Source organism: Centruroides vittatus, unplaced genomic scaffold (genome assembly GCF_030686945.1).
Source record: "Centruroides vittatus isolate TY-2023 unplaced genomic scaffold, ASM3068694v2 contig_10, whole genome shotgun sequence".
Classification (NCBI taxonomy): domain Eukaryota; kingdom Metazoa; phylum Arthropoda; class Arachnida; order Scorpiones; family Buthidae; genus Centruroides; species Centruroides vittatus.
The window spans coordinates 5653456-5941813 of NW_027120658.1; the positions used below are offsets into that span (position 1 = coordinate 5653456).

General features: G+C 31.9%; 6 protein-coding genes, 1 long non-coding RNA gene and 2 other non-coding genes across 9 annotated transcripts; 5 read left to right on the forward strand and 4 right to left on the reverse strand.

The window, feature by feature from the left end:
- Positions 1 to 26307: 26307 nt before the first annotated feature.
- On the reverse strand, positions 26308 to 61781 carry Ctu1 (Cytosolic thiouridylase subunit 1). The gene is made up of 15 exons (XM_067262073.1): positions 61582 to 61781; positions 61325 to 61448; positions 60938 to 61056; positions 58630 to 58686; positions 52750 to 52807; positions 51617 to 51694; positions 51211 to 51252; positions 48649 to 48698; positions 46018 to 46082; positions 40295 to 40360; positions 37393 to 37451; positions 36800 to 36859; positions 35522 to 35609; positions 33243 to 33279; positions 26308 to 26441 (listed from the first exon to the last, which is right to left on the reverse strand). Exons 1-15 carry the CDS (start codon positions 61639 to 61641, stop codon positions 26388 to 26390), a joined length of 1017 nt encoding a protein of 338 aa, XP_067118174.1. The 5' UTR covers positions 61642 to 61781; the 3' UTR covers positions 26308 to 26387.
- A 2797-nt stretch (positions 61782 to 64578) lies between these two features.
- Positions 64579 to 65115, forward strand: LOC136981418 (general transcription factor II-I repeat domain-containing protein 2B-like). The gene has a single exon (XM_067277773.1). The coding sequence runs from the start codon at positions 64579 to 64581 to the stop codon at positions 65113 to 65115; it is 537 nt and encodes a 178-aa protein (XP_067133874.1).
- Positions 65116 to 73581: 8466 nt separating this feature from the next.
- On the forward strand, positions 73582 to 125125 carry LOC136978164 (sorting nexin-32-like). Its single transcript, XM_067273848.1, has 14 exons — positions 73582 to 73654; positions 92189 to 92410; positions 96582 to 96683; positions 101275 to 101405; positions 101745 to 101820; positions 102870 to 102950; positions 108561 to 108635; positions 108790 to 108820; positions 114049 to 114133; positions 117023 to 117062; positions 119963 to 120049; positions 121199 to 121288; positions 121377 to 121442; positions 124936 to 125125. Exons 2-14 carry the CDS (start codon positions 92189 to 92191, stop codon positions 125098 to 125100), a joined length of 1251 nt encoding a protein of 416 aa, XP_067129949.1. The 5' UTR covers positions 73582 to 73654; the 3' UTR covers positions 125101 to 125125.
- A 27473-nt stretch (positions 125126 to 152598) lies between these two features.
- Positions 152599 to 176805, reverse strand: Pdhb (Pyruvate dehydrogenase E1 beta subunit). Its single transcript, XM_067262174.1, has 11 exons — positions 176732 to 176805; positions 171472 to 171534; positions 164629 to 164736; positions 164480 to 164542; positions 161454 to 161489; positions 159034 to 159141; positions 158773 to 158950; positions 153980 to 154090; positions 153805 to 153896; positions 152984 to 153125; positions 152599 to 152914 (listed from the first exon to the last, which is right to left on the reverse strand). Exons 1-11 carry the CDS (start codon positions 176777 to 176779, stop codon positions 152766 to 152768), a joined length of 1098 nt encoding a protein of 365 aa, XP_067118275.1. The 5' UTR covers positions 176780 to 176805; the 3' UTR covers positions 152599 to 152765.
- A 128-nt stretch (positions 176806 to 176933) lies between these two features.
- On the forward strand, positions 176934 to 205772 carry LOC136978247 (solute carrier family 25 member 3-like). Its single transcript, XM_067273961.1, has 8 exons — positions 176934 to 177000; positions 177109 to 177209; positions 186619 to 186743; positions 190960 to 191139; positions 191224 to 191405; positions 191489 to 191661; positions 199551 to 199661; positions 205302 to 205772. The coding sequence occupies exons 2-8, from the start codon at positions 177113 to 177115 to the stop codon at positions 205463 to 205465; spliced, it is 1032 nt and encodes a 343-aa protein (XP_067130062.1). The 5' UTR covers positions 176934 to 177000; positions 177109 to 177112; the 3' UTR covers positions 205466 to 205772.
- A 4725-nt stretch (positions 205773 to 210497) lies between these two features.
- Positions 210498 to 223528, forward strand: LOC136968256 (uncharacterized). The gene is made up of 4 exons (XR_010879635.1): positions 210498 to 210547; positions 222537 to 222617; positions 222899 to 222966; positions 223404 to 223528. It is a non-coding gene; the product is annotated as an uncharacterized lncRNA (long non-coding RNA).
- A 24275-nt stretch (positions 223529 to 247803) lies between these two features.
- Positions 247804 to 256797, reverse strand: LOC136981514 (mitochondrial sodium/calcium exchanger protein-like). The gene is made up of 8 exons (XM_067277854.1): positions 256753 to 256797; positions 254421 to 254573; positions 250604 to 250656; positions 250188 to 250245; positions 248426 to 248528; positions 248175 to 248342; positions 248001 to 248092; positions 247804 to 247827 (listed from the first exon to the last, which is right to left on the reverse strand). Exons 1-8 carry the CDS (start codon positions 256795 to 256797, stop codon positions 247804 to 247806), a joined length of 696 nt encoding a protein of 231 aa, XP_067133955.1.
- A 28879-nt stretch (positions 256798 to 285676) lies between these two features.
- TRNAI-AAU (transfer RNA isoleucine (anticodon AAU)) lies at positions 285677 to 285750 on the forward strand. The gene has a single exon. It is a non-coding gene; the product is annotated as a tRNA-Ile (tRNA).
- A 1193-nt stretch (positions 285751 to 286943) lies between these two features.
- On the reverse strand, positions 286944 to 287015 carry TRNAE-CUC (transfer RNA glutamic acid (anticodon CUC)). The gene has a single exon. It is a non-coding gene; the product is annotated as a tRNA-Glu (tRNA).
- Between the last annotated feature and the right edge of the window lie 1343 nt (positions 287016 to 288358).

Genomic DNA, 288358 nt, shown 5'->3' on the forward strand with positions numbered 1-288358 from the left:
GTAAACCAAAAGTTACGTTATTTCAATTCAAACATTTTCTCCTGAAGGGTGTTAGATAGATGACCGGCACGACTCTATTGTTAAAGGAAAAGTATGACGTACAGTACAAGGGCAAGCCATTACTAATTTGAGATGGAGAGCATATATTTTAAATAAAACAAATAAAAAATATGATTAAAAATTGCAACTTGGCATTGTGACGACGTCACAATAAATATTTGCTCGTATACATTAGATCCTTCAAGAAAGCTTAAATTAAGTACAGAACTACAATTTAATGAATTTACTCTTCAGTTTTTGTAAATAGTTTTGCGTCAAATAAAAAAAATCAAGAATAATCAAAGTATTATAAACAGTATATAGTTTACTTATAGTATAGATATAGTAATACAACTATAAGCAAAGTTTTTTATATTTTCTTAAACAGAAATATATATATATATATATATATATATATAAAAACTTTGCCTGTAGTACTATTGCATTTTCTGTATAACTTTCTTCCAAATATCTAAACACCTGTCACTATAAGAAACTGCATTTGAACTGATCAATACACGATATGGTCTGATGCGTAACCAAATCGACTAAGCCATTCTTTCTGTGTAAAACTGAAACTGAAATGACATTCGTAAAATTCTTAGAGTTATTGGTGAGCAAGATCTTCGGAATTTCATTTTCTTGCATGAAAATTTTAGCGTTACAGGAGTTTTAAAGTTGAAGATTTTAATATATTTCCAATGAACCAGACCCGGAAAAAAACCTCTTGTTACTACGAAACTAGACATTTTATCTGTAAAATTTTTAATTAAAATTAGAGGTAAACCGTTAAATCGTATTAGAATTTTTTAAAATCTAACAAAATCTTCTTGAATATTTCTTTTTTCTGCAATAAAATCTTATTGATTTCTCGGTATAGAAATGAAAACGTAGCTTTTGAAAATTCTATATACTAATACTTTCTTTATATTTTTATGTTAAACCAACAAATGAATTCAGAATCTAAGCAAGAATATCAAATTAAGAGTGAATTTTCCCCTGTCTTTAATTATCAGAACTTTGTTAAATGAGTTACAGAAAGAAAAATTATCTCAAAAAGAAACTTGTTCATTAAAATAATTTGCTGTTTCTATTCAGGTTGTATTTTGTATCGTTTTAATTATCTTTCCGAATAAGATATTTTATTTTTCTAGAATTGAAAATAGCAATTAAGGTCTTTTCTTTAATAAATATATTACTTATTTTTCAAAAATTAAATATATTTTTTCGGATTTTAAGGAAAAAGAACACTAATGAATCTATCAGAAAATTATAAATATTTATTAAGATTTAAACATTAATTTTTGCAATATTTTTCGTAACTTATCGCAAAAATTACTCATTTATAATGTTTTATAGTTGGAAAAATTTTACAATTGCAAATTATAAATTTTCTTAAAAGAAGAAATTCATAAATAGACTGCAATTTGAAAAAACTAGACCTATAAATTCCCACTGTTGGCCATCTGCTGTCTGTCTGTCTGTCTGTCTGTCTGTCCTTCCTTAATCTCGAGAACAGTGTTAGATAAATGAAAGTCTCGACCAGATATGGAAAGATTTGAGGCGGGAGACCCTGATTGACTGATACATGATTTCAATTCAAAACCTTTCCTTAGAACGGAGATGTATCGATGACCAGCATGACTGTTGTTATCAGGAAAAGTATAATGTACAGGCGCAAGCCATTACTAATTTGAGGTGGAAAACATGTTTTAAATTAAATAAATTAAAAATATAATTAAAAAGTGTATCATGAATTGTGTCGATGTCACAATAAATAATTACTCGTTTTATGAGAGAAAAGAACTAAGCAAAATCTATTTTCTTTTATTTAAATTTTTTGCAGGTTCAGAATTTTATTTTAAGATTTTTCATAAAACTTTTGCCATTTAATAAATTAAAATTAAAATTAATCTGTGTGTTCTTCTCTAAAATTCATTATTTTACGAAGTTTATGGATAATAAAAAAAAACAATAAAAATATGCAAATATCAGTCAAATTTAGCAATTTTTCTACTAGGAACTTTTATTTATAAATTAAAAGTAAATAAATAAAGTACAGAAAAAAAATCGGTAATATTACATTTAGTTGAAGAGCGAGTTCGATGAGAGGTACCCAAATACAGAATTCCGTTTTGTCAATCCTTTCTTATTTACAAATCCGAAATTCTTACTAAAAATCTAGAAATTTGAAGGAAAAAAATAAAAGAAAAAAATTTAGAAACTTCTAAACATCAACATCATTTAACAAGAAGTTTTACTAGAACTAAATTAAATCGTTTTTACGGATAAAAGTTAAAATTATAAAAATATTCGAAATTTTTTATGAGGATCTAATTTGAGTAAAACTATATTTGGTTATCTTTAAATTGATCAAATGCTTAATTTATTTTAAATGTTTGTTTATTACAGTCAAATCTATTTTTACAATTCTGTATTGTAGGCTAATTTATAGCAAACAATACAGAAAAACAAATATATAATAAACAATAGATGCAACACAGCCTAATAAATACAGCAAATACATGCTTATAATGAAAGTTACCAAACAGTATCCAAGGGCATCCTCCAAAATGAAAACAGGTTCTTCTTTTAAAAATATCATACAGAGAGTATGTCTTCCATTTTGACTTTAAAAATGTCCTCCCTAGAGGGAGGACATTTTTAAAGTCAGAATAAGTAGTTAAACACACCTTTAGGTCATACTTTTCACAATGATTTATCAATTGGTAACCTGGTTTATGCAATAATAAGCAATTAATGAAAAACAAGCTGGTAAATGGTAGATAGAACACAATTCTATAATATACAATAGATGCATCTATTGTATATTATAGAATTGTGCAGTTATACAATTCTATAATAATTCTATAATAATTGTGAATTATACTGCATCTATTGTACAGTTGTACAATAGATGCAGTACAGTCCTATAGTAACAATAACTACAACAGATATTGTATAAGCTTGTAGCAAACAATAGAAGCAGCAGAAACAAATCTGCAAATAGCAATAGTAATTGCTTGTTATGAATGTATACTTGTTACATTATTGATATTATACACATGCATTTACTGAATCTATTGTTTATTACAGATGTTTGTCATCTAATAAATTGTTTATTAAAGCTCTATATTTGCTTATATTAAACAATTTAATCGATTGCATACTATAAGCAGATATATAAGCCTATAATGAATGACTAATGCAACAGATATTATTCACTGACAACGGAATTTAAAATATCTTAAAAAATCAACAAAAGGATAAAGATTATTTTATATTTATTTCCTAATTTAAAATAAAAATATTGATATGTTCTTGTACATTTTTCTATATAAGAATTTCTTAATATATATAATTATTATATAAAAAATAATAATAATTTCTAACTAATCCCTTTAAAAAATGTTCAGATCTAACCCTTCTTTTTTTTGAAATCTTTCCAAAATCGATTTAATAAGTTTCCCCTTCTTTTTATCATGATTTTTAACATTAAATAAACTTTTTGACCTTATAGCTAATATTCGAAACTTCGATTTATATTTTCTTAAAAGTAATTTCTTTGAAGGAAAGCAATTTAATAGTAAAATTTCAATAAAATTCACTCCAACGATTTTGCGAATAAAGTCCATTTTCACTTTTTACAGTATAAAAGGACTTTTGTTGAAACATAATGTAACTGAAAGTTACATACCAAACCTATCCAAGAAGAAGAAGAAGAAGGAAAAAATAAAATAAAAAACTAAATACATTTCACACATAAGAATGAAATTATAATATTTTCTTTGTAAAAGACTTGTTTAATTACGTATAAAAATTATATTTTAACTTTTATATAATAATATAAAAGTTTAATAATTAAAAAATTAAGATTTTTATTTATTTATTTATTTCTAATTCAAAATACTTAAAGTTGTTATAAATTAATTTATTTATATTTATTTTAAATATTTATTATTAAATTAATTTATTTATATTTATAAATTAATTAATTTATAAATACTTAAAGTTATTATAAATTAATTTAAGATAGAAATTTCTAAACATAAATATTAAATAAACAAATATTTCTGTGGAAATTTTTATTTTAATATAAATTAAATAAATGAATATATTTTATTAATTATATTATTTTTTATATAAAATTTGTAATTTATTTTGAATGTTTTAATTAATTTTATTCTTAACGTAATATTAATTTTTAACAAATAGTATATAATATTTCTCAATTTAAAAATTTGTAATTAATTAAATTTAATTAAAAAAGTTTTTAAATATAAAAAAAACATTAAAAAATTCTATGTATAAAATTAAATGCTTTTATACGGTAATATTTCCTCCACATCTCTATATTTAACTAAAAATTATATATAATAAAATTTATAGTTACTTAAAAAGTTCATAACTAAATACAATTTAAAAATACATTTTTTCCTTTGGATTTAAATTTCAAAAATTTGAATATTTAATATATTATTATTTTTCTATTCTTTTTTTCTAGAAAACTTTTAGGAATAATCAAAGTATAGAGAGTTAAATTACATTAATGTGTCACGTTCCTGTTATAAATGTTCATACATCTTTGACTGGAGTGCTGATTCAACATTGTCTGCATACTTGATAGCTTTGACTTTATTTACAGATATATGTATGTATATATTATTAAGAAAAAAAAATTTTTTTGAATTGTATAAGGGAAGAAAAGAAGAGACTAATCTACTTAGCTGAGTTCCTTCAAGAATGAATAAAATAATAATAATAATAATGGTAATACTTTGAAACAAACTATTGTATGATTTTATGAATAAATTATATTAATAAAGTTTTATTATATAAAAATTTTATTTAAAAAATGTTTTTTGAAAGAATTTTTATCTATGTTTTAAAAAAGTTTTTTATATAGTTCAGTACATATTTGTCCAGTTTGGTATTCTCTTAAACAAAAGTTGTATATTTGTAACTTGTACATTTTTGTACAAAAAAAAGTGTATAAAAATTTTATAATTAAAAAGTATATTGTATAAAATGCAGGGAAACCAAAACTCAATAAGTACCTGTATTAAAAATAGTACAATGTACACAGTGACTGTTTGATCACCCTATATTATTTGATTGTACAATTAATGCACAATGATATTATATTATACACGAGTGCAATTTTAATCATATTTTTAATTTATTTAATTTAAAATATATGCTCTCGATCTCAAATTAATAGTGTCTTGTCCCTGTACATCATACTTTTCCTGATAACAAGTCATGCCGATGTATCTCTATGGAAAGTTTTCTATGTATCTATGTATTCTAGGGAAAGTTTTCAAATTGAAATCACATATATAGTTAATCTGGGCCTCCTGCCTCTAATCTTTCCACATCTGGTCGAGATTTTCATTTATCTAACACCGTTCTCAAGATTAGGGAAGGCAGACAGACAAACAGTAGGCAAATAAGTCTGCATTTTTTTTAAATTGCAACTAAAAAAAATATACTTTGTATATTATTATATGACATTAAAAATATATAATTTGTAAATTTACTATACCTACATCAAGTGGCAAATATAATAATAAATTACTGATTTTAATTATAACCATTCAATATTTAAAAAAAAAATTATAACCTTTCTAATATTCCATAAAAAATTAATGAAAATAGGATAAAATTATGGTTAATAAAATTTCAATGATAAAAATTGTTTAACTTTAAGAAAAATATGAAAAAAAGGATTATAAATGAAAAAATAATCTTTCAATAAAGTATTAATTAAAATCTTATGTGTCTTAGGTCAATATTTGAATGATTTAAATATGCTTTACACCTGCCAAAAAAAAATTTAATTAATCTTTATGATAAATCTCATTAATTCAAATAAGTTTTGCTAAATTTTTCTGATTCGCAAACTTTTTCTTTGTATTTTTTTCGAAATATTAATTTGAATTTTTTGTACATGTTATATTTTAATTACCCATTAATTAATTTAATTGATACAGTTAATAAATAAAATATAATTAGTAAAAAAACTTTTAATGTTAAATATATTTTTTACTCTACAATAACAGTTAATTTATAAAGTACAAACGATTTAAAACAATTAGTTCTAATTTTAATTCTAAATCTTAAAAGTTAACAAAGTTTCTTATTTAAAGAGTAAGATTGTTGTTAAATTTAGTTTCTTTTCATTATTCAAAAGCATTCCCTCGGCTCTTAATTTCGTCATTAATGAATTTCTAATGAATATCTTATTCTGAGCACGAATCTCCCAATCTTTCCCCTTTAAAAAGCTCGTACCATTGAAAGAGAATATGCACTGGGGATCGCGAACTACTTTTTGAGAAACTCGAAACGATTAAAATTTTAGACAAATTTTTTACGATTTTAAAAGCAAATGCAGCAATTATTTTTACAAAAGTTAAAAATTGACATTCTCGTTAACGATATTGGCAGCTTTACAGGTTTTTTTTTAAAGTTTTAATGTTATTTTTTTGTGTAACGCGAAAAATAAACAAATTCCAAATTAAGTGTTAGATCGATTTATCTTAAATGAAGATGAGATTAGTTAGTTTGAAGGATTTGTTAATTCTGATTGCTTTGGTAATTGGTTTCTCAGTCAATGAGATAAGAATCGTTAGTTCAGCAAAATAGTCAGAATCATTACAAAGACTAATTAATTTAAATCTCTTAATTAAAAAAATATTTACAAATCCGGTTGGAAGAATAAACATAGAATATTTTAATCTTTAATTTTAATTATATATCTTTTATTAATTAAATAATTCCGAATGAAATAATGTTCTTAGTTATGAAGATAATCTTTGTAGTGTCAATAAGATAATACGATTAAATTGAACATTAATTATTAATTACCAGCTTATAACCCCAATTTAATTACACATATTGCACTAGATCAATAAACTCTAATAAATACTTTACTTACTTGGCTGCAAATTTGTATCTTCTTTCTCTATCTTTGCAGTATTACTGCGATAATTTACTTACTAGAAGCTAAGTTATTGGGCTATTGTCTTCAGCAGCGTGTTACTTTAATTATAAGGGGAAAATTAACCTATTCTTCTGTAAAATACTTAAATAAAAATAGAATATTTTTTATCGGAGTGAAGAATAGTATAGCTTTATATATATTTTTATGGTAGAGCTATCATATTTTACTTACTTGCACCAAATTTTTATCTTCTTTTATAGCCTTTATAACAGTAGCTACTTCATACATACCTGGAAACTAGCTAAAACTACTTTTTTCTAGTATTTTTACAGTAACACTGTGCTAGGTTACTTACTATATAACAAACAATCCTGTATATCCTTCGTGTTTTATATTAATATCATAAAGTATAAATGAAGTATCTTCTCCACTTTTTGTATCGGTACTGTGCTATGTTATTATTGCAAATTGTCTTCAAATATCTTTGCACTAAGCTGGTATATTTACCATTATATTAATATAAAGTTTGTGCTTTATAATATTAATATAATCATGTCTTCAAATATCTTTACAATAGTTAGCAATACTTAATTGTGTGATTACTTGTGACAGTAGCAACACTTAATCAGTTGTCTGTGAAGTATCTGCCTGTACTATTTCACAAATAATTGGAACTAGCTACAATTTTTTTGCAATATCTTTGCAATGGCACTGCTTTATTTTACTTGCCAGCAACATATTGTTATTTTCTTCCAGAATTGTTATAATATAATAGAGTATTACTTCACACCTAGCTGAAAACAATCTGTAAATTTATATCTTCTTCCAAAATTTTTATAATAGCACCTTTACTTCCTAACAATAAATTCGTATCTTCTATTATCTTTACACTGTTTAATTCTTTTTAACGCTCCGTTAACCATTATTCAAGAGATTTGTATAGAGAAAAACAAAAAAATCTTTACAATTAACTGTATTATAAAAGCAATGAATATCTGAATAATTTAAATAATAATAATATTCGACCAAGGAAATTTATACATGTCACATTTATAATTCAAAAGAAAAAAGGGTAGGAAAAAACGAACGAGTTCTAATAAGTTCAATGTGTTTATGATAGACTCGGCACATTGATCAATACAGCAGAAGAAAAAATATATAAGATTTTTGCAATAAATATTCATATGCAGTCGGTTGCACAGGCAATTTTCTATTCAGTAGGGAATTTTGTCTAGGAAATTGCATAGATAGAGTTACTTACTCGAATACATTGAAGTAAGTAAAATGTTATTTTTAACTCTTACCTGTAATTCTTCTTTTTTCATATAAAAATATTTATGAAAATATTAATATTTTCTAAAAATAAAATTCTCTCGAATTTAAGCGATCAAGGTTTGAAATATTACTCGCATTTGAACTTTCGCAGCCAAAAACATCGAAAAAAACTAAAACTTTATTCACCTTGATTCAAATTCGAGTTTTAACTTTAAAATCTATTATATATAAATATATAAATATATTTTATTTTATTTTATATTTTCTCGATATGAAAGGTTTTACTTTCTTTGAAAACATTAATCTCTATAAATATCTATTCCAACTGTTCAAATTCGTTTCTTTTGGATATAAAATCGAAATAAATATGGATGAAGAAATAAAAAAATAAATAGTTCCATCTACATAAATTTCTCTTATTTATAACAGTTATAATCTATAGAAATATATAAATATTTGTGAAATTATATTTTATGTTTATAAATATTCTTTTCGATTGTATAAATAAATTTTCAAATTTATTCAAAAATAAATAAAAAATTTGCAAGTTAAATTGCAATTATATTATTGAAAATATTTGCAAAAATAATTCAAAAATTTATTAAATAAAATTTTTCAAAATTATTTGCAATTTCTTCTTACTTTTGAATTATTTATTTTGAATACATTTTTAAAAATATATTTTTACTAAACTTTTCTAAGTGCTTACTTAAGACCTTATCAATTTTTGAAGCCCTTTATTAAACCTTATTTATTTATTAAATTAAGTAAGCCTTTATCAAGACTTTTTATACTAAACCTGAGACTTTATTAAACCTTACTTAATTTACAGCCTTAATAAGATTAGTAAATCTTTACTAAGCTAATTCAAGACTTATAAATTTGGGAGCCTTAATAAATTGTTAATAAATTTAATAAATATTTTAAGCCTTTACTAAGTTTATTAACGCTTCATCAAACCTTAAGCATTTATTAAGATATATTAAATTTGAGACTTATTAATTTCGAGCCTGTTAAGAGCAGTGAATCTTTACTAAGTCATTTAACGCCTAGTTTAATCCTTATAAATTTATAGAAGCCTTATTAAATTTAACAAAGCTTTTAAATCTTTATTAATCTCAAGTCATTTTAAGTTTATTAGCATCCTAAATTTTAATTATAAGCCTTATAACATTATAAATAATTATATTAAACTTTACAAGAGTAATTCTACACCTTAATCCTGATATTTATATATAAGATATGTTTTAAAAAATTTATAAGTTAAAAAATAAATATTTAAACTTCTAAATCTTAACGTTTATATGTAAAATATTATTTTTAATTTAAAAAATTGATTAAAATCTCTTTTACAGTTTTAAATTTATGTTTGGAAAATGTAAGTTATCACTTCAACAAATTAAAAAATGTATAATTTTTTATTTTTTATTTTCAACTTCGTAATTTAACTAATAAAAACGGGAGCTTTAAAGTTCTTTCCTAAGATTACATTAAAAAAATAATAAAATAAAATAAAAATAATCTCCCTATACGTTTTATAGATAACGACTTGGTGGCTTCTTTACGACTCTTACTTTAAAAAATAAATAAATAGAATAAAATAAAATTTTTAAAAAAAATGATAAAATAAGCCACAATCTAATAATTAAATATACTAAAAATTAATCGAATATTTTATTTACTTTACATAAAATTAATTTCTTAGGAAGAGGATTAAATTGCTTATTATACTTACATTTTTCATTAAATTCAATGAGATAACTGATTTACTTTAATTAATTTACCTATAATTATTGGCTTGTTTTATTTATTTTATAGATTAAAAATATAATATTTTATCTTAAAATTTATCTAAAATATTTTTTATATATTAATAATAATAAATATCTTTTAAGATACAAAAATTTATTCTTATTTTATATATTGGAAAGGATAGAAGTAAATCAACTTTAAAAAGTAAATTTAATTGAGTTAATTTCTTAAAAATTAATTTCAAAATGCTACAAGTTTAATTAAACGTTGTTGTATGGAGTTTATTTATTTATTTTTATTATTATTTTTTTAATCTAATTTTTTGAATAAATAAATTGGATAATAAAATTTTATTACTATTTTTATAGTTTTTATTTACACTAAAATATTGATGTTTTAATACTTAAACATAAATTTAAATGTTATTTTAAAAGTAATTAATTATTCTGTGATATGTTTATTCTATACAATGTATATACTAAATTTATCAAAGTTTATTCATTGTATATATATATACACAAGAGCCCTGAGGGACGTAACATGAGGCCTACGAAAGACAAAAATGTGAGGCTCCAGGGCCTCACTTCTCATTGGAAACCATAAATATTTCTAAATAAAATCAATAAAACAAACAAACAAATAAATAAAACGTTTTTTCCTCACTTATCGAAAATAAACTTTTATTTATGTCACTTTATATCATTTCTTTTTAAATATAAAAAACTAAATTTGGGAGCTCCTTGGGTCTAGGTCTGGACCAAAAGGCTCTGTAATCCTCTTCTCTACTTACGCTAGTATGTACAGGATGACTGACTCAAAAGTAATCACAAATTATACAGAATAAAACGTGAATCTGTTCCAAATCGGTTTTAACTAATACATCTCGGTTAATTGATTTTGAGCCACTCTGTATGTATATAAATATATAAATCAATAAATACTGCAAATTTCAAACTACTTCTGTTAATCTCGTAGTATTTAGTATCATTATATAAAGATTAAGTCAAGTCTTGTTAAACAAAGTTTGAAGATTTACATTTCTTAGTTTTATCATTTGTTAATTATCGACAGCACCTTACTGTTCGTTAATTTTCTTGGTGGGTTTAATCATATTTTTTAAATTATTTACCATGTAAAGTATTTAATTATATTTTAATAATTTAATTAAAAATTTCAATATAAAATGAGTCAAATTCTGTATATTTTATAATATATATATATACAGTAGAGCATCGATTATCCGACTTAATTGGGAACTGGGGTTGGTCGGATAACTGAAAAGTCGGATAACCGAAAAGTATGAAAAAATACAAATTAGTATAGTGTATTAGGCCTGGTTTAAAACTAGCCTCCCTTTCATGGTCGAGCCAGTGCTGCCAGCTAAAACATGCAAAAATTTAACAAAAATAATATTAAAGTAGCCAAGACATAACCAAATTAGCGCCACATTACTAGCGGACATTTGAATTTGCCGACTAGAACGCGGTCGGTTAACCGATAAGTCGGTTAATCGAGGATCGGATAATCGATGCTCTACTGTATATATATAACAATAAAATAATATATAGGCCTAAATTCAGATTATTTTTATTAAATAAATTTTCGATTTTAATAAATTACAATTATTCAAATTATTAAAAAAATTCCTTCCTGTATATAATTTTTTTCACTTAAACAAAATATGTGAATAAAATCTACAAATTTTTCACTTTATAAAATTTATTCAGATACATTTTGTTTAAGTGAAATAAAATCAAACACAGGAAAGAATTTTTTTAAATAATTTGAATAATTTTAATTTATTAACTTCGAAAATTTATTAAAATACACTATAGGATTAATTTTACATAAACCACAGTACTAACTGTATATACTGTACTGTGTATAGTATAGTGTAATAGTGTTATAGTATAGTTATTGTTTCTCTTCAAGAAGACGAACGACTACATAATCTAATACTATTAATAAGGAAAGAAGATCGAGTAGCGACTACTCAGTCTTCTTCTCTTGTGTCTTCTTTTCTTGTGTCTTCTCTCTTCTGTCTTCTCTTTACTTCTGTTTCGCTCTCACTGTTTCTCTTTGTTCCCCTTTTTCTTTTTCTTTCTCTTTCTCTATGTCCCCTTCATTCTCTCTCACTGTTACTCATTTTCCTCTCTTTCTCTCACTACTTCTCTTTTCCCCCTCTTTTTTTCTCGGTTTCTTTGTTCCCCTTTTTCTTTCACTTTCTTTTTTTCCCTTCTATCTCTCTCACTAACTCTATTTCTTCCCTCTTCCCTCGTTAACTCACTAATTCTACTTTCCCCCTCTTTCTCTTCCACTCACTACTCCTTTTTTCCCCTCTTTATCTCTCACTGTTTCTCTTTGTTCCCCTTTTTCTTTCTCTTTCTCTGTGCCCCTTCATTCTCTCTCACTGTTTCTCTTTTTTCCCCACTCTTTCTCTCTCGTGAAGATAGTAATAGTCATGTATTAGTAATGAATCGTGAACACGCATAACGACAAACGATTTGCAATCTTTGTTGGACCGCTTTATTAGTCGGCATCGTCTTTTCTCAGGAATTTTTTCCGTTTTTTGTTTTTTTTTTTTTTTGAAACTTTTATAATTTTAATACTTAATTAAAGAATTAATTTATCAGAAAATATTTTAAAAAATAATAAAAAAATGTGTTTGTAATAATTTATTAGCAATAAAAATTGTTTTGATTGTAAAATTTATCGTAAATTTCTGTAATAAATTATATTTTTTATATAGAAAATGTATATATAAAAATATATAAATACAGTTTAATTATAAATGTAAATAAATATATATATAGCCACAGTTTATTAGTTATATAACATATAAATCTAGAATATATAATTTATTAAATAATAATTAAATATATATGTATATGGAATAAAGTGGTATCAAATCGTACAAATTGAAGAAGAAAATGAAGTGAATACTTCTACAAATAATTATTAATCGAAGATGTTTAGAATGAAGGGTAAAATCTCCATAATAAATGAGGAAGAAAAAGTAGTGGAAGAAGAGATTATTGAATTATAAGTCCAATAAAAATTTAGAGTTTATCCATAAACCACTGTACGAATTTAGGAAATTGAGGGCACCAAAGACAACTTACTGTAGGAGAAGGAATGAGTAAGGTAAAAATAACGTGGTTATAATTATTTTAATAAATTAATTTAGAAAAATTAATCATATTCTCAAATTAAGCAATTCAAATTTCATTCACTAATTAAGATATATAAAGTCTCAAAGTTTCAATCTTCTAAGTTCACGGCAGTGCATTTTAATTATGTTTTAGGAGATTGCCCTCATCTCCGCGATCATCACTCCGAAACCTGATAAACATAACCAAATGCAGAATTTATTGAGTGTGTATAAATGCAATTTAGTAATGTATATGGTGGAAGCGGCTCAATCTCCACTATTTCCAACCTCAATTTCGAAAAACATGGTCAATGAGTGCTTTTTAAAAAATATATTAAGATTATTTTAAATTACTTTCTTTTGTTAATGTTCTAATGTTGTTTGTTTATTTTGTATTTTTGTGGCACTTGCAAAAATCCAAATGGCCACAGTGTCTTTTGAGATTAAAGATTAAAGATTAAAGATTTATTTGAAAGATTGAAAAACTGTACGTTAAAGGAGTGCGACTCTACAGAACAAGGATGGCCCTAGGTAAAGGCGAAAAAAGTAACTTCTTGGGCCTTGCTATTGAAGGATAATAGCAAATTTGGTGGCATATTTGAGTAGTCAAATCGGTATTTGTTGCATGTGCAGAACAATCATTTTCAAAGTTAAAATTGATTGAGAACTATCTCCAAATAACAATTGGAGTATTCACTATGGAAAGCTTTTAAAACAGCTGAGTTTAGTGAAGGTTATGAATCGTGAACACGCATAACGACAAACGATTTGCAATCTTTGTTGGACCGCTTTATTAGTCGGCATCGTCTTTTCTCAGGAATTTTTTCCGTTTTTTGTTTTTTTTTTTTTTTCTTAATTACAAAACGACTCTGGTCGCTCTGTCGGCGAATTTCGACAATCGGTGAACGTTGCTTTGAGGAAACTTTCCGTTAAGCCATTGGCTTTTGCCATAGAATCTGTATTAACGAAAAGGAATTCAGGAAAATCGAATCTTTCGTCACTTTTAAGAAAGCCGCGAAAGCCAGTATAGCGAGGAAAGGTAGAGATTGTGAATTCCCTTAATGTGTCAACAGAGACTTTCTTCATTTTCGACTTGTCCATTGAAAGAGATGTTGCTGCAGAACTGGACTTCTGTAATTGAGGAATTCAGAACTGCTAAAAGCAAAAGAGCAGTCATATAGGAGTAATTCTGAACACCTATTGAATTTTCCAAATCGTTTTTAAACTATTGTACACATTTTTATTACTTTATTGTGTGTTTTACTCTGTTTCTATATTAAAAATGTTCACATTATTCTAGATTTAGTAAACCTATCCTCTTTCTTCCATCGTTTTTTAATGGGCCTCAGAAATAAACTTTGCCTTGGGCCCTCACAAATCTTAGAGCAGTGACTGCTAGAGAATAATATTACAAATTTTTAAAATAATTTTAATATAAAATTAATTATACACAAGGTTATAAAAATATTTATAAATTAAGAAGTGGGAAGAAGGATTATCAGAGTACTAGATTGGATTTTCTGGAAGATTTAAAGAAAATTAGCACCTAAATAGAGGCGAATTTCCCATAGAAAGTCCTCCGAGAAGGCATTGTCCTTCTCGTTGAGTTGCCTTATATCAAACAAACCTATTTCTTTTGGAATTCGTAAGAAACAAAGAATATATAAACCAAAAGTATATCTTTATTAAATAAATTTTAAAATCAAATGTAGCATTACAAGATTAATGAGATAAGCACAACTCGACACATGGGAGATGTGCCAAGGAAGGAGAGAGGACTTTCTATGGGAAAGTGGTCCCTATTCAGGTATTAAACAGGTGAAGAAAGCCACAAAACTTCACGCGGCCAGCCTGTTGGTGAGGTGGTTTTTAAGATCGAGTGCCTTTTTATATTTTAAGTGTCTAACATTATTTTTGTATAAATTAAATCATTTTTTTTTATCCCCGAAAAACTTAAATTTTTTGAATGTTTATTGTAAGAATGTTCTATTTTTAGTATAAAATATACAAATGTGGTAGTTTATTATAAAGTCTTTAAATATTCATATAGAAGAAGAATAATTTCGTTACATATTTTAATTGTAAATAAACTGATATTAGTCCGTATAAGTATCGGGCAATACTGAATAAATTTATCAGCAATAATAATATACAATTTATTACGATTCCTTTGAAGATATTACGATAATTTATATGTAAAAGCGAATAACTTGTATAAATCCATCCTATACTTATAATATGCATTTTGATGTCGAAATCATTGATAATTTCATTTATCAAATAAATGTTAACGTTCAATTAACAAAGATATAAATGCTTAGTTAAAATTATATAATTTTGACTTAAGTATTAAATTACAATATCAAATTGAAAATATAATTAACAATTGATTTTATATATTTATAATATTTTTATACCAAAATCTGCATTAATCTCTTTTGTAATAATATGCAGTACGTGTATATAAGAATCTTTGTATTCATTTTTATATTATTATTCATTAAATTTTTAATATGATTGGAAAAATGAATCTCTAGAAAGGCAATCACTTATCCGAATTAAGAATATGAAAACTAATTGCTTAATTTAAAAACGAATGAGTTGCGTAACTTTCCCAGCAAAAGTTAAAATTGTGTGTGGCGCCATCTGTTACGATATTTTATTTTAAAAACTTTTTATAATATTAATTATTGTAAAGTGTCATAAAGCTTATTTTTGAGGACAGTGAGTTTTATTTTTATTTTTTTAATTATAAATGCTAATAAAATCTCCATTAATTCCGACCCTACTCGAGATAAGACACACTATTCCCTCTATCTCCCCACCCCCTCGACCTTTAACCACCAAAATTTAATAGCATCAATCCCCTAATACACAAATTTTCCCTACAAAATTTCAGAAAATTTCGACAAAGGCACAGGAGTTATTAAGCTTCAAAATGGGTGAACAAAATCGTGCTCCCACACACACTAACAATCATAAATACAAAAAAAGTGATTTTTTTTTTGTATCTCTTGACTTTTCAAACTGCCCTGAGTTCAAAAATGTAAAAGTTTGGAGTGGGTTTGAATTCGCTTTCGTAGATACGATGTTTTGTATATGTTATATTCATTCATTTCTATTGTGTATTTTCCTTGTTAAATTTGTACTGAGTATAAAGCATTATTTTTTATAATGCATAAAAATATATTCATCTTTATTCTATCATACATTCTCATTATAATGTGCTGTAACACTAAGAACAACTTCGATGATATACTCATACAATGATGATGACATGAACCCGATACAATGGTACGTTAGTACTCATTGGAAGTGTATCACAGTATTGTGTTCAGGAAGTTTGTTCGTTAGAGTATATTCGGAACTACTCTTTGAAAAAGTTTAACTGAATTCCTCTACGTTCTCTGTATTAAATGTAGACATACTACTTCAAACACATGGTGCTCTTAAGCGACAAGCAGCTAAGTAAGCAAACCAATAGCATAATCATTTTCTTGTAAAACGGATCCTGCCATTGGTTCGTTTACTTAGCAGCTTGCTACTTAGAAGTATCCACATTCTTCAATTTTACTGTCAATCACTCCAGATTTTTATCGTGTGAAATCGAAACTCCATTGGAACTTTGCGCTTTCAAACGCGATCGTATATTTTGTTATTCCTAAAGCACGACTTTTCTTGAAAACTTCATTTTTAAATTCCGTGTTTATCAATGTAAATTTACGTAAATGAACTTTCTTCATCTCTATGAACTGTATATTTGTGCAATGAAAGAGCAAATTGCAAAAAAAAAAGACATTTCTTCTTCGCACGTTTGTAAATCCAAAGTTACAAAGCATTTTCCTCCCACTAAGAGGGTCTTTTCCCTTAACTAAAAGGACATTTTCTTCATGCCCATCCCCACGATGGGCATGAAGAAAATGTCCTTTTAGTGGTTCAGCCAGTCCTACAAATACTGGTGATGATTAATTAATAGTATTTACGTGGTAATGTAGAACCTGATTCTAATTTTTAAGCCCTTCCAGTGACCCTTTACAATACACTTATGCCCATATATAGTGTCAACACAATAAATTGAAATTTTTATTTTATATAATAATTAATTAGAATATTTCTTGCTTAATAAATATAATGAAAAGATAATTAAATAATATCAGTTTAATTCTTCTCAATATTTATTTATCATGATTCTAACGTGCATTCATTTTATCACAACAGGATAAATTTTACGTCAAGTTGACGTCATTACTATATTTTTGCAATGGAAAAGTGTAATAATGACGTCGAACTGACGTCAAAGTGTAAGCTATATTAATGTGATAAAACGAATGGGCCTCTAATCTTGAATTTATATAACTTCGTATATATATTTTAATGAAAAATATTTATAATTTCATTCTCCTGACAATAATTTAACATTAAAAAATACATGTAAATAGGCCTATTGCACAAATACTTCAATTAATAGTAATTAATTATAGTAATTAAATGATTGATTAAAGTAATTAAATACTAGTAATTAACACCAATACTTTAATTAATTAATTACGATTTTAAAATCGAACTCTAATTATTAATCCATATTTATATTTTAAAACACTACTTTAACACATCTAAAATTTAAGTACAGGTTACAGCAGTTTTAGAGTTTTTAACGGGCCCTTCCCTTCTACCAAATAACGATACACGTAAATGTGAGGCCCTGAGATTTAGATTTATAACGCAAAGTTTAGGGCCTCACGTTATGAATCTATATCTCAGGTCATCACATACTGTAGCTTATTCGCAAATTGGCTCTACTCATTACGTCAACTTGCCCTACTTAAATACAATGTTTATGTAGTAAATATCCGGACGGGTCGAAAAACCCCAAGAATTTTTCAAGGAATGGGCAGTATGTTGGGCCCTTCACCACTAAGCTGTCCACAAAGCTCACAACATCCCAAATTAGCAAATATTTTTAATTTTAAATTATTTTTACTTTTAATCTTCACATTTACAATATTAAAGCAATTCTTAAAAGTTGTAAATAATGTTGCGGATGAGAGAAACTACAGAAACTCATTTATTTAAGGAAATAATCAAAATTTAATTGTCGCTCAAATTGTAATCTTATGTTTATAAAATTAGTTAGCCATATATTTTATTTAATATAGTTGTTACGCTAATTACTTCGTTAAATTTATTTATTAGATGTACAACATGCGAGAGTAGTGTAAGCTTCTCTAGTATACAGAACTCGATTTAAATTCTAAAATATTAGAATTAAATATTTTATATTATAAACAAAGTTTAGCAAAAATAAAACTGGATATAAGGCCTGAGCAACGAATGTTTCATAATGGTTTTGATAGGTAGTTGTTCCAACTTCCACTCCATTGTCTAGTTAAGTAATCTATACCCAATGATTACCATTAACGAGAAAGATCTTTGTTAAGATTTATGACATTATCTTTTAATTAAGCATTTACGAAAATCCTTTCCTCTGGACCCAGTAGCCAGAATTTTTCTTTCGGAAATTTCATCCTGAAATTTTATTCGGCGAGGGCCATGGCTGAACCGCCCCCAATCCTCCATCTGTCGTTTTACTACTGGCATCGAGTACTGCCGAAATTTGGAGAGTGTTTTAGTTTCACGCGCTTCCTTGTCTACGTGCATTTTTCTATCCATCGAAAAACATTATATCTTATTTATCATTCGGAATTACGCATCTAGATAAGATTCTTGGTGAATGCATTTTTACGAAATAATTGATATTACTGTTTAAAGTCTCAATTATTATATTGTATCATTGGAAGGTGTTCTTATTGTTGATTCCGTCTGCACTGTTACGTATTTTTTAGTTTAGTTATTCTGTGCTGGGATTCTGAGGAGAGATAACATAGAACTTCCCCGGGTTACACCTCTAGGGCACAAGTCTAGAGGGTCTTAGTACCGTTTAAGATGTATTGTCGTGCATGAGAAATCCTACCTTTCTAACCTTTACTCTCTCTCTCTTTCCATCTCTTCATTCCTTTCTTCTTCCCTCAGGATAATTTGTTTATTCTCTTTATATATATATATAGAATATATCCGAGACCAGATATAGAAAGCTTAAGGGCAGAAGGCCCCGATTAACTATATACAAACTTCTGACAAAAACTGGAAGTTACGTTATTTATTTCAATTCAAAACTTTTCCTCTCTAAGCAGTTAGATAGATAATGGCATGACTCTGTTGCTAGCAGGAAAAGTATTATATACAGAGGCAGGACACTACTAATTTGAGGGGGTATATTTTAAATTAAATAAATTTAAAAATTGCATCCCGCATTGTGATGATGTCACAATAAACAGTCTTAATTGCTCATAGTAATTACCTCTCAATACTTTCAATGATTGTTTCGTCCAGTCGTTATTTATTCGAAACACTAAGTGCAAGATTACAAAAATTATGAAATATTTCGAGTAAATGTGATAGAAATATTGTAGTTTATAAAATGTTAATGTATTCATGTTATTCTGTTATCAGATTAATCGATTATTTTCATCGAGTAGATCTCATTGTTGGACTGGAGACTGATTACGTATCTTTGATTATTTAGTTGAGGATATTTCTTTTTCTTAATTTTAAATAAAGATGAAAGTTTCCTTAAATTAATTTACGTACGGATTCGAGTTCGAGTGCAGTCTGAATTCTCATAATTTACTATGGGCATTAGAGGTCGGTGCTTCATTCTACATCCCTGGCTTTTGCTGGAGCCGTTTACACTTACGTCCATAGGCATAATTGTAAGCGGCTACACCAGCGATCCGCTGAATGCATGATAACGAGAATATCGTGGTAACAAACAATGTATAACATTAAATAATTATATGGGTAATTTTTACGGAATTCTAATTCAAATCGAGAATGTGTGTTTAGGCCAACTAGGGAATTGACTGATTTGTTAGAAAATCAGTTCAATTCGCTAAGTAAACGTTCTTCTGGTAATCGGATTATATGTCAAATGCATTGCACTGATACTAAACAGATTATATTATTAATAAGATTTTACAGAAATATGAATGTAAAGTCGAGTCTTTCTGAATGGCAACCAATATTCTGTCCCTAAAAATTATATATGTATAAAATATCGAATTCAAATAGGATGTCAGAAGGCGAGATGATCGAGGAGATAAAATTGATGCTCTAGGAAACCCGAATTCGAGTCCAAGTCGGAAATTCCAGGAATTTTTTCATGGGACTTAACTCGAACCTCTCGGAACTTATTCCTCACCACCCGACCGAACTCATAATGGTATGGAGAAAAATCTTCTTAGTGTGTATAGAGAGTGTATAGAATTAAAAATTTAAAAAGTAGGGCGCCGCCATATTTGTTTTATATATATATTTATAATTCCCATTTGAAATGCTTATTTGTTATTATAAGAAGTATAATAATCGAATAATTATGTATTTTATTCGATTTAATACCATAATACGGCATTACAGTCAAATCTCGGTTTTCGAACGACTCACTTTTCGAATAATTCAGTTCACGAACAGAATATTTTCCCCAGTTACCGAACAAGCTACTGGCAAGGCTGACCACAAATTAGAGACATACAGATGGTCAACTCCCTATGTTAAAGAAAGTCGACGGCCCGACCAATCAGCGACAGGACTACCGATTCAGAAGTTAGTGGCGTCGAGATCGTCACGAAACGAATCATCATGATGTTGCTATTTAAATTAGATTTCAATGAGCATGCGGGAAAGATACTGCTTCCGTTTTTGCGCCGCAGTTGAATTTAAATTAAATTAATAAAAACCGCGTTAATTGACATTCACGTAATATAAATGGCATCCAATAATACGTCTTTACAGGTTCTTAATAAGTCAATCTAACTCGTAACAAAAACTTATATATAATGTGTATTATATATATGTTATTACATTGCATTTGTATGCATTTTTAGCATGAAATAGAGCTAAAAAAAGTAAATAAATCAGTAACGAGTTGCTCAACTTTACCGGCAACATTTAAAAGTTTGGTGGTGCCATCTGTTGTCATATTTTATTTTAAAAAACTTGTTATACTTTGAACTATTATAAAATGACAAAAACATTAATTTTGAGAGTAGGGATGAGTTTTATATATATATATATATGTAAATGCTAATAACGAGTAGAATCGTCATGAAGTCCGATCCTACTGGAGATAAACGACCTCCTTTATCTTCCCACCCCCTCGACCTTTAACTGCCAAAATTTAATAGCATCAATTTCACTAATAAACAAATCTCCCTGCAAAATTTCAGAAATTTTCGACAAAAGGCACTCCTGTCGAAGGTTCAAACAGGGTGAATAAACTCGCGCCCCCCATACATACAGAAATTACCCCCGAATTTTTTTTGCATTTATCGACGTTTCAAGGCGCCCTAAGTCCAAACATGTAAAAGTCATGAGGGAGGTCATTTTTTGACCGATCGCCATACTTTCCCTGTTATATATAACAGCGAAATAAAAAAAAAATAAAATAAAAAAAAACTTTATTTTGGGGATCAGGAACGGATTAATCCACAAATGAAGCAATGCAAGGATCTGCCAAAAGTGCGTTCCGAGAGGATTTTCTATGAGAAACTGCTCACAATTGTTAGCTACATGACGAAAACCTTCACACGACCTGTCCGTTGATCAGGCGCTAATCCTGGACCAACTAAGTGTTTAGCGGTTTATCCACTCGGAGAAGTGGTAAAGTTACTAGCCTGTCGCTTGGTGAGTCCAGATTCGATTCCAAATCTGTTCAAAAATTTTCATGGATGGATCGATCCAGATACTTTATGGCTCTGTCCCTCAGCACTTGGCCCATCGGTAAGCTAGTCGAATCCACGTAGTACACATAGCCTAAATACTCTCTCTTAGTGATACCCCATAAGAGAGTATGTCGTTGTCTTGTGTTATTATGTCAAATTCTGCTTCACTATGTTATTGTTGATATTGACCTAAGGACCAATTAAATTTCTATATTAGTTATATTTTTGGAATTATAGATTTAATAGACATAAATAACAATGGGAAATATAAGGAACAACCGATTCCAACGAGTTCGCTTTCTATTTATTTTCAATTAGCATGCTACTACTAAAATTTAATAACAACGTATTGACTTCAAAAGAATTCTAAACACGACAATAAGTGATCAAATGGTTCCATCTATACCGATAAAGACGTTTTTATATTTATTACAATAGGATCTCTCTTTGAGACTGACTGATGGCTACGCTATTGCAGTTTCCTCAGACTTTTTATGCTAGTCTGATCCCTTAACAAGTTTCGTGTGTTTGTCTCCAGCAACCTTAACAAATGAGTAGCCATTTCCCGTTACAATTTATAATTTCAAGGTTGTTCTAAGTTAGCCACTTAAATTTTTTTATTAGATTCGTCAACGGCTGAACTTTTTCTATTTCATCACTTATAATTGTACGAAGGGATGTAATGGTATTATTACAGATCAATCTGAACTTTAGATTGGTATAATTTACCCAATTCAGATCTGGTACAAACGGCTTTGTCACTAGCTTGTCCTAAAAAAGGACTAATCAGTACCATCTGCTACTAAATGTATAGATCACTCCTAAATACACAAAAAATTTAATTTTTTAATACACACAGGCCTAGGAGTGCTATTTCCCCTTTGAAAAAGTGAGAAAAGTGAGTTGAAATACAGAAAAAAGTGAAAAAAAGTGAGTGCAATAGTGACAAAACAAAGTGAAAACACAGAAGGAAAACTCAGCAAAATAGCGGTAAAAATTATTTTCTTTTTATTCTGTTATGGTTAAACACATTTAAAAATTTCTGTATATACTGTAATATAGTAGCCACTCGTTATATCGCGTTTTTTTTGGTCCCCCAAATTTTAAAAGCATTTGAGTCAATTAATTTTAAATTACCAATTGCCACTGAATTTCTATTTGCAACGAAATACGAGAAAGAGCTAAATATGCAGAACAGGTGGATAGATGGATTGTCATTTGTTTCCTTTTGATATAAAAATTGTTTATTTGTTAGTTTTAAGTACAGTCTCCTCATTTACAAGTTTCTGTGAATTCGAAATTTCATACCTTTATGTGAATTAACGGTATTGCGTCAATTCACATAAAGGTGTGAAATTTCGAATTCACCGCATAATGTGTAAGGAAAAGATCTCTAATTCTGAACGAAAACTTTAAAATTTTTATACAGTAGTAACTTTATTTTGCTTTTTAGAGAATTTTTACTCTAATTTTATAAGTTTTGATGTTCTATTATATGTTCAATATTTATTTTTTCAAATTTTCAATTACAGTATTTATAATTTTTATTGAAAAATATAAACTACACGAATTTCTAATAAGCGATTTATATAGTACTGTATAATAAAATCGCAATTGATGTTTTGTTTTTATATCGACAATATTTGTCTTTCAATGTCATTCTTAAAGAAACAATAATGCTAAATGGGCGTTCATGGTTTCGTATGGGCGTTCGATGTTTACGTAAACGTCAATTAATTCGATATAACCTACGAATAAAATTCAGGATTGAAAAACTTAGCTTATTTTATATCAGAAACACTTGCTGATGAAAGAATAGAGATTCCATAGCATGTATAATCTGTTCAGTAAAAGCCCAGAATTCTTATTACTCGGTTATATCGCGTTTTTTTTTTTTTTTTTCTGTCTCCCGATAACCAGTGGCTTCTGTATTTCAAGTAAACCATGAATACTTGAAAAGTCTTTGGCTTCTGTAAATAATCAGTCATGAAAGATGATGTTCTTTTATTAAGATTATTCTGTATGTTATCAGCTTCCTTCTTTTTCGCTTCCTCTTGCTTTTGAACACTTAACACTAATAAGCATCACACGTGCTGCTTATACTTCATTCATGTTCTTGCTGTTAATAGCCTTCTCCAGTTTTTTTGTTTGCGGCTTCTAACAAAACTTGGACTGTCGCATGTATTTCATTTTCTTCTACATTTTTCTGGTTTAAACTCAGTTGCAGTTCCATAATCTTCATGTTACGAACAGCTTTCTTTTGTTGTTCTTCAAAACATTTCTGTGCTCTTTTTTCCGTTTCTCTTATTCTTTTAACTTCTTTTCATTTTCCAATCGTTCTTGATAATTTCTATGCACCGAGGAAGCTAATTTCAGTCGTCCTTTGTAATAGGTACAAGGTGTGGGCTTTGGTCATACACGTTTAGTCTCTCCTTAACAATCAAGTGAATTAAGCATTCTTTCTAACACTGATGCTCTATCAGGAGAAAGTGCCCGGCATAAAATTGAACCTCTCTTTCATGGAAACGGGATTTTCGATGCTGATTTCACTAATTTGGCTATTCTCGGATATTTATCATTATCAGAAACTGTTTATTTTTTAATGCTTCGAGATGTGTAAATATTGATTTCCAAATAAAATAATAAATCTGAAATAAATATACTCCAAATAATATAAGTAAAATAATATTTTATTAACGATTTCATAAATAAAAAGGAACTTTTTCCTGCAGATGAATAAAAACCAACATCGTTGCAAAGTTGTTAACCTTTGGGAAGCGTGTGAACATCTTTCTCACAAGCAATTACGTGTTGTACTTTTTACAACACTTCGAATATTTTAATTTATTTGGTAAATTTTATATGTAAATATGAATTTACATTTTCGTTTACTTTTTTAGTCTCTCAATTAATGCACAATTATAATCGGCATAAGAGAAGATTAAAAAATGGATATTTCACAAGCAAAGTAATCACACATTTTATGAAAATAACACTTGCTATATGGAATAATTATACTTGTAGTCAATTTAAACATACATTTATGGGAAGATGTAGATGTGATTTAACGTTAACAATATGCTATGAAATCATTCAAGTAATTTTATTAAACTCAAGTTTATGAAATTATTTAAAGATAAATCAAGTAAAAAAATATTTTTGTAAACGACAACTCCATAACCCGATTGTTAATTAAAACCAAATAATCTGCCAAATTTTTATTGGGCTATAACCAGGATAACTAAATGGTCAGGAACGAAATCTTTTTTAGTGGTAGGAGGTTACGCTATCATCTCGTGTTAATTTTAATAATTATATATTTTGAATTTAAAAGCGGCAGCAGTATTGTCAGCTTGAGAGATTAATCCCTCTGCGTAATGTGTTTTCCCCTGCAAAAGGACTTTAGTGATTTTCTTAGAAAACAGCCAAAACCGCAGGGATGCTTAGAATACTTATTTTTAAACTCTGTAGAAGGAAATGCAATTCGGATAAGGTAGATTTTGGCGAATAATGAAAATATGGCATGAGTACATAACTTTACTCAACACTGGCTTCTGAATTTGTAATGAGAGGGATTTTTTAAGTGCATAAAAGATTTTTTTAAATACGTTAAATAAATTTTTGTTTCCTGTAACCTAACGACACTGAGCCGGCAGTTGCAATTTTGAGTCTGCTCAGGGCCGCGTATTTTCTTCTAAAAAATTCTATTCCGATAGTCCGATAATTCGGCAATTCGTTTGGCTTTAAAATTATTTTTGGTTTGTCCCACATCTTAATTAAGCACGTGAAAATGACCAAAAAAGTGAGAAAAGTGAGAAAATGACCTGAAAAGTGAGAAAAGTGAGTACAAGTGAGAAAAGTGAGCGACTCCGAGGCCTGGTTACACATTACAGTGAATTCTAATAGGAATTTTCCTCTGTATTGTTATTAATCACAATTTGTCTAGAACTGTCAGCATTATCAAAGCAATGTTTTGTACATTTTCTCTTCTAAATTTTTTTCCCTTACTGTAATATATTTTACATAGAAACATTTTCTAAACTTTTATTCTTAAGCACAAAGTGATAGTGAATTCTAGCAAGATTAGATAATATATAAAAGTTAATTTTTTCAGGCAATAAAAAATTTAGTTTCTAAAGACTTCATTGTACCAATAGCAAAGATAAGTTTTATTTTAAAAAATAAAAAAAAAAAAAAAAAAAATTGCCCCAAGTCTTTATACATTCAACAAAAACAAAAAATTGAATTTGTTGAGTATGCAATTATTGTATTGTTGTTTATGGTTTTTGTAAATTGCATTTGATTAAAGTTTTCAAAAGAATAAAATTTAATTAAGCTTGGACTTTAACAAGAATATATCTAGAAAAAAGTATGTATAAAATGCCTTTATTTAAACAGGTAATAATATTTACAATTTATATTATATAAAATTGTTATGGTAATTTTCTTCTTAGAAATATTCGGATGGATTCGAATTCTCCTTTGTCATTTGAATATCTTCCATCTGCAATTATAATCATAAATATGTAATAAAATTTTACATATATGTAAACAAGAATACATTTTTCAAGAATACATTTATTAATATGTTAATAAAGACTAGAATCTTGATTCTAGTCGAAATATCTTTTGATAATATTTCTTATCATTTACATAATTTTGCACTTTTGACTGATCAAATTGTTGTTACCAAACATAAAGACAAACGAATGCATGAATGCAATGAATGAATCCTACAAACTGATAAGTTCCTTTGTTTCAACTATGTGAATTTGATTTGGAGTACATAACTTATAAATTTATTCATTGTTACAAATTTAATTTTCTTTAGATTAGATGAAACAAGAATACTGATGATGCTATTTTAAAATGCAAACCAATTACATAATATTAAAGGAATAATTTTTGTAAATATTGTCACAAATAATGCTGATGAATCGTTCAATCAATACTTGATTGAATGCTTCCTCAGCATTATTTTTTAATAATGTTTTACAAGTCAAAAGTAATCTCGTTATTAATAAAAGCCAGAAAGAGAAATGCATAAATACTTGTTCTTACTTGATTATTTCAAAGTATAATAAATAAATACAACTTTTCAATTTGACGGATTCAACGGGAGAAATAATTTATAAAACAACATATAATTAAAGCCCTGTTTTCATCAAAGTATCAAAGATTCATACAAATTCCCTAAACCTCAGTGATTTTTGTCTAAAGCTGAAGATGAGAATTAAACTCAAAAGCACTAGGATTTTGTACAGTTTATCACATTTTGGAAGTTTCAGTTTGAATTGTTAAGAAGTGTTTAAATATTAGCCAATATTACAAAGCTAATGAGTTGTACAGTCCATGCATCCATATAATAAATGGAGACATGATCACATTGCAAAATCATTTGTCAATACATTATATCTGACTATACAGGAATATAACAATTCTTAATCAAAAGCTAATTTATTATCAATCAGTTCAGAGATATGCCAAATTATGCAACAACTACAGTATAAATTTCAATGTATCAATTTGTTGCTATCTGATGATTTATAAACATTACAATCATAACACCTGTTGTTACTATTCAGAACTACTCAATGATTCTGCAAAAGATTTAATAGTATAAATTTATGTTTTAACCATTATAAAAATGCTATAGTATGATAAGAAAATTCTTAAATTCAGACATTGCTCAAATATAAGAAAATCTTTTGGGCAAACTTTGTCTTCAATTTTATTAAGAAAATCTTTATTTCTACAAAAACTAGCTGATAACTAATCTTATAAAAATAAATAATCATACATTATTGTTAACCTATATTCTAATAATAATAATAATAATAGTCTGTATGTATTGACAATAATTATTTGATTGCTATAAATTTGGAAAAATTTATTTTTATATCACAACTCCTACAATATGGTGAAGACAGACAATAGTATTGTATAACAGTAGATAATTGGATATGTTCTGTAATATGTAAGAAATGTAAATTAAGACAAAGGTATTAAGTTGGAGTTTTCTTTATCTGTAATAAATAAAAACAATTAATCTCCTTGTTTATCATCAATTCACTTAACAACCTAGTTGTAGGAACAAGTTCTGGACATTAAATGAGGAGTGTCTGTAATACATCTGTAATACAATACTCTCTTAATATTTTTTTAAGAAATGCTCAAAGTCAAACAATATAATTATTTACTTTAAATGCTGATATGTAGTGTAAAATTCAAAACACCATATAACTCTCTGATATAAAAAATGTATATAAAAGTATACGTAATAAGTAAAAGCTTATCATAATTCTTAAATACTAGCTGCATTGAACCGAAGGACACACCAATTATGATATATAGCATTTTTGGTTAGATTTCATACAATTGTGAAACACTTCCCAACAATTTGCAATTAGATATCATCATTGCAATTCACATTTCAACACATTACAAAGTAGATATCAACACAAGCATTAAATAAGCCTGTCAATTTTTCATTCCTACTATATGATAAAGTCCAATTAAAATACCTTATTTTTAAGCATAATACCAAGTATTATACACTGATTCCTTGCAAGTGGAGATTATTCAACCTGTGAGCTTATTTGTAAATGTAAATATAATTTTTATCCCCAAAATAATATGTAATTAGTAACTTAAATTTATTAAAGCAACATTAAAATGCACCTACAGTACACATTGCATGAGACCTTAACATTAATGTTCACTAAATGTAAATTTAAATAAATATATTATTATATTCTTTATTTTATGTAAACATTTAAATAAGAAAAGCTATAAGTAAATGAAAACAAATTTGTTATATCACATGTGTTTTATTTCTCAGATAGAACAATATTAATACATAGAAAAACAATTATTTTCTATTTGAAATAAAGATACTAAAAAAAGTCTACATAAATGTCTGTCATGTAAAGCTTTTGCTATGTTTTGGGACATATGGGTAAAATATCTATTGCAATCAGCAGCTGTTAGGGTGCGACTATGCAGACGCGAATTTAGAGCAAATGAGAGGTTGCAAATGATTTAGTTTTCACAAAGGAAAACCATGCACAAGCGAGAAGCGAGAAATAACGCTGGCGAGAGCAAATTTCTGATTCTCGCACATATCTGACAGGTTTTGATATTTATCGCATCTCGCCTCTTCTCGCTACATATTCTCGCTCGCTCAGAAAATTCGCTCACTCACGTCTGTATAGTCGCACCCTTACTGTGTTAACAGATTGACCAATGACTTGTATAAGATCTTGTTGTTCCAGATAAGTAGCACCTCGGATTGCTCTTCCTGCATTTTTAATTTTTGAGAAAGCTTCTTCCATAGGATTAAACATTTAGGAATATAGAGGCAGAAATTTCAGTGCATGCATTCTTTCACCAACAAATTCCCTTAATTCTCTACTTTTATATATTTGCAAATTAGCCATTATTAACCATACATTGGATAAGTTTTCATGAGCATTTAGATATTCCAGTAGTTTAAACAATAAACTCATTAAAAGACTAAAATCTTGCTGGTACATGGGTTAATTTGTAGTGAAAAATTGAAACTGAATTTATACCGGCAATTAGTGTGATGTTCTTCCTCTTATGGTTGAAAGTGTTTCTAAACTTCTTTTCCCTTTCCTACTGTAGAACTGTTTCATTTAAGATGAAGATTGAAACCAAATTCATTGATAAATATTACTTTCAGCTGATCATTAGGTGCATTTACAGTGAAGTTATTTGTATATTTGTATCACAAAACAATTGTATTTTGAATCTTAACTCTATCCAAAATATTGGATATTATGAGCACTAAGGTTTGGCTTTATGGAGGACTTATCACACACTATTGACATTTGTCAGAGTAATCAAACAGTAATGGGCCAACACAGTTTTAATTTTATGTATCATATTGCCCTGATTTGCATGACATTTCTCAATATTATAAACCATCTCAAAGTGAAGGCACTTTGTGCAAAAAAGCTATTTAATTTTAATCAATATTAACTTTTTTAGAACTACAGTATGCATTTTGGACAGCATCTGTCCCTCATCAGCTATGCTTGTTACAATTTGGTGGGTTTACAGGAGTCTAAAATACAAACAGTATTACATTACAAAACAATGATTAATGATTAAAATAGTTTAAAGTACAGTTTATACATACTTAAATGGTACATTCTATTTGTTGCCAAAACATGGATGTCTTATTATTGGTTTTTACAGATGTTTTTTATTTACAGTACAATATTCATTAAACAATATGTATAATCTCTGTTACAGTAACAGAGATTATACATATTGTTTAATGAATTAATTGCAAAGTAGGTAAACTATAACAAACAAAACAAATAAATACAAAGTTATAAGTAATGTTTACAGCTACAAAAGTAAAAGTTGTTTTTTAAAAAAAGGGTGGTACATATATTTTGAAGTCTGTCAGCGTGTACCAATTATGTTTACTACTATTAACTTGATGCTACTATAGGATAGTATACAGTAGGTTTTTTAGGAATTATCTGTAGGCTAATTGGTTACAGATGTTTAAGTAAGGGTACCAGATGGGTCTAATTGATTACTCTGACAAACATTAATAGTGTGATAAGTCCTCCACAGAGCCAAATCTTAGTGATTATCTATACAAATTCATAATATAAGGACAAAAAGCAGATCACAAAATCTATCCAATATTTTATAGCTTCTTTTCTATACATAGCTGTATAGTTAAGATGTTATGTATAGTTGCTAGAGACATCTCACCTGATGTTTCTCATAGAGTAGCAATAATTTTCAACTTTACATGCCCTCAATCTTCCTTTCAACATTCTTGACCATTGTAAATGTTATCGTGCTGTAGGCCTCTTGTGAAGTACCCCAACGTTCCTATATTTTGCAATAATGTATCAAGTTGTATTGTAATTTAAGGACAGCTGTTAACAAGCTTCTTTAATATTTAGTCCATCTTCATCAAAAAATGTCATTTCTCATTACTTATTTTATTGTACATTTCCTACAGAGAATCAGTCAGTCCATTGCCTTCCAATGCTGATGAGAAATGCAAATAAAATCTATTGACATGTTTTAATAAACATGGAAACTCATGAAATATTCCATTAGATAGATGAAATATGTTGATATTTTAAATTAATGGAATTATATCAAAATTGTTACTAAGATATTGTAAATTGTTTATATCTAGATTTTGAAAATGTGGTATGTAAATGAACTTGATTTTGCAATGAAAATAAGTCAAAAGTGTTTGAATTCTGTTGATAAGTCATGAAAAATGTTTTATATCAAATATTCTTTATATGGATCCTAATTAATAATTAATGTATTTGTAAACAAATTATTATTCAAACTGAAAATATTGATATTTTATAATAATTCTTAGATAAATAAAGAATTATGAGAGTTATTTTGGCCTGATTTGGCCTGTGAACAGCTCATATGTATCTATTATTATGATCAATTAAAAAGTGAACAACAAGAACCAAATATCTAAAAGCCAGATTCTTTGGGCTATATAATTATGTAGTTCCAAATGTTAAAGTCTAACCTGAATTAAAATATGGTTGAACCTGTCTATCTCAAACATATTTATCTTGAAAACCTATTTATCTCAAAATTTATTTTTTCTCCTGCATTTTCAGCCAAAATTCAATACATTTTCTATGTTTATCTCAAATAATTTTCTCCCAAAATTTCTATACTGTATCTCAAATTATGAATTGAAGTGTTGATTATAAATTCAAAGTTCAGCGACTACATTTTGACAGCATAAATTGTAGTTAAGAAACATCTCTTGCAATAAAGTACATAGTTGCAATTAATACTGTTTTTCTCTGATTGGTTACAAGTTTCATTTTATTTATTTGTTTACAGCAATGCAACATGTGTAATATGCCAAGGGGGAATGCCTCCCAGAAGGACTTTCTATGGGAAACTGTCCTCCATTTAAATGTTACAAAAATGAAGAAAACCTGGAAAACTCCACTTGATCAGTCTGTTCACAAGGTGCAAACCTGCAACCAGTTACCAGTGTTCAGTGGTTTTATTGACTTGGCAAACTGGTGGGCTAAACAAATAAAACACAAGTTTGGCTTGTGATTTATTTGTTGAAGAAAGTCAGGCATTAGAAACTATTGACAACCTAGTCCTGTTAAGGCATGTCAAAAATGTTTTATTTATATCTATCACAGGTATGTACAGTCCCGACCAAAATGCTTGACTATCAGTCGATCTATTACGCAGCTCTGGAAATTGATCACATGTTACGCCAGGACGTTCTATCTCTTAGCAAAGGCATTTCAGGTGGACTGATCCGATTTGAGCCGTAATAGGGGTGAGGAAATCGAGCCGGTGGGACTTAAGCGTGCAGTCAAGCGCACTGCAGGTTGACAAGACTAACTGCTCATCGCTTGCCTAACACTGCGTGTGTAGCGTCGGCCGTTTTTCTTTTAAAATTGTTAATTTTCCGCCATTGATCATCAGAAATATGATTTTATCTGTTATTTTTATACTTTTCTTTCTGTATAATGTTTTATTTATGTTTATTTTCCTGTAATTTGAGACTATACAGCTTTAAAATAAACAAATCAGGTCTCACTTGCCAATAGATTATCTCAACTTTCACCGATTGTCATGGTTCCTTTGTAATGGAAGAGGAATAGATCCTGTGTCAATTTCCACTGTTAAGTGTTTATTGTTTTTGCAGTAATCTGAGTAGAGGGGAGAAGTTACTTAATAAATGCCAAGTGTTTTATTACTGTTTAAACAACTGCTCTCCAGTTGTTATTTTTAGTAATTGGAGAGGGGTAGATGGTGTGTCAAGGTCAGTTAAAGTTTATTACTTTTGCAACAGGGTGTCATCTGAGCTGCCACCTACTCCCCACCCTAAATGACAACAATGCGCTAAGTGTTCTATTACTATGTAAACAAAAACTCCTTTCCCTGTGAGAAGTTGTTCAAATGTCAAGGTTACTATTTAACTGTATTGAACGAATGTTGTCCTTGATATTTAACTATCATTTTGTCAGAACTCTTTATTTTTAATACTTTTCTTATAATTTATTTCCGCTTCGGTTATAAAATTGTTTTTATCGTGTTTTAAATCCGCACATTTTATAATACACTTGTGCATTGCAATTTTAATTCGTAACTTTATACAAGGATGTTCTATATCTTGAAACCTGTCTATCTCAAATATTTTTTTTGTTTCCACGAGATTTGAGATAAACAGGTTCATCCTGAAGAAACCCAGCTTTTAGATATTTGGTCATAATAGTAATGTACTTGAAGTATTTACCTTTTTCTTTACTTTGCTACTTTTCCCAATTCCAAGTCTAGAAATAGAAATATCAATAATCAGTCAATACAAATTTTTAAAAATTACATATTAAATAGTTTTTAAAGTTAATATACTTTTAATAGTTAATAGCAAGAGCTATCAAAAGAATTATTCAATGAAAAATAAAGATGATTCAATTACAAACATTTTTTAATAGATTTTTTTAAAACTCTTTTTCTGTAGACACTAAGAAGGTCTTTTATCCATCAATTTTTCATCATCTGCCTCTCCCAGGTATGTTGGGTCCAATCCCTTCCACCTGACCATCTCGTGGACATAGCTGAACCCATGATGATGATGCGTTTTGACCATCTGGCTGAAAGACAATTAGATAGAGCACCATGGTCTCTCAAGGTTTACATTTGCATATTATTTCGTGTTTCAGCTTTGTTTTCTAAACACTAATTCCTGAAAGAATTCCATTTAAATGGAACATTCTTTTAGTGCTTCCTCCATTACAGCTTACTAGCAATTCCAATAAATGTCAAGCTATACAAATAGCAGAAAAAATATGTTTAGGATGTCACAGAATAAATAGAACTTAGTCTATAAATGATCTCACTTATCTGTTATATTATCATGTGGTATAAACTTTTTATGTTTTGCATTTATTATTCTTAAAGCTTATTAAGCAACATGATTTCAAGTTTATATTTAGTCGTTCTAGTAATTAAACTATTGCTGCTTTTTTAAGGTTGATTGCATGTGTTTGTTACTTTGTACAGCAGTTTTGAATTATTTTTAACACATGGAATGAACTTCCTTCCAAATTCCTAATAATCCAACTTCTATAAACTTAATTTGAAATTTTAAAAGTTACATTGTGAAAACCTAGAAGCTTTCTAAATAATCTATTACTAGATATAAACCAATTTAACTAAATATCAATTGATAGTAATTTGAATATTTTTCTTTTTCTTACTTTTAAGTAATCAATATAATATATTGCCAACAATCCAAATTAAACCTAGAAGTTAGATTTGGTAATTTATTTAAATAATTTTTTTATAGCATAGAATCGTATTGCACTGTAATCTATTTATTTACATTATTTAAATGAAATTTTTCTCTGCTTAATTGGGTTGGATAAACTCAGCTGACAGAGTTTATCCAACTGAATTCCTGATTTTTAGGAAACCAAATTTATTAATTTAAGCAATAACTGGACAGAATAAAACTGTAAAACTATATCTTTAATCAACAGCAGTATTTTTCACACAAATGAATATTTTCAGCTTAATTATCCATCCTCAAGTTCCAAATTCAAAAAAGGAGTTCAAATTCTAGTAAAATTAATCATTTTGAATGAGTGACTAATGAAGTTAACCAAAAATATTTATTTGGAAAATACCTGTTGTACATTACACTAAAAAACTTTAATTTCACAATTTATCATTTAAATAAAAAGCATTTTTCAATATATCACTTTGTTGAAATTGATATGCAAGTTTTAACAACAATACAGATATAATTTTGCTTTGCATTCTATTTCTTTTCTTCCCTACTATAATCTGGAACAGCAATATATTTAGACTTTTTTTTATATTAATTTCTGTAAGGTTTTGCAGCTAAACCAATAAAGAATTTAAAACATTTTTGAAAATATCATGACTATGTTATCAGCAATACAGTGAATTTTTAAACAGAACAATATTTATATATATGTTTTTAACTCTTTCCATCATGTGGGCACTGAGACTTTTTCATATTCATCATGGGTTTAGCCATGTTCACAGTGAAGGTAACTGTGTGATGAAGACCCAACAACCCATGAAAAATTCCTGAATTTTTTTGACCACTCAAATTCAATCCTGAGTTTTCCAAATCAGCAGTCTGGCACCTTAATTTAACTGCTTTGGCCATCCAACCATCATAGAACAGTTGCTAAAATATTTAATTTGTAATGTCAAAATTAAATATCCTAATTTATTAATTAATTTCTAGTAAAAGTTCAGTAACAGATGTTTTCATCTTAAGTATCAAGTATATCTAATTTTATATCAACAAATAGGTAAGAATAAGAATAAAACTTGTTAAACTATAACACTAATTATCTTTTTTTAGTTCCTTAATATCTGCCATAAGAAAAATGCTAAGGTGATAATTATTATTATACTGCATTATATTATGTAGTCATCTTTATTATTTTAATAAATTTATAAAATAATAGTTTTAGCATTAAAAATTTTATAACAAGAAAAAATATTCAAGTAGATAATGATTTCTATAATACATACTTTGGTAATCCTTTGTTTAATCCTTCTAGCATAACACAAGCTTTGCATATCTCTTGACTAGATATATAGCCACAGCATTTACAAATACCTAAATTAAAATATTATATAATACAGAATTCAGTATATTACTAAAATACAATACAGAAAAAAACTTTAAAACCTTTCCAGACAAATTAATTAATTTGGATTTGAAATAAATAGGAACACATCTTAATTTTTATGTAAATATTTACAATTTTTTTAACAATAAGAATCCATAACTCTTCCAAACGAAGTAGGTATGTTACCAAATTATGCTGTCCAGGATCAAGCCAGTCTTTGCTTCTAGACATACATATATAATTTACAAATATCATAAAATTATGCATTTTATATTCTTGTATTATTGACCAAGATATCTTTGTTTGTGGATTCTCTGGATCATCTAATTGTATAATTTCACTCTTTAATGCTAGTTACTTGTTTGGCTTATATATTTAAAATATTTACTTAAATATATACAAATGAAAATAGTTTTAACATAACCACAGTGAACTATTTAAATAATTCAGTTTTTTAAATATTTAAAAAAATTGACTTGATGCTTGTATATTCTGATAACAATATAATTGTTAAAATACATATTAAAGAAAAAAAAACATAAATGGTTCATAAAAAATTAGTTCAACTGCCTTTTATACCAATTATGGTGTCACTTCATGTAATATCAACTGTTTTAATTAAACTATCTCTTGCTCTGCTAATGTTAGAAAAATGCTAATATAATCAGTAGTTAAAATAATTAGTAAAAATTTAGTTCAAGCATTAATGTATTGTAAATTCTGAATTAAACTAAATATATAATGAGAAGTTAAAAAGTTACGTTTTCTCATTTCTCATAAACTGTTTTAGCTTACTTGTAAATACAGTAGAGTCCTGTAGAACGCGCAAATGAAGCAAGCAACAACCCTCAAATTTTGTCGATCAGAGGTATACGTTTTTTTCAACTTATAGGCCAAGGTTTAAACTTTTATAAATTGTGTGATAATGCAGGTTTCGGTAACGCAATTTCCTATAATGCGTAATGAATCCCCCCTGCATTGTACAGGACTCTACTGTAGAGTGAGAAACACCTCAGACATATATTATATTAAAGATTTAATTATAAACATAACAATAAATGTATTTAAGTATAGTATTTTTAAAAAAATACAGAAAATCTTTACTGGGATAGCTTACTATTTAAAAAATTTTAAACAAAAAAATAAAATAAACTAATTAAAAAACAAAACTTTATACCTTGACTAGGTAATTTCACAGTATCCTTAACTGACAAGCATTCACCAGCATGTATAATATCTATTTTAACATAAAGATAACCAAATTATTTATCTATTATTATAAATAAACATCAATATACTTCTACTGTTTCATTATCTACATGAAAAATAATTTAGAAACAAGCAAACTTTTTCCTTACTGAGAGTTCAATACTACGCGTATTCTTATGTTCATTAAAGATACTTAATAAATAATATTTTTTATATCTTTAAATATAAATTTATATAGCATTTAGCTTTAAAATTTTTCAATTTTTTTTATGGTCTTATGTAGAGAGCTTTTGAAAAATTAAAAGTAAGTATGAATTTTTATTTTGATTGTATCCTAAAATTATTCCATTTTATGCTCCTTTATTTGTTCTCAAATGCATAAGATCAAAATAAAGAAAGATAAATTAATATGAAACCAGTTAGTTTTTCTAGACCTATTCTCTAGGAATAATTTCTGATAATCCTAATTTAAAGTCTATGTCACAATGTATAATTACATAAAATGATGACTGAGATTAATTTTTTTTTATTTATATAAGAATTTAACAGAATATATCTTACCTAAGATGCTACTTGGCCTTATTGATTCTAAATCTTTTATATATGCTCTTGCAAAACCTCTAATTAAAAAAATTATAATTAGCAATTTGTTGAAATGTAGACTGCTTAAATATAGATAACAAATCTAATTTAATAGCAATAATGCTTCTACATTCTTCATTATTAATCTTAGGAAAAATTTCTTCTAAAACAGTTTTATAGGCAATTAGAAAAGCTTTACTGTCCTTAACATTTATTATTATTTATAGTCGTCTACGTGGACGTTATTTATTAATAGGACATTATACTGGTGTTTAAGGATTGGCACAGTAATGAGAGTTAATTCAGGAAAAATTTCTTTATTATATCACCTGTAGTAGCAATATCCGTGCGGATATTGCTACTACAGGTGATATAATAAAGAAATTTTTCCTGAATTAACTCTCATTACTGTGCCAATCCTTAAACACCAGTATAATGTCCTATTAATAAATAACGTCCACGTAGACAACTATAAATAATAGTTTTATAGGCAACTTTTGAAGGTTGAAAGAAAGTCGTTTTTGAGACAGTCAATGTTTTTTCTAGTTGATTCCTTCTAACAAAATTTAAATCATCATCATACTTTAAACATACTTACATATAACTAATCATACTTTAATCATACTTAAACATATCATCATACTTTAATCATACTTAAAACATATAACTAAGTATTGGAAATTGAAATCAACTCGATAGAAAACATTCACAATAGTGAATAATAAAAAGTTTATCCTATCATTTAAGTGAAAATTAAATATGTAATACTTTATTGTTTGATTTTTGTATATTTTTTTAAGCAAAACACATTCAAATTCAAGTGCTTATTATAATAATAAATAATAATAAATTTACATTATTGTTTGTTTATTTGCTATCAATAAATATATGAGCTTTCTATTGTAAAACTTTATATGTTCTGTTCAAAAAATTAGCAAACTATGCTGAGCCACACTGAAATTACATTAAAACCAGGAAAATCTATGCATTTAGCAAAAATATAAATTAAAATGATTACAATGTTCACTGCAATCATTTACAATAGTAACCAAATTTAAACCTAATTTTTCCAATCACAGAATTTTAAGTATAGCACTAATGTACTAAATTTTTAATAGTTCTAGTAGAATCTAAAACAATGATATTTTGCATATAAATCACAATCATTTATTAATTTCTATAAAACAATAAATGTTATTCTATGATATGATAGCTTTATATCAACAATTTATACAAAACAGTAATATTGTTTTTTAATAATTACATACAAAAGTCATGGCACTAATGCTTCAAAAGCAACTTCCTTAATCAATAGTTAATTAATTAATATAATGATGATGATATAATCCAAAATATGTCAAGGATAAACATAAAAATATTTTTATATACTTCTATAAATTTTGTCATTATTTAAAGTTATTCATTGCTTATAGAATCTACTTGATTGCAAGAAAAGAATTCATGATCCTAACTTGGATATGTATGTATATATAATACACTAGGTAAATAGTATATAAAAAATTAATCTTATCAGTCAATTTGCTTTTTGCTTCATGCTCTTTGAAAATTAACACACACATTTCCATCACTTCCATTTAAATTTTCAAATTTGTCAATTAATTATAAAAATTTTCTATAAATACATTATAATTTAATAATATTATATACATTATTTTATAAATACTATATAATTTATGCAGAAACTGAATGCATTCCTGAAAAGTGTATGTTTCAGAAATGTGATTATGCTTACATATTATCTTAGTTTGCATAAAGAGTGAATTGCTGACAAAAAAAGCAAAACCTAGAGTGAATATTGCATCAGAAAATATGACACTTCTACTATATTTTTTCTTTTATGCAAATCACACTGGCATTCCAACAAGTTTAACTTTAGTGGCAAATATTTTTGTAACCAGAATCAAAGCGATTGATTGAGATATTGCCAAAGGATGTGAAATGCTGAAAAATACTAAAAACTGGTATACAACTAGTTGAATTTTCAGAAATATAATTTGAATTTTTGATAACTGGTTACTCATTTTGCTGTTCTTGTCTTGCAAAATGACAATAATAAAAATTCATACAAATATATTACATTAAAATTCTTGCAATAATTTTATTGAATAGTTGTATTACAAGATACTTGCAGATATTGAATATCCAGGTACTTAGTCTGAATGTAATAAGCTGGTCCCTCTAGTTTGTCTTTAACATATATGCTGATGCTATAGTATTTAGAAAACTACTTTTTGTAGGAAAGTTATTACATTTAATGTTATGTTTCTGACTTCTAGCAGTTTTCCTATCTTTCATTTTTAAATAAATTTATTACTAAGTGATCAATTTCCAATTTCCTGAAATCAAAATCAAAATTTGAATAATAAGGGTAAGGAAAGCAAAATTTCCAAACAAACAATAAAAAGTGAAGTGTTCAAATACTCCAGCACCTTCATACAGCATAAAAAAGGAGTCAGATTGGCTTAAAATACATGGACTGAAATTTTTTGAAAGATAAATAGTTTGGTACCTCTACACTGTTTTGTAATCTGATATTGGAATATAAGAAAAAATTTTTGTGGTTTCTGAAATTATCATCATCATCATTACAGTTCATCAAATGTATACTGAGTCATGATTCATATATGATTCTTTTTTTTACAGTACTCCAAGTTGACAACAAAAAATTTGAATTTGAAAGAAAAAATTTCAAAAGTTATTATCAATTATGTTATTTATCCATCTAAAGGGCATGTTATAAAGTAGTCTTAATAATATTATGAAAGATGAATCTCACATCAATTATATTCCACTGCACGTTTATATAAATTTATATTTACTTTTCTAACTTAAAAGAAAACTATTATGTATAATTAATTACCTGTAAGCATTTGGAGAATATATGCATTCTGTTGAAAAATAATCAAGTTTCTTAAAATAAGCATACCTAAAAATTAAGCAAAAAGATATCTTTTATGTTATATAATTCAATAAATAATTATCAATAACTACATGAATGCACAATATTATTTAATTTAAAAATTTTAAAGTTTAACGATATATTAAAATAAATAGAATGTATAAGTCAAAACTTTTTCATTGAATATGCAGGTTTCAAATTACATTCTATTTTGACATATCTATACAAAGTTCATCAACTTATAAAAAAATATTATAAAGTTAGCATTAAAAATTAAAATTTTCTCACTTTTTATTATAATAATTTTTGTTCAATTTTGTTGGAGTGGTTGTTTTTGCATGCGTGAAAATGTCTTTTATTCGGGTCAGTCGAACAAGTAGGACGTGACCAGATCATTATAACAACCAAACTTGTAGTTCTTGCAGAAGCCTTCCCCATCCCACTTCAACTCCAAAATTTAAGCATCAGGTTGAAAGACTGGCCAGCAGAACAACGAATCCCTGCTGTTCGAGAGACCATTCACCATCAAAGAAACACCGCCCAAGAATTTAGCATCAGCCTCCATGTCAATCAGCTACACTCGGATCCCAATCTAACAGCTTCAAATCAACCCTTCTCGAAAGAACTATTATACTGCACAAACTGCCAATTTGGTCAGTCTTTTTTCCTTCTTAAAAGAAGAGGTGTTGGGTCGATTGTTTTTGCAAGTGTGAAAATGTTGGTGAGAGTATCATGACACTCTCCTAGGGACATTCCAGTGGATGTATAGACTTTTGTTAGACTTTTACTTGTTAGATTAAACTCTGTGTTCTAACCGAGCAGTTGCTTTTTCACTTTACTCCACTGTCACACCCTGCATTTATCACAATAGGTTATGGGCCCAGGAGTAGCTTTCTGAAAAGAATAAAAAGAAAATTCCCAAGGAAGAAGTGTAATTGACAAAACTGCAACAAGTAGTGAATTTTGTTTGGACTATTTCTCATGCTCCACGAATCCAATTGTTACGAAACTCAGAGAACCAACAGAGAACAAAGGTATGAATCCTTTTTTTATAAAGTTCCACGCCAAGTATCGAGAAGTCAACTTCAGGTCAAGCTAGTGAACAAAAACGCGGCAACGGATTTATACGGAACTGATTTTGGTGGGAAATTACTGATATATATATAGACACCGTACCCACAGACTTTGAAACGATATGTCGATTTTCGAATTATAATAGTCGTGGTTTTTTATCATTTGATCATTAACAACTAAATTTAATAATGATGACCACGATCAAAATCGAGCCTTTAAAGAAAGATAACTACGATATGTGGAAAATTCAAGCGAAGGCTATTTTACTTAAAAAGGGAATGTGGAAATACGTGAATGGGACCTACCCAAGACCCATCGATGATGAGGAAAAGGCAGGCACATGGGACGAAGACGATTCCAAAGCCCAAGCCGATTTAATTCTCACAATCAGTTCCAGCGAACTAAAACAAGTCAAGGAATGTAAAACTGCATTGGAAATTTGGCACAAATTGGAATCTATTTACCAATCTAAAGGTCCCGCGTGCAAGGCCACACTCCTCAAACAGCTCATACTACATAAGATGGATGAGCCTGATGACGCCAGAGACCACCTAAACAAATTTTTTGATGCTGTGGATAAGCTTCGAGATTTAAATGTTGACATCAACGATGACCTCCTCGCTATAATGTTGTTATATAGCCTTCCGCCATCCTATGAAAACTTTCGTGCAATCGAATCACGCGACAATCTGCCAAATCCAAATGCCCTTAAGGTGAAAATCCTCGAGGAGCACGAATCTCGAAAAGGCAAGAATACCAGCGCAGTACCGAATGCCATGTATGCTGAAAAGAAGAACTTCAAAAACAAAGATGGTCGTAGGAATCCAAAAGGCAAAACTCCATTCAGATTTGAGAAAACAAATCCAAGTGGTTCGAAATACAAATACTGCGGTCGTCGAAATCACAGGTCTTCTGACTGCCGTTACAAACCCAAAAGTAGTGAGCGTGCAGGTAAAGCCACCGAAGAATGCTTTCATGGTGAGACAACTGATTCAAGATCAACCAAAAGGGATAAATGGTGTCTCGACAGTGGTGCATCTTCCCACATGTGTGCCAATAGAGATGATTTTACAGAAATCAAACCCGACGGACGAATGTTGAACCTAGACAGCAAAGAAAACACTGCACCGATTGAAGGAATAGGCTCAGTGCAACTAGCACTTGACGACAAATCAGCAGGACGAGTATTTAACTTATCCGACACTCTTCTGGTTCCAGACCTTCGAACAAATCTCATGTCTGTAAGTAAGATTTGTGATAAAGGCTATGAAGTTTCATTCCGCAAACAAGTTGCATTTATCATGGACCAAAACGACAACGTTGTTGCTACTGCTGACCGAGTGAACAAACTCTACCATATTCGTAAATGGAATCCAGTTGCTGCCATCGCTCAACCTAAGTCCATCCTAATGGATTGGCATGAACGCCTAGGTCATCTTAATCAAAAGAGCCTAAGGATGATATTGTGTCGTCTTGGAATTCGAATCCCATCCGGTTATCGTTTATCCCCGTGTGAGACATGCCTCAGAGCAAAAATGGTGCAAAATCCATTTTCCTCAGCAGACAACCAACGAACTACCAATATACTTGAAATAGTACACACTGATATCTGCGGTCCGACTCGAATTCAATCTATGTCAGGCGCCAGATATTTTGCTGTCTTCATAGATGACCGATCTAGATGATGTGAAGTACATTTCCTTCGCAACAGAAGTGATATGCTGAACGTCTTTAAACAAGTAAAGAACCTTCTAGAGACACAGTTCAGCAAGAAAATCAAATGTCTTCAATCCGACAACGGAACTGAATATTGTAACAAAGAATTTGACGAATATTTGATAGAATGTGGAATAAAGCGACGCTTAACCGTCCCCCATACTCCACAACAAAACGGAGTGGCTGAAAGAAAGAATCGAACATTAGTCGAGATGGCACGATGCATGCTAATTCAGTCAGGACTCAAGGCCTCTTTTTGGGCCGAAGCTGTCCACACTGCAAACTTTATCCTGAACCACTGTCCTTCTAGAGCCTTAGACAATGATACACCCTATAGAATTGTGAATGGGAGGGATTGCAAAATTTCTCACTTTCGAACCTTTGGTAGTCCCACTTTTGTACTCAATAAGGACCCAACTATCGGTAAATTTGATCCTCGCTCTGAAGAAGGCATATTCATTGGATATTCTGAACAATCCAAAGCCTATCGAATTTGGATGCCAACTCGGAAGAAGGTAGTTGCGACTCGAGATGTTAGGTTCCTTGAGCTGAAAACCTCGAATAATGACTTTGAGGAATTCATCTCAAGAGAATATTCATCACAAGAAAACAAAACTCATCGCCACAAAGTAATCACTGAGTTAACTAAACCTCCATCCCTAGCCATTGAACAAGGAGAAGAGAACATCCGTCACACTATCCAACAAGACGATGATGGAAATATAATCTCCAGGGATAGCGAATTAAGGAGGGGTCCAGGTTGCCCGCGCCTACTCAAAACTGGCTTAAAAGGTAGACCTCGCAAAAGTTTTAACATGACGATGACAAATTCGATTTCGCAACACCAAACTGAAGGACCACATTTACAGAATGAGGAACTGAACCGAGAAAATGTCCAACAAAGGAGTAATACAAGTGAATTTGCTTCTGTCATCCAGGAAATGGCATTCAACACCGAAATCTCCGTCAAGGATGCCCGCCGATCTTTTAACAAAAGGCTTACACTACCCGAAACATGCTAATGGACTAAGACTTTTAAATATGAAGTCAATCTTATAAGTCATGTATCAAGACCACATTTATTATTACACCTTGGTCTGTAATTTAGTAAGAACCCACTGGAATGAGGGGAAGTGTTGGTGAGAGTATCATGACACTCTCCTAGGGACATTCCAGTGGATGTATAGACTTTTGTTTATACAACTGCGTTCTTGTACTTTATACCTTATCTCCCCTCGTTTTGGTATGTGTAGTATATACAGCTTACTTGTTAGATTAAACTCTGTGTTCTAACCGAGCAGTTGCTTTTTCACTTTACTCCACTGTCTACCCTGCATTTATCACAACAGAAAACCTAACAACCAGTGGTCTGATCAGGTTACACCTATGTGTGGGCATGAGATTCAGGGAGGACTTTTGTTCAGGGCAGTCAAACAAGTAGGATGTGACCAGAGTCCAGTTCAGACCATTATAACCACCCAACTTGTAGTTCTTTGTGTGAGATTAAACAAGGATTACATGATTAGAGATCTTTACATCCCTACGATCTTAACAAATTTAAAGTTACATTCAGGCATTATAGTAAATAATTCCTAAGGTCTCACTAATTATTTGATAAAATTTAGCTACCTGAATATAAATTTTCAGAAAAAATTTTACGAGACCAAACTTGTGACTATTATCTTTTTACAATGAAATAACTAAAAGACTACTCCAAAGGTGTTCAATAAGTTAGTTTTAAAGAAAATCAATTATTCAATAATTTTAAATTGCTAAATTATCTAAAAGAAAAAAAAAACTTAACATTCTTAACAATAGTTTTTCAATAACAAACATAGAATATTAATTATTTTTATATTAATAATAAAATGTCATAACTTATTTGTATTAAATTATCAAATTCAATTGTTTTGTAAATCATTGATATAAAATTTTGAAAATCATTTTAATAAATCTGTTGATTTGTGAATTTCAATTTTAATTAACATAACTGAAACTTTAATTTTTATTTAACCAATAATGAAATTAAATATGCAAATTAACAATTAAAACACTACAGTAATATTTGTTTAGAAATTGATACATTTTATATACAAAAAAACTTATATTTACATATAAATATTTGAGAACTAAGCTTCAAACAATGTTAATTTTTTAATTTGAAATAGAGAAAGAATAATTTTCAAGGTAAGAAAACAAGTTAACTTGCTTTCTTTATTGAGACTAGCTTTAGATTAGGCTAAAGTTAGGTATAAAACTTATACAAAAAATTAGAGAAACAAGTTTAATTACTTTAAATATAGTCATATATAAACATTGATTAATTGTTAATTAATTATTCAAAAGCTTGCATAATATTCAAAATCTAAAACTGAAGTAAGAGTTCTGGTAAATTCATTCAATAACTATCATATAATACATTTGTATAATTTATAATGTTTGCAAAATTAGAAGATAATCCTTTAAAAGGATTGAAAGTTCTTGTTTTAAACATAGAATGAATAATGGGAAATTAACGATAGATTAGTTATTTATAAAACTTAATTTTATTGATTCAATTAAGTACTGTTCAAGGTTCTTTCTGATCTTTTTATACTTTCACAGTTAAAATTTGTTTCTATTTTAATTCTGAATAAAAATCTTAATTTTATATCAAATCATCAATGTAATAAAATATTTGTATTTGACAATTAGAAACATTTTTATTAATTTTATTGTAAATTAATTGATTTATTGATTGATTGATTTTCTTCATAATAATAAAATTATTATTATTGATAATGATGAAAATTTCTATTATAGAAATATTTCCTCATTTTTCCAGTAATTTCTAAAAACTGAAAAATTTTAAAATTCAAAAGATATAATTAAAAACAAAACATTAAATTACTTACATTACAATTTCTTTTTCATAAGTGTACTTGAAGGGTTTTGCCCTTGGAATAGATCCTTCACTCCCCTATAAAAAGCACACAATATATCACTATATTATATGTTATGTTATTAATATTCATTACAATAATCACCATATTACTTTACATTAAATGTAAAGCATTAATGCAAACTATAAAATTAAATGTGACCAATATACAATTTTTACTACAAATCTTTAGTTTTATAACTGATATAAATGTTCTATTATTATTATTATTATTATATAAAATTCTATACTTCAGTGCTGTATATATATATATATTTTTTTTTTAATCATCTGTATATAATATATAATTAACATATTTGTAATGTTGCACACCACAGATGAAGCATATGTGTCTTTCATATCAATTGTTGTTCACCAGTGGTACTGTACATCAGCACAGTAAAATTCATTGTTACTTAGCTTGGCTAAATTTTTGAGTTCATCTTTGGTACACATCCACAAATAAAGCAGTTCTACCAATGTATACCATATTTGGAACATATGCACTTCTTTTGATGATACAAATTATATATGAATAAAATTTAAGTACATTGAGTATCATAGGTGATTTTTAAAGAATCTTTCTTTTTGTTTATTTTTTCAAAATGAATATAATACACTCAATATGAAATTTTTATTTATTTTAAAAGTATTTATGATATAAAAATAGTCTACAGATTTAATTAATTCATTAATGTACCATACTTATAATTCAAACAAAAATCTTAATAAACTAAAAGTAATAAATAACTGATTCATTAAATAAACTACAAAGAGAGAACCTTAGAGTAGTTAAAACTTTATATTCGAACAAATGTTTTCGTGTGTGTAAATGGCCAACTTCAGATTCTTAGGATCAAACTAATAGAAATTTCAAATTCTAGAATACATAACATGACATTTACAAAATATACACATGAAATAACATGAAAATATCTTTTTAAATATTAAAAGTAATTTAAAAATTACAACCAACAATAATAAAAGTATATAATAAATGGTAAGTCAAATTAAAGGAGAAACTTCCAGGCTGGATGGAGTGTATCAGCATCCTTTCTATAAATGCATCCAATGTAACAACTTGCTTATAAATTTGCAGCACTTTGGCAACTCTAGTCCTGAGTGAATCAGGAACCTTCTTAAGAATCTTGGCTTCATCCCATCTTACAATATTTATTGGTACAGACCCAAAAGCTGTTAGAGCTGTAGCACACTTATTAGTGTCAATGTCTAAGCTGTGCTCCTTCAATCTTGTAGCTAAGTGTTTTGAGATTTAACCAATATATGACAAAACTCCAAAATTGGGATGAAACATGGGTATATTATAGATACCTGATTTTTGGACCTCAGGAATATGGTCTTTTATCATTGTGACAGGCAATAAACTAAGTTACTGGGTTCCTACGTTATGCTATAGTTGAATCTTTTAATAGCTTAAACCCACCTACAAAACAGTGAAGATCCTCATTGTATTCTTTACCATTTATTATATACTTTTATTTGATTATTGTTGGTTGTAATTTTTAAACTAATTTTAATATTTTTAAAAATTTTTTGATATTATTTAACTATATATATATTTTTTGTAAATGCCATGTTATGTATTTTACAATTTGAAATTCATATTAGTATTAGTTTGATCCTTGAAACCTGAAGATATGCATTTACACACTCAAAAACATTTGTTCAAATATAAAATTTTAACAACTCTAAGGTTGTCAATTAACTGTTGAGCTATATAAAAAATTATCTCCATCTTACTGCTGTCTAATAATTAATTTTTGCATATGAATTTTTTTAAAGATTTAAATAACAATTTGAAACATTGAAATTTTTGTATAATACTGAGTCACGAGTTTTCTTTTTACTTAAAACATAACATACAAAAATACAATTCTTTAATATGTTGTAAATCATATTTTCTATATAGTACTGACTTTTTTTGTGTGTTTATTATACAAGTTAGTAAATGTACTTTGTTTATAGGTATTTAAAAATCTATTCATCCTTATTTCTAAGAAAATTTTCTTATTAGCCTTTAACTTTTTAAGTTAGTAGAGTTTATAAATATTTATTAAATGTTTTTAGAATACACAGATTCTATCATAAGTAACTTATCACTTTGTTTTACAAATGAGATGACTTTGATGGATTCTAAATATATTCTGTTAGTGAGAGTATCGTGACACTCTCCTAGGAACATTCCAGGTGACATCTAGACCTTTGTTTATATAAGAAGATTCTTGTACTTTGTACCTTATCTACTTTTGTTTTTGGTATGTGTACTCTATACAGCTTAGATTAAACTCTGTGTTCCAATCAAGCTGTTCCCTTTTTACTTTACTCTGCTACCACACCCTGCATTTATTACAACATATTCTAAAAAACATAAATATTTATAAACTGTCCTAAGCCTTTTAAAAAATTAATGATTGAGAGAAATTTGTTGTAAGCACTTTATGAAGAGTTGAATAATAATTTTTGATAACTAAAAACAGATTAAAGTTTAATCTAATTTATCCATAGCATTTTAAAAATTATTTGGACTATTATTTACTTGAAATCTGAAATAAAAATTTAAATTTTAACTATCAATTCCACTTACAGTAATTATATTAGTACATCTTTGAAATCTTGCAATATCACCTCTTAAAACTGAAAAAGATAATATACATATACAGTAAAGTAATGCATCATAATTTAATCGTTTTTGTATTAATAACATCTTGAATAAAGTATCTGTATATTTTTAAAGTTAAATACAGTAAAACTCTAATCTCAAATTCCTCATTAAGTCAAACTGAATTGTCAGTCCCAGCAAATATCCTACATAATATATTTTTCTACTCCTGAAGTCAAACAAAATTTTATATATCTCAATATTGACCCTCCTTAAATCAAATTGGTCAAACTCAGAAGATGCTGACCAACATAAATTGAATCTTATTAGCCAGACGGCTGAGCAGTCGAGGTGGCAGCCTACTGCTCTGGGAACCCGGAATCAAATCAGACAGGTCAAATAATCCCCAAGAATTTTTCAGGGGGTGGTCTGTTCAGATATGTCAGAACCCATCCCTCACCACCCGGCCACCTCATTGTGGGCCTGGCCGAACCCATAATGGGCTTGCAAAAACAGGCCATCTTAGTGCCCACAGTGTGAAAAGTTAAAAAAAAAAATCTAAGTTGAATAAATTCAACAAATCCTTTTGGCACATTGTTTGGTAAAGCAGCTTTAATACAGCTTATTTAGCTGTATTATATCAGAATTAGCCAATAATATCAAAGTTGCCAATTTTATGGAAAATATGCTAAATCTAGTTTTCCTGTAGCATTGTTGAGAGGCTTCAAAGTTATGTTCTCTGCCTTGCAAAAATGTTAGCAATTTTTTTTTTTGTCAAAATGGGACAGAGAAAAGACACATCAGCAATTGACTAATACTTTAGTTTAATTAAAACTAATTTTAATTATTGTTTATAAATAAAAGTCTGCTTAAGAAAAAATTTCACAAAATAAAAATTATTTAAAAACATTAAGGAAAAAATCAAAACAAATAGGCAGTTATACTCACTGGTAATGCTCATTATAATACATCATATATTATAATATTGAGCATATTGAATGATAAAACATGATGCTAATAGAAATGAAAAATCTGGAAACACATTATTAACTTTAGACACTATCAATATTAATGTTTTTAAACCTGTGCCTAAAGATGGAAATGACTTTTTTTTTTATATCATTAGCACCAAGAGGATTTTTTCAACATATTCATTATGAGTTCAGGTAGTCTCATAGTAGTATGACCAAGTAATGAGAATGGTGTCCAACAAATCTAGAACAAACCATCCATAAAAATTTTAGAATCTAATTTGGAATTTAACCCTTGTCTCACAATGGTTGAATGGCTAAAATCATACAGATGTAGGCATGTCATTCTGAAGGATCTGAGTTTATCTGATCTGTATATATATACATTGGTGGTACCTCATTCTTTGAATGACTCTAACTTTGAACACTTCAGAGTTCGAATTGTGCATGCACTGAAAAAATGTGCTTGAACCATAAATGCAAATCATCTCTAACTCTTGCATTAGACTCATGTTTTCAGTGCTTTTTTCACTTCATTTTTGGTATGTTTGGTTATATATGTTGTTTATTGTCAATTTTTTAACAATTTCTTCCTGCAATTTTTCTTTGTTGACATCTTTTGAATACTCCGTACATTAGTTCAAAATTTTCTGAATGGAATCTATAAACCATATTTGTATATTTAGGAGCATCTTCCCCATACACATTACAAACTTTTTTTATTGTTTGTATGGCATTATATCCTTTCCAAAATTCATAAAGAGTAGCATGCCAGATATGCATTTTATCTGAAGACATTTTGATTCAATTTTATTCAAACAAAATGTGAAGTGAAAAGTTTAAAATAACCTTCTAAACAAAGAATACAATCAAACACATTAGCAGTAATGTGTTAAATTTCACAAATGTTATAATTAAAGCTATGTTAAGTAAGGACAGTTGTTAAAAATATGCAAAAACTTTGTTTGATCTGATATAATCTTTACTTATTTACTATGACATCTGAGAAGGGTGAAGAAGCAACTGTCTAAGAGGAAGGAAATATCAATGATTGTGATTTTCATCACAATTATTTAAATGGTACATGTGTGGCAGATATGGTGACCATCTTTAAGATGTTGAAGTTAATGGTGTGAAACCAGTATATGCAATTTTCAGTTTGTTATGCAATACTTAAGTATTTTATTTATTATTTTCATGTTTTAATTTATATTAGGACATTTAAATGTGTTATTTTTACACTAAGTAATAAGTATTTGCAAATTTAAGTTTATCAAAATGTATTGTTCAAGATCAGAGAATAAATTAATTCACTTTCCATTATTTCTTATGGGAAAAATTGCTTCAAACTTTGAACAATTCAGAGTTTGAAGAACCTCCTGAAACAAATGAAGTCTGAAGTAAGAGACACCATTGTATACATGTGTGTATATGATGCTGAACTTTAATGAAAAATGCTATATATAAAATAATTCTTAGTTATTCTTTGCAAAAAATATACTCCATTCATTAATGTAAAAATCAGATTATTATTATTCCATACCTAAAAACTTTTATTATTTCTACTAATTCTTACCATTCATTAATATTGTTTCAGCAGTATCATCAGCATTATGTCCTAAAATAAAAATTTTTTATTTATTAATTCCATTTATAATATCTTTAATATATGCTTATATTACTGGTAAACATTTTTTTATATTTGCTATCTGATATTATATATCAGACTCAAATACAATTATTTTACAAAATAAAATAAAAAATTACATGAGAAAAGCCATTTAACTTAGATTAAATCTGAAATACAAAAATAAATTTGTGTAATATTAAAAGAAATTAGAACAATCAAATTCTATTTGAAACTTTTCTCATAATATACTCTGATGTCTTAATATAAGTGCTTTTGTCTTACAAATGCATCTAAAATGTTTAATAAAGCCAATTTAAAGATCAGCTTTATCAAAGACTATAGAAGATCTTACCTGTAACTATTTTATCAACTCCTATTGAAGCTGCTCCTCTATCAAGAGCCTGTCTCCGAAACACTCCACAAAAGGTACCTGCAACATTAGCAATAATTTATAAAGTTTCACTAGTATTTATTAACAAGTGTAGTTTCAAATTATAAATATTAACAAACTTCTAAAATCTCAAAATTTTCCTCTTTGCCTGTATTATTAAAAATTTGTAAATAATCTAACATTCAAAAACTAATGTTATTGTTATACCTATCTTACTTATCTTTCTATTGCTTATATCTTCTCTTATGTAAGATTCAATAGGTGGACTAACAACTAGCACTGCCAGACTTTCTGGCTTTGACAGTTATTGTGGCAACAACAGTCACCCATGGCCCAACAGACCAATTTGTCTGATCTGACTTTCAACAGATATTGAGCCAGCAAACCAAAACTGGCTAATCGGGATAAAGCTCCATGACATCACATTTTTAAAATATCATAGATATAAATAGAATGTCTACAAACATAATCTTATCTCTACAATATACATTTTGTTTGTATGGGTATAGTATTGTATTTCTCATGAGAATTAAATACAATACCATACAAATTGCAACTGCAAATTTAATGAAAATATTAAAAATAATAATGGTCATAAAGAAGGAAAGTAAGTTATTGTAGACAATTATTATCTAAATACCATATAATCCTTTCAGTTATATGAAGATCACATATAAACATAATTAATGCTTATTAACTGTTTTATATTCAAGAAGTATACAAATGTTTTATATTTGGCAATTTTCTTACTCAAGAAGGTTGTTGTTGAATTTACAGCTCAAAATCAACAAAATGCTATTTTTTCAATATCATTAACTCAATTACGATTGGAATGAACTCATGGATATTACAAATATTTTCTTTGGCTGGTGCAGGGACATTTTAAGCACTTTTGAAGCCTTCAGCCTTTTTAAAAGCATTACAGAAGATACAGATATAGAATAAAAATATTAGTAATAAGCAAAGAAATGAGACTTTAAGAAGAGGTATGCCCATACATTAATGTAGTCCTTATAGTAATTATTACCACAGACAATGATATAAATAATCATCAATTAATAATTACAACCAAGCTATATTTTAATAAAACTTACAATTGTTCTTTAATCCTACTTTTTTTACTATCTCATCCATTGTCCATCCATAAAGTTCCTATTAAAAATCAATTAATATTTAAAATAACCAAAATAACTGTTTTCAAATCTTAAATCTTGATTTTATCAAATATATAAAATCATTTAATCTAAATATAGAGATTCATTATAAAATAGCTTTTCATTTTTACTGTTTAAATATAATATTTTGAGAAATCTTTCAAATATTTACAAATACCAAAATACTTTATTTCTAAAAAATAATTTAGAAATAAAATATTTGAAATCTGTCAAATTTAAAAATTTCATTTTTCTTCTTTTTACTGTTAAAAAAAGATAATTTTTTTCAAAATGTCAACAATATTTTTTTACAAAAAAAAAGTTGAAGACAGTGTTTTAACATCTCATATTTTGAAAATTCTCTAGAACAGGGATGGGCAATCTGTGGCCCTTGGGCCACACGTGGCCTGCAGTATTATTTTTTGCGGCCCGCATCACATAAAATATTAATATATATATAAATTTCCCAGCTTAAGGAAGTATGCAGCAAAAATTCAAATGTTATTTTCTACAACTTATGTATGTGAATAATTTTTCTGCAATGAATTTAGTAAAAATTAAAACAAGAAACTGGCTAACAAACACATTGAATCTAATTTAAAACTAGCAGTGACTAATATTTAACCAAATATTTCCAATATATTATATTTACATCAGTGCCAGAAGCTATATTAATTATATCTATGCTAATTTATAATTATATATGAATAAAGAATTCTGATTTACAGACATTTCTCCCCTCTTTTCTCTTGTGTGTGGCCCACGTCAGTTCAAAAGTTTTGAAATGTGGCACTTAGATAGAAAAAGGTTGCCCATCCCTGCTCTAGAACAAGAAGTAAATTGCAATTTCTATCATCTTTAATTCAAGTGTTGATAATTTAAATACTAATAACAATTTCATAAATTAATTTAAATATAATTTTTAAAATAGACTCTTAAAGTTATAGATTATAAGAAGCTTATGACAGCTTACTCAAACAGATAGACACTGTTTACACTCATCCAAAAGTTAAGAATAAATACAGTAAATAAAATCTGTCAATTTAGACACCCTATTTCCTGGACATTTCCACATCTTTATGGAACTAGACAAATCCCTGTATTTTTGCATGTATATGATACTTTGTATCTTGAAAAATCAAGGTAGAGAGGTGTCCCAACACCTTTTTGTGATGTAAGTTAGGCATTTTCAGAAATTTCTCTAATTTCTTTTAACTGTTGAATCATCCTACATAGATGACTGGTTTTAAAGACTTATCAGTTAAAAGCATATAAAGAAACTTATGACAAACACCCCATTTTGGCATTTGGGGAGATTTTTCACATTTCTGATCACCAATAGCCCCAGGCATCATTTCTTCCTAAAGACCAGGGCAGTGTTTTGTAATGCAGAATTCTGACTTAGGCTTTGCCACAATGTTGGATGATATTCTTTGTAATTCTGACTCCTCCCACTGTAGGAATTCTTACTTGTTTACTCAGACTACTTTTAGAAGACTTACTGTGTGCTTAGTAATGTCACTCCACCTCTCTTTGGTTTTGGTTTGAAAAATTTTACACTTAACAACTGTAATGGTTGCTTGTGCCAGATTAAATAAGTTCAGTTTTGAAGATAAAAAAGTTAATATTTTAATGACTAGAGAGACAATCATAATTTTAACTTTGTCCACCATTTTTCCTAGCTATCTGAAAAAGAATAATCATTCAATAATGCTTAGAACAAAATTCTTAGTGTTCTGTGTTACTGAATGTGGCCTTGCACTGCCATATTTAGCTACTTTGTGCCAATTTGGATAGTTCAGTGTCCATTTTGGTGCCAAAAAGTTATGCTGGCAACTGGCTATAAATTCAGCTAATGCTTTTTTAGCTTTGAGTAAAAAAATTGGCAAATTTCTCTGCCACTTGTCGACGTTCATCGTTGTAAATCTGACCCATGTGTTAATTAATGTATTTAAATATATATACTTGAATAAACACTTGATATGTCAGCACATCTGAAACCTACAAAACTACAAAAAATTTAAGGGCATTTCATGTATAGATATGATAATGATTTTATTTTTAAATGTAAATGAGCAATTATTTATTGTGACATTGTCACAATGCCGAGCTGCAATTTTTAATCATATTTTTAATAACTTTTTAATTTAAAATATATGCTCTCTGCCTCAAATTAGTAGTCTCTCATCCCTGTACATCATCATACCCTGTACATCTGTTAGCAACAGTCATGCAGGTACAGTACATACTAAGTCATCCAACTCCTTACAGGCAAAAATTTTTGAATTGAAATAATATGACTTCTGGTTTGCATTGAAAGTTGATATATAGTTAATAGGCACCTAATCTTTCCATATCTAGTCTTGGCTTTCATCCATCTAACTCCACTTTTGAAATTAAGGAAAGATGGATGGATGACTGGGAATTTATAAGTCTACAATTTTTTCAAATTGCAGCCTAATTAACTATTTAAATTTTATAGATAACATTCTTGTTTTAAATTTTCAATGGGATTTTCTAAAACTACATCACACGTGAAACATGCTACTTTCAATACAATTCGAGAAAATCTAAACACTCATTCACGAAGCAATAGATCATTGACATTAAACTCATATAACAGACTTCTTTCACTAAAGTATAAAATAAATATTCTCAAATAGATATAATAGGTTTAAAGCAATTTTGAAGATATCAATATTTTACAGAACTCATACAACTTAGAATAAATATTCAGTTATTTTGTATATGTAGAAATCTCTGATATAATAAAATATAATGTATTTTTCAGCCAGAATGTGCTGATATTTTTTATGCTATCTGCTGGTATGCCATAAGAAAAATTCTATGTTCAGGTAAGAAGTCTGGTGATTGGCACCATAAAAATGAAAGAAATCAGGCTATTCTATCAGCCACAAAAAATGCTGTGGACAAACTGGAGGTGACATAAAAAGCAAATGGGATGGGAACACCTCTTTTCATTGGAGGTTAAAAAAATACACCTTTAAAACATCTCCAGTAACAAATTTAATGAAATAAAAATTTTTTTTTGTAAAATAAAGACAGACACAGTCGATTCAAAAATTTTTTTTGGAAACCACCATTTTATTACATGTTCAGAATAAAACTTTTATACGACCTGACCTTCCTTTATAGGCTACTCAGCTGTCTAGTCTTAAAAACACAAAAAATTATCCAATTAAAAATATAAATTTAAAAAATTGGAATTGGTGGATCTTACAACGTCTTCTGGATTTCCATCCTGTTCCATTCAGGAATTTCGGCTGCTTATATCCACTGGGAGAATGCGCTGTTAAATGTAGATTTTTCAATATTCCTTCTGGTGATGAATTATTGCAAAAAGTTTTTGATTATAAGATTTCGTCGAATGGTTAAAGCCATCCGACGAAATCTTATAATCAAAGATATACAGAAATCTTATAATAAAGCTATACAGAAACCATGTTTTCAACCTTTTTTAATTCCATATAACTCTGTTGATCCCCAGCACACAAAGTTCACAGCATTTAGATCATTGATTAGAAGGGCATATACCCATTATACCAGTATACAAGACACAGTATCCCATCAAAGCTAATGATGTATTGATAGCATACTGACCAACCCAACAATCTTCAGAATTTTAAGGAATGATAAGAAGCCAAATAAATGTAATTTGTCCACAAGGATTTACTCTATCCCGATAATAAACCAGCATTTTGAATCAAAACCATTCTACATGGGTGCCACTACACATGATTTACAACAATGACTTAAGGAGCATAAGTACACAATTGATAAAAATCTAAATAATACGGCACTAGTGGCTTACTTGCAACATCAGGATATGAAAGTACAATGAGAACAAGCAAACATCATCAGACCAACTTCTAATATACACATGATAGGACATCTAGAAAAACTGGAAATCTATAAAGCACAAAAAATCATCTTGCATCAACCATAGAGATGCAGACAATTTGTCTACAGTATGACGGTCCACTTAGGAAAATTAATTTTATTGGACGATATTTATTCATTTGTTGTTATTTTATTTTTAATTAATATATTTCTGTGAATATTTATTTGATTAATCTCAACTATTTATTTATATATTTATCTTAGAATTCTGATTATTGTTTTTAAAATTTTAAATTTTTGTATTAGTGTTCTGTTGTATCATAACTGATGAAGATTGGTAAAACCGACCAAAACGTTTTTATTTCATTAAATTCGTTACTGGATGTTTTAAAGGTATATTTTTTTTATTTATTTTTATCCAGTTTGTGCAAAATATAATCAGAGATTATCTTTTGATTAACAGACAATTCTGGTAATTGTCAATCCCTATTATGTTCTTCTCAAGAATAAGGTGCAGAGAAGTACTAATGATAATATTTTGAAAAGTAAAGGTAGAAACATGGTTATTAAAAAGAGACCATTTAGCAGTTGACACTAAACACAAACAAGAAATAGCAAAGAAAGTACAGACAAATATATACAAAAACTTTTGAAAATACTGTAAATCCTACAATATGAATGTGCACATTTATAAAGAAAAATAAATATTAAAATAGTAGTATTAAACACCATTTTGTAACTATTGTTACATTTTTTCTAAAACAGAACTTTTAATCAACACACGTACCAGAACCAATTACTGAAGTTGGAAAAAACATTAACGACAGAACTTTTAATCAACATATATGCATACCAGCAGTAACTGTTTTTAGACAAAGGGCACGGAATCTAACTATATAAGAGAGGTTGAGGTGCAGGTATTCAGCCCAAAACGTGAACGGCGGATGGATGAGCGCCGCCATCTGGCAATTCTATATGGTTAATAATGGCATTTGCTACGTCTGGAATGGCGAGTAGATGATCGGCTTAAACTTCTTCATTTTTTTGTGTTTGGGGTTAAATTATGACATATTTTATTAAAATAATGATTATTTAAGCATTTATGAATAATATTGTAAAGAAACAGATGATTTTAAACCAGAAATTATTTAATTATTCAATTTTTTAACACGTGATGTGAAGTGTCTATATAATTTACATATATTTGTCTTCATAATAGCTTATCTTAAGGCAGATTTGTTCTCCTATGCCATTTTCTATCATCAACAGCGTAATATGTTTGTAAATTTTCTAAAAATTAATTTTCCGAGCTGCTTTCGAATTTACATAAGCCACTACTTCCCTCGACAAAAGTATGAGGTAGTCCTATTGTCCGATCGTACGATAGGAGACACAATGCTAATTAAAAATAATTATTTAGTGTTATTAAACATCCTATAAATACTTTTAAATAGTTTAATTTGTTTATTTACCTTTGCTGGTAACCCTTCATGTTAAATGTATCTGCCATTTTTTCAACAAATTTCCTGTGAATCAATGCGTGACATTCACTGAGTCACATGATGTTGTGAACAAGCACCACAAGGTTTTTTTACTTGGACTTGAAACGTCAAACATGTACTTCTCTTTGCTGTACAAGTTTAATGTTTGTACTTGTGCCTCAACCTCTCTATTGTTTGTGGTAGTTTCCATAACCCTCCGTAAGTTACACTTTGATTTATTGAGAGTCAACTTCAACTATACAGAAGTAATAATGTAGTTATAAAACTGCATTATTATTTCTACATTAGGCAATGCAAGAAATCAAATTAATCATAACTATATAAATTTTCATTACATTTTTTGTGCATTTGTATTTTTATAATAATTACTATACATATTAAACATACAAATTTTATACATAATGAATACAACCAACACAGAAATGAATGCATGCAAATATAATTAAATGTGACTTACCTCATAAGAAAAAATCCTTAATGGAATGCCATATTGCACTTCGTTCCTTTTAACTGTCTATGAAAATTACAACAAAGTTATTAAAATATTAAATTATTTCAAAATGTTCTTTCTATTAAGCCATTAAAATATTAAAATAAACTAATAATAAATTTTCATTTTCATTTAAATAATTCAATTATAAAATATAATAAATTTTGTATTTCAATGAGCAATTATTTACTGTGACATTGTCAAAATGCCAAGCTACAATTTTTAATCATATTTTAAATTTTTTAAATTTAATTTAATTTAATAATGAAATACCTTAAACTTGCATATTTTTAATCTTCCAATATTTTCAGTCATTTTTTACTGACCTACTTCAGGTAAAAATACAACTCAAATGTCAGTTTCATTCAAAAATGAACAGAAACTTAAATGTATTCTGGAATAAATATTTAAACATTAATATTCTAAAACAAATATTTAAATGAGAAAATGCTGGATTTTTAAGCAAATGGAAAATTATACAAAAAAGAAAAACACAAAAATTCATAAATGAACTAAACAATTAACAAAAAATGTGTAGAATAAATACAAAGTAATACTAATAAAATACTAAAATACAGATACATATAAGAATAGGTAAAAATACATATGGTATCTCCACTTTGGTAGTATTCATGTGGCAACTAAAAACATTAGAAGATTAAAAATATTACTGCAATTTTAAGGTTCTTTGTGATGTTATTTTATATATATGTTACAGTCAAAACCCATTTTTAGTTAGAACACATTTTAACTAGTTGAAACTAGTTTATACTGGACGTCTTTGTTAAAACCCGTTTTGTCTAGTTAAAACTAGTTTTAACTCAAATTCATTTTTGACTAGCAGTAAATTCTAGTTTTAACTAGACAAAACGAATTTTGTCCAGTTAATTTACTGCTGTACATGTTTTGATTTTAGATAAAACTAGTTTTAACTTTTAACATTAGTTAAAACTAATTTTAGCTACATAAATATGTCTGGGGGAAATAAATAAAGTTATGTGTAGTGATTCGGGGGAATATGCCTAACATTATGCTTATAAAGGAAATTATAGCAATAATTTGGGTTCTGGAGGCCTCTAACGGAAATATCATATTCTTGAGCATGTTTTCCAAATAAAACTTTTGCAGTATATGAAAAATAATTATATATTGTGTTTGCAATGACGACTTTTTTACTGTCTAGCATTTTAGGCATCTCACCCTAAGTATCCGGGTGAGATTCCAAATGCCATTAGGGTAAGATAACAAATATAATTGCATAAAATTCATTTTCGAATATCTTAACCAAATTTAATTTATTGCATATGTAGTACAAAGTACTTCATAGTAAGTATAACAGCACAGTACAAGTATTGTTAAGTTTCTGCCCATTCTAATGTGCTCTATAGCTAGCTGAAAGCTTTTTTCAGTCCAAAAACCTTTTTGAGAAGTCCCTATATAATTTCTATGCACATCCTGCAATAAAACGAGAAAACAAAAATTTATTAAAAATAGGCATATTGGAATTCAATTAACAAAAAATAGGCATGTTAAACACCCCATGAAAAATGTGGCATCTTTTCCATTTGTCAGTGTAAGATGCCTACGTTGTAAGTGTTCTAGCATGTCTGATCAGGATCGGCGGTAGCTCACAATGGAAACTTTAGAACCTTAACTACATCACACATTAATTCCGCAATTTTTAATAAATTCTATTTTAACTTTTAGTTTTAAAATGATTCTAGAAACATTTCATAACAAAAACTTCGTTCTTATCTTGCTTTTATTCTTCTCAGATGTAGAAAATGAAGTAATGGTAGCCAACTACAGCTTTCCGTACTCAATATTGGCCCAACAATTCATCATACAAACACATGACAATATCTGACGTCACCGTTTGAAAATATCAAAAAGTAGGCATCTTCCCCCGCTTACCACCTTACCCCGAATCACTCTATATGTTGCAGTCAAAACCAGTTTTTAGTTAGGATGCGTTTTAACTAGTTTATACTGGATGTCTTTGTTAAAACCCGTTTTGTCTAGTTAAAACTAGAATTTACTGCTAGTCAAAAATGAATTTGAGTTAAAACTAGTTTTAACTAGACAAAACGAGTTTTAACAAAGACATCCAGTATAAACTAGTTTCAACTAGTTAAAACGCGTTCTAACTAAAAATGGGTTTTGACTGTAACATATATATATATATATATTTTACTTATTAATGTTTTCACATTTCTTATTGTACTTTTTAAAAAGTGTACATTTAGAATTAGAAGTATAAAATTAAATCACAAACCTCAAGAGAATCATCTCTATAACCAGTGATTCCTTCATCCACAGACAATAAAACAAGTTTTAGATCATAATTGTATCTATCATTTAAAAGTTTCAGAACATATGCTAAAACAGTTGAATCTGAAAAGAAATAGATACAATTATTTTATAATAATAATTGAAACTGATGCAACATTACTCCTAAACATATTAAGCAACTTTTAGTTTCTCACTGTTTTAGCAGAGCATAGTGTTTTCAAAGTGTTAAAAATGTTTTATTTAGAAGAATCAAAAGGGCTGCATTATTTACGTATTATATTGTACATCTGTCTAGGGAGCATAATGGCATGCATGTTCTGGCATATAAATCCACAAACTATTAAAGAGATTTATCATTAAAAATAATTACCTTTCCCTCCAGATGCAGCAATAGCTACATAATCATTTTTCTTAAATAAATTTCCACTTCTTATTGTTTCATGAACTTCTAATTCAAATGCCCAAAAGAAACATTCCTTACATAATGCACTTCCCTAAAATTATAAAAATTATATTACTTTTAACAAAATTATGTAAAATATACCTATTCAATAAAATGCTTATTTGGTATAATGTATTAATTGTAAACTGTATATTTTTCGGAAAGAAAGATCTTTATGATCTTACCGTTTTGGGTCTTTTTAAAACCGCTTTAAATTTATTACATCTAATACAATTAGTAGGCATATTTCATATAACTTATTATTAAAATATATACACGATTAATGGGTAAATCTATAAGTTAAAAATTGTCTTAAGTAATATTCATTATAAAACCAAAAACTGGACAAATATATTTTCTGTATACGTTTGAGGCTGAGCGCCATGTGTTCGTTAAGATAAGTGTTGCCAAATGATAGTTTTTCTATATTTTTTAAAAAATTTTAAAAGTTGATGAATTTCTTCTCGGATGTTTTCATTATATTTATATATTCGTTGAAAAAATTATAATAACTAAATTAATTTTATCAGTTTTCATTGTTTAAAACTGTATTTTAACTGCGTTTATAAAAATGCTTTTCATCTTATGGGTGCTAAAGTAGCCTTTAAGCTGTGTACACGTTAGACGTTTTCAAGCGCGCTTTGGTAACGCGCGTTTTAAAAAACCAAGAGTTCCACATAGGTACACACTCAAACGCGCGCTTCTGGCCAAGCGCGCGTCAAACGCACGTTGATAGATTTTGGTTTTTCGTTTTTAACTCTTTCCGCCCTGTGGGCACTAAGAGGGCCTCTTTTAGTAGGCCCATTATGGGTTCGGCCAGGCCCACAATGGGGCGACCGGGTGGTGAGGGACGGGGCCCGACATATCCGAACGGACCACCCCCGAAAAATTCCTGGGGATTATTCGACCCGTTCGGATTCGATCCCGGGTCCCCCAGAGCGGTAGGCTGCCACCTTTACCACTCGGCCTTCCGGCCGTCTGATAGATTTTGGTTAGAACGCGCGTTTCGCGGGCGTCAGCCGCGCGCTTTGAGATACATGCGCAGCCATTTTGTTGTACATTCGATCGCGCGCTTTCGGGACGTTGGCCGAAATGGAGAACGATCATTTCGATACTGATTTATTTATTGATAACGAGTTTTTCTTCTGGAGAAATTGAGTCTCTTAAAATTGTTGATTCACCAGTAAAATCCACTTTTATGATATGGAGTAAGTCGTCAAATAATTTTATAGACATCCTAAAATAATTAAAAAAACTTGGGTTCATGTTGTCTTAGTTTTGAATACAACGTCACAAACATTCCATGCGTCAGTCTATCTCATAATATTCGGTGCACCCAAAATTTTCTATGCCTCTGCCGTCGTCTTTTATAGCGACGATACAGGAGCCACGCACAATCACTTCCACGTCCATTTCCAAACTGAACGCCCCACTAAACGGTCGTCGAACGCCGAGCTAAACGCGCGATGTATACGCTGCTAACGTGCGTTTAACGCAACGCCCAACGCCTAATGTGTACTTAGCCTTATTCATGACCATCAAGTAGGCCTATTTGATCGGACAGCAACGAGGATAACCTTGAGTTGCCAAAATTCGTCTTAAATTACCAGATATTATTAACCGTCTAAAATATATTAATCATTGACTTTGTTATAAATATTTTAATGAAACAATCTACACTTACTGGCTCTATCTACGTGTCCTTAAAGTTAGAACACGTGATAATTCTTGTCTATTTACTCCTTTCTATTGTCTAACAATATCCCATAAATTTACCGGATGGCTGAGCGGTCAAGGTGGCAACCTACCACTTTGGGGGACCCAGGATCGAATCCGGACGGGTCGAAAAATCCGCAGGACTAAGTGTAGATGTTTGCATGCTGTTGACTTTAGAGCGATCACGTATAACAGTGCTTTGGCCCCCATCTACAAAAAAATTGCCAACTCTTCCGGCTTTCGTTTGGCATTTAAACGGTACCACAAGAAAATTTGGCACCACCTCCCAGGAGTGTACAGTCAAACCTGTTTTCATGCGGTGGATAGGGACCGCATAAAAAACCATAAAAATTGCACGAAACTTCACGAGTGGCTATAAAAAATAGTTTTCGCAACACAATTAAAAATATATTTTTTTTATGCGGCCAATAGGGACCGCATAAAAAAAGTCTCACATAGAAAATAACTCAAAACCGTACGAAATAGAATTTATTGACAACAGATGTCAGCACTTGACTGCATCATCTTGTCTATCGTCTGTTTTACATATTTTTGTCCAGGTGGTGTTTTTTTTTTTACTTAAAAAATAAATTATTTCATTTTTCGCATATTCATGCAATAATATTACTATAATAAGTTCATTTATGCTATAATAAGTTTATTTAGCTATAATAAGTCAACGTGAGACATGAGACGGCCGGATGGCCGAGCGGTAAAGGTGGCAGCCTACCGCTCTGGGGAACCCGGGATCGAATCCGAACGGGTCGAATAATCCCCAGGAATTTTTCGGGGGTGGTCCGTTCGGATATGTCGGACCTCGTCCCTCACCACCCGGTCGCCCCATTGTGGGCCTGGCCGAACCCATAACGGGCCTACTAAAAGAGGCCTTCTTAGTGCCCACAGGGCGAAAAGAGTTAAAAAAAAAAAAACGTGAGACATGACGAATCGCACGAGACTAGTCGCCAACTATACCGCACAAATAAAAAAATCGCACAAAAAAAGACCGCATAAAAACAGGTTTGACTGTACTTGGTTCCTCTACACCAGGGCTGTCCAACTGGCCAAATTATTTTTACGGCCCGCGAGTACATTTTACTATGAATAAATTTATGTTACTAAATTATTATTATTAATATTAAAATTATTTTACTATGTGAAAATTTAAATCTAATTTGAATTTAAAGTACGTACTGTTTAGTTTGCGTAACTTCACTTAACCTGGCTGAATACAGCAGCAATCCGTTTAACTTCTGATGATGGTTGGCTCAACGTTGGCGCCACATATTATATTTGTGGTTGGTTGTTGTTTATCTATGGTTGGCGCACGTGATGCGCACAATACCCTACGCTATTTGGTTGATTCGTGCAATCGTGCGAGTGCAGTCTTGTCTAGAATTTGTTGAGGGTGACTGTGTTATAATATTATTAATTTCATATTTATTTATTAATTAAAATAATTATTGAATATGAGTGCCACTAATAAAAGAAAAATAGACCTCGAAAATCGAGAATTTCAAGATCGCTGGGAGATAGATTATTTATTTATCCTGAACAAGAATGGTAAACCACAGTGTTTGGAATGTTTACAAACCATAGCTGTGTGTAAAGAATATAAGTTGAAGCACCATTATCTTTCCATGAGTGAAAAAAGTATCAATATTGATATCAACTCCGTTGATCTTAAATATCAAATAGAATTATGCGACCTGCAGGCTGACCCATTTTTTACATCTCGTGGAGTAACTGGAATAGAAATATTCAAATTTTTAGATAAAGAGAAATATCCAAAATTGAGAGATTTTGGACTTCAAATTGTATCAATGTTCGGAAGTACATATATCTGCGAGCGTGCATACTCCGATATGAAATATATAAAGTCAAAATATAGAAACAGTTTGAAAGATTCCACTCTTGAAGATATAATTAGACTTGCCACAACAAATATTGATGTGGACATAAAAGATATTGTTGCTAAACAATTACGGCCACAATGTTCTCATTAATATATTACGAATATTTTAAAGTTTTCTTTTTAGTATAAATAAAATATTTTTTTAATTAACATAAACTGACTTTTCATTTATCAACCTTCTTGGCCCCCGAAATGTTTGGTGAAGAAAATATGGCCCGCGGGCTATGATAAGTTGGACAGCGCTGCTCTCTCTACACGACCGCAGCTGAGATACTCCGCTCGCATACATTGGGGCTACGCATAGATAGGTGTAAACACGCCTCAAAGAACACCGGGAGGACATCAAAAAAGAGTTTTTCAATTACCCTCGCCTCTTACGCGTCGGAACCGGATGTTGAGATCTTCTCTCATCTATCCAGGATTCTTCATTCTACAAATGATAGGATCCTCTTACGAAATATAAGATATACAAGGCTTCCATCAAGATAAGCGCCATCAACTATAAGAACTCGAAATCGTTCCCAATGGCCTGGAAATTCTATGTTCATCTAACTGATGACGTCATAAAATTTGCTTCAGAAATAACTTCTTATCCAAATCTATGACGTCTTATACATCCACTAATAGACAGCCGCCACACCGATTAAGCGGCGCGTGAGATTCGAAATGAAGAATTTTATCGTAGAATCGCCATTTTACACCTGACGATGTCTACTGGAAAGTAGATGAAAACGTTCGTGTAACGGTTTAATTGCAAAAGTTTGGGTAACACTGAGCAGTTTTTTGTTTGATCTTCCTTGATATCATATACTGTAGTAACTGATATCAAATGATATGTATATTTGAAAGAAATTTAATAATTCTTATAAATGTTAATTTCATCAATTGATAAATACAGTAGAGCGTCGATAAGTGGAACGTCGGTAAGTGGAATGGCCGGAAAGTGGAACGATTTTCAGTCGGACTGTGTCGTGCTGAATCGAATGTTTTTGATACTAAATTTACTTCTAAAGTATAATTTTCATGTTTTTTATATTCTTTAATATATTTATTTTGTTTGTACAAAATGCAGAAATAATTTTTAACGATACGATAGCCTCGATTATTATTATAAAAATTTTCGTTAGGCTTAAAATCGACGAAAATTCAACACGAAGCGACACGCAACGGAGAAAAATTCAACAGGAAGCGATACGCAACGGAGAAAAATTTGAACATCGGACAGGTTAATGTATTTTTTCGTACAAAGTCGGAAACTGGAACAAATCATTAACTGGAAGGACCCCAGTCCCCAATTGGTTCCACTTATCGACGCTCTACTGTAATACTAAACCTAAATTTAAAATTCCGATATTATATTTGTTTTAATTCACATATATTAAAGAAAATTTTCATGTCTTTTAAATTAATGCACAACCATAAATCTATGTGGCTTTGAAAAAAAAATGAAGCCATTATTTATTGATCCACGTACAAAAGTATATATTTATTGAATTTATCTCTTAAGAAATTTCCTGGACTTTATAAAAAATTCATAAGATCAGAAATCGTTTTTATAACAAAATCACATAACAGATAACGCCACACGCGATTCTATTTCTTATATCGTAGTTAATTTTTTTTTTTTTTTTTTTTTTTTTTTAACTCTTTCCGCCCTGTGGGCACTAAGAGGGCCTCTTTTAGTAGGCCCATTATGGGTTCGGCCAGGCCCACAATGGGGCGACCGGGTGGTGAGGGACGGGGCCCGACATATCCGAACGGACCACCCCCCGAAAAATTCCTGGGGATTATTCGACCCGTTCGGATTCGATCCCGGATCCCCAGAGCGTTGGTCTGCACACCTTTACCGCTCGCCATCCGCGTCTATCTATATCGTAGTTAAAAACACAAAAGTTATTTTCTAAATAAAATCTCACAACAGCCGAGAAAGTTGCGCAACTCGTTGCCGGGTTTTTTGACTATAAAACGAAAATCAATCGTTCGTTTTGAGCAGTAGGCCCATCACTTTTCTCCATTTCCTTACAAGAACAACTATAATATTTTGATTCCTTGGTGTAGAATACATACACGATATTTTCTTTGGGGCAGGTAAATTCATAAAATTCGCTTATTTAATATATAAATCACTTTGATTAACGTTTACGTAACTAAACTATAACACGCATATTTCATATAACCAACGTCCGATGACGTCAGGTAACCGCTTTTAAAATGGCGTCGGATAAACGAAATATTACGAAATTTAGCAAAAATTGCGCTGTCGGTCAATCGGAGAATACTGGACGAACGAGAGGAATGATTTGTTCTAGTTTTGGGGGTGGCGAGGTAAAGATGACGTTCGATTATAGAAAATCTTGCTTCTAACCCCTTGTGGGAGCGGCCGGATGGCCGAGCGGTCAAGGTTAGCAGCCTGCCGCCCTGGGGGACCCGGGATCGAATCCGGACGGGACGAAAAATCCCCAGGAATTTTTCGGGGGGTGGTCCGTCAGGATATGTCGGTCCCCGTCCCTCACCACCCGGCCACCCCATTGTGGGCCTGGCCGAACCCATAATAGGCTTGCTATAAGAGGCCCTCTTAGTGCCCACTGGGCGGAAAGAGTTACAAAAAAAAAAAAACCCCTTGTGGGAATGGAAACGGAAGGCGGAGGGCGGTAGGGAGTCTCTCGATCCCAATCCGTCGTCATTCGGGGATAGAAACGTAAAAAATGCAGATATTTAGCCTTAAAATTCAAAAAGAATCCATTACATCAATCGCATTCGAATTCGTTAAGCGCTTTCTAATCTCCATAGAAACGGCAACAATTACCGTTTCTATGTTTCTATAGAAACGCGTATTGTTGCAACACGATTTTGCGTCACTTTGCACGTTTTCCGCTTGCCGGACGGACGTGTGCGCTCTTTGCTCCTGTTTTCGGTGTGTTTTTTGCTACCCGAAGTGGTTTTAGGAAGACTTTTGGACGCCGACAGTACACAAAGTAAGATTTTAATTAGAATTTAGCTAGCTGTAAGATTTTATTTTCGTTTCGTTTAATCCAACTTACGGAGACGACATCGGCCGGCGTATTTGCGTTTAAATCTGCCGTCGCTTGTGAATTAGGACTTTTAAACAAGCCGCCACATTGGAAAGCGACCGAAGCGCCGAAAACGGATTAAGTATTTGCTCATTGGTTTATTTTCGTAATTAATTCATTTATATTTTATAAACACTGTCAAAAAATAAGGATTATTTATAGAAATTCAATTAAAAATTATTTAATAGTAACTTTAAATACGAATTCCATCGTAATTTTAACTGAAATATACTCTGGTAACATTGATGGACGGAGGCCGGATGGCCGAGCGGTTAAGGTGGCAGCCTACCGCTCTGGGGGACCCGGGATCGAGTCCGAACGGGTTGAATAATCCCCAGGAATATTTCGGTGGGTGGTCCGTTCGGATATGTCGGGCCCCGTCCCTCACCACCCGGTCGCCCCATTGTGGGCCTGGCCGAACCCATAATGGGCCTTCTAAAAGAGGCCCTCTTAGTGCCCACAGGGCGGAAAGAGTTAAAAAAAAAAAAAAAAAACATTGATGGACGGAGACGGCATTCTGAAGCATGGGATGTTCCTTGGACAGGTCAAAAATTTCGCTCTTTGACCTCCGACTTCTCCATGCAATTTATGTATTAGTTACAACGCTTTTCAATGGCTTATTTTGCCAGAATTAAATTGTCTGCAAACACGTCTAATACTAATACACGTAACAGTTATCTATACAGGTTGGACACAAAGAATTATTTTCCTTAGGCTCTTTGTCTCTTTCCACGAGGTGGTCTTTTCTGAGTGCAGTAGATTTTCCACACTTACGTAACCCTCTGCCAATGCTTTGTGCCACTTAAACGTTCGTGTCCCGAATGGCGAGTTCGGCTGTGGGCACGTTTCGCTTCTTCGTACGTTTGTCTTGTGTTTTGGACGACTCGTTCTCAATTTCTTTGCACGAAACTCTTTTAAATGCCGTCGTTGCGTTTATGTGACATACACGTTAGGCAGTGGCGTAGCGTAGTGGGGCGCAGGGCGTCCGCCCGGCGGCACTTTTAGGGGGCGGCAAAATTTCACAATAAATAATAATACCTTGTAAAAATTTTTGTAATAAATGTGATTATTATATTGTAAAACATATATACATCACTTTTTTATTTGTAACCTGTAGCCTGTACAGTACGATACACAATAGTGATGATTGTTCTTGCCGAAAAGTTTTTTAGAATTACTGTATATTTTAGTCTTTTAAATTGAGATACCTAAATAAGTGGGCGGCGAAATTTCCTCCGCCCCGGGCGGTTGACCCCCACGCTACGCCACTGACGTTAGGTAAATTGCTCTATAACGAAACACTTGTTACGACTTGGGCTCGAGTGCCTTTTCCGCATGGCCACGTGCGGCGTGTCTTTAATTTTCCGTCGTACAAATACAAATTACATGTAAGAGAGTTTCTTCGTTCCGGGTCGGTCGTCTCTACTCCAAATACAGTTGGAACGTTCTAGCAATTTCCGCTCGGATCTAACGCGAGCTATCCGAATTCCGATTCGTCATGAACTTTTTCTGCGTTAAGTATATCCGAATCCCATTAATATATATATATATATATTTTTCTTTCTTTGCAGAATGAAGGACTGGCAGTTTTGGCGGTGGCTGCGGCCTAAGAAGATGAAGAAGATGAAGAAGTGTGAAGGGCGTTCTCCTTCCGCAATGGATGAAGAGAGGGCCTTTTCCCCCTTTGAGCGGGGAGAGGAACTCTCTTCCATCAATTGCGGAAGGGGTTCTTTCTTCACGGGAACGACTTCAGGAATAGAAGGTGTCGACAGCATTCTCCGTTCCGCGTTGAACGGAGAGGAGGCATTTCGCTGTTCGGACTTGTTTCGAAAAGTGAAAATTCTCCATGTTGACGACATCATCTTTGCCGCACTGGGAGGGGAGGAATGTTTCGATCATTCCTCCCTTTTCCAACGAGTGGGATCCTCTCGTTCGGTGTGGGCAAGGATGCAAAGGAAAAAGCGTCGCTTCGCAAGAGATGTGAACGACTTTTTCCTTTGCTATTTCTGAAGTATCATTTAAATTTAAGATTTTAGTTTCAATTTACTAACGTAGTATAAGAAGGCAAGAGGTTTTTTTAATTTTTTTTTCCTCTTGTCGTACTAACATTTAAACTAAAACCTTATATTTAATTAATTTTTTTTCTATTTAATCTTTACCGGATTTAGACACTTTTCACCCGGACTCGACACCTTTTCCCGGACGTGGCCCACGGACTTGTCTCCCGAACGTGACACTCGGTCGACGACAACGGATTTGACTCCCGATTGTGACCACCCGGACGTGACACGTTTCTTCACCGGACGCGACATTCGGCCGACCTTTCTTCCCAAACAGCTGCTATGAAGATTGAGCTTCCGGTTAGGGTAGGTTAGGTTAGGCTAGGCTAGGTCAGGTCTTTCGCTCTTCTTATAACCCTGTTCGGGAAGAAAGACTGTCTGATAAAGGTAATAATCTTCACCTTAGGTAATGAATGAATCAACTTCTCCTTTTCTCACTGTCTTTGTGTTTTGTAGGAACATTTGGGAGGGAGATTCTTCTCCCTTCCCAACTTTACCACGAAGAGGACCAAGTGGACATGTGAATATTTTCCGAAATCTCCGATGGTAAGAACTCTTTCGTTTCATTTTTTAACACATCTTATTCTCGTATCATAATTTACTGTTTTTCTGTTTATAGACATGCCGAAGACGTTCTTCGATCACACACACACACGGACACAACATCACTGTACACGAAGATATACACCGTTTAACCATTACTCGAATTCTCGCACTCACGCACTTACACGTCAAGCGCCAAGTTCTGCGTAATTCGACACAATGAAACAACCCGAACACTCGCTTCCCACAAATCCAACCCCTGGGTCCTCGTCCCGGGAAGTGGAAACGCCAATATTAAAGATAAAAATACTTTAAATTGGCGGCCGAAGGGGCTCTGGTATCACACATCTTGCATGGATTAAATAGAATTTCAGACATTAGCATCAATAATCGTTTTGTGATAAATTTTTCTGTTAAATTTAGTGCGGTAAGAAATTATCTGCGCACAAATCTCGCTCGTATTTTAGTATTGCTAACTTCTACCTAAGATCATTAATTAAAGATCTTCGTGCTCATCGTATATTTCATCACACTTCATCACACTTGCATATATGGCAGCTGGTGATTCTTTGTTTTGTTTTGTTTATGGAAGGCCGTTTTAATCTCACCCATCGTCGGTTTCTGAAGATCCACAATTTGGGCTGCCGGACTTTTTTTTTTTTTTTTTTTTTTTGTAACTCTTTCCGCCCTGTGGGCACTAAGAGGGCCTCTTTTAGTAGGCCCATTATGGGTTCGGCCAGGCCCACAATGGGGCGACCGGGTGGTGAGGGACGGGGCCCGACATATCCGAACGGACCACCCCCAAAAAATTCCTGGGGATCATTCAACCCGTTCGGATTCGATCCCGGGTCCCCCAGAGCGGTAGGCTGCCACCTTGACCGCTCGGCCATCCGGCCTGCCTTAATTGCATGTCAGACAACGTATGATTGGACAGAGTAAAATCACTAAATGGGTGTAATTCCGCCATCGTCCATTTAGCTAATGCATTTGTGTCAGATAAACTAATAATTTCTACTTCATATATTTTATCTGAAACATCCGATGAATAGTCTTGCTTCACTGGTTCATATTTCGTATAAATTCGACTCAATCGTCTAAACAGGAGAATTAAATTGTCCATTCTAATTGTCATTTCTTATTTACAGTAACTGTAAATAAGTAATGACAATTAGAAATAAAAGATAGTTTACATATTATATGAATTGTGTTTATATTAGTTTTTATAATAAGAGAAATCACGATAGATGTTCCACTGGACTCTTATGCCTCATAACTTTTAAGCCTTTTATCAAAGTTTTGTGAAATTTTGCAAGGAGGTTTATGTATTATGAGGAAACGTTTCTAGAAATCTTTAGGAAAATTGATTCGAGAAATATGATCCTATACTCTTAATGTCTCTCGAACCAATTCGAAGTTTTATAAATGTAATGGTAGCAGTTATTAGGGATAATAACCAGTGCCGTAACTAGGGCGGTGCCAGCGGTGCCCAGGCACACGGCGTAAACCCTGGAGGCACAGAAATGACCTGGACCAAATTTTGGGTCATAGTTTTGGGGCCTAGTTACAGATGCTCGCACCGGGCGCATAAAAGGCTAGTTACGGCGCTGATGATCTATATCTATATATATAAAAACGAATGTATGTCTGCTGTTTGTTTGTCTGTGTGTTTGTCCTTCATGCATTACCACACCATTTATCCGATTGCCATGAACTTCGGGAAGTTGTTTAATACACTCCCGCGAAGGTTTCTGGCATATGTGAAGACCACCATTTCCCCCTTTCAAAAATATATTTATATATGGATTAAGGCTTTTATGTCCAAGAGATGGCGCTAACTTCCGACGACCTAAGTTTGCTTCTGTGAGGCATTATGCTTTTCTGTGAGAATGGACTAAAGCAGATCATTTTCTATCTATATAAATAAAATATAACGTTCGTTTGTTCCTACCGATTCCTTTGAAATTTTGACACAACGTTGCATTCGAATAAGTACGTGTTTATATATAATATACATGTCGAAATTTCCCCCACTGGGGGAGATGAACAGGATTAAGGCTTACTACCGTGAAGAACTCGGCTTCTATTTATACTATTTTACATGCGGTTTTTTGCGTTTTTAATTGCGTTTTAATAGGTTACGTCAACAGAATATACACTAAAAAGGGATTTTTCGATATTTCCTTGCGGTGGAGAGGGACAGGGTTAAGGCTTACTGTGAAGAACTCGGCTTTTATTATACTATTTTAGATGCGTTTTTGATTGCGTTTTAATAGGTACGTCAAGATAATGTACACTAAGAAGGGATTTTTTGAAATTCCCCCCACGGGGGAAGTGTTATACATTTATAATAGATACACTTTGAGCCACAACAACGCGTGGCCGGGTCAGCTAGTAACAGATAAAGAATGCCAAGATAGTTCAGCAACAACATTACTACTAGCTTTTCATTTATATAAAATTATTTCTAGAAATAATGATTTAAATTCCATTAAATAATCATATCTTCTGATATTACGGCATAAATACGAAGTGTTTATTCCGCTTTAACCATGCATTTGCTTTAATTTTGTTTTATATCAACGCGAACAGTCTTTGTTAAACCAAAATTCTTGTAATTCCGTATCGGCCAGTGCGGAACCACTTCCGACACGAATTCTTTCATCATGATTATGTGACTGCCGCCCCGTTATTCCGACATATCCGGGACTCATCATCCATGAAAAATTTCTGGAATCGTGTAGCCCCGATTCGTGCGAACTACACTCAATAATTTTTTACATTTAAGAACTAAAATTTATTTTACAGTAAAATTATTAAAAGACGATTTTAAATTTTAATTTATTAATGCGTTTTCGAACGATAATAAACTTGGTAGATGGCGCATTTAGACAAACACAGACACGGGCAGAAGGCAGAAGCATCTCCACCCCCTTGTTTAGGTGACAGGTGGTAGCAGGTAGGTGTTTGCTCTCAGACTTTTATATTAAATTTGTTTCAAATTTTAAATCATTATTAATTATCATATACACGAACAATGAAGAATAATTCATAGTAGTTAAATTATCAAACTTGCATAATGTGATAATTACTTTAATATCAATATATTAAATCAATTTCTACTTTATATAAAAAGTTGAAAAATGTTAATTTAAAAGGAAAAAAACATATTTCAGTTTATGTATAAAATTTCTAGAGTATTGTGAAAGAATAATTAAGTAACTTATATTACTGTATCCACCCCCTTTGGATATAATTCTTATCTCTCTGCTTGAGCTTAGTGCAAGAAGAATGTAAAAATAAAAAAAAGAAATTAAGGAAAAATTTATAAGCTTATCCTTATCATGATATAAAATGTTTATGCAATTAATTAGCAATAAGTAAATTTTAACTAAATATAATTTATCATCATGTCTCGATAATATATATTGGATACATTCATAAATTAACAGTTTAAAAAAATATATTTTATTGCATTATTTCCTTTGTTTGTTCACATATTTTTTTAACATTATTGATAATTTACTGTGACTAATGACTTCTGAAATTCTTATCGAATAATTTAGATCAGTGATTCTCAACCTTCTTAGCTCTGTGATCCCCCAAATAGAAAATATAAATAAAATTAATATTTTGCGACCCCCCGCCCAAAGAAATAACAACAGTAAGCCTTACTAATTGAATTTTGACTGTAATTATAAATGTAAATTTTTTTAAATATTATATAATCACATTGCACTAATTTTATACATTAAGAAGATACCGACAGTATAAAAAATGTAATAAGACTATTTCTATTATTTTATGTTGCTGCGTTTATAGCAATGGGTATGAACTTGCATGTATGACTTGTACTGTACATACATGAGCAATTTACAAGTTCAAACTTGATGTGTACATGCTCTTTGTAATTTGATCCACGTATGGAGAAAATTTTAAATGAAAAACAAATGCAACCATCACATTAATTTCTTTTCTTTACATGTGTACTTATTGTAAGTACATTTACTATTTCATTAAGTACTATATAAGTTTATAATAATTGATTTTTTCTCAATGATTTCATTATTGTCTCGCGACCCCCAGGTTGAGAAATGCTGATTTAGATAGTGCTAAATAAACAGTTTAATATACAAACAGGAAATGCAAAAGTAAATATTATTGCATTTCCTCTTTGTATATTTGTTTATTTAGCAGTATACAGATTTTTTGGTAAAAATTTCATAAAATTAAATATTTAAAGCATTTCCTATTTGTTTGTTTACTGAATTATGATTTTATTTTTCTTGGTTATTAAGGAAGTACCAATGATTGGGATAAATTTATTTGTTAATTAAGCAAATTTATGGCCTATAATCTATTAATCTTGTAATGACGACGAAAATTTTAAAAACTAATTTAAAACAAATTCTTAAATTTATGATGATTTGTTCTGTTTCTGTATATGATCGAATCTGTCTCGAATCTCATGAGAAAAAAACTGAGATAGACAAGTTTTGAGATATAGAGACACTTACATAGTAAACAGTAATTGGTTTACAATTAAAATTGAAGTCAAAGTCTGTCTTCTATCTTAATTTTAAACTTCCGGTGATAAAAATTGAAGAGATTAATAGGTTTGATTGGAGGTGTGGCATTGTATTAATACAATAGCAAGTACAGTACATACCTGTATTAGGTATTAATGAGATTTTTGACATAACAGAAATAGTTTGTCAATAATTTGATGCCTAACTTTTTCAACCAATAAGACACAAGCCAAACTCATAGCCAGGAGGAAAAAAGCAGCATTAACTGCAACTACAATAGCAAAATATGTTTCTCAACCACAATTTATGCTATCAAAATGTAGTTGCTGAGCTTTGAATTTGTAATTGATACTTCAGTCCAAATTTGAGATGTAGAGGTTTTGGGAGATAAGTATTCAGATAAACATGAAAAATATATGAATTTACTGCTGAAAATAAGGGGAAAAAATAAATAACCAAGATAGAGGTTTTCGGGATACAGATGGGTTAATGTTACCTATGGTTCTAAAATGGCGGTACGTATCTGATTCAAGGGAACAGAAGAAAGGAAACAGTGGGGATGGATGTTCTAACCTAACCTATTCTAATAAATTACCATAATTATAACCAACCAAATTATTAGAATAGGTTAGGTTAGGTTAGAACGGTTAGAACGTACGTCCCACTGTTTTCTTTCTTCTGTTCCCTTGAATCAGAGACGAGTTGCCATTTTGGAACCATAAGTAACATTAACCTAAACATGTTTTAGATACAGGTTCAGCTGTATTTATAAAAAATGGCAGATGTGCCACAGTGGCATGCTGTCCTTGGAAGCAGTGGGAGTGCTGCTTTCCTTGTATTTTCTAAAATATGAATACATAATGTGTGATTATTTTCATATTTTAACATACTTTAAACGAATTAAAATTAATATTTTATTATAACTGCATTATGTACATTATGTATCTTATTACAAATTTCTATACTACATGTGAAAAAAAACGATAAGATTGCTATTGTATATTTGAATATCAGTGGTGGAATGGAAGCACTATATTGTCAAAAATACGAGACAGCTTCCACAGCAAAAATATCTGAATGGTGTAAAGCAGCCAGATTATAGGCATTTGCACATCCGCTTTACAGAGCACCTGTCTCGTGGTTTAAATGGTGGAAGCTACACACCAAAATATTGTATAATACTTCCAATGATTCTATCCAGGACCGGTTCTGGGCTGTTAGCCGGTTGCGTGCTAGATATTTGGCTGCCCTAGCTCCATTATTGAATCACGAGTAGGTTTATAACTTAACCCAACTGGTAGGAGTTTACTGGTATGTTTTTATGATAGTTCTGTATAGTTGACAGGAGTTTAAAAAAAAATCCATTAAAATATTTGATATATTTATTCTGCTCTCCCATCTTGTATTACTTACAGATTTTAATGTTAAACTAGTGATGATATGATTTAGTATGCCCCATCTAGAAGGAGATGCAGAAGAAAACGTGTACAATTCTAGTACAATGTTGAAAAATTAATTGTTACTTTGGCAGCATCATTTGCAACTAAATTTAATGAAAGATGCACAAGATACAAAAAAGCTCTAGAATTTATTTTCCTTAAATTTACGATTTATGTATTTGTTGTTATAAAAATTTGTCTTTTCACTTCTTTCCCAAGGCTACAAATATTCAAGTACAAAGTAACCGGTTTCAACTTATTTCTGCTAAATAATTAAGAGATTAGGGAATTAGGGACATAAATAAAACCCTGCTGAAAGAACCAGAATTTTACTTAAACAAAAGCTTAGCCAAACCAATCTCTAACCGAGTATAGTGGGGACTGATTAATTTGTAATATTAGATGTCATAAAGACAAGTTTTTCCAGTTCAATGAGAGTGACTGAAAAGTTGTAATTTTTGGAAATTTTCATGGACACCTAGTCCTAAAATGAATTAGTTAGAAATAAAATGATGGATGATGTATTTAGTATTAAGTTTAACGTATGTAGATTTTTACAGCTATGGTGAGAAACATTTAAAATTTACAACAACCCTGTCACGTCCTTTGAGATATACTAGTGATGCGACAAAAGAGGCATTTGACATTGACCAGTATCAGCACCCTCAGGATTTGGCAGCCCACATGTATGCATGCACTGCACACCTACCAGGAACATCTGATTCTATCCATTAGCCACTTGTAGGGAACTGTTTCACTAAGTGGATTGTTTTAAGATTTAAAAAGTAAAGATTTTGTTATTTTTATGTACATTTCTTTACAAAGCTATATTTAATTATAATTTTCTTTAAAAGTATATTCGTACAATTGAAGAATATTTTGTATGTATGTATACCACATATTTTATTTCACCAAGTAAGTTTTTATAATTTTATTTTTAATTTTAGCCCTTATGTTGTGGCTAGCAATTCAGAATGTAATTGCGATATTGAAAATTTATTTTTAAAAAGTTTTTGCTCAAGACCATAAAATGAAAAAGAAAACATTATTAAAAGAGAAAGACCAATGTCTAAATTAAATATAAATACTTCAACAAAAAAATTGTTGAACATTTTTACGATAAAATTTATGAAGACATAAAATGGCTTTGTGGATGCATAAAAATTCAAAAATTGTTTTGTTGGCCTGGCCTACTATTTTCAAAAGGAAATTAGTGTGTGGAATAAGAATGGCTTTGACGATTTAAATAATTAGAGTAAAGCTGGCAAAAGACACAAAAATCATAAACGTCACATTGATTCTTTCGTAAAATTGAAGCGATTTGGAAATCAAAGCAGAATAGAATTTAACATTAGTAAATAATAAAATTATAAAAATTATAAAATAAATATTGAAAATTATAACAAGATAATTACAGCTAATAGATATATTATATCTAAATTAATAGATGTTATATGTTTTTTATTGAAGCAAGACTTGGCATTTAGAGAGCATAGGGAATCTATTAAATCTAATGACAGAGGTAATTATATTGAACTTGTTTATTTATTAAGCACGTCAGAAAATCTATTAAAAATACATTTGGAGAAGTCTACGGTTTTTATTGGCTTGTTGAACAAACGAATACGAATGGACCATCATTGACACGCAATTAATTGCCCCTGGAAGTTGGCTTCTTACAGAAACGAAGCTTCCCTATCATCAGATATCATGGCATGCCACTGATGTGCCATGAAGAACTTGTATGAGGCCCAGAGATAGAATGGGTTCTTTTTGCCTCTTAGTGATATTTTTTTTTAATAAAAAGTGATAAATGTTTCTTTTTTTTAATAAAAAGCAATGTTTGGATTTTATATTCTATTAGTAAATAATAATAATTTATAAGGATAGGAACTACTGCATGCTCTAATTTTTCTATGGTCCCAGGAAGTCTCCAGCTCCTCTCAACTGCCTTGATAGCAAAGGTCATCAAATAGCCGACATTTTGATTAAAATAGTTCCATTAAAAAAATAATAATGATGATTATTATAAATTTTGGTGTATACAAGGTCTGTTCAAAAAATAAACTTTTTGAATTGGGCAAAAATAGAGTGCTCCAGTGACATGAAGTTGACAACACTACATTCCTGATATTGTGTACTCTAGGTTGTATGCAGTGTTACAAATGGTTTACCTAATTCAAAAGTGGTCATCAATTAGTTGAAGATGATCCTCGACCAGGAAAGCTTTCTACCTCAACTGATGACACTCATGTTCAGAAAATTAGAGTTGTGCACTTTGAATTTTTGCCTCAAGGTCAAACAGTCAACCATCAGTACTACACAGGTGTTTTGAAACAATTGCATGAAAAAATTTGCAAAAGAGACCAGAGTTGTGATGAGACAACTCATGGTTCCTGACAACACACACACCTGCTCACTCAGCTTTGTCAATTCACCAGTTTTGTGCCAAAAACCAAATGACTGTCCTCCGCAGCCTCCTTAATCACCAGATCTGGCTTTTTGTGATGTTTTCTTGTTTCCAAAATTAAAATCAGTGCTGAAAGAATGATGTTTTGACACAATTGATGACATTAAAATAAATTCTTCACAAGCAATGAAGGGCAGTCTGAAACAAGCTTATCAGGAGTGCTATGCAAAGTGGAAACACTGCTGGGATAAGTGTGTGAATAGGGGAGGGGAGTACTTTGAAGGGAACAAGGACCAATAATCTGTAACTTGAAAAATAAAAATTAAAAAAATAAAGTTCAGTTATTTTTTGAACAGACCTCATACAAAAAATACTCATATTTAAATACGAAATTAAAATATTTTTTCCCTCAACCAGTTGTTAAATACAATATAATATAATGTTTAATAACATTTAAATAAGAAAATTCATAATTGTTTTTATAATTAAGATATATAGACAAAATTCTAATTTAGATTGACATATGATAAATTTGCTTGAAGTATATAATGGCTTTTCTATAGCTGTATATTGCACTATGCAGTATGCTTAAATTTGCATGGAAAGTGAGTAGAAATTAGAAAATTCTGAAGAGTAAAAATCTATATAGATATATATATATATATATAACATTTTACATTTTGCTTTTAATATATATACAGTGGTGCCTCGTATAACGGACGCTGCGAACAACGGACTTTTTATTTGGCCGTTACGTGACTCGAGCAACGAACTGGCTGCAAACAACGGACTTTCCGGCATAATTGGTGACTGCTCCATGGGTGCATTCTTTAATAGCGGTCGCTCTGTGTCTCCGCTACTACGGGAGTGCACTGCTGTTTGTAGGCATTTAGGAACGACAGTGAAAGAAAAAAAGATGGCAGCGCCCGCACTATCGATAGTATCGTGATGGAGGAATCTATAATTCTAAAATATGAGCTTTTAAAGGCAAAAGAAGGGTCCCAATTGTAAAATTTAACCATAAAATGGATTATTTGTTGAAAGAACATTCAAAATAGCCACGAAAAAAATTTGAATGCCGGCTACCATTCAAAAAAAATTCGTAAAGACACATCACCGCGTGCGCTACTCTCGCTTTCACAATTTCTAAATTTTTGTTCATAAACCACATAATGGACCCAGAAACGAAACTATCTGAGCCATGGAGGACGCCATGTTGCTTTCCACCGTAAACTACTGCTACAAGCGGCTGTTTTTGCCGTTTGACGGTGCGCACTCCCACCGGAATTTAGGAACACGTTCTGCAGGAATTTTTAAACGGATGTCGCTCGCGCAGAGTTACGCGGAGGAATAAAAGAATGCACCCTATGTTCATTTTTTTTATGATACAGTACGGTTATTTTATGCTGCAGAATGAATTAGAATACATGTATTTCTATGGGAAAATGCGTTTCGTATAATGGACGTTTCACTTAACAGACGTGCACCTGGAACGGATTAAGTACATTATATGAGACACCACTGTATATATTAAAAGCAAAATGTTCTATCACCGCCAATCAAAACTAATACTTTACAAAGAAGTGCCATAAATAAAGATTCAACTCTGATTGCCAAGATAAAATATAATGAAATATATCGAGACTGATAACAAGTACTTTATTCACACTTTTTGAAATATTGTTTCAATTAATTTTATTTTAAATTAAATTACCTGTAATTTGTTTTAGTTTTAATTTTGGTATAAAGGCCAGTTTTAATTTTATTATTAGTTTTAAAAATTTTTATGACTATTAGTTTTAGTTTAATAGGCCAGTTAGTTTAGTTTAATAGGTGTAAAAGCCAGTTTTAATTATTATTATTTTTAAATTTATTAGTTTTAGTTTAATTAACTGGCTACTTAATATATATAAAAATAATAATTGAAAAAATAAATGCAGATGGATGACTGCTTTGTTTTTTATCTAATTTTGTGTTTCTAAACATATTGTTGCAAACTCGGTAATTTAGATAAATTATTCTTAGTAATAAGGTCAATATTTATTTTGCATTTTCAGTAAGTGGTGTTTTCAAATAACTAGTTTTTATGCATATAACCCTCAATGGTGTACACCCTGCAAAAAATTTCTGGAACAAATTAAAACCTTTGTATATCTGTCCACTTTAAACCCATACCTATGATAGCAGCCATTGCTCCAAAGGCATAATAAACTCATGATTGCATTTTTTAAAATTAGCATGTAATCTGCCACATTGCATAGCTTACAATTCCTTTCAAATTGTCTTTTAACACTTGATTTACTGAAATAGATGCATGCTGTACCTTTGTTTGCAGTTGGAGTAATTTTGACCCCCATACATAATTGCATGTATATTTAAGTAATTATAAAAAAAAACAACTGACTAGTGTGATAAATCTGTACTGCAAATTAAATTTTTTTCATAGGTTGAAATGATAACTTCATTAAAATGTATTTTATAAATAACATTCAAGAATATATCTCACTGTATTTTAAAATTAGCTGTGGATAGCATATTGTAAAAGTTCTCTTTCAGTTGTCAGCAGCAGAGTTTTTGCAAATGTATTGCTTCTTATGCCAACATGTTCCATAAACTGGCATTTTGCATGTGAAATGTATTGTCTCATTTGCATTATTTACTTTTGGAGTTGTTCTTGAGAAGTTCTTTGCAAAGCTACACCATGCAGTTTTGGTGGCTGATGTTTGACAAAGTAATTTCCTTATACAAAATCTAGGAGTACATTTTTGTCATGTCTAGTACATTGAAGAAACTTGAATTGGATTTTTTCTTGATGACAAGTTCGTGGAGGTGGTGATGCTAGTCCAGATAGTTGCATTTTCCACTTCACTCTCAATTCTCTAAGTAACTGAGAAATCAGAAATAGTAGTTCTGTTGTCCTTGAAATGCTTTTCAAGGACAACAGATTATTTTCTGTCCCTGATTGCCCATTCCAATTGGCAACTTTGGTCCTACACTTGGAATTTTTGGGATAGGAAGCCATCGCATCCTTTAAATTCCAGTTATTTATTAATTTCTGTTCTCGATTGCCAATTCCGATTGGTCACCTTCTCTCATCCTCACTTTCTAAGTGGTTGTTTACTCATTACCAAGTGTAACAAGATCTCAACTTAACCATGGGATGAGTCAAAATTGACATTTAATTCCTTCCCAACTGGAGATAGTTGATCTTAGGACTTACATTGTCTAGTTTTCCTTTGTCTTGTTTCTGAGAAAAGGTTTTCTTCTCATTATTATGTTGGGTTAAGTGAGATATACTCGGGTAACACCGGTGGCTGTGTACTATGCCGGACCAAAGTCAAGGCATAGTAACCAAAACAGAAATTAAAGAAGTGTATCAGTGTGTGTGTGTGTATTCAAGAATTTTCTCACAATATGACATGTATTCAATATAGTGGCTTTCTGTAGTGTGATGTATGTGTTTCTATTTAATTGTAATGTGCCCAGGCTTTTGTGCAGTGTGTGTGGTATGACACCTGTAGAAGAGAGAACAACAGGTACAATAAGCACCCTATCCATCCTCCACAGATGCCTTATTTCCTGGGCGAGTTCTGTGTACTTGCTAATTTTTTCAGTGCATGCATTTTGTATATTGTGAGTGTTTGGAATGGATATGTCTGTAATGTATGTGATTTTATTGTGTTTGTCAATGAGTGTGATGTCTGGTCTGTTGTGGTAAATTGTTTTATCTGTGATTATGGCTCTGTCGTAGTACGTTTTGTGCGTGTTGTTTTCCAATACTGTCTGTGGAATGTATTTGTAGTATGGTTCGTGGATGTCTAATAATTTGTGTTTCTTTGCAAGCTCTTGGTGTATTATATTTGCTACTTGATTATGTCTGTGTAAATAATCTGTCTGTGCCAAGAGCTTGCAACCAGAGGTGATGTGTTGTATAGTTTCTGGCATGATGTGACATTTTCTGTATGTGTCATTTGTGAATGTTGCATCTTTGAGTATGTGTTTTCTGTAGTTTTTAGTATTTATGACCTGATCCTGTATGGCGATCATGAATCCTTCCGTCTCCCCAAAGAGGAATCCCTGAGCTAACCAGTTGTTTGATGCAGTTTTGTCAACTTAATAATAATATTATTATTAATGTTTCCTTTTTATGAGGAAAAAAAATTATATTTTAAAATATTAACAAATTTATTGTTCCAGGACATTTCCAGAGCCTCATATACATAATGTATAGGGTCAAATTGAACCTTGACATAATTATATATTGTTTTCTTGGATTCCTTTAAAGTTTAGTTATTTGGTTACATTTTTGCTAATTGATAAAGGCACAAAATTGTGACCACAGGGCGGCACCTCTTCGATGCCTTGTCAGGACTGACACTACTATGTCTTCTAGACACGGAAATCTTGATGGTCATTACGTTATTTATCACGCAAGTGGTTGCGTTTGCAGGCTTCCGGACTCAGAATGGAAACGACCGGAAGAAGTACACTCTACAAGTTATCATTTAACAAAAATACCCGTTTATTGATAGATATTATTTACACGTTCTACGATAATTTATAAGATATTGTTTACAAGTTTTATAATCATTTCAGAAGCTTAGCACAATGGCTAAAAAGTATTTTAGATGCTTGGCACAATTGCTAAAGAGAGAGGGATATTAAGGGATAAACCTAACATGACCTTGACAGAGAGAGAGAGCTCACAAGTAAGTTCGTGAAATGATAAATACCTTAAAACACTCGTGAGTCCTAGTCGTATCGATGTACAAATTGATGAAAGGTCGGCAACTCAGTTTGGAGGATAATCCTTTTTTTTTTCCTGTCTTCTTGGATGGCAGTGAGTGGTGACGGCTGAAACTGCGGTTTGGAACACACTTTAGGGAAAAAGTTGATGATGACTGCTCCGGATTGTCATCACTCCCTCCTTTTTATTAGGGGCTCCATGACTGCTTTAGGAGGTTAGGAGTACCTCAGGGCCAATAGTCAAATTTTCACTCGTTGATTCTGGGTGACACATTTGATGTATCATCTTCAACAAGGAAATAAGCCCGTGGGAAATAGTTTAATTATCTTTGACAATTTTAGCTATACAATTTTAGCTATAAATAACTTTAACGAAAAACTAAATCGAACAAAAATTTCTTCACCAAATTTGGCTCTTACAAAATCATAAATATTCATAAAATTTCAAACTAAGCAGATATATAGTAGGTAGGGTGACCAGATATCCTTTTGATTTTGTTTGTTTTTAATATTTAATTGTAGAATCAATCTTTGAAGAGAGCAATATTATTGTTAATCTTCTACTTGGACTTATTAATAGGACTTTATACTGGTGTTTAAAGATTGGCACAGTAATGAGAGTTAGTTCAGGAAAGAACAAAATTTCTTTATTATATCACCTGTAGTAATAATTTCTGTACACATGTGAGAATCGGGGGTTAAGAATCAAGGCTTAACCCGTTATCTGACAACAGGGAGGCGAGTCCCGCTCACGTGGTCAGTGGATGGCAGCTTAGGAGGGCAAAAATCAAGTGGGAGGTCGCGGATAAGTCGATAGGCGTCGGCGATACACGAGTAATCACTCTCACATAATTAATCAAATAAATTTAATAATAACATTAACTAAGTGGTTACATAAACGAGTTATACAAGGCAAAACGTTGGAAGAGGGGCGTCGGCGTCCACGACATTCCAGAGATCTAATCCCCTTTTAATTTCCGACTATATGAAGTTAACTCACGGTCAATTGAGGGGGAGAGAGAGAGGTCTTAAGTAACTAAAGCTAAATTTACCTCGTCGCTTGTCTTCGCTTGGGGCGTTGGTTGGACGGAGTAGATGGGGTTGACCAGTTCTTGTCAGTTGCTTGGGACGCCGCCCGGGCAATCGAGTGTGCGCCGTTTTTATACTAATTTCGAGGGGCAAGAATTGTCAAATAGTTGAAAATTAATATGGACACCTGTCAGCTGTGCCGGGTCCATATCCAGCCGTCACGGATTGTTACAGACATATTTTTTGGTCGAATTGTTGACGTTGGTGTCTTGAAGGTGAAATATTATGACATAAATTCCTGTGAATTTGACAGTTCTTTCCTATTAATTATTGTAAGGTTTGACAATAATTTCTTAATTTCGCCGACTGACTCTCGGTTGTTTACATTAACATCGTGTTAATTGACAGACAGTCTATAATCGACGGCCAAAATTCTCTCTTCGGGTCAAATGTCATAGACAAACACAATAAATTCGATCTCCGATAGCTTTAACTACGCAATAACAGACGCAAAAAGGACATCAATGCCTGACCCTTTGTCACCTCCTTTTGCTGCACGTGGCACGTGTCTGCAGACACCTGCATGCTTACTCAAAACCACGTAATATTCATCGACTCGTTTGTCGCTGTAAACTATCTCTCTTTTTCCTTACGATTTACTGGTGTGGAGGAGAGAACGATAGTGAAACAACAATAAAAAAGGGGGCCAGAATATCACAATATTATACGTGTTTCGGGCTAGCATGCCCCTCATCAGCAGTATTACTACCAAACACTAAAAAGTAACAACAAAACAAATAAATTACTGTATAACTTAAAAATTTCTTAGCAATAAAATACAATTTTAAAACTTACTGTAAATACATATTCAAATCCCGAGTATAAATTGATATTTCTCATTTTACAATTAAACATTTCACTGTATAATTAAACTTAAATAAATATAGTAAATAAAGGCTGTAAATTATTAAAATCTAACATCATCATGTAAGAAAAAAAACCTTAGTAAGCAAAACTTGATGTGAGTTTTTTTTTTACATGATGATGATAGATTTTAATAATTTACAGCCTTTATTTACTATATTTATTTAATTTTAATTATACAGTGAAATGTTTAATTGTAAAATAAGAAATATCAATTTATACTCTGGATTAGAATATGTATTTACAGCAGTGGCGTGCCGTGACATTTGATGATACGGAAGCTGTGTTTCTGTAAGAAGCCGACTTACAGGGGCAATCAATTAATTGCGCGTCAGGGCCCGTTCGTATTCGTTTGTTCGATAAGCCAGTAAAAACCGTATACTTCTTTAAATGTATTTTTAACAGATTATCTGACGTACTTAATAAATAAGAAAGTTCAATATAATTACCTCCGTTATTAGATTCAATAAATTCCCTACGCCCTCTAAATGCCAATTCTTGCTTTGAGAAAAAACATATAACGTCTATTAATTTAGATATATCTATTAATCGTAATTATCTTGTTATAATTTTCAATATTTATTTTATATTGTCTACCAATGTTAAATTCTATTCTATTTTGATTTCCAAATTGCTTCAATTTTACGAAAGAATCGTCATTCGTCATAAATTTTATCGTCAAAATGTCGAAATTTTTTTGTTGACGTATTTATATTTAATTTAGGCATTGGTCTTTCTCTTTTAATAATGTTTTCTTTTTCATTACATGGTCTTGAGCCAAAACTTTTTTAAAATAAACTTTTTAATCACTAGCCACGATATAAGGGCTAAAATTAAAATTATCAGAAAAACTTACTTGGTAAAACAAAATGTGTGACGAATATACATACCTAGTACAAAAAATTCTTCAATTGTATGAATATACTTTTAAAGAAACTTATAATTAAATATAACTTTGTGAAGAAACGTACATAAAAATAACAAAATATTCTTTACTTTTTAAATCTTAAAACAATCCACTTAGTGAAATAGCTCCCTACGAATGGCTAATGAATAGAATCAGAGACTGTCCAGGTAGGTGTGTGCGTGCCAAATCCCGAGAGTGCCAATACCGGTCAATGTCAAATACCTCTTTTGTCGCATCACTAGTATATCTCAAAGGACGCGACAGGGTTGTTGTAGATTTTAAACGTTTCTCACCATAGTTTAGATTTCTACAGCTATGTTAAACTTAACAGATTGTCCGTCGTTCGTTTTCTAACTAATTCGTTTTAGGACCAAGTGTTCACGGAAATTTCCAAAATTTACAACTTTTCGGTCACTCTCATTGAACTGGAAAAATTTCTGTCTTTATTACATCTAATATTATGAAGAGATCAGACCCCACTGTACTCGGCAAGAGATTGGTTCGGTTAAGCTTCTGTTTAAGTAAAACTTCGGCTCTTTCTTCAGGGTTTTATTTATGTTTCTAATTCCCTAATCGCTTAATTATTTAACTACTTAAGTAGAAATAAGTCGAAACCGGTTACTTTGTACTCGAATATCTGTAGTCTTGGGAAAGAAGTGGAAAGAAATTTTTATGACAACTGATACATAAATCGTAAATTTAAAGAAAATAAATTCTAGAGCTTTTTTTGTACCATTGTACGTCTCATTCATTAAATTTGGTTGTAAATGATGCTGCCAAAGTAACAGTTAATTTTTTAACACTGTACTAGAATTGTACACGTTTTTTTCTGCACCCGCTTCAGATGGGACATACGAAATCGTAATATCACCGGTTTAACTTAACATTGAAATCCATAAGTAATATAAGATGGGAGAGCAGAATAAATGCAGAATAAATATATTAAATATTTTAATGGATTTTTTTTTAAACTCCTGTCAACTATACAGAACTATCATAAAAACATGCCAGTAAATTCCTATCGGTTGGGTTAAGTTATAAATCTAGTCTAGGGTGGGCAACCTTTTTTATAACATGGGCCAGAATAAATTTTACGTTTTTTCCACGGGCCGTAGTAGTCAATTGACGCCTTCTCGTGACTTGTAATTTTTTAGTCTGCAAATATGAAATAAATAAATAAAAAGTTAATTACTACATTTATTTCTCTTATTGTTTTCGAAAATTACAAAGAATTGGAAAAATAACTATTAATTAGTTATTTTTCCAATTTAATAATCTATTAAAGATTTCCCGGGCTGGATAGAAACTTTTCGCGAGCCGTAGCTGGCCTGCGGGCTGGGGGTTGTCCACCGTTGATCTAGTCTACTTGTGATTCACAAAATCGGGCAAGGGCGGCCGAATATCTAGCAGCCAGGCGGCTAACAGCTCAGAACCGGTTTGGGATATAAAATTAGATGCTTTATGCTTGTGTTGCTTCTACCAGCTAAACAGGGTGAAGTTGGTGCTCTGTAAACCTATATAATCTGTCTGATTGGAAACTGACCCGGTTTCAACACTCCTTCCGCCACTGAATTATTCGAATATACAATAGCAATCTTGTCGTTTTTTTCACATGTAGTATAGAAATTTGTAAAAGATACATAATGCAGTTATAATAAAATATTAATTTTAATTAATGCAAAGTACGTTAAAATATGAAAATTTGTATTTTATAAAATACAAGGGAAGGTCATTGAAAGATGGAATCGGCGCTTCCATCGCTTCCAATAACGGCACGCCACTGATTAACAGTAAGTTTTAAAATTGTATTTTATTGCTAAGAAATCTTTTAAGTTATACAGTAACTTATTTGTTTTGTTGTTACTTTTTAGTGTTTGGTAGTAATACTGCTGATGAGGGGCATGCTAACCCGAAACATGTATAATATGTGTACAGAAATTATTACTACAGGTGATATAATAAAGAAATTTTGTTCTTTCCTGAACTAACTCTCATTCAATCTTTAAATACCATCATAAAGTTCTATTAATAAGTAAAGTCCAAGTAGACGATTAACAATAATATTAGAATTTAAGGACAGTAAGGCTTTTACAATTATTTGAAGAGAGCAATTTTATTAACATGCCAATATAATATCACCAATTTATAGAACAATAAATAAATTTTCAAAAATCACCAAAATTTAATCTGTTTTAGACTCAATTTTCTCTGATTCTGAAATGTGTATTTCAAAATCAGTATACCCCTGATTGAATTGTAAATTTTATGGTCAGCCTATAGTAGGCAAACTTCTAAAAATTATGTGAATGGGATCAAATTGATCCTACTTGTAATTCAAGTGTTCAACACAAATAACACAATGGTTGTATACACAAAAATATAGTAATTATTGGTAAAAAATTTTGGAATGTTTTTATTTTGTTTTCTAAAATTTCCTCACAGATCCATTTATATTTAAGTAAAAGTCTTGCTTAATTTTCCTTTAAATTCAGAAATATGAATTTTTTATTTTTAAATAGCTATATAATAATTATTGGAAAATAGGAAAAAAATTTCAAATGATGTATGATAATAACTGAATGTTTATATATATATATATATATATACATATAGTCGAGTCCGCATAAGTCGACACCCGGATAACTCGACAAGTAGTCGATCGATTAAGTAGTCAGTTTTCTGTGGTCCCAGCCGACTTACGTAGGCATTAATGTTAAAAAACTCCGGTTCACTTGACACCGTTTAACTCGTCACCACTTATCCAGTGGTGACGAGTTACCACCCCCTCCTGAAAAATTTCCCCCCTGAAAAAATCCCCTCCCCTCTGAAAAAATGAATTCACTCTGCAGGTGTGATGTGAACTCATTTTTTTGCCTTAACATTTTATGTATTTTTATGTATAAAATAACAACAGATAAACAAAAAGAAAATATACAATCTACATCAACATCACACCAGAATCCAATTTTACATTTTCTCATGCCAGAGGCATTAAGAATCCTTAGATGTTACTTGCCAACAATTGACAATTGCGAAGATGGTGTTTTCAAGGCGTTTGTGATCATTGAAAAAGAAAGTCGAGAGTTAAATGCTCAAAACAAACAACACTAAACAAATTTTTCAGTTTTTCATCTACAGAGTAATTGTAAATGGAGGACACAATGTATTGTAAGCCAGTGCGTTATACTACTGTATAACGCACTACTGTATTTTATTAATTGATTGTTTTTTTCCAACTTCGCTTTAGTTGACACATCGGATAACGCGACACATTTCCACTTTCCCTTGGGGTGTCGACTTATGCGGAGTCGACTGTATATATAAAATCATTTTGTATTCAAAAAGTATTTGAACAGTAAAACTTCTTTAAACATTTTTTCAATTAATATCATTAAACTTATCTGTTCAGACAAGTGAAAGACTTGTATTATAAAATCAATTTTTTTTAATATGACTATTTACATTCATAAATTATTTCTAAAATTACTAGCCACTCTATTAGCTACTTTAATGTTTGTAAAATGAAAGATGTTTTTAGATATCAATAATTTTTTTTAACTAATATAAATAGAATTCTATTATTTGAAATGTTTCCAAAGATAGTAGATATCTAAAGTACCTATTTGAACATTTAATTGAAAATTATTAGAAATGAATTTGCTTTTTCTATAATTTTTTTAATTGTTCATACTTTTGTTGTAGTGACAACTATAATGATTTTATATACACTGTTAGAATTCCATTAATAATAATTACATTTTAAATTTAAAAAGAATAAATCAAATTTATTCTATTATCATCATTTATTTATTCAGAATGACTATTATTAAATATTAAATAATGACTAATGTGTCTAATACATAAAATAAATCTCAGATTAACTTAAATTGCACATATCATATTTAATTCTTATAATAAAATTCAGATACGTATTTAAAAGCAATAATTCATTAAAATTTACTAACATGAACATAATAAAAACTTTGCAGTGTTGATCTTTTAGGACTACTCAGCTGCTTCGAAAATTGTTCAATGTTTGAAAAATTTTTGTTTGTGGAATTTTAAAAATTCCGGTGTCATATTCAATAATAGATTAAAGTTCATAATGAGCAGTTGTGTATGTTATTTAAATATCTTCAAGACGTGTAATTTTTGAATTTTTGGAAGGTGCGTTCTTTTACAAACATCCGAATACATTGAAACATGATGATGACCATTAAAGATGGAAGAAAATGTTTGTTTGAAAGAGAATTAATGCTGGTTATAGATAATTGCTTATTTATTTATTGAATTCTACACCAGTAATATCATGCTAATTGTATTAATATCTAATGAAAGGATAACCTGATAAAATACAGCTTTAGATTTTTGATAATCAGCATAGTCTCTTTTGAATGGCTAAACTTGCACATTCTTAGTCATTTCCATTCCTCAGGTGACACTATGATGACATCAATAGCAATAACAGTGGACTTAGAAGATATATACTATGGCAACATGCATCTATATCACAATTACATAAACATTGCTTTAACAATATTGTGTGTAAAATTGTGAGTGTAAGCAGTAAAATAATTTTGTTTTTGTCATAAAAATGGAAAAAAGAAATTTTTTTCATTTTCAGTATTTTTAAAATCTTTAAAGTTGATTTGAACTATATAGAAATAGTTTAGTAATAATGTAGTAAAGAGAAATGTAAATAATTATAATGCTAAGAGCAATAATGTTGATATTAGTATTAGAAAAAGATACAAGCTATTGAGAATAGCACACATTAAGTTATGTATTTCAAATATATAATTTACAACAAATAGTGTTTACTACATTATGAAACGGCAGTATTAGTTGTTATTGTAAAATACTGATGATTGGAATGGTATGATATAGAAAATGAGGATATTCCTTAGAGCAGTGATTCTCAAAGTGGGGGTCGTGAAAAATATAAGGGGGTGGGTCGCTGAAAAATTGATTCTAGATCAATTTTTTTCAAATATTTTATAAATTTACTATGGATTCATGTTTAGAAATAATAGAAATAAAAACTGTATAAAATAATTTCTACTTAAATAAATTGCACATATAAATAATAAAAAGAATATAAATATTTAAATACGAGCCTAACCCCCTCCCTCCGGGATGTTTTTCGACACATACTCATTCTTCGGGGGTCCTTTGAAATTTTTAAGTGCAGAAGGGGGGTCGCGGTCCAAAAAGTTTGAGAAACACTGCCTTAGAGAACTGTTGCCAGTTACTCTTATATAAATAGAATTTTGGAGTACAGTTTTAGACTTGGTATTGAGTTAAGAGCAATAATTAAAAAACTTATTGAGTTCAAAAATTCAGATATTCTTATCTGAAACATTTATCAGAGTTTCAAGTTGCTCATATTAAAAAGTTCTTGAAGTGCAAACAGTTAATATTGTCTTGAATTTTATTTTTCTAAGTCCTTTTTTACTGTTTACTACTTATTTTTATAATAATTGAATATTTTTTTCTTTTTAATATTTAGATGGAGACTATAAATCCTGGACATTCAGATTCTGGTCACAATGGAGATGTGCATGATTTAGATACAGATCAAGAATCTCCTACACTGGATACAGTTTCAGGATTTTCTACTTGTTCCTCTCCACTACCTCCAGAACCTTTTGAACCAAGATATACAGTAAAATTCACTGGAAATGTCACAAAGGATGGAGATATTGTAAAATACACAATAAAAACCCAAAGAGTGAGTATTCAAATATAAAAATATTAAATGTTTAACAGATTTTGACTATATGCATACTGTATTTTACAGACTATAAGAGATACTTTTTTCTTCGAAAAATTGCCTCCAAAATTCAGGTGGTCTTATGGTCCATAGCGTCTTATAAGTATTTTTTTAAAAAATTGCTTAAAAATTAAGGTGCATCTTATAGTCCGTAAAATACAGTATATGCACTGGACTCTAGCCTCTCTCTCTCAGTGCCAACTATTGAGTAGAATTATCAGTTTTGATACACCAGCATAAACTTTATACTTTAGTGTACATTTAATTCCACTTAAGAGAAACCCAGTTAAAGTTAATATCAGTCTTTTATATGGTTTGAAATATATAACTCACAAGGTGTATTAAACACTATTGGTTAATGGCAGTCTCTCTTTTGCTTATCTCCCAGAAGTAATAATATTGCTTTAATAAAATTTTAATAAAATTTAAGTGTAATTGTGAAAAATTGGGAAATACATCACAAACCTTACTCAGAGTCAAATTTTTATTTATCAAAACAATAGTCAATACTAAGAAAAGACCACATGATGCAAGTGGTCAGTGTGTGTCAAGGAGAAAAACGGATATTTGTTATCAGCTTGTGAAGGGTCTTGTACGTATGGTCCTAGTATACAACTTTCTTTGTTAAATAAATCTTTCATTCAGTTACGTTGGCATTGTCTTATCTATGCTACAGCTGTCTTATCACTGGCAAACACAAGATTCCAAGACAACCACAACAGGCTTTAACCATAACATATATACAATATTACTAATTTGGCACTAAAAGTAGGCATGTCACCATCTATCAATAATTTTAGTGATTTGTTCTATGCTCATATACTGTGGTATACTAGGTATGTGGGTAGGGTAAAGGCAGGGGAAAACAACAAGGACTTTACACGAATTTTAATGGATGAGGAAATAAAATTTATTCTGTGTAATTACAACATAGTAGATCTTGATACAAGAGACTTAGTGGGTTTCCTTAAGGTAATTTACAATGGAAAACACATATATACATAAAATAAAAATATATACACAACAAACTTAGTGGTCGTTCAACCCTCGCTCTCATATCCTCTGTACAATTACAAGAATCGTTCCATGTGTGATGAGAACACCATGATTGGCTATGATGATAAAAGAAATAAAAGTCTTACACTTGTCCTTATTAGTTCCCTTGTCACTGAGCGCTCATTCCTTGTTGATGATTGCTGAATCCATGTGGATGGAATTGGATTGTCTTTTACTTAGTTCAACTTCCTAACATCCAAATCCTATTTCTTTCTCACTCGTGGCATGTATGTAGCAAGCAGGAGATCCCAAATGAAAAGAATGGCTTCCTATGATGAAACATCTGGATTTATACTCCCGCCATTAGGGAGTACGTCATTTACACGTGGTCCAACCCTCACCCAATCATCAGATACACAATATGTCCCACATTAAAATGTGATGTCCCGATACTAAATGGAAGAGAATGAATTTAGTACAATATATGACCCGATACAGAACAAAACGAAACATACACAAAAAAGAAATTTTATAATACTAGTGCTGTAGCACAACAGATTAAATAATTCAGATCAGTTAAATTTTAAAGAATGTGGAAAAATAATGACACAGATCTGGATTTGAATCTGCAGCTTTTGTTTATCACACAAATTTGTTGTCAGTTACCATCTGTAATTGCAGATTTTGTTTTGACTATGTCTGATCAAAAAGTGTTCTAAATAATTCTTTTTAAAAGCATGTAATTGTTGTAATTGTACTAGTAATATCCAGCAAAATAATGTAATTACTCAATAATAAAAAAAACTTTTTCGATGATTTTTAAATCGTCAAAAATCTTTTTCTATAATTAAAATAGCTAATTTAAGTATTTAATAAATACATAAAAATATAAATATGACTTTTACAAAGGTAAAAACTTGCTTTTGTCATTCTTTTTGCCATTCACACCATCAACAAAGTCATATTTATATTTTTATTAAATGTAAATAATGCTGGCCGCATACTTCTATTACTAATTTAAGTAATTATTATTATAATATATACTAGATAACATTTTTATTTTTAGGTTAAATGTTAATAACACATTAATGTATATTTTGCAGGGGTTGTAGCTTTGAGTCCCATTCTGGGTTGATCTTTTGTTTCAGATACTTCTAAATAATTTAACAAGTTGTAAAATTAAATTTTAAGTATTAAAATTTGAATAATTTTTGCACCAGACTTGAACTTTGAATACAAAATGTTTTAAATTTGGTTGTCTTGAAAAATTCCATAAACATTTATCAATACTATGCTCCTAATCTACTGATAAATTTTTATCAGTTACAAATACTTTGATAATTGAGGAATGCTACTACAAAAATATCAATTTAACAAACTATTTTAAATTCATGAAAGTATATAGGTTATGATTTTTATTGAATTTAAATTCTTGAAGTTTAATGAATACCTCTAAAACTTATTATATCAAATTTTATTTTAATCAATTTATCAAATATTTTGCTCAAAGTTTTCATTTCAGAAGGTGTTTTCACACATCAATGTTGTTTGATCTTATTTTTTCATGTGTGTAAAAGTTTTCGTTGATGCTACTCAGATTCCGAAGATATGCCCATCAGATACTTATATGAATACAGAATGAAGCACATTATTTATTGCTTCATTAGTTGTAAGAGTCATCCTCATAATGTTTAACTGGCCTTATTATCTTGGAATAATATGCATATCTCTATCTTTATAAATTATGTGACAATAAATAACTACTATGATTATATAGTGCAATCAAAAAGTCTCTCTGCAGATGCTTGTAGTTTTATGCAAGCCCATTATGTCATATCTTCATTGATGTTTTTGAAAACAAGTCAAGAGGTTGTTTGGAGAATGATGGAAGACATTTTTACACTTGCTGTAAAGACAATGTACTATATTTTTCACCTTATAAGATGCTCTTTTTTTAATCTAAAATTTATTTGAAAATTAAGATGCATGTTAATTTTTGCATCTTAATCACAGTTTAATATTTTTTCACAGTTTAATCACATCTTAATCACATCTTAATCACAGAATATTTTTCCTTCCAAAAAGATATCACTTTTTGGAAGGAAAAATATGATGCAGCCAATACAACAGTGCATCTTTATCCAAACAAAAACATTTGAGATGTAAAAAAACTTGTGCCAAGTAAAAACTTATGACAATTTAGATGATAGTCAAAAGTTTTCTTTGGTAAAGATAAGTGTGAAGCAAAATGTAGGAAAGAATAACATGTGTAAAAATTTTGTGGAAGCTTTGAAGCACCAAGCTTATCTTGACCTATTGACCCAGAAGTTTCTCTAGCACCTCACTGAGAATGAGAAACTTTTCAGTTTAAAATTTTGAGCTTTCTAGACCCAGTAGTTTTTTCTCTAAGAGAGTCTGCAGTGCCAAATGAAGAAAGAGGAGAAGAAAATACTGTATATAGTCAGTCAGTGACTTTTTTACTTGACATGGAGTCAGTGAAAAATGTTCATGAAAAATTTTCGAGTCTTTTTTCTTGTGATTTTGGGGCCCCCATGGGTCTGTTGCTTTCTAGGGGCCCAGTGCAGACCGCACCTACCACACCCCCTAGCTACGCCACTGCACGGAGTCACTAAGGTTTCAGTTATTACAAATCAGTAAAACTAATATTGTATTACATTCATATCATTAAAGCACTAAAATGATCGCTAAGAGAATTTTCAATAACCTTGTATAAATGTGTAAAATATATTTCTCTGAAAGAACTCAGCCTGGAGTTTTGATAATGTAACTGACATGCTCACCTAATATGCAACTCTTAAATGTTATTAAGCATTGCAGATTCAAATACCACTCTTACAGATGGTTTTAGATGTATTAGAATTCAAATTTGCTAGTAATGCTATCAAACAGATGATGTGTACTTGTAACTTTATAAATTATGGTTCACGGATTTCCACTGTGTGTATAATTGCTTGATGACTTCAGGTATCACTATTTGGTGGGTAACTGTTAAGGTTACTAATTTTATTCAATGATGGCATTTATAATTATTACAATAGATTATTAAAATATTATTTTCTAGATTTAAATTCTAATAATAAATTCAAAAATTTTTTAAATTGATTATTTTCAGGTGATTGGGGATGGAACAGAATACATAATTCAGCGTCGTTATGAAGATTTTGAGTGGTTGGAGCATTGCTTAGTTACATCAAATAATATACATGGAATTATTGTAATTAAAATCAAATTTTTCTATACTTTTTCAATTATTTAATTTCAGTAATCAGTGATAAAATAACCTGACATGAAAAAACAAGTTATTTATAAATTAAATAGTAATATAAGTTTCCCTGTCTTAAGAATGCAATATTTTCCTGAAAAATCTGACATAAGATGAAATTTCATAAATTAGAAATGTACTGTACATTGTCATTGATTTCAGTAGAGAAAACTCATTTAAATGTTTCTTGGCTCTTTAGAAACCCACCCATTTTTGTTGGTGTATAACAAAGGGGCATGAAAATTATAATATTATATCATTAACTAATTAATTAATGTTCAAACGTAATGCATTGATAAGTTTAGAATTATTAGATGATGATGATGATTTAACATTATTTTTAGAAAAATTTTGAATATTAAATATTACAAATTATGTCCAAAACTATCAATATAATGTTTTATATTTATATAACTTTTATATTTACAGTACATATTCTATGATAAGCATGATCTCATTGTTGTTAAATATTTTCATATATTCGTTTTTATCATATCAATATTTTTCATAAATTATATATTTGGTGATTTCATTCATATCTGATATCTCATATTTGGTAATTTTAGAAAAGGCATCTTGTATACTTGTCCAGTTTTTCATAAAAGCATTGACAATACCAACATGAATTAGTTACAAATATATGAAATAAAAATATTATTATCTGTTTTAATTTTATACATCTTAAAAGACAACTGAATCTTTATACAATTTTATATTTTACATCTTTGTATTTTTGTTCTAATTATTTAAAAATTTGAAATTAGTACATTATATGTTAGTGTTGTTGATCTGAGACAGATCTTGTGTAAGATTGAAAATGTTTGTTGATTTTACATTAAACTTATTTACTGGATTGTAAAGGTTTTGTTTGCTGTACTTACATTTTCAAGTAAATGAATAATCATCCAAAGTTTAACATCTGGCAATTGCTCTTCTGCTCTCAAAACAGAAAAAGGCATAAATTTAAATTCTGTATTTAATAATTTTACTTTATACATTGTACTTTAAACTTTTTATATGCATCTTATGAAATATTTCCTTATAAAAGATTTACAAATGGTAATAAGGATGAAGAATTTTAAAATTCCGCATTTTTTGAAAAGTGTATATTTTTTTTAATCATTAGTAACTTCTTAAGAATAGTTAAATTATTATGGATCATTTAAGATAGTGGTGCCTAAACCAGGGCCTAGCCTGAATCCAGTCTAGTACACAGTAATCTGATGTGCAAATATATTTGAAACATCACTTATAAATAATAAAAATTGTCCTACTTTTTGTATATATGGAATATTGGAAATATTTGGTGTCCCTCCCTACAATTTGTGCAATTTGGCCTCTCAGTTGAAAAGTTTGGGCTTCAATAATTTAACGGTTGGTGGAAAAATTTATTTTTATGTTCGAAAATAATAATAATTTTTTAGTATATTTTCATGTATATATCTGTTGAATTTATGGTTTCAGCATTTTAAATAATGTTTATGTATTGTCAAACATTCACTGCAAAACATATTTATATTTGAACAGGAAATTTCATTAGTTTTAGTTTTCTTTCTCAGAACAACTGTTATAACATGTAATTCTATTGTTTGACCTTTAGACATTTGCATTCATTATAGAAATGCAGTATCTGGTAATTGGAAACTGCTTATGATAATGCAGTATTTCCAAGTATCAACACTATTATTAATTAAAACTATCAATAATATTTTAATTTAAATGTTGAAATTTGAGTTATGTTAAATAACTGAATGAGAAGCTTGAATATCTATTGATGTTATCATCAAATAGGTTGAATGGAATGCTTCATCAAAGTAACAGTTATGCTATTGTGGAGAATGGAAGAGTTCTATATTTTTAGTCAGGCATCAAAGTTCATAGAATGTCACAATAGGAATGAATGAACAGTAGAGTCAATATATTTATTAAACAGTTCATAAAGCAGTTGTTGCTCAAATTAAAGCTGTAATGCAGTGGTTCTCAAACTGTGGATTTAAAACACTTTCTAGGAGATGACAAAAAAATGATCAAATATTGTTTATTTTAGAGTACATCTCATTAAATGTATTTGATATTTTATCTATCAGGTCAGTCCATAAGTTCGTGCGTATTTTTATCTACAAAAAAAGCAGCAAAAGATTTTAATTAAATTTTATTTCAATCTATAATGTATTCACCATTATTTTGTACAATTTTTTGCCATCTCGATGGTAGCTTTTTAATCCCGTCTTCGTAAAATGATTTCGGTTTTGAATCAAAATATTCAGAAATAGCCTTTTTTACAGTGCAGACTAGTGCAGAGAGAGCATCGTCGTCGAAGTCGACGGATCTTCCCGTACGAGCCTTATCCTCCACACTAAAATCGTTGTTTCTAAATCTTTCAAACCACTTCTGCGCAGTCCTTGAACTAATTACGATTTGATTATGTACAGTATTTATTTTTTTGGCTGCATTTGTAGCATTCTCACCAAATAAAAAGTATAAAACGTGTCTTTTATATTCGTCGGTTACTTCCATTTTAACGAAAATAAACAACTGAAATGTTCACAATTCTGAACAGTATTATACGAATGAGATCCAATTTAACACTTCGGTGTAAAAATTATCACGTTAGACTGACATTTTTAACAGCAAAACAAGATTTTTCTCAAGGTCATAAAAATGCGCACAGACTTATGGACTGACCTGATACTAATTTCAATAGAATATTGTAGCAAACAGTTGCTACAATATAATCCTATTAAACTTTTTCTAGACTTTTTAGTTTAAAGTGTTACTTTTATCCTAGATACTCTGCACTTTACTTTGACTACATACTACATCACACACAATATTATGCAGGGTCATTATTTACTAACTAATCATATGTTTACTAATGTTTTTGAAGTCCTGTGAATCTTGTTTGTTGCATTTTCTATTTATTTCAGTGTATATGTTAAAATGTAAAGCATTAAATTTATATTAATGATGCAGTTGTAAAAATTTGGAATGACTTCTACATTAGTTCTTATATAATAATTTTCAAAACAAATTTTCTGTTTTTGCAGTTATTGGAATATGCATTGCTTTATGTACTTCATATAATTTGGGAATTCGATTGTTAGCTACTGGTTCGTTCTTAAATTATACTTCTTACGTTAACGTAAGAAGTATAATTTACAGATTACTCTAAAATAAATAGTTATTGACATTTTGAGAAGGGTAAGAAATAGTCATATGGTTCTGTGTAAGAAACTAGTAGCCTCCTTATTTACTTCAAGTTGGTCTTCTGTCCTTTGGGGGGCCTTTCTGTTTTTAAGATTAAGTTGACGTTCTTCCCTCATCTTTTTGGCCTTGAGAGATTGATCCTGTCATATGCAATTAGATCTGAATTGGGTCTTGAGTTTCCCTGGAAATGTTTTGTTAAATTAACCTTAAAGTTTTTGAGAAACACAATTTCTGGTCCTTCCTCTTTGGAATGTGTCGGCATATTCTACCTTAAAGAAGCTGTCATCAATTAGATCATTAAAATACTGTTGATATACTAAACTGGAGGGACTGTTTAATAGAATAGGTATTTCACTTTCCCTAATTGATTCATCTCCAGATGTCTTAAAATATTATACAAGCACAATCATATACAAGTTCGATAATCTTTTTCTTAGAGAAGAAAGCAACAGGGTACTCAAGGCTAAATATCACAGATAGTACCCGAAAATACTAGATAATTGTAGGTATTTTTATATTTATTATCAGCAACTGCTGTTTATAATTAAAAAAATGATTGTTCAGACTCAACTAAATAAGTTTTATTTAGTATGGAAAAATTTGTGTATAGATTTAAGTTCATCAGTTGCATGTGCTTATTGTATGCAGGGAAAGGTGAACCTGAATCATTATTTGTTTGATTGTAAAAAATTAGATCACTTGCATTTATTAACATGGACTAATAGTGTTATTTGTAAAGAATCGGCTGATAAAATACATGGATTATTCTGTAACGCAGGCAAAATAAATATCGACTCGGTTGAGACTATTTGGTGTAAGTAGAATTGATTAATTAAAGTAATCAAGTATGTTACCCTTCCTCCTAAAAATTAATTTATGTATGGAGTATTCAAATAACTTTATAAATCTTTGTGAAAAAATTGCATTGTAATTTCAAAAGATTGATTGAAAAAATTATCACAATTATTTTAAATTTAGTAATTTAAAATAATCATGACATAATATAGCCTGATATAATCTTGTAGTAGTTGGCGTATTACATACATACATCAGGTTTGTAGACGTTGGTTTATATTTGAAAGAATTTTTGTTTATTCTACTAATTATATTTTAACAACAAAATGCATAAGAAACACATTGGATTTTTCTTAATATTCATATTGTATTTTAATATTTTTATGGCAATATCATATTCAAGTTGGTTGATTAAATTCTGTTTTCTCTTTGAATGCATTGTTTATGTGAATTTGGATATGCTTGTGTTTAATAAAACAAATTTATGATAAAAGTAAAGTAATTCTTTTATAGTTTAAACCTGCAGTATTCTGTTATGCAGATACCACCTCTACCTCCTCGACCACCCATAACTTCAGAAATGGCTGAAGCTAAATCCAAAAAACAACTAGGAAGCAATACAAAAACATTAATTGGTGATGAATTTCATAAAGACTGCAGGCAGTTAGAACAGTAAGAATCTGTTTTAAGTACTTGGTACATAATAAATTAAATTACATATATTTGTGTGTGGGGCAACTTCCTAATTTCATATTGTGGATTTGATTCCTATGTAATATATTTAAAACCTAAGATCATAGATTAAATCTTAAAATAAAGCAATAGCATAATTTTATAACAACAAGGATAATAATAATTGAAAATATTAATTTATGAGAATAATAATAATAATACAAAATATCTTATATTATGGATATGTTTTTAATATTTAAATTAATTTTTAGCAATTATTTAAATGAATAAAATATGCTTAGATACATCAGTATAATTTTACAATATTTTTAATTTTAGGTACTTAAGATTATTATTAAATCACCCTTTATTTGGTTGTGAAGATGTGTTGGAAAAATTTTTAACTGAGAAAGAAGTAAGTTTTAAATATTTCTGTCTTCAGTCTTAATTTATTAAATTAGAATAAAGATATTTAAAAAATAAATAAATAAAGGATGGCTTATTAAGGTTTGTTATGGTCTTTTGTGAAATTTGTATAACTGTTAAAATTAGGAAATGAAGAAACTTTGATTGGCATTTAATCTGATATTAAAGTTCTATAAATTAATACTAAACCTGATCCATGGAAGATATCTTCATTCAAGTATAAGTAAAGAAAAATATTTTTAAGAACTTTGTTGCAATATCAAATGATAAAATCAAACAAAATAAATAATTTGTTTGCTTTGTTTTTTTTTATTTTAATTTCTTTAAATTGACTTACAAAAAACTTTATACATAAATTTTAAGAAGTAGAACTCACTGTGTGAGGGGTTACCAAATATTTTTCTTTCGAGCACTTTCGATTATTGTATTTCCATCGTCTTCAGGCGAATATGAGCCTGAAGATGTAATCTGATATGACAATTGTCTATTATCAAATTTTGTTTGCTAATTAATTATTTGGATGGCCAAATGGCCAAAGCAGTAAAGGTGTCAGTCTGCCACTGTGGAGAGATGGGTTCAAGTCTGGTCAGGAATCTCAAATTTTTCTTTGTTGGTCTGTCCTAAATATGTCAGGCCCTGTCTATTGCTACCTGGCTGCACTCATTATGGCCTGGCCAAATTCATAATGGATATGAAAAGAAAGGTTCTAAATGTCCACAGGGCATAAAGAAATGAAAAAATTAATTAAGTTAAGATAAAATTAAACAAGAATACTCAGAAGTCGTTGTAGAGTGACTTCTGATTACCATAACAATTAAAATGTTTAATTCAGTGCTATTGAATATAGCATTGTTTTGAATATTGGCTTAGACTCAGTCTCAAGTTCTCAAATTTCACAGTTTTATTTGTTGCTGCTGCTGTTTCTTTTTATATCTTGCAACTATTCAGAATTTACATTGATGTATTACAATAAAATTTTAATATTACAGAGATTATATAAGGTTTTATTACTGATAGCTTGTATTTTTTATGAACTAGCCTCCTGCAAGAGCAAAAATAAAGAAAGGACTATTTAGCAAGTTATCAGATAGTATAGAGAATCGAAAGAGTAACCATAAGGTAAAAATATTTTGCTATCTCATTCATTATCTGATATTCAGAAACTAAGTGAATTAAGTATTTGAGTTCATTTGTTGTAAAACTAATCACTAGTTATAATGTGGGAACGCCGGGGGGGGAGACGAAGTCGTACCTCCTTTTTTTCTCGGCGTTCAGGTCGGTAAGACCCAACCCACTGTCTAGGATGGCTAAATTTATCGTACTATCCCGACTTGTCGGGATCGTTTAGTTAATTGTCAGGTCGAGTGGAGGAAGTGTGTGGGGTCGTCGATAAGAAAAAGGCAATATCCGTAGTAGCAGGACAACACAGATAGATTTATTCGAACAGAGAATCGATTACATCGAAGCGACGCATTCCGTCCCTAATCGCGGGAGAGAGAGAGCTCACAATTGTTAGGGGATTCATACCTCTCGGTTATCGCTTATGATCGAGAAGATTCTTCGGGTCGGCTGAAGGTTCTTCTAGCGTCTTCCCTGGCGGTGAGCGGCCAGATCGGCTTCGAGGCGGAGGCTCCGGCGTCTGGAATGGCCTTCGTACAGGACTCGGGTCAGCGGGTCGTTCCCCTTCTTCCGACCGACTTTCTTAGATCTCTTCCCCCTTTATATACCCCCGGTCCCTTCCGTAACGATCACCAATCGCGATGGAGGGTGGTGACTTGAGTTCCATGACTCAGGTGGGATCCGGAGAAGGAGGGAAGCGGTTTTGACGGCGGAAGACTGTACATCCTTCGAAGCTTGATTGTTATCGCGAATCTCGATCGTTATCTCCCGAGGGGATTTGAAATAATGAAAATTTAAACTCGGACCGGCTCAATTCGGTCCTCACACTGCCTCGGACTTTCGAAATCGAACTTGGTCCTAAACGGACCAGTTTGATTTTATTTACTGTGCGGGCGTTCGCTTTTATGGAGGGTTACTCTCTCTTGGATAGCTGAGAAATAATTCGTACTCATTTTATAGATACCTATATAAAGATACATATATAGATACATATTATAAAGCGGTACAGAGTTGATCGCGATACATAATTTAGGCCGAGTTAAAACGGGTCGTTCTGTTGTCTGGTCGTATCGGATTGATACAATGGTAAGTTCGTCGACGTCTGTGGACGGATGCCTGTTGTTGATTAGTAGTGATCACCGTTGATTGGCTGGAGGTCTGGAGGTCGAAGACAAAGGTTGTAGTTCGAGGAAACACGTGGGTGCGTTATTTCCTTTGTTCGTTGTTCGTGGGTTCGTACGTTGATGGGATACTACTGGATATTAGATGGTTATGGTTGACGAAAATCGCAGGTAAGTTCTTGATAGAATTTTGGTAAAGTTTCTAAGAGGAAGAAATAATCGGTCCTCGATTGAGGAGTAGATGGCTGGATTTTGGTGGGCTGAATGGCGAATGGTGGTAACGTTGGATAAGTCGACATCCGGTTGGCGTGGCTGATAGCTGATACTGTCTTGGTATCCAAAAATAAAGATTAAAATATACGTAATGGCAATAGTTCATTGTTATAGGTAGAGGTATGATAACATATAGGTAAAGTAGGGTTTACTACTCTCTCTCTCGGAGAATTATAGCTAATTATGTAGATAACAAAATATAAACATTTCTCTCTAAACGCTAATATTCAAAACTTCTAAAGGTAAAAATTTATAATCGAATACAATTTCCGATACTCCTTTGAATATACGAAACTTTAATATTGTTAATTAGAAAGATATAAACTATGAATACGAGAAGTGCTAAAAATATACATATATGGATAATTGGTTGGGTTAGTGGGGTTATGGAGGAACCCTCAATAAGATTAACAATTATTGCAAACTTTTGCTTTGGCTTTGACCTTGGTTCCCTTGCTACTAAATAGTAAATATTCACAGTTTTTCTGCGGCTCTCTTGTATGGGTCAGTCTAAGGAGTACATAGGGAAGTAAGTGGTCTTACACGTAGTTAAGTCGTGACGTTGCCATAACATAGGATTGGCTGTCCCTAGATAGCGGGATACTTGGATGTTTAGTCTCAACTTGCAAAGATGCTTAAAGTGACAGTTAGGGCTACCGCGATTGACTACCCTGGATAATATTTAAATAGCAAAACGTATAGGTTCGAACTTCGAAATGTATAGGTTCGAACATCGCGTAACCTTCCGGAGTTGGTGGATATATATTATGGTTAAGGCCCCATTTTGAAGATATCGTAATAACTGTATCGTAATAAATGAATTAGTCCCTCTTTGTTTTATGGCTTCTATCTCTGAATTTAAGGCTGATTGAGTTGACAAGATGTCGGGGGGGTTTTCGATAATTTCAATAGTCTATTTAAAGTTTAAGGAGAGGACGATCGACTTGTGGAGGGAGAAATTAATCGAGGGATGCGGTTACGTTTAAGCATAACCCACGGTGGGTCTTCCACCGGGCCGCGACTTCGAACGGCATAGGCGTCGAGTCGCGGCCGGTCATGATTTCTTGGTCCCCGGTCGTTTCCGCTTCACCCATTTCGCTTTCTAGCTCGGATTCCTCTAACTCGCTTTCGCTTTCTGGTTCTGACGGTTCTTTCGGTAATGGAGGGAGTACAGAGGCCAGAATAGTTTCATCCCAAGGGTCGGGTAGTTCGCTAGGTGGTGGCGTGATCCTTAATGTGTCTTCTCCTTGTGATACCTCCGATTGATCGACGGTCATGCCAGTGTTATTCCACTGTATTTTCGGTCGCTTAATCTTCCGATGGGCCGTACTTCTTCGTCGTTTCTTTTTCCGATTTGTTATAGCGTCTCTGGTGAAAGGCACTCGGAGCGTTCGTATTTGCCCTGGTTCGGGAGGACGTTTCTCTTGACTCTTGGATCCTTTTATCTTCCGTTTTACGGGTTTGGAAGGTGAACAAAAGTGAACGACCTTTCCATCCGGTAGAATCACCTGGTTATTATGGAAATCGGGATTCAATCACACAGTTTTGAGAATGTCTCGGCCTATTATTCCATCACACGGAGAGGTGATCTTTGCTCGAACGATTCTGCAAAACTGAGGGAACTTGAGTCCCCTTAATTAAAAGATGGGAACCGCTGTGCCTACGGTCGGAACGGGATTTTCCTGTGAACCTGCCATCTTCCTTTTGATACCAAATTTAACGGGTGCTTTACCCTTCAAGTTGTTTGCTAGATTAGTTGATATAAGCGTGCCTTCAGCTCCGAAATCAACTTGCATCTTCACAGGAATATTATTAATGTAAACTAAAATGATAGGTTTAGGTCTGGAAGAGGTTCTCGTTAGTCCGATCCTGCCTTTCCATTTCGTGTCGCTCTCCTCTCCTGTCGAATCGGTATAAGGGGGAGAAAAAGTTCTGCAGGAATCAGTATATCGTTGGTTCCGCTCAACTATAGGATTTCTTTTAGGTCTAATTTGAGGTCGTTGACCTTTGACACTTTGCACTTGGCCTCTCCAGTGATCTCGATCCTCTGCTGGAGACTGGAATCTGAATCGACCTCTATTTCTATCATTTCCTATGTCGTTATTGTTATTATATCAGTTCTGGTGTTGATTCTGGTCACTCGGTCGGTCGGGTCTGCGGTTGGGATTGACATAGGTGGGATTTGCAAAACTTCCCCGATTGTCTCGTCTCCCATATGGGGTCCTATAATTGCGTGGAGTTATACCTTGAGTGAGCCCGTCCACTCTACCTTTAAGTTCTTCCAGCGTCTTTGTTAATTGCATTAAATCGTTTAACGGGGGATGATCGGTTGATCGCAGGTTAATTGTCCGCATGTTTCCGCGTGAACGCGCAGTGAGTTCTTCAATCGTTTCTTCTTTAATTGCGGCGTCTAAGGCCTCATCAAAGGTTTTTGGGGCATGACTCATTACCCTTTGTTGTATCCTTGGTGTAATACCGTTTAAAAATTGCACCTTTAGGCGTTCATCTAATTCCTTTCTCTGTACTCGCTGGATAATAGCGGTTTCCGCCGCATCCGCACCGGGTTCCGGCGTAATTTCTATCTCCATCGCTAGCGCTTGCAACCGGGCGGCATATGCTTGAACATCTTCCTCCCTTCGTTGCACGCAGGAATAAAATCTATTTAACCGAAAAGTGAGAGGCACTCGATCAAAGCGCTGGAGCATAAGTCGCTTGAATTCGTCGAAATCGTCGACTTCCTTGATTCGCCGATCCTTTCGTACGAATTCCCGGGCTATCCCCGCTAGTTTTAGCTTCGCTACTGCCAGCATTTGTGCTTTCGACCATGCGGCAACCTTCATAATATCTGCCAAAGAATCGAAAAAGTCCGTTACACGTGGGCCTTGCGGGTCTCCTGAGAATACCGGCAGCAATGGAATAATCCCGCCTAGACCGCCTAACGTAAGGGGGTTCGGTCCTGGATTCGCTGGATTAGCAGGCCCTGCCGCGGGTTGAGGATTGGGTTCCATGATTGGTACTTATAAGAAAGGCCCTAACTCGCCTGAAATCGCCCTTGTTGTACGGATATGGCCTTTTTGTTTTTCTTACCGATAGTTCGAAAAAGTCGAACCACTCCTGAAAAACCAATTTGTGGGAACGCCGGGGGGGAGACGAAGTCGTACCTCCTTTTTTTCTTGGCGTTCAGGTCGGTAAGACCCAACCCACTGTCTAGGATGGCTAAATTTATCGTACTATCCCGACTTGTCGGGATCGTTTAGTTAATTGTCAGGTCGAGTGGAGGAAGTGTGTGGGGTCGTCGATAAGAAAAAGGCAATATCCGTAGTAGCAGGACAACACAGATAGATTTATTCGAACAGAGAATCGATTACATCGAAGCGACGCATTCCGTCCCTAATCGCGGGAGAGAGAGAGCTCACAATTGTTAGGGGATTCATACCTCTCGGTTATCGCTTATGATCGAGAAGATTCTTCGGGTCGGCTGAAGGTTCTTCTAGCGTCTTCCCTGGCGGTGAGCGGCCGGATCGGCTTCGAGGCGGAGGCTCCGGCGTCTGGAATGGCCTTCGTACAGGACTCGGGTCAGCGGGTCGTTCCCCTTCTTCCGACCACTTTCTTAGATCTCTTCCCCCTTTATATACCCCCGGTCCCTTCCGTAACGATCACCAATCGCGATGGAGGGTGGTGACTTGAGTTCCATGACTCAGGTGGGATCCGGGGAAGGAGGGAAGCGGTTTTGACGGCGGAAGACTGTACATCCTTCGAAGCTTGATCGTTATCGCGAATCTCGATCGTTATCTCCCGAGGGGATTTGAAATAATGAAAATTTAAACTCGGACCGGCTCAATTCGGTCCTCACAATAATACTGATAAATAAATAGGATAATTATTTGAAATTAATTCTCTAAATTTTACTTAATCTATCAATATGAATATTATGAATTATCTAGTTGAAATGACAGAGCATGCTAATTTTCTAAGACTTGAGTTTATTAATAAAATATTTGTGTTAGTATTGGACATTAACTATTTGAAAGTACTTATTGAGAAATTTTGTTTGTTTGAAAATTTCTCTAAATTTAATATTTCTTAGTTTAATTTCTTATAAAAGCAATTCATTTAATTAAAAGCATTTATTATAATAGATTTATTAGAATAAATATATATATGATTTATTTGAAATATTTTAAATTTATCTGAAAAAAATATTATAATTTTTTAGGATTGTGAAGAATTTTTTCAAAAAGAAAGGGATTGGGTAAACAAATACGGTATTCAAATAAGTGAATGTAGTGAGGTGAGTCAGTCTGTTTTCTTTTTATCAAATAGCAAATAAATTTATTAATCTACTAATACGTCTAAAATTTACTACTAAAAATGTAATATTATTTTAAATAAAAATGTATAATAATATTCATTTTCACTACAAGAAATTTTTTTTTTCTTACCAGGCGTATAACAATGTAGTTTATGCACAGCAAAGTAAGACAAATTTATTATTCAAGCCTATCATAATAACACAAGTAATAATTTTAATCAGTTTACTTAAAATAAGTTATTAAATTATTGTTTATAAAATTGTAAAAATCTTCATGACTGATAAAATTTACAAATTAAATCCAAATAATTTTATTAATTTGCTTTATTTTGATTTGAGTGTATTTAGAATAAATTATCCTGAAAATCCTGTGTGTCTAATCAGGTATTTTTTTTTTTGATTTTACGCTTACAGAATGTTTAGATGAGATTTAGTATATAGTGACAAAAATTCGTATAAACACAAGATTATAATAATAGTTTCTAATTTTATGAATTTACTTAATCAAATTAGTTTTTTTATTTTTTAAATTAGAGTAATAGAGCAGGAAAAATTTTTTTCTTTCTCAATTGTAAAAAAATTACATTGTAATACAAAGTATGGAAAATTGTTTAAGACTGTAAATTGTCTTAAAGTAGTATATGAACTTTCATTATACTGTTACTTTCATAATACTATTAAGTAGCTTGATGTAATCATTTCCAAATGAAAAATACACAGCTAGATTAGTATATAAGAATTAATAACATGTCAATAATATATTAAGTGAATAGTGATTAAAGACAAGGAAAATATTTAAGATAATATTCTGGTAAATATATAATGAGTTATGTGGTAAATAGGAAATAGTCAATATATTACATTTTTAGATCTGAAATTTCATTTAAAATGTAGTTCCAATGAAACTTTTTGTGCATTAAAGAGATGATAGAGATTTTGTTTGGGGAAAAAGCATTTTGACTAGATAAATTTAAATTATAAATTATATTTAATTGCTACATTTAGCTAATCATATCTTAATTTAGAGCTCCTAAGTACTGTATTTCCCCCAAAATAAGACCCAACCAGAAAATCAGCCCTAGCAAGATTTTTCAGGATGCTTATACAGTAGAGCGTTGATAAGTGGAACCAATTGGGGACTGGGGTCCTTCCAGTTAATGATTTGTTCCAGTTTCTGACTTTGTATGAAAAAATACATTAACCTGTCCGATGTTCAAATTTTTCTCCGTTGCGTGTCGCTTCGTGTTGAATTTTCGTCGATTTTAAGCCTAACAAAAATTTTCATAATAATTATCGAGGCTATCGTATCGTTAAAAATTATTTCTGCATTTTGTACAAACAAAATAAATATATTAAAGAATATAAAAAACATGAAAATTATACTTTAGAAGTAAATTTAGTATCAAAAACATTCGATTCAGCACGACACAGTCCGACTGAAAATCGTTCCACTTTCCGGCCATTCCACTTACCGACGTTCCACTTATCGACGCTCTACTGTAATTTGCAACTCATGATGGACATATTGAATTATAAAATAATAATAATATATGATTAAATGTAAATAAATAATAATATTGGCATTAATACTTAAAATAAATTATAATTATGTATTTGTAAATACCCAAGCGAATACCTTTGAATGAGATATTCCCTGAAAATAAGACCTAATGTATCTTTTGGAGCAAAAATTAATATAAGACCCAGTCTTATTTTTGGGAAAACACAGTAGTAGTATCCAAGAATTTAATTAACCAAAATTATGCATGATGATTAGTTAAATTATTTTACAATGCTCTGTATCTAAATAAATAAAATTATTATATATGTTTAAATTATAAATGCTTAATTTGTCAAACTAGAATTAAAAAACTTATATAAATGTAAGCTGGAAGAGTCTTTTACTGAATTAGTAAAATTTTTGCAGTTCTTTGATTTATTTAATACTCACTATAAAACTAATAATAATATAATATTAAAACTAATACATAATAATAATAATAAATTAATAATATTAAGTACTATTAATTTTTAAAAATTTTGAATGATGGTGGTGATTAAAACATCATTAATACACTAAAAATTAGTTTTCCAAAACTGAATTTTCATTTCATTAGGGAAATCTTTTAGACAGTTTTATCTTTGTTGATTAAATATAGTTATTTTTGACTTTTTTAAAAAAAAATTTTATTTAAAAGAAGAATGTGTGGTTTAAAATATATAAATATATTAATAGATTATTATTTACAGATTTTTTTCAGTTGAATGCTTTTAAATTATTGTTGTTCTATTTCAAATTTCGTATTAGTATTTTATTGTATTCCATAATTTGTTTATGAAGTTTTCATATTTACTTTTTACAAGACAAAAAGAATTAAGTTAATTCTGAAAGTAATTTTTTTTAATTACAAACTATTTGTAAATAATAATCCATTTATAAACGATTATTCATCATTAATATTAAAAAATATATAATAATTTGGTATATAGCATCACATTATTTTAGTCACTGAAATTTCATATTCAATCAATACTAACTTAATATAATTTAGTATGACTTTGAGTGAGTACATTTATATGAATGTATATTGTTTTTTGTTTTATTTTTAACCTTTTCTATCCTTCGGGGCATTAAGAGGACACACTATTCCTATACCTGTTGTGAGTTTAGCTAACCACAATAATATAGCTGGATGTTGAGAGTCAATGTCAAACATATTTGATTCACATTTCTTAAAAATTTGATCTTAACATAGATTCAAACACAGGTTCCCAGAATGATAGGTTGATTCTTCAGTATTTAGTTCCCAATTCTCTTGCTATCACTTGCATGTAAAGCAGGTACTTTACTGTCTGAGTTTGTCTGAAATACTTGTATGCTTTAATTCAGAGGATTTGAATATTTTACTATTGTAATAAAAGAATAAATTTTTCAGGTTTTGCTTTTTACTATATTTAACTGCCAATATAAATTTGTTTTTGTAAGCTTTCTTATTAAAAAATTAATATTTTTCTTATTATAGTGTAGTATTGTTAATGTTTTTCTTTTTAAGTACTTAGATTAGAAAAAATTTAAGATTAAAAAATAAACTTAAGAAAAAAGTATATATTGTTCTGTAGTTCTATTTTAATTTACAAATAAAACAACAATTAATTGAAGATTTAATAATTTAATTGTTGTTATATATCTTTGCAATTTTATGGGTTCAAAGAGAGAATGAAAATATTCAAATGATTCATGATATAATTTAGCCTTGATTACTGATCCAATTGTTGAGAAATGAAAAGTTTAATATGTTAAAATAATTTATTTTTAAAATTTATGCAAATATTAGCATTTGGATGTTGTCTGTTAAGCATTGTATTTTTATATTCTTTTATCTAATTTTAATGTAAATGATAAACCAAAAAATTTAATTATTTTGATTCAAATATTTTTTTTAGTTTAAGCAAGAATAAAAAACAAAAATGGTGCATTTTTTTAAAGCAGAAGTCCTATTTTCATTTTGTAAACATTTTGAGAGATTTATCCATATTTAGAAACAGTGGAACCTCGCTTAACGAGCACCTCGCACAACGAGTATTTCACATAACAAGCAAAACAAATTGAAAAAATTTGCCTCACTTAACGAGCGATATATCGCATAATGAGTGGTGATGAGAGGGGAAGTCCTGAATTGTGTGCATGTGGCATGCTCCATCAGCCTGTGTTTAGTACTCGTTCCATTAGCATCTTAGTGTCGCTTGTGATCACACATTTTTCCAAACTTGTATTCACACATATTACTTATAACATGCAACAACCATAGCCCGTTATATAATAAACATGCCAAACGATATGCCAAATTCTTGGGTCATTAAATTTAATGACCGATTCCAAATTACATTTTAGAAATGTCTGAATTAAAAATTAACTATTTATAATTATTAAATTTAATACGACATGGAAACATAACTGCCTACCTCTAGTCAAATTAATTAATTTCTAATATTTAATTATAGCCTTTACATAACCCAAGAATTTGGCATATCGTTTGGAGTGTTTATTCAAACATATTAGCTGGATTTTTTTGTTTCTGCAAATCAAATTCTCATTCCAGGATGGTTCATTCTGCACTAGAAGAAAAGATGATGATGATTCATGCTCTTAACAGTGTATATTGTACAATTTTTTTTGAATAAACGTTATACAGAACATTTGAGCATTTTTTTTGGCGTGGAACGTGTTATCATATTTTACATTAATTTCTATGGGAAAAATTGTTTCACTTAATGAGTGTTTCGCATTACTAGTAAGACTGGAACAAATTATGCTTGTTAAGCGAGGTTCCACTGTACTTACTTTTCAAAAACTTCTGCATGTTACCATGATAACGATTTAACCAATGTGTCTGTAAATGTCATAAGTGATAAGTGTAATAAGTTTGTTCAGACTTTGGCCAGTGACTAAATAAAATAGTTAAATATAGTTATAGCTGACACACATGAATTTTCAGTATAATTAACCAGTCATCATTATTTAATTAATTTATTAAAACAAGCTTTAGCAGCATAAAAAAGCATACAGGATGATGTGTGTAAATGTTACTTTGATCTAAGCAATAAAATGTTGTTTTTAGATTTTTCCTTACTTAAAAACAAAATATTTTAAATAATAAAATATAAATAATATAAATACATGTATTGAATATGAATCTTTTTATATTGGTTTGAGCAAAATTTTTCTAAAGTTATCCTTTTTTAATGAACTTTTTGCTTAGTTCTAAAATTCTAAAAATGCATGCTTGTCATAAATAAATAGTAAATAAGTAGATATACTTTTTCTCTAACTTAGAAATGTTACTTTCAAATGTACAGTAGAGCGTTGTTAATCGGAACACTGGTAATCGGAATTGCCGGTAATCGGCACGATTTTCAGTCAGACTGTCTCTTGCTGAATCGAACGTTTTTGATACTAAATTAACTTCTAAAGTATAATTTTTTTTGTTTTTATATTTTTTAATATATTTATTTTGTTTGTACAAAATGCAGAAATAATTTTTAACGATACGATAGCCTTGATTATTATTATAAAAATTTTCGTTAGGCTTAAAATCGACGAAAATTCAACACGAGGAGACGACATGCAATGGAGAAAAATTTGAACATTGGACAGGTTAATGTATTTTTTTGTACATAATGGGTAATTGGAACAAATGACTAATCGGAACAACCCCAGTCCCCAATTGATTCAGATTTTCGACTCTCTACTGTATTGCATTTAAGTAAATTAGAATATTTAGAATAGAAGTAAATTGTCTTTTTTTAAACTCAATTAATATTATAATGAGATATTTATAAGTAATACTTATCTAAATATATTTGCATATACATTTATTTATTTATTTTTTAGGGTTATGCAGTGTTCTTGGACATCTTGCAACGGCCCTTACATTTTCAATAGGGGGAAATGATGAAATCACCAAAGTAGGAACAAAGTATGTTTATACTCAATTGATATTTGTCTTAATGTAGTCTTTCATATTATAAAATGTACAAGTCCTAAAATCTAAAATAATTTTAAACAGTATTTTATGTAAACAAATTCTGTATAATTTATAATATATATATTAATATGTTATAAATTACTTAGAATTTGGTCAACTTAATCTTTGGCTATAATAAAAAACTCACCCTGTATATAGTATATTTTGAGACAATGAAATAACTTGATCTCATTATTTTGGGAAAAAGGTATAGAGAAAAGTTGAGGTTTCAAAGGACCAGTCAGTTGGTGACCTTGGATGTGACTTTGACCTTCAAGGTCATTTGAGAGTCAAGTCTGTTTTTTTTCAATGTGAACACACATTTTTGACCCTGGCAATGGAAAGAGTGGGAAATTTCACAACCAGATATACCTTTTGACCTTATGGTCTAGATCAGGGGTGGCCAACAAGATCGATCGATCGCCAAGCCAATTTTGGTCGATCGCTAGCGATGTCTTGACTTAATGCATTATATTTGTAACCGAACGCAACTGTGTGCATGCAGTTATGACTCGACTCACAAGCAGTGAGTGCACTTTGTACTGAAACAGTATTCAGTAACAGGAAAATTTTTATAACTTGTTCAAAATGATGCCCTTCCACTTTGATGCATTTGTTGAGCTGCGCTTAAAATTATCACCCTTGAGATGACCTTCAGAGGTCAAATTCAGGTACGCAAGGTCATGGCTGATTGTGAAATTTCCTGCTCTTTTCATGTAAATGTAACTTTTACCTCCCTGCCTATTCCAGTAATAAAAAGTATGGTTTCCCATTAGAAAAGCTTATAATTTAAACCTTAAAATAATCTTGACTTTTGACTTAGAGCATAAGGTCAAAGGTATATCCAGTTGTGAAATTTTCTGCTCTTTCCATTGCCAGAGTCAAAAATGTGTGTTCCCATTGAAAAAAAACAGACTTGACCCTCAAATTGATTGGCCCTTTGAAACCTTACAACTTTGTCTATACCTTTTTCCCAAAATAATGAGATCCAAGAGATCCAATTAAGTTATTTCATTGTCTCAAGATAAAAAACTCACCCTGTATATATATTGCCATATTATTTATGCAATTTTAACAGTATCTCGATAAAGTCATTAGCTTAACTTACTTTAAAATAGAAATTTCGTATATGTAAGTATTGTATATTATTTTTATGATAGAAATTAAAGAATTATTTTTAATTATTTATGATTTATGAAATTATATAAAAGAATATAAGAAATGAAAACTGTACATTCTTTATTTCCTTTATTACTTGGGTTGTTCGGAAAGTTCGTAGCGATTTTTAAGAGAAATAAAAGAAATTGTTTTAATACTAAAAATATACTTTTATTCCATGATGTATGCGCCATTGTTTTTAATGACATGTTGCCATCTATGGGGCAGCTTCATGATACCCTCTTCGTAGAACTTTCCAGTTTTTTCCGCGAAAAACTGATCCACGTGGTTTTTGCAAGCTTCCAAAGTATCAAAGTTTTTATCATGAAGGGAATTTTGTAGAGAACGGAACAAATGGTAGTCCGACGGGGCAAGGTCGGGTGAGTAAGGGGGGTGGGGTAAAACATCCCAGCCTAGTTCCAATAATTTTTGGCGTGTTCGTAAAGACGTGTGAGGTCTGGCATTATCTTGGTGAAACACAATGCCTTTTCTATTGGCCAGTTCCGGACGTTTTTCTTTAATTGCCATGTTCAGCTTATCCAATTGGGAACAATACTTATCAGAATCAATTGTTTGATTCTGTGGAAGCAGCTCATAGTACAGGATTCCTTTCCAATCCCACCAGACAGTGAGCATGACCTTCTTTGGATGAAGACCGGCCTTTGGAGTTTTTAATGGTGATTCATTTTTCTTACCCCACGATCGTTTTCGGCTGATGTTGTTATAAATGATCCACTTTTCATCACCTGTCACTAAACGCTTCAGAAAAGGGTCATTTTCATTTCGTCTTTCAAGAGAATCACAAATGGAGATGCGATCCAGTAAGTTTTTTTCCGTTAAGTCGTGAGGTATCCAAATGTCATAACGATTCACGTATCCGAGCTTCTTTAGATGTTGAAATACAGTACTGTTTGATGACTTCACTATGTCTGCAATCTCTCGAGTTGTGTAATGAGGGTTTTCATCCAATAATGCTTTGATTTGGTCCTCTTCAATAACAGGAGGTCTTCCTGAGCGAGGAGCATCTTCAAGGCTGAAATTACCCGTTTTAAATTTTGCAAACCACTTTCGAACAGTTGATTCTGATACAGCACTCCCACCATAAACATCACATATCTTTTTTGCTGTTTGTACAGCATTTTTGCGTTTACGAAAAAAGAAAAGAAACAAGTGTCGATAATGCACGTTGTTCGCATCCATTTTTGCAATGAGCCAAATTAAACGCTATTTGAATAATCTCAACGGTTTTTTTGTAACGGACGCGTCTCAAGGTCATTTATCGTAATATTCATTGGTTTGTACAATTCTAATCATTTTTGCGTCAATCGGTGTCTCAACTGTCGGCTATCAAAAATCGCTACGAACTTTTCGAACAACCCAATTACATTAAGATTTCTTTTTAATAATGTATTCTATAACAATCTTTGTCTCTAAAAGTTTAAAAACAGTTGTTCTAGTAACTTCTACTCAAATATTTTAAATAATAGGAAAGTTTTATAATTTAGCAGGTTCAGTTTTATAATTCACTAATAAAATGCTGATTGAACTTCATCTACTGAATTATATTTATATTTTTGTATTAATCATGTAAATAATAAATTATAGTTTGACACAAAATTCTTAAATTTTAGTATATTAATCTATTAATTAAATAGTAAATGAGTGAACTTTGAAATTTTCTAGATTGTGCATTAGATTTTCTGAAACCTTAGATGACATTAGGGTAAGTTTTACAAATTTATGTTATATTTAAGTTTAATGTACTAATAATGTAATACTGTTATATATTCAATAATGTAGTAAAGTCCTAATATTAAATAAAAATTTACATGTCATGTATGTCAAGGATTTATTCAAATATATAAATGTTGGATTGTAAAATAAGAAATTACACAATAAAATACAATATGTAGAAATATATTAATAGAAAGTAAAAATAATTTTTTTTTTTTGAGAAAAAGAATATTGAATTATTTGAAATATTTTTATTTAAATACATTAAGTTCAAATGAATATAAATAAGTTTTATTGCTGTTTGTATATGATATGCCAATGTAGTAAAATCCAAAACATATTTTCTTTTTCAGAAAATTAAGACACATTAAACACAAAAGCAGTGTATCACTTCAAAATTTATTTTTAAAAAATTATTTAATATTTTCAAGTAAAAAAAATTATAAAATAATAGAAATTTTTATTGAAATTTCAAAATGCTTATACATTAAAATTTTTAATTTGATTATTTATCTAGAATATAATTATAAATATAAAAATTAAAGATATAATTTGATTTTTTAAAATTTAGATTAAAATAAATTTTATATATATACTTTATACTTATATATATTTTTCATTATTTACTATGATGGTGATTTATTTAAATTGTCAATTGTAAACTTGTTATTTTAGTTGGATGATTAGCAATTCTATATTTAAATGTAGAATTTTATAATCATTTATAATTTTTATAAAATTTGTAGCATTTTCTTAGAGATTACTATAGAGATTTATATCAATTATAATTGATTTTTGGAGTTTTATGTGACTAGTCAAAGAAAATTTTACAAGTTGCTTTTAAGTTTATATAAATAAGGATGAGCTAATTTGTTGAAAGATTTTTGCCTGTAATTGTTTTTAAACATTTGTGAAATTATTGTATCAGTTCTGATGATTGTAAGAACTGTCACTTATTATACAATACAAACTGAACTATGAAAACTTTTATTATTATTATTATTATTATTACTTTTTTGTTCTCTCTTTCTCTCATTTTTTAATGGTTAATAATTATGGACACTATTTATATATAACAATAAAGACATTTTTAAGCTTCTGCTGTTATAGTTCAGAGATGTACAAATATCTTTGGTCAGAGATGTGTAAACATGTATGTATGCTTGTTTACATGCATACTTAAATACTTAAAAGTTGTTTGGCAAGTTAATTCCTATTTAAGCAATGGAAAAGGCAAGTTTTAATTGGCAGATTTAAACTTTCAGAAAAACTAGCCTTTCAAAACTTCTTCATCTAAGGAAATTTTTTGATTCTATGAACTTTTAAATAGAAAATGTTGAAAATCATTAGCTTTACTATACAGTGGAACCTCGGTTAACAAACTTAATCTGTTCTGTGACTCAGTGCATTAACTGAAGCAATTTTTTTCCATAGAAATTAATGTAAATACAATTAATTCATTCTAACCTCCAAAATTTTTGTAATTTTATTTGTAAAATGGGTTTTCTATGATGAAAATGTAGGAAAATGTATCCATCATTACAGCAACAAACATGTAAACTTTATTTAATAAAATAGATACCTTTGTTTGTTGTAGTTGGTGGCAGAGGAGTGGAGATATATGGAGCTTAATGCTTAGAAGGGAAATCCCCCTCCAAAGCATAATTGGTAGCACTTCGTTGGGAGAATCTTCGAATTGAAGTCTCTTAGTAAGGAACAAGAAATTGATCTAAAGTTGATTGTCTTACTCTTTTAATCAAAATTTTTCTTAAATGCGATAGTGCATTGTTGTTTTCTATTGCCACTATCACTTTTCTCTTTCTTGGATGCCATATTGATTAAATATATAAATCAAAAAAACTGAAAAAAAAAGTTTAGCACAAACACTTGGAAAAGCAATGCTTAACTCGCTCATGCCTAACAGCAACTAAAATTTGACACAAAAAACTGTTACGTTCGTTATCCGAATTTTGTCCATTATCTGAGAATTTTTGCAAAATAAAAGTTCATTAATTGATTTGGTTGTTAACTGAGGTTCCACTGTATTTCTGGAATTGTCCACTAATATAATTTAATAAGCTAAATCAGATTATAAATAAGTTTCTAATCATTAGAATCTAAATGACTGAAATCTTAAGAACATAACTTTAGTAACTGTTTCCATTTTAATTTTAAAGCAGCTTATAAAATCATATTAAAACCATATTAGAAAAATGCTTTTATAATTAAGTCCTCATCTATGTTTAGTGTTTGGACTTATCTTTCAAAATAGTTTCATTTGTATTTAAAAACATTTTGATATATGTAATAATTTTTATTACAATACAACAAAGTGTATAGATAAGTTATAATTGTGAATTTTTAGAAATTTTGATCTACTGAATGTAATCAGAGATCATGTGAAAGATATATTTAACTTACTCTTGAATGTTAAAGAATTAACTTCAGTGGATATTTTTCTTGCTTATGAGGTTTGGGTGTCAGGATGCAAATACTATTTTCTCTTTGATTCAGATCAAATATTTAAGAATTGTTCAAAATTCAGATTTTAAATGTAAATGATAAAAATCCAGTTATTCAATGCTACCATGCAACTTTGTCATAAGGGTTATTTAACAGTACTAATTAAGAATCCTTGATTAATATTCTACAGTTTTGCTTGTTACATGATATATAAATATTTATATTGTACTAAAATGACCATATATAATCACAACTGTGTGAATAATGGATAATTTCTTCTGACACATTAAAGTGTTTCCTCTTAAGTGCCTCTACTATTAATATAGGCATTAATATAAACATGTGTATACTACTACTAATTTTATTTAAAACTTCCAAGTTTATTCTTTCAGTTAATTAACATTTATAAAAAAAAAATAATTACAGCATGGACTTCAAGTTGTTACTTACAATGATGAAAGTACTTTGGGAGCCTATCTCGATCTGTATTCAAGATACATTGAAGCAGAACGGGTAAGACCATACAAATTGAATTTTAGTTTTTGAAATTAATTTAGTTGTGCTGTTTATTCTATCAACTTTTATTTTAAAAATGATTAGTGTATAAATATTACAGCATTATTTTAAGAAGAAAGAAAAACTTAATTTTACAAACATGACATGGCCCATTTGTGATGATTTTATTTAGTTTTTATACTTGCAAAATTTAAAGATGGCTATTTTTGTTTCTCTCAATTTTGGTATTTCTCTTACTCTCTTCACCTAAGGTGGAAATGGTAAGATGGAACCAAGGGATATCTGTGGAATATACTGGGTTCCATCTGGTCAGTTCCCTCTGATATAAAAATAATAGTGCAATTTAGATTGTGTGTGTGTATGTGAATTTGAGTCTTAGAACTTAAATTACTTTATTTACATGAAATAAACAAAGAAAAGTGGTATTGTAAGTAATCTGCACAAAATTAGTTCTACAGAAGGATAGTTTGCATAAAAGTGAATTCATAATTCTTGATAATTATAAAGTGGAACCTGTGATATTGCACAAGTAACTGAAGCTAAGGAATTGTCTTGAATGTAATTCATTTGCTTCAGTTACTTGTTCAAGACCTAAGAGATTCTAGAGAGATGATTTGATTTTCAGACATTATAAGGATTCAAAGAATTTGGCTGATCAAAAGAAAGGGTGCACTGACCAAAAAGACCTCTGAAATTGGCTTGGATTTAGTTTTTAAAGAAACCAATGACTAATAGGAATTAAGTTGGAATATCTGAACAAATGGGCCCTCCAAAATCCTATAGATCTGAATTTAGATATTTTTGAATTTTATTAGCTGACTTGATTGGCTGATGAGAAATTCTGGATGGCTGGTAACTTTCCAGTTTTTTTTTCCTCTCTCCTCCTTACAAGTTTCATTGCAGTACATTTACATTGTAAATTAGCACAGAATTTTGTTTTTTATATTCCAGGAATAAAATTTAAGCTTTCAGCTGAAGTTAATATTTCTAATGAAAAATGAATCCATGGAGTTGTTATAAATGAAAAAGATAACAAGTTGTTACTTAAACTTGTTATCTTAAACTTCACTGCAACGTCAGAGATTGATGGTATGACCCCATAATATGACTTTAATTTTTCTAACATACATTTTTTTATATCAACAGGATATGCTGTTTAGAAGAACTTGTCTTTTGGTTGACTATGAGAATTCCAATAAACTTTTAGATAAATCTAAGCCTAATAAAAGGGAGATGGTAAGTTCTATTGTTTTAAAGTCGCTAAATTTATGCAATAATTATTTTAAGAATTTAAAAAATAATAATGATAAATAATGTTCTTTAGGCAGAACAAACAAAATTAGCTGCTGAAAAAGCATTTGAAGAATGCTCTGATGTAGCAAGACAAGAAGTAAGTGTTTTAACATTATATTTGGAATATTTTAAAAATATTTTGAAATCTGCATTTTTATTTGTTGATTCATTTCCCCACTTCTTCTGGAAATCAATTAACAAGATTTCCTATGCTATCACTGCATATATTTATATACATGGCACATTATTACCATTATTTAGCTGCAAAGTTTCACTTATTACATTTACATAAACATCTCTAAGCCTGATGTTACAGCAAACATCTGATTTTGATTAATAATTAATCAGGCTATTTTTCTGCTACTATTAACAATTAAATTCTAAGTAATTTGGTACTAGAGATAGGTGTTAGTGCCATTTCGTATTAAATTTAATAATTATAATTAAATTAATAAGAGATGGCATCTAACATCAAATTACTACACTCTAGTACCAAATTACTTAGAACTGAATTATTAATAGTAGCAGAAAAATAACCCAATTAATTATGGCAATCATTTGGCTTTGATTTACTCATTATAGCATTTTTGTTACATATCCCAGGTTATACTGGGCACTTTTTAACTCTCTGCCTTATGAGTACTAAGACACCTTTCTTCCATGCCTGCCATGGGTTCAGCCAGGTCCATAGTGGGAGTAACTGGGTGGTGAGGGATGAGATTTGATATATCTGGGACAAACTATGAAAAGTTCCCAAAATCCCAACTGGACTTGAATCCAAGTCCTCAGAGTAGCAGACTTGCATCTTTATTGTTTTGTTCATCCAGTCATTGTGTACTTAAGCTGTGCATGTAGTTTTTGTTAATTTATGTAGTTTAAGATTATACACTTGCAGCCTGGAAATTGCATCGCCCATAAAATCCTATAACCTTGTGTTTATTGTTTAAATCCTGGCAAAGCATACTCACATATATCTACCTCTTGATCCAGCTCTTCTTTCATTGTTGCCATATTCACATCTTTGTACAAACAGTTATTGATTGATGACAATGTACAAAATTCAGCATTCAAAGTAACAGTTACCTATTTTTTAAACCAGTGTTAACTGTTAAAAAAAACTTTGCATTTTGTTTATAAAGGCTCACCACCACCTTGCAGATTTTAAAACCTACGTGAAGGTGGTGTGCTTTTACACTAATGGACAATGATTGCAATCACCAAAAGCATAATAGACTTTGTCGAAAATGTTTTCATGTTTTGAGATGTTGCAATCTTTACAGTTTCTTACAGATCTACAGTAAAATACTTAAAATAAGTTGCTGAAGCTGCTCAACCTGCAAAGAACATACTGCTAGTTCTTCCAAACTGAAAACAGTAGGAAGATCAGACATACCTAAAAGCAAGTGCACAAACTGTGTAACATGGGTTTAAAAGCTTGCTCTCCATATAAGAAAGAATTATGACAATTAAAATTTGCAGACAGTAGCTTATGTGGGCCAAACAGCATGTGGACAGAAGTATTGACATGTGGGATATGTTTTTCAGATAAATCCAAATTTTTAACCTCCATGAATCTGATAGCAAATCCTGTTTTAAGTATAAAAAAGATTGCTTAATGCAGACAGTAAATTTTCTGATGAGTCAAATGGTGTGGGGATGCATATCTAGTTAAGGCATTGTAAAACTACATTTTATAAAAGGGCCTGAAAATGCAGTGTTCTACAAGAACATCATATCTGCCACGCTAATTCTAACAATCAAGGAACAGTTTTGTGACACAAAATCCTGCATCTTCCAGGATGACACTGTACCATGTCACCATATCAAGATGGCGAATAAAGTATAAAAATCTGTCCTTTTCTACAGTTAGCATTATTCTCACCTTAAACTGACACAAATTGTTGTTTAGTACAAAAAAAAATTTCCTACAAGTGGCTCCAGATCAGATGTTAAGTTGGCCAGATAACAGTCCTAATTTCAACCCTATTAAGAATTGAACATATTAAGGGCATAAAAATTTCAGAGAAAAGACCTGAAAATAAAAAACAACTGTACAAGTTTATTAGAAGAGTTTGATATAGAGTACACTCAACCACTGTATTGCCAGAGCTCTGAAAAGCCCAAAATTAAGGCTTGAGTATTTGTGTTCTCTGAAGTATTGCTTTATAGCTACTGTTCAATAACTATTCATGCCTAAGTATGTTGTAAATCCTTTCTTGCTTTTATAACTTAATGGGAAGTTCTTACAACAGTGCTCATTAACAGTATTAGTGAAGTATGGTGTGAAATAATACTCAATGTAGCATTGTATGCAATAAATTGCATTTTTCGTCTATTGATATTTTCTCTGTACTACATAAGTCATCATTACAAATCACAATCACTGTTTAGATATGCTACTTTGCACCTCTATTGAATGCCTTTCACTTTCCAATTGACATACTTTCCCTCTGTTATATATAACAGAGGGAAAGTATGGCAATTGGTCAAGAAATGGCCCCCTAAGATTTTTACATTTTTGGACTCTGACCTTGAAATGCTGAGAAATGCAAAAAAATTTGGGGATTTTTCCTGTATGTATGGATATTTGAGCTTGATAGGGCACAATTTTGTTAACACCCTTGAAAACTTAACTCCTGTGCTTTTTGTCAAAAATTTCTGAAATTTTGCAGGGAGGTTAGGGAATTGTGTGTATTAGGGGAATTGATGCTATTAAATTTTGATGATTAATTAAAGGTTGATTGGATGGAGAGATAAAGGAGGATTGTGTGTCATATCTCAAGTACCCTACTTGAGATATGGTCAGACTTAATGATGATTTTACTCATTATTGGGCTGCAATTTGAAAAAATTGTAGATCTATAAATTTCCACTGTCTTTCCTTAATCTTGAGAACAGAGAGTTAGATAGTCAAGACCAGATATGGAAAGCTAAGGGTATGAGGCCCCAGTTAACTACATATGAACTTACAATGCAAACTGGAAGTCACATTATTTCAATTCAAAACTTTTTCCTTGAAAGGAGTTAGATAGATTTCTGTTTTCAATGTAGTCAACCAGTCAAGTATGATGTACAGGAGTAAGTAGTACAAATTTGAGGTGGAGAGCATATATTTTAATTGAAATAAATTAAAATATGATTAAAAATTGCAGCCCAGCATTGTGATGATGTCACAATAAATAATTGCTGATTAGCATTTACAATTTTAATTAAGCTTTTTGTCATTTTATAATAATTAAAAGTTTAAGTTTTTTAATAAAATATTATAACACCACCAAGATTTTGAATGTTGCCAGGAAAGTTAACAAAAATCTAGCAAGAAGTTGCTTAAGTATTGTAGATGATGCAATTTTTATGAAGTTATATATAATTTAGGAACATATAATATTTCTCCAATAAATGCCAAGTTCTTGATTGTTGTTGACTTCCAATAAATGCGAGTTCTAAGCAGGAAATTGCCTTGTAATGTTGGTCTCTCTATTTGCTAAATGAAATGTACAGTATTATAGAAATATATATACAGTTTATATAATCCTGTATATAAATATTAAGATAAGAGCTTTTTAACAATGGTCATTTATTATTTTTAGATTAAAAAGTTTCACCGTCAGAGGGTGCTGTCATTCCAAGAGAGTCTAGAGAAATTTGCTGATTCGCAGTTGAAATCTGCGAGAGACATGTGTGCCATCGTGGCCAAATCCATAACTAAACTCAAGCAATTTGAAATTGCAGTTTCACCAAAAAATGAAGAGTGACAAATTCACAACTGTACAAATAAAAGTATGTATTTTATTTAATGTACTAAAAAAATTCTAGATATTTTACAATAATTAATGTGTACACTTTTAATATAGAAAGAGAATATTGAAGCAAAGAACAACATGCATTGATTGCATTTTGGATAAAAGTCGATAAATTTTGATCAAGTTCCACATAATTCGAAAGCAATCTCCAAAGATTTATACTCATATTTCTAAACGATTTTATAATTAAAGACAAAAATATTTGTAAATTTAAAAAAAAAAAAAGAAAAAATTGACTCAGTGGTCGGGAGGGACGTCCTAGTCAAATTGGAAGCCCAGGGAAAAAAATATCACAAGGAAATTTTTAGCTTCTTTGATTGTTTTCATGATCACAAAATTTTGATTATTTTCAAATTATTTAGAATTTATTGAAATATTTTATAAATTTGTTATGTATACAAAATATATATATATACATATTGTTTTTTGATTATGAAATTACATGAAAAACAAAATATTAAGTTGTAAAGAATTATTGTAAAGTCAAGCTTCTATCGAGCACTAATATAGTGGACCAATATTGTAATTAGCAATAAAAAAAATTTTGAAAAATCTTTGGTGATAAGTTCTTTACTGCTGTTTGATAAGAATTTTTCATGAAAATGTAGTCTCTCCAAAATGTTTTCATTTGGAATGATATTCAATGATGGTGAGTCATTGAATTACTCAGATTTTCAAAGATGAAATTCTGCTATTTATATCTAAATTCTAGAATAAATGAAGCCAAATATTTGTTTATTTTAGAAAAGTATCAATTAAATGTTAAATTTTAAGTATTACACAATGGAACGTACAATAAATGAAATGTGTGATGCAAATATTTCCACTAGATGAAACTCAGCACTCAACAAAACTTTGTTCATGTCTTTGCTTGCGTGCATTTGGTTTCATATTGTATATTCAAAATCATGCAATGCAAAACCAAAATATGTAATCAATTAGGTACAATTTCCATTTATGTAAGTAATTTATTATTGTAAATATATTTTTCAACAAATGATTATAGGTTAAATATACATCATTGTATATAATTATACATAAGGAAAATTTACATTAATTGATTAGTACAGAATTTAAAACTTAAACTACTGTTGTATTTATAGAATTAAGACAAAAAAAATTTTAAATTTTCCACTTCTTTTGTATGAGACAATTTGGGTTTTTCTCCTTTTCTGTCTATTAGACATGGGAACATACCAGAATAGGTTTTATCCAGTTTTACCCTTTGCATGCCTGGTAATTCATGGGTTTGGCAGAAATGTTAAACCTCTTCCTCGACCTCTAGCTCCTCTATTATGATTAGGAGATTCCAATTGGTGTGTGTCAAAGTTCTGGATTATTCTGTTCATTTGGAGCTCTCTTAAATCATTCTCTAGCTTACTTATGGTAGTGGCATTTATCAGATCAATTTCTTCTTGTATCTCATTAGGAACTGGAATTCCCACTGGTAAAACAATTATTTTCAGTTTTTCATGGAGTCTTTCAGATTGAAACTTTCCTATTGCATTTCTAATCAGTTCTTGGTCAATCGTTGCAGTTCTTGTTCCTGCCAATGTTGATGAGATATGTTCTTCAAACATTCGGTTGTAGCTCCTGTTTGTGTGGGATTCTTTGGCCATTTTGTCCTGCAGAGAGAGAACAGAATAATGATGAACAAAAAAATTGTGGGAGCTACTTTAGTCATTTTGCAAATGTAAAATTTTGAGCTTGTTTTGGAGAACTTATAGAAAGGAAACTAACTATTATTGTTTTTTTTTCTGTGTACACTTATTTATCTGGTCTTCTGATTGGGGAGATGAGTTGGTCTACCCTTGTCTCACACAGTTAATCATTGCTGTTAAGGAGAGGATTTGGTTCTCTAGAAAATGGTTTATCATTTCTGATGGGAGCATCAGACAATCCCCATTTTGAATTATGGCTGAGATGTCATCCATGATACTGTGAGGAACTGACTCCCAAGTCACTGTTTTACCTCTCCCTGAGATTTCAATAAGTCCTTTAAAGCGTGCTGCTTCTTTTTGGTTTCCAATGAACCGGATAATGACATATAAAAAATAAAGATGATCATCTGATGCTGTCTTAACTATTTGTACAATGAAGTCATGGTGATAACAAGTAAGGTGTGTGGTCCATCTTAAAGTCTGTGACAATTCTAATCCAATGATAATCATGTTGATGGTATGATAGTTTAATTTTATCATAGTTGTGTGTTTCTCTGCAACATGGGGAAGAATTTGGGGATAGGTTCCCTCCCAATAACATGAGGTATCAAGCGAGGGACATGAGTAAGTTTTGAATTTGCAATTTTTCTCATGTATCCTCCTGTCCTTGAGAATATGTTTCTCCTGGCATCCATTTTCTGCAAACCGGCAAGGGAGTGAGATGGCCTCTGCCAACTTTTCTGCGGTAGCATTCTGATGATCTCCTAATATTCTTCGACAAGTGGGGCATCGACGGACCCATTTCCAACAGTTGGAACATACCAAATGCCCCTCTGTACATTGATGTATAGGTGGACTCATGTAATCGTGACAAATTGGGCATTCGAACAAAGCTACCAGTGCCAAATCTGATTGTATATTACTAGGATCCATTCTGGTTGTCTTGCATGTTCCATGTGAAGTGGTTGGTTGCTGTTTTTCCATCTTTTTCCTTTTCTAAACAAGAAGAAAACAACAGGAGTTAGAGGGAAATGGCTATAATCTACAAATCTGGGTTTGTAATGTTTCCAATCCACTGGAGAGGTGATAATTCTCATATAGTCAGTACTATTACTTTTCCAGGATACAACCCTTATTTCCACCCTTATTGATTGTTGATTTGATCTGGTATTAGGTGGAACTAGTTAGAAGTGACCCCAAACTAATCAGTGTTCTCTGTGGATTTAGAGGAAGTGTTCTTATTCCTTATTCTGCAGCCCATTATTCAATAAATTTGCCTTCTTCATCTCATGGTAATCAGGAGTGATACAATTACCAATGTATTGGAAATGATGAAAGTCATTCCATCCTTGACAAAGGGTGGTTATAAGAATCTCGAGAACTTAAGAATGCAGTTAGTTTAACAATTTCTGTCTCTGGATTTATTGTAAAGTGCTCATACTAATTCCAGAGACCAGAGAATAATTCTCAACAGTATATTCACAGAAGATTTTTGTTTTTCTTATATTTCGGTATATTGGACTCAGTAACCATGTTGCATGGATACATAGGATCTTTCCTATATAATAAGAAAAATTGGATTTTGTTAGTACTGTAATGGACCATTGTGTTGTAAATGAAAAGAGCAAAGAAGACCATTTTATCCTAATTTTGCTGGTCCCTAACATAATGTGTTAAAACATCAATGTTCTGTTGAGATGTTTCATCATCCCATTGCCCACTGGGTGATAGAAGTCTCCTATGTGTAGTAGTATTTTGCATATCTCTTGCATAATTTTTGATGTGAAGTTAGTACCTCTAAGTAGTTGCTTAGGTGATAAATTCTTTTACAACTATTTTGGTGGCTATATCAAGTAAAGCAACTGCCTCTGCCCACCCAGAAAGTGATCTGCAAATGAAGGATGATATTTCATTTCGTCTTAAGACAGTTCTTGTATATCTAACACCAGCTAATTGCATGGACTTTATAGTGATGTAAAACAACCATTAGAATGTTCCATAAATCTCTCAAGCTATTGAGAGAAGTTGAGGCAGAAGTTTTAAACGTGAAAACGTGTACTTCGGACATTCAGTGCCACTTTCCTGTAAGCCTAGAAGTTTGACAATGGTGTTTGGAATGTCGAGCATGATTCCACTTGTAAGGAACCAAGTCCGAGAGTTAATTTTATTTTACTTTTATTTTGCTTATTATTCTATTTTTGTTTGGGGGCTTATGTTTTGTTAGGACGAAGGTTTCTACAAAAGAGAAGAAATAAAACCCAACTCACCGACGAAAGAAAAGCGCCATAGGACTCGCGCACATTTGCGCTTCCCGAGCGGCAAAAAGTATAAAGTCCGCACCGAGAAAGAGGGGGGGAGACCCCACAAGCACGAGATAAACTCGCTAGACCTTAAGTAATAAAAACGTCCCGGAAAAATTGTAAAAACAAATAATGTAAAAGGTTAGTGAGTAATTGTCGGAAAATAGGCTGCCAGACGATGAAACAAGTTATTGTTAGCATTTAAGTATGTAAATGAGGGGAGTGATCGCATTCAGATTGTGACGTCCTTCATTCTTCCACCACATTGCTGGGCTACCGCGAAGACAACTAGCGGCAATATCAACCCATCTAGTGTTCAGTACTTGGTTTACCAGGAAATGCTGTTCGAGGTCCTGCAAGAAATCATTAGCAGTTAATGCTGACCTACCGTTAAATTGGATGGCTGGCGGCGGCGGTGCAGTCTGAAGCCAGACCATCGATGCATTAGATGTAGGCACTTCCTGTCTCGGAGTAGAAGTTTCGGGCTGTACAGCACTTGTAACGTTCGGTGTTGTAGGCTCTACAATTCCAGACGTGACACATGAAGTCAGATGAGTCACGGCGTTTGACAAGGATGACACTTGTTGCAACAGTACTGACAACTGTTGTTGCAACTGGTTATATTCGGCTCGGGTGACTGGTGCACTATCTTCCATTTTTTTTTCTACGAGGTTACGAGGTGTTATTCCTCTAAAGCTAAATTCAAGATCAACAAAGAAAGCAACAAAGTCTAATATTAACCTTTAGAGTCCCTGTTCGGGCGCCAGTTTGTAAAGTACTATTTTAGTTTACAACGATTATCGACTCTACCGTGGCCGGAAATAACCGTTAACCTACCAGGTACTTTACTCGGATTCGCGTTAGCGTGCCAGGCCTGGACTTTAAGCGTGCACCGAATTAAATAATGACAAGATTTGTCAATAGAAAAAAATCAATAATTTAATTAGTCGTTTAGCAATAACTATGTACAATATTTAGTAACAAATCAAACAATAAATTTATTCAATGAAATTCAACAAAATCAACCCGACAATACTCAATTCAATCTATTTCTAACTTAATTCTATTCCCCTTGGGAATCCGACAAAACCAAGCCTTAACTTATAACAATAATTCTTATAAACTATAGATCCTAATCGTCACCTCAATATACTCGGAACCTATTTCATCAATTCTCAAGACTTCCTATCGTTGATCAAATATTCTAATCACTTCAAAATCACCTTGGAACTATTCGATCCTATCGGACACCTCTCTTACTGCTACGAAGCTCACCAAGCTCGTTGCTATCCGGAATTCACCTCTCCGTCTTCACTTGAGACTCGGGATTTATAGTGTGAGGTGACGTCACAATTCTGAATGCGATCACTCCCCTCATTTACATACTTAAATGCTAACAATAACTTGTTTCATCGTCTGGCAGCCTATTTTCCGACAATTACTCACTAACCTTTTACATTATTTGTTTTTACAATTTTTCCGGGACGTTTTTATTACTTAAGGTCTAGCGAGTTTATCTCGTGCTTGTGGGGTCTCCCCCCTCTTTCTCGGTGCGGACTTTATACTTTTTGCCGCTCGGGAAGCGCAAATGTGCGCGAGTCCTATGGCGCTTTTCTTTCGTCGGTGAGTTGGGTTTTATTTCTTCTCTTTTTAAATACTTAAGGTGATTGGTGAGGAAACCTTCGTCCTAACAAAACATAAGCCCCCAAACAAAAATAGAATAATAAGCAAAATAAAAGTAAAATAAAATTAACTCTCGGACTTGGTTCCTTACAAGTGGAATCATGCTCGACATTCCAAACACCATTGTCAAACTTCTAGGCTTACAGGAAAGTGGCACTGAATGTCCAATGTATATGTTTTCACGTTTAAAACTTCCACCTCAACATTGCTTCAAGTTCTTCTTTCAAATTAACACGTAAATTTTTTCTATAATGATCTTGCAAACTATTTCTCAATTGTTTAGCTCCTTACTAGGATTGGGTAAGGCTAGATATTTTGGCACAACTGCAGGAAAAGGCACTTGATCTAAATTTTTGTTATTTCTAGGCTCTAATTGAATAAAATTCAGTTGTAAAAATGTGTTGATTTTTATAATAATTTGATGTGGCTAGGACACAATTGGAACTTGCATTCAGAAGTGTTATATCACAATTACCACACTATCTTAGTGAGGAGGGAAATTTACCCCTTGCCATTCAGGCAGTGGTTGCACATACCTTTGTTCAGGTCAACTGTATATATGGTTGGAAAAAACTTGCTCCCTGACCTAAAGGAAAAAGGGTTCTGTCTTCAATACTATCTGTAATACATTTGCACATGCTGATTTGTAAATGGAGGTCTGATATTTAAAAGATGATATTTGGAAATAATGTGCAGAAGAATTAAAAGATTAGCACTGCAATTTTGGCAAAGACTGGACATTATTTGAACCATTATTCATAATGAAAATATCACAAACTGGGGGAAATTGACAAAAATAAAAGTCACACCTTACGTAAAGTTTTAATAAAGCAAAAACATTTTCAATCTAAGTTAATAGGTCTTCATCAATTGTCAAACTTTCAAACAAAACTTCAAATAAAAAAACACAAATGAAATTTAAAACACAAAATTTAAATTCAATAGAAATTAAATGTAAACATAACACTACTATGCATTTATTTCATGTTTATTAACATAATACTCTGATCAAGTTAGAGTTCATAAACAGAGGCTCTTTATAGTGGACAAAGTGTCTCATTGAGGTTTATCTAAACCTGATCTGCAAGTATTTCTTGAAAAGGTAAATGACAATCCTTATGATCTTCTAAATCAAGAAAAGAGCAAAACATCAGTCCATTTCTTGGACATTCCATCACTTGCAATAGTGGTAAGCTCCATACCAATGCATATTGTAAACCCATGCCATGTATCAGCTGATTTTCATCACAACTCACTGGACTACCATCATCTAAAGCTCTCAGCATTCGGGTTGTTAACAAGCTGGACACTCAATAAACTCAAAGGTGGTGAACAGGCATGGGTATCAATGGCATTGATGCAACAATTAATCACCACCTTTCAGACACCTAAGAAAAATAGTCAAAGAGCTGCCTTAAGAAAAATACACATGAAAGTGGCTAAATCTAACATAAACCTGGTATATAAATGTAACCTTACCATTTTCAAGATTTTACAAAACAACATTCTATGTTATGATTTTGTTAATTCTTTTGGGATTTATTCCACACCAATGAAAAACCTCCATTTTAACAGGAAAGTGATATACTGGGACTACCAGATGCAACCTACAGCAAAGAATTAAAGAGCAGAAGTACACACCATTGACAAGAAACGGCAAGGGTAATAACAGCAGCCTTCCAGGAGGACTTTGGAGGGAGCTGGCCCCCAATTGGGAAAAAGTGGAGGAAACCCAGAAAAACTCCACCTAGCCAGCCAGGAAGACACCTAAACAAAATACTTTAAATAGACGGGGCAACAAAACAAAAACAAGGGGGCATGCTGGAAACTATTACCACATGAGGAAGTAAGATGCTAATAGAGAAGTTGAAGACAAGTCCTCACCACACAATCTGCAGCAGATGTGTAATTCTGTGTGGTGGATGGTGCAGATGACCTGAAAATTAACCTAAAATTTATCATTTATTATTTTGCCTAGCAGAGGGCTAAGGGAAGGAGACCCACAAGGCTAGGCAGAGAGGAAGGTGCATATATAAACAGGAGAGACGATAGCAACAGTGAATAGGTGCAGCGGTCCGCTAATGTCGCGCCAAGAAGGTGCCCACAGGTAGAAGGGTAGAGTAGGTAGGAGGACGGTAGAGAGGAAGTGTAGAGAATTTGTGGAGTCTGAAGGTGGGATTAAAGATTAAACTTTTTTGTGTTACGATATTTGTTTGTTCCTGTTCTGTATGACGAACCGGCGGGACGGAATCCGTAATCCAGATCGGGATCCCTAAAATCGGAAAAATAGGCGAAATTCCTTTACAACGTTGGTTGATAAACATAAACCATCCCGGTGTCGCATTCACATACACATAGAGATGTGGACCCTGTCTGGTAGTTAACAATTGTTCGTTGCACAACCAGTATATAGCTTAAAATACAATAAATTTATTAAGAATAAAATTACAGTGGTGCTTCGAATAACGGACTTTGTTGGGCCGTTACGTGACTCGAACAACGGACTTTCTGGCATAATTGGTGACTGCTCCATGGGTGCGTTCTTTAACGCTCTGCGTCTCCGCTACTACGGGAGTGCGCTGCTGTTTGTAGGCATTTAGGAACGACGACGAAAGAAAGATGGCAGCGCTCGCACTATCGATAGTATTGTGATGGAGGAATCTATAATTCTAAAATATGAGCTTTTAAAGGCAAAAGAAGGATCCCAATTGTAAAATTTAACCATAAAATGGATTATTTGTTGAAAGAGCATTCAAAATAGCCACGAAAAAAATTAGAATTCCGGCTACCATTCGAAAAAAATTTGTAAAGACACATCACCGCGTGCACTAACTTGCGCTTTCACAATTTCTAAATCTTCATTCATAAAACCACATAATGGACCCGGAAACGAAACTATCTGAGCCATGGAGGACGCCATGTTGCTTTCCACGTAAACTACTCAAGGTATATAGAGATAAGGTAGCGCAACTCGCTCTAGCGAGAAAAATGCCACTGTGCATGACGTCATCATCGAGAAACTTGATTCACTACCGCTCTGTAACATGTTGCTGTTTATGTCAGAAACGCAATCTTAGAGAAACGAATGCACCGCAAAACTCAAACAACGGTTAATAAACTTGTACGATTGTTAATATGGTGCTATTCAAAATCAAATTAATTAATTAAATTACGCCTGTAAACTTATTCTACATAACACGCTGCAATTCACTCGTATGAGAAAACTAATTAGAGAAAAAGTATTCTATAAGCAATTAAATCGTTACTTTATCTCATGGCTACTCTTCAGGCAAATAAACATGAAAAAAATATGAAAAATAAAAAAATAGGCAAATAAACATGAAACAATAAAAAATAAATGTTTTTCCGTGATATTTCCCGAGTAAAGAATAAAATTTTTTTTGTTATAAATATGTTTCTTATATAAAACTAAAGTTTAAAAAAAATAATACTAATGCTTCACAAGTAACAAAATACATTTTTGCTTTTTTATTCAATACAAAATGAATGTAGGTATTACAATAGATCTAGATATATATACATACTGGTTTAAGCAAAACATTGCATCAAGAGAGCTTTATTATTATATATATATATAATATTATATATATATAATAAATTTTTTAGTGTCTGGCTGTGCAAGCATATGAAGCTTGCCACTTTCTTGCCTTTTTTTTGGTGTTGTTTGGCAGACCTTAGGATTTTGCTCTCTGCATTTATATAACGTATCCTTATAAAAAGTCTTGTTCTGACATACAATTTTATTACTTGAGGATGCAAATGTGGAAACTTCTTTGATAAAATTTCGCAGAGGCCCTTAACGACATTGCTCACTTTGGAAATATTGTTTCCAATAAACAGCGAAAATGTTACTTCCATTTGCTTTACAGTGTTCAGCCAGCTATCTGTTGGCATTATCAAGCCACCTCGAGACAATTTTTCTATCCAGTCATTGTTCAATTGAGGTGAAGAGAGTTTCATTTCTTCACTATTATGACCAAGAGAAATATCAATTTGCTTGCAACGATAAGCAATATAACCTGCTAAGTAGCGCAGTCCCTGTTCAGAACATTCAGCTGTAGGTACTGACAGACAAGATGGAGAAATTTCTAAAGTCATTTCTTGCACCTCTGAGTCCTCCTTCAATCATCTTAAGTGCTTCTTCCATACTAGGAATTAATCCAGTGAAAAGATGTGATGTAAGGTATTCATCAGCATCTTTGTCAATTGCTACTGGACATGAAGAGCTTAATGTAATGTCAGTAACATTTCTACTCATGATCATAAGACGTAAACGATTCTTAAATTCAACAGGAAGGGGGTGGTCATATGTTCTTCCTAATGCACGAATCTGAGAAAAAAAATTTTCTAAACAGTCTTGATTAAATCTTGCAGTTAAAATGTACTTAATATTGTAATTTTTACCAAGGTCTGTGTAGCAGCAGAGGAGTGAACGAATGGACATAAGGAAGCCTTTCTGAAATGGTAACAAATGTGTTCTTTTTCCCAACTTCATATTCTTACAAATAGAATAAAATTTGCGAAGTACTTGTTCTTGGCCTTCTGTATGCATTCCAAAGGCACTAGCAATTGGACGATCATCAATTTTAGGGATTCTTGAATTGAGGATGTCAAAAGTATCGTTTACAAGTTTTACAAAATCAGAAATTTCCTGGTCATCAGGTAGAAGGAAAGATATTGCTTGAGCGACACGATTAGAAAATAACTGGCAAGCTAGATTAACTTTTTGACGTTCTCTTCCATGCACATCCACATGAGCTTGTGTCAGTTTTGGACATAGCTTCATTTCCCCATTATCCAAGGATAATATTTTCAGAAAAACATCTTTATTCACATGTTTTCCTCCTGGTAAAATAATGCCTTCATCTAGTACATGATTCCTCAAAAGTTTAATCAAATGTGGCACATCTGAATAGACCCATATGTGCTTTCCTGGATGTGTAGGATTTTCAAAGCATGTATTTTCATGGTCAACTTTGAGATAGTTCCATACCTTTGAATTTTTTCCTCCCCGATCACACACAACAGCAACAACTATAAATCCTGCACTCTGAACTTTAGTTATTATTTCTTTCAATAATTCACCTGTCATAGTGGTATCAAAGTCATAATAAACAGGCTGTTTCCAATTCCCACACAGAGCACGAGCCATTACTACCTGTACCTGACTGTGAGGTCCAAAAACTTTGTCCATCTCTTGGTCATAACAGAGTCTGGAGTCAACATTCATTTCATCAAAGCTTAGAATGCAGAGAGATTCTATAACTGTGAGACTTTCAGATTTCATCTTCATTATTTGCAAAACATCATGCAGTACTCCTGGATAGCAATGAAAAGATGAAGAAACCCATCTCCTTAAAGTAGAAAGTGCAGGTAAATGGATTCCAAGGCTTTTTCTCATATACATATAACACTTCTTAGACAAAGAACGCAGGGTCAGTGCTTTTGCTATATCTTCTTTTGTCCAATGTGGCTTCATTTTTTTGTGTTATAAGACAATCTATTTGTGTTTTGGTAAATATTTTTTTCAAAATATTATTTATTTTCTCATTCACTTCATGTTTTTTACTTTCTAATAATTTTAATTTTTGATTTTTCTCAGTAAGAGCCAAATGTAATAATTTATTTTTTCTTTTCACAGTAAATATTTCCCTCTTCAAGTGTCAATTTAGCATTTGCTAAATCCAGTTTTTTTTGCTAATTTCACTTCCGGAGAAGGCTCACTTATAGGTTCAGTTTCAGTACCTACTGTCAATTTTATTCTTTTTTGGTGAAAGATGGGACAGTCTGTTCAGTGCACGTTTCCGATTTTCTCGCTGTGTATATCTTATTGTTCTGTCATGCATTTGCTCTACTATCGACATCCGAAGATCTAACAGGAGCTAGATTTAAAGATGGCACAGCATCAGGTTTTAAGCGTCTCCTGGAAGGTATATTTAAGAGTTCTGCCTTTAGATTTCTCTCATAGCCGTCTTTAAGGAAGTGTGCACTGCAAACTGTTGCATTTTCAACATTGACTTTGTCCTCTCGTTTGCAGGCATGAATCCACTTACTTCTAAGAGTAGGATGCTTTGGAAAAGAATGATAAATTACATTACTTCCTTTAGTCTTTTGATTGTAATTTTCACACACTGCCACGCAACAGTTTGGCATTATTCAACTTGATCAATGAACAATAACTAAAAAATTCACACGTCAACACACTACTACTTAACAGATACTTTAAAAATATTAAATTTCACCTTATACTTGTATTCCGAACACCCATCAAAACTTAATTTCAAATGTAAACGAACAAAGATCACCACGGTATGTCGAAAGCTCGCGTGTTTCTCGATGGTGACGTCATGTGCACAACGATTAAAAGAGAAACCTACTACGCACGCAAAATGAGCACCCCCTGTAAACTACTGCTACGAGCGGCCGTTGGCCGTTTTTGCCGTTCGACGGCGCGCACTTCCACCGGAATTTAGGAACGCGTTCCGCAGGAATTTTTAAACGGATGTCGCTCGCGCAGAGTTACACGGAGGAATAAAAGAGCGCACCCCATGTTCATTTTTAATGATACAGTACGGTTATTTTATGCTGCGGAACGAATTAGATGTTTTAACATGTATTTCTATGGGAAAATGCGTTTCGTATAACGGACGTTTCACTTAACGGACGTGCACCTGGAACGGATTAAGTACTGTACGTTATATGAGGCACCACTGTATAATGTTAACAATAATTCGAGAATATATATATTCATAATGATTATTATGAATAAGTAAGTAATATATATATTACCTATTCTGATTATGAATACATATAAAATTTTGGTTATGAATAACCAAAATTTTGGGAAAATGGTGGGCCTCTCACCAAATACTTAAAACGCAGCTGAGTGACCAGGGAATATATAGGTAATATTGTATACCTATAAATTCCCACCATCGTCCGATGTCGGTCCTTCCTGAATCTCGAGAACGGTATTAAATAAACGAAAGCCGAATCAGATATGGAAGGCAACTGCAGGAGCCCGATTAACTATATACGAACTTCCGGTTTGGACCAGAAGTCACGTTATTTCAAGTCAAAAATTTTCCCCTAAACACAGATACATGACTGGCACGACTCTATTGTTAGAAGAGGTAAGAAAAGAATGATGTACAGAGGTAAGACACTACTAAAACCTATATCTGTGGTATTCGGACAGGCTCAGTTGCGTATAAAAACCGTTTATTTGAGTGGAATTTTACTTACAAGATTTCCCAAATTCTAAGGTAAGCAGTGGTTGATCTCTTCGATTGAAGCCTGGTTATCCGCACTTCTCTGGACCTCTGGTAACTCGCGTAAGATGGACCAAGCGATGCGACGTTAATTCGGGTCTGGCGGATCTACAATCACAGTTATCGGGAAACACTGCTGTCGGACGGAAGTGATAGAAGCAGGAACTGATTCAGAGAGAGCGCACGAGCGGAAAAGGAACTTCGTATCCTCGCACCAGCCTTTTAAAAGGTTGGTCTCTCGATCAGACATCCCGATTGGTTTCGGTTCCTCATCCACACTTCCCCATTGGTCAAATTTTTTTCCAGTGGTAATTGGAGTCCAGCTGACGTTTAATATGACACCGAATTCCAATTCCGACCTGCTGTTTATTGATATTGGGACTTTCATCAATTTAATCATTTAAATCATTATTGTATAAATTCTTCCTCGACTGCAAGAATTCCGAATCATCCATCGCTTACAACTCCCATTGCAAACTTTTGTAAACAAGATATTGGTAATTTGTTATATTATTATTCTATGTAAGATTGTTCAGATCAAACACAAAATTGCTTTTAAAGATCTTGTCCATGCAGGAACATCAAGGCAAATGATTAAAATAGACTCCATTAATTAAAGGAGTGGATACGTGTTTCGGGTATTATTACCCCTCATCGGTCCTTTCTTTAACTAATATTCGGTAATATAAATTATATTAAAAAATGCTCTTCAATTAATAATACTATTTTCTTCTTTTTTGAGAATTTAAATCTAAGTGAGATCTCGCAACCAGCATGATTACAATGTGTGGCGGCTGCTGATGTTATATGTATTTGACTGCGCCTAAATATTTTTTAACTCCTAATGTCCTGCTTGTTTTTCCTACGTAGTAGTATTCAGGTAGACGATTACGTACAAATCTGTTTTAAATTACTGTTCGACATAATGTCTGTCTTCGTCCGGAATGAATCTCCGATTTTTAATAATTTATGTATTGGAGGGTGACTATCACCTGGTTTTAACTATTTGTTTACGCATATCCCCCAGATGTTACATCTAAACAGTTGTAACCGGACACTTGGTCAGTTATTTGCCCGCTTACTTCCTGTAAAGAGGAGGTGTCTAAACCATTGCAATGACTATTCATTTGAAGATTTGTTAACTCTTTATCATAATGGCAAGCTAACTACTGTTCTTGTTACTTTTTATAAGTAGAGGAATGATCCCTGCCCGAACGCTTGTTAATGCAAATAAGTGATCAAGTGTCTAGTTACAACTGTTTAGATGTAACACGCGTAAACAAATAGTTAAGACCACGTGATAGCCACCCTCCAACACAACTCTACTGTTTTTCTAATTTAATGGCACTGCAATCTATGATTTAAGTATAGTAAGTGTCTATTGTCTATTGAGCTGGCGTTAAGAATTTAATATATGAAAGCGCTGTGTTAGCGCCGTTGCTAAAGGTACTAGGAAAAAGTGTATTTGTACAGTACATGCAGATCTAAGGCAAATCCACTTGAACTTGTGTTACAATATTTCGATAGTCATAAGGATGAAAATTGCTTTATATTGTCTTTATACACACACCTGTTTATAATTTACCGTGTTTGTAAAGCAGCTAGGCCTAATCTACATGTGATGAACATTTACTAAATTTTACATTTTAGGGTGAAATGATCCCCTGTTAGGTTGGGTAAAACGACCCACGCAGATGCTATTGTTGTGTAGAAACTGTTAGAATAAGTAAATTTCGTAGAAGAATATTCTAATAAATTCTAATTCGCTTGTTATCTTTGTGTTTTTACTTTTCCGACTGTTATATATAACAGAGGGAAAGTATGGCAATCAGTCAAAAAATGACCTCTACGTGTGTGTTTGTTTGTATGTTCACTCTCCGAAGCTTAATTAATAACTCCTCTTTTTTTTGTCGAAAATTTCTGAAATTTCGCAGGGAGGTTTGTTTATTAGGGGATTGATGCTATTCAGTTTTGGTTGTTAAAGGTCGAGAGGGTGGGGAGATAATGGGGTCGTGTCTATCTCCAGTATGGTCGGACTCGTTATTAGCATTTACATTTTTTTTTTTTAAATAAAACTCATTCCTATTTTCAAAATTAAGCTCTCTGCCATTTATAATAGTTAAAAATATAACAAGTTTTTAAATAAAATATCGTAACAGATGGCACCGCCAAAATTTTAAACGTTACCGGGCTGAGCAACTCGTTGCTGGTTTATTTAGAATTTATATTGTATAGTGTCATAAAGTTCTATTGTGAGGACCGGGTTTAACCCGGCCCAAAATCTTTTTTTTTTTTTTTTTTTTTTTTTTTTTTTTTTTTGTTCAAACCCCCTCGTGGGAAATTGTAGAAAAGGTCGAAATTCAAAGGATGTTTAGCCTTCCGCCGCCGGAAAGCACTTCCTTTCTCTCCGGATCCAAACTCTTAGTCACGAAGATCGAATCATCAGCGATTCACCAACTATCGCAATTGGTGATCGAGGATAACGTGACCTGTAGTATATAAGGGGGGAAAAGGCTGATAACGGGGTCGCTGAAGGTCCGAATAAGACTCACGTCCCGTCTGATCCGAATCGAGAATCGAGGGCCGAACCCCGAGGACTCCGAAGCCCGCCGAAGACGAGCCGCCACGACCGATCCTCCTGCCAACCTCAACGACCGGAGAACGACCGATCCTCCTGCTTATCCATGCGATTACTCCTACGATTACAGCCGATACATCTTAGGAAGATGTATAACCCCGAAATTTGTAAACTCTCTCTCTCCCCCGCGGTTAGGAACCGGACGCGCTAGAGTAGAGCGATTCTCTGTATTTTGTTTGTCTGTCTAAATAAATCGTTGTTTGTTTTCACCATGGTTCCGTTTATTCGAATATCGCCTTAACCTTATCGACGAACCCATACGCTTCCTCCACTCGACCTGACCAATACGTACCCAATCCCGACAAGTCGGGATATCATTAAATTTTAGCCATCCGCGACAGTGGGGTGGGTCTTGCCGACCTGTTCGCCGAAAAAAAGGAAGTACTGTGGCCGTTGGCCATATTAATGCATATTTTGTATTTTATAAATTTATAAATTTAAGTTAGGTTTAAGATTTCTTTTGTTTCTCTCTCTTTCCTGTTGACAAAAAAAAAAAAAAAAAAAAAAAAAGACTTCCTTCTTAATCACTTTACTATCTAATTGTTTTACCACCTGATGGGGAGTGATGCCTCCGATGAAAAACAGCGTTGTTAAAAACAAAGTAATAAAAAACAGAGAGGAGAGGAAAAGAAGAAAGAAAGACAGAAGGGATCTCGGCTCTCGACGAGAAAGATCGTGGAGCACGGTTTGTAAGTCGGAACGACATAGGAGAGAGGTTGAAGCTCGACGAGTGAGGTCGAGACGGAGAAGATCTAGTGTTAAAGTAGACAAAGAACTTCCTGATGAACTGCCAATCTTATTGGACGGATTTGAGTGTATTATCGACACAGTGAACGAGAGGTACAGTACCTACCGAAACAGATGATAAGAGACATCAGTAACCCCGCCCAACGTCACGGAGCACTCAGAGCAAAAATCCCGGGTATTTCCACCTTCCCCTTTTTTCTGTACCTATATTCTCTCTTTCTTCCATTCTTATAGTCTGTAAGTAGGTTTAAGATAGATAAGGACCCCTTGTAATATTAGTAGTTTTAGTTTATGTATTCTGGACTTTGTAATTTCACCGCCTACACGTTGGGATCCAGTGTAAAAGAACCCTGTAGCGTAGCGAATAAATGTATAGTTTTTGTAAATTAACAAAGTGTGTTTGTTAATCATTGCTTACTATTCGCTGTCGGTGATCACAGTACGACTTCGTCCTACTTCCCGGCGTTCCCACACTATACTATTTGTAAATTAGCGGTCACATTAGGTGGAAATTTTATTGAATTCGCATTAAAAAGCTTTTTATTTGTTCAACTGAACTCCCCAAGATTAAATCTTGAGTGAGCGAGCCACTGCATCCATCTATATATTGTACGTATATGTATACCGGTATATATTAAAAGCAAGCACAATGTTCTGTCACCGCCGCACACAATGTAAATTTAAAGAGCAATTATTTATTGTAACGTCGTCACGTTGTTGGGCTGCAATTGTGAGGCCCGAAAATAGCCTCTCTCCAAAAGGGATATGTACAAATTTGTTAAATTAAACCCCAAGATAATAAATTATATAAATGTATAGTCGGCGACACCGGACTTTGACGTCGACGCTCATAAAGAGTAACGGGAAAAACAAAATTTTATGTTAAGAAAATTTAGAAAGGAAAATATTAAAAATTTAAGACGCAGTTTAGAAAGCAAACCAAAACTAGAAAAAAAATATATATTTATATATCAAAATGAGCGCAGGTGTCATAGTCAAAGATTAAACGCGATCGAAGTCTAAAAGACGGTGTCGAGTAAACCATCTCTAGCCAACCTTTCCCGCGACTTATACGAAGCTCCATTTACACCTGGAGACAAGTGGGAGACCAATTAGAAAGCACTGAAGAAAAATCTGCCCAATTAGCAACAGTTCGATCTCGAAAGACAAATAAAACCTCGACTTCAAGGACAGAGAAGGCTTCCTCGCTAAAATACTTCCGCCGTGATCGTCGTTCTCTTCAATTTTTTTATTGTGCTTCAACCCTCTTATTTTTTGTGTTTCCTCTCTTCACGAACTCCATCTCGTCATCGCCCTGGGGCTCCCTCACCGAAAAAACGAAAACTCCTACAGACCTCCAACCGGAAGGACAACGACATCCGGGACATTGTCAATCACTCATTTAAGCACCTTCGACTAAAATAAACGGTTTCTTTGTGAAACGCTTGTTTTTTCTGCCTCCTGAAAACCGCCACCCACATACGTATAGCCCTTAGCATCCCGACGGTTGAGAATAAAACTCCCCCCCCTCCATTTCGGCGAGCTTACACAATTCTTAATCATATTTTTAATTTATTTAACTTAAAATATAGTCTTTCCACCTCAAATTAGTAGAGGCTTGTCCCTGTACATCACACGAGATGACGTTATTACAACGAGCATTCTTAATAGAAACCACTAAATTAAAGTCAAATTCAAAACTCCACCACTCAACGAGATTAAAAAATAAAAATAAGAATATTACGTAAGACGAGATCTATTACCCCTACCCCTGAGTAAGAAATTGTAAGAAATCCTTGACCCCCACCCACTCCAAAATACCTTACGTAATTTATGGACGGTCCCCAGGGGAGAAGTTCTCCTTTCGTGAGGATCGGCTAACGTTAAGTGATCCTTACTATTTTTCGATGCTTCCTGATTTTCTTATAAATCGTGTTGAAAATGTATGATTAGCGGCGACTGTCGGGTTGTTAAATCTTTCTAGCCTTTAGAATGGGACCTGATGAGCCCGACTATTTATCAATGTATGGCCGGACACCTGATTTGTACACGCTGCCGAAGCAGGGTGGTCTTTCCTTCTCGATTCGAGGAAAACGAGTGTAAAAAAGTAAGACGACCCCCGGAAGACACGAAATCAGTTAGAAGTAGTGTCATTTTCGAACATGTAGGGACGATTTTCGCAGCGGGTCCTTCGTCGATATTGGCGCTCGGGCTGGAAGATATTGGTCTCCTGAGTGGGAGAAGACTGGAGCTTTTGGAAAAAAAAGTCCGGGTTCGTTCACAACCGGGTAAGGAGAAACCCCTGTTCTTAAGGACACGTGTTTGATAGAATTATTTCCCAAAATTCGGGTCCGAATTGGTGTCGCCTCTTCTCCCTTTCCGATTGGCCCCGCCCTGTTGTTAGCGGCCAAATTTTGATCCCAGAGGAGATGGACACCCCTCCATTCCGATGAGGATCGACTCTCCCCGAAGTGTTTGGTTACACTTCCTCGAACGATAGCCCGTAAATTATAAAGAAAATGGGTTTCTCTTCCATTTTGGAAGGGATGCAGCTAAATCCACAAGATTCCAAGCTACATCTCCCTCCGAGAAAGTATTTTCTCTTTCGAGTCAGACCGATATTATGTTACAAGCGAAGTTTTATATCAATGTTACTTTCTTTTCCTCAAGAACGTCGATAGAAATGTCACAAACAAGTTCTATAACTTCTTCACCTTCGCATACCTCGAGCGAAGAATGTGTCACCCGAATTTAAACATTAGTTCGGTTGCATGGTAGTGTTTGGTCTGACCCCGCAGGACACTCCTCTTTTTAAAAATGGCGCTTATTAATAAAGCGTCATTTTAGCTGAAGGTTTGATAACCGTTTCTGCAACTATAGGGAGTTTTTGAATCATATTTAAGTGCCACCTAGCCCAGGTTTATGAAAGTACACGTACTGTACGTTTACACTGCGTAACTATCTTGTTAGTTTGTAGAGAAGTGCTTTCAATTTCACTAAGTTTTTAGATTTCACTTTTAGCATGTAATTTTATTCAAGCGGAGCGTTAGCGAAGCCTCCAAATTTTGATAAACTCTTGCCATTTTTCATCAGTTGCGATGAAGAATCCAAAAATGTAATAAAAAATGGGAATCCATTATTTTGTTTTCTAGATACAATGGGGTCAGGTCAATTTCCATGCTTCCTTACGCGATTGAGCTCACTTAATAAAATATTTTTGGGAGGGGAAGGCAAAAATTAAATAAACGGCATCGCCTAACAGGTGCAAGGATCATTTCCAATTTCATTGCAATACGACAAAGTCGCGCGATGTCTCTATTTATTGTTATTAACTTAAATTTTGGTTTAAATTTCTTTGTTGATTTATGTTTCCTTTTTTAAATTCAAATGATTATTTTTATTTATTTTAACTTTAATTGTCCACTGGTCACACTCGTTTTCCAAGTAGTTAGTTTTTAAATGTATAATATATTTCATATTTATGTAAGGCATTAAAAAGGCATTTTTGAAGTATAATTTATACCATAATTTTATATTACCAGATATTTGTCAAGGAAAGGACCGATAAGGGGTAATAATACCCGAAACGCATATCCACTCTTTTAATTAATAGTGTCTATTTTAATCATTTGCCTGGATGCTCCAGCATAAGTTCTTGAAAGTAATTTTGTGCATTATCTGAATGCAAATGATTCAAGTGGTTTCAAGCTCACATTCCAGAATTATTAGAAATTGTCGAACTTGGATTCGAACTTTTACTCCGAAGATCGTAGAAAGCGACGAAATAAAATATCTTATCTCATAAAAACGTCACGAGACTGTAATTACAAAATCTTTATGCCAAGAAAGAAAACACTCTTCTCTGAGTTACGGGCGAAACTCCCAAAGTTCAGTAAACATTCCCTGTCAGTGTCTGTATGGTATCGAATTCAATATCGATTTCGATCTTTCCCGTGTTCTAAGGACACGGGTTCTACCAAGATCCGCTCTTATTTCTAAAAGTTTCTGTGGCAGCGAAGATCCATTCTGTTGGAAGAATTCCCTGCTAGCCATCGATTCAGTGGCGTGCCGTGACATTTGATGATAGGGAAGCTGTGTTCGGGGCCTTTTTATACTCTCTTTGAGTGGTAAAGGGCTTTAAACCAAAAATAAAAAAAAAAAAAGGGAAGCTGTGTTTCTGTAAGAAGCCGACTTTCAGGGGCAATCAATTAATTGCGCGTCAGGGCCCGTTCGTATTCGTTTGTTCGATAAGCCAGTAAAAACCGTATACTTCTTTAAATGTATTTTTTAATAGATTATCTGACGTACTTAATAAATAAAAAAGTTCAATATAATTACCTCCGTTATTAGATTCAATAAATTTCCTATGCCCTCTAAATGCCAATTCTCGCTTTGAGAAAAAACATAAAACATCTATTAATTTAGATATATCTATTAATCGTAATTATCTCGTTATAATTTTCAATATTTATTTTATATTGTCTACCTAATGTTAAATTCTATTCATCTTTAATTTCCAAATTGCTTCAATTTTACGGAAGAATCGTCATTCGTCATAAATTTTATCGTCAAAATGTCGAAATTTTTTTTGTTGACGTATTTATATTTAATTTAGGCATCGGTCTTTCTCTTTTAATAATGTTTTCTTTTTCATTATATGGTCTTGAGCCAAAACTTTTTTTAAATAAATTTTTGAATCACTAGCCACGATATAAGGGCTAAAATTAAAATTATCAGAAAAACTTACTTGGTAAAACAAAATGTGTGATTAATATACATACCTAGTACAAAAAATTCTTCAATTTTAATGAAACTTATAATTAAATATAACTTTGTGAAGAAACGTACATAAAAATAACAAAATATTCTTTACTTTTTAAATCTTAAAACAATCTACTTGGTGAAATACTGTAGCTCCCTACGAGTGGCTAATGAAGGACGGTCCAGGTAGGTGTGTCCGTGCCAAATCCCGAGGGTGCCGATACCGGTCAATGTCAAATGCCTCTTTTGTCGCGTCACTAGTATATATCAAAGGACGCGACGGGGTTGTTGTAGATTTTAAACGTTTCTCACCATATTTAGATTTTTACAGCTATGTTAAACTTAACAGATTGTCCGTCGTTCGTTTTCTAACTAATTCGTTTTAGGATCGAGTGTTCACGGAAATTTCCAAAATTTACAACTTTTCGGTCACTCTCATTGAACTGGAGAAATTTCTGTCTTTATTACATCTAATATTACGAAGAGATCAGACCCCACTGTACTCGGCAAGAGATTGGTTCGGTTAAGCTTCTGTTTAAGTAAAATTTCGGCTCTTTCATCAGGGTTTTATTTATGTTTCTAATTCCCTAATCGCTTAATTATTTAACTACTTCTTAAATAGAAATAAGTCGAAACCGGTTACTTTGTACTCGAATATCTGTAGTCTTGGGAAAGAAGTGGAAAGAAATTTTTATGACAACCGATACATAAATCGTAAATTTAAGGAAAATAAATTCTAGAGCTTTTTTTGTACCATTGTACGTCTCATTCATTAAATTTGGTTGTAAATGATGCAGCCAAAGTAACAGTTAATTTTTTATCACTGTACTAGAATTGTATACGTTTTTTTCTGCATCCCCTTACAGATGGGACATACTAAATCGTAATATCACCGGTTTAACAATGAAATCCATAAGTAATATAAGATGGGAGAGCGGAATAAATGCGGAATAAATGTATCAAATATTTTAATGGATTTTTTTAAAACTCCTGTCAACTATACAGAACTATCATAAAAACGTGCCAGTAAATTCCTATCGGTTGGGTTAAATTATAAATCTAGTCTACAGTGGGCAACCTTTTTTATAACGTGGGCCAGAATAAATTTTACGTTTTTTTTCCGCGGGCCGTAGTAGTTAATTGACGCTTTCTTGTGACTCGTAATTTTTTTAGTCTGCAAATATGAAATAAATAAATAAAAAGTTAATTACTACATTTATTTCTCTTATCGTTTTCGAAAATTACAAAGAATTGGAAAAATAACTATTATACAATAACTATTAATTAGTTATTTTTCCAATTTAATAATCCCAGGCCCGCCGTAAGCGGGCGTGCAAGGTGTGCACCGCACGCGGGCGGCACGTCCAGGGGGCGGCAAATTGGTATTGCTGGCAAGCTCAGCGTAGGTAGTTGTATTTAAATAGGGGCGGCATAATCGGTATTGCACACGGGCGCTCAAACAGCTAGCGGCGCTACTGAATAATCCATTAAAGATCTCGCGGGCCGGAGAGAAACTTTTCGCGAGCCGTAGCTGGCCCGCGGGCCGGGGGTTGTCCGCCGTTGATCTAGTCTGCTCATGATTCACATAATCGGGCGAGGGTGGCCGAATATCTAGCAGGCGGCTAACAGCCCACAACCGCTCCGGGATATAAAGTCGGACTCTTTATGCGTGTGTCGCTTCTACCAGCTAAACCGGGTGAGGTTGGTGCTCTGTAAACCGCATGTGACAATGCCTATATAATCTGGCTGATTGGAAATTGACCCGGTTTCGACACTTCTTCCGCCACCGAATCATTCGAATATACAATAGCAATCTTATCGTTTTTTTCACATTGTAGTATAGAAATTTGTAAAAGATACATAATGCAGTTATAATAAAACATTAATTTTAATTAATGCAAAGTACGTTAAAATATGAAAATTTATATTTTATAAAATACAAGGGAAGGTCATTGGAAGGTGGAATCGGCGCTTCCATCGCTTCCAATGACGGCACGCCACTGCATCGATTTCACTTCAAACCGCCTCCAACTGAAAGTTCTTTTCCTTTCGACGCGAGATTTTAAGGAATCGAAGCTGGCCTCGGAGTCACGACCCGTTATAAAGAACTTATCTTTCGGAAACAAAATACTGGACTTATAGACGAAATTCAGTGGCGTGCCGTGACATTTGATGACGGAAGCTGTGTTCCTGTAAGAAGCCGACTTCCAGGGGCAATCAGTTAATTGCTCGTCAGTGATGGTCTAGGGCAGTGGTTCTTAACCTTTTTATACTCGCGGTCCACCAAATATTTCATAATTTTTTGTGACCCCCATTTTTTAATAATAATTTATATTTGATAATTTGATAATTTATCTATAATAAATTGATTTTTTTTATTATTGCTTTATTTTTTATATAATAAATGTAAATCATAACTTTATTATTTCATTATCTATTTAAATAACATTCAAACTTCACAATTAAACATGAAAACTCATTAATTTTTAACAGAAAATAAAATAAGAAACATGTCGATAAATCGATCCAATGTCGATGCTAAAACAAAACTAAAACTAAAACGCCCACTTGTCGTAAGGATTTTGCATAACTTTTGCAAAAATACTTAAATTTTCAAAGCCTACTATTTTTCCTAATTATTTTTAAAATTCCAAGCATTAATAGTTTCTTAAAATTGCTTTGGAATAAAAGAAGTAAATACTGCGGTGTAAGTAGCATATTTACATTTATTTCTTCTGTACTAACAAAGTTGTATGTAGGAAGAAATACAAAATAAATAAATAAAAACTAAATAGGAAAACTTTATCTTTCTTATTTCACTTTTCAATACGATATTCGGATTATACATCAATTTTCTTTTTATTATATTCTGAAGAAAATTTTGCATAATTTGGCGGCCCCGGCAAACTTCTTATGGACCCCCAGGGACCGCGGCCCCCTGTTACGAATCACTGGTCTAGGGTCCATTCGTATTCATTTGTTCGATAAGCCAGTAAAAACTGTAGACTTCTCTAAATGTATTTTTAATATCACAATTACATTCTGAATCGCTAGCCACGATATAAGGGCTAAAATTAAAAATAAATTATAAAAACTTACTCGGTGAAATAAAATGTGCGATGGATATACATACCTGGTACAATGTATTGTTCGATTGTATTAATATACTTTTAAAGAAAATTATAATTAAAATATAGCTTTGTAAAGAAACGTACATAAAAATAACATAAAATATTCTTTACTTTTTAAATCTTAAAACAATCCACTTAGTGAAATATCTTGATACGAGTAGCTAATGGATGGAACTAGTGACGGTCCAGGTAGGTGTGTAGTGAGTGTGTGCGTGCCAAATCCCGAGGGTGCCGATACCGGTCAATGTCAAATGCCTCTTTTGTCGCATCACTAGTATATCTCAAAGGACGCCACAGGGCTGTTGTAAATTTTAAACGTTTCTCACCGTAGCTGTAAAAATCTAACTATGTTAAACTTAATAGTCATTCGTTTTCTAACTAATTCGTTTTAATACCAGGTGTACACGGAAATCAGTTTCCCACTGTACTGAGCGAGTGATTGGTTCTGTTAAGCTTTTGTTGAAGTAAAATTCTGGCTCTTTCAACAGGGTTTTATTTATGTCCCCATTCCCTAATCTCTTAATTATTTAGTCACTTCTTAAGTAGAAATAAGTCGAAACCAGTTACTTTGTACCTGAATATCTGTAGTCTTGGGAAAACAGTGGAAAGACAAATTTTTATGACAACGGATATATAAATCGTAAATTTAAGGAAAATAAATTCTAGAGCTTTTTTTTGTACCATTGTATGTCTCATTCATTAAATTTGGTTGTAAATGATGCTGCCAAAGTAACAGTTAATTTTTAACACTGTACTAGAATTGTACACGTTTTTTCTGCATCCCCTTACAGATGGGACATACTAAATCGTAATATCACCGGTTTAACATTGAAATCCGTAAGTAATATAAGATGGGAGAGCAAAATAAACGCAGAATAAATATATCAAATATTTTAATGGAGTTTTTTTAAACTCCTGTCAACTATACAGAACTATCATAAAAACGTGCCAGTAAACTCCTATCGGTTGGGTTGTTATAAATCTAGTCTAGGGTGGGCAACCCTTTTTATAACATGGGCCAGAATAAATTTTACGTTTTTTTCCGCGCCGTAGTAGTTAATTGACGCCTTCTTGTGACTTGTAATTTTTTTAGTCTGCAAATATGAAATAAATAAATAAAAAGTTAATTACTACATTTATTTCTCTTATCGTTTTCGAAAATTACAAAGAATTGGAAAAATAACTATTAATTAGTTATTTTTCCAATTTAATAATCTATTAAAGATCTCGCGGGCCGGATAGAAACTTTTCGCCAGCCGTAGCTGACCCGCGGGTTGCTCGCCGTTGATCTAGTCTGCTCGTGATTCACATAATCGGGCGAGGGTGGCCAGGGCCGGATTTTAGGCGATTGGAGCGATTGGTGCCAATCGGGCCCCGCGTTTGAAGGGGCCCCGCATCACGTCAAAATTTATATATTTAAAAATAGTACATGTTACAAAAATAAATATCTAGGTATATTATTATTAAAAAAAACCCAACATATTTCAATATGTAAATTAACAGTTAATTAATTTTGTTATCTAAAGTTTGAGGGGCCTCGCAAAAAAAATTCAATCGGGCCTCGCACCTATTGGATCCGGCGCTGAGGGTGGCCGAATATCTAGCAGGCGGCTAACAGCCCACAATAGCTCCGGGATATAAAGTCGCGTACTCTTTACGCGTGTGTCGCTTCTACCAGCTAAACCGTGACGTTTGTGCTACGTAAAGCGCATGCGCCAATGCCTATAATCTGGCTGCTTGGAAGTTGACAGGCAGGCGGATAACAGCCCACAACGCTCCGGGATATAAAGCTGTACTCTTTACGAGTGTGTCGCTTCTACCAGCTAAACCGGGTGAGGTTGGTGCTCTGTAAACCGCATGTGCTAATGCCTATATAATCTGGCTGATTGGAGACTGACCCGGTTTCGACATTCCTTCCGCCACCGAATTATTCGAATATACAATAGCAATCTTATCGTTTTTTTTCACATGTAGTATAGAAATTTGTAAAAGATACATAATGCAGTTATAATAAAATATTAATTTTAATTAATTCAAAGTACGTTAAAATATGAAAATTTATATTTTATAAAATTCAAGGGAAGGTCATTGAAAGGTGGAATCGGCGCTTCCAATGACGGCACGCCACTGACGAAATTATTGTCCCGAGAAAAAGATCTCTCAAAGGCAAATTGGTAGGCCATCGACTTATTTTCTAATAAATGGGTTTACGCAACCAGGGTGTCTAGTTTCCAGTTATTCCAGTAATCACACGAATATCATGTGTCACAAATTCCTTCAATAAATGAGTTAGTTAATAACACGTGATATTCTCAACACATATAGTACTTGTTGTTATTCACATAACTCAAGACTAGATACCCAGATCAATTCTGTTTCCTGTCCATAACCAACCCATCTATATAATATTTTTAAGTTTTAAAAAAAATTGTATAAGTAGGGGAAAAAAGACTTTTAATAAATTGATTTTTGAAACTGAAAATAAATAGCTTAACTTTACATGGGCTTTGTTGATTATTAAGAAAAATTTGCTTTATATATAAAGTAATTACAATTATCAAGTTTTACAACTGGTACTTATTTTGACCCAAAATAAAAATTTATGCCAAAATTTTTTCATCTGATAATTGGTATGCCCCTAAATCAGTGATTCCCAACTGGGGTATGCAAAAAAAATTTAATGGTGGTGGATGTATTGTAAAAAACTAGGATTCTTCACCGAGGTCTTTGGCGACATCATGGCATTCGACACTTAGTTTAAATAAAATATATTTTTATTGTTTTTATCTGTGTCCTTCCTGCAATGCTTTTTGATTTAAAAAATTTTTATACATGTAATTGTAGTGCTGTATAATTGACCAAGGTACCCCTGTTTGACAAAGACACAAAATAAAACTTGCAAAAAATGGGGTGCCAAAGGATACATAAGTCAAAAAAGGTTGAGAACCACTACCTTAAATCATTCCTAATCAGGCCTAGCTGTTTATATTTGTTAATTTTTATGATGATGATTGCTTTCTCTAAAGAAATGCAATGTTAGCTGTGTCAGTAGTGGCATTGCATTTATTCAGAATTACCAGAACAATTTTATTTCAGTATGTTTTTTTTTTCTTCAACATCCTATACATTTTTCCTAAAAGTTATCTGCAACATTTTAAATGTTCATATGACTTTCAATAAGTTGTTCTAAAACATTTGAAAACTATATAGCAAAATTTTAAGAATTACACTGCAGTATAAAAATACAAAACATTTTTATTTAAATATTACTATACATTTATACAGGTAACAAATTGTTATATACAACACAATCAAAACCAACTTCACTTATCTACATTATCTATTGCAATATAGGAAAAGAAATTAGTGTAACTTTGAAATTCTTTGTAATTGTTTAAAAATGTCTATTGTACTTGGAGTACTCTTTTTACGGCCAGAATGACGTCTTCCGGACGCGGGACCGCATGCAACTCTAACGTTTTTGTGTAGGGCATTGGAATATCCGCACCCGTCACTCTGATGACTGGAGAATCCAAATAATCGAAGGCGGGACCTATTTTGGCAAAATTTTATGAGTAACTTTTAAACAAACAGAAAGTATAATTTTTGAATTTGTATTTACTTTCAACAATTCTGGCACATATTTCTGATCCTATTCCTGACTGAGGCCATCCATTCTCTACAGTTATCAGATGATGTGTCTTCATTACTGATTCTATAATACATTCATCATCCAGAGGTCTAAGAGATCTCAGATTTATAACCTAGAAGTACAAAAAGAATATGTCAATGACTATTTCATTAATACAATTATTAAAATGTATCATAAAAAGATGACATCAAAATATTTTGATTATTATTTCTATAAAAATAACAAGCAAACAAAGTAAAATGAAGCATAAAATGATATGTTTTTCTCTATGATTTGATTAACATACTTGTCGGTAATGTACAAAAGATGATTTTGGTGGAAGTGAAAAAAACTTGATGTAATGTTTCAAATATGCAGATCTAAATGTGTTTCACAGTAAAAAGTATTTACACTCAATAATGCAACACAGATCTGAAAACTGATTGGGGTTAGCATCGTTAATAATTTGATATTCCCTCTTGCATTTTTCAAACGATAAATATCTGTGACAGATGTATATGGTGTTTCTTATTAATCTATTTCCAAATAGGTGATGCTTTTGTTAAAAATAATTTTTTTTACTATTTATTATCCAAATCTTAAATTTATCCTCATCATTTAAAACTTATTCTTTGATTTAATTATTTTGAGACAAACAATGCAAAAGAATAATTGAAGACAACCATTATATTAAGATAGAGAGAAAAATAATAAAACAAAAATACAGATATTGAACATATTTATTGAAATTGGGAAAGGAGTATACGAATTCTCAAATAGTTAATTTATTAAATCAGTTTAAAGAAACTTACTTCACAATCAATACCAGATTTGGCTAATTCTTTAGCAGCATCCAAACAGGTTCCAACAGCTTTAGAATGAGATATAAGTGTAACATGTTGGCCTAAAAAAGATTTATTTTCAGATTTGTAATTTTCATTCATTCAATCTTTATTACATATTATTTATGTATTATATAATATTTACCGTGTTTTTCTATTTTTGCCTTGCCAATTGGGATAACAAAATCTTTTGATAAAACGTCATCTCCAACTTCAAAAGAAGCACCATACATCAATTCATTTTCGAGACAGACAACTAGGAATAAAAAATTTATTATCATCATTAAACAATCATCAAATGCTTTTCATGTACAAAGCATGTTTTATTATAAAATGTTTTACAATGTGATAAAAATGCTTGGACAAAATATTAATTTCATATGCATTACATAAATAATGTCATGGATGAAATTATTTACATAATACATAAACAAGTAAACATCACATTAAGCACAGCAGATGATCATGCATATGCCACAATATATCACTATATAGTACAAAATATATACAGAGTAATCCAAAGTAACAGAAAATTTGACAAATGAATAATTTGCTAAGTATTTGCAGTAGCATGATTCCAGTGGCGTGCCGTGACATTTGATGATAGGGAAGCTGTGTTTCTGTAAGAAGCCAACTTACAGGGGCAATCAATTAAGTGCACATCAGGACCAGTTCGTATTCGTTTGTTCGATAAGCCAGTAAAAACCGTATACTTCTTTAAATGTATTTTTAATAGATTATCTGACATACCTGTACTTAATAAATAAGAAAGTTCAATATAATTACCTCCGTTATTAGATTCAATAAATTCCCTATGCCCTCTAAATGCCAATTCTTGCTTTGAGAAAAAATATATAACATCTATTAATTTAGATATATCCATTAATCGTAATTATCTTGTTATAATTTTCAATATTTATTTTATATTGTCTACCAATGTTAAATTCTATTCCGCTTTGATCTCCAAATTGCTTCAATTTTACGGAAGAATCGTCACTCGTCATAAATTTTATCGTCAAAATGTTGACATTTTTTTGTTGACGTATTTATATTTAATTTAGGCATTGGTCTTTCTCTTTTAATAATGTTTTCTTTTTCATTATATGGTCTTGAGCCAAAACTTTTTTGAAATAAATTTTTGAATCACTAGCCATGATATAAGGGCTAAAATTAAAATTATAAAAAAAACTTACTTGGTAAAACAAAATGTGTGATGAATATACATGCCTAGTACAAAAAATTCTTCAATGTATGAATATACTTTTAAAGAAACTTATAATTAAATATAACTTTGTGAAGAAACGTACATAAAAATAACAAAATATTCTTTACTTTTTAAATCTTAAAACAATCCACTTAGTGAAATACTAGCTCCCTACGAGTGGCTAATGAATGGAATCAGAGACGGTCCAGGTAGGTGTGTGCGTGCCAAATCCCGAGGGTGCCGATACCGGTCAATGTCAAATGCCTCTTTTGTCGCATCACTAGTATATATCAAAGGACGCAACAGGGTTGTTGTAGATTTTAAACGTTTCTCACCATATTTAGATTTTTACAGCTATGTTAAACTTAACAGATTGTACGTCGTTCGTTTTCTAACTAATTCGTTTTAGGACCAAGTGTTCACGGAAATTTCCAAAATTTACAGCTTTTCAGTCACTCTCATTAAACTGGAAAAATTCCTGTCTTTATTACATCTAATGTTTTGAAGAGATCAGACCCCACTGTACTCGGCAAGAGATTGGTTTGGTTAAGTTTCTGTTTAAGTAAAATTTCGGCTCTTTCATCAGGGTTTTATTTATGTTTCTAATTCCCTAATCGCTTAATTATTTAACTACTTCTTAAGTAGAAATAAGTTGAAACCGGTTACTTTGTACTGGAATATCTGTAGTCTTGGGAAAGAAGTGGAAAGAAATTTTTATGACAACCGATACATAAATCGTAAATTTAAGGAAAATAAATTCTAGAGCTTTTTTTGTACCATTGTACGTCTCATTCATTAAATTTGGTTGTAAATGATGCTGCCAAAGTAACGGTTAATTTTTTAACACTGTACTAGAATTGTACACGTTTTTTCTGCATCCCCTTACAGATGGGATGTACTAAATCGTAATATCACCGGTTTAACATTGAAATCCATAAGTAATATAAGATGGGAAAGCAGAATAAATGCGGAATAAATATATCAAATATTTTAATGGATTTTTTTTTTAAACTCCTGTCAACTATACAGAACTATCATAAAAATATGCCAGTAAACTCCTATCGGTTGGGTTAAGTTATAAGTCTAGGGTGGGCAACCTTTTTTATAACATGGGCCAGAATAAATTTTACGTTTTTTCCGCGGCCGCAGTAGTTAATTGACGCCTTCTTGTGACTCGTAATTTTTTTAGTCTACACATATGAAATAAATAAATAAAAAATTAATTACTACATTTATTTCTCTTATCGTCTTCGAAAATTACAAAGAATTGGAAAAATAACTAATTAATAGTTATTTTTCCAATTTAATAATCTACTAAAGATCTCGCGGGCTGGATAGAAACTTTTCGCGAGCTGTAGCTGGCCTGCGGGCCGGGGGTTGCCCGCCGTTGATCTAATCTACTCATGACTCACATAATCGGGCAAGGGCGGCCGAATATCTAGCAGGCAGGAGGCTAACAGCCCACAATTGGTCCAGGATATAAAACTAGAAGCTTTATGTGTGAAGCATCCACCAGTACACCGGGTGACATTGGTGCTCTGTAAAGCACATGCGCCAATGCCTATAATCTGGCTGCTTGGAAGTTGACAGGCAGGCGGCTAACAGCTCAGAACCGGTCCGGGGTATAAAATTGGATGCTTTATGCGTGTGTTGCTTCTACCAGCTAAACCGGGTGAGGTTGGTGCTCTGTAAACCGCATGTGACAATGCCTATATAATCTGGCTGATTGGAAATTGACCTGGTTTCGACACTCCTTCTGCCACTGAATTATTCGAATATGCAATAGCAATCTTATCGTTTTTTTCACATGTAGTATAGAAATGTGTAAAAGATACATAATGCAGTTATAATAAAATATTAATTTTAATTAATTCAAAGTACGTTAAAATATGAAAATTTATATTTTATAAAATACAAGAGAAGGTCATTGGAAGGTGGAATCGGCGCTTCCATCGCTTCCAATGACGGCACGCCACTGCATGATTCACAGAAATGCACAGAATAAAATGAGATTTTTGTTTACAATAAAAAAATTTAATACCAGATTAATTAATTATATTTTGAATCAACATATGGCTCCTGAGTTGACTGCTTAGATTGCATAACAGCAAAGAAATGATTACAAATTTTCAATGTGATGCCCATTATTCATGAGCATTACCATCATATAAGGTATGACTATGCACAGTATTTAATAAACATTTCAGTTGGTATTGCTGAAATATGATGAATAGAATCTTTCAACATGGCCAATGTAACTGGACAAACTCTGTACACCTTTGACTTCAAGTAGTCATAACCAAAAGTCACAAATGTACGTTCCAGAGATCTTGCAGGTCATTTAATTAAAAAGAAACGACTTAGGACACGGTTCTCTTCAAATGTTTGTCTTGTGTGATAGACATTGCAAGACAGGAGAAACAATGTACAGAGAAGCTCGTCTGAAGCAGTGTTCATGAATGATGGGCATCATATTAAAAATTTGTAATAATTTACTTTGGTGTTACACAAACTAAGCAATTAACTCAAGAGTCATCTGATGGTTGAAAATGTAATCAATCTGGTATTAAAATTTTCTTACTGTAGACAAAAATCTCACTTCATTCTGTGAATTTTTGTAAAATCTTCATCATGCTACTTTAAATACTTAGCAAACTATTAATTTTCTCTTATTTTTGGATCACCCTGTATATTATACCTCTTATAGAAATGAAACATTCAGTATATATCAAGTGATCAAACTAGTCAGACATACTTCAAGAGCTGCACTTAGAGTCAACATGAGTATGGTGACTCTTTAAAGAACTGACGATGATGTAATGTAGCAACATAACAGAGAATTTTGATGTTAGTGGTATCATGACAATATCACATCAGCCAAATTAAGTTTATAGATTTGATGTAATTGGCTTTATCTCTTAATAAATATTTATTGATTAAACAATATTTTTTATCACTTTTGAAAACTATAGTGATGCTACTAAGCTTTTCACTATCTGAATGGCCAAATATATGGTATGAACTGTATTGCTAATGTTCAAGAGCTACACTTTTGCTACTGGTAACAGGTAACTCAAAAGGTTGGTCTCAAACTTCAGAAGCATATAGAGAGTTTGAAATGGAGTAACTTTTGAATAGAAACCTGTGTTGCTGACCTAATCATAAGTCAGTAAAGGCATCTAATGTAAACTTCTTTTGGGGTATATGAAAAGCCTTGTTTATTAGACATGGTGAATGACCCAGAAACACCATTAACCAGAATTCTTGCAGCAGTGACAACCACTGCTGCAAGAATTCTGGATATTTCAGTGTGTGCAACAGAGTTTTCTTCAAAGATGCAATGCCTGCATTAAGTTTGGGGTCATCAATTTAAACAACTTTTATGACCACACCATTTCATATGTACTATTTTACACTGATGAATTCCCGTTATAGCCCGATATTTAGGCGATCATTTGGCGTTGTATTACTGACGCATTCTTTGTTTTGTCATTAAAACATTTGTTCATTAATATGTTTTGTTGTCATTCTATCTGATATAGTTCCTAACATTAGACAGCTTGTACTAACTCAGGATTACATCAGCAAACACATGTTTCTATTTGAAATTTGCTGCAGTGAGCAACTTTTGAATAGGAATCTATGTATTTCAATCCCTTTATACACACCTGAGGTTTAAGACCAATTTTTTGAATCATCCTGTATATCGTTAAATTAGATAACATCATAATTACCTGGATCTGGATCTCTTATTGCTGATTTTAATAAGCCTTTACAATCTTCACTATTGTATGGAGATATGACTTTTAGTCCAGGACAATGACTATACCAAGCACCAAAGCATTGAGAATGCTGAGCTCCTACTCCAACAGCAGAACCATTGGGACCACGGAATACAATTGGAATATTTATCTAGTTCAATTAACTCAAGTTAATATTCATTAAATTTAAAAACAAATTTGTTAAACTTTGAATTATGTATTATGGATTATTACCAAACCGGCAGACATGTAAAAGGTTTTGGCTGCAGAATTAATTACTTGATCAATTGCTTGCATAGAAAAATTAAAAGTCATGAATTCACATATTGGTCTTAGTCCAACCTATAAAATTTAAAACAATTAATTTAAAATTATTTATAGTTTTAAATCCTATTCTAGTATCATAACTAAACTTAATGTATTTAACTTAATTAAATCTTTAAATCTGTATCATAAGATAATTAACTTCAAACATTTACAAATTAATTACTAGAAATAAAACTGTATACTGAATATTTTTAACAACTATTCTATAATTAAATTTTCAGTATTTTAAATAATGAATTTTGACACTCCAAATGAAATTCACTTTTAAAACATTTCAGTGTTCAAAATTAAAGCCCAAAAGTTATTTTTGATTAAAAAAATTAATAAAATAAATAACAAATATCACTTAATGCAGTAGAATTTAACAATTACTCTGTATATTAATTTAAATACAAAATCAATAAATCAAAACCTAACTTGATAGCCAGTTATATATTTGTGCCAAAATTAAACTGATTTTTAATTAATTAAATTATGGAATTTGACCTAAAGATAGTTGGTTATGAACATCATGTTTGTTAACATTAATAATTAAATTTGAATTAGATCAAATTATTCTGTAATTTAGTTAATTATTTTAATTCTTAAATAAAAGTTTTAAAGGTTGAGAACCTTGATCTCTAAATAAGATTTCTGAGTGTGTTGTTGCTTTTAATTTATTTTTTATGAATGATAGTACTCATTCATATAGGGATTTACCTATTCTCAATGAATTTCTCAAGAATGAAAATATTCAGAATGGATTGGCCAGTTGGATCTCCAGACTTGAACCCAATAGAGCATGTCTGAGGTGCTGCAGTTTTCAAACTTTCAGCATGGATGAAACATTTTCTGTTTAAATTTAATTTTTTGTGGAATCTCATAATAAAAATGACTTTTAAGCAGAATACTTGTACCATGAAAAGTTTTTAAAATCATAATGTTTATTTTTAAGTTTTTATTTCTGGGCATAAACCTTAATACAAAATAAATTTGACCAAAAATTAAACCAAGAAACTTTTTTTAAACTACGATTTTATTTCACATTCTCAAAATAACAATTTGTTATAACAGAAATTGTTCTGTTTCATAGAATACATTCTGAAGATCAGTGCTATTAGAAGATGCATTGAAGCTCATTGTCTTTACTAAAACTCTCTGTGAGTTAAGTTCTGCCCTTGTTGAGGAACAGAATTTGTTTCATCTGCGCATGACTTGTTATTTGACTACAGTGGAACTTCGCTTAATGAGCATAATTCATTCCAGAGTCTTATTCGTAATGCGAAACACTCGTTAAGTGAAACAATTTTTCCCATAGAAATTAATGTAAAATATGATAACACGTTCCACGCCAAAAAAAATGCTCAAATGTTCTGTATAACGTTTATTCAAAAAAAATTGTACAATATACACTGTTAAGAGCGTGAATCATCATCATCTTTTCTTCTAGTGCAGAATGAACCATCCTGGAATGAGAATTTGATTTGCAGAAACAAAAAAATCCAGCTAATATGTTTGGTAAACACTCCAAACGATATGCCAAATTCTTGGGTTATGTAAAAGCTATAATTAAATATTAGAAATTAATTAATTTGACTAGAGGAAGGCAGTTATGTTTCCATTTCATATTAAATTTAATAATTATAAATAGTTAAGTTTTAATTCAGACATTTCTAAAATGTAATTTGGAATCGGTCATTAAATTTAATGACCCAAGAATTTGGCGTATCATTTAGCGTGTTTATTATATAACGGGCTATGGTTGTTCATGTTTAAGTAATATGTGTGAATACAAGTTTGGAAAAATGTGTGATCACGAGCGACACTAAGATGCTAGCGGAATGAGTGCTAAACACAGACTGATGGAGCATGCCGCATGCGCTCAATTTGGGACTTCCCCTCTCCTCATCACTCATTATGCGAAATATCGCTCGTTAAGCGAGGCAAATTTTTACAATTTGTTTTGCTCGTTATGCGAAATACTCGCTGTGCGAGGTGCTCGTTAAGCGAGGTTCCACTGTATAACAAGTTTCTATTAGCATTAAGTCTCAACAATGATAATATTAATAACTCAATTTGGAATCCTATGTTCTTGTGATCACAATTTATCAAAATAAAGATTTATTCTTGTATTTAATTACAACGTTTCTTAGTCTTTTGATTACATACATAAACATTCACATAATCAAGATTAAGAAATAAATTTTTAAAATGTATTGCACTTATTTTTCAAAAACTGCTTCTGGACTTTAACTTTGATGTCAATATAAATATTAAAAAAAATTCATTAAAGTCTGAAATACTATTTCTACAATTTTATTTTAATTAATTTAATTTTAAACTTTTACCATGGCAGCTCCAACTGCAATTCCAGCAAATCCCATCTAAAAATAAAATATTATTGTTACTTTCTCAATGGATTTTTGTATTTTTGTATAAAAAATAAATACTTATTTTAAGCATTTAATTATTTAAATGTTTATAAATATTAAATATTAATAAATTAAAGACTCTGCATTATGAATCGAATATGATTTAAGATCCAAATTTTGGACTTGAATCATTTCATATACTCCTGTAATTGTTTTCATACATTTTTTTTGTTTTTATTTTTATTCAGTCTTCTTCTACACCAAATATCTTATAGTCAATCTAAAGGGGTGATCAAACTCATGATAGGAGCCATACACTGCTTATCAAAAATACACAAGAGCTGGATCCTGTATTAGAATGCCTATTGGAGAGCCACATCATCTATTTATATTATATATAATTAAAATACTATAGTTATCACTGTTTCAGTAAATGTCATTGTTACTATCCTGGTACTTTATGACTAATTAGATAAACAATCATTTAACTCCTTTGACTTTATAAATGTGCCCTTTGCTTTCAGTTAGTCCATTTGAGGTTAAATATGAATTACACATACAATCGTGTGTATATTACACTATGTAATAATCAGAAAACTTACAGAAATATTATATATGTGTAAGAGTTTATAAAAAGAAATTGTATAAGTAACAGTCAGCTCACAAAACTAATATTCAATGTAAGTATCACACATTGATACCAGAAACCTGCAAATAACTCCACAAGTTTACTGAAACAAATATTTTCATTTGTCTATTATTACTGCATATTACATTTACATTAATTTAAATTACATAAAATAACAAAAAAAATTACATTAAAAAATACTATATTTATCAAAAAGTGTAATTTCTATAAAACAAAATCTCCCTATAGAAAATTTTTTTCAGGTTTTAGTGACTTTGTTATATAAAACTTTGACTGTAAATAAAAATTATCTGCCAAATCATATGCTTACTAAGCATGTGAAAATTTTTATGTTTCTGTTGTCCAGTTGTCGCTTAACAATATTGAAATTAAAACAAACATGCATACATTTAAAAGAACTGAAAAGTTCATGTACCTAGGAACAATTGTGGATGGAAGTAAATCTACTCCAAAAGATTGCAATAGACTACTATTTTGTATCTAGCTTTTTTGGATTCTATTGTTCAAAGTTCTTATCCAGAACATCAAACTCTGAATTTACAAAATGATAATCTGATCTGTATTACTCTATGGCTCGGAGACATGGACATTAATTGGTAACAAAGAGGAGAAATGCTATCCTTTGAAAACAAGGTTCTCAGAAAAATATTTAGACTCAAAGGAAAACAATAAATGGAAAATTAGGAAACACTTTGAACTTAGAGAAAGACACAAACAAATTATTGAAATCAAAGCAGACTGCATCAGGTGTCATCATCATGTTCTCAGAATGCCTGAGGGGAGGAATCCAAGGCCTTCATGGGAAAGGTAGAAAGTAAAGTATCTATGAGAAGACCCCAGTGTAGGTAGAAAGATGGTGTCAAAAACAACTTGACAAAAGTAAGTGTTGACTACAAGAGAAGAGCTAAAGATCAAGAGAATTGCAAGGGAGACAAAAACTGCAAGAGTTGTAAATGCCAATGATTGGTTGATTGTTAGAATAATAACTTTTATTACATTTTTGTTAAAATTAATAATTGCTAAATTTTGTTCAGATTTGTTTGGAACTCTTACAGCTGTTCATAGAACTCTAGGACCTTTATAAAATTAACTTACCCAGCAGGAAAAGTTTTTGCTCTTTCTGTCTGGTAAGCACCAAGAGGGCCTTTTAATATTATTCATTGTGGGTTTGGTTAGACCCACAATTCAGGCAGCTGGGTGGTGAAGGATGGGTCTGTATATATTTGGGACAGCCTTTGAAAATATATTGTAGGATAAATAGAACAAGATAATGCAACACATGGGCAATCTGCCAAGGAGTTCTATGGGAAACTGATCACTACTTAGGTGTTAGTTTAATTAAGAAAACTCAGAAAACTTTACTTGGCTAGTCCATTAGTGAGGCATGAACTGCCTCCAATTTATCAGTATTCAGTGTTTTTATACAACTGGTGGGCTCACTGAATATATATCTCCCTGCTTTTAACCCCTTTGTGAATGTGAGTGAAATTGTGTGAGGCTTTATACAGGGTCTGAACCACTCACTAAACATGTTTAAAAATGTTTTATTATTAAAAAAAAAGAAATAAAATACAGCAAAACAAAAACTTCATTTGTTCATTCATGGAGTTAATTTTATAAACAGTGTAAGTCCTAAGATCAAAATCTCTGGTTGGGATTGAAATTCGGCATCTGATTTGATGTTGACTTTGACACTCCTGCAATCTAAGCTGGGCTTGCATTACACCTAGCAACAAGTAAGTGACCATTTAGAGAATGAGGATGGGGCTCTGAAACCAATTGGGATGGTCGATCAAAGGCCACATTAATAAAAGTGTGTGTTTTGAGGACACGAGACGGCCTTCTCTACGAAAAGTCTTTTCACCTAAGCCCTTTCTACAAAGTCTGTTTTCCTCCAAAAAAGTGCAGTTCTCTCTCCACCAAAAGACAAGTTCCTTCTTTCATTTCTACTCAAAGGTCCTTTCTTCATTCTGCTTGTGGAGTTCTGTGTTTCCTAAGAAAGAGTTGTGACTACCAAAAGCACTAACATTAACATTGAGATTAATCCTGTTCTATGCTCCTTTCAGTTTATATCTCTCTGTGGATCCAAGAGACTCCATTGAACAAAAACAACCCTGAGACCACTAAAGCAACTGTGAACTTTTGGACTTTTACAGGGACTGAACCCATCAAGGAAGCATCTAGAGTTTTGTAAGCTATCTTTCATCTAATAAACGAGTTGCTTGTAAATGGCCTTAAGATTGTGTCTGCAAAATCACCCATACACGTGATTTTACCCTTATTATTAATCATCATATCATGATTTAATCTTAATGATCTTAATTTTTATGATTTAATAATACAGTAAATATACCTCAGTAATAGGAGTATCTATAACTCTTTTATCTCCATACTTTTTCCATAATCCACGACTAATCTGTAAAAAATATCTTTTTAAATCACATGAATAAACCGTAAAAATAGACCTGAAAAGAAAAGAAAATATACTTTAAAATTACATACTTTGTAAGCACCATCATACATGGCAACTTCTTCACCCAACAGAAATACTCTTTCATCTCTTGCCATCTCTTCATCCATAGCGGAATTTAGTGCGTCTCGAACTGTCATCTAATAAAATTCAAACTCAATTAGACAATTTAATGTGAAAAATTCACAAAGTATATCTTAATATAGACATTTTAACATAAAATGTTCGATGAATATAAAAATAATTTTTTGTTTAAATTAATGCAATATAATAGATTAATTAAGGCCTTATTAAAACTACAAAATTTATTTATTTTGTAACAAAAGTAGATTTAAAACATCTTTATAATTTGTCAAATTTATTTAGATGACTTCTTGAATATTATTATTTCACTTTAAAAACAGCAATAACTGAAGGATATAGCAAAATAAGTTATTAAAAGGAATTATAAAAATTGTTGAATTAAGAGGTATGTCACTTCAGTTAATTGCCTACCAGTAGCTAAGTGGTTAAGAAGAAAATAAAAACAAATGAGAAAGAATAAAATGTAAATATTAATATGTATATTTAATATTAAATATAATTAAATATTAATACCACTATTTTGGAAACATTACATTTAAAAGAATGTAAATATTTCAAGTATTCTAGAGTATTTGAAATACTATTAAGTTTCAAATACTAAATAATTATGTTGAGTATATGAAAAATGAAATATAAATGCAGGATGATTCAAATTAATGTAACCCTATAGGTAAGTGTTTCCCAACCTTTTTGGATTAGCGACACACTGAATTTAATAAGATTCCTGCAACACACCATGATTTTTAAAATAAAAATGTTTAAAATTTAAAATAAATTACAGTGGATTTAAGAACAATTTTGATAATATAGAAATTAAACTTGTGAAGAAATTTTATCTTGATAAATTTAAATTCTGTAACTTTAAATTTAAGTAACATAAAAGTCTGTATCAGCTAGAATATAGATAAATTAAACACCACATACCAGGCATACAATCTTCCAGCAAATAATATGTATTTGAATTAAATACAAAATGAAACGTTTTTGGCTTCTTTTAGGGGCATGCATCAAGTGTCGAATTTTACAGAAAAAATAGAATCTCTAACATTCTGTACAGTTCAATGCTTGATGCGGGCCCCTAAAAGAGGCCAAAAACATTTTGTAAAATTGTGATTTTAAAGTTAATTTGTAAAATTACAATTTTACAAATATACTGTAAAACTAAAAGGACTATTTGAATTAATGTGTAAAGAGCTATTTTTGGTCTTTAAGCTGGTAAGCTACAACACTTATAGAGGTTCCAAAGAGTTGGTACTCTGGAATATGCATATACACATGTAACTTTAGTGAAAGGGTATGCTGAAGTTGCAAATTTTGCAATAATTGGCATTTTAGTGAATACTTTCTTCTCCTTTTGGTCAGCTGGCAGTAAAAAGTTGAAAGATAAATAAAATTTTAAAAAGAGCTTATCAAAATTCTAAAAAATATTTAATGTTTCTGCAATACACCTCACAACATGCAAGTGTGTTGCAGCCCATGGGTTGGGAAACACTGCTATAAGTTTTTATAAATCTAATTGATATGGATTCCACAAAGTTAGAATCTTTAGAGGAAATTTTTGGAATTATTTTTTAAATAAATCTTCCTAAGGTGCTGAATAGGGTATGTTTAACCTGAATTACATTTCACTTTGAATTTTCTAGCAAAAATATTTCAAATAAAATATCAAATAAAAAGTATTTGAAATAGAAATTGAATTACTTTATTTCAAATGCTGCTCAGCTCTGTCTAAAACCCAATCCTTCAGTGTTGTTGTATAACACATCGTTTTGCTATCCACATACAGATTTCAAATATCTAAAAATTTTAAGTTTTGGATAATTATACATTTCTCTTCTGAGAAATTAATTTGCATTTAATCCTATCATGTAGTGATCTTATTCTCTGTTTAATGTTGTAAACTTGTTCATTTTAATGAGACTTTTTATTACAAAAACTGAAAAATATTAATATGAAAATTATCACCTTTAATTATCCAGCACAGATGTTTTAACAAAAATAAAAACGTTTTTGATCGTTTTCAACGGTCATCTTCAGTTACAACTCAAATTAAAAAAGAACGATAAAATAGAATTAAATACGAAAATAATAAACGCGCATGCGCAACTATAAATATATCGCGCATGATGCCTAATATACAGAATAAATGAATAAAATTATGTAAACAAAAATACGTGGCCGCATCTCTTGTATGTTGTTATTGTTTATCTTTATAAAACGATTTCCATGCGGTTGATAAAGAATCCGCGTCTCTATGATTGATACATCCCGTTTTTTCTTGGGCTTTATATATTTCTAGCTTTTCTAGATGTTTGATTGTATGTCTATTGTTCGTCGGCTTGATGACGGAAGCTTGGTCCCACAATACCTCAATATCTTGTTGCTTGGCGTATGAAGCTAGAACCGTACTGTCCAGATTCTTATTAATCGAGTACTGGTGTTCTTTGATTCTTTGCTCTAAGTGCCGTAAAGTAGCTCCCACATAAACAATATCCGAATTAAATCGTTGGTCCTTTATTGGTATGGAGTAAACCCCCGTTAAAGAGTTCCGATCTTCTCTCTTCTTGTCATTCCTTAACAATTTGTAAACTGTCGGATTACGTCGGTAAACGATATGTATATTATTGGCCTTAGCAATTTCATTTATCATTTTGTTCAAGAAGGGATAATAATTGATTACCATCTTCTGTTTACCGTTATCCGCGGGAGAGTGATTACTTCGATTCTGGAACGTTGTGATAAGTTTTTCTACTATATTTCTCTGGTAACCTTGTTGTGTTGCTATTTCGAGTATGTAATCCAATTCTTTATAGGTATCACATATGTTTGTGCAATGAGTATAGGCACGCTTGATCCAAGATCGGAACGCCGCATACTTAATATGCCTGGGATCCACCGATTGATTCGGGATGATGATAGTATTTAGACCCGGTTTCCGGTAAATGTTCGTCTTGATTTCCCCTTCCCCGCAGGTGATATTAATATCGAGGAAATGAACATTATTATAGCTCTCCTGGTCCAGTTGTAAAGTTAAACCATAAGGGTTATCATTGATATCATTTAGGAATCATTGATTCATTGATTATTGATATCAAAATATCAATATCATTGATATCATTGATATCAAAAATGATATCAATGATAACCCTTATGGTTTAACTTTACAACTGGACCAGGAGAGCTATAATAATGTTCATTTCCTCGATATTAATATCACCTGCGGGGAAGGGGAAATCAAGACGAACATTTACCGGAAACCGGGTCTAAATACTATCATCATCCCGAATCAATCGGTGGATCCCAGGCATATTAAGTATGCGGCGTTCCGATCTTGGATCAAGCGTGCCTATACTCATTGCACAAACATATGTGATACCTATAAAGAATTGGATTACATACTCGAAATAGCAACACAACAAGGTTACCAGAGAAATATAGTAGAAAAACTTATCACAACGTTCCAGAATCGAAGTAATCACTCTCCCGCGGATAACGGTAAACAGAAGATGGTAATCAATTATTATCCCTTCTTGAACAAAATGATAAATGAAATTGCTAAGGCCAATAATATACATATCGTTTACCGACGTAATCCGACAGTTTACAAATTGTTAAGGAATGACAAGAAGAGAGAAGATCGGAACTCTTTAACGGGGGTTTACTCCATACCAATAAAGGACCAACGATTTAATTCGGATATTGTTTATGTGGGAGCTACTTTACGGCACTTAGAGCAAAGAATCAAAGAACACCAGTACTCGATTAATAAGAATCTGGACAGTACGGTTCTAGCTTCATACGCCAAGCAACAAGATATTGAGGTATTGTGGGACCAAGCTTCCGTCATCAAGCCGACGAACAATAGACATACAATCAAACATCTAGAAAAGCTAGAAATATATAAAGCCCAAGAAAAAACGGGATGTATCAATCATAGAGACGCGGATTCTTTATCAACCGCATGGAAATCGTTTTATAAAGATAAACAATAACAACATACAAGAGATGCGGCCACGTATTTTTGTTTACATAATTTTATTCATTTATTCTGTATATTAGGCATCATGCGCGATATATTTATAGTTGCGCATGCGCGTTTATTATTTTCGTATTTAATTCTATTTTATCGTTCTTTTTTAATTTGAGTTGTAACTGAAGATGACCGTTGAAAACGATCAAAAACGTTTTTATTTTTGTTAAAACATCTGTGCTGGATAATTAAAAGTGATAATTTTCATATTAAGTCTAATTTCCAGTAATTTAAAGTTGGTTTCTACTGAAAAATATTATTTAAGAAATCAAAACCATTAGTTCAAAATATAGTTTTATTAATCCTATAGCTTATCTGAAGATTACTATGCATCTTGAATCATAACCAATTGAAACTAACTTCACATTTACTAAATATCTATTCTTTTAATTTGAAATAAATGTGATTATTATTAAATGTTATATATATGTTAGGCTCAAAGACTGAAATCCCTCATTAAGCAAAAAAAAACAGCCACAACACATTGTGGCTAACTCAAAACGACCACAAAGCGAAATTCATGTTGTGTCTTTTATGATATCTGACCACGACACATTGTGGTGATTAAGAAAAGCCATAACATGTTCTGAATGTTAGCTGATGCAACCACGATACAGGATCATAAGACACACAGCGGTTTGTAACTTTAAAATATGGATTCTAGCCTCAAAACATTTTTATTTACAATTTTTAATGCCAAACAACATTAGTTCTATAAGTTTTCCTAGAAATTTAATTTTCATACTTAAAAAAATTTAAAAGAAAAATGTATGAAGAAAAATACACATTTTTTCTTTTGTTTTTGCTAAAAAGTGCAGAAGGTCTAACTACTTGTAAGTGCTTGATACACGATGAAATAAAAATCAGCTGCTAAAGTTAAAAACCACTGTGTGACGGATTTATCGTGGTTAAAAGCCACCACACGTTCTGGATGTTAACTAATAACGAGGTGATGAAAAGAAAATAAAACTTTCTTTTTCATTATGATTTATTTATCTTCAATCATCTTATATAAGTAGGTAACAAAATTATTCATCACATACAGAAATGTAACTTTGTTACTTTTCAACATTTAATCATTAAGGAAAATCTGTTACGGTGCTTGAGACATCAACGTTTTCTAACAACTAATTTACTAAAAATAATTAGTTTGTCAGGAACTTTTATTAACAAATCAGTCATTTTTATGAGAATCGAGAATGTTGCAGAATTATTTTCACTGATTGTTTTATCGACGAAAACCGAGGTATCACTGTACAGTGTACATTCATGTACCTAGCATCAATCTGCATTATTTTTTGGCTTCTGTTGTCCTATCCTAAAACTTTCCAGTTATAGAGAAAAACAGAATAGTTTTAGGCTAAAACTTTTTCCAGCGAAACTTGTGGCGCAATGAGCACAGAACACAGAGCAGTTTTACCATAGATTTACCCTAAATATAAGACTACTGAAACATTACTCTGAGAGCCTGAAATTACTCTAGAAAAGGGTAATTACCCTAGAAATGGCAGCACTGGTCAACAATGAACACAATACAAACTTCGCAAGTGTTTGCAATGCGCATGTTGACAAGTTACAACCTATCCTTCGTATCGTGGTTGCATCAGCTAACATTCAGAACATGTTATGGCTTTTCTTAATCACCACAACGTGTCGTGGTCAAATATCATGAAAGCCACGACATGAATTTCGCTTTGTGGTCGTTTTTACAAATGGCCACAAAGCGAAATTTGCGTCATGGCCGTCTTTTTTGTTCAATGAGCGATTTCGGTCTTTGAGCTTAACATATATATATATATATATATATATATATATATATATATATACTTAATTCATATTAAAAAAATTTTAATTAATTATTTTCTTTTCAAAAATAAAATTATTACAGTTGAGCATCAATTATGCAAAAAAGTCAATTAACTGAAATTAGCTGCAGAGAGTACTTAATTTTAAAAATTACAAAATTTTTATGTAATAACAATTGTTGGTGATCTTCTGTAGGTACCTATAGAGCTATCTTGCTATCAACACTAGTTTTAGGTCTTATTTATTACAGATACTAACAGTAAAGCAGGATTAAAAGTCACAGGTTTCTAATGCATTAAATTTCTATGCCTTAATCCTTTTTATTATTGTAATAGAATTAAAATTAATATTTAAGTTTAAGGTGTTTATATTTTATTCTTTCAGACACAATGATTTACCTTTCTCACTTTTTTCAGTACATCTTTTGCTACTAAGTGAGATCAGTTATCCAAAGTTGTCCTGTCCCAATTATTTTTGATAATGGACACCTTACTGTATTTTTGAGAAGTCACAAATTACATTTATTCTTCAGTAATATTCATTCATATACAGTAGTGTTTCTCAACCTTTTTCTCATTGCAGACTGGTAAAATTATGGAGAATTTTACACAAACCAGTAATTATATGCATCTATGACTTATGGTTATATGTGTTTATCTAGAATTACTGTACATAACAAAGTATGTACAGTAATTCTAGATTACTATTTAAATACCAACCATAATCAACTGCACCAGCATCAGTATGGTCAAATATTTTTCTGCAGATCTGCACCAATCCATGGACCAGCAGTTGAGAAACACTGATATATGGTATCTTCTCACAAAATTTCACTAATGCATAAATTATGAAAACAAATATTCAAGAAAAACAATTTTTGAATTAAATACTTAGAAAATTTTAATTATAATTATTAAAACAATTAAAATTTGAAACAGTGTAGATTTTAAATTACCTGAGCTGCTAATGGTTTTGCTATTGAAAATCTGCATATTTGTTGTTTAATAGAATTCTGAAACTATAAAATTTATTATTATTATATAAAATAATTATAAATACAACTAATTTTTGTATATATTATAAAGCAATATATATAATTTACAATGTGTATATATTACATAATATAAATAATTAATACTATTTTTAATTAATTAAACTCCTTCATGCTTTATGAATTTTTCTTTCTTAGATTTAAAACATTTGAAGTACAATAGAATTCTAATAATCCAAGCTCCATTTAACCAAGGTAAATCTGTAAGTAAATACACTAATGTTCTTATAATTTATAAAAGTTTTATCATGAAGGTCAGGGCCGGATTTACCAATCACCGAATTTGTACCCAGGGCCCTGGGCACAAATTCGGTGGGCCCCCCTTTAAGAGTAGGCAAATTTGATGATTTAGAAAATTTACACAAAATACTGTACTTTCAACTAGATTTCAACTAGGAAGTTGTAAATTTCATTTAAAAATAAGGTTATTGTAAACATACATATATTTTATTGTGTAAAACTAATTATTTTAATTCAATTGAAAAATACCTATGTAAAATTTTTTCCCAAAATTTTCCGACGTTTCATGGTTTTTCCCCGGGTTTGGTTATCTTTGCCTGTGACCCTCATGATTAGGCCACACTAGGCTGTCGTAGTAATAAGAAAAAAAATTATGTTTAAACATAATTTTGTGGGGCCCTGGGCACCGGCCCCAAATGTCCCTATGTAAATCCGGCCCTGATGAAGGTATCAAGCACTTAAATACTATAATACTTTTAACCATGAATATACAGAGCAAGTGGCTGATGCAGAATGTTGTGATAAATTAGAGAGGAACCACCATAAAACAAAAACTCTAAAAGGTCATGTGACCAAGTGGATAAAATCACTGGGCACTGGTAGTTGATTATGGGTTCACACCTCACCAATGGGCTAGCCATGTGGAATTTTCCAAGTTCTCTTCATGTTTGTAACACTTAAATAAGGGCTAATTTTCCATAAAAGTCCCCAGGAGGCATCCTCCCCTTGACAGATTGCCCATGTGTTGTATTATTGCCTTAACTAAATTACAAAATAATTTTTTTTCTGTTTTCCCTCATTTAACTTTGGTTAATTAATGATGGTTATTTTATTGATTTACCTCACAAATTATTCATATTAAAATGTAACTCAGATCAGGGGTGGATCTACATACGGACTAATAGGATTTAAGCCTTGGGCCCCAAAAATTGAATTATCGTCATAAATTTTTAATACTTTTTCATTAACAATGAGCACTTAGCATGTAGTAAAATTAAATCGTAACGATGGTGGACTGCACGTCGATCTCTTTCATAAGCAAGAAACGAGAAAATTCACATCCAGGCGTTAAGTGTTAACGAATATCGCTATAATCACTAGCGCTTTCGACGAAACTATTTTCGTCTTCCTCAGGTGGATAAAAACGGATAAAATCCTCTTTCGAATCAAAAAATTTTTGAAATGCAAAAACTGCTTTAGCACTTTGGAACACACTCACCGATGGAACAGAGTGAGAAGAAATTTAAATGTGCGCGCGTGGTGACGTAGCTCATGCGCTATAAATTACTGAAATGTGGAGCTAGAGGTGTTGTTTTAATCTGTTATATAAGTTAACCCACATAACAGGCAAATCAAGCGTGGGCGTGTTGCACGGATTTAGTGCAGCGGTAAGAAAGGCCTCCCAAATAAACACGACGTTCCTGTTATTACAATGCCTGAGCATCATCACCTGGTCCCATAGCGGGATGTATGGGTGCTGTAACACCATTCTTGCTAGTTCGGTGTCTGCTTTGCCTGCCCTGATGGAAAGTTGGTGTTCGGAAATGCGACAGGCCAACATTCTGGTTGTTGCGCCAACGTAGTGGGTGCGAATAATTAGTAAAAAATATTTAATATTAATAATATAATAATAATGATAATTTATAGTATTATTTGTTTTATTGTAAATGGGGGCCCCATTGAACCTCAATAAACTTTTTTGTTCAAATTTGAAAATGATATAACTGTCTATATTCAAACTTAAACAGCTGTTTTATTCAATTGTAAAGCAGTTAAACATTTGATTATTATGCCTTTGTGTCCTTTTTAACTCTATTTAAAATTTATTTTGTATACTAGTACTTTCTATATATTAACAGGACTTATTATACTGGAAATTATGGATGCAGATGAACTAAATAAAGAACATTATTTTTGATCTATAAGACTAAATATCTGCATCCATAATTTCCAGTATAATAAGTCCTGTTAATATATAGAAAGTACTAGTATACAAAATAAATTTTAAATAGAGTTAAACATTTGGATCTGATGATGAAACAAAATGATTCTGAAAAGTGCTTTATTGCATTAAAAAATTGATTCATTTAAATGATTTCAGTTATTTCTGTTTCAAGTTTAACATTAGAATTGTCTGATTCAGTCTCATGCAACATGCCCATAGACTATGAAAAGCAGAGGAACACAAGCTATAAAAAAGGGCATTGGACATTACACAAGGAGCTTGAAACTATAATTCAACATCAGATCAGCACTTCCTCAAGATAATGCTGGTTGCACTTGAGACTAACTTGGTCTTCAAAAGAAAGAATGGAATTTTGGTCGATGTATGACAAAGTTGCATGGGTCAATGGACAAATATCATCATTAGTCAATCCATGAGAACCTTATTTGATACGAGTTGATTATTCTTTCCAGTTATTCTGAGAGAAGTTGTTTGGGCCCCCTTGAGGATTAGGCAAAGGGCAATAAGGCAAAAAGGGGGCACATGCCCCAATGTATGGGTGCCCCTGGTCTCATGGTACAAACAATTAGAATACCAACTTAAAATAACTATTCAGATGATTACTGTTTCTCTTATATTTAACCAATAAGTGTTTTTGTATAGAGTTTAGAATAATGTTTTCATATGTGTAATTTTATATCATATCGGATAGCTAGAACTGTATAAACACTTTATTACATACAGTAGAACCCATTACCTGAGGTAACACAGACCAATGTTATCTTCTTTCTAATCCTTCCGATACCCCGGGATGCTGAATCAACGCAATCTCTAACCTATTGACCAGAGTAAAAATTTTGTTCTAAAAATTTGCTAATGTTTTCATCGCCCCTTCCGGGCACTTCCTCAGGCTTTCGATAAAAGACCGTTGCGAGCTGTATACCAACCTTCAAAGTTCCCATTCGGAGGTGTTTGATTACCTTCTTGCCCAATCGCATGCATTACCCTGTACTATAAATCTTCCACCTGTATAACCGCTTGTCCTCCTACTGGTAAACATCGGAGACAACAAATAAATAAAATCACCCGCTGTCCTCCATTAAGAATTGCCATGCCTTAGAAAGGGACATTTCTTTTAGAGGCCATGGAAATTTTTAAAGCGCAGTGTGAAAATAAGAGCATAAACTTTAAGGAAGAAATGTCCCTTTCTAAGGCGTGGCAGTTCTTAATGGAGGACAGCGGGTGATTTTATTTATTTATTGTCTCTGATGTTTACCGGTAGGAGGACAAGCGGTTATACAGATGGAAGATTTATAGTACAGGGTAATGCATGCGATTGGGCAAGAAGGTAATCAAACACCTCCGAATGGGAACTTTGAAGGTTGGTATACAGCTCGCAACGGTCTTTTATCGAAAGCCTGAGGAAGTGCCCGGAAGGGGCGATGAAAACGTTAGCAAATTTTTAGAACAAAATTTTTACTCTGGTCAATAGGTTAGAGATTGCGTTGATTGACCAATGTTATTTTGGATAAAGTGGACAACCATAGCCCTTTCAAAAAATTTCTAAATATTTATATGATATCACTTTTAATCCTCTGTTGACACCTTAATAAATATAATCATATATAAAACATTTTTTACATCATTCATCAGGCAGTTAACATATAGAATAGTTTTAAGAATAAAAAAATGTATTATTGTAGTTATTTTTAAAAGAATAATTTGCAAGATAATCCATTAATTAACCAAAGTCAAATGATAAAACAGAAAAAATCATTATGTTGTTTTAAACTTTTTTTTTAAAGTTCTTGTTTTGTAGTGGTTCCTCACTAATTTGTTGCAACATTTGACATCACCATCTCAGTTCAGTCAAGATGAAAAGTATTACAGTATTTAAGTGCTTGGTACCTTCACAGAAAAGCTTTTACAGATTATAATAGCAATAGTTTATTTGCTTACAGATTTACTTCAGTTAATTGGAACTTGGATATTCGAAATTCTACTGTACTTCCAAAGTTTTAAATTTAGAAACCACATTCCAAAAAAAATCTTTAACACCTTTTCTTAAAACAAAATTACAATGGAAAGCATTAAAAAAAAGAAGAAAAGGTTGCACTTCATTCAGTGGTGTAGTGAGGGGGGTGCAAGGAGGTCTATCATGCACCGGGCGCCACTTGCAGAGGGGTGCCCAAATGATTTCCAAGACAAGCTATATGTGTTTCTGGAGGGAGTGCCAATAAAGTATCGTGCCCCGGGCACCAGTTATGTTCGCTACGCCACTGACCTCATTACATTACAATGGCTGCGTTCAGCAGACTCAACAGTTCTGGATCTGTTTAGTATTTTTCTGCTGAATGCCCTCTACAGTAGCACTGTTTTGGAGCATGTTTGGTATTTTGATGTCACATTTAGAAGCGTCTTTCATTTACACTACCTTTTTGTTCCAACACATACGTCACTAATCATTCAGATGTAACTAAGTAACAGCTACAGATTTGAAACACCTTTGCTTGGTTACAACTGTTGACTCTGCTGAATGCAGCCAATCACAAAGTTAAGCATAATCATTGAATCTAATAGTAAATTTCTTAACATTTGCTCTGCATCATAATAAATACTGAAATAAATTCAATTCCTACATTTTTTTTGTATTTAAATACAATTAAATTTGAATATAATCACTTTACAACTTATAATACTACTTTTTAAAGTTAATAGTTTGTAATTTATTTCTGTAATTATTATTCCTGTTTAAGTAGTATAAAATTTACAAAATACTTAAAGAAATTGATGTAATTCGGCATTTAAAGCAGGAAACATTGAAAAATAACCGTGTAATATACAAAAATGTGTATATTACACTATGTGTGTACATAGATATATATTTACACAAATCTGGAGAATTACAATAAAATTTAAATTAAAAACGACGAAACAATGCAGCCATTAAGCATTACATCACGGATAACCTTATGATACCTTTATGATTCTTGGATTTAAAGAGGACAAATATCTAACCGCCGCCATCTTGGATACTCCAAATGACCGTAATTTGTCCCCTAATAAAATAAACATAATTTAAACATTTTTAATCGATTTAATTACTTAAACTGTTTAAAAACTTTAACTAAATATAAATCGTAATATAAATAATAAAAATTTCTTAATTTTGAAAAATTAATAATTATGACCACTAGTTTTTAAATCACGTGATTCCGTCCTTTTAGACCTTGAGCTCGCCATTTTGGGTAGGATCCGTCTTTTGAGTTTAAGAAATAATAAATAAAAGCGATATATTATATATTTTATTCGGTTTAACTTATTTCATTTCGATTATTTTACGCGTTTCCTTACAGAAAAATGTTTAAACAATTATTAGAAGCTTCGAAAAACAATCCATTTCACGCAAGATGCGAATCCAAGACCGGCCGATCGATTTCTGCCGCTTCTACCGAAGGTAAATACAAAAAGTAAAAGTTTTATGAATGATTATTTTACTCCTTTTGAGTGTTAATTAGAGAATAAACCGGAAACATTTTAAAAAGTAATATAATTTTAGCTAACGCCCCATTATTTCAATGGGTTAATCTTGTTTTATTAAATGGTTAAAGTCTTTTACAGGTAAATAAAATGAAATTTAAATTTCTGTAAAGAATACTTTCAGGCATTTGCTTGTAAACTGCTATTCTTGGAAATCTTCATTACTCGATGAATAATGTATCAATGTTCTATGATTCTACATTGTAGAGTGATGTTTAGCCAAATTTTTTAAATTATATATTTAATAAATTTTACTTTTTAAACAGGTATTCATTAAATTAATGATAGATGTTTGCTTAGGTAGCCACAATGGCGGTATCGTATTTAACAATTCAGCTCATGTGACTGTGCCAGCTTCAAGTAGCTCACTTGACTGTTCGTGGAGTACTTGATGTTATATAGTTTTAGGGGGTGTGGGGGCTCACCCCCACCCAGGCACTGAGGTGCAAGCGATAGCCTGCACGAGGCACACGTCTATGTGCAAAGCATCAGTAGACTGATACATGTTAAAAACTGACCGTCAGAGACAAATATCACATCAAGGGTGAACAATTGTGAGGATGGTGTGATTTATGAATAAAACGAAATAAAACATTGATTTTGCTAAAAAAGTAGTGAAAACAACCCACGCCCCATTAATGGAGGTGCCTCCATTGGGGCTACTAGGTGACCATTTACCAATTAATGTATTATCTTACTAATTATGTATTACATTCTTGGGTAGAAGTTAACTTTATATAATTTATATTATTACGTAATATATATATATATGTCATAGCCACATGCTGATATTTGTCATTTAATGAAGAACTGGTACATCTAATAGATATTTAATTAAAAAATTAAACATGCCAGGACAAAATTAATACATTACCAATTTAATGCATAGAAGTATCAAAAAAAGTGTCTTAATTTCTAATGTCCTTTACACTTTGGAAACTAACGTGGTTTTACATATTGAGGCAGAGAAAGTAGCCTATAAAAGAAGGTCGACTTCACTGCCAGGACTGTTTGTTCCTGAGATGTAAAGGACATCAGAAATTAAGAAGACACTTTTTGTGATACTTCTGTGCATTAAATTTATAATGTATTAATTTCATCCTGGCATGTTTAATGTTTTAATTAAATATCTATCAAAGTTTTAAAGTTTAAAAGTTTGGCATGCATAAACATTTTTAAAGATAAATACTATAATTATATTGCACATGGACTTGAAAAGGTTTGCCATCCCTGATACATTGAAATATTCATTGCACTTCCAATTTTATTTGCTATAATCATATTTTTTACTTATCTACAGCAGGACTAATTCTTTTTTAAAATTAAAGCAAAACTAATTAAGCATTCAATTCATTTGAACATTTTGATTTAACTGATTAATCTCTGATCCTTTTTTGAATATGTATGCAATTATAAATGAATTAAAAAAACTATATAGCTTAACTAGGTTTTAGACATTTATATACTGATTTAAACTTGTTTAAAATCATTCAAAAAATTTTTTATAAATATGTTTTAAGTAATTAATATGATGATAATATTGACTTAACCTTTGTATCTGCTATATATTCCTTTAATTGAATATTGCTTTTGTTCAGTAGAAGAAGCCATTGTGTGTGCTAAACTTTATTCATAAGCTTCTGTTTGCTAATCCAGATTCATAATTGCAAGATATCAAGTTATCAGTTTTTTTTTTTTTTAATTTAATGCATTATCTTAGCTCTAATCAGTTTTTAAAAGTGAAATTTATCTTATAACACATGAAAGAAAAATTATCGTATCTAAAATTTTCAATAAAAAATAAAATGACTGTTTTAGAAACAGTCATTTTATATTTTGTTTATTTTTATTAACACTTTATTTTTTATCATTATGATCTTTTTTTTTTTAATCATTAAAGTACAGGTAATTCTCATATAATGCAATAGTTAGGTTCCTATAAAATCTTGTGTAATGCAAAATTGTGTTATACAAGACTAAGAGTGAATACAAAAGAGAGTTACTTCTCAAAAGTTAACAAAAGTATTTTATTCTTTTATTTTTAACAAAGTCATTATGTTTGTATGACTATTAAAACTTTTTGTTAAAAACTGGAAATCCTCCAAGCATGATGGACTACTTTCTATGAGGATGTAGAGATTGAAGAATTGAGAAGAGTACAGATTTCAAGAGTAGCTAATGTTTCTACAAATTAACTTATACTGCCTATTGAAGCATAGTTAATGCTTCTATACATTTATTTACAGCGCAATACATTTTAAATAACAGGCTCATTAGATCGTTACTTCCATTTGAATAATAGAACATCATGTGGTCACTATAAAAAGTTTTTTTTTATTGTTGTAGAAGCAACACAATGCAGCAATCTTTTTTTAAAGTTTAAATTTAATGAAGTAAGTTTAAAATATGCCATTTGCCAAAATATTTAAAAATGCAACTTGGTGCAATCACTCATCTGAAATCGATAAAAAGTTTATTCTATAGCTAAAATTTCCATAAAATAAGTAGTCTATACAAGTAATATTCAAATTTTTATGTAGATGTTCAGTGGTCTTTAAGCTGAAGATAATGATTTAAAAATTGTCAAAAATTTTTATTTTAATTTGAGTTTATGCTGGATATTTCTGGTATAGTGAAGTGCTTTGGACTAAATTTCTTACAATGTAATGTATATGTCACAAATGTACAGTACTATTCATTTTAAGTTTTCACTCTTCATTGCTGCTAGCACAATAAAATGAAAACGTTCTTTATGTTGAAAAATATCTTGACCTTCTGAACTTTCTTTTGTAGCATTTTGGATTTTATTTATTTTCTGTTATCTTTAAAAATTTGTAACCTTGGTTTATTTGCTTTTGCTTCATAATCTTTGTATGCAGCTAAGCATTTATGAAGCTCTTTGAATTGTCTCTTCTTTTAGTTAAATGAGCCACATTCAAAAAATAAAATTCTAATTTTTCAGCTAAGCCTATGCTTTTCTGTATTCTTTTTAGTGTAAAATTTGGAACTTAAGAATTTTCATCTATGGTATCATTCTTTGAATTGATTTCTCTCTGATGTCATTTCTACCAAATTGCTTCTTTACCATCTTTTTTTCTACTATAAATTGTTTCATGTCTTGTCCAGGCAACTTGCAGTAAGCAATCAGGCCTCTGGAAGTTTTAAGTTCTAGAGCTTCTTTTTGGTAACTATATTGATCTTGTTACAAATTTGTCAGTTTGTTCCCTTCACTAAATAAATAGACTGATCCCTGCTACTGTTCATTTTTATAGCCTGGCTAAAATTAATGAAACAAGCTGTAATTCTTGAATATTTTTAGTAGTTATATCACTAAAGGCTTCCTTTTCTACTGACTTAACAAGTTCTACTATTGCACAGGTTTCATTTTCTGCTGGTTTAACATATTTTTGAATGAACTGACTGGTCCTACATTTTTCCAACAAACACCTAATGTTAATGGCTTATTTCTTCAAATGATAAATTAGTAAAAAATGAACTAACCTTTATAACATATGAATCACTAGTGAAGCATCTAGTATAGATATTTGGATAATTTTTAAAAATTTTTAAATTTAATCTGTCTGTGTGTTATAAAAAAAATTGTTATAATGACCCCATTTTGCACTGATCTGCTTAGTTCTACATTTTCAGGAATACGTTTTGAGTATTAACTGATATATGAGAATGCGCTCATGCCGATCGTCGGTAACGCGCATACACGCTATTTCGTAAAAAAACATTTTCAACTGCCTTCAGCAGCCATCTTCAGTTAACCAGTACAAAAGAACATAGAATTCTAAAATACGCACGTGGCGTTCTAAACGTATGAAAATTAAATGAAATTCGAATGCGCTCATGCCGATCGTCGGTAATATGTTCTTTTGTACTGGTTAACTGAAGATGGCTGCTGAAGGCAGTTGAAAACGTTTTTTTACGAAATAGGATATATGAGAATATATTAAAGTTGTATTAATCGAGTTTATCTGTTTTACAATAGAAATGAATTTGATTGGTACTTATTGTATAAAGTAACTTGTTTTAAGGAGAATTTAGAAGTATTTTTCCTTAGATGAAAGTTATATACAGCTTGTTTCATGAATCTTAGCTGATTGTAAAAATTTACAGTAGTAGGAATCAGTCTATTTATTTAGTGAGGGAATTGTTTGATGAATCTTTGACAGGTCACTGTGATTATATTAAGATTTTATTATTGTTGCTTTTCTTCTCCTATATAATATAAATTCAAAGATTCATTTACTTTCTGTATTACATCTGCACAATACACTTTTGAGTTACAGTTAGAGTTCTGTGAAGATTTTAATAGAAAATTAGAATCTCATTTCAGAATAATCAGTAATCTGTATAATTAATATTATATTCCTATACTTAAAACTTTTGTACTGTTACTAACTTTGGTAAAAATTTATCAAAGTTCAGTTTCTTTGGGGTTCAAAGACAAATTGGTCATACAATGGTTGCAATTTGCTTTTCATTGCAAATTACACTTAGCAAAAATACTTTAGTTTTTCTATTGCTTGTACAAATATAAACATCCCAAAGCCTGATGTATTAATACTAACACTAAGCAATTGCCATAATTATTATAATTATTAATTTAGATAAGAGATGTCACCTAAGGGTGCAACTATGCAAACGCAAGCAAGCGAGAAGAGGTGAGACGCAATAAATATCAAACCCTGTCAGATATATGCAAGAACGAGAAATTCGCTCATGCCAGCGAGACTTCTCGCTAATGCATGTTTTTCTTTGCGAAAACTATATTGCTCACTACTAAATTCATGTCTGCATAGTTGCACTCTAATGTCTACCTCTAGTACCAAATTACTTATTTTCTGTTGCCTGTATTATCATTATTATTGCAATTTATTTTAATTATTACAAAGTTAATTTTATGTTTATATTACCATTAAGAATTTAAAAAATTGATAAATGACATCAATTTATGTTAAAGAAAAACTAACAGTGTTGGGAAAAAAAAGATTAAATGCTGGAAAGAAGAAAAGTGATGCCGGAAGAAAATTTGATATTGCCTCTTTGACATAGTTTAATTGAGTTGACTGATAAAAAAAATTCATTTTAAAAAACTTTGGACTAGTAGTGAGGAACTTTTTCTGGAATCAGGTTACATGCATTTTTTCTTATGTAGTTTTGGGCTATAAGCCTGCTAAGTACCAACATACTCAATAACTGTCATTACACTAGGTACTAAAATAATAATTGCTAATAATATGTTTATTTATTCTTATCCTTTCAGTGGTCAAGCTTAGTTTGAATGTTCTTTGTTGTGAATATCAGCTTAGTGTTAAATAATGGCATGAGGCAGAAAACAAGAAAATAAAATTAATATACAGCATATAATATGTAGCCCTCAAGGGGGCTACATATTAGAACCTTGCAGGATGTGGGTTGCTCATGAGCCATGATTGCTTTAGACAGCTGAAGAAAAATTCATATTTGTTCTTTACTATTGATGCCCCAGAAAATATTTTTCAAGAAAGTTTATTTTTTGGAAAGTTTCGTTTTTAATGATGTTATTAAAAATGTTATAAAACTGAAATAATGGACTTCTTAATCAAGAAATAAAATTTTATAATGATTAGTAGCATTTTATGATTGTTTTTAAATTAAATTTTTTCTTTTCTTTATCAATTATAATGAATTTTTAATATTAATTCCAAAAATATTTAATGCATGCAATATACATAAAAGTTTACTCAATGATGATTATTACTGCTTAGAAATACTGAGAAAATATTTTTAGACTATATTGAATCTTTAAATATAATTTGTGTTGTTAACTCAATGAATTTCATTTGAACAGATTGTAATAACATCATCAGCATATATAAATAAATTTTAGCTAAGTACAATAAATATTCAGTAGGCTAAGGTTAAGATATTGTTTCTTATTTAATTTATGTAACATTTTTTGATCTAATGTAGTTCTTATCAAAGAATGTTTATTTGACATTTTACTGATTTGTTTATTAAAAAAAATTATTATTTAAATGTAAAAAAAAATTAACAAAAAAAACTTTGTGAATAAAGGAATTTTCTTTATAAACAAAATTATTATAGTTTTTAGAAAGTTCAAAATGGATTGCTATTCATGCTACAATGAGTCTGTAAAATGTAAAATTATTGGCTAATGTATAAGTGAAAAAAATTATATATATATATATATATATATATATATATAGAAAGTTGATCAACAACATTAGAAGTATTTAATTGCATTTCTAAATGATACAGTGTATTATTTACTGATAAATTTTAATTTTCAATGTACTATATGATTTAGAAACAGTGTTTAAAGGACAGGAAGCTTCAAGTAAATTATACTTAATTGCAGTAGTTTTTAGCATTTTCTACCTGTTTTCTCACATGTATTTTCACCACACTTTTGGTACAGCTTAAACAATGAAAAAGAAAAATTCATTTCTGCTCATTTATCAATATAAAAACATTTAAATTTATATTAGAGATTTATTACATGAAAAAATATGTAATTATACATTTATATTTGATATTGCTGCAGTTTTATTAAGATCTTTTATTGGAAAAAGATGCCATTATTAATGGAAAAGCTAGACAGAAAAAGATCTAAAAGTTCAAAGAAATAAAATTTATTTTAGATGTTATAATCACATTCAAAATTTATTTGTGATTCTAACATCTAAAATAAATTTTATTTCTTTGAACTTTTAGATCTTTTTCTGTCTAGCTTTTCCATTAATAATGGCATCTTTTTCCAATAAAAGATCTTAATAAAACTGCAGCAATATCAAATATAAATGTATAATTACATATTTTTTCATGTAATAAATCTCTATAAAATTTAAATGTTTATTATTTTCAAACTTCCATTCTGTAGTACAGATTTCATCATTTTAAATCACTTCTTACTTGATCATGTGACAATTTGTTGTCACATGATCACAAAGTTGTTTTTAATGTAAAACTGTCAGATCCTCAAATAAAAGGCTGACGTTTGATCGTTTTTAACTTTGTGAATTTTTTTACCTATTATTGTTTTTTTTAATGAAGTTTATTCTTCAAACCATTGTAACTATTACTTCTGTGTTTGTGTTAAAGGATTAAAAGATAGACTTGAAAATGTATATTTTTGTAAATAGTTTTAACTTCAAATTTGAAAAAAAAAAAATATCCCAAGTCATCATGTAAATACTATTCTAGTTTTTAGTGTTCTTCACATATCTTTTACCTTTAGTATAATTTATTGGGACGTTTAGGTTATTTTTTTAAGCCAGTACTTCAAGGTCTTTCAGTCCATCTGGGATAAGAATTATTGAAAAGTGTGTAGAATTACAGAATGCTTTATAATAAATTGGACCTGAAAGGTAAAAAAAAACTATGAAGGAATATAACAATTAACTTAAGGGTTTTATAGACATCAAATCTATACAAACGTATAATTGAATTCACATCTGTCTGTTTGTGTTTGTGTGTGTGTGATTATCACATAAGAATAACTGAACCAATTTCTATGAAATTTTGTACATATATTCAGGTTAATCTTGGAAGAATATTGACACTTTCTATTTCCAAATTCATTCAATTTACAGTTTTGATAGAATTATGATATTGTTTGCAAGAATAATAGTTTATATCTGATTTTTATCAGATATTTTCTAATGAATAAGAAGTTTGTCTGAATGATATTGGATGTAAAAGGAACTATGAAATTCAAATACAGTAGGCTAATGTCACAGTCATTAATGGATGAAAGCTGGAGTAAGTAAAAGCTAGTCAAATGAAATTTGATTGGTTGGCCTGTTTGAGCAAAAGGTATGCAGTACTGAATAGATGACATTGCCAGTTTTTACCTGTCAGACTGTCAGTGAGTCACTAGAATCACTTTTGATGTAAAATTGTTTTTGTTGATCCATTACAAGTATAAATAGTAATTAAATAATTATAAATTCTTTTCCTTATATACATTTTTGTATGTGTGTTTTTATATGAATACTTTAATTTTACTTAATATATCATTTTTCCAAGCGAAGCTTTTTACTTTAGCTAGTTTGCTTTAACCTGACGCTACTCGTGATCGAATTTGTAATGCCTTTACTCAAGGGGGAATGTCATGCTCATCCTACATATTTTCATATACTTAATGATTTATCTTAAGAAATTTTACTTAGATCAGAAAGTTTTCTTAAGACTAATACATATTTTAATATTTACCTTATTTTACTTCAATTAGAATACATTAAAAGTAATTTTGATATAGAAATAGAAAATTGATATCTGATCAGATCAATCAGATTGATAAAAATCTAATTAGAATATCTATTCAAGTTCTGAATCTGCTTAGTCTGAATTTTTAAAATTGCATTGTTTGCAGATTTGTGCAGTGGACTACATGTTGCCCTCTTGGATTCTGTTTTTTTATTCATTTTTGGGCAATATGCACACATTTCTCTTCATACTGATGTTGGCTGTGGAGGATCTGGTTTCTTTCTCAACACTTCCAGGATTTTCATATGTAGATCCTCACTCATTGTCTGCAAGGAAGGAGCTTACATTTTCTTCCTCAGACTCCTCATCAAGCCATTTCAGAAAAAACTTATCACATTTTATGATAGTATGTATATACAGTATCACTTTGCAATTAGAATCATACCACTTCTAATGTGAAAAAAAAGACACAGGATTACTTGCAGGCTAACTTGTCCCACACAACTGAAACAAAGGCAGCACTGAAAGCATTAGCAATGACTGTTATTTTTAATTCTGGAATCTTGTGGAAGAGAATACGTAATAAGGAACGTAGACAAGTGTTTGAACACAAAACTATCAAAATGCCCAAGTTAGAAGCATTTTGAAATGAAAGTTGAGTGCAACGCTCATCCTTGAGTAATAGCAGGTTAAATGTAAAACAATTTTTTAAATTTGCCATTCTGTATATTATTTGACAGAGGATTTGATAGAACATTAGTTCAGAAAATTGATGTCTGATTTGAACAATACAAATTTGAAAACTTCTAATATTCAAATTCAGTGTATTACTAAATTTGTACATATAAACAACCCTTGGTGTGTTGTTACAAATTTGTCTCAGTAATTTCTACCTTTAATGATGGGCTGAAAGGCTAATATCAAAAGTACTTATACTTGATTTGAGGAAAATAGTTGAAATGTTTCCAATAAAGCAGAAAAAAATACTGATTTGCGGTTTTTAATCAATTTTTAATAAGGAAGAGTTTGCCAAATTATGATAATTTTTTATATAAAAAGGTATTTGAAGTTAAATATGTTGCTTATACATTCTTAATTTTCAGTTGGTGAAAGTTGTGAATATGGATCGTTGAAATATTATGCACTCTGTGGATTTGGTGGTGTATTGAGTTGTGGTATCACTCATACAGCTGTTGTCCCACTAGATTTAGTAAAATGTCGTATTCAGGTAAGTTTTTACATAATTTCTTAAAGTTTAGTCATCTATAAACATAAACAATTTTACTTTTATAGCTTCTTGCCCTTATTATAATTATTATAATTTTTTGTGTTACTACACAAACTTTTAGGGTTTATCACACTGACTCAAGTGTGACAAGCCCTAAAAGTTTAATTGTGTAGTAACACAAAAAATTATAATAATACACTCAAACCTGTTTTTGTGTGGTTTTTTTTTTTTTGTTTTTGCAGTATATGAATTTCAATCAAATTGGTATACTGCAGAAAAAAATCGCACAAAACAAATCTCACAAAAACAGGTTTGAGTGTAAACAATTTTTTTAGTCAGTGATTTTATTTGTTAATTGAAAATTTAATTTTAATCTAAATGATAAATTATATATTAGTTATCAAATCACATGTAAATTCCATGAAAATCCAGCAAAAATAACATTTAATAAACAAATGTTTTCAACTGACTTAAACAGTCATCTTCAAGCTAATTTGAAGAATTCAAACAATTTTACAAAGTTAGAACAACTCATTAAATATAAAAGAATACAAAAATGATTGTTTATAGGTTCTTGTGTAATGCCAAACAACTACTGGATTATGTCAAGCTACTTTTCCGCAATTATACTTAATTACTGAATAATTTGTTACTAGAGGGAGGCATTAAGCTCCATCTCTTTATTAAATTTAATAATTATAATTAAATTAATATTTATTAAATAAGTTAGACTATTCTGGAAGAAAAGAATCGGCCCAGAGCGAGACTTAAACCCGTAACTTCCGTTTACTGTGTGATGCATTGCCAGTTTTACTACCAGAGCCACCAGTCTGATCTCTTCCAGACATATTTAAATATAATATAACCATCCTCGGTTACACATGGTGCTCAGTTTCTTCCAGAATATATTAAATTATTTAATAAGTATTAATTTAATTATAATTATTAAATTTAATAAAGAGATGGCACCTAAGGCCTTCCTCTAGTAACAAATTATTTAGAATTAAATATAATTATGGAAAAGTAGCCTGATATAATCTAGTAGTTGTTTGGCTTTACAAATTTCAGGTTTAGTGATGATTGTTTATGTTCATGTGTACATAATACATTTAACTAAGCTTGAGTTATCAGAACAGTTTACGTAAGAATTTTGTGAGATGGCATTTTGTTTAATTTAAATGCTCTTAACTATTCACGGTGAAAATGGGTCAACCAATGATAGGCTATCTCACGGAAGAACCCAGACCTGCAATATGGTGTCTAGATGTTTATAATTTGTAGTCTTGAAACCCCAGGCCATTTTGTAGATCTCCAGTTTCTTAAGATGTTTAAGGTTGGCAAATAAAACATTTGCCAAAACATTCCCACATTGGTTTCAAGTTAGCTTCATTCAGATTGATGTGGACATCATTTTTGCTTGTGAAGACTGTGAGGATGGTGGAAAGTAATTTTTTTTATGGCTGTAGATTGGCTTTTTTAGCCTCCAATATAGGAATCATGCAGTGGCACTGGTATATTCACATTCCTTGTGTAACCTATGGTCTTTGATAGATATACGATACACTTCAGGGAGACATTTTTCCTCTGGTGTCCCCTTTGCATTGCTGAGGAGACTGCATATGCAGTAGAGTTCCTTTTAAAAGTAACTTTTATACCATTAGCTGGTGCTATTTCTTTGTATGTTTTTTTTTAAGATATGATTGTATCTAACCATTACATAGGTTTTGCTGTCATCCCTTTTCAGTTGATGGTGGACTGATACTTTTTGTTTGATTAAGCCATTGATGACAATTATATGGTACCCATGTTTCTTAGTGACTTGTCTGATGAACTGAAATTGTTATAATTGGTCCAAGACATTGGAGGAATGTGAGAAGGCTCTCCTCACTAAGTCAGTGAAGGCTTCAATCTTGAAATTATATGGGTCCTGAGATTCAGTTGAGAAGAGTAACAGATAGTAGGTAGATTTTCTATACAGCTTACTGGAGATAGTCATCCTGTAATGTTAAGAGTATGTTCAAGAAATGTGCTGACTGATTGCTTTGCTGTTCTAATTGTAGATGGTAAATATAAGTTATGGTTGATGTCACTGAGAAAGTGGTGCATATTAGGTTGTTGGCATAAAATTATAAGCATATGTTGACATATCTTGCACATAAGAGAAAATGGTTATCCTAAGTTGATAGGACCCTCTCCTTCAAGTTATAAATTATGAGCTTTTGTAGGATGCCTGATAGGACACTCTTCTGCAGGTACAATTCCCTTCAACCAGGACAAAGGAACAATAACACACAAGGTTTGCTAACTTGAGAATAAGGGAGTGATGTTTCTGTGAATGTGCTTGAATAGTAAGTCCCAGAATTTAAAAAACATGGCTCAATTTTTGATAGCTGAATAAAGGGACTTTAATGATGATAGTTGCCAAAGCATGATTTTTAAATAATAAAGTCCCTTAATAAATTGTAATAAATAAAATCAAAAAATCCATCAGAAAAGATTGATTGATGAAATGAACAAATTACATAATTATAAAATTTGACTTACAGTACAAATTTGAATTTTTTTTCTTACAATTTGGTATGAAGTATGATTCAAAAATCTGGAAGTTCATTACTAAAGGATGGATTGAAGGAAGGACATTGAAGTTTATTTTCATTGTCATATAGTTAAGAAGAGTTATCAAATGCTAAAGTTAACTTATTCTATGTTGTTTCCGAGATATCTTGACGTGAAAAATGAAGAACAAGACTGTTGTAAACGAGATATCTCATTTCTGCATCGGAACATTTTTTAACACTAGATGTCTCTACTTGTCATAATAATCGTATTAAAACTAACTTTCGAAATATATATATATTTTTGTTTTACATTTTTTAATGTCTATTTTGTTTGGGCAAAATAAAAAATTTGGAATGATACGATATCCACAATTATTTTTTTCTAAAATGTGTAATTTTTGTTAGGTTTAAAATTTTAAAAAATTCAATGTGAAGTGACATACATTGGACAAAAATTTCAAGTGAATTTACTGTGAAAGTTAAGTGAATTTACTCACTAAATTTAGTTGCCTTACAATCTTTAATTGTACTTTTTTATAAATTGTCTACTTGGACTTAACGTATTAATAGGACTTTATACTGGTGTATTGGTTATCAACACAAGGAGGAGTTCATAATCAAAAAAATCAAAAAATTTTTATTTTATCACCTGTAGTAGTTTTTCCTGTACACATATCATATGAGTTTTGAGCTAACTTGCCCATCTTCAGCAGTATTACTACCATGACATTCTAAAATATTACAATAAGTAAAAAATTTAAAATACAACAACGTAAATAACAATAAATACCTGACAATAAAATATTAAGAGAGAGTTTTTGTACCCAAGTACTATGTATGATCAAAGTGTATTTTGAAGTATTATAACGAGTTTACATAAATTCATGCTACTATATTAAAAAAAGTAAAATCCAAAAATTATATTTCTAAAATTTTCAAATTTAACAATATTTACTTATAAACATACATCAAATGTTGTTTGCATGAATCTAAAGAGTTAACTGTTTTTTAATGCATTCTTCTATTTATACTTGTTTGCTTTTGGTTTATGTCATTGATTATGCTCTTCCAGGATTGGTGGATTATACATCCTAAATTATTATTAATTCTGTTGCTTTTCCTTTCTATATAAATGTGTTTGAATAATTTTGTTTATAATTATTGGATTCTTTTTTCTTAATTTTTATTGTGTTTAAATTTATTTAGCAGCCTTTATTATTGCAATGTTCTGCTACTTCAGAATTTGCATAATTACCCTTTATTGCTCGTATATGTTCTTTAATTCTTATTCATAACTTTCTTTTTGTTTCACCTATATATGTTTGCTGGATTGCAATTACAATCAAAGGAATAAACCATTTCTTTTTCTTTCATTATATCAGTTTTTCTGTCTGACCTATGATATAAATATCTCTTAAATAAATCATTCTTTTCTGGTATTAAATTTACTTTTCCATTTAAAACTGTTTTAACTCTTTCAAAAATTTTACGTATATAGACAAGATTTATACATTTTTTATCTCACTATTTATTACTAAATAATGTTTTGAAAAAGTGATTTTTAAAGTATTAACACTATTAAAATTAATTACTAAAGTATTGTATTTAAATTTAGTGTAAACATTATATGCATTATTTTACTATTTTTCTTTATTCAGACAAATCCTGCTAAGTACAAAAGTATTTTTAATGGATTTTCGGTAACTGTACAAGAAGATGGAATCAGGGGTCTTGCTAAAGGTTGGGCACCAACAGCTATAGGTTATTCTATGCAAGGTTTAGGAAAGTTTGGATTTTATGAAGTCTTCAAAATTTTATATGGTGGACTACTTGGAGAGGTTAGGTTTTTTAAAAATTTTTATATATATGTACAAGTATTAGTATTTGGATGAGTAATTTTAAATATTTGATATTATTTTTAGGAATTAAGTTATTCATGGAGAACATCACTCTACTTAGCGGCAAGTGCTTCTGCAGAATTTTTTGCTGATATTGCTCTTTGTCCTATGGAAGCTGTTAAAGTACGTATTCAAACTCAACCTGGATGCCCACCAATGCTTAGAGTAGTAGCTCCAATGATTTGGAAAGATGAAGGCTTGGCAGGGTAATTAAATCATATTTTTAAAACAGAAGAATTTCAGTGTATATTATTTAAAAAATTAATTTATCATTATGCATTGTTTATAGTTTTTATAAAGGAATTACGCCGTTGTGGATGAGACAAATCCCATATACTATGATGAAATTCGCCTGCTTTGAACGAACTGTTGAGTTGTTATATAAGCATGTTGTTCCTAAACCTCGTGACCAATGCAGTAAACCTGAACAACTTGTAGTTACATTTGCAGCTGGTTATATTGGTGAGTCCAAATATCTTTCAAATAAAAATTAATAGTAATTAATTATAATGTAATATATATAATGTATGCATTTGAAAATCACAGAATGTATAACATTCTATGATTTTTCAAATTTTGAAGAAAAATTTATTTTTATAATCATTGTGTGTTAATGTGCAAAGATTGCAAGATTTTATAATTATTTTATTTAAAGATTATTTTATGTACATTTATCCTGCTCTTTTATTTGTTGCATTTATTCAAAATATGATTTGTATGAACATTTTTAATAATCAGTTTACTGTAGAATTGCAGTATATATAAACATGATTTCTGATCCCAACATATTTAGTTGTAATAATTTTCCTGCAATAATTTATTGGATTCTTTATTTTATTTTATGTCTAATTTTCCATATTTCAGTTGTTTTAATTTTATTTTTCAAATCAGTGTATAAAGCAGGAATTTATATTACCTTATTATTAAGTGAAAATCATTCTCATAAATTTTACTAAGACTTTATTATTAAATCAGTCTAAGGATAAAAAAAATTATTATAGACTGAAAATGTTAAGATCTCAGGTATTTTTATTTAGGTCTCTACCAAAAAAAAACTAAAACAAGATTCAAGTAACTATTCATACATAACTTAATTACTTCAAGTATTATACAAAATAGCAATGAATTGAACTTTTAAAGATTTAAAAATTATTTTAAAATGTATAGATGAGAATTTTTCAACTAATTCTCTTAAAAATTTAAAATAATATTTTAAATAGATTAAATCGAATTTAAATTTCTCCAAAGGTAGCAGTCAAATTAAAAATTATTTTGGAGAAATTTAAATTTGATTTAATTAATTTAAAATGTTATTTTGAATTTTTAAGAGAATTAGTTGAAAAATTTTCGTTTATATGTTTTTAAATAATTTTTTAAAAAAGTTTAATTTCTGCATTCCAATTTAATGAGTTCCAAGGAAGATTTTCTAAGTAGATCAAAAACGTTAGAGGTTGCAATTGATTATCGAATTTGCAATTAATTATCTTGGAATTTCTTTAAAGGTTCAATTTATTGCTATTTTGGACTTCAAGTATAGTATAAAATTTTATTAATACAATTGCATATAACATTACAACATGAATACTTCTATAGGGTGTCTACCAATACATCAAATATTTGAATTTTATATAAATTCTGAGGGTAATACTTAAAATCTACTTAATTTTGATGATAAATACTTAAAAACAAGTTTAAATATGTGTTTTTTAGTCTAATCAACCAAAAAAAAATCATAGCACCATTGAACTGAGAGAAATGAGTATACTGTCAGGCCTTGAAATGAGTAGTTATTTTAGCTATTACTTGCCTTTTCCAGCAGTGGTCTCTAAAGTAGCTATTTTCATGACCAAATCTCCTTTTTGGATACATTTTTATTTTTTCTTATACAAATATCCAGAAAGAATAGCAATGCTGAAGAAACATGGCATTTGAATTGGAGAATGCCAATCTCTTACTTTATGGCCTCTAGTTGAAAACTGAAAAATTGAATTGTATAGAAAATTGTCAGCTAACTGACAGTTTCTATGCCAGTTCATTGTTACAAGTAAAGAATCAAACAAACAAAATTGTAAAAAACCAAATAATAATAAAAAATTGAGATATAAGAGAAAATATAAATAAATTCCAAGCTAAGGCTAATTAGACAGACCCTTTCCCAAAATGAAATTATCACATGATCAAGATACTGTATTTACTCAAATATAAGACAACCTCGCATATAGGATGAGGTGTGACTTTAAAGATCAAAATAAAGAAAATTAGATTTATTAATACAACTCTAATTTTATTTCATTTAATCACAAGTAAAACATCAAATGAACATGAGTGCACACATTATCCCGCAAAAATTACTAGCATTTTAAACTTTAAGGAAAAATCTTGCAAAATTGACAACATAATTTGTTCATGTAAAGCTGGACAATCAGGAACTTTTCTTGTCAATTCTTAACAATCAAATCCATTCTCTGTTGATTACAGTTTTGAATTTCTCCGAATTCTGATTTCCGAATAATCATCTGTTTTCACGTGGGAATGGATTAAAACTTATATCGTGTGATTTTAGAATTTGATTTTGTGATTTATACTGTGTGATTTTAGAATTTTAATCTGGAATTCCTATTGCTATTCATTTTTACTCTTGACAATATACAAGAACGATTCAAATAACCCAGATAAAATACTTGTTTTTATATACAAGAGGGTAAGCAGCCAGTAAAAAATGCAAATACACAGTTTACAAAAATTATTTGCAAAAACGCAAACAATCTTTCACTCACGTGTATAGGATAACCTAGGATTTTGAAGCTGTGATAAATGAATAAAAACCTTGTCTTATATGAAGTAAATAAATATGGTATCTTGATTATGCAATTAATTTTGTAAAGTTTTTTCATTTTAAAGTTTAACCAGAAAGATTTGTCTACTTTCTTTTTGTCTTTATATATTTGAGGATTAAGAAAGGACATTGTTGTTATTTATAATACTACTATAACCTCAGACAGTTTACATTTTGAGTTATTGCATTTGGAAGCATTCTAAGAATATTCAAATTGATATGAACATTTTAGATATTTAAGCCTAACTTAAAATATTATGTTGATTATAACATTTATAATAATAATTATTTTAATTATATAAATACAAAAAGTGTGTGAAAAACTATATAATATGATTAAAGTGTACATTATTTATTATTAAATTATGTTACAAAATTAATAATTTTAAATTTATTATTCAAGTAATCACATAAACTACTTAGAATGACTATTTTTTTTTATAAACATTAATTAATTGGATTTATAACATTTCTGACAGTCTTACATTACAAATTTTGGGGGTGTTGTGCTTTGAAGAGTTTTGTTGCAAAAAATCTAAAATTGGCAACAGCAGCTTAATTATATAAAAGGACTATAAAGAAATTTGTAAGTCCAGCATTGTCAAAAAGTTAATGACAGAATTCAGCCGAAAATACAGACAGATTGGACATTTGCTTGAAGACTCTTGAAAGAACCCAAGTGAATAAGATACTTTGAATTTGTAAGAAAAATTGAAAAACTGTTGGAAATATTAGTGTTAAAAAAGCCTTCCCCATAAATAAAATGTGCTTTCTTTGAGAGAATCTACATGAAAACTTACTTGTAGCCAGAGATTGGTACATTCAGCAATTGTCAAAGCAGATTCTGATGAAAAATATCTAACTAAAGAAATGATTCTGGCAACTAGGAATACATCTTGTAAAAAATTTTTGTGGTATTTAAGAGAAAAAGGAAGCAGCTGTTAGACCAGGCAGATGGACCATTGATAAAGGTATCAAGAACTTAAGTTAAAAAAAAAATTCATACTCAAAATGTTATAGGTTAATGCACCCAATATACACATCAGATATAGAATGATTATATTTTATCTTACATAAAATGTTATTGCATTAAATGTATAATATAGTTTTGTAATAATATGGTTTTGTTATAATATGGTTTAAAATGAATGACATATTACAACATCTTTCTTAGTTTTTATTTTGACGCAACACTGGAATCTCTCTATGCTTAGCAAGGACCAGAACATGTGCATTTTTTATAATTGATTTTATGTTCTGTTGGACTACATTATCTCATTAAGCTATAAAAGCAACTCATACCATAGGAAAGATGTCTTTTCTTGATTCAGTGTTTACCAAGAATTTAAATAAGCCATCTGCAACATAGTTAAAACACTCAACTGTAAATTACAACACACCACATTGGGAAATACTTATGACACACATCAAACCAATAACTGGTGTGAAGAAAACAAAAAACTAATAACTATCTCAAGACAAATGTTTTCCAATCCTGAGTTTTTGATTGGGTGCCACTTTTATACTCTTACTTTGAATTCTGGTTTGCTTTTATATTTCATTAAAAAAAATCAATGTTTCATATGGTGACTGTTATAGTGCCTGATGAAGAACATTGCATATTCCTTCAATTTGCTAGATGTTAATTCTGTTTTTATCATTCCTAAAATGAGGTGATAAATTTAGGGTTGTGAGTGTCATATTCACTGTCATTTTAAATATTTTATCTAAAGGACAAACTTGACCAAATAAGCTATATGCATGACTTTCGGTGGATAATATAATCAGATTAAAGGTAACTTGAAATGAGAAGCATAGATAGCATAGATTCCTCTATTTCCTTACCATTAATAAATTTTTAATGGTATTGGCAATAACTTAGCAGTGCCTGTGTGTCCTACTGAGAACCCTGAAAGAGAATAATTTCATAAGACTATCAGAAATGAATCATTTATGGATGTAAAGTTGATTTGACAATGACATTAGTAGCAACTTTTTAAGAACCAGTGAAATGTCTAGAAAGCGTACTTTCAAATAACACATCAATCTAGGATTATTATTTACAACTTATTATTGCTTGCTGAAGCATCCACCTCATCTTTTTAATATATTTCTGCTTGTATTTGCAAGCTAGCTTTTCTGACACTCGTGACATCTATTTGGCTTATTCTTCTAAATTCAATCTGTTGATTCTCAGTGTGTCACATGGCATCTGACACACAGCACATTTTTCAAAATTTCTTATATTTAAAATTTCCTTTAAAAAGCTGAAAAATGTCTAATTTCATAACTTTTCAATCTGGAATAAATTCATTTTTGTAAAAATGAGAATATAAGGAATAAATAGAATAGAGAATATAAGGAATAAGGAATAAATTCATTTTTGTAAAAATGAATTTATTCCTTATATTCTCTGTTATTTCTTCATTGCTGCGCAACAAATACAAGTTCTAATTAATTTTAAATGGGAGTGATGTGGCAAAATAAATCTATCCATTGTGACAAAATTATAAAAAATTTAGTTATGATAATGCAAATTGTTAAAATAGTAAAATTTTGTTTATTTTATAATAGTTTTATTGAAGCATCATGACAAATGTATTTATTTAATAAAATTCATTGTTAGTTATAAAGTTAATAATTTATGCAGTTGACATGTGTGATCATTGCCAAATTTTTGATGGTTTTTGTGTTATTTCTTTGTTTGCTTCATTTCTTACATAGAAAACATTCTAGGTTAAACAATCGTCAAAATATTCTGATGCTTTCTATAATACTTTGAGCAATATTAATTTTTGAAGTAAGACAATCAATTTTCATAACTGCATAACTATATCACATAAAAAATTGAAATTAAAATAATCTGTTTTGACAAAGATTGTTGTTAAATGTTAAAGTAAACATTCTTCTGAATATAATAAAATAAAAACGTTGTAATTTGAACCATTTACAAGTGATGTGGAAGCTTTGTTTATAGGTTATTAAAACACTTCATGATTTGCAGTCAGAGTCAGTGCTGGCTTTACTGGTGATCTCCCTTTAAAGTAAAAATTTTCCTACCCTAACCTTGAAAGACAATATATTCTGCCCAATTATAAACCAAATGTCAGTTCATAAAAATCTGGGTTATTTACAGAAAAATGAAGTTTGTTTATTTTATTGTTTTTATTGGATCAAATTACAATAAAAAATTTAGAAATTAAAGATATAATTGTAGTTTCTGATGTTATGCTGATAATTTCAGAACTTTAGAATAAACAATGGTATCTGAGAGATGACATGCAATACAATTAAGGCATTTAATCTCAAACAACCTGCAGGAGGTTAACAAGGATAATCAATATGGGAAATCAAATTGTTTTTTCTCTAATAAGCTAGGATCGAAAGAGATCCTAGCTTATTAGAGAAAAAACAATTTATATGTAATGAGTCTGTGAGAAAAAGTAGCTGCAAATGCAAGCAACTATACATTAAATTATTATGACCAATCTAGGAAATCCTGAATATTTTGGATTTTCATATTATACGGATAGCATCAATATGTATGATGTTGCTTTATAAGAGAGCTGCTTCTTGCTTTCTTATAAAGAGCTCTCAGAGAAGGCCATTGTAGGACACCCTGTAAGCAGACCCTATTCTGTGCACATGTAGCTGACCTGAAAGAAGGATGAACAGTAGATTAAATGAGTACATTCCTGGGATTTGGTTCTTTGATTATCAATTAAAGATGATGACAACCAGTTTACAGACTAATTTTTGTTGTTTTTGGAATGAGAAATGATAAGATTTTAATACTGTAGACATGGTTTCTCTTGGGATCAAAGTATTATAGCCATATTTCATCACCAATGACAACTGACTTCAGATTGGACATTGCATGTTGTAATAACTTTTGGCAGACTTAACTGAACATACTTCTATACTTCTCTTCAGATGTCAGAAGCCAGAAAACTCATGAAGAACAAATGTTTCATGTTTAAGTGGTGGTGCAGAATTGTATGGACATTCCTGTAGAAAACATTTAACACATCAACATGTTAATGAATACTTCAGTCAATAGTTTCACCAGAGTCTGTAGAAGTGTGTACTTTGAGATTGATTTCCATCCTTCAAATTAAATGCCTTGAATCATTAAAATGCTATGGATTGTGGAAGAGAGTTGTTGCTTACATGTTTCAAAATTTAATAAGTTTCTGCAGCTGTTTTTTGCAAATAGAAGCATAATTACAACATTATGCATGTCACAACCACTTTTCATTTTGTCATAGGCAAACAGAAGACAACATTTAATTTAGGCACTGAAGCAAAATTAAAATAAACAACTGAAGTGCCTTTGACCGGTGTGCGTTTGCAATTTACTGAGAAGAAGCACACCGGTCAAAGGCACTTCAGTTGTTTATTTTAATTTAGGCACTCTAATGACCAAACAAATTATCATATTTCCACACAGTTTTTTGTGGGACAGGTGCATGCATCTATAACTATTCTTTATTGATTAAGGTCTAGAATTTGTTAGGTCTATATTTTCAACATTGACTGCTTTAAAAGAAAGTGAAATATATACCTGCAAGTTCACTTTGCAATTGAAACCATTTACAATGTATATTCACATACAATATTTTGCATTTCAGTATTGCAGTTTCTGAAAGTAAACTAGCTGATTCTTGGGCTGTAATTTGAAAAATTTTAGACCTATAAATTCCCACTGTTGTCTGTCTTTCCTTGAAGTCAAGAATGGAATTAGATGAAAGATGAGACCAGATGTTAAATCCTTAGGGGCAGGAGGCCCCAATTAACTATACAAGAACTTCCATTGCAAACCAGAAGTCATGTTATTTCAATTAAAAATTTTTTTTCTGAAAGGTGTTAGAATGATGGCTGGCATGACTTGTTAAAGGGAAAGTATGGTGTTCAGGGGCTAGCCAATACTAATTTGAGGTGGAAAGCATATATTTTAAATTAAATAAATTAAAAATATGATTAAAAATTGCAGCCTGTTAAAATAATTGTAGGTTATTGATTTAGTCTACTTCTTAATGGAAATTTTAAAATTGTTACTTTTTATGTATACTGAATGTATATTAATCTGATTATAGTATTTTTATTTATTTATTTTCAAACTTGGTTACAAATTTTTATTGACTTGGTTTAATCTAGTTAATTGTTAAAACAAAAAAATTAGATGATGTATTTTGTTTTTAATAAATTATTTAGAGGGAGTAAATAAATAGAAAATTAATTACCTATCTCAGTTTGTTTAGAATTATGTTTCAATTTTATCAAAATCTACATGCTATAATCAATTTTTGTTTGCAAAACCAAAACAAATTGCTGTTTATTTATTTTTATTTAAGAAAGCAACATGAATTATTCCTGTAAAAATTATCTAATTAAAATTTATATATAAAATGACTATACAGTTAGTTTATTATCATATGTTAAAATAGGAATAAAATTTTACATAATGATAATTTTTGAAAATATCTAACAACTTTTATTTCTTTCCAATTTATAGCTGGTGTATTCTGTGCTATTGTATCACATCCAGCTGATACTGTTGTTTCTAAATTGAACCAAGAGAAAGGAAGCACTGCAGTTGAGGCAGCAAAGAAATTGGGATGGAAAGGTATTTGATTTTACATTTTTACTGTCGTACGCATAATTATTTCTTAAATCTGTATAATTGACAAAATTATAAAATTGCCTAGTCTGTAAAGCCGGATAGGCTTCTTATTAAAAGTTTTTAATCAGATCTTTATAATCAAAAGAAATTTAGTGAAATTTTGATCTCTAACTTTTCAAGAAAAGTTTGATATTGGAATTTTATAAACAATAATTTTAAAAAGTATGAAAATTTAAAATTTGTTTTTGATTGTTTATTATTATTTATTATCTTAATTTAAATAATAATGCAAAGATTTATATCTAGAATTATTATTTCTATATTTTATTCTCTTTATTTCTGTAACAACTATAGAAGAAAATATTTCGATATGTACTGTACTTTTGATGGTATCAAAATTTTCAACTTGATTCAAGATGTTTTGAAATTCTGAAAGACAAATGTCTATTTTTAAGATAATAGTTATTAATAATAATGTGCTTTGAATAATTATTATTTATAATAGAAGATTTGGAAATATTTTGATAATATTAGAAATTGTAAAAATAAATTAAATTTGATAAATATCATATTGAATAGAAAAACACCTACTTCATGATCTATGAAATGAGCATAAGAAAATTTTATATTTATGTATAAATAGTAAAATTTTTGTATAAAATAAATTATAATTGCAATTATTCATATTATTAAAAATATACAATAAATGCAATCTGAAATGTTAGCAGAATTCTAAATTATAGATGAATTGGCAATTTTTTATAATATTAAATGTTTAAGAAAAAATTTATAGAATAATGATATACATGTTTTTCCCTACTTACAAACAGGTTAGGTTTCCAAGATTTTGTAAGTTGAAAACTAATCTAGAAAGTACATTTGTCACCGAACAGCCATGTATTATTAGTGTTTGATCCTTCAATGTACTTAATTAATAGAATACATCATGCCCATTTACTCATTTGCTGTTGTTTAGTATCAGGTGTTTCAAACAGTTTTTTTCACCTAATGCACTTATTTTTATAATATCAAGTTTAGTTTCCACAGTAATAGAGCCACACTTCTTGCATTTATTTCTACTGCTAGATATACTACATTACATTTTAGATGCATTTTTGAAGCAATAATCATAAAAGTTATAAAAATTGCAAACAGTAGTGAAAAACACCATTACTTTCACATTACTAACTTTGATGCACCAGAAACAAAAAATGATACACAATAGAAACGGACTCACATAACTATAAAATTTTTAATAAATAATTAATTTCTAGCTAAAGTTTGACTTCAGCACCATCCTTGACCAGCAAGAGAACTTTAAAATTTGTTTTGAGATATATGGTCAAATTGTTCATAAGTAGAAGAGATCCTATATTAAAATTCAGAAATTAGTATTTTAAGATATAAAAAATTTAATATTTAATTAAGTGAGGAATTATTAATAAAAAGTACAAATAACCCATTCATATAATAAATATAATGCATTCTTTCTCAATGTACTTTTTTAAAGATACATTAAGTCAGAATTTGCACTTATATTGTATTAAATGATAGGAGGAGGAATTTTAAGCAATTGAAAAGTTTAACATTGTAAACAGAAAGAAAAAATCCAGACGAGAAGAAGAAAATTATAATTATTTAACATACAGTGTCTCTAGTAAGACTAGAGATAAAATAATAATTTAAAGTGAAAAGCAAGCATGACTATCATGAGAGAATTTCTCAAGGAAATAATGCTAGTAGAATAAACTATTTCTTTTTTTGGTAAACAAAAAAAGAATATATGAGGCCAAATTATGAAGAATTGAAATATACAATTTTTATAAAATTTGAAAAAAAAATAGAAAATTGAACAGTAAGGGTCCATTTACACACAACAGTGACGTTCTGACACAGTGATGAGTATTTACACACGACAGTGATGTGACTGTGCTCTTGGTGAATGGTCTTGGACTTTTCTGAGGATGAATTGGCTATGATAGCTATATGTTTGGTGAAGAAGAAAAAGAAATGCAATCAAGAAAGTGCCACAAGTGGATACATCAAGCATGGACAAAAAATATCAACAGAATGGGAGTTTCATACTCTATAAAAAATTTCTATATTTTTTGAATATTTTCGAATATCCCAACATGCATTTTATATTTTATTAAACAAAACTGGGTATAAAATGAATATTTCTCTATGTCCACATATTTCGAATGAGATCATGTCACTGCCACTGCACAGTACTGTAATGGATGAGTTTGGACAGGGTGGTTTAAAACTAGGTCAACGATTTTCCACCAGCAAAAAATCACTGCACTGAGCGGACACTGCACGGTTACGTCACTGTTGTGTGTAAATAGACCCTAATCAGGAATTTATCAGAGAAGCAACTATACACCTGTGAAGGCAGTATGTGTATTATAGAAGGATCATTACTGTAAAAAGTGTCAGTTGAATTTTGTTATAATTTTATTTTATATACACTCATTGCCACAAAAATTAGCATACCAAGGAGTTGTATCACTGCAAAACTTGGCATGCAGATAAGTCTTAAGTAGATATGGAAATGATTAGTTATAGCATGATGGCTCATTGCAAAATTCCAGCAGAGCACATTAAAGTGTGTCCCCTTAGCCTATAAAAACAGCACACACAGGCATCCTGTCTGTAGTTTACTTGTTGCAGAGGGACACTGTATCACTAGAGATGCCTTTATGTCACAATTGAAGACTATATGAACAACTAACAGTTTGAAAGGAAAGGATCATCAAGGTTGAGAGAAGCTGGATGGTCATCTCTCCCAGCCTCTCACTTAGGCCATTTTGACAACACTGTGAGGAGGTGTTGGGATCAGTTGAGACCAGAGATGAAAGACAGAGAGCTCACATATATGGCACCCAGGTTTAGGAGGCCCTCAACACATCACTAGCCTAAAACAACTGCTGGTCCTTCAAGAAGCATGCACACAGCACACTGAGTCATTGTCTGCCATCATTACAGTTTGCTATGAGAAAGTTACAGTTTGCCTACCATTTCAAGGCACCTGGGTGAAGAACATTTGGTATTGCAGTGGCCATTACGTGTGCTGCCATTGACATCACCCACCATCACCTTCGTTTGGAATTGTGTTTCCTGACAGGATTGGACTGCAACAGAATGGAACTGGGTTGTCTACAGTGATTAATCCAGATTCAGTTTGGGCACTGAGGATGGCTGTGTTTGTGTCTGAAGGCCCATCATGAATGCCTCATTCTTGCCTGCATTTTGGAGTGGCACACTGCCCCACAGCTGGAGTGTTGGTCTGGAGTGCCATTACATATGACAGCCAATCACCTCTAGTAATGATCCAAGGGACCACGACAGCCCAGCAGTATGTTAGTAACATCCTGCAGCCATATGTGTTGCCTCTTGTGTCAGGGCTTCGAAAAGACATTTTCCAACAGGACAATGCTTGATCACACACAGTAAGTGTCTCATAGGACTACCTCTGCCACATTGCCACACTTCCCTGGCCTGCCCGGTCTCCTGGTTTTTCACCAATTGAACATGTCTAGGATCATCTGGAATGCCAAGTTGGACAACCTAGGAGTTTGGCTGAAGTAGATGACTGCTTGCAATAACTGTGAGCTGAGATGTCACAGGACACCACATAGACCTGTATGTCTCCTTGCCTGCCCATATCAGATCACGTTTTCGTGCCTAGAGTACTAGAAGGTGCCTGTTGGGTACTAGAACCTTATTTCATTTGTAATTTTTCCTGCAATAAATTATCGTTTTGCTTTCATTTTGTAATCACTTGCTTACACTGTTACACTCACACATGTACAATTTTGTTCAATTCTGATGACTCTTTCTTGGTGTGCTGACTTTTATGGCAATGAGTTTATATGGGCATTTCAAAAAATAACAGCAAATTTTGACAGTATTTTATGAAACAAATATCCCAGGCATTTCAAATTCCTACACAGGAAAGATGCATTCTTAGAGAAGATATTAACACTGCCTAATTGAAAGAGAAGATATACAAAATGATAGCACCTGTAACTGTTAGTGCTATAGATGAGCAGTGAGTAATGTCAGATTTTTGTGGTCATAGGATGTGAAACCTTGTGAAATTCATAGAAGAATGCTACAACAGTATGGAGATGCCTGCATTGGTGAGGGAAGAGGGTATGAGTGGGTAAATGTATCCAACAATGGGCAAACATCAATCCATGTTGAACCTGTTCACACTCTTTTAGGATATGAATGGATCAATTTTAGAGTATTATCAGAAAAAGGGTGAAACATTGAATAGTGCCCAATACATGACTCTCTTACAAATAAAGCTGAATCCAACAATATATACCCATTGCATAAGACTTTTGTCTAAAGGCATTCTTCTCCTTAATGATAACACACACTCACAAGGCTGCTGCAACTCTTGATACCATTCAGAATTTGAAAATTCAGATCTTATACCATCTTAAACAGCACTGACCTAGTTTCCTCTGACTATCATGTGTTTGGATTCCTAAAGGATGCTTTGAGAGGATGATTTTGGGATGATGAGATGAAAAAAGTTGTGTGTTCCTCACTGAATGCAAAACCAAAAACATTTTTTCTGGTGGAGTAAAAAAGTTGGTGCAACACTGTGAGAAGTGTATTGAAGGGTATGCAGGGTGATTATGTAGGAAAATAAAATATCATTTTTATATTTAATTGAATTATATATTTCAAAATTTTTAATTTATCTGTTATTTTTTGAAATGCTCATATATTTCATATACATTTATATTCAATATATTCAATTCTTTATATAGAAATATATTTTTATGACTAGCATATCTTAGTTATTTTATTCATCCAGATATCTTATGTATTAGTCTTAAACTGAAAAATTGAAAACAGAATTTCTTAATAAATTAACTTTTTAACCTCTGAAAACTCACTCCATTTCTGTTGCTAATGATTAAATTCTTTTTACCTCTCAGGCTAGAAGAGGAACTTCTATCACAAAATTAGTCTAACAACTTTTCAATTGGCCAATTTTGTTTTTTACAAAAACAAATAAGGCTGATTTTGTGTTTAAGGAGTTAAAGATAGGAAATCTGTTCTATGAAGAAACTATTTTGTGTATTACCTATGAGACCACTAATTTTGTTTCAAATAAAAAAATATTCGGAAATAAAATTAATTCATCTCATAAATACTACACATAATTGAAACTTTTTTTCTGTTTTTGAAAATTAGTGGTCTTTTATAGAGACAAATCTTGACAATGCATTCTTAAATAGTGCCACCTTTGTAAAACATTAATGAAAACCTATTAATAGATTTCCCCCATAAATATTAAATAGAAATCCCTTTAGTATCTGAATTACTAAATGTACAGTTTTGTATTGCAAATAACATTATCATCAAATCATGACTTTCAAATTTTCAAAGTTGTGTTTAGCTCTCATTACTGCATATAATTCTTGTTGTTTGAGATACTATAGTTTAGTATTACACTCAATTCAATTCCAGTTTTAGAGGTGAATGTATGATAAGTACAGTCAAAATTTGATATAGCATTAATTTGAATTTTATACAATTATTTGTAAATTTTATTTCAGGAATAAAATATTTTGCTATCGTAATCATTAAATATTTGTCATTGTATTTAATATATAGGTCTTTGGAAAGGTTTGACACCAAGAATTATTATGATTGGTACTTTGACTGCACTACAGTGGTTCATTTACGATGCTGTAAAAGTTTGGCTGAGACTCCCTCGACCCCCACCACCTGAGATGCCTGAAAGTCTCAAAAAGAAATTACAAGAGAAACAAAAATAAATTAAATTTAAATTTAAAAGCATTTTGTCTTCCTGATTTTGTTTTTGCTCCCAAATCAGATTCTGTTTATAGAGAAGGTAAATGGGTTATGTTCCATTTTACCTTGTTCAAGTTGCATTCCTCTTTTTAGTCAACACTATAGTATTTAAACTGGAAAATTTTTCACACTCAAGTATTATTTGGCATTGATTGTTGTGAGGGAGCAATAAGAAATCATAGGCAAATATGTACAAATTGATGCTAGATGAAGATAATGGAAATGTAGTGAAATGAAGAATGTAATAAATTATGTAAAATTTCTAAAACATTTTAAGTTGTGTTATTTCTTAAAACATCAATATATTGATATACAGTGGTGGCCAATTGTTTAGGACCAAACATGATTGTGGCAAAAATCATTAATTAAATACAAAAAAAACTAAAAATAAACAATTATGCAAAAATCAATTCTTTGTATTTGTATAAGACATTTGTAGAACACAAAGTAATTTGCATAATTTGTTGCGGAAAAATTATGAGTTGTTTAGCAATACACCCACATACATCTGGTCATTAGTTTAGGATCAGTCACAATAAATCTACAAACAAAGTAGGTACATTCCAGAAACTTACTAAAACGTATCAAAACATTAATTACATTTTAAAGTAATATACACTGTCCAGTCACATTAATGTGACCACCTGTCAAAGGCCAGAATAACCACCTTTCGCAGCACTGACCACTTCTGTTAATCCATCGTGCCTTCCACAATGACGAGTGCACCTGGAGAATGCCACAGAAACATTCCCCAGACCATAATGCTCTCTTCTCCAGCTTGGACCCTTGCGGCAATTGTTGCAGGGTGTTTGCTTTCAGATGCTTCCCGCCATATATGCCAACGTCCATCTGTCCGATGGAGCATAAAACGTGATTTATCAAAAAAGCCACCTGTCTCCACTTGGTGGATGTCCAGTTGCCGTACTAGCATGCAAATTCCAGCCTTCATCGCCGATGAACAGGAGTCAGCATAGGTGCTTTAACCATGCGTCTGCTGTGGAGGCCCATACGCAACAATGTTTGCTGAACCGTCGTTGAGGAGACACTTTTGGTAGCTCCTTGGTTTGTCTGGGCGATCAGTTGGTCAATGGTTGCACGTCTATTTGCCTGAATACATCTCTGTAGCCGTCATTCACCTCTGTCGTCTATGGTTCGTGGTGCACTGCATTTGCCACATTGCTGATTTTTTTTTTATAGTGCCATTTCACCATGCATGGTATACTTTTACCATGGTGGCACACAAACAGTTTACAAAATTAGCCATTTCGAAAATGCTTCCACCCTTGGCCCAGAAGCCAATGATTATGCCCTTTTGCATGTGGGATAAATTGTGTCATACATCCATTATGCCAACGACTGCAATGTGTTTCGCTTATCTCAAATACTCTTTATATACCCTCCACTGCAATGTGTTGTTACCTGCCACCTGTGATTAGTTATTTCACGTTGATGTCAACAGTAAGGGATGGTCACATTAATGTGACTGGACTGTGTATATTTTCTGCTTCAAGATGGGCAGGGAAAGAATTTGAGTCCTGAACTTCGTCAAAACATTGTAAGTCTTCGTAGTAAAAATATCAGCTATACCAAAATTGCAACAACATTGGAGTGCAGCAAAACATTGTGTATTTGTGCTGTGAAGCTATGGTAAGAAACTGGATGTCTTTTGGATCGGCCTAAACCTGGAAAACTGAAAAACCACCAAATGCAGAGATTATAGAATTTACAGAATAGCAAAAAAAAATTGCACACTAACATCGACTGATCTCAAATTTAAAATGATAAAATGTGGGATCCCTGAACTTAGTATCCGTACCATTAGGCATTGATTAAATGAATTTAATCTATTTGGGAGAGTTGCAAGGAAGAAGCCACCTGTATCACTGAAAAATAGACAAGCTCATCTGACGTTTGCTCATGAACACTTGACTTGGACAAGTCAAAACTTGCGGAGTGTGCTGTGGTCAGATGAAACGAAGATAAATCTGTTTGGGGAGTGATGGTCACAAATACATAAGACGTCAAAAAACTGAGGAATTGCGTCCTAATTGTATTTAACCCACTGTGGTAGGGATGATTTCCTTCATATAGAATTGGACCCATTCACCTCATAAATGGGATAATGGACCGATTTTAATATAAACAAATTCTGGAAGACAATGCTGCCATTTGCTGATGACAATTTGCCTCTGAAGTGGATTTTCCAACAAGACAATGATCCAAAGCATGCCAGTAAACTTGTCAAAAAATGGTTTCAGGACAACCATGTTAGGTAATGGAATGGCCAGCCCAATCACCAGATTTAAAGCCTATTGAAATGTTATGGGGTGATGTAAAATCTGCTTTGAAACATACCGGAATAGAAATAGCTATTTGTGGCACTTCAAGAAGCTTGGAAAAACATCCCAGCTGAGCATTTGCAATGATTGGTGGGCTCCATACCCCGCTGTTGCACTTATCTGTGATAAAAAATTTTGGTTATCCAACAAAATACAGTGGTGCCTCGAATAACGGACGCTGCGAACAACGGACTTTATGTTTGGCCGTTACGTGACTCGAGTAACGGACTGGCTGCAAACAACGGACTTTCCGTCATAATTGGTGACTGCTCCATAGGTGCATTCTTTAATAGCGGTTGCTCTGTGTCTCCGCTACTACAGGAGAGCGCTGCTGTTTGTAGGCATTTAGGAATGACAGTGAAAGAAAGATGGCAGTGCTCGCACTATCAATAGTATCGTGATGGAGGAATCTATAATTCTAAAATATGAGCTTTTAAAGGCAAAAGAAGGGTTCCAATTGTAAAATTTAACCATAAAATGGATTATTTGTTGAAAGAGCATTCAAAATAGCCACAAAAAAAATTAGAATGCCAGCTACCATTCGAAAAAAATTCGTAAAGACACATCACTGCGTGCGCTAATTCGTGCTTTCACAATTTCTAAATTTTCATTCATAAAACCACATAATGGACCCGGAAACGAAACTATCTGAGCCATGGAGGATGCCATGTTGCTTTCCACGTAAACTACTGCTACAAGTGGCCGTTTTTGCCGTTCGAGTGCGCGCACTCCCACCGGAATTTAGGAACGCGTTCCACAGGAATTTTTAAAAATGATCCATCTATGTCAAACGGAAGAGTAGAACTCTGACATGAAAGTCCATAAATAGATAGAATTATGACATAACGACTCATAAATAGGTGAAATTCAGACTCGAGTGCTCATAAATAGTCGATCTAAGAAGACAACTTCGAAAGGGGGAACACAGTTTAATAGATAGAAAACGTCGCGCTTGAATCATAAAAGTTCCTAGATGAGAGAAATCACAATTAACGGGCTAAATTATGAGTTTGAGTCTTGTAAATTTATCAACAGTCTCCGAACACAATGGTCAAAAAGACGCCAGATGGACACTCCGAATCGGACCTTTTCCATGACCCGGGTCGTCCCGAGTTTCGCCTAGAAACGAAGGAAAGACCAATCGGGAAACAGGAAAGGGGATGAGGGGCCAATCGAAATCGGAATAGCGAGCGAAAAACTATAAAAATCGGAATCTCCAAGGTCGGAGAGAGTCTCCTTTGCATCCAGCAAAGAGCTGTGATCTGTGTTGTGTTGTATCGCCGCCAACAACGTAGGCCGCCTCAGCACCTCTGCGAGCAGTTGTCCAGCGATCTCATCTCGTCTGCCCCGGGGCTTCGACGAAAGGGAAATCCTCGCCACTCCGAAGGACTGTAGAGAAGTGGACTGTCAATTGTGATGTAAGCATATATATTATCCAATAAACGGGTTTTCTTATGTAAAATACTTGACGTCCTTCGCCTGCTCCGCCATACCCACATGCAAACGTCCCCTTAGGCTCATCCTGACACGGGATTAACTTATCCCCACCAGTCGGCGACCTTACACAAGTTTTGGTTTCGCTAAGCTTAAATAGTGAAAAAGTTTACAATAGTTTATAAGTTCATATAGTTAATCAGGCCTCAGGCTCCTAGGTTTTCATATCTGGTTTCCATTTTCATCTATCTAACTTTGTTCTCGAGATTAATTAACAAAAAACGGACGGAGAGATAGACGAAAGTGAAAACGTACAGGTTTGCAATTTGAAAATTGCGGTGTAATAAATAAATAAAGAGAATTTTTAATTTTATATTTTAATGATTTGTGATTTACAGATGGTTTAGATTTAGTTGGTGACGTGTTTCCTGTAGTTGGTATTGTAGCAATTGTCTCCATAATCTTGGCTTTGGTGGTTATATTTACCTCGAAAAAGAGAAACCCCCTAAATATTATGCTAGTTTTAGCTATTTAGTTTTTGCTGTATCTGTCACGTGGATTTATTGCATTTCTAAAGAAATAGTTTCGTTACTTAAGGTAAGTTTTCTTCTTATTCTTTTTGATTCTTAATTAATCAATTTTAATAATACGTTTGCTGAGATTTTTTTTCTTTTTTGTGTAATTTCTTTATGAAGTTGAATAAGTTGGATCTTTGAATGTTTTTGGAATTTTATAAAATGTAAAAAAATACAGCAACAAGTTGCTTAACTTTTTCCGCAAAAAATACTGATGTTTAAGAAATACTAACGAGGCACATTAGTACGAAGGTTAAAATCGCGTTTGGCGCCATCTGTTACGAGATAATAATATAAAAGTTATTTTTAACAATAATCATTATGAAAACCAAGAAATACTTAATTTTAAGGATAGAGACGAGTTTCAAAAAATATTGTAAATGCCAATAACAAGTAAAATTTTTATTAAATCCGACCCCCCACTCGAGATATGATACACTACATCCCTCTATCTCTTCACCCTCCATCTCTTCACTCTCCATCTTTAACCACCAAAATTGAATAACATCAATGTTCCTTATAGACAAGTTACCATACCAAATTTCGTTTTTTACTCTATCCTATCCTGAAATATTAATTAATGAAGTAATTAATTAATAATTCATTTTTAATATTAAACAGACACTTGGAATTGTTTTTTGCTTAAGTGATGCAATTTTAGGTTTAACTGTATTAGCTTGGGGTAACAGCATTGGAGGTTTGTATACATTTTATTAATATCTATAAAATTAAAATGAAAATTTATAAATTTGAAACTTGAATTTATTATATACCGTATTTATTTATTTTTTATATAATTTTAAGTCATATAAGTACAGGGTGATGCAAAACTCATTAGACATTTTAAAAATTCCAGCAATGAGTTGCGCAACTTTTATATTAATCATAAATCCCATTTTAAAAAACTAGTGGAACCAGGTTGAAAAAGTAAAGCTCAGCAAAAACATTTAAATAAAGGAAAGTTTTAAAAGTTGTGGCATAAGGCTAGTGGAAGTAGATTTGTCAGTAAGACTCAACGTGTGAATAAAGTGCACATTACACAGACTACAACTACAGGAAGTTTTGGAGGAAGCAATGTCACCATGATAATAAATCGGGAAAACAAGCATCATCACAGGAAAAGGCTTAGAGCTATACTTAGTGCCTTAAAGTTCCTACACTGATACTACTCAAAGATACTCCAACGTTCAGCCAAATTATTATAGGTGTAAGCGCCTTAAGGCACTAAGTATAGCTCTAAGCCTTTTCCTGTGATGATGCTTGTTTTCCCGATTTATTATCATGGTGACATTGCTTCCTCCAAAACTTCCTGTAGTTGTAGTCTGTGTAATGTGCACTTTATTCACACGTTGAGTCTTACTGCCAAATCTACTTCCACTATCCTTATGCCACAACTTTTAAAAGTTTCCTTGATTTAAATGTTTTTGCTAAGTTTTACTTTTTCAATCTAGTTCCATAAGAGGTGGCAAGTTTTCAAAAGTGTTATTCAGACTTCTTCAATAGCTTGTTGTATTATCTTTCGTTGTAAATCTATGCGACAAAAAACGACAAAATGCCGATTGCGTAAGTCCTAAACGATCCAACGAATTTATTCAAAATTTAAAACGTCTATAGTACGCATCCTGGACACCAAATACTTTAAATTTCATCCAAATTGGTTCATTAATCTTTGAGATATTAAGAGTCAAAGTTGGCACTTTAACATTACACATATGGCTGAGCTGTATGATAAATAAAATTGTGTGTCGCCATCTGTTATGAGATTTTGTTATAAAAACTTTCTACATTTTTATTTATTATAAAATGGCAAAAAACTTAACTTTGAGGATAAGGACAGGTTTTATAAAATAATAATAGTTGTAAACGCTAAAACAAAATCATGTCTGACCCCACGCAAGATATGACACGTAATCACCCTATATCTCTTCATCCCCTCGACCATTTACAACCAAAATTTAATAGCATCAATGCTTTTTATACACAAGCTACCATGCCAAATTTCGTTTCTTAATCTTTACAAAATCCTGAAATATTGAGCGAAATGGATGCCAACACACACAAGGACACACATCCGTGGATTTTTTTGCCGTTTATTTGATTGTTTTGGGTTCATGGGTCTAAAGACGTGGGGATTTGCAAAAACGTGAGGGTCAGCGATTTCAATACTTTCCCTTGTTATGTATATAGCCTAATAACCGGAAAAGTAAAATCGATATTTCGGTAAATTTTTGCTATATGGCAGGTAAGATTTGCATGAAAACACACAGAATCACGAGGCGTTTCCAGAAGTGTCAAAATTAGTTCTAATTATTTTCACCAGGTGACGCTTTACCATAAATGACGTTATGCGGGTGTCATCAGAAATGCTTTTCGTGATGTCGATAACGCAGGGGCGGCCCGCCCCGGGCAGCACTTTTAGAGGGCGGCATTTTTTCACAAATAATAATAATATCTTGTAAAAATGTGAACCATTTCATTTTATATTTTTGTCGCACCTACGATTCGGACCGATTGAAATGAACACGGAATTTTTCATTACTTATTCTGTGACGAAACTGGGTGTGGCGGCCGAATAATTGTAACTAGCGCTACATCTGAAAATCCAGGTGGCGCTGGCGCGACGGGTATATAAACATGTGCAAGTTGTTCACCATATTCTTTTTCCGACTTGTCAGCTACTCTCTGGACGCGGGAGCTACTCTCTGGATGCGGGTTACTCTCATGTACCGACACGTGGATCCTATCCAACCATACCGATAGTGTAGAACGAGATTTCTATGTACCTTGTGTAAATAAAGCAAATGGTGAGATATATGACTACAGGTTCTATATATATATATATTCTCAGCAAATGCATAATCAAGTGGTGCGTCGATCACCACATTGGTGACCCGAACGTGAAGCTAATCCAACTACATCGGTTGCTCTTCGTCAAAGTCCGGAAGACTAACAGTGCCAGAGACATTCATCAGCATTCAGGACAATCAAGTAGTAATTATTTTTTATTTTTACGCTTTTTCACACATGCTGGACGACACATGTTGAACGACGATAACGGAAGCATGGCAACCCACGTGCCAGAAATCGCCCGGGTGGTGGTACGAGCCCCACCGTTCTGGAAGGCTAATCCGACACTTTGGTTCCCTCAAATAGAAGCCCAGTTCGCAAGCGCCAATATAACGGTAGACGAAACAAAATTCAACCATGTTATTGCGGCCATGGAGAGCGAAATCCTCACCCAAGTGACCAACATAGTCGTCCATCCTCCGAACAAAGAGAAATACCTCACGCTCAAACGCCGATTAGTTGACCAGTTTGCGGATTCAGAACAGCGGCTACGACTATTGCTTCAAGGCATAGAGCTAGGGGATCAATGCCCGTCTCAATTACTACGGAAGATGCGAGAGTTAGCCACAAATAGAATTTCAGACGATGTGCTAAAGACACTTTGGCTCCAGCGCTTGCCAACAGCCGCTCAGCAAATACTAGCGGTAAGCCGCGAAGATCTGACAAAAGTTGCTGAATTGGCCGACAAAATTTGCGAAGTCACCGCACCGATGGGCGAGATTCAGGTTGTGTCATCGCCGCCGGCCGAGAACCACGTGGACGCGATCGCCCAATTGAAGGAACAGATATCACAATTGTCCCTCCAGATCCAGCAAATCACGGAGTCAAAACTCTACCGATGTAGCAGGCATCGCAGCCGTCGTTTTTCGTCTCCCCATTGAAACAGAAGCACATCAGAGGGAAGGCAGGTCTGCTGGTACCACCGGAAGTTCGGAGACAAAGCAAACAAATGCACGTCCCCCTGCCAATTCCAGTCGGGAAACTGATTGGGCCGTTGCTTGACGACACGGGTGACTGCCAATCTAGGGGACATAGGCTCTTCTTGTATGACAGGGCCACGTGGACGCGTTTTCTGATAGATACAGGAGTGGACATTTCTGTAGTTCCCCAACTCCAGCCGAAGTAAGAAGATAGCCAGACCGACTGCAACTCTTTGCAGCAAACGGCTCAAAGATCAAAACGTACGGACAGAAACTATTATCATTGGAATTGGGTCTGCGCCGGTTGTTCCAATGGCCGTTCGTAATAGCTGCAGTATCCAACCCAATAATTGGAGTGGATTTCTTAAGGAACTTTGGCTTGATTGTCGACATTTGACACAAAAGGCTTATGGATACCCAAACAAAACTTACAAGCGTGGGAAAAGCCGTGACGGGGGCAACACCGACACTATCACTCGTCGGAGACAACTCCTCCTTCCATCATCTGCTCGCAGAGTTTCCTGAGCTAGTTACACCATCTACACCAACAGAACCGCCCAAACATAGTGTCGTCCACTTCATTCAAACCTGGGGACCGCCAGTCGCAGGAAGGCCTTGCAGACTTCCATCCAAAAAGCTCAACGCAGCAAGGAAGGAGTTCGAATATATGATGGCCCAAGGGATTTGTAGACCGTCCAGCAGCCAGTGGGCTAGCCCGTTGCATTTAGTGCGAAAAAGCAACGGCGACTGGAGGCCCTGTGGAGATTATAGGAGGTTAAACGCAGTAACAGTTCCTGACCACTATCCCATACCCCATATACAAGACTGTGTGCAACTGTTACGTGGCAAGTCCGTTTTCTCGACGCTCGATCTAGCGAGGGCTTACCACCAAATCCGGTGAACCCGGAAGATGTCACCAAAACAGCAGTGACCACCCTTTTCGGGTTGTTCGAGTTCCTATACACGGGCTTCAGCTTATACAACGCTTCACAGACGTTCCAACGGTTTATTCACCAAGTCCTACGCGGGCTGGACTTTTGTGTGCCCTACTTTGACGATGTGTTAGTGGCATCGACCAGCAAAGAGGAACATCGGGAGCATCTCAAGACCGTCCTGGAACGCTTCAAAGAATACGGAGTACAGATCAACCCATCCAAATGCATCCTTCGTCAATCTGAGGTAAGATTTTTAGGCTATCGCGTAACTCCCGCAGGCGTCGGTCCCTTGCCAGATAGGGTTGCAGCAATAGGTCAGATACCCCAACCAAAAACGGTATGTGAATTGCGTAGGTTCCTGGCAATGCTGAACTTTTACCGGCATTTCATTCTCCATGCGGCAAAATCCCGGGCGCCCCTCTGCGAATTCCTAAAAGGGGCAGCAAAGAACGATAACTGTGCGATTAATTGGGACGAAAACTCAAAAAAAGCCTTCCAAGAGTGCAAAGATAAATTAGCGCGAGCAGCAACGCTAGTATATCCTGATTCCACGGCACCGACAGCACTGATTGTTGGCGCTTCTGACATTGCCGTAGATGCGGTCTTGCAGCAAAAGCAGGACAACGAGTGGAAGCCTCTAGCCTTTTTTTCCCGCAAGCTAACACCAGCAGAGTGCAAGTATAGTGCTTACGATAGGGAACTACTCGCGGCTTATATGGCAGTCTGACACTTTAGGCATATGCTAGAGGGCCGTGCATTTACAATACACACGGACCACAAACCCTTGACCTATGCCTTTATGCAGAAATCGGACAAGTGCTCGCCCTAGCAGGTTAGGCAACTAGATTTTATTGCCCAGTTTACAACAGATATTCGACATATCAAGGGCAAAGAAAATATTGTAGCCGACACGCTTTCGCGTGTAGAAACAATCACAAATCTGCCGCTTAACTATCTGGAAATGGCTAGAGCCCAGGAGACAGACGACCAGCTGCAGGCACTACTTAACAACCCCAACTCGACCGGGTTAGTCCTGAAGCTGCTGCCAATAGATGATTCGGCAGCCCAGCTGTATTGCGATGTGTCAAGAAACAAGATAAGGCCGTTTGTTCCCAAGGAGTTTAGACGACAGGTCTTCGACTCTGTTCATGGCCTGGCACATCCTAGTATCCGCGCAACAGCAAAATTAGTAAGCGAGCGATACTGCTGGAAGTCCATGAGATCAGACGTAACCAAGTGGACGTGCGCTTGCCTCCAGTGCCAACGCTCCAAGGTGCACAGGCCTTGCTCAAAACCAGGCACCTTTCTCATTCCCAGTTCCTGTTTCGAGCACGTGCATATAGATATAGTGGGTCCGCTTCCCCCATCGCAAGGCTCTAGATACATTGTTACATGTATCGATAGGTACTCCAGGTGGCCTGAGTGCATTCCGGTCGCCGATATCTTGGCAGAATCAATTGCAAAAGTTTTTTACGCGAATTGGATATGCCGCTTTGGCGTTCCGCTCAGATTGACCCTGGACCAAGAACGTCAGTTCGAGTCCGACCTTTTCCACTCTTTATCGACAACTCTGGGCATCAAACAGATGCGCACAACCCCGTACCATCCTGCGGCGAATGGAATGGTGGAACGGCTCCACTGCACACTTAAGGCAGCCCTACGTTGCCATGGAGGAGACGATTGGGCAAATGTGCTCCCAACGGTTCTCCTTGGCTTTCGAACAGCATTCAAAGAAGACATACAGGCCTCCACTGCCGAAATGATTTACGGTGAAAACCTTAGGTTGCCGGGCGAATTTTTTACTCCAAGAAGGTACAACCCCACCCAGCAAACTTCGTCGGGCGTCTTAAAAATACCATGGAAAAGTTACGCCCAACACCCACCAGGCAACCAAACAGGACAACTTGCTTTGTACACAAAGAACTGTGTTTGTGCGCGATGACACAGTAAGGAACTCGTTACAACCAGTTTATTTGGGTCCTTTTTGTGTTATATCAAGAGATGACAAGGTTTTCACCATCAAACAGGGCAGCCGGAAGGTAACAATAAACATAGACCGGTTAAAACCGGCATTTATCGAGGCAAACCCAGATACGAAGTCCGGAGGGCCGCCCCCAACTTCCGAACAGCAGAAGACGACAACAAGAAGCGATGACGACAGACGAGCGCCGGTCACAACCACATCCAGTTGACAGGGTCCGATTCAACCCACGATATTTATGACGGGTTAACCGTAATGATATTTGTAACTATATAACGGTAAACTTCTCGTTGTCACTGGTGGGGGAATGTGGCGGCGGCCGAATAATTGTAACTAGCGCTACATCTGAAAATCCAGGTGGCGCTGGCACGACAGGTATATAAACATGTGCAAGCCGTCCGCCATATTCTTTTTCCGACTTGTCAGCTACTCTCCAGACGCGGGTTACTCTCATGTACTAACATGTGGATCCTATCCAACTGTACCGATAGTGTAGAACGAGATTTCTATGTACTGTACAGTACCTTGTGTAAATAAAGCAAATGGTGAGATATATGACTACAGGTTTATATATATATTCTCAGCGAACGCATAATCAAGTGGTACGTCGATCGCCACACTGGAGAATCCCCTTCCTTTAAATAAATGTATAATAATGACATCTTGCTCATTGTAGCGACTGACAACACTGTCTGTACTGACTTGTAGAGATTCCTCGTATTTTATTTAAGGGGGAAGTAATGTTCAAAATAACCACCCAGTCAGTTTAATGAAACACAAAGTTTATATTTACAATATAAATGTACAAAATAATACAGAGTAGAGTCACAATTAAATATGCACAAACACTAATCCAACGACAACCGACTATTCCCGTACAAATTTGTCGAAAGAACTCCTTACGATCAAACAGCCTTGTAATTAGCAAAACCTCCGAGTCAGGAACAAGTTCGTACTCAACCACTGGAGTATACTTTCCCCAGATTTCCGTAGCGTCCTACGAGAGAGACAGTTAGAACTTCGGTAACAACGATCCTGATCCGATCTTCCCGATACGAACTCAGCCGATCCCGATACGAACTCCGATACAACTCACGATACGAGCTCCTGTTCCCGCCGAAACTACTGCTTAAATAGTCCCAACGTTCGAATCGTCCGCCAATCAAATTTGAATGTTTCCACAACGGCCGCCAACGGTCATTTCCCGCCAGCCAATCGTCCGTCTGTCGTCGGCTTGAAACTCGACGGTTCTTCTAACGGTCGTTTCTAACGGCCGATCCTAACACTTTTCCGTTATGAAAGTTCGTTATAATAAAACAGGGCGGAAATCGCTCGCCTAGCGATTCCAAACCCTACACCTTCGCGGCTAAGGATCAAACTGTGCTTAGCTCAAGCCTGTTTGATCCAACAACACCACACAGCAATTTTACAAATGTCTTCTAGTGTGGACTGACCCTTAACTTCCGGTACAACCGGGAATGTTCACTCGCACCTACGCACAGAGATGCTTGCGGGACCCGATACAACCCGATCAGTTCGATGCCCACGCGCATTTTTACTACGATCTTATGCGTATCTTGATGCGATTTCCCTAGTCCGATCCATGACAAATATCCTTGAAACTACTAGTCCAGGCGTCCCACGCCAAAGGCGAGGAACATAGGGGAAAATCCCCAATTTGTTCGTGTTCCCGGCCGCGATCGTACACCTGGCGCCTAGGCAGAGCCATCGCTACTTTTCTGACGCTTGTGCTTGAGCCAAATCCTATTCTGGCCGTACTAGTCTGTATTCGGCAGACTTCTACTCGGTCAACTCGGCCCGACTGCTTTCGGCCATTCTCTACCCTTCTCCGGTGGCCACCCTCGCATTCTCCCCTTTCCAGTGCGTCGATTTTGTTGACCCGGTATGCTTTCCTGACCAAGATCGCACCACCGACACCTAGTTCGTCAGCCCCTGAGAGCGTCGTAATGGAACCGATGCACTGCTCAGGTACTCGTGCCAACTCTGCCAGTACCTTCGGATACCCGCCGCCTTTTCCCGACGGTATGAACCACAGTGAATGCGACTCGTCACCTTCTGACCGACCAATTGTTCTTTCTGTGGGGCCTTGTAGGCTACCCCCAACATCCTTTCTCTTTTTTCTGGGAGTTTTTCAGCCTGTTTAATGGGTTTGCTGCTATCACTATTCTGACCTATGCTGTCTTTGGGGACCGGCGCGTCTTCCCCGCCCCTGGCGGCTTCCAACAATCGGGGGAGCGACCTATCTTGGACTGGGGTGTCCCGTGGACCCGACCCGTTTACCTCACTGTCGCTAATTCCGCTGTCCGCTGTCTCCGAAAGACGTTCCGGTTCCTTTCCCTTTTCCTGGGTATCTCTATTCTGGTCCGACCCCTTTCGGTGATCCTCCTCCGATACCGGTACGTCCGAGGTCTGATTTAACATGCCCGCTACAGCACGAGATACCAGCCCCGACTCCCTCAATTCCGTGGGGTCTTCCTTCCCTTTCTCTAGGGTATCTCCTTTCCGGTCACCCACCTTCCGGTGGTCCTCTTCCGATACCGCTACGTCCAGGGTCTGATTTACCGTGCCTGCTACCGCCCGCGACACCTGCCCCCATTCCTGCGATCCCGTGGGACCTTTCTTCCCCAATTCTATTGGGATCGTTACCTTATTAACCCAGTGACCGAAGACTCCAACCAGTTGGCTTTTCTCCTTCGTTCCCGTCACTGCTTTAGGGACCCATGACTCCCTTAAACCCGACGCTTTCGTTCCCGAAACATCCTCAGCTGGGGAACCACTTCCGCCGCCTACTATCTCAGTTCCCTTCAGCGACCTCCCGACTTCGGGTTGGATATTATGAACTACCTTCTCTCGTCTTGCCGCAACTCCACTAGACTCCCTAATGTCCCGGTCTACCTGTGAGTTGCGCCTACTTTCTACTCTTAGCATGGGGACTTTGGCCACCCTGACCCCAGCGGTTCCCATCCTCGATCCGGCTACGTACGTGGGCCTTCCTTCTCCCTGCATTGCCTTGACCCGATCCTTTGCTTCCCTGCTCCCCGGTGGGCAAGAGAGTTTGGATGCTCTCACCTCCACCACCACGCGGTCCGCTGCCTTGGGTCGCATGCGTTCGGCCTCGTCGTCTACCCGCCTATCAGGACACCCTCTTTTCTGCTGGTCAGTTTCCCTTGGCCTATCCAATTCCCCCTGCGGCTTGTTTCCCGACAAGCTAATTCTATCCCCGAAGTCTCGGTTCCCCTCGACTTTAAGTCCTTCGGGTCGTGTTTGCTGTTCCTGCTGCTTTGTATCGTCTAATTTTCCGATGGTCTCCAGCCGTAACATAACCTGTTCCAATCTTATCTCTGCTCTCCTTATCGCCTCTGCCCCTGCCTCTTCGATTTCCGCTCTTCTCGCCTTGCTCGCTGCCTCGATTTCCGCTCTTCTCTTCGCTTCTGCCTCTGCTTTTGCCTTGCTTGCCACTTTGATTTCCGCCGTTCTGGCCTTGCCTTTTCGAGTTCTAGCAATTCCCTTGGCCTATCCGATTCCACCCACGGCTTGTTTCCCGACGAGCTAGTTCTATCCCCGAAGTCGTGGTTTCCCTCGACTTTAAGTCCTTCGGGTCGTGTTTGCTGTTCCTGTCGCCTCGCATTGTCTAATTTTCCGGCAATCCCCCGCTGTAACCTAAGCTGTTCTAATCTTATCTCTGTTCTCCTCGTCTCAGCTTTGACTTTTGCGATCTCGGCCCGTAACCTACGTGCTTCAAGTTCACGACTCGACCTGCTTGTCCTACGTGCCGTTCCCTGCTTGTCGTCCTCCCAGTCCCTAGCCTTTAGCTGCCGCAATTTCACGCGTCTAGGCATCTCTGTGTGCTAGCGAGAAACAAATAATTTACCTGGGTCTAATTGCTGGTGATGCTCTGTACGTCTGCTTCTCTGTCGTAGCTCAGTTCTTCCGATTCTTTGAAGTGTAATCCAAGGTATCCTGTCGAGACTGCGCCAGTAATGTTCAAAATAACCACTCAGTCGGTTTAACGAAACACAAAGTTTATATTTATAATATAAATGTACAAAATAATACAGAGTAGAGTCACAATTAAATATGCACAAACACTAATCCAACGACAACCGACTATTCCCGTACAAATTCGTCAAAAGAACTCCTTACGATCAAACAGCCTTGTAATTAGCAAAACCACCGAGTCAGGAACAAGTTCGTACTCAACCACTGGAGTATACTTTCCCCAGATTTCCATAGCGTCCTACGAGAGAGACAGTTAGAACTTCGGTAACAACGATCCTAATCCGATCCGATCTTACCGATCCGAACTCAGCTGATCCCGATACGAGCTCCCGTTCCCGCCGAAACTACTGCTTAAATAGTCCCAACGTTCGAATCGTCCGCCAATCAAATTTGAATGTTTCCACAACGGCCGCCAACGTCATTTCCCGCCAGCCAATATCCGTCTGTCGTCGGCTTGAAACTCAACGGTTCTTCTAACAGTCGTTTCTAACGGCCGATCCTAACGGCTTTTCTGTTATGAAAGTTCGTTATAATAAAACAGGGCGGAAATCGCTCGCTTAGCGATTCCAAACCCTACAGGGTACGAAATTTTAAGGGGACGGCGAAATTTTCTTCCGCCCCGGGCGGCTGACACCCACGCTATGCCACTGCGATAACGTCGTTGCTTGTCTTCAAGCTGTGCTCCACAACGAAGGCTGCCACGTTAAATATTTTCTGTAATGCATCTTCACGTGGTAGAGATAATTTGAACTAATTTTGATACTATTCCAGGGGAAAAGCCTCTGTGATTTTATATATTTCCGTGTAATCTCGTCACATTATGTCAAAAATTCACTGAAGTATCGATGTTTTGAATGTCTACTGACTTCGCTCACATACTTACACAGTATGGTATCACACTGTATAATAATTCTACAGTGAAACCTGCAAAAGGTGGAAAACAGGTGAAAGCCAGTGTTATGTAATAAATGATCTTTGCGTTTGTTTCTCGTTTCTCACTAAAAAGGAGACAGAACAAAATTTGCTTTAACTAACGTTTATCAAACGTTCTCGTTCTCGTCTTTTCTCACGAGAGTTATGAGACACATTTATTAATAATTTAACAGTGGTTACAGCCGCAGAAAATGTATAAAACTAGATAAAATTAAATTATTAAGCATTCAAACAGTAATAAATTTACAAAACATAAATGTGAGAAAATAACAAAAAAAAATAACAACATAATATCTGCGAGTTGGCGACATCCATCACCGCACATCCAGCCAGAAGGTAAGAGTCACTTCGGCATTTACAGTCAAATTTTCCTCCAAAATACCTTGTCTAATCCGGAACTTGTGAAAACTTAATCCTATACATGTTACACTTCTGTTGTTAATTGGTGTTAGTTAGAATCTGTCAAAAATGGAAATCAACCATCGATCAAAGAAAACAGTGAATGAAATCAAATCCCTTGATACTGCAGTTAAATAAATGTAGCAAATACAGCATTACGCTCACACATTTTGAAGCAGTTACCGTTTTTATCAAACCTTCGTAGACGGAAAACCTGCTTAAGACAGAAGCTGCTTAGAAAGATGGAAAACCTGCTTAAAACAGAAAAATTGGTCCCAAGGGATCAATTTTTCTGTCTTAAGCAGGTTTTCCGTCTTTTACGGGTTTTACTGATTTATTATTGAAGTACAGTAGGTTGCTTATTACAATTACACATATTGTTATCAATTGTTTTAACCGTCATAATTAACACATGCCAACCCTTTAGGTCCTTATAACTTCACATACGACACACTACAGAAGGCTTAATATTGATCACAATAATTATTATTGTACACAGTAACAGACTGTAAATAAAAAATGCCCGTCTTATTCGAATACTTCAAGTTACAAATTTTACTGAAATGCTGCAAAATTTCGTCTAATTGACTTTTGGACCACCCTGTGTTATATAAATATAAATAATATTAATATTAATTTTTTAAATTTTAGATTTAGTAGCAAATCCATTAGTTGCTAAGCAAGGTTACCCTGAAATGGGAATGAGTGCCTGTTATGCTGGACCATTATTAAGTATCCTTGAGAAATGGCAATTAATATATAGTCGAACCTCTAACAAAGGTCGCTTTTTATGTTTCCAGCAATGGAGTTGTTCAGATGTTCGACTGCACATTGTAATATTATGAATGGAACTTTACCAATGATTCGAATGAAGTTTGATGAAATTTATTACTATTGTAATTAATTATTTTGTAGATAATGAATTTTCTATATCTGGAATTTGTACTAGAATCAAATATATTCAAGAATTAATTTAAATTTATATTTTAAATTTTCTTAATTGTTAATTAAAGGTTTATTACTTGGCATAGGCATAGCTTGCACAATTAGCATCGTAAAAGGTGGAGGACAACCAATCGAAGTAAACTGAATTTAAGTTATAAATTTTGCCATGATAATTTAAAAAAAATTAAATTAAGTGTCTTTAAATTTGATAAATTTAGATACAATTTTTTTACGTGAAAGCTAATTTTTTTATACTGATTCTTCGTATTGTATGCCAGAATTTCGTTTATTTTTTGCATTATATGCTAAATTTTCATTGATTTTTCATATTTTAAAGTTAAATTTTTTTAATTTTTTGTAATTTAAAGCTGATTTTCACTGAGTTATTAATTTAAGATGAAATAAGCTCTAAATTCATTACTTAATAACTAAATTTTATACAGTTTTTGAAAATTTCGCATTAACTGAATCCAAACATTTTTTAAAAAAATTAAAATAACTAGAAAATTTTTATTTATAAGATGATAAATTTTGAAATGTAATTTTAATTTAAATTATTTTTAATTTTTTCAGTTAAAATATACAAGTATGATCGCACTGTTGTATGGAACGTTGTGTTTTGGTTTAGTTTTCACAATGTTAACAATAACGGGACTCAGGTTGCAAGTGAAACGTTGGTACAGATTTATTCTTATAATAATTTACGTCATCTTATTGGTTTTAGCTATTTCATTAGAGATCAACGTTATAATATAAATTCTTATTTAAAAAATGCAAAATTTATTTTAGAAAACACAAAAATTGTCGAAGAAAACGCAAAACAACTAAAATAATTATTGTGTATTCTGTTCGATTAACTTCTCGGAACATATAATGAAATCTACGATTGACTTCCTATTTTGTGATATGTATGTGTATTCTGCTGGAACATCACCTCTCATTCTGCCATTAAGTATAATAAGCTGGTTTTCGTAAACAAATTCTACTAGAGCTTTACCTTCACTATTTAAGATTTTATCTTTAGACTGTCTGCTGTTGTTTATATTTTCATAACTTAAATATAGTTTTGTATCCATCATCTCTCCAATTCAAGAATTGAAGTCTCCACCGAGCAACCAGACTTGTATCAAAAAGGCCCATCTATCGATACAGTGTTGTATTTTCATGAATATCGATTTCTTATTAACCGATGGAGGGAGATATATCACAATAACTCCTAAGTAAGATTCGTTCCACACGGATTTGAGTTGATTATTTAATCTAATTATAGCTATTATATAGTACATTGTTATATTTTGATATATGATATCACCAACGTTTCTCTTCATGATGAGAAGTATGCCTCCCGAAGGTCGACCAAATTTACTTAATCGATGAGCGTCACTGGAAATCAAGATATTCTCTTGTTCTACATAGTTTTTATCAATTAAATTTAAATTTTCTATCCACGTTTCCGTCAAACCAATAATTGTATTAGACTTTATAAGTTTTTTTGTTGATAGCTTATGAATTTTTCCTTTAAGGCCCTGACAGTTCCAAAAACTAATCTGTAGATAGTTTGTCTCCGTATCAATCCCAATATTATTATTTTGAATATAATTATATTTATCCGAGGATCGTTCATTCTCGATTTTTTTACAGTATTTATTCTTAATTAAATTGTTTTCCTGAATATCAGGCAGCACAGTTGTTGTTGTTGTTACTACTTTCTTTGTGAATCTTTGGTATCTTGACCTAAAAAAGAATTAATAACTATAAATTCATTCGTGTTCATATCCAATGTGTATACAAGATCATCTTTAATAAAATAGTCATCCCTGATTCTCACTTTGGTATTAGTTGAGAATTCTAATTTAATTTTATTAAGTAATAGTTTTCTCCTAGCTCTTGATCTATAACATAGATCTGTTCTAAAGATAGTTTTTTTTATCTCTTGTCATTTGGTCTCATAGTCCAGAACCTTTTAAGTATTGAGTTTCTATCTTTAACCGATTCTGTTATTAATTTTATCATTTGATAATCTGAACCACTCTTTCCTAATTGAATTAAGCTTTCTATTTCTATATCCTTTAGGTCAAGATCTACCTTAATAAATTTTTTAATTTCTCGCAGCTTATCGTCAGTATTAAATGGGAAATTAGTAATAACCAGATTTCTATTAGTATTTTCATTGCTTAGTTTATCCAACTCAAACTCAGACATACCTTTTAGGTTTGCGCAGAACTTTGTTTTATCTTCACATTGCTGAATTTTTTGTACAGTCTTATCCATTTCTTCTTTAATTTTCATATTATCTCTTTGTATACAGCTAATATCATGCCTAATTGAATGAATTTCTTGATTCAGCAATTCAAACTTCTCCTGAATTAGATTATAGATGGATTTTAACGAGTATCTTGAATCACTGTCACTTATCTGGTCAAGGTGCTCCGATGTTATAAAATAATCCTCAATTCTAGATTTACCCGTAATGCTTTTGTTATTTTCAATTTCTTCTTCTGGAGTATATTCTTCGCTAATAAGATCCACTAACTGGCTTGTTTCTTCAGAACTCTGTGCGTGTTCCTTCCTCGGTCTTCCACGCCCCCTTTTTTGCATATCAGTTTGACTTGTGTGAACTGGCGAGTGCTGAATCGGGCCAGGATTAGTTTCGACTCCAGCCATTATTAAGAGCAATAATATTAGTTTTAATGATAACATAGTTAATATTATAACTTAAAAAAACCTTTAAAATTATTGTATAATGAACGTTTCACAAAAATACGTTTTCTGAAGCAGGTCACTGAAAAGGTCGCCAACACTGATGATGGCTAGAAGCGCCCCCCATAAAATAATTATTGTAATTTTATGAATATTTCAAGATTTTTTTTCTTTTTTTAATGAAAATAAGTTACAAAAATAGATTTTCTTCTGTATTTATTTAAATTATTTTAAAAATAAATAAAATATAATTACAGTAAAACTAACGTGTAAATCACAACTGCACCATACAGTAAATTAGAACGTAATTAGTCACCACTTTCGACAAAGAATTTCTGAATGATGTTTTAAAATTTTTCATAGTCTTATTAGAAATTTTGTAAGCAGGAACATGAATAATCATCTTGCTAAATTGCGTTGGTAGAAAATTTTCTTGATTGAATATTTCGGAAAGACGTAATACGTGCTTAGATGCAAACATGGCAGACAACAAGAAAAGAAGTCGATAACCAGAATATTTAATGGAATTTAGTCGAAAAGTATAAAAGATATAATAGAATCAAAAGAAACAGATGCCATATCTTTAAAGAAAAAAAAAAGAGACGTGGCTAATTCTAACCGAAGAATTTAATAAGTTTCCGGAGGTTAGTAAACGGGACACGAAAAACTTGAAAATTTTGTGGAAAAATTTGAGGCAGAAAGCAAGAAAAGATGTGGCATCAAACAAGCGAGCACGATGAGTACTGGGAGAGGAGTATGTGCCAATATTGAATGCTCTATGCCACCGATTACAGAAAAAATTTTCTCTTTAATCTCCGACCAATTTAGGCCCCTCTCAAATCCTGTTGACATTGATGCTGATTTTAATGCTTCTGTTGGTAAATTTGTTTATATCTAATTTACTTAATCAAAACTAAACAGTAATAAAGCAGTCAATAATAATAAATGAAAACTTATTTAAAAAGTTATAAATATTGGTATTTATTTTCAGACAATGTGGCTGAATTTCCTGCATTACTGCGACAGTAGTCGGGAGAATCAAGTAGTGAAAATATGAATACATCAAATATAAATGTAAATATCACAAAGCTCGAATGTATTTTTTAAAACAAGTGCATAGAACTAAAATAAATTTTATGAAATAAGAAGATTTAAGAAGAAAGAGAGAGCATGGCTGTAGAATTGAACTCCTGCAAGAAGAAAAAGCGCTCCAAATAAGAGAACAACAATTAAAAACAGAATTACTGCAAGAAAAATTAAAAAGCATTGAAAAAAACAGTAACTTTATATCGTAAATTTTACTATTTGGTATTTGTATTCTAACGTAAAAGAATGTCTAGAACATCTTATTAATAAATTTAATTTTTATAGTTATTTTTGTTGAAAATTACTTATAAATTTTATTCAATAATTTATTCTAATTAATAAGCTAATTTAATGATTAAAAATTTAAATTAACATTTTAAAGGAAAAGAAACAAAAGGACTAAATATACAGTATATATAACAATTTTTATTCATTTTTGCTTTCAAGTTCTGTATTTTTAACTAGAAATACGTTTCTATCTACTGATTTACTAAAAATTAGAAGCATAATAAACTAACATTTTCCAAGAAACTTTTGTTGTTTATTATTAAATACAGTACTGCCTATACTATTTGCATTGAGTTTAATTAACTTATCAAACGCAACTCATAATCATATTGATATATGTATGTATAAACAAATTTTATTTATACAAAAAATAAATTATTTTAGAAAAGTCATATTTGAATTTTATGATGCTTTACCTTTCGATAAACAGTTGATAGTCAAACTTTTCAATGGGATTGATCGATCACAAATTAATCGTCGTGGAATTCGAAAGTAATTTTGTATTATTTCGTTTTCATACACGTACTCTACAAAGTAAGACAAATCTTCCGCCATGTTTGCCGAGATTAGTACACTAATCGCCCGAATGTGGTGGATTAGTTACTGATGACAGATTATGTCTAATCTTAAAATGGTGGAACACAAACGCATTTTCCTATATGTGAAAATTTGGCAATAAATTTCAAAATTTTATATTCATAAAAGAATTCAAAATACAAATATTTTTAATGAAAAAATAATTACGTATTCTATATTCAGATATAACGTAACAGCTTGGATATGTTTAGATTATCCAAATCTAATGAAATACGGTATCTTAACATATTTTATACGAAATTCAACAGTTTAGAGCTTGAATAATAGTTATTTACACAATAAAATTTATCTGATTATTCAGGATAAATTTTTTAAAATTTTATCATGTTTATCTTTACTTTTTTTAGCCCCGAGGGCACTAAAACGCTTTTTACTAGTGTTGTAACGAATACTATATTTGGCCAAACTATTCAGTTTGATTAACGCACGTACGAAAATTGGCGCGCAAACCGCATTATGGCAAGGATCACGCACCCTGCTCTCTATTGGTCCGCTGTCACTACGATTTTTTCTTCCAGTAGGTCTAAATTATTAAAATTAATTAAATTATAATTACAGTAGAGCATCGATTATCCGACCCCTGATTTACCGACTTATCGGTTAACCGACCGCGTTCTAGTCAGCAAATTCAAATGTCCGCTAGTGATGTGGCGCTACAATATTTGGTTATGTCTTGGCTACTTTAATATTATTTTTGTTAAATTTTTGCCTGTTTTAGCTGGCAGCACTGGCTCGACCATGAAAGGGAGGATAGTATTTAAACCAGGCCTAATACACTATACTAATAATGTATCTTTTCATACTTTTCAGTTATCCGACCAACCCCAGTCCCCAATTAAGTCGGATAATCGATGCTCTACTGTATTAAAGTTAATATGAGATGGAGCTTAACGTCTACCTCTAGTGCCAAATTGGTTTATAATTTATGTAATAGCTGTAAATAGCCCTATACGATTCGGCAGTTGTTGATATTTAGATGTAAGTTATAACTTATAAGTTATTTTATTTGCAATCGATCTTTTTAACTCTTTAATTAAGCACTAAAATTTTGTTTTTACTACGTATTTGTAGACTGAATAGTACCCTAATACCCCGTTCGCACCGAGCATTTCAATCTAGATTGTGACCAAGGTCGGCGACTATGCCTTGGGGCGAACACCCTCGACCGTTTCAATCTCGACTGAAACGAGGTTCAATCGCGATTGACTCGAGAGAGTTCTTGAAACTAGATCCAGTGATAAGAGAGATCCCACAATCCCACGCGCGCGAGAAAATACAAATGGCTGCGGAACACGTGACGTGCTATCGACAGAGAAATAAAAAAGATACTTTATTTGGAGAGACGATGACATCTCTCTATTATTAAATATATGGCAAGAAAAAGTACTATATTTATTTCTAACCAAAACTTCCATTTTGTTTGTAGATGTTCGTGACTTACCGCGTAGTTATGTCAGTTTTATCATTGCGTGTAATAGCCGGGTTCTTCTCAAGCGGACTGCCTGTGGGAACAGCACGATGTTCGACTGGCGACAGTCACAATCCAGATTGTAGGTAAATCGAGATCGAAGTGAGTCGTGGATTGTGTGCGAACGTAGTATAAGGATATACTTTAGTGGGGACATATGGTGTAGTTTCTCCCCAGTTGTGGAACAGTTCAAATATACAGTTCAGTTATTATTGGGGGTTTCTATTTGTGATATTTTGTTGCTATTGTTTTTGTCAATATTTCTAAAATTTAACATGATTTCAAATGTTATCTTTTGCATATAATGAGAAATGCTCATTCTTTGCTTTATATATTAGTTACTCATCTTCTAGAAATAGATAAATAATTCTTTTATTAAATACGATAAGTTTCAATAAAACGTTTTTCGTAAATCATTTTAAAATATCGTAAAAAATATTAAAATATACGCGAATACAAATATAACATAATTAACTAAACAATAACATTAATGCCCGATACATTTTAACCTACACGCCATCAATGCCATAAGATATCGGACTAGATAAAGGCTATAATATTATTTAATTACGAAATAATTTAATACTAGAGTTAGATGCTATTTCTTATTAACTTTAATAATTATAGTTTAATGTTCAGCATTAATAAAAGTTACCAAAATGATTAATTTACTGTGTTTTTGTTATTTCTTACTTCTGTTTTTAGGTATTCGGTATTCGGCCGAATAGTGAAAAATAGGCCGAATACTGGGTAGTAACCGAATATTCGTTACATCACTACTTTTTACCATAGCCATCACGGGTTTGACAGAGCCTACAATGAAGTAATCGGGCAAATGGAATAACAGAATGAAAAATTTTTGCCACTGCTAATCCACTGCCAAATTCGATCCTGGATTTCTCATAATGATAGGTTGATGCCTCAACTTCCTCGGCCATACAGTATCATGTGATCTCGGTTAATATTAATAAAATCCTTGTTAATCCGAAACATTTTAAATCAAGTACTCCTAGTAAACAGGATATTCTCTGTTAATATATAAAGGGCACAACTTACGTGTGTTTAATTAATTAAACCCTTTGCGTGCCCACACCTAGGTTATATTTTTCTACATCTGGTCATTGGCAGTGCCAACGCCTAGGTTGTGATGTTTTGCACGTTCGACAATAAAACTACAATACCTCGCTTACTTTTTAATATTTTGTTCCAGACACATTATTATAATCAATTGATTAAAATATTTATAAAAAATGTTATTAAATATTTTTTTGTTTAGTTATGGCACGGAACACTTCGGCAATCTGCCTAGAGTGGATAACTTCCGGGAGGTCTTTTTAAGGGAAACTGGGCCCTACTTAGGCGTTTAGAGACGTGGAAACAACCCGGAAAACTCCAACGTGGCCAAGCCTGTCCGTGCGAGGCTCGAACCCACGACTGAACTCCTAGTGTTCATGAAACGAAATCTGCATTGTCCACTAGTGGGCCCATATTAAAACTTTTATTTAGCGTGTTATTTATACAGTATATTACAGTTTTTCATCACAAATCGTTTCGTAACTTTGCAAGTTGCCAATTCTCACATATTTAGCATATAATATTGATATTTTAAAATTTATTTTATATCCACAGTTAATGTGCACTAATATTTGCTATATAATGCGCTTTATTAATTTTTATTGATATTTAGTTATCACTACAATTAAATTTTTATATTTATATGGATAAATTTGTTACTAGTGTAAAAATCTATATTATTCTGCAGTATATGTATATCCAATCCAATCCAATCTTTATTATTCATAAAAGGCTTTCGCCTGTAACAAACAGGGTGGTTTAATTTCACAATTTATCAATTTTTACACAAAAATTAGTTCTTCATATCTTTATATTATAACTTAGACTTCACATTTCGTATATTCCGTTTTACCCTTGTTATAAAACACTTCAAATTTACTTTGTTTTTCGCGTACAATATCTCATTTTAGCATAACAAAGATCTTATTATCTTTTATTAAACTTATATTTATGGTTAATACATTTACTTAGTAGATTAATTTAATCTTGTTATAACAATTTAATTTTTACAACTTTGATATTTTATTTCCGATATACCATAAAACTTCGTACATATCTCTTTCATTAGCACAACCAGCTAGTGTATACTTATTAGTATTTTTGAGTTAGCTTACGCGTTTCTTTACAATCACAGAATATATAAAACTTCGTTATTATAATTTTACATCTTGGACAACTGGATTGTGGAAATTCGAAAAATTTATTATATAGTTATTATTAAATGGATTGTCTAAAATTATTCTATACCAATCGAGTTTAGTTCTTTTCTGTGTTTCTTCTATATCGATCGAAATGGATATTTCCAATATCCTTTATATTAACTGTTGACATATACATTTAATTGTATCGAAATTTGTGATATCAAATTTCTATTATGTTTTTTATCCCTCGAATTTTGTTATACTGTATATAATATCCTCATTGATAATTCTTCTGCTTTTAGTAACTTTTAGTAAATTTTTTATATATCTCTTTAGCGAGGTAGCGTTTATTTTAAATCTATTTAAATCACGGTATTTCCTGGGATACTATTCTCAAGTAGGAAATTCTATGTATAAATTTGTTTTGGATCTTTCCAAGATTGTTAAAATTCTTTATACTCCAAATTGGTGCTGTATAACCTATCGAACTGTGTTGACAAGACGAAAATATATCTGGACATTCGTCATTTTTGCTTTACTTAATATTTTAACCAAGGGTTTATTAAACTATTAGTATTGACTGTCACTTAAATTTATCTTCCAGATTTCTGTAAATCTAATTATGATGTTAGAATCTATGTGAATTTCCCCGCAAAGACCCTGTATATTCCAATAACCTACTAGAAAAATATTTTTGACTTTATTAGTCTCTCATAATTTCACTGCCATTTTATTTTTTACTATATCCCAGTTTTACCAAGCTTTTATTAAATTATTTTCAATGCTATTTTCTTATTTAAGGAACTAAACTCACTTCGATATGATTTTCATGCCAATCCTGTTCTTTTTTAGTTGTCTGTCTATTTCTAACAAGACCATTCAATCCATTTGAATGATCTTGTTTGTATTCATATCAAATGTGTATATTATATTATCCTTAATATAGTAATCATCTCTTATTAAAATTTTATTTTTACTAGTTTTTTCTGGTTTAATCTGATCCTGTAGTTATTTCCTTCTAATTCTTGATTTGATACACAAGTCCGTTGTGATTATTATTTTTTTCTCGGTTTCGTTAACGATTTTTGGTTTCAAAATCCAAAATCTCTTGATAACTAAATTTCTATCTTTTACAGATTCCAATATTACTTTTATTATTAGATTATTCTTACTATTTTTTAGTTGGACTAGTCCTTCAATTTCTATATTTTTTAATCCTAATTCTTCTTTAATAAATTGTTTAATTTCTTGAGCAACGTCCAATGTTTTAACCGGATAATTAAAAATTATTATGTTGTTAGTATTCTCATCTACCAATTTATCAAATTCGAATTCCAACATACCTTTTAACTTTTTGTTAATTTTGTAAATATATTTTAATTTTTGTATCTTGTGACAAATTATCTTCATATCTTCTTTATAACTATTATTTTCTTCTTTTATCTTGTTCACTTCAGCTTTTATTGATTGTATTTCAGAGTTTAACTGGAAAAAATTTTTTTTTGAATTAATTCGTATATAGATTTTAATGCATATTGTGAATCGTCAATACCTTGTCGGTTTTTCTTGCCGGTCGAAAATAGTCCTGAATTTTAGAATTTCTCGGGGTCTCATTTTTTTCTTTCATCCTCCCCTTCAATTTGGTTTTCCTCACTTAAAATTTCCAGTAACTGCGTTTCCCTTTCTTCATCCTTGTGACTTTCCTTCCGAGGTCTACCTCACCCCTCTTTTTTGCATATCCAACTGATTTGGCCGAAGTGGTGAGTGGAAGAGAGGACCAGGATTTATTTCAATTCCGGCAATTATTAGTAGTATTTTAATCAATCCCAAGGTTGATTTAGTATCTACAACTCTAATCTGTACATACCACATTGCATAATTTTTTGTTATTTCCATTCCAAACTTGTTCTACCAACCTCTCAAAAGGTTCACTGGCACGCTTGACAGCTCTGACACCCCCATACTATATGTATATTTTTAAGTTAGTTTTGTGTATATTATTTATTTTTATAAAAAATATCACTGCTATTAGAGGTCTGAATAAAACACATAATTTTATGAAACTATGGTTTTATTTATGCAAATGGGCATAAATATTTATTTAATGAAAAATACTTCTAAAAAAACTTTACAACATAAGAATTCAATGTGAGGTATGTGCTTGCATAGAGCTCATGATTGCTTCTATGTTCGGATCTGTATCGGAAATCGGAAGTCGTAAGTCATTCTATGTCTGTATCAGTACCTAATACAGACAATTGTTTTCATAAAAAAATATAGTTCTATTTCTATAAATAATATAATTTCATTTCACTGTTTTACTGGTATCTGATACTTGTTGGAGAAAAGCCTTATATTTTTTATTGTCAAGTAAATTTCTTTGAATTTTTTGGAGTTTGTGCACCACTGCTCTAAAGTACAGTTAATGTCTTAGGTTGCCAATAGCTGGTGTTAGAGTCGCTCTTAGGCGAGAAGAAGTTTGTTTATCTATTTGGTTAGTAGGTAGTTTTACCGTCTTCAAGCATTTTAATAACTTTTTCTACTGTTCTGTCAAAAAGATCTTATTCGTAATTACATTTTTTAATTTTATATCATGTACTGTATAAAGAAAGAAAAAATATATTTAGTTTATAAAAAAAATTAATAACACGATGATTTTAAATTACAGATGAGGATGTGGATAAATTGAAAATAGTTATTTTCGGTTTAATTTATCCAGGTTTTAAATAGAGATCTATTTAAAACTGTTAAAACTAATATCTCAAATACTATAGTAGAGATAACAAACTTATCACACTGCTACTGATAACATCAAAATGACACTTCTATCATCAGAATCCAATCTTCTATCATTTTAATGTTACCAGTAGCATTGTGATAAGTCTGTGTTATCTCTATCATAGTATTTGAGATATTAGTTTCAACAATTTTCAAGACAATAAGCTCTTTTATAATGTTTAAAACTGTTATACTCCTAGATTATGATATACTGTAAATATTGTGAAGTTGTAAGGTTTATGTTGTAAGCATAGTCTTGTGCTTTCTATACAGTTATGTTCAAGCCAGATTATCTTTTGAACATGGTCTAGTAGAAAACAATGATTTTTTTTCTTTTATTTACTTTACTCTTTCTGTTATCAAATAAAAAATAACTAAAAAGTCTTGGTTTAAAAATAATAAAAAGAAATACAGAATTAAATTACCTTTTGTCTGGATACAATACAAATACTACACTATTTGCCAGAAAGTAATTAAACACCAAACTCCAAACAGCGACATGTGCTGTCCTGATACATGGCTGCCGCGGATAAATATCCGCTGGAAAAAAAATCGGCATCGGTCGCATGCAAGATGCCACGCAGTTCGTAGCTGTGTGATTTCGAGAAAGGTGTAACCGTCAGTTATCACAGAAATGGCCGATCCATACGTGACATATCCAGCGAGCTGAAGTACGCAAAATCGACAGTGGGCTACGCGATTTGCAAGTGGAAAGTGAACGGTGACTGACGAAATAAGCCCCGACCAGGCAGGACCACGAAACTGGGAGTTAGCGACCGACGGGTGCTGTCCAGAGAAATTCGAAAGAACTTCACCCAACCGAAGATTACACCTGTGGGGAGTTTCAAATGGCAGCCAGAACTGTTGTTTTGATGAATATCATCCGTAAGGAAGCCCACTTGCTCGGTTTTCATGGACGTGCTCCCGCTCACAAGCTTTTCATCACCAGGACCAACAGCGCTGCTCCGCTAGCTTGGTGCAAAGAACGTCGACAGTTATGAACATTGTAAACAGGTTCTCTGGAACAACGAATCTAGGTTCACCCTCTTCTGTTCGGATAGCAGGATGTGGGTTTGGCGTCTGCCTGGAAAACGCCTCCTGCCAGAATGCGTTGTGCCAACAGTGAAGTTCGGCGAAGGTGGAGTTAGAGCTGCCGCAAACTACAGGAAGCGGGTCGCACTCCAAAACCCCGCCTTCTTCCCCTCTAGGTTACAAACCATTTTTGCTAGGTAAGCTATGCCGGCATGAAGCAGCAACAATCTACACAATGTTCGCTGGCGTAAAAGTGGTGCATAACTGGAGATTAGCGACTAGTGTTTTCACCATGCCGATTTTTATATTCATAGTTCGGATTAATTATTAATTTGTCCGGTTTTAGTAGAAATTGTAAATTATGACGAAACAAAATAAATTTATAAAAATATTTGCAGTACTGTATTTTGCAAATATTAGATTTGTTTCAACAGAAGTCCCTAATTGGTTTATAACTGGTATGTGCATTGTTCAGTTCTTGGCTGTAAAATGACATTGCGCATATCTCTCTGGCTAGCGTCTATTGGCCCACCAGTGGCCGAGTGGTTCTGTCGCTAAACACTGGGAATTCGGTCGCGGATCGCACCGCGCTCAGACGGGCTGGTTACGTGGAGTTTTCCGGATTTGTAACACCTGAATAGTGGCCAGTTTCCCTCCCGAAAGCCACCTCGCGTAACATCGCGCCCCAGAGAAGGCAACGAGAAACCACTCTGGGTATAACTTTCCCTAGAAAACACCTTGGCACATTATTAACCACTTTACTAACCTACGCCAGATGTCGCCGACGTCAGGAATCTGATATGGCACGCAGAGAGAGCATCTATTGCAGCGTTTCTCAACCTGGGGGTCGCGGTGATATTAAAGGGGGATCGCGAGACAATAATGAAATCATTTTATGAGAAAAAATTATTTATTATAAACTTATAAACGTTTTACTTACAATAAATACACATGTAAAGAAAAGAAATTAATGTGATGGTTGCATTTGTTTTTCATTTAAAATTTACTCCATGGGGCCTACATGGATAAAATTACAAAGAGCATATACACATCAAGTTGGAACTTGTAAATTGCTCATGTATGTACACGTCATACATGTATGTTCATACCTGTCGCTATAAACGCAGCGACATAAGATAATAGGAATAATTGTATTACATTTTTTATACTGTTGGTATTTTCTTAATGTATAAAATTAGTGCAATGTGATTATGTAATATTTTTTTTTTAACTCTTTCCACCCTGTGGGCACTAAGAGGGCCTCTTTTAGAAGGCTCATTATGGGTTCGGCCAGGCCCACAATGGGGCGACCGGGTGGTGAGGGACGGGGCCCGACATATCCGAACGGACCACCCCCCGAAAAATTCCTGGGGATTTTCGACCCGTTCGGATTCGATCCCGGGTCCCCCAGAGCAGTAGGCTGCCACCTTGACCGCTCGGCCATCTGGCCATGAATTATGTAATATTTGAAAAAATTTACATTTATAATTACAGTAAAAATTCAATTAGTAACAGTTAGGCTTACTGTTATTATTTTTTTGGGTGGAGGGTCGCGAAATATTAATTTTATTTATATTTACTATTTGGAGGTTCGTGGAGCTAAGAAGTTGAGAATCGCTGGTCTATTTAATCCTATCAACAGCGAGCGTACGCTCGTATCACTGCGCTAGCAAAGGGATAATTGCGCAAGCGTGAAGCAAGCGTTAGGACCTTTGACGTCAACAGATGTGCTAGCGTAAGTTTGCTAGCGTTTTGCTCTAATAAGGCTGTAGTTTGCAGCGGCTCTTATAGTGTAGGGGATATTTTTCCTGGTATGACCTGGGACCCTTGGTCGAATCGATGGTAGGGCCAACGCCGATGCCTACAGCACTATTTTGGATAACCACGTGTTTCCTATGTTGTGGCGGTTTTACAGGTTGGATCCGTATTACTTCCAGGACGTTAACGCCAGCTGTCATGTTACGACGACCACCATTGCTTCGCATAGTGACAATAGGGTTAATCGAATGGATTGGTCTGCTCACAGCCCGTACCTGAACCCTATCGAGCACCTCTGGGACGAGTTGGAGCGTTGACTGAATGGGTGCCCCCACCGCCCAAAATCGGTGAATGTCTTTTCCAAGCAAAGTGGAAAAAAATACCGCCAGTCATCATACAAGGACTGGTGGGAAGTATGCCCGAAGGGTCGCAGCAGTACTCTCTGCCCGTGAAGGTTCCACCAACTATTGACGATGAATAAACTTCGTTTTTCTTTTCTATCACACGTTTCCAATTATTTTCTGGCGGGTAGTGTATAACAGATCGGTTAAAAAAATACATTTTTATTTTTTTATTTTTATATTATTTTCTACAAAATTTTATCTATAAAATTTGCTGATTTCACTTTTCAAAATTTTTTGTATTAAAGTAAACAATATAAATATATAAAGCAATATCACACGAAAAATAAGTGTATATATAAATTCTGTTGACATTTTAAGTGAAAAAAACAAAAATGTCTTACGTATAAAAGTATATAAATTCAGTCGGAATTTTAAGTATAAAAATATATTTTTATACTTAAAATTCCGACTGAATTTGTATACTTTTATACGTAAGACATTTTTGTTTTTTTCACTTAAATTGTCAAGAGAATTTATATATACAGGTACTCCTCACTTTACGACCGAGTTCCGTTTTGACGACTACGCCGTTCAGCGAATTGGTCGATAAGCGAGGAGCTTGCGCCGGGAATATAGGATCTTTGTAAAATTATGCAAATTATGCAACAAACTTTAAATCTATACATAAAAAGACTATTATAGTACGCTATTAGCCTATTATAGTACTATAAGATTATTATAGTACGCTTAGTGCGCATGTCACCATCCGCCACAGACCGACACTCAAGCCGAGAAAGGGGATTCCCCGAATTGCAGGTCGAAACTCGATTGGTCGTGAGTGCGAGTGGTCGTTAAGCAGATAGGTCGTAAAGTGAGGAGTACCTGTATACATTTATTTTTCGTGTGTATATTGCTTTATATATTTATATTGTTTACTTTAATACAAAAAATTTTGAGATACAATATAATACAATACAATATATATATATATTCTTATCCTTTAACAAAATTCGCATAAATATTTTATTATTCTTTTATCAGTGTAATGCAAAACCTTTGATGCATGTAATTCTGGCAGAGTCATGAAATAAGAAAGGAAGGGGAAAAAACAAAATACATAAAAGTATGAATCATTTATGACTGAAGTTTGAAGCTATTTTGTCTATAATATATCGGGAAAATATCATTTCTAGCAGGGAAACCAATTTGTGGCAGCCAACACGTTTTACAGTTGCGCTGAGCTAGCTTACAGATGGGCCTGTTTTAGCTTACAATATAACAGGAGGGAATAAAGTCTGACTGTAAGAGCTTTGTTGGGTTGTGGGTCAGTTTGATAGATGGTCAACTCCACACCTTCGCCTTTTCTCTCATGTATTAAAGCTTAGTACAGAAGAGATAGTCTCTGCTACATTGGACAAAGTCATCCACTGAGTTATGAAAATTTTTCTTTTATATGTTTAAAATTTATTTAAACAGAGAACTTTATATCAAATATATATAATGTATATACTGTACTTATTTCTCTATAAAAACTCGTTTTTTCTATGCTACAATATAAGTTTTGTATACATTTGTATAAGTATTTAGTTTGAAAAATTCCAAAAAATTGTGTTTCTAATTTATTACGATTAATTAACTAAAAAGTAAGATATGTTTTTTTAGATTTTAAAACCATTTAAATATAGAAATACTTTAAATTTTTTACATAAATTAAAACTCCTTAACAGTATATATGTTACGGCCAAAGCCTGAAGTTCGGCCAGTTTTCGAATTGTCTGGCCATTTCGTACTTTGGCCGAGAGGAGTGGCCAATGTCCGATATACTTGAAATTACCAATGTATATGCTACTTTGGCCGGCCATTTCGCGAAGAGGCGGGAAATTTCTGACCAAAATTTGATGTGCTGATGCGTGCGCATCTTTCTCTTCGGATGTGATGGTGCCGTGCACGTGCTGGCAAGGCAGGCGCCACGTTGTGACAATAATATTCCGTATGTCTGCTAGTCTGCTGCTTTTCGCAAAAGGTCCTGCCACTGTGACTTGTTCTTATTATCCTGACAAACGATTTCATTAAGAGTACTGTATTCCTCGTATTTCTATAGTATTCTATATGAATACTTTGAGTTCAAAGGTTAAGTTGTAGGGCACGTACATGTGTTGTGTGGTACGTGTGATGACACATTGCTGGAAGGAGCACACAGTAATTATGCTGAGGTTAATAAAGGATTGTTTGCTACGACACGTTTTTCTTTAAAAGAACGTATTAAATCAGCAACAGAACACAATTTATTGGGGCTGTATCCCATGTAACAATATTACAATTTCAAATATTCATAATTGTTATTCCAAGGCTACTTCTGATGGGACAAATATGCTGGGTGAAGTTGGACTGCGTGAAAATGCGGAACCAACATTTGATATAAAAATCGAGTTCTTGGATACTTTTGAATACGTTGCTGCAAGTAAAAGCAAATAATAGCGGGATCCTCATCAGAGACAAATACGGCGCTTTTATAGAGGTCGTTAAATAGACAAAAGCAAAGTAAAAAAAAGTGTTGACTATCATCGACTAATAAAATATAATGTTATTGAAGTTTACGGCAAAGAAACACTTATTGTGCCAATAACAGGACATAATAGCAATATTTTGTACTATGTACTGTACAGTACATACAGAAGAATTTTTCGACATATTGCACGATACCCACTTGAAAATTGGACATGGAAATCGCACGCAAATGGAAAAGGAGCTACAAAAATGTCAGCAAAGAAGTCATTACATTGTACCTCCATTTATTCAAGCCATGTCAGACCAAATTGTCAAATCCCAAGAGGTCTAATTTCTATACCTTTAATATTTAAAGAATTTAACTCAAGATGCCAGGTAGATTTTACAGACATGCAAAGTAACCTTGACGGCAAGTTCACAAGTTTATACTCAATTATCAGAATCATTTAACCAAGTTTATATTATTGCGACTTCTGAAAAGCAAAAGAGCAGAAGTTGCTTACCAGCTACTTCATATCTTCACCACTATAGGTGCTCTAAGTGGGCTTCAATCAGATAATGGGAGAAAATTTGCGAACCAAGTTATAAATGAACAAAAGAACATATGGCTTGAACTAAAACTAGTACCCGGAAAACCGAGGCATAACCAAAGCTAAGATTCCGTTGAACGTGCAAACCAGGATGTTCAGAATATGATGACGACGTGGATGCAGACAAATAAATCAACACATTGGGCTAAGGGTCTCCGATTTATTTAATTTATGAAAAACCGTTCTTTTCACCAAGGCATTCAGCAGTCGTTCTTTGAAGCCATGCTTGGCTGCAAAGCAAAAGTGGGGCTGAAAACCTCAAATCTGCTCGGAGAGGTTGTAGATAACTTACAAACGACCATGACTTTTTTCTTCCGACTTTGGTCTATCGCCTCATGCCATTTCGCAAACTGGCTGGCTAAAATCAAGAAAAGATCGGATATTGGCCAGTCAATTTACAGCGACATTGGCCATTTTCGGATTTGGCCGGACACTTTCCTCTTTGACCGATTTCGGGGTTTGGCCGTAACATATATAAGCATCATGTTTGTAATTATTAAATATGTAAAGAGTATAAAATGATTCATTATAAAGAAAAAAAATATAAAGAATTTTTCATATTTATAATTTATATTTTTTTATTTCAACAAAATATCAACTGCTTTTACTGACATGTTAAACATCAGTATACAACCAGTGGTGATATTCGGCGGGTTCGCACAGGTTCGGCCGAACCCGTTGTTAAAATTTTCCGAACGGGTTCGGGCGAACCCGTTGTTAAAATTTTCAGTTTCCCGAACCTTGTTAAACACACGGAACATTTCTCAGTGGGTTTTTTTTTAAATATATTAAAATATGCGTATTATACTCTGTAATACTACTAAACTAGGGCCTTTAATCGCGATCGATTCAAGAGTGTTCTTGAAAGTAGATCCAGTCATAAGAGAGATCCCAGAATGCCACGCGCGCGAGACAATACAAGATGGCTGTGGAACACGTGTCGGGCTATGGACAGCGAAAGAAAAAGTACAATGTATCTCGAGAGATGATGACATGTGCCTATTCCTAGAAGCGCCATATTGCGGTAAAGAATTTCTCTGCCTTAAATAATAATAATAAAAAAAAAAAAAAAGGTCGACAGCTCTAAAACACTATTGTTACCTGGCCTTCTCCCATGGCTCGTTACGTTCTAAATACGCCACTGATTGTTAGATATATGGTTGCAAGAAAAGGTATTGTATTTATTTCTAGCCAAAACTTCCATTTCGTTTGTCGGTGATTGTCAGGTAAAAATTTTCTGCTAGCGAACCCCTTGTTAAATATTTCGAATATCACCATTGTATACAACTGCTTACAACCGGCCGCCGGAAAACGCCATTGTGAAAACAACAACAACAATAATAATAAATAATGATAGATATAACAATAATTTTCTTTACTAACATAAAGTAAAATAAATTTAATCGAGTAAAAAGAGAAAAATACAACTACATATAATAGTTTAAAACAAAAAAATTAATATATATATATACCTGGCATTTTTTGAATATTAAAAAAAACTTTATAAACAAAAAAAAGCTCACTAATAATTTCTTTTTGTGTTTGTTCCTATAGAAGTGTATGAATTTATTGCATTGAACAAGAATATTTTTAGAAATTTTTTAGATGATTCCAACTTCAGTAAGCACTGAAGTAATTAGAAATGTCAGGTATAAAATTATCAGGAAGACACCATAATGTCTCTTTATTCGGAATCGCAGGATTATCGTGGTAATTAAGGTGATAATCAAACTTGCTGCTAATGTTGCAAACAAAATTATTGTCAATCTTGTAAACATTAACTGTAAAATAAATAAATATAAATATAAAATTTTGTAATACTTATAAAACTTTAAAATTAAGTGTAAAATATCAAGAAAATTTACTGTAATTACTATCAATTTCCCGTCGTTACTTTTGAATAATCGTGTCATCGAAGAAACACCAACACCAAGTATAAGTGCTAATTGTTAATTAAGTAAAATACAATTAAAAATTCTAAGTTAGAATGTTCTAACTTCAGTAAGTATTGAAGTAACATTAAAATTTCTACATAGTTTTAATTACATTTAATCTATACTAAGCTCATTATTAATTTTTAAAAATTACAACTATATAAAATTTTAACTGTAATTCTTTTTTTTATAAAATTATGATTAACTACGTGTAAGTTAAATTTTATTTAACACATATAAAATAAAATTTTAGCTTTTTATTACATTTTTATTTTTATTTATGTTTTATTTATGATTAATTATAAAGATGAAGTATGAAGTAATTTTAATATGTAATTACAAGTATTTAAGTTAAATTACAATTACTTAAGTTACATCATGTAAAAAATTCATATTTGTATGAGGCATATGTCACCTTAAATTAGTGACAACTTGTAAAAATACACAATTGATACTTAAAAAGGACACAAAAGCATGATTAACTCTATTTATAATTTATTTTGTATATTAGTACTTTCGATATATTAACAGGACTTATTATACTGGAAATTACGGATGCAGATATTTAGTCTTACAGATCAAACTAAAGAACATTATTTTTGATCTGTAAGACTAAATATCTGCATCCATAATTTACAGTATAATAAGTCCTATTAACATATAAAAAGTACTAGTATACAAAATAAATTTTAAACACAATTGATACGTTTATTATTTTTGTTTTCTGTAATTTTTTAGAAATTAAGTTACAAATTACCAACATTTTTTTTAAGTTTTGACAGTAATTTGATTTTATTTTCATTTATTAAAAAGGATACTTAAGAATGATGCTCCAAAACAAGCTGAAATTTCCATTCTTGGAAAACCTTTCCTTGCAACAGCCACATTTGAAAGTAAGTCTTTCAAAATTTATTTTTGTCTTACTACAACAATACATAATGTCAATCCTGATGTTTATCTGGTGGATCAATAACAAAGAGCAAACAAACATGTATAAGAATGAAGCTTTAAGTAGTGTCATATAATGCTTTATAAAAAAGAAAAAAAATTTTAAATAAAAAAAAAATCAATTTTTTCGTGTAAAAAAACATCAAGTTCACCTTTTTGAAAAATTTATATATGAAAAACTTTACACCTTAATATAGAAATTTAACTATAGAAATATTGATCTTAAGTAACAAAGAATAAATAAGCATGGCTGTATCATGACATGTATAACAATTAAAATAAAGATTTTAAATAGCGTTTCTTAATGTATTACAGGAAAACAGTAATTTAAGATCTAGAAAATCAAATTTTCCTCCTGAAAAAATATTGTAAATAGCTTTTTTTTTTTCGAAAGAAGTTGTGTAAAAAAAAATTCAGTTTCTATGACCAAAAAACGAGAATTACCTTGCAGATCTCAAGTACACGTTTCCACCAGATAAGTTTGCTCCATCCTCGTACGTTAATAGGACAGATCTGATATAAAAAGTTCTTCAGTGGGTCAACCTCTCCATCCACAGGAATCTTAACTTTTTTCTTACTTGACACCAAGGACGTTTCACCTGATGTCTTTTCTAGGGATTCCATGTCAACGCTGATACTGCCTATCAGTAAATATGTCAATTTTACTTTAAGTGGTAGAAAAATTCCATGTTTACTAAAAACTTTAAATTAAAATCCAAGTAAAAAGCTACTCTTTAAAATCCGACTTCGAGTGAGTTAAGAAGACAAAAAAAGAACGAAAAGATGCTATACTTTCATAATTTTATTAATTCCATTTCCCAAATGCATTTTGCAACGCCTCATCAGTGGGTAGTTGAGTTTTGGTAACCTCCGTTCCTTTTATGCTGGATGATGTTTTCCCAGCATGCATCTATCTGCATACCGTCATTCAGATTGATTAAATTTGCATATTTTTTTATACAAAAATGTTCTATTATTCTACGTTTTAAACAATCTTCTTCTTTATAAAGTATTTTTATATTATTTCTGTCTATGTTACAAAAATTATTTTTATAATGTAGGTACCACGGCGATTCTTCTCTTTTTAATCTTATTGCTGCCTCGTGCTCTTTTAAACGTACTTCTAACTTCCTTCCGGTTTCTCCGACGTAAGACTTCGTTTGTGGACAAGTACAAGATAATTTATAAATTACACCTGCAACATCAAGTTTGTTTAACATATTGGCATCATCTTTGTTTATGACATTAACTATATTCAACAATTTGTTTTTTTGTTTTGCCACGATACATATAGAATACTGTTTAAAAATTAATTTATATCTCTCATAAAGTTTATGTACATACGGAAATTTAACATATATAATATTATCAATATGATTCTTTACATTATATCTGTAATTTACAAATTGATTGTACCACTTACATAATAAATTCTTTGGATAATCATTCAATAAATATTTTTTAAAAAGTTGTTTTATTTCTTTATCTATGTCTTCTTGTAAGGATGTCCTATTCACTATTTTTTTGAGGTCCATAGTAAAGACGTTTTTCTTGGTTTCTACGGGACAATATGATTTGTAATTAATAGTCTTTTTTGTATTACATAATTTTTCGTACTTACGGAATAGCAATCGGTTTTCCTTTCTCAATATAGTAATATCCAAATAATTTAATTCCTGATTTTGTTTTTCTTCACTGGTGAACTTTAAGTTGTTACTCAAACTGTTTGCATAGCTTTCAATATCTTGGGATGAAGTTATTTGTGAGTCATATATAATTAATATATTATCAACGTAACGTGCGTAGTACTCTATACCTGGAGCCTGTGATATATTTTCATCAATCGGTATCATGCAGATATCAGCCGGTTTTGGTCCGACGACCGATCCCATAGAGATTCCATTCTTTTGTCGGTAAAAGTCTGTGTAAATTTTAAAATAATTATTTTTAAATATAAATTCAATAAAAATTAAAATGTGCTCAGGTATATTATATCCATTTATGGTTTCTTTAATCATTTCTAGTGTTATCGATGGATACATGGATTTGATATCTAAACTCATAAGACAATGACTTTTTTTAATTTTACCTTTTAGTAGTCCATTAATTAATTCATCTGTGTTTTTTATGCTGTAGAGTGATCTATCGATTTTCTGCAAGTAGATTTTCAAGTAATATTCAAGATTATATAAAACTGTTTTTTTAAAATCCACCGATGGTCGACATATAAATGGTTTTAATTTAAAGTTTTTAAAATTGAAATTTTACCGATCCCATTGGTTTTTTAAATTTTTTGAATAGTTCCATGTTTACTGTATTTTAAAGCTTTCACTACATATACTTTAGATAGAAAAATCTAAAAGATACGTTTAGAAATTGAATGTAATTAAATTCGATCTTTGGCATTAATTGCTAAATACTGTATGTAACTGATTACAGTTAATTTCTGAATTAATAATTAAAATATCACTGCAAATTTTATATAATAATTCAAAAAAACATCATTTAAATGTATTTTTAATCATTTTATCAACAATATTTTAAATTACAGAATTGAAGATAAGAAAATTGAAGATAATCAAGAGGAATTTAGGTTAGAACGATGAAGAAATTATTTTAATTTCTTAAAAAAAATATTATTAAAATCGATAATTGTACAGTAGAGAGTCATTAATCGGAACCCCGGTAATCGGAACGATTTTCAGTCGGACTGTGTCGTGCTGAATCGAACGTTTTTGATACCAGATTTACTTCTAAAGTATAATTTTCATGTTTTTATATTCTTCAATATATTTATTTTGTTTGTACAAAATGCAGAAATATTTTTAACGATACGATAGCCTCGATTATTATTATAAAAATTTTCGTTAGGCTTAAAATCGACGAAAATTCAACACGAAGCGACACGCAACGGAGAAAAATTAGAAGATCGGACAGGTTAATATATTTTTTCGTACATAATCGGTAATCTGAACAAATCACTAATCTGAACGATCCCAGTCCCCAATTGATTCCGATTAACGACTCTCTACTGTATAACATATTTTTATAAATATAATCTTTAAATTGTTAAAAAATAAAATGAAAAGTATTTTACCACATGTAGGACGACGCCCAGCTATTTCTGGTGGTGGTGTAATAACAAAAATTCCAGATTCTTGTTCTGGTGACATGGGTTGGGAAGGTTGTGGATTATTTCAAAAATCATTAACAAAAAATAAAGCTGTAAAAAATGTTCAAAATATAATTAAATATTATAAAATTTTCACTATAAACATTTTATATTATTTACATAGACTTGAACTTACAAGTAAGAACTATACCAGCTGCTTCAGGATCATTTTCCCTTTTGGATTTTCCAAAATTAATAGACGATAAAGATGGTACTGGTGCTAATGTGCTAGATTCTTCTTGTGCAGAAGCTTCTGAAAGATTTTTATAAACATTCAAAAATGGATTCTTAACGTAAATATCGTCAGAAATGCAAAGAAATAAACATTGACCCTTACAAACAATGACCTTTGCGACATTAGGCCTTAATTACCTGTACCGTTACTCCCACATTCAGCGAGTTAAACTGCACGGTCACAGTTAAAAATAGAAGATTTATAAAGACGAAACGAAATCTAAAAGTAAAAGTGAATGCAGGGAGCATATATTCCATTTTCCGAAAAGGAGCGAGCTCACTTTGAAAGAATCCTTTTCGGGTTGTGTTTGGAATTCTGCTTTTATATACGTTTAAATAAAAAATTAATTTTAATAACCAATTAATCAATTAAAGCTATAAATATAATAATTAATTACGTAAAATTCTGTATATTTTCTAATAGTTTCAAATATGTTTCGACGGAGTTCATTCTCAATATGTTGATAATCTAATTACAGTGATAGCTCGATTTTCGTCGATAATCTGTCCGAAAACAATCGGCGAAATCTGAAAACGACGAAAACCGAGGCAATTATTTTCATATGAATCAATGTAAATCCAATTAATTCGTTCTAGACACTCTAAAATACATACCAAAAACACATTTTATAGAGAATAAATATAGTGTTTAATACTAAAAAACAATAAGAAATTTATATAAAATAAATATAAATCATATGTTTTGATTGATTCAAATTAATAATAACTGTTCAATATCTTGTATTGTTTGCGATCTCTGTTTCGTTCGCACATTTACGCCTTTCGCTACATTAGCCTTCTTTATTGCTCCCTTTTTCGTCGCAATGGAACATATCGTGGATGCGACTTCCCGTATATGCGGCCGATTTCAGCAATCTTAATGACGCTCTCGTATTTTTCAACGATTTCCTTCTTCAACTCGATGGTATTCCTGGCCTTCTTCGGAGGAGGACTGATGGCTCTGGAAACTTTCTTTGGTCGCAAGATGGAGCTAAAAGGAAAGGAAAGCAATGGAATTGTTTGGCTAGACGCGCGGGATAATGCTCATACATTAAGAAACAACGCCACACTGAGCAGGAAGACGCGTGGGCCGTCGTTTTTTTCGCAAAATTAGCAGCGAGATCACGTGGCACGCCAACAAAATCCGAAGCAACCGACGAAAACCGAAAAAAATTATCTCTAATAATTTATGTAAGCAAACTTTAATCATTGTTCTATTATCTGGATTTAATCCTTCAGGACGTCCATTAAATTTACTGATATTGATATATATATACAAACACATTCTCAATTAATTTCAGTAACAGTATGATATCTTTACTAACTTCCATCAAATTGAATATGCTAATAACATAATATAATAAAAAAATATAAAATAAAAATATGCTAATTAAAAAAGTAAAAAAAAACATGAAAAATAAATTTAAAAAGATGCAAACTTTAACGACAACAATAACGGGACAATGTAAAATCAATTTTTGTAATAATTTCATTATATGTAAGAGCACTCAAATTACCTTTTTCTTTCGATGGTTTTTCTTGATATTTCTGATGGATGTACCTACTACCCCCACTACTATTATGTAGACTACGTAAAGAACAACTAATCCTGTAAATTGTTTTAGAATTTTAAAAATAAATTTATAGTTTGTTAAATTACTAAAAAAATACTTTAAGAATAGAAACATTACCTATAGCGTCGTATACGTAAGTAGCACCTATATAACTAAGGTAGAAAACCCAAGATGTCGCTCCAATATAGAAAAATATGTCTCTAAGGAATGGTCTTTTCATAATTGTGAAAGACTTAATTATGAATATCGAACCAGCTACTACTGTGGTTACAAATATACCACCACCTGTTAAAATTATAAATATTTTTCATTAAAAAATGGCAGAAAATTATTCTGTTTGATGTTAGTTAAATCATTAATTTCCTTACCTATTAAACCTCCTATTACAAGATCAGTTTTTTCTTCTTCAATACCAGCAATAGTCGAAAATATATCAGGAGAACCATTTCCAAAGGCTAACAAAGTTACTCCCTGTTTATAAATGTTAAGGTTAATATATTTAATAATTATTTCTTATAATAAAATGTATTTCTGCAGTTCCATAAGTAATTTGTTTAATAATTATTTCCATATTTTATCAGTAACAAGTTTGCGGTTGTTTATGTCTGTAGATGTGTATTTATATAGTGAGTGTATAGATGTATACGTGTTTATATCGTATGCATGTATTTATTATGCATAAAAAATGTGCTAAGAACGATGATGTAAATATAAGTATATATTTCTATTATGGGTTTTATATACTTAGGTTAATTTATACGTGTAGGTATGTGTCTAAACATTATACAGGTATTTGTTTTGCCGAAACCGTGTCTTCTTTTCCTTGTTTTGTTTGGTGACACGACTTGGTGAATTTATAGACACTTGGCAAATTCATCTATTTAATCCATAATCTTTACAGAGACGCGTTTAGAGCTTTCGACCCACAACGAATAAATAACTGGTAAAGTAAAATCTACAACAAAAGACTGGAAAATAAACAAAACAAAGATAAAAGCAGATTAAGATACTTATCCTTCCCCTACATTCGTGGCTTCTTCGAACAGATAAATAAAAGTTTCGATAAAATAAATATAAAACTGACACCAACTTATAGAAACTTACAAAAGAGAATCCGGCAGACTAAACCTGGTGTAAATAAACAACCAGATAAATATAACACTACTGATGTAGTTTACAAAATACCTTGCACATGTGACCCACCAAAAGCATACATTGGAGAAACAAAAAGATTGGAAACAAGATTAAAAAAATACATCGCGGATTTAAAATATAATAGAATAAACTCTGTTTTTTACGAACATTGCACAATTCATAACTGCAGCATAGGTAAAACAGATGTTAAAATAGTACCCAGGGAAAAAAATTGGTACAAAAGAAAATTTAAAGACAGCTACGAAATTACTACAGACAAAAATAATATTAACAAGAACCTAAGCATAGAAATTCATAAAAGCTGGTTACAACTATTAAATAGAATATCTTTAAAAGTATATTTATACAGTTGTAGGCGTGGCTGTGTGCAGCATTCTGGGAGGGAGAAATTACACTCTGTGAGACATGCGGGGGAAGCAGTCCAGTTAGCCGGGATGGGAATGTAAGTGGGAAGACGTAGTGCGGAAGTTGCCGGACAGATGCCCACCAGATACAAAATATGTCTATTACGTAACAGACTGAAGAGGGGTGAGAACCCGAAACGCGTCTCTGTAAAGATTATGGATTAAATAGATGAATTTGCCAAGTGTCTATAAATTCACCAAGTCGTGACACCAAACAAAACGAAAAAAAAATTATACAGGTATGTTATGTATAGTAATATGTTTACGTAAATGGTTAATTGAATGCCAAATATATTAACATATCTAAATATATCTGTATGTATAAAAGTATGTTATTTGTATGTATGTTATGTCTAAGTATATACGTGAGCTGTATGAGTGTTCTATATGTATGCTCGTTTTCTATGCTTTTATATGTAAGATATATTTAAAGCAATTTACAATAATAAAACTTTCAGCTACACAATAGAATTTAAACTTTTTTATATTACAGTATTCTTATTATTACAAGAATATTTAATTATAATTATAATGAATAACATAAATATATTTTAATAAAATTAAAAGATACAGCAACATTCTGAGACATCTTCAAAGTTTTCGAAATGACGAAAAGTGCAGGACATAAGCTATAGGAAAAAAATAACAATTGGTTCAATAAAATAAACAAATTTTATAGTAAATATTAGAAAATATTTGAAGCGCAACAGAGTCTTATATAAAATAGCTAGAAGCTATACACATGTTAGAAACTTTTACGGATAAATTTTATCGCGAGTTCTGCTCTATGTATTTCTAGTGATGACAACGACTATATACTAAACCTATATACAAGTCGAAATCTCACAGTTTTACGATTTTAGAACAACAAATGGTTCACTTGAGGATGTAAAACGATTTTATGTTTGTAAATCTGACGTTGTCATCTTCAATGTTATATTGGTTGTTAGTTTAACATTAGGGGTATAAAATAGAATATCTACTCACAAGTCATTTGCTGTCATCCCTAGACCAATGAATAACAACAATAGCCATAAAACCTGATGGAAAGAAGAAAAAAATGTTACTAAAATTATTATATTACTTGTAATTTATTGGTTTCTATAAAATCGAATTTAAATATATTTATTTCTTTTTTACTATAAAAACAAATTAAAAGACAAAAATTACAATTTAAGTTTGATTGAGTTTTCAATAAAAAATTATAATAATAAAAGTTAAAATTAGCTGATAATGAGAATATGAAATTTCATTTAGATTTAAATCACTTCTAAAATTAATACAAAAATTTCAATATAATAATGCAACTTGAACACTAACTATATAGTGTATTTACTCGGACACATGACAAATTTTATCACTAATTTTTATTCTGTTGATACGTGTATTAAGTGCTTGTACACGTTGATAAAAAAGTAATACTTAATGTATAATTCTCCATCAGATGACAAAAATTGATTAATGTACAGAGAAGTTTTAAAACAATTTTATGTTTACAAAGATCTGTAATTTGAAGTTGGCTGAAAAGGGGCGTCAACAGCCCGAAACGTGTACAAGCACTTAATACACGTATCAACTGAATAAAAATTAGTGATGAAATTTGCTATGTGTCCGAGTAAATACACTATATAGTTAGTGTTCAAGTTGCAGAATAAGTACCGGCACGGTTTCATAAATACTACAGTTTAATATAATATATACTTTATTATAATTAATTATAATGTGGTAATTAAAAGTGAAATATACATTATGATGTATTATGTTGATATTTAATTATATTTCATATGTAATTAAGTGTAATTGATTGAATGTATGATCTATGATATTGATGTCAAATTGACATTTTGACATTGAAATTATTTAAAAACAAATAGAAAAATTCGAAAAAGTTGAACTCGAAATTAATTAAGTTCAAAGTAAAAATGGAATCAAATTTCTAAAATTTTCATTCGATTTTAATTTAATAGCCATCATCTCCGGTTTGTGTGTCGTCCAAGTATGGTTTTGGGTATTTTCTTGTACATTTTCCATCACTCATACATGGCGAATTGGGGTTTAATGGGCCGCATGGTCCGTGAATCATGTTTTTCTATGTCGTACAGTTCCGGATCTTCTTGTGGATCGGGAAATTCAGCTTGGATGATTTTGTCGATATCCGTGGATGAATTTTGTCGTGTAGCCATGTGAGATTGTGTGAGTGAGGCAGTCCTCGTTTTTGCCATTTGATTGTGTACATCCAGCATCTAACGGTTCCAAGGATGTGGTATTTTTTGATGACTTCAATAAATCTCATTTGTTTTTGCCGGAAAACTCGAGCTATTATGTCGTGTCGATTCATGGGGGCTTGTCCGTATCTTAGTTGTTCTTTGATTTCTGACCACGATGAGTTGCATGTGAATGTTATGAAGAGGTCAGGTCGTCCATATTTTCTTACGTAGATTATGGCATCTGGAGTGCATTGCTGCATGTGTCTCGGACTTCCTATGTCTGATGAGGGTAAGATTACTATTGTTCCAATGTCGTCAATGTTGCCGTCATTTATGATCGCGTCTCGAAGGTGGATGTATTCTTCCGTGCGTAGTTTCTTCTGATTCAGTCTTATGTAAAGCATCCGTTCCGCTTCTATTTTTGCATACATATCTACCAGGAATTGTTGGAATAAACGGCGAATGTTAGAATGTGATTGTATGTTTCATTGTCTCTGATCATTAAGCGGTAAGCATAGAACTCCTTGAAAGTGACTTTTTTGTTTGTTTCTACGCCTGTTTAGGTTGGATTTGTTTCACATTAAAATGATGTCCGTCCTCTCCGCGCAGAAATATTAATGGATATTGGAGGGCATCATATGAACGGTGTGTCTCTGCAATGCGTTGCAGTCCCTCTCTTTTTCGTTGTACAATTATGTCACGGCTTGTGTTTTCATTGTCCACAATTATGATGGCGACTTCGTCTATCTGAGGTGCATTAAATCGGCGTTAGTGTTCTCCAGGTGGTCGTTTGTCGGCTCGAATTATAACTTTATAGTCATCAGAATCATTCGGTCTAGTGCTGCTTTGAATATGTGAATCAGTTGATTGTATTCGTGTAATATCCTCTGTACATCTTGGATTATTTCTCGTCTCAATCCACTGATATTTGTGCATCGTTGATCAATTTCTCTTTCTTCATTTCCGATGAAATATACTTGCAGAAATTTATGGTCTTCGTTGGGTAGTGGTAGTAATGATTTCATTTTGTGATAGATTTGTCCATGGATGGAAAAAACATAATCGATTTCATCTCTGTTAGTGTTATGACACCGAAAGAAGTCATTTAGAAGCAGGCGTTGAACGCTTTTATATTTCAAAGAAAGTGTTTCGATTCTGGAATTTCCCCGGTCATGTTATGTAGAAATTCCTGCGGAAGTGTTTCCAGTGGTGGTAATCGAATTTTTCCATTCATGCAACAGAATCCTGTTTGTTATATTCTTTCGTCGGGTCGTAGTGGAATGCTTCATTTGTTAGGTTGTACTGTTTACTTGTCCTCGTCCGCGCTTCTCGTAGGGTGATATTTGTATGGGTGGCTTGCGTTCGCAGTCTTTTATTATAAGATTGTGACGCAATTCTTGATTCTTCAATTCGTTCATTCTGTTGTTCTTCGGTTTCTCTGCTTCTCACGGTTCTCATTCTCGTTCGTTGGGAACGTAAACGTGCCTCACGCTCTTCGACTGTTTCGTTTTTTCGCTGTTCTTTTTGTTTTCGCCGTGTTGCTTCAGAACTGGTAAGTCTCCTCCTCTTTTAAGTTTGGGCATTGTATAAAATATAAATCAAATCAACTTTCTATTAACAAATACACTAAGTACACTTTTCACAGTTTTCACACTTTATTTTCGATTTATATTCAGTCACTGTATCACTTTGTCTACTCACACTTCACTGTTTGTTTTTATTCACTCACTGCACTACTTTGGAATTTTCACTTCTTTTTCGGTCCTTCCCTTCGTCACTGATAAGAAACTGACGTTCAAACCCACGACGGATCTTGCTTTATATACCCCCACAATGAGTAGTCCCACCCATACAAAAAAGGATTTGAATGGTCCACAATGTTCCAGAACATTCCACAACATTCGAGAGTGTTCTGGAATGTAACACAATGATCTGGGATGTTGTGAAATGCTCTCGAATACTCTCGAATGTTCTGGACTGTTCTAGAAATTTCTAGAGGGCGAAACTTTCCAGCCCTTATATCTTCAACAGCACGCCTTTTAGGTAAAAACGGGAACCTTCTTCATAAATGCGGGATAGAGGACTACCACACCATATAACTCCCTTGATCGTACCGAAACTCGTTTTTGAGTTTTAGCGGCACGCACATTGTACACTTACCTTTATAATATATATTGATTGATATTGATGATTGGTTGATGATGATTGATTACTATAGATACTGCATTCTGCTGAAGATCCAAAGATGCAATTTTATGCTGAAAATTAACATGCTAAAATCTGGTTATTGTAATTGTTTACTATTGTTTAAATGTGTTAAATATTTATATCAGAGAACTAATTAAGGTATTGATTTTAAACATAATTAAAATTTATTATAATTACGTTTAAAATTAAGTTACAAAAAGTGAAGTTGTTTTATTATTATTATCATTAATTTCTGTGCATTTTACACGAAATCAATTCTATTTTTAAGAATGATTATCCATTTCATATCTTTATTTGTAAGTCCTCTTAATAGACATTGATTGTGGCGTTCTATGTTACATAAATATACCGTTTTGAGGTAATAATAAATTTGAAATAAGTACACTTACACTAAGTCCAACAGCAATTCTGTCACCTTTATCTCCAAACGAACAGTACATATAAGCGGTGTAATCGATATAACCAATACTGCTTCTACAATCAAGAGTTGTTCTCACAAAGTTACAACGTTGACTCCAATTTATACCATTCACGTCACGACACTAGAAGTAAAATTGAATTCAAATATATAGAATTATACATTCCATAAATTTATTTAATAAAAAAAATGTTTAAAGGAATTTACTTTTGTGTAATTGCACACGAGCAGACCAACCGACAAACAATATAATTTAAATAGCCTAGCTACTGATAAATGTAGATAAAACTAAATTATAAAGAAAAAACACACATTTATAGCGAGATAATTTTTCAAATGGGATGAGTATAAAAACGAAAATCTCGAAAATAAATCAAGAAAAAATAGTATTTGATATAAGCGAATGGATGAAAATTTTTCTTTAGAGATGTATCTGTTATCTCATCATTAGCTACATTTCTGTAAGAGTTATTGAATGTCTTTCTTTGCCAAGTATTTTGTACCACGGCGAAGACATACGATACTCAATGTCAATCTGTCACCAAACCATTAGTCTTCTACTGTCTTGTAAAAGTCGCTTTTCTGACTATAACGGAAAGAGAAGTAGGAAAACTTGTTTTATTGGTTTTGGTAGAAAAATTATAGAGTACTTCGTCTGTAGCAGATATCTAAAATATTATTCAGCTTTATTAAATTGTTTGAAAAGACGTTTTATTTCGTTTGATTGAATAGAACAACACAACACATGGTTCAAACTGCCAAAGGATGCTTTGGGCAGATCTTCGTATGAGAAACTATGCGCTGTTTGTTAGACACTTAATTAAACTATCAATCAAAGGTATACTGTATTACTTTACATACGAATTTTAATGAACTCTAAGATTATATAAAGAAAAGGTTTGTTAGAGGTTACTTTTGGTTAGAGGAAAGTAAAAAATAAAAGTTTTGAAAAATAAAATACATTATATGGTACACAGAAGATAGAATGTATTGCTAATTCTCTAAGAAATCAAAACTTATTTATATAATTTTAATAAATAAAGTATTTTCAAAATAGCGTATTTTAGACAGAATAGTTATTTACAACAGTGATTCTCAACAACTGTGACGCGGCACTTTAGTGTGCCGCCACTGCGAATATCCATACATAAGCGACGTCAGACAAGTAGTTCATTCGGTTCTACCTTGTAACCGGTGTTATCGGTAATTGCCGGTAGTTACCAAGGCGTTCAGAAAATATTACCTAAATAACCAACTGCGTTTAAAAATCACTATTATGATGTCACCGGTTGCCTGCGGTACTTACCGAAGTAACCGCGTGTGCCGCCAAATTTTTAAATTATTAAAAGTGTACCGTGACAAAAAAAAAAAAAAAAAAACGTTGAGAATCACTGATTTACAACATGCACTTTTCCTGTGACATCTCTCGATACCTACCAGGCGTTGCGGGAACCCTCAACCAACTGTTACTGTTTAATGATTTTATCCACTCAGCTACTTTAGGGCAAGTGATTTATGATTGTAAATGTTCCAAATCACTTATTACTGATCTTGAATAACTAATATTTATTTTACTACTAATAAAATTTTAATATAAGAGATACACTTGATACGTTTCTGAACATCTAGTCTAAAGTCAATTTCTTTTCACGGAGAGAAATTAGATGAATGCACTAAAAATGTGTTCGATCAAAGATGATACAGGTAATGCAAAAAGAAGCTTAGTATCTAAATTAATATTTAAACACACTGCTCAATTTGTGCCTACGTAATGTAAGAATATAAGAATATAACATTTTCACATTGCATAAGCCCACAACTGAACACTAGTAGTGGTTTCGCGCCTTACCAGTTGGTTGACTACATGGAGTTTTTTTTAATTATTCTTCATGTGTTTAGCACCTGGATAAGAGCAAATTTTCTCTGAAAGTCCTCTCAGAACACACCCCTTTTTGACACACCACCCACGCATTGCGTCGCCTTGTTCCATTAATCCCATAAGCATTACTGAAAAACGAACCAGGACAGACTATTACAAATGCCTTTCTGTTACATATTTACTTCTCAGCACCCATTTATCTAATCCCATTGCCCTTAAATGATGATTCCGCTCACTTCGAGAGACTTGGGCCTCATCAGTGGCGTAGGTATAATTTTGAGGCTCCTGAAAAACTTTTGGGGAAATCAAAATTAGAATTACAAGAAATTGCTATCTACAAAATCATATAGTTAAAAGTAAATCGATCAATTCATTTATGATGGTGTCTGCAGTTATATTACTCAAAATAATATTAAACATCTACATAAGACGTTGCTAAATTCTCGGAATAATGTTCTTGTAAAACCATCTTTTGAGTAATTTAACGTTTTTCATTTTGTTTGAGAAATTTGTCACATGTCAACAAAATATTTCATTGATTTTCAACTAAATGCATTTTATAAAACTAAATATCCTAAAATATTTAGTTTTATAAAATGCATTTCCTTAAAAATATTATTCAGCTTTATTAAATTGTTTGAAAAGACGTTTTATTTCGTTTGATTGAATAGAACAACACAACACATGGTTCAAACTGCCAAAGGATGCTTTGGGCAGATCTTCGTATGAGAAACTATGCGCTGTTTGTTAGACACTTAATTAAACTAGATATAGTTTGATTGTGCATTTTTCAGTCTTCTTCGTCTTGTGAATCCTCTAACTAGTCTTCGAGATTTTTTCGTAGGAGCAGTAGCGGCGTAGTTTGTCGACATGGGCAGCCGACTCAAAATGGTCGTGACAAGACAGTGAGATGCATCTGTTTAAATACCCTTGATTTTATCTTCACCTTTACCCCCACATCTATAATGACATATTTTACCTGAGTTTTATGTTGCAATTTTATTGGTGATTACGTACTGTATTTCAGGCCAACCCTCATTTGGGGGGTAGAATCTGATAAACAAATAAAAATTACTTATCACTATCCAACTATTACAGTTTTCGGATCTCCGTGGATTCTTATCATCATTTACGTCATTGTGTACGCCATTTATGATTATATTCTCTTTCGATAAAATTGAATTTTACTATGAACATACATGAACGTTCTTATAATGATTTCATTTAGTCAAAGAGAGCTGGTAGGTAAATTAAAGAATATTTGCTGATCATTCACATCCACTGTCTAATGATTTTTATATTCTGTAATGCAAAGTTCTTTACTTAAATTAAGGTTTTAATTAAGAATTTGCACTTTCTTTTGTGATATAAAATCCTTTCTATTGAAAACAGTTGAACATCAAATTGCTTATAAAAGTGTTAAGTGGGATTGAAAGTACATTAAAGACTTGAGATAATTTTATCATGTAGCATTCAAGAATTATTATTTATATTTATAACCTTCATTTATTATCTTGCACAAATATTTTATTTTCAACTTTAGCAACCATTTCAATTACTTAATATTTTAAAGATGTCAATGACTATAGGTTATTGAATCTTTAAAAAATGTCATTATGATTACAAGAAAAATCAAAAATTAAATTGTGCCTTGCTTATCCCCTGATAAATTTTAGTGCAACAATGAAACCTGAACTATATCGAAAATTAAATCGTGTGTATCTATTGTATTTGGAGCCATTGGTAAACCTTGATCTCATAAAAGTGCCTTCAATATATCAAGAATTATACCACGTGTACTAAGCACTTTCATAGCTTCCTCATAAAGTCTGATCTCATAATGATACCTCAGTTAAGATGTATAATTACATCGTTTATATCTATTACACTGGATTCTCTGACTAGTTGTAATCAGAGGTAATTTCGGGAGACTCAGGATCAAGATCCATAGTAAAGGTTTCACACTGGATTTTCGTTACTCCTGAAACTACCTCTGCCACACGTGTTCTCTCAGTCTCTTCTGTAAATGGCCATGAACAATGTATAATATATTTTTAAAAATTAAGATAAAACTCACAAAATTCTCTTTTAATCATACTTCTATATATTTTAAATTTAATTACAGTACAGATATTGTATCTTATTTTTATGTTATCGAAGAAGCACAAAATATCATACAATTATTTCTCGTTTAATTTCTTCATATTTAAATATGTTTTTAGTACAGTAATAGCTACAAAATTATGAATATTTAATTAAATATAATAAATAAATAAATAACAAATGTTATTACAGCTTACAAACCGGATGAAAATTTTAAAGAATATATAAAAAATGAAGATAAAACATTAAAATACATAAAGATGATCTCTTAGTTTATTTTAGTCTTTAGAAAATAGATACATGTGTACAAATATAAACAGAATACTTATATAAGTTAATAAATTCGGTTTTAAAAGCATATTTACCTTAATACAGTAAATGATTATATTTAAGAGTATTTTTATGAAAAGCCACTAAAATAAATGAATTGGGGGAGGGAGCGCTTCAGACCTTCGACCAAGGTGGCGCGAATTGCGTTAGAGTTTCTCTGGTGCGAAAAAAAGATAAATTTATTCATAACTTGGTGACTACTGCTGAATTATTTGTGGATAGTGATCAGATCAAAGTTAATAATGGCTGGGATAGAACAAAATCCAGATCCGCTATCCCATTCTCCGATAAAGAGAGGGCGACTTCCATTAACTCGAAGCACAAGTACGGTTAACGTTTCTAAAGACGCGTGTGAGGATACAATGCTCCGCCGACAACCGACATCGTCGAAAGAGATGGAAAATACGAGAAAAATATATGAAATAGAGAGGGAAAAGGACGAATAAACGCTAGGAAATTATTTTGAATTGATGGAGAAAGAAGACAGCCCGACATTTACTACACTACAGTAACTGTCTAAATTGTTACAGGCCTCTCACAGCTCTATTACTGAACAAATTCTGAACCTTAAATCAGAAATAAATTTAATTCACCAGGATATAAGAGAATTTAAAACTAAGCTTGGATCGTTAGAGCAGAAATTAAATCAATTAGAAACAACAGTGCCTGACTTAGATAGGAAAATAGAAGCCCAGCAATACATGGTAAATAACATTTTAAATATAACTAACCAATGTAATTTAATGTTATTTTGAAATCCGGCTACAGATAATATAAACATGAAAGAAAGTGTTACAAAATTTTTCCAGGAGAATATTAAGGTTGCAGATTTTTAAAAAAAAGGAAATTTTAGACATTTACATAATAAAAAAAACAAGAACCAATAATTTTAAAAATTTCTCTAAGTAAGGTTCAAAGAAAGAATCAAATTCTATCAAATGTTTATAAGTATAAAGAAGTATGCTTAGAAGAGTCATTTAAAATCTACGCATGTCATCCGACCTCACTCAAGAATCAAGAAACCGTAGAGCAAAAATCCTCCTATACTATATAAAAGCCAAGAAAAAGGTGAACAGATTTTACTTAGAAATGACTATACAGGGTGGGCCAACGAAAACGAAACGGCAGTGTGTTCGTGTTCGTCCAAGCAAATCGCTCGGACAGGTCGATATTATTCTCGAGGGGACATCTTATGCAATAAAGTTTTTGCGAATCTGAATATTAACTAAACAAATATTTTTTTTTCGAAATAAATGTTTGTTTAGTTAATACAAAATAAATGAGTTTTTAAAATTTTTTGTTGTCTGTTGTATTCAGAATCGCAAAAACTTTATTGCAAAAGATGTCTCCTCGAGTATAAAATCGACCTGTCCGAGCGATTTGCTTGGACGAACACGAACACTCTGCCGTTTCGTTTTCGTTGGCCCACCCTGTATAATATATAAGAACAAGCAAATAACATATAGTTTTACAAATAATTGCTTAGTAGATACTAAAACTTTTTTAGATTTAAATATCAATCTCTAAATTCCTTTAACAAAAATAATACTAAGGTGTTGAATAATCCAAACAGGAAGTCTGACAAAGTTAAAATAGAGGAAATAAAAGATTCTGATATTAGAATTTCAAAAACAATATTCAAATCGATGATTTTAACTTCATCAGCAAAAATCAGCAGAAAAAACTGCTGTTTTATCGAATTAAAATAAGAATGAAAACATAAATCAATTTTAAGTTAATAAATAAGCTGCAATAAAGATGAATAAAATGTTTAAAATTAAATATTTAAATTTTATAATAAATGTTTAAATGCTTTAATTTTAATTACATATATTATAAATTAATAGTTATTATAATAACTTGAAGAATTTTTACAGTTAGAATTAATTTTTTTTCAAGTACGACTAAAGGCAATCCTCTGTTAAATATGAAAAATAAAAATTTAAAAGATTTTCAAGGTGATTGGTTGAAGTTATGGTCGTCTTAACGATGATTGGTCATAGAATAAAAATAGTCAGAAATACTTATAGTTTGAATTGAAAAATTCGAAGATGATTGGTTTAAGATATGTAAAGTAAACAGAAAGTTATTTACGTTTAATTTCGGGCGCCAATCATTATTCAGGTAATTTAATTAGCAATTAATCATCCTTAATAGATTTTATAATAGTCTTTTAAGTTACTGTTCCTTAAATTTTATATATTTACTAGCAGATGAGCCGGGCGTTGCTCGCGCAGAAAGTAACGGCAGCGAACATTAAGATTATTAGATTATAGCCGATCTTACCCGTTTTCACCGGGTGAACGAACAATGGTAACCTTACTTGAATAAAATGATTAATTTTAAATTCTATAATTTTAAATTCTATAATCTAAGAAAATTTGTTTGGAACATTATATTTCGAATTTGGAACGAATTCAAATATTCGTTTATTTTGGATTTATTGTTTTTGAGTTACCCGACAGTGGAAATGATTAAACTATTTATTAATTTCCAAAATGTATACTACATGTGCCACTATTTATCTTCCTTCTTTATTATTTACACTTTATACTGAATAAAACTAACTCTCTCCTTCTGTTTCCTGGGAGAATTGAATTTCCAAAATTGAATGTGCATTCTTGTGGCATACCCTACTAAAACGCAGTCAAAAACGCAAAAACCGCATTTAAAATAATACAATAGAAGCCGAGTTTTTCGAGGTAATTCTTAACCCTCTATCTCTTCCCCGCAGGAGATTTTTAAAAACTCTTTATTAGGGTGCATTCTCATGGCCTACCCTACTAAAGCACAGTTAAAAATAAAAAATCGCATGTACAATTGTACAGTAGATGTTGTTTCTTAAGATAAGTCTTAATCATCTCCCTCTACCCCTGCGGGGGGAATTTCGAAAAATCCCTTCTTAGTGTACATTCTCGTGACATACCCTAACTGTGTACCAAATTTCAACTTTTAACTCCTAACCGTTTGGGCTTTGCGCTTATTATTATCATCATTATTATCAACGCATCTCGATTATATTATAAGATAAAAAATTCTGGATATATTAAATATAAAAAATTGTTTTTAAAAATAATATATATTGATATTTATTTAATATCTTTTTGATATATTCAATACATGTTTATTTATTTTTCAGAGTTGAAAAGCGCAAGAATTGAATTTATGTCTTTGTTTCACAATCAATATTTCTCGAAGGAATCCAGATTTATTGTTTGAATGAAGAAGAATAGAATAAATGTGGTTTAATTTAAGTTGAAAAATGACTAAAAATATTTCATAAGGGAGCTCATGAAGATAGTATTGTATGAAGAACACTTTGTGAATGTCGCTGGTAGCGTACTTTTTGACTTGAAAATCTATTTTATTTTTGGATTTTTGGTTAAGTACTCGTCCTTACTTTAAATATAATTTATTTATAATAACGTTTTCTTTCTAAAAGTATGATTTAATGTTATTACAATTGAAGAAAGTCTATATATTTTATTAAATATTTAACTCATGTATGAAGATAAAATTTTAGATAATAATTTATGTAATTGTAACAATGAAAATCATGTATAAATACAGTGTTTGCGCACCCGTGTCATAAAGGCGTGCCATAAAATTATGGTACGGCTTTATAGCACGGGTGCGCAAACACTGTATTTATACATGATTTTGATTTCCATAAGTATAGTGTTACAGGTATAGTCATCTACAAAATAGTATATTAGTTGGAGGTGTGAAGCGCATCAATTCTTACCGTTTCTCTAACAAATAATAAATATAAAATATACCTCTTACTCTTGTAGAGAATATATATTTAAATACCTAAAGATTAATATAACAACTTTATATTTAAGAAATTTGTGTGATTACATTAGAAATTTAATATTTTCTTCCAATTAATATCGTTGTCATCTGCGGCAATGAGAACGTCAAAGCATTTCGTAAATCACTCATTAAAATGAAAACTTTAATATGCCAAATGTTTATACACGTTAAATTACATCATTCCGCTTTTTAACATGTTTAATTTTAATTAAATAGCGTAGAAGTTACTTAAACTACACGCGCAGCACCGCGGCGACGCATGCAATATAAAGACAGGTTTTTAAAATTGTTAGCATTTTTTTTTTAACAATTATAAAATCTGTGTAAAACGGGACGCAAGTGTACCAGCCAGAATTTTTAATTTCGACGAGTTTCCGTCTTATACAGGAGGTTTCCAGTAAAAGACTCTGCTTTACTCAGATGCAATTTTACGTGACATTGACATTCTCTTTTGTTTCCGCATTAAACATGCTTCCGGCTTATAATAGTATTTTATATACAAAATATATCGTTTCGAAGTTTGTTTTCTGTTTAGGTAGGTTTCTGTTTGGTAGACGCATCGTTTTAGACAGGTTTTACAGTACAAATTAGTCTTATAAATCTTAAAAATTATCTAAAATACAGTTTATAATGATTGTATATGTCTGTTTTTCACATTTTATTCATCTTTATTGCAGTTTATTTACTAATTTGAAATTAATTTCTGTTTTTGTTCTTATGATAATTCGATAAAACAGCAGTTTTTTATGCTGACTTTTGCTGATGAAGTTAAAATCATCGATCTGAATATTGTTTTTCCTTCTTTTTTTAAAATCTCATGCTGATGATTTTAACTTCATCAACACATAAACTTGTAGTTTCGTTTTCTTTTTAAATAAAATAAAATTTGAATAAAAAATATTTAATTATTTATAATTTTAATATTTTTTAATTATTTAAAATATTTTAATTTTGTTACTTTTTATTAGTTTATTATCATAAACATAATTTTGAGTAGAATATTTTAAACAATTTTATTTTAATGTTAATTAGTTGAAAATGTATGTTGATATTTAATTATAATTTACTCAATAAATTTTATAAATAAATAATAATTCAATTTAGATTAAAATCATCCTTTATTTGCGAAGGATGTAATATATATATTAAATATTATTATTCTATATATTAAAAATAATGGTATTAGCAGAAGTTTAGAAATTTAGGTAAATTATGTATACAGTATCTATTATATATAATATGTGTACAATATATACATAAATTACGTAAAATTCTATTTATTACCCTGTATATGCAGTATACATGATGGACCAACGAAAACGAAACGGCGGAGTGTTCGTGTTCGTCCAAGCAAATCGCTCGGACAGGTCGATTTTATTCTCGAGGGGACATCTTATGCAATAAAGTTTTTGCGAATCTGAATATTAACTAAACAAACATTTTTTTTCGAAATAAATGTTTGTTTAGTTAATACAAAATGAATGAGTTTTTAAAAGTTTTTGTCTTCTGTTGTATTCAGAATCGCAAAAACTTTATTGCAAAAGATGTCCCCTCAAGTATAAAATCGACCTGTCCGAGCGATTTGCTTGGACGAACACGAACACTCCGCCGTTTCGTTTTCGTTGGCCCATCCTGTATAATAATTGCACGTGCATTAACTATATATTAAATAAATTATACACTAATTTATATAAATAAAGAATTAACTTATTTATGCAGTAATACCTCGGTTTTCGTTGACTTCGGTTATCGCCGGATTCGCTTTTCGTCGATTATTTTTTGCGAAAAATTAGTAGCGAGGTCACACTGCTAATTTTTCGAAAACAAAGGGCGACCCACGTTTTTTTCTGCTTAGTGTGGCGTTGTTTCTCGTTGTATGAGCATTACACATAGTAAATGCTAAGGTTTTATCATTTCTCTGTCTTTTGCTAGTCCTGAGATTTCGGAAAAAATGTGATCTGTTTCCGGGATCCCGGAAAATTCCAGTATATAATTAAATATTTTTAAGATATAAAATAAATCTCGAAATCGAATGATATAATTGTTTTTTTATTTTTTATTAATTTAATACATTCTGCAACCTCCAAATTAATCATATTAATAATGCTGTGTAAAATATGTATTAAACAGTACCTTTGAATTACGTAGAAATTTTTAGAAATAGAAAAAAAATTATTAAAGTTTGTTGGAAACTGTTTACAAAAAACTACCTTTCAATTGAAAATTTAAAGAAAAAAATGAACTTAGATCAAACTTCTAACTTAGAAAGTAATTTTCCTTTTCATAAATAAAACATAATACAACATATTATTGTAAAGCAATGATGGTCAATATTCCGATAACTCAATCTGGTTCTTATTTTAGTAATGAAAAGTCCTACTACCGAGAATGTCCTTTCCGATTCAATTGATGTGGGCGGAATCGTTTTTAATGCATTTAAGAGAAGACAGATGTGTTTTTTTTCATTTGTAGGCTGAAAGATTTCTAGTTCGTTTTCGAGATGCGTTGTAGTATTACTTTTGCTGTCTAGTATTCTTGATTTGTCTACTCGGCTGCTTTATTAGTGGCGTTAAGCTTATAGCGCAATAATTCGGCAGTTTGTTTAATAATCAGTTTTATGAAGAAAAACTTCATATTTGAATACTTCATACTCGTTTGTATCCTTGCACAATTTGGCATAATGCAGTTATTGAAGCTACTGGGCTTGGATAAAAATTAAGACAGCCTCTGCGCAATTATTCAAGATATTACAGATACTCTCTAGTAAAAATTTTTCAGAGTCCTGCCACAAATAGGCTATCAATACATATTGATTATTAATAATCTGTGACATGCCATAACAAGCAGGCTAAAAATTAATAAATACAAATGTATTCTGACAGTTTATGAGTTAATTATACTTTCTATTTGCAAAATGTCCTCAGCCTTAACACAAAATAAGAAAAAAGGTAACATTTTAAGAAATTTGCGGGTTAAGAAAAATTCTCCGGAATATTTCCCGGGTTAAAATATAGCCGGGATTACCGGGATCTTGGGATTCCGTTAAAGAAACCCTAGTAAATGCCATGTCAAATGTTCATTTATTCCTTACATTACTCTTTTATATTAATTTCTTATTGTTTTTAGTATTAAAAACTATATTTATTCTCTATAAAATGTATTTTTGGTATGTATTTTAGAGTGTCTAGAACGAATTAATTGGATTTACATTGATTCATACGGAAATAATTGTCTCTGTTTTCGTCGATTGTTTTTGGACGGATTATCGACGAAAACCGAGTTATCACTGTATATATATTAATATATATGATGCATTTATATAATATAAAAATTAAAAACATGTTTGTAAAAAGCTTACCGTTTCAGTGGTGTTATTCATATTTAATTTTCTATATGCATGTGTAAGGTTTTTGTATAGACAGTTTATATATAGTAATCTCTCGATTGACGCAATTGTGTTTTTTTGTAATAAAGCCGTTTAAAAATTGATAACAAGTTTCAAATAGCGTAGTGTTATTTTTTAGAGAAGATTTTAGAGCTATCAGCACACATTTGGCATGCCACCTGAATGACAAAGCATACGTAACAAATGGTATTGACCCTGGCCAAATTTACTGTCAAATTTCTCTATGGTCATCATTGTCCAAGCGGTTCCGTTCTTTGAAAACTGTGAATTCGGTCGTGGGTTCGCGCTTCGCCAGGACGGGCTGGCCACCGGAATTTTCCGAGTTTTCTCCACTTCTGTAACGCCTGAATAGAGGCCAGTTAACAAAACAGTTAATAACTTAAAAAAACAAACAAACAAATAAATTTCTCTAAACTGTCTTATGGGAAATTGCAGGCATGATCTAATTTTGTCCATATTTTGAAAAATTGTATTATCTTTTGTCGATATTGGCACATACGGAAGTAACGTCATCAGAACTTTGCGTAATTTCGAATCTGGAACAGAATTCTTAATTTCCTGTTTATTATAAACTTACTACAAACACAGGCACCAACTCTAATAAGCCGAGATCCAATTAGTCCCCAAAAATATTTTAAGTAGTGTCTCCCCTAAAGTTAAAGTATAAAAGTAATTTTTATTAATTTAAGGCCGAAAGGGTTGTCTCTTTGAGTGAGTCCTCCTTAAACATGGCACCCCGTGGCTACAAGTCATTCCACAATTTTTTCCCAGAGCTGCGGGTTATCCGAATGACAGTTATAAAGTATTCACTTAAAGAAAATATACCTGCGATTCGAGACGTATTTCGTATTATGTTAAATTCAAATAAGTTGTGCCCTTTATATATGAACAGAGAATATCTGCTTACTAGGAGTACATGATTTAAAATGTATCGCATTACCAAAGATTTTATTAATCGAGATCACATGATACTGTATTGTCGAAGTTGAGGCATCAACCTATCGTTACCAGAAATCCAAAATCGAATTTGCATTAGCAGTGGCAAAAATTTTTCATTTTGTTATTCCATTTGCCCGACTTCTTCATTGTAGGCTCCGTCGAACCCGTGATGGCTTTAGTGTCTTTGGGGCAAAAAAGAGTAAAGAAAAACATGATAAAATTTTTAAAAATTTATCCTAAATAATCGGAGAAATTTTATTGTGTAAATGTCTATTATTTAAACTCTAAACTAATAAATTTTGTATAAAATATTTTGATATCGTATTTCATCACATTTGGATAAAATAGCCAAACTGTTACGTTATATCTGAGTATAGAATATGTAATTGTTTTTTCATTAAAAATATTCTTATATCGAATTCTTTAATGAATATAAAATTTTGAAATTTATTGCCAAACTTTCAAATGTAGTAAAATCTGTTTAAAGAGACCTCATCTATAAAACGAAAACTTTCCTACACGGGAAAGAAATCTCGGAACGAAACGATTTTTTATGTAAAATCTATATATATAAATAAGAATGTTTGTTTGTTCGCTATACATTCCTAGGCCGTTCGACCAATTGCTACAAATCTTGGCAGTTACGTTGGACTACTTCTAACTTAAATCTTGTCGTAATTTCACCCCAAATTATCGTTTGAATTTTTATATATCGATTGATTTTTGTCTACATTTGATTGCTGGCTTTACATGTAGCGTCATCTATTGGAAAACACTTAATAAACAATTAACTAAATATAATTCCTACAAAAAAGGATATAACTTTAAAAATTATATAATATATTAATTACTGCGACAATGATATAGCGCGAAACAAGTTACGCCATTACATTACTGTGTCAAGTAGCACATTGCACTTTCTGCGTTGAGTGTAGTAATGTTTTGCTCCTGTACATCATACTTTTCCTGTTAGCAATATAATCGTGCCAGTTAGATATCTAACCCCATTCAACGGAAAATTTTTGAATCGAAATAACGAATAACGTCACTTGCGGTGCAAATCAGAAGTTTGTATAGAGTTAATCCGATACTTTTTCTTTTACGATTTTCGTGTCTGGTCTCGACTGCCATCTATCTAACTTCGTTCTCAAGATTAAAGAAAAACAGACAGAGGAAAGACAATAAGAATTTATAAGATACAATTTTTTCAAAATGCAGCCCAACAAGTACTGTACCCTCCAGTAACCGAGTGGATGAAACCATCCAACATCGGTAATCGGTCGTGGGATCGCGCATGGCCAACGGACTAGCCACTTGAAGTTTTTCTTCGCGTTAGTAACAATTAAATTGGGGCAAGCTGTACATAAAATTTTTTCCAGGAGTGCATCCTCCTCAGTAGATAGCTCACTTGTCGCGTTGCCGTAACCAAATAAACCAAACCAATCCAAACAATTTTTCTATAAACGCGATATTTACGAAGACATGCTTAACTGGAAAATTTGAACATTCCGTCTCCTCCATGGTTCCATCTCTCCTTCATAACTCAAAAATCCATTGCCCAAAACTTCCTACTGATACTGTTTAAGATGTTCTAACGTTCAGTCAAATTAATGTACACTACGCGCAACGATTTTAAGGCATGGATAGAGCTCGGAATCTTTTTCTGTGCCAATGTTTATTTTTCCTATTAATTATTATGGCAACATTGCTTTATTCAAAATTTCCTGTAGTCGTAGTCTGTGTAGTCTGTTAATGGACATTTTATTCACATGTTGAGTCTTACTGTCAAATCTGCTTCCAGTATTCTTATGCCACAACTTACAAAAGTTTCCGTTACTTAGGATTTTCGGTAGCAATTCCATAATGTAATCCAAGTGAAACAGAATTTTTTGGCATTACAGCAGCTAAAATGTAAATCGTAATTAGCGCACATAAAAGACTATTGAGATCTGAAATAATTTTTTTGTGTTTTTGCTGAGCTTTACTTTTTCAACCTGGTTTCACTTGGGTTCAACCTATTTTACGGCATCACATAAAAGCATTATTCTCGCATTTTTACAAGACTTCTTTTATATTTAAACAAGTCTTATATCAAGTCTTTCGAACGTTAAGGTGAGCAACTTCGATTACATACGGGATTATCGCAACCTGTCCAACACGAATCATTTTTCAAATATTAATAGTAGACCAGTATTAAGTAGTAGTCGTTGACCATCCTTTCTCCCAGGAGGAGAACTACTACTACTTTTGGTCGAATTAACTTCAACCTCCATCTGCAACAGCCCTTCTTCCTCTTCAACCCACCGGCATACGAATAGGAAGATTACACAATGTGTGTTACATTGATCACTTGGTGTGACAAACCCTTATGTAAGATAACGTTTGTAGTTATATAAAACAAGTAATAATATAATGAAAGGGTTAGAAGTACCAAATAATCTAATAATCTTAATGTTTTTACTTATTTTTTGCACGGGCAACGCCGAGTTACTTGCTATATTTTAGTTTTAAAATGGATTATTATAAGAAATTAACACCTGTTACGAAATTTTATTTAAAAAATAATTTTATACATTACACTGGTGTCTCGTACTTTGAATTTAATTTATTTCAGGTGGCCGTTCGAATTCCGAATCGTTTAAAGTCTGAAGCTATTTTTCTCATTAGAAATAATGGAAAGCGAATTAATCCATTCACAGACTCTAAAAAATACCCATTTCGATAAACCTAAAACAGCAAATACGCACATAATTTAAAGTAAAAATAAATGCCCCCCCCAATGCCCTAATACTAATTAAAACATTACAAAATCTATAATTTTAATCTAATAATCTAATCGAATGATTTTTGCACATCTTTCCTATTAAGTTCTTGTTTTAACATGACCTAATGAAAATGTTCGATATCATTGTAATGTCCCAACAAAGAATGCCCGTTATCACACATACAGCCCTCAGGGTCCCATTCCTTTCTTTTGTTCTAAAGGGATTAGTCACCAGAAGGGTTGAAAAGGAAATTTCTACAAGGGACAAAATATATATCTGTTAATTCCCGGTAGTCCTAGACTAAGGGGAATCCGATTTAATCTTATAACAAAAAAAAAAAAAAAAAAAAAACGGCCAGACTACAATACTGAGCGCGTGGAGGCAATATTACAAAGTTTTCCCAATGTAATTTATACAACAAAATTTTACCGATCTTCCTGGTTTGTCACAAAACTAATCACAGCACCCGGTACAATCCAACTAATATAACAGTCCTGATGTAGTTCGTACGGAAGAGTCGTCTCCAAAACGCCGATGCAAATGGATAAAATAAAAAAAAATATAAAGTTCTACACACTTCCCTTTCGTAGCTCTGACTTGCTAGTCCACTTCTCTTCTGACGAATCGCACAACCCAAAAGTGCTAAGAACAAAGGGGGAACACCTTAAATACTCCTCCACAGTGGCTCCCCCTACCGTGAAACACAACCGTTACAAACACAAAAAAAAAAAATGACAATACTAATCAACATGGTGTTGTAACACCACATCTCCCCCGGAAGAATCATTTACCATTATGAAGACGCCAAAAGTCAATTTTTCTTTCTCTTAGGTTATATGGTCTTGCCTCAGTTTTAGTAAGAGTTTCATCAGGATTATTAGAGCATCAATTTGCTGTTAAACTTTTTGCTTTCCATTCACCTGTTCTTCGAATTACGGGAATGTCAGGCAGTTCACTTCCAGACTCGAGGTCGTCCTCCTCGAAGATATTATTTTGTCTAGTTTTACTGTAGTTCAAATTTCTGTTATTACTATGTGGGTACAGTTTTAATCGGTCAACATGAACGGTGTCTTTATCTTTGTGATTACAACCTTCTATTTCATAAGTAGTTGGACCCCGAACGGAAACTATTCTGAAGGGCCCTTTATACTTTGCTCCAAACTTGTTACGCTTCACGCCCTTATTTAGTAACCAAACGCGCTGACCAACCCTAAATGTTCTACATTTCCGGTTACGATTTCTATAGCTCCTACTTTTCTTATTAAAATCTTCTGAAAACTTCGATGCATTTTCTCTCAAAACTCGTAATTTGGACATTAGGTATTCTCTATGGTCGTCAAGGTTTCTATTTACATCTTCATAATTAATGTCGGGAAGACGGGGGTCAAAACCGTAAAGGAGAAATGCGGGAGAATCGTCGACAGCAGAGTGAGGAAAAGAGTTATAGGCATAAGCAGCGGGATATACCAATTCATCCCAATCAGCACCGTTATGTTCAGAGGTTTTTGATATGATTTCGATGATCGACTTGTTCACCCTCTCGCATACACCATTAGCACAAGGCCGGTATGCAGTGGTGATATTTCTGTTAATTTTTAACCACTTACAAACATCCGAGAATAGAGAGGATGTGAAATTCGTACCCCTGTCGGATATTATAGTGTTAGGAACTCCATATCTACATATAATTTTATCGAATACTGCGTCACTCACAGTCAAGGCAGTTTGGTCCTTTAGTGGGCATACTTCTACGAATCTAGTAAAAATATCAATCATCACTAGCAAGAATTTGTTTCCTTGTTTCGTGCAGTTCAGTGGGCCTACAATGTCTATCGCTACCTTCAAAAAGGGAGAAGTATCAGTCTCATTGGGTTGACAAGGAGCCTGACCCTTATGCATGTTATAACGTTGGCAGATTTGACAATTTTGTATCACGTCTGCTACCTTTCGTCTTAGGTTTAATATATAGTAATGCCTTTCAATCATTTTGATCGTTTTGTTAATACCTCTATGACCAATGAGGTTATTTTGGTGAAAAGCCCTTATAATATCATTGGTAAGCCCCTTTCCTACACACACCAGGTTCACTCGTTGGTCACGGGTACCATTATGAACTACACGAAACAGGCAATTGTTTACCAATTCAAACCCCGGGGCTTTCCGCTGTTGAGTAAAGTCTCCCTCATCCTTTCTCAACAAGTCACGTTTGATAGGACCAAAATAGTCGCCGTCGTCTTGTGATCTAATGATATCATTTCTGTCAGGAAATTCCCACCTAACTACGTTGATGTTATTGCATTCCTTACGTCTAGAAACACGGGACAGCAGGTCGGCCACTTTATTCTCACTCCCTTTAATATGTCTTACTTCGACGTCGAAATCGCTTACTTCCATGGCCCACCTCATCAAACGCTTATTTCCATTATTTAAGTTGTTAAGAAAAACCAAGGGTTTATGGTCAGAAAGAATGACAACTTTTTGACCAAGGATCAGATATTTAAAATGCCTAAGGGCAAGGACGATTGCTAGACATTCCTTCTCTATCGTTGAATATTTTAACTCAGCGCCTTGGAACTTCTTGCTAAAATAGCCTATGGGAACGAAGCTCATTCCTCTCTTCTGTTCTAACACAGCGGCAGCAGCCTTATCAGACGCATCAGTGTGGATGTAAAAAGGATGGGTGAAGTCAGGATGGGATAGGAGTGGAGGTTTGGATAAGGCCTCCTTCAAGCCTTCGAAGCTACTTCGGCAACTTTCATTCCAACAAAACTTTTTGTTCCTCTTTGTTAAGTCAATTAGAGGAGCTGCCATTTCATAGAAATTGGGAATAAACTCCCTAAAGAATCCCACAGATCCGAGAAAGCTACGTACACCTTTAGTGTTTTTAGGAGGGTCCATTGTCTTGATCGAATTGATATTCTCAGGATCAGGCCTGATTCCTCTGGAGTCAATTACATGCCCTAGATAACAAATTTCCTTAGCTAAAATCTTACATTTTTTTGGATTCAATTTCAAATCAGCTTCGTGGATTAATTTAAGAACGTCCTTGAGTAAGATTAAATGTTCTTCTAATGTAGGAGAAAACAGAACAACATCGTCCTGAAAAACGAAACAACTAATGCCGATAAATCTCGCTAATATCTTTGTCATAATATATTGAAAATACCGACCACTATTTTTTCCACCTTGGGGCATCCTGCACAGCTGAAATTTCCCCCATGGGGTAGAGAAGGCAAAAATGTGGCGGATCGATTTATCTAATGGTATTTGAAAGTATCCCGATTTCAAGTCCAAAACGGAAAAATATTTACTTCCAAAAAACTGAGATAGTATATCATCTATACGAGCCATCGGGAACTCTTGTGGTCTGGTGATTTCATTGACCTTTCTCAAATCGAGGGTCATCCTTATCTCACCGGAACTCTTTGGGACTATATATATTGGGGAGTTCCATTCGGAATTGCTTTCTTCGCAAATGCCTGCTCTAAGAAACTCATTAATTTTCTTTTTTAATGCAGGTAGATGCACATGTGGTATACGATACTGTCTCACGTTAATGACCTTCCCCGACTCAATCTCAACCTTATGACTGAACTTCGTAGTGCCAATTAATTCAGAAACATTATCTACGAAGCAATTTGGATAACTTTCTAAGATCCTTACTACTTCAGCCTTAGTACCTTCTTCCACGTGACTCAGGTCAATGTTGCTTTTAACATTACTCTCGCTAGTGTTTATGGTCAGGGTGACAGTCTCGTGTCTTAGGTAATCATGATCATAATTGCTAAAGTCTATGTTAGTAATAAGGGCCCTATGATGACATAAAAATCCATGCCAAGGATGATATCATGATTTAAACCTTTTGGGAAAGCCAAACTGGGCACTTCCAACTTGATACAGTCATGATCATTGAAATGGCATTGAATAATCACGGCCTCACTACTCTGCAACTGTGTGCCTGTTATGCCCCTCATAGTGGTATCCATACTAATTACCCAATGGTTGTTCCTTTGCTTCAATCTCCTCGTTAGGCTGCTATTAATTATGGATTTTTCAGCACCAGTGTCAATTAGGCAATCTACACCTAACATACCAATTCGTCCCTTGATCGTTGGAACATTACTCTTAGATCAGGGGTGAGCAACCTTTTTAATCAACGGGCCAATTTAAATTCTAAAAATTTTTGGCGGGCCGCACATAAAGTAACACTTATTAATAATTTACAAAACTTTATTTATAGTAAACATTAGAATAAAAAAACATAAAATTTAAAAAAAGTAAAGATTTCATATACAAATTTTAATGCAAAATAAAAACAAACAAGAAAAGAACAGAAAAACGAATTTACTTAAAATTTTTAATGAGAAATTTGGCACTGTTTTTTCGATACAAGCTGATCAATATCAGCCGGAATTGATGAGGTAGCTACACGTACGCAGCTTTCTAATCGTGCATCACTCAGTCTTGATCGGTGGTCATTTTTGATTAATTTCATGGTTGAAAATAATTGTTCGCAAACATACGTACTTCCGAACAGAGACATCATTTGCTTTGCATTTTTCATCAAAAGCGGAAATTTCTCAGGGCTCACATAAGATTTATAAAAATTTTCGATGTTTACTGAGAAAAATACATTTTTTAAATCGGTATTATTCTGCATGTCAATCACTTCCATTTGAAAGTCTTCGGGAACTGTATCCACATCGATATTAAATGGCGAGGAAAACATTTTCATGGAAACCGCTGTCTTCTCAGCTTTGAACATTTAGAATCGTAATTGAAATTCGTTGATTAAAATGTCTATATATTGTGCGTATTTTTGAGAAGTAGTAACGTTTTCTTTTTCTAAATGTGGAAAGTGAGACACATTATTCTGCAAAAGATGCTGTTTCCACGTTCCACGTTTCCACGTCGTGTCGATAAGAAACCCAAAATCGCACATCCATTCTTTATTACCAAAATGAGGAAAGGCATATCCCTTCATATCCAAGAACAATTGTATTTCGCTTTTTAAGTTGTATACTCTTTTTAGCATTGCACCTCTACTAAGCCAACGTACTTCGGTATTAAAAACCACGTCGCCATATTCAGTTTCTAAATCTTTCAGGAATTCTTTAAATTCACGGTGATTTAACACGCGCGACTTTATAAAATTGATTAGTTTAATTATTGGTACTGTGACATTTGGCAAACTCAATCTTTTCGCACACAAATTTTCCTGGTGAATGATGCAGTGGTTAACGAATATTTCCTTTCCTGTGACTCTCTTAATGTCTTGAAATAGCCTTCCCGATACTCCTACCTCCATGCTTGACATTGCTCGTGCTCCATCTGTTGATATACCCAGAGCCGTAACTAGGGTTTTGGCCAAGAATGAAAACGGCGCCTTTTTAATTTTTATTATTAAAAATATAATTATTTTATTCTAAAAAAAGCTATTGTAAAAAAATTATCTAATGACATTCAAAATACTATATAAATATAAATATAAAAAATTTTTTGTGTTATTAATTTCGAATACATATTATTCCGAAACCTTCTCGTCGGCGCCTTTATTAAATCGGCACCTATGGCGGGGGCCACATTGGCCATACCCTAGTTACGGCTCTGGATATATCAATAATCTTTTCTAATAAAATTGAAAAATTTTCCAACACAGACTTTAGTTCATCGTATAAGTCTTTGCCGGTTGTAGTCCCTTGCATTGGAATCAGTGAACACAATTCTTCGGTAATATTAAATTTGGTGTCAATACCACGTAGAAATATAGCCAGTTGTGCTGTATCGCTAATATCGCAACTCTCATCAAGTGCCAAAGAACAGTATTCGAATTTTGCAATGCGTTCACGAAGCATTGTTGCTATGTTCTCAGACAAGTCTTCAATTCTCCTTGCAATGGTGAATCTTGATAAACTAATGTTTGAAATAATATTTATTTTATCAGGAAATGCTATTTCTGCAACAGCAGTCAGACATTCTTTTATCATCTCTCCATCCGCAAAGGGTTTCATTTTTTTTCCAATATTTGACTGACAACAAAACTAGCCTTTACTGCCGTATTTGATAAAATAGCTTGATTTTTAAAAATAGCCTGTTGGTTTTCCAAGTTTTTCTCCATTTGATTAAACTTATCTATCCGGAGTTGTCCTGTTAAGTTTTTATATTGTTGTTCATGTTTTGTATCGTAATGCCTTTTTATGTTATATTCTTTTAATGTCGACACAGTCTCTGAGCATATTAAGTATACAGCTTTATCTTTGACAAAAGTGAAAAAATAATCAAATTTCCACTTTTCTTGGAAATGCCTGTGCTCATCCGCAACCTTCCGTTTTTTTGTTTGCTTTTCCGACATGCTATTATGGATTAAAAATTTGAAAGTTAAAAAAATTTGTAGGAAAACTTAATTTTGTATAAAAAAAACTCTAATATTACCTTTTTGTCAATAATATTGTACTCACGCCTTTCAAGAAACACAAGAATTGCTAAAATTGCTAGTTAACAGCTTACCAGTCTGACTGATTGTGTGACAGAAGCAAACACAAACAAGCACAGACGCCGCGTGTTCGTATTGCATGTTTGAACAAGTCGCCGACAAGTGAGTAACTCGTCACAAAAAATTGTTTCGGTTTAGTATGTACTACCATTTTATTATAATTAATTTTATAACAATATATTGATGGGAGAAAGTCGATAAAATAAATTCAATTATAGAAATGCTTGGCGGGCCGCATAAACATGTTTAACGGGCGCAAAGCGGCCCGCGGGCCGCGTGTTGCTCATCCCTGATATAGATTATTTACGTATCGTAATTCTTTTAAATATATCGATAAATTATCTGATATTGTAAAAGGTTACAATAATAGTTTTCATAGAAGTATCGGTATGTCTCTGTCAGAAGTTACCCCTCTACATCATAGCATGATTTTCGAAAAGTTGTATGGTATAAAAGGAAGGAATACATTTAAATTTAATATTGGTGATCTCGTTCGAATCTCGAAAATACGTAAAACATTTAGTCGAGGATATCTACCAGGTTGGACAAAAGAAATATTTGTTATTCACAATCGTTTTTCATCTCATCCTCTGACATACATATTGAAAGATTTAAATAATGAAATTTTAGAAGGAAAATTTTATACAGAAGAATTACAGAAGGTAACAAAATGATGCAGTCTGGCTTTTTTGTAACTCTGATAAGCAATGCTAGCATGGATTTATTTCCTGAAAATAAGCAGTCTAATTTCACTGTGAAAATAAGTCCAGCTATTGATTTACATGGAAAATGGGTAGTCGGTCTGAGTGAAGTTATTATTCCTAGAAACTGGTTTAACATATCTAATCATAACAATGATTATACTATTACTAAGCATAAAATTAGAAGAGAAAAAATAGAAGATAAAACATGTACGATTCCACTAACTACAACTCCCAAAAATGAAGGAGAGATACTGTTCGATTGGATAAACAATAATATAGGTTTCCTTAACTGGGTCTAACTCGGTAGAATTCGTTTTAGACAAGGATTATAAAGATGTAAAAATAAATGTGAAAGAGGGATTCGAGTTGCTTGTTACAAAAGACAGTACTCACAAATTACTTTATTTATTAAATTTTCCACTGAAAGAAATTATATTTAAACAAGGCACTTCAAATTTAATATTGTGGACAGGGTCTAAGGAATATCTATCAAATCCTGTATTTTACAAGGATCAATTTATAATTTTAATAGAAAGAAATAAAAAAGTTGTTGAAGAAATTGATGTAGAAGAAAAAATTTTTATTCCTATTGGATTATATTCATCAGCTGAAAAATTTTTCGGAATTTTTAAATATATTAAATTAGGATTACTGCCTAATAACAAAATCATTTTAAAAGTTCCTAAAAATATAACGATTGAATTTGGAAACGAATTAAAGGATTTATTAGGATTTAAAACACAGAAATTTTCAGCAGGCGAATATGTAAGTGAATATCCACTTGAATTGTCTGCAGGAATTTCAGAAATTTTTATTTATTCAAATATTGTTGCTTCTCATCATGTGGGGGATATAACAGCTCCTCTTTTAAGAGTTATACCAGTTATGGGAGAAAAGACCGATCAAATAGTTAAGTTTATCCCTCACCTTTATATTTTCCTTTGAAGAAAAATTATATTGATACTATTGAAATCGAGTTGAGAACTGCCGGTGGAAAAGAAATTGTCTTTTTTGGAGGAAAAACATTATTAGTTCTATCTTTTAAACAGTTATAAATAGTGCTTAGTTTTATTTGTTAATATTAGTTCATGTTTGAAAGTACAAAATGAAGCTCGATCCTAAAGATTGTATAAATTATTATTGTAATCAAGCAGGAGGAACGATATACAGACCTGAGTTACGATTTCCTCTCACATGACAATTAGGAACAGGGAATTATTTTGTGGGACAGCAAATACAACGAGGATATGGATTTTTTGGAGATTTATTTCGTAAATCTATTCCTATTCTTAGTAAAGTAGGAAAATATCTAGGACGAAAAGCATTAAACTTTGCATCAAATGTTGGATCAGATGTAATTAGCGGGAAATCATTTAAAGAATCTACAAAATCACATTTAAAAGATATTGGTTCCAAAATAAAAGATGATGTAATTAAAAAAGTTCAAGGTGGATCTGGTATAAAAAGAAAACGAACGAAAAGATTAATTCAGTCACAGAATAAAAGGCGAAAACTAAAGGATATATTTACCAAGTGAGAAAATGGATCCACACTCTTGTCCATGCACCAAAAGTGAGTTGGATTTATTCAGTACAGTTTCAACTCAACGAGCTATTCACAATACATCAGAAGTTATAGTACATCCCGTCGCAACAATTTCGGATAGTCGAGCACCAATCGAATTTTATGTATCCGGTTCTGGTGAAAATTATATCGATCTACATTCAATTTATCTACATGTTCAAGCAAAATTGTAAAGAAAAATGGAACAGATACTGCTGTAGATGAAAAAGTTGCTCCTGTCAATTATTTTTTAAATAGTTTGTTCTCTCAATGCAGTGTTTTTCTAAACGACAAACAAGTAATTTTACAGGTTAATTATCCCTACAGAGCAATTTTGGAGGCCTTATTATTTTACTCAAAAGAAGCACAAGAAACCTTTTTAACAAGTGCATTATTTTTTAAAGATACTGCACAACATATGGATTCCATAGAAGAAAATAATAAAGGAATGGCTAAAAGATTTAATAATGGCAAACAAAGTAGACTAATAGATTTAGTCGGACAACTTCATATTGATTTATCACATCAACCTAAACTGTTAATTAATAATGTTGATTTACGAATTAAATTAGAAAGATCAAAAGATAATTTTGCTTTAATGGCAAATAATGATAATTATGAAGTCATTATTAAAAATGCATCTCTAAAAATTAATAAAGTAGATGTTAGTTCATCAGTTCAAATTGGAATAGAAAAAGCATTGCAAACAGGTATTATAAAAATTCCATTTTGCAGAACAGATATTAAAGTTTTTACTTTAAGTAGTGGAATTCAGTCTACAAATATATCATATGCTGTTATCGGTTAGTTACCTTATAGAATTACAATTGGTTTAGTTTCAAATTCAGCATTTAATGAAAATGTAAAATACAATCCTTTTAATTTTAAAAATTACAATTTAAATTATATATGTTTATTAAAAGACAATCAAATGATTCTCCCAAAACCATATACTCCTGATTATACAAATAAAATATATGCAAGAAATTTTATATCATTATTTGAAGATATAGGATGCATTAACCATCATAAATTTACAAATATATCTTACGACGATTATAAAGATGGCTATACTGTATTTTTTGAAAAAATCAACATTCTAGTATTTATAATATTTTAGCTAAGGATAATTTTGTTTGTAGAAGAAAATTTTTAATAAATTTAAAAACTAAATTTTTTAATATAAAGAAGACAATATTATAGAGTATCAAGATGTTTATTTTTCTAGCCATGTTGAGCATATTTTATCCTCGTATATGATTAATGAAAAATTAATGAATGCATTTGATACAATTTTAAACCATATTGATGAGTTTATAAAATATGGATCAGGGTGGATACTGAAAGAAATTATATTTATAGATGTTCATATAGGAATATACAAAAATGAAATTGGAGGGTGTGGTAATATTATTCTTCCAAAACATATAGTTAATAAACATTGTGTGTTAAATATAAAATGTTCAGACAATCAATGTTTTTTATATTGTATAATTGCTAATATGTATCCAACAGTTAATACCAACAAAAATTCTATATATTTGTATAGGAAATATTTAAAATATTTAAATATAAATAGTTTAAAATTTCCTGTAAATGTTAAAAATATTCTGATATTTGAAAAAAATAATTGTTTAAATATTAATGTACATGGATATGAAAACAAACTAATTTATCCGATTTATATAAGCAAATTTTATTTTGAAAAAGAAATAGATTTGTTATTATATAAATCTCATTATTTTTTAATTAGAAATTTTAATAGACTAATGTCAGACAAATTTTCACCAAGAAAATTTTGCAGAAGATGTTTAAATGGTTTTAAAAGAGAATGTACTTTAAATGACAATCTCAAATTTTGTTCTAATCATAAATATCAAAAAGTATCCACCTCGAAAGGAAAAAAAGCAACCACTAAATTTCATTCTAATGAAAAGTCATTATTTCATCCAATTTGCATATATGCAGATTTTGAATCAAATTTGGAAAAAGTTTCTTCTAATGAAATAAATCCTAAAAAAAGTTTTACTAAAATTGTTGAATTTCATAAACCTATATGTTATTCGATTATAATTATTGAAAATGAGAATAAAATAATATATGCTAATTTTTATTGTAGTGATAATGCCGTAAATAATTTTTTAATTGATATTCAAAACCAGTTGAATAATTTGTTAAGTAAAATAAGTCATAATGTTGAAATTAATTTAAATACTGTTACTAATAATTCAAGACATTTATGTCATATTTGTAATGAAAAATTTAATGATGATGATATCCTGTAATGGACCACGATCAACAAACAGGTTGTTTTCGAGGGTGGGCTCATAATAAATGCAATTTAAATTATAGACTAAAAACGTTTATCCCAATTATATTGCACAATTTTTCGGGTTATGATTCGCATTTAATTTTTAAAAATATATTTTCTAAATTTTTTTTCAAAAATTATAATTATTCCAATAAATTCAGAAAAAATTTACAACATTTTCATTAGATTATTTTAAATTTATCGACAGTTATCAGTTTTTAAATTCTTCTCTCTCTGTTTTAACCGATAATTTAAAAAATGCGAATTATAATTTTCCAATTTTTAATCATATTTTTCGTCATTACAAATATAGAGAATTATTAAAAAAAAGGGAATTTTTCCATATTCCTATTTTAAAAATGAACAAATATTAAATGAAATACAGCTACCACCAAAAAAATGTTTTTATAACGAATTATCAGGAGAAAATATTACAGATGATGATTATAATTATGCACATTTAGTTTGGAAAAAAATTTTGCTGTGAAACTTTCAAGAACTATTTAAAATTATATCAATATGTCGATACCATATTATTAGCAGATATATTCCAAAATTTTAGAAAATTAAGTTTAACATATTTTAATTTAGATCCTGTATATTTTATAACAACACCTGATTTAATATGGAATTGTGGTTTAAAAATGACAAAAATTGAATTAGAATTATTTAGTGATCTTGATATGTATTTATTTATTGAAAATGGAATGAGAGGGGGAGTAAGTTTAGCGAGGAAAAGATTTGCGCAAGCTAATAATCCATTAATACCCGAAACATATCTAAACCATGTGTAGAACAATTTCAAATTATAAATGATAATCTCACAATTTTGAAAATGAAGAAACCTAATTTATGCTTAGACAAATCTATTTATATAGGTTTTTGTGTATTAGAATTAAGCAAATTACATATGTATGAAACATTTTATAAAGTATTTAAAAACAGATATGGTGAAAACGTACATTTATTATATACTGACACAGATTCATTAACACTTAAAAATTTATACAAATGATATTTATGAGGATTTTAAATCATTCCGTGATATTTTTGATTTTAGTACCTATCCTAAAACTCACAAATTATATAATGAAATGAACAAAAATAAATTAGGATATTTTAAAGACGAAACACTTTCGAAACCAATAATCGAATTTTGTTCTTTAAAACCAAAGACGTATTCTTATATTTTTGATAAACAAAATAAAACACTGCTAAAGGTATTAAAAACTCTGTTATAAAAACATTTAATCACGATAAATATAAAGAAGTTTTATTCAACACAGAGCTATTAAGACATCAGCAATATGGGATTAAAAGCAAAAATCATGTAGTAACAACGTACCTGCAGAACAAAATTTCGCTTTCTCCATTTTATGATAAAAAATTCATTCTAGATAATGGAATAGATGTGGTATCATTCGGTCATTACAGCTTCTACTCTTAATTCTTACAGATTTTTTGATATCATCATCATCTTCGCAATACAGATTTTTAATAGTAAGCAAACGAAAACATACTTATGTAATACGTAGTGTTTGTAATAAAACTTATCTGTGTTTAAAGCAGCATCATTAAAACTGTCTAAGAATAAAACATATGAATGTAAATTTTTTGTAATAAATGATAAAATAACATTACCAATATATGACAAATATTTTACAAGATGTGACTGTATGAAATGTAATAAATAATTTTGTATTTGTTAATATATGTACTCAATTTAAATAATGTTATCCATTTACATATGTATTCAATTTGAATAACAATGTATTCTATTATGGTATCCATATAATAAAATGTTATTAATATGAATAATGTATCGTATTATGTAATTAATTAAATAAATATTTCCTAACGAAAAACAATTTTGTTTCTTTATAGACAATACTCTAACTGCTAATTGATTGGGGGGATTCTTCATTTTCGCCATTAGAAGAAAATAATATTCGTCATTTAAGAAATTATATTGACTGGGATATCATCAGTCAACGAAAAGATTTATCTCTCACATTCATTTCTGAATTCGCTGATAAGTTAAATTGAGAAATCCTATGGAAAAACTATATATTCTCTACTTCATTTATTGAAAAACATATTAAATATGCAAAATGGGATTTAATTTGTGAATATCACATGTTAGACGAATCATTCTTAACCAGCTTTTCACAATATCTTGATTGGAATAAAGTTGCCGAATTTCAAATTCTTTCAGATAATTTTATTAGGCGATACATATATAAGTTTGATATAAAAAAAATTTTAGAATACCAACGATTAAAAACTATGACTTTACGCATATTAAAAGATTATCTAAACTGGAATTATGTTTCTCGTTACCAAATACTTGACCAGCAATTTATTGACGACTTCCAAAATGAACTTTCTTGGTGTTACATCTTAAAATATCAGAAAATAGTCCGGGAATATATTGTCAACAATCACCAAAATTTATTACTCCACTTACTTGCAAAAATGTGTCATGTTTTAGATAAAGTAAATGAAAAAACTTGAAAAGCTTAAATAAAATAAAAAAAATTTCAAAAATAATTTTGTTTTGGTGTTATATTATTTCATACAATTGTCATGTTTTAATTTTCTCAGATATTAAAACATTTAATAATTAATACAGAAACTTTGCATTATTGTTGAAATAAAATTAACTTAATTCAAATTTGTAAAAAATATTTAATAATACAGAAACTTTGCATGTTAAAATAAAATTAATTTTGCGATCAAAGCTTTCCAAACCACTACTATTCTGATATTTTATTTAATAGATTTGCATTTATTAAATATTTTAATGCCTATTTTCTAATTTGTTTCGAGGCTTTTTCATTTTTCTCTATGCGCAAAGTATTAATCTTTTGTGAACTCAAAGTAGTGCTTACTGATTAAAGTTTTGTCATATTTTTTCCTGTTTTCATTTTGTTTAAAAGTTGATTTTCCTACAATATTCTTAACGACCCAATGGCCAAACAGTTAGGTTAACCGCCTATCGTTCTTAATACGGGGATGGAATCCGGACAGATTGAAAAACTACAAGAATTTTTTGGAAGGTGGCGTGGCAATACGCCATATTAATGTATATACAGTTGGCCCCCAATATAACGCGCATGTCGGGTGGGAAACAACACCCGCGTTATAAGGTGAACCGGGTTAAACCGAGCGGCGCGATGTAACGCGGTTCACCTCTTTACTTTAGCAATAATGTCAAGCTTTTCTTTCACACTGTAAGCTTTTCTTTTACTCATCATGCATACAATAATTAAACACTATTCAAAATACATGCAGGAACTCAATACATACACAATTACTCAATACGCAGTAACAATAGAATGCGCTACACACTAACGCCGCACAGACCTGTATAAACGTGTTTGAGCTTATCGAGTCGCGAACATCGCCCGCGCTATAACCGAGTGCGCGGTATAGTGAGCAGCGCTATAACGAAGGTCCACTGTATAAGTTCAGTTTTAAGTTGTCTTTCTTCTTTGTTTTTTCTTTTGTTTTCTCGAATTTTCTATTAACATTCCTTCGTGAGGGCGGGGTAACCATTTCCACGAATCACGTTAACAATGAAAAGTGAAGTCCCTGAGGCTACTAGAACGATAAGAAAGTTTATTCTTGGGTCGGACACTCGGTGAAGGTAGACGTGCAAAAGTTACGCTCCTGCTTGTCGTCTAGAACAGTGATTTTCAAACTTTTTCGATCTACCGCCCCGTTAGTTTCATAAAGTTATACCCAACGTTATCCGTGTGAGAAAGGATTGGAAATATTCTTAGGAAAACTTGTCTATGAATCTCACACTTTGTGCCCTTACCGTACATTGTTCAACATTAAATGCAATGTTTCCTTGTTATCCGTTTGACAGAAAAAAAAACTTTTACCTTTGATTACCGTTCAGTACTCTGCCTCCAGCGCCTTCCTAGATTTACTCACCGATTACAAGGGGGCGTTATCGCCCACTTTGAGAAAGGCTGGTCTAGAAAGACAAAGGGTGACGAAGTTGGCCTACAGTAAGAGAAAGCAACCCGTTAGCATAGCGTAAGGAGAGAAAGAAAGACAACGTCTTTTGTATAAGAAGAATCTACCAAAAGATCCGAAAAAGATCAGCGAGAAACGACTTACAGTGGTTCCCCACCAGAAGAGCCAATCAATACCAAACAGAGAACCCGAGTATTCCTTATAACCTCCTCTAACATACTAAAACTTCTTGCTATTCTTCCTTTTTATTTTAGTTTATAATTTAGTGTAAGGTAGTCGTAAGATTACAAGTCCGTCTTTTCTTATTTGTCTTATTCTTATTCTTATTCTTATTCTTGTTTTATTCTTATTCTTATTCTTATTCTTGTCTTATTCTTATTTGTCTTATTCTTATTTCTTAATTTTATTGTTCGAATTCCATTGTTGAAATCATACGATTCAGAAGTCGAAAGCAAATCGAGGTGAGATTTCGGTGCGTTTGCTAGCGGGATGTTTGCTGTTTAGCGCAGTCACCTCAGGAGAAAGCGCCGAATATACCCAGCCAAACAGCGATGTTTAGATGTGTCCGTGACACACGCTTGCCTTCTGAATATCCCGCTAGCAATGCAATCGTTTCGGGGACTTTCACTGGCGATTATTTAGTATCATTGCTTTGTAGCGAAAAATTAAATGTCACCAAAGTGGAGAATAACGGAAGCGAGATATCGGAGGGTGCATTTGCGGTTTGCCGACCTGAGTGATATGTATTTGAATTTTCTGCAAAATGCGTTTGTTGAAATCAGCTCATTTCGGCAATTGAGTAGCATGAATGTTTCGTGGAAATACCAATTTAAAGTAGATTGTTCGGTTATCTGTTTACGTGGTTGCATGCATCGTAACAAAATGTCGATCTTGCTTCCAAAATATTCTTGAAGAATCGCATGGCATTCGCGGCTCGTTAGCTCAGTCGGTTAGAGCGTCGTGCTAATAACGCGAAGGCCGTGGGTTCGTCTCCCACACGAGCCAGTTGTTTTATTTTGCAGATTCCGATCGTCGTAAACAGAGTTCACTACAGACTATGTTTTTTATTATTGTTGTTTTGCATCACAACGGAACGATAAATCCCTCATGAGTTGAACTAAAGGCTATTCATTTAAACAAGCATTAACGCAGTGCAGTTTTCAGAACAGGTGTTTCAATCAATGGGTACGACTTTTGCAGTAAACCAGAGTTTTGTTTCGTCGTAGCCATTCGCACGTCGACGAGTCCCTTATTCATAACGGAAGCGGACAACGACGCAGCTCGGAGAGTTTCGTTGAGAACTCGAAACAACGGTTACGAATATCTTTTGACGGACAGCAGCAGATCGACTAGCGCGAGATGAAGAGATAAACGAAATACAGCAGGAGTTTGATTGGGATGAGTTGAAACGATTCCTGCTTGATGGATATCGTGTAATTATAGACAAGTTGGCGAAAGTAATACGAAGGGCTTTCCACGTGGTCTAGTGGCTAGGCTTCCTGGCTTTCACCCAGGAAACCCGGGTTCGATTCCCGGCTTGGGAAATTTTTTCGCTCCTGTGTTTCTAAGTCGTCGATTTCTCGGGCGTTGTTTTTTCTTTTTCGAAGCAATCCTGCAAACTTACGTTCGAGACCTGAAGTCACGTGGAAATGTTTGCAGACGAATTTGCATGTTTGAGTGGGAGTCAAAAACTGACAATAGGCAGCGCCAAGATGCGGAAAAACGAACAAGAGCAACTATCAAAACTGAAGACAAAGTCTGCCGGAAAGGACCCATTATTTCTATGTCCGGAACACAAGAAATAAATGGTGGTTTCTTGCGGGCAGACTTTGTCTTCAGTTTTGGTAATAATGATCTCCATCGGACGAATGAATTTACAAAAGAAACTCTAAATGTGTAGTCACTAGGAAGCAGCTTCCAAATCTACATTTTCCAGCACTTGTTCCAGTAGATATAAAGCAGAAACACCCCCTAGGATGAATGAAAAGCAAGACCAGTTTCTTTTTAGAAATTTTTAATTGGATATTTGTGTTTTTTTAACTTCTGGCGGCATGTAGCCTATTAAAAAATCTGTCGCCACAAATGTGTATAGTCTGAAAGACAAGAAATAAATGGTGGTCCCTTTCGGGCAGACTTTGTCTTCAATTTTGGTAATAATAATCTCCACCGGACGAAAAAATTTACAGAACACAAGCAAGTTCCCATGCCGGGAATTGAAACCAGCCCACCTGGGTGAGAGCCAGGTATCCTCACCACTAGACTACATGGGAGCACACGCTTGTCAGAACCACAATCTCTTTCTGCTTCGCTTAGAATTCTGCAGTTAGGAGGACAACGAGTATTCGAAAAATTTCAAGGATTTGCGATTGCGCGCTCTTTTACTATTTGTTTTAAGCAGATTGGTAATATATTAATGCGTTAAAATAAATTTTAAGTTAATCTGAGAAATTATCAACTAAATTTAAATCAGCCAAATAACAGAAAAATCATTCTCGCCTGCGGGCACTAAAGTCCTTTTTCGCAAGCTCGTTATGAGCCTTGACCAGCCACGCTGTTTGAGACTGACCACTGTGATAGTCACGCGAGTGTACAATAGTCAACGAGAGGCAGTACGCAAAAAGAGTAACAACAATAATTTATTTTTGTTTCACGTGATTAGTAATATACAGGATTATTTCGGATTCCAACTATCAATGTTATATACTATCCAAAACTGGGGTGAGGAATCGAGCGAATACAGAAGAAAAGAACGCGCTCGCGACAAATAAGAAAAGACGGACTTGTAATCTTACGACTACCTTACACTAAATTATAAACTAAAATAAAAAGGAAGAATAGCAAGAAGTTTTAGTATGTTAGAGGAGGTTATAAGGAATACTCGGGTTCTCTGTTTGGTATTGATTGGCTCTTCTGGTGGGGAACCACTGTAAGTCGTTTCTCGCTGATCTTTTTCGGATCTTTTGGTAGATTCTTCTTATACAAAAGACGTTGTCTTTCTTTCTCTCCTTACGCTATGCTAACGGGTTGCTTTCTCTTACTGTAGGCCAACTTCGTCACCCTTTGTCTTTCTAGACCAGCCTTTCTCAAAGTGGGCGATAACGCCCCCTTGTAATCGGTGAGTAAATCTAGGAAGGCGCTGGAGGCAGAGTACTGAACGGTAATCAAAGGTAAAAGTTTTTTTTTCTGTCAAACGGATAACAGGAAACATTGCATTTAACCCTTTTGCTCTCAGGTAGCTGTTTTACAAACCTGCACTGAAAGACTCGGGGCAGGTTGAAGGTCATATGAGTGAATGTACTTGTATTATTTAAAAAATTCGTATAAAATCAAATTTTTATATTAGAAGTATGAAAAAAATATTGCTAGTACGCAAATATCAGTAGTTTTGTTTGGTATACTTTACATCCGCTTGTATTTTTTACTTTTTTCAAAAAAAATTCGTTTGTTTTGTTTACATTAACGACTTGTAAAATCGTGTCCAATCAAATTGCAGGAAAATTATTTAAACTCATATTTTCTGTTTGGCTATATGCTATTTAAATGAAGAATTTTGTTTTCTACATTTTCATATATATTATGTTTGTATAGTTATATATCTTCGCGAATTATTAGA

Bases quoted from the DNA above. Each gene is read 5' to 3' on its own strand.
- LOC136978247 (XM_067273961.1), top strand. From the start codon at position 177,113: ATGTTTAAACAATTATTAGAAGCTTCGAAAAACAATCCATTTCACGCA. The intron at 191,662-199,550 runs GTGAGTCCAAAT...TCCAATTTATAG, and splicing joins ATTTGCAGCTGGTTATATTG to CTGGTGTATTCTGTGCTATT. The intron at 199,662-205,301 runs GTATTTGATTTT...TTTAATATATAG, and splicing joins AAAGAAATTGGGATGGAAAG to GTCTTTGGAAAGGTTTGACA.
- Ctu1 (XM_067262073.1), bottom strand. From the start codon at position 61,641: ATGCCTACTAATTGTATTAGATGTAATAAATTTAAAGCGGTTTTAAAA. The intron at 52,808-58,629 runs GTAAGTCACATT...GATTTTTAATAG, and splicing joins TAAGGATTTTTTCTTATGAG to GAACTTTATGGATGGACAAT. The intron at 37,452-40,294 runs GTAATTAATTAT...TTTTTTAATTAG, and splicing joins TATTCTCCAAATGCTTACAG to AGGTTTTGCAAGAGCATATA.
- LOC136978164 (XM_067273848.1), top strand. From the start codon at position 92,189: ATGGAGACTATAAATCCTGGACATTCAGATTCTGGTCACAATGGAGAT. The intron at 102,951-108,560 runs GTAAAAATATTT...ATAATTTTTTAG, and splicing joins ATCGAAAGAGTAACCATAAG to GATTGTGAAGAATTTTTTCA. The intron at 120,050-121,198 runs GTAAGACCATAC...TTATATCAACAG, and splicing joins GATACATTGAAGCAGAACGG to GATATGCTGTTTAGAAGAAC.
- Pdhb (XM_067262174.1), bottom strand. From the start codon at position 176,779: ATGGCGGCGGTTAGATATTTGTCCTCTTTAAATCCAAGAATCATAAAG. The intron at 171,535-176,731 runs GTATCATAAGGT...TAAATTTTATAG, and splicing joins TAAATCCAAGAATCATAAAG to TTTCAGAATTCTATTAAACA. The intron at 154,091-158,772 runs GTAATTATGATG...TTTTATTCCTAG, and splicing joins AATAAGAGATCCAGATCCAG to TTGTCTGTCTCGAAAATGAA.
- LOC136981418 (XM_067277773.1), top strand. From the start codon at position 64,579: ATGAGTGCCACTAATAAAAGAAAAATAGACCTCGAAAATCGAGAATTT.
- LOC136981514 (XM_067277854.1), bottom strand. From the start codon at position 256,797: ATGGTTTTACAAGAACATTATTCCGAGAATTTAGCAACGTCTTAT. The intron at 254,574-256,752 runs GTAGATGTTTAA...TTTTACTTCTAG, and splicing joins AGAATTTAGCAACGTCTTAT to TGTCGTGACGTGAATGGTAT. The intron at 250,246-250,603 runs GTGAGTAGATAT...TTTTTCCTATAG, and splicing joins GGGATGACAGCAAATGACTT to CTTATGTCCTGCACTTTTCG.